Below are 288,358 nucleotides of genomic sequence, written 5' to 3' on the forward strand. Positions count from 1 at the left end.
TCCTTTTCCTTTTTCTTGTTTACCATGCTATCTGCCATCAGCCTTGTTTTTTCAAAATGAGAATTTGTTCTCTGCTGTTAGCTGTGGGTATAAACATATCATGGACGTGTGTGTGTGTGTGTGTATGGTTTCTTATATGTTTTCTTGTCAACACAATATAGCTGACAAAATTCTAGGCTCTTTCAATAACAAAGCTGTGGTTTTCCTTCCGGCATGAAATCAACAGCTGAAAAGAAAAGTATAGTAAAAATACTAAACCAATGTACCATGCTGAAAATCTATACCAAGTGAGTTATTGAAAAATGAATATCATATGTTTAAATAATCCAAAAGTCAAAGAAGTCTCAAGGGCAATAAAAATATACATGGAATGAAATAAAAATGAAAATACAAAATATCAAACTTTGTGAGACACAGCCAAAGTAGTGCTGAGAAAAAATTTATAGCACTAAATGCTTACATTAGAAAAGAGAAAATGTCTCACATAAATAATCTAAGCTCTTATCTCAAGAATCTACAAAAAGAAGAGCAAAATAAACCCAAAGTAAGTAGAAAAAAGGGAAAAAATACAGAGCAAAATTAATAAAACTGAAAACATAAAAAAGAAATGAAACAAAAAAATTGTTCTTTGGAAAGATCAATAAAAGTGATAAACCTTTAGAAAGACCTACCCCCCCCCCCAAAAAAAGAAAGGCACAAATTAGCAACATCAGAAATGAAACAGGGAGTATCACTACAGACCCTGCAGACATCAAAGGATAATAATCAAATACAGTTGACAGCTAACCCTTATACAACAAGGGGGTTAGAGGTGGTAACCTCCTCTACCTCCATGCAGTTGAAAATCTGTATGTAACACTTGACTCTCCCAAAACTAAACTATTAATAGCCTACTGTTGACCAAAGCTTTATCATAACATAAATAGTGGATTATTACATATTTTATATGTTATATGTATTACATGCTGTATTCTTGCAATAAAGTAAGCTAGAGAAAAGAAAATATTAAGAAAATCACCTCTCAGTAAGTCTAGCTAGCAATTTATTAATTTTATTTTTTCAAATAACCAACTTTCTGTGTTGTTGATCATTTGTATTGTTTTCTTTGGTTTTACTTTCATTTAGTTCTGCTTTGATCTTTATTTCTTTTCTTCTGCTAGCTTTGGGTTTGGTTTTTTCTTCTTTTTCTAGTTCCTTGAGGTGTGATGTTAGGTTGTTAATTTGTGATCTATTTTTTTTTTTTTTGGATGTAGGCATTTAATGCTATAAACTTCCCTCTTAGCACTGCTTTTGTTGTATCCCACAGGTTTTGGTATGTTGTGTTTCCATTTTCATTCATCTCAAAAAATTTTTAAATTTTCATCATTGACCCAAAGATTGTTCAGGAGCATGTTACTTAATTTCATGTTTTTTATAGTTTCAAGAGTTCCTCTTGTTACTGATTTCTAGTTTTATTCTACTATGGTCTGAGAATATACTTGATATGATTTTGATCTTTAAAAATACATTGAGACTTGGTTTGCAGCCTCACAGATGATCTATCTTGGAGAATGTTCCATATGCTGATGAGAAGAAGGTATATTCTGTAGTTTAGAGTGGAACGTTCTGTAAATGTCTATTAGGTCCATTTGGTCTAAAGTCCAATTTAAGTCCAATGTTTCTTTGTTAATTTTCTGTCTCAATGATCTATCTAATGCTGTAGGTGGATTGTTGAAGTCCCTCACTATTATTGTGTTATTGTCCATCTCTTTCTTTATATCTAGTAATATTTGTTTTATTAATCTGAGTGCTGTGGTGTTAAGTGCATATATATTTAGGATTGTTATATTATTTTGTTGAATTGATCCCTTTATCATTATATATAATGACCCTTGGGGGTTTTTTTTAAGGTGTGTCTTATCTGATATAAGTATAGCTACTCCTGCTTGCTCTTGGTTTCTGTTTGTGTGGAATATCTTTTTCCACCCCTTTACTTTCAGTATATATGTGTCTACCAATAAGTTGAGTTTCTCATAAGCAGCATATAGTTTGATCATTTTTTTTAAATCCAGTGTGTCAATCTTTATCTTTTAAGTGGAACATTTAATCCACTTACATTAAAGGTTAATATTGATATATGACATTTTGTTCCTGTCATATTGTTAATTGTTATCTAGTTGTTTTATCAATTCTTGGCTTTTTTTTTCCTTTGTCTGTTGTCTTTGTGGTTTGGTAGAATTCTGTCATGTTGCCATTTGATTCCTTCCTGTTCCTCCTTTGTGTAATTGTTTTATAAAACCTGTGAGATTTTACACTCTCATGTAGTTTTATGATGGTGAATACCAACCTTTTGTTTCCATCTTTAGTATTCCTTTGAGCATGTCTTGTAAAAAAGAAGAGAGCAGATGCGAATAAACATACTCAGAAATGAAAATGATACATTGCAACTGATACCACAGAAATACAAAAGATCATTAGAGACTATTATGAACAACTATATAGTCATAAACTAGAAACCTAGAGGAAATGGATAAATTCCTGGAAATATACAGCCTACTGATATTAAACAAGGAAGAAATAGAAATTCTGAACATACCAATAACAAGTAGTGAAAATACATTGATAATAAAAAAATTGCCAGATTTTTTATTCCAAAAAATCCCAGGCCCAGGTGACTTTTTTTTTAAGTTTCAAAAAAGGCCAGCACCAGATGGATTCACAGACGAAGTCTGCCAAATGTGCAAAGAAGAGGTGTGCCCATCTTCCTGAAACTGTTCCAAAAAGTTGAGGAGGAGGGAATTCACCCTAACTCATTCCACAAAGCCAGTATCACCCTGATACCGAAGACAAGGATACAAGAAGAAAAGAAAACTATAGAGCAACATTCCCCATGAACATAGATACAAAAATCCTCAACAAAATACTAGCAAATAGAATCCAAGAGCATATCCAAAAGATAATACAGCATGATCAACTGGGTTTTATTCCAAGGATACAAGGATGGTTCAATATAAGCAAATCAATACATGTGATTCGTCACATAAACAGAACTAAGGACATAAGCCATATGATCATCTCAATAGATATAGAAAAACCATCTGATAAAATTCAGCATCCCCTCATGATAAAAACACTCAATAAACTAGGCACAGAAGGAACATTCCATAAAATAATAAAGCACATATATGACAAACCCATAACCAACCTCATACTGAATGGTGAAAAGTTGAAAGCATTCCCTCTAAGAACTGGAACAAGACAAGAATGTCCACATTTACCACTCCTATTTAACATAATACTGGAAGTCCTAGCCAGAGCAATGAGGCAAGAGAAACAAACAAACAAAAATCCACCTTGGAAAAGAGGTAGTAAAATTGTTTCTGCTTGCTGAGGTTATGATCTTATATCTAGAAAATACTAAATCCTTTTAGATTTAATAAATGAATTCAGTAAAGTATCAGGATACAAAATCAACAGACAAAAATCAGTAGCATTTCTATAAACCAATAATGATCAAGCTGAGAACCAAATCAAGACAGCAGTCCCATTTACAATAACTAAAATTAAAAAAAAAAAAAAAAAAACACCTTAGGCTGGGGATAGTGGCTCACACCTGTAATCCCAGCATTTTGGGAGGCTGAGGTGGGCAGATCGCTTGAGCCCAGGAGTTCAAGACTAGCCTGGGAAACAAGGTGAAATCCCATTTCTACAAAAAATTAGCCAGGCATGGTGGTGCACACCTAGAGTCCCAGTTACTTGGGAGGCTGACGTGGAAGGATTGCTTGAATCTGGGAGGCAGAGATCATGCCAGTGTACTCCAGCTTGGGTGGTAGAGAAAGACCTTGTCTCAATGAAAATAAAAACAAAACAAAACAAAAAATCCTGGAAATAAATTTAACCAAGGAGGTGAAAGAGCTCTACAAGAAAAGCAGCAAAACACTGATGAAAGAAATTATAGATGACCCAAATAAAAGGACAAATATCTCATGTTCATGGATCAGAAGAATTAATATTGTCAAAATGACCATACTGCCCAAAGAAATCTGCAGATTCAATGCAATTCCTATCAAATTATCAACATCATTTTTCTCAGAATTAGAAAAAAATTCTAAAATTTGTATGTAACCAAAAAAGAGCCTGAAAGTATTCCTAAGCAAAATGAACAAAGCTGGAGGCATCACATTACCTGAGTTCAAATTACACTAGAAGGCTATAGTAACCAAAACTGCATGGTAGTAGTATAAAAGTAGACACATAGATCAGTATAACAGAATAGAGAATCCAGAAATAAAACCACATATTTAGGGACAACTGATCATTGACAGAGTTGACAAAAACATACACTGGGGAAAAGATACCCTGCTCAATAAATGGTGCTGGAAAAATCGAATTGTGATATGCAGAAGAATGAAACTGGACCCATATCTCTCACCACATAAAAAAATCAACTCAAGATAGATTCAAGATTTAAATGTAAGACTCAAAACTATAAACATACTAGAAGGAAACCTAGGAAAAACAAGACATTGGTCTAGGCAAAGAATTAATGACTAAGATCTCAAAAGCACATACAACAAAGACAAAAATAGACAAGTGGGACTTAGTTGAACTCTTCTGCACACCAAAAGAAATAAATAACAGATGCTGGGTGCAGTGGTTCACATCTGTAATCCCAGCACTTTGGGAGGCTGAGGCAGGCACATCACTTGAGGCCTGGAGTTTGAGACCAGCTTGGCCAACATGGCGAAATCCCATCTCTACTAAAAAATTAGCTGGCACACACCTGTAGTGCCAGCTACTTGGGAGGCTGAGGCATGAGAATCGCTTGAAGCCTGAGAGCCAGAGGTTGCATTGAGCCGAGATCATGCCACTGTACTTCATCCTGAGAGACAGAGTGAGATTCTTTCTCAAACAAACAAACAAAAAACAAAAAACAAAAACAACAGAGTGAACAGAGAGCCTGCAGAATGGGAGAAAATATTTGCGACTTATGCATCTGACAGGGGACTAATATCCAGAATTTACAAGGAATTCAAAAAACTCAACAACAACAACAAAATACAAATAACCCCATTAAAAAGTGGGCAAAGGACATGAATCGACATTTTAAAAGAAGACATACAAATGACCAAAAAGCATATGAAAAAATGCTCATTATTGCTAATCATCAGAGAAATGCAGATGGAAACCACAACGTGCTATCATCTTACACCAATCAGAATGGCTATTATTAAAAGGTAAAAAAAACCCAGTAGATACTGGTGAGGATGTGAAGAAAAGGAATTCTTATACATTGTTGGTGGGAATGTAAATTAGTACAATCTCTTTGGAAAATAGTATGGAGATTTCTCAAATAACTAAAAATAGAACTACCATTGAATCCAGCAATCCCACTACTGGGTATCTACTCAAAGGAAAAGAAAATCATTATATCAAAAATACCTTGCACATGCATGTTTATCACAGCACAATTCACAATATATATGCAATGAAATTATTATTCAACCATAAAGCAGCAACACGAATAGAACTGAAGGCCATGGTTTTTGTTGTTGTTGTTTGTTTGTTTGTTTTGTTTGTTTTTTTGAGACAGGGTCTCTTATCTGTTGCCCAGGCTGGAGTGTAATGGCATAGTCATGACTCATTGCAGCCTGCACCCCCAAGGCTCAAGTGATAGAGGTCATTATCTTAAGTAAAACAACTCAGACACAGAAAGTCAAATACCGCACATTCTCCCTTGTAAGTGGGAGCTAAATAATGTATACACATGGACATAGAATGTGGAGTAATATACACTGGAGACTCAGAAGAATGGGAGGTGGTGGGAGGGGGGTGAATTATGAGAAATTATTTAATGGGTATGATGTACATTATTTGGGTGATAGATATACTAGAAGCCAAGACATCATAATTACATAATATATCCATGTAACAATGCCATTGTACCACTTAAATTTATATTTTTAAAAAAATCATAAGGAAGACAAATATATTTACTATTCATTATGTGGAAGTAGGTTATCAAAAAGGCTTTCATCCTCATTGTCTTCACACTGAGTAGGCTAAAGGAGGAAGAGGAAGAGGAGGGGTTGGTCTTACTGTTTCAGGGGTGGCAAATGTGGAGGAAATTTTGGATGTAAGTGGACCTTCCCAGTTTAAACCCATGTTGTTCAAGAATCAACTGTACTATGAACAACTCTACACACATAAAACTTGTCAACTTAGATGAGATAAACCAACTCCTCAAAAAGCACAGACTACTATAACTCATCTATGAAACAGATAATTTAAATTGCCCTGTAACCACTAAGGGCATTGAATTCACAATTAAAATCTCTAAGAAAAAAATTTCCAGGCCCAGAGAGTTTGACTGGAAACTATTTCAAATATTTAAAGAATAATTAGCACTTTGAAAAGGAATGAAATGGGAAGAATCACTTTACCCAATTTTAAGACTTATTTCAGAGCTATAGTAATCAAAAATATGTGATATTGGCAGGGGGATAGACACAAAGATTAATGGAAGAGAATAAAAAAAACCAGAAGTAGCCCCACACAAGTATGGCCCACTGATTTTTGACAACGGCACCACAGCAATTCAATGAGGGAAGGATAGTCTTTTCAACAAATGGTGCTAGAGCAACTGGATGCTCACAGACCAAAAACAAAAACAAAAACAAAACAAACAAGCAAAAATCAAAACCAAGAAACCTCAATCTAAACCTTTGACCTTATACACAAATTAACTCAAATTGGATCATTGATATAAATGTAATGGATTAAGTATAAAACTTTAAGAAGAAACATAAGAGAACATCTTTGAGACCTAAACCTTGGTGAAGAGTTCTTGGACATAACACCAAAAATATAATGCATAAAAGAAAGAATAGATAAACTATGAAAATGAAAAACTTTTGCTCTGCAAAAGGCCCTATTAAGACCAGCTCCAGAATGTGAGAAAACATTTGCCAACCACCTATCAGACAAATAACTCATGTCTAGAATATATATACAATCCTCAAAATTCAACAGCAAAAAACAAAAAACAAAAAACAAAAATGAATTCAGTTAAAAATAGGCGAAGGACTTGAAGAGACATTTCATGGAAGAGGATTTTTCAAAAGGCAAATGAGCACAAGAAAATGTATTCAATGTCACTAGCTACAAGGGAAAGGCAAATTAAGACCACGATAAGATATTATCACATACGTATCACAATAGTTAAAATGGAAAAAATAGTGGCAATGCCAAATTCTGACAAGGATGTGGAAAATCTAGGTATCTCATACTTTGTTATCTAGTTTTGGGGAATGTAACATGGCATAGCCACTCTGAAAAGAGTATAGCAGTCTCTTAAAAAACCAAGCACGCGCCATATGTGTTAGTGAGGGTTCTCCAGGAAAAACAGCCAACACAATACATAGTGCTGGCCTGGGCCACCGAGATGTTTTAGCAGTCACCCTCCAACTCTGCCCCAAGTGATTCCATGTGCAGCTAAGATTAAGAACCACTGCCCAGGGGAGACTTGGATTTTGTATGCAAAACAATTACTCCATGTGATCCTACAATTTAGGGACATTTGAAAGATATCTTTGCCTCTACCATCTGACGTACCACCCACACTCAGCACTTGGCCAGCTCTGGGAACCCCTTGCATTCTTCTGGCTTTGAGAGAACTTGTTGAGTGTAAGGTATGAGTCCTGCTGAAATCTGGGCCTTTCCCACTTCTTGGCTGAAGATTTTGTCTGAGCTGGCCTCACGTTGGCTCAAGTCTTCAAAATTATTAATATATTTTGTGCCTCAGCTGCCTCAGATGTAAAACGAGAAAGACACTCATCTTGCAGAGTTGAATGCTTCAGATGTGATGTTGGTCAGTGATTGCCATTTTGTAGGAGCTTAACAAATGGTAGCCATTATTTTGAAAAAAAAAAAAAAAGGAAATCATTGAAATCATCAGCAGCAAAGTTAAAAGACAGAATTGTGACTCCTGTTTAGTTCACATATGTCTCTGGGAAGGAGGAAAGTTTCTATGCTGGGGCATAGAAAACAAGGGGCTGTACCTCAGTGGTCCCACACTGTCCTTATCAGGTTGGCCTTCTTGATAGTTTCAGTTTCAAGGTGGTAGAGAAATTTGCTGTGGGCCACTGCCCTCTATTGAAGTAATATTGTCACTTCTGAGGAAAGAATACTTGGACTTGCCATAGGAGAAGTCAAGGAGTGCACTTGGATTTCAATTCAGTGGGGAAAAAGCTGACCCCTGTGTGAGCACTGAGAAAGAAAAGAAACTTTTAATGTGAGGAATACAAACCCCTTTAATTTATCCAGCCCAGAAAGGCACTGGAGGAAAAAGCCATCACGTCTCAGTCCCTGCTTGAGCTAAGTAATTACCTCTTGAAGCCACTTGCTGTGGTTCTAGACTAACTGATGTCAAGTAGCTATAAAATGTCATATACCATAATCATGGATGCCACAACTAATATCCTCTAGTTCAGGGGTCCTCAACCTCTGGGACACAGACCAGTTAGGGACCAGGCTGCACAGCAGGAGGTAAGTGGTGGGCAGGCAAGTGAGCAAAACTTTATCTGTATTGATAGCTGCTACCCATTGCTAGTATTACCACCTGAGATCCTCCTCCTGTCAGATCAGCAGCAGCATTAGACTATCATAGGACTGTGAACCCTATTGTGAACTGTGCATGCGAGGGACCTAGGTTGCATGCTCCTTATGAAAATCTAATGCCTGATGATCTGTCACTGTCTCCCATCACCTCCAGATGGGACCATCTAGTTGCAGGAAAACAAGCTCAGGGCTCCTACTGATTCTACATTATGGTGAGTCATGTATTTCATTATATATTACAATGTAATAATAATAGAAATAAAGCACACAATAAATGTAACACACTGGCTTCATCCCCAAAACCATCTCCTCTACTCCTCCCAGGTCTGTGGAAAAATTGTCTTCCATGAAACTGGTCCCGGGTGCCAAAAAGTTTGGGGACCACTGCTGTAGTTCAACAACATAAAGCCAATCACTAATCAATGTTATTTCTGCAAACCAATGAGAATTCGTGTCAAATAACTTTGTATCAGTCCACTCCTTGCTCACTTTTTGTCTTTAAAAACCTGCCTGTAAGGATGCAGCTGGAGGCAATTATTCTAAGTGAATTAACACAGGAACAGAATACCAAATACCGCACATTCTCACTTATAAGTGAGAGCTAAACATTGGGCACACAGGGACATAAAGCTGGGAACAACAGACACTGGGGACTATTAGAGTGGTGAGAGAAAGAAAGGGGCAAAGATTGAAAAACCACCTATTGGGTACTATGGTCACTACCCGGGTGATGGGATCAGTTGAACCCCAAACTTCAGCATCATGCAATATAGTCATGTAACAAACATGCACATGTAACCCCCTGAATCTAAAACAAAAGTTGAAGTTATTTTTTAAAAACACTGCTTGCAACAAAGGCTGGATGGAGCACTCCCCAAAGCAACTTGGAAGTGTGTCCTGAGCAGCTGGCCTCATGTTGGCTCAAGTAAAGTCTTCAAAATTATGAATACATTTTGTGCCTCATCTTCTTCCTTTGAGGTCAGCATTTTTGGTGCGAGGAGAAGGATTCAGAATAACCCCCTTGGCTCTACCATCTGACTTACCTCCCAGACTCAGCGCCTGGCCAGCTCTGGGAACCCCTTGTATTCTGACTTTGAGAGAAATTGTTGAATGTAAGGTATGAGTCCTGCTGAGATCTGGGCCTTTCCCATTTTTTGGTTGAAGGTCTAGATTTTGCCTGAGCTACGTTTTCCAATCCTCCCTTACTAGAATGGAAGTTTTCCATCTGTGCCTAATGGGCAGGAGATTTGGGTTCCAGAAAAGAAAAAGGGTAGGGGGAACAGCGTTTTTTCACCTCTGCCTTGGGGCAGATCTGGGATTGGCAGTTTGACATTGGTGGTTTTGCTTTACATAGCACGCTTTTTAAATTGCAGCTACTTCCTATTGTTTGAAATTCAGACTTGGATGTTTTATCTGTGACCAATTCCTATTGGTTCTAAACTGAAAAGTGCATGAGAGTGAGTTTTCTTGCTATGAAGAAGGGGTAATTGCTCACTTTGACCAATTCGAGTGCTCTAGGTGACTGGAGACTTTGCAGAGGTGTCAAAGACTGTTGTCTAGGACATAAAGGAGCCTCGTAGGGCATTCCTCACTACAAGAACATTTTTTAGGGATTCTATCATCTGCATGCGCATAAAATATGGTACTGATCGCTCATACCTTTAGCACTCTGGTGCCACCTGGTGGTTAGAGGTATTCTGAGACCCGTAAGAGAGCAACTCATGACTTTTGGGTGACACCCAGAGGAGTGGTGCTCATAAGCACCACACTTCCACCCAAACACATCCCGGGCCTTGGTCATTTTTGAGAAGTTCCTTTATTATGGGAAATCAACCTTCAAAATCTGAACGCTCTTTTAAGGGACAACCACTGTTAGAAACACCATCCGGTTTTATGTACAACACTTATGAGACATCCTCTTATAAATATCTAGGAAAATGGACCCATATAGCCCTGGATGATCATCAACAACAATGGCCAAAATGTGGGTCTTTTGAAATGCCCAAAATGATTCATTTCTGTGCACAATAGAGAAAAAAGCTGGTTTTAGAACATGAAATAGGGTAATTACTTCCAATGTCACCTAGGTTTTTTAAAGATAAATTCTGAGAAAATTGCCTCAATCCAGGAGCTAAACAAGAAGATCCTAAATCTATTTCTGAATTTAAAAAGACTTTGAAGGCCTCCTCCCTTCCACTTCCAGCTGTTTCTCCTCATCCTACCCCTGCACCTTTATATCCTCTCTTATCTCACGTCCCCTGTGCTGACCTTCCTTCCCTCCCACTACCTCCTTAGGAAATTCCCTAGAACTTGAACCCCTCCCTGAAACCCCATTTTGGCAGCCCCTTTGCAGGTAAAACCACAGCAAGAGGTGAGACCACTATTATGTATACCCCTTGGACGAAAACTGAACTGAAGAATATTATAAAAGACTTCCCTGACCTACTCCGAGATCCCATAAGGTGTGCAGAACAATCTGCTTTCATTGTCCAGACTTATGAGCCCAGATATCGTGATCTTTATCAATTAGTTCACATGCTGGTATGAGAAGGCAGGGCCACTGAATGGCTGAAAAAGGCAATCTGGGAAATCCCTTAGAGGATTTGGAAAAACAAACGGAAGCTGACCATGAGATGATCCACACTTTAGCCAAGTCTCTCCGTGATGCCATTTCCTGGGTCTTTCCTCAAAAGTAGACTGGAAGATAATTCAACAGTGTACTCAAAGGCCAGATGAATTTGTGCTTAATTATTTTGAACAGTTTTTTAAAAAAACCTTTTAACAATATTCTGGAATGGGATGCCTGATGCTAGCCTCCAAGATCACCTATGATTGTGCCACTGCACTCTGGCCTGGGTAACAGAGCAAGTCCCTGTCTAAAAAAAAAAAAAAGCTAACAAGTCTCTGACCTCTTGGAAGCAGTCCCCAGCTGAAATCTCATAAAAATATAAAAATTCCTGACCATGCCAAATTATATACTCCAGAGAGCAAAGGCAATCATTTCACTGACAATGCCGTTAAGAATGCAGCCCTGAAGGTTACATCAGACACTAGATACCCTGAAATGTCCTTACAGACTTATTGCCCATTTAAAACTTTGACCAGGCATGGTGGCTAACGTCTGTAATCCCAGCTACTTGGGAGGCTGAGGCATGAGAATCTCCTGAATAGAGGTTGCAGTGAGCTGAGATTGCGCCACTGCACTCCAGCCTGAGTGACAAAGTGAGACCCTGTCTCAAAAACAAAAACAACAAAAAACACCAGCCCCCTGTCAAACAAAAAAACATACAAACAAAATCTTTATTAGAAGCAGCACAAACAGGAGCTCGCAAGAAGGAAATCGACGTCGGGAAAGATAAAGGAACCAAGTTTTCCCCAGAAACAGGCTTATGATATGGACTTAATGATAGACCAATCTTTCCCTTAGGGCTTCAGTTATCCTTTAAATGATGTGTTTATGAGCTGACTCATTGGAATCCAGAAGAAATGACAGCTTGGGGAAAGCAATATTATTGGAAACCATCCCCTCTTGTTTATTTTTGCTGTATGGTTTGTACCAAACATAATCCTGGAAAACTCCTTCATAGGTTACAGGGACATTTTCCTTTACCTTTAGGACCTTTAGGACCCTTCGATATATGGCAATTGGACTTTATCCAACTGCCCCTATCTCAGAGTTATAGATACGTTCTGGTGCTAATTTGTGTGTTTTCTCATTGGGATGAAACCTGCCCATGCCAATAAGCCATGGTCCAAGAAGTAAGAAAATTGTTATTAGAAAAGATAATTCTAATTTCCTTCCTTCATGGGGAGTTTCATCTGAGCTCCAGAACGGCCAAAGAACACATTTTACTGGTCAAGTAATTCAATCAATTTGCAACATTTGGCCTATATTCCAATATTTCCATTGTCCTTTTAACCCCCAATCCTCTGGACTGGTGAAACACACCAATGGTGTAATAAAAACTCAATTAGCCAAACTAATTGAAGTTTTTAACCTCTCCTGGCCAAAGGCTGTCTCATTAGTTCTGCTCAACCTGTGATCCACATCATTTGGAAAACACCAGCTCTCTCTCTTCCAAATAATAATAGGAAGGGCCAAGTGACTAGATGAAGGAACTTATGAACTTGCATTTTTTAAAGGTGATATCCTCCATTACTGCCACGGTCTCAGAATACTCACAATTAATCAAGAGTTCCTTCTGCAGAGAGCTCTGGGGAGATGAAATCATCAAAAATCATGGCCTATAACTGGAGATTTTTTTTTTTCTTTTTCAAGGTCTCTGATGTCTAATATTTCACAGGCCAGTGAAGCAGTTTTGGCATTCCAAGCGTTTTTGCCCTTTGTGAATTTCCCACTAGAGTGATTTGCAACTATTCCTTTTCTTTTCTTTTTTAAAAATAAGTGTCTAAGAGCATGGAATGTTAAAGGGCAATGTGTCTTAGGATATTTCGTTACCCTTCTCTATGTACAGCTCTGAAGAAACTCAGCACTGGACTAGTTCCCTCATACTTTTCTCTAGGCATGACTGCAGATCTACTTTAGATGGCGATTCTATTTAGAGAAAACGTGCTGATTATCTGGCTAGCCATCAAGAAGATAGCTCCATGGCATTTTTTTTTTTTTTTTTTGAGAATACTTTTGCCTTTGTTGGCTGTAACTTCCCATGAACATATGATCTAAAATCTTTCTAAAACCCTAGGAAACATTGCTGATGAAACTGCTCTCTCCATCACAGCTCAACAAAAAGCTACGGATTTACTGACTAAGGTTGTGCTAAATAATCACATTGCTTTAGATTCTACATTAGCTAAGCAAGGAGGTGGATATGTGGTGGCAAATACCTCTTGTTGTGTATACGTAAGTATTTCCCATGAAGCAGAAACTCACCTAGGAAAAATCGGAGAAGAAGCTACTTGGCTACAGTCTCCAAAGAAAAGCTGGGATTTAATTTTCTTCATGATGTTTTTAGTTGACTCTTAACAGACTAGATTTCTTTTTCATTCTGGCATAAAAATTCTCTTTTTGATTATAATCCTATGTGCATTATATATTTCTATTGTTCAAATTAATGCTAGATATCTTTCATTGTTTTATTTCTTCCGAGAAAAAGAAAATCATAGTATTCCAGAGACTGGTGATGATGGAGCAAGCGACGGCAGCTATGTAAGTCAATACTTTGACTGAGTACTCACTTTTGCCATTCCTTAATGTCATCCTGATTCAGCTTTTTGGTGCTCTTAAAATTTCTCCCTGAGATGTCTCCACTCCCCCATGTGGGACATGACTACCCAGGAATGAGCCTTCCCAGTGACCGGGGACAAGCTGACACTCAGATTTGTATCATCAGTGCTTTTGAGGAGAAAAATTTGTGATCAAAAGGAAGGAAATGAGAGCAAAAAGAAACTATTAATCATAGGAATGTGAGCCCTTTTAAATTATCAGTCCCAGAAAGGCATTGGAATGAAAAGCCATCACATCTCATGCCTCCCTTGAGCTAAGTAATTACTCTGGAAGCCACTTGCTATGTGGACTCTAGACTAACTGATGCTAAGTAGCTGTAAAATGCCATGCACCGGATGCCATAACTCATATCCTCCAGCTCAACAATGTAAAGCCAATCCCTAATCAATGTTATTTCTGTAAACCAATGAGAATTCCTGCCAACTTTTTATCAGCTCACTCCTTGCCTTCTTTGTATCTTTAAAAACCCACTTGTACGGATGCAGCTGGAGGCCATTATCCTAGGCGAACTAATGCAGGAACAGAAAACCAAATACTGAATGTACTCACTTATAAGTGAGAGCTAAACACTGGGCACACAAAGACATAAAGATGGAAACAACAGACACTGGGGGCTACTAGAGGGCGGAAGAAAGGAGTGGGGTGAGAATTGAACAAGTATCTTATTGGGTACTATGCTCACCACCTGGGTGATGGCATCAGTCGTACCCTGAACCTCAGCAACATGCAATATACCTGCGTAACAAGTGTGCACATGTACCTCCCGTAGCTAAAATAAAAGTTGAAATTATTTTTTAAAAAAAGCCTGAATGCAACAAAAGCCGGATGGAGTACTCCCCAAGGCAACTTGGAAGGGTGTGCCGGGCAGCTGGCCTCACATTGGCTCAAGTAAAGTCTTTAAAATTCTATTTTGTGCTCAGCTTCTTCATTTTAGGTTGACAGCACTCGCAGAAAACCTTGCCCCTCTTAAGAAGTTCTTGTAATCATGATAGCTAACACATGGAGCAGCCTATGTCTGCTCTAAGCATTTGACATATATTATTTTGAAAAAAAAAAAAAAAGTTTCCATCACCACAAACACAACTCATCACACTGCAAACACAAGAGGCAGGTACTAATGTGATCTACATCTATACAGACCAGGGAACTGAGGCACAAGGAGGCAAGTAACTTGGCCAAAGTCATGTTGCCAGGGAGCAGCAAAGCTGGCTCCAGTCTTTATTCCTAACCAGCCTCTTGACTGCCTCTGATGCTTTTGATCTTATCATGACAATTGTTCTGCAGCCTGTATTGTGGTTCAAGTATTTTTTTCTCCATTTTAAACACTTTGAGTTTGCGCTCCATCCTGTCTGCCCCTCCCCTTCACAGCAAATTTCTTGAAAGCATAGACCACATTCACTCTCCTTCCAGCAGCAAGCCTGCCATCAGTTTTCACTCCCAAGGTCAGGAGTCTGGCCTTGGCCTGGCTCACTGATCTGCCCGTGCACTGTCCCCCAATACTCCCACTCACTTCCATGTCCCAATAATCATGCATAATGCTGGCACCCCCAGCTCCATACATTCAGTCCAAACCTCCCTCTTGAGCTACAGATCTACAGTGGTCAACCTTGGTGTAAGACTTCCTTACTTAGTGTGGTCTTTGGTGTGACAGCATCATCTGGGAACTTGTTAGAAATGCAGTTCTGGGCCTAACCCCAGACCTGCTGAATCAGACTCTGCATTTTGGTAGGACACTCCTCTGACCTAGCAGATTCTTGGGCACAACAGAGTCTGAGCAGTGTGATGTCTTGTGACGTAGCAGTTGCTGTAATGCTCTCCCATGGCTCTACCTGCTGATGCACCCATGCCTTAGGTGCTAAGAGTCCTGGCTGCTAACTTTTCACACCTGCACCCTTCTCTGGAGGATGGCTCTTAGCTCAAGCTTGTCTGCACATTCCAGTCACCTGGGGATATAGTAAAATGTCCAAAGCCAGGCCACACCACAGGCCAACTGAATCACAGTCTCTGAGGGTGGGATCCAACATCAGCATTTCTGAAGCCCAAGAGTTGCCCTTAGACAGACATGTTTGGGACTCACTACCATAGCTGATGGGGCGCTGTCATGCTTAGAGGTTCTGGAGCTTTCTCATACTCCTCCCAGCTGCCTGTGACTAGCAGCTGACTGATGCTGGGCCATAGAAGCTCAGCCACCTGTCGTAGCAAGGGACGCCTCTGCAGTGCCTTACCTTACTCCAGCCCTGGGCGTGGCCAGGCTGAGGCCAGACTTCTGCCCACCCTGTCCTCTGATTTATCCTGCTTCTCTCACTCCTACACATTTCTCCTGAGAGCCCTTCTCCATGCCTTACTTTGCACAAGAATCTCCTTCTTAGGCTCTGCTTTCAGAAATCCAACCCAAGACAAGGATAGCACCACCCAAGACTCAACTAACCCCAAATTGAACTCAAATCTTTCCCCCGTGCCTTCTCTTCCTCCTGTGCCACTCCCCTTCTCATCCTCTGATCTGAAAGTGGCTGACGCTGTTTTCCACACCCTTAGACTCTCTGTCCCCTGTCCTCCCCTACTTTGGATTTCACACATTCGTACCCTGGGCCATGACATGGGGGCTGCTGTCATCCTCCTCCATCCTCCCACACCCGCCCATTCTGCACATGCTGGCCTGGAGGATACAATGTCTTGTCATGTTGCTCCTGCCTGGAGTCCCCAGTGTCTGCCTGGCATGCACAGCAGTGTTTCCTAAAATAGGAATGTATTCTGTACAGTCCTCAAGTCATCTGGGAGAATTTTTAATTGTCCGTTGTCATTTGATAACTTTAAAAATACATTATTTTATGAGCACATTCTTGATGTCTGGACAGTCACATCTGCCCCCTACTTCCAGTGCCCATACTTCAGCTTAAGATATTTTTGGAACCAAATGATCACTCAAAGAAATAGATTTTCATTTTCAAAAGTACTGGTAGGTGAGTCTGGCTTATATTACTTAGGCATGTCCTAATATCAAAATGACAACAGTTATTATGGACCATACTCATATGACTACTATTACAATAATATTTACAATTTTTGAGTGTTTATCATAGGCACTGCATGGTACATGCCTTATCTCATTTGATCTTCACACAGCTCTATGAGATAAGTGTAGCAAATATCATATTTGTTTCAGTTATCTATTAGTATCTAAAGAACCACTCAAAACTTAGTGGCTTAAAACAATAACAGTGTATGATTTCTCATGATTCTTTGGTCTGGAATTTCAGGTGAGGCTCAGCTAGGTAGTTCTTCTGTTCATTCTTCCTGTGGCTGGGTTCAGCTGGAAGGTTCAGGAAGAATTCAGTCATGTCTAGTGCTTTGGGTTCCTCCATGTGGACTTTTTTTCTTCACGTGGTTTCTCATCATTTGCTTGTCTAGCCTAAGCTTTACAGTTGGCAGCTGGCTTCCCAGAGGCCACCAGCCTCACTTCTGCCACATTGTATTGGTCCAAGTAAATCACAAGGTAACCCTAGATTCAAAGGAAGGGAAGTAAACTCCAGATCTTGATGGGAAGACAGCAGGCATACATGTAGAAGGATGGTAAGAACTGTTGATGGCCACATTCCCATTTAATAGATGTGGAAACTGTGTCTATTTATCCCAGCCAACAAGAGGCAGAGTGAGGACTAGAACCCAGGCTGTTGGGCTCTATAGTCTATGCTTTAAGCTGTAGAGTCATATTCTACTTTCATTGTATCCCCTACGCCTCACTAAGTCTCAGCTATAAAGACATAACTCTTTTGTGTGATAGTTCACAATCCAAAGGCACTTTTCAGAGAAACTGATGTCATCAAAACCACAGGGTTCAGGAGAGGCCCAATGATCTCGTGGTTTCTTCTCTCACACTCCCTCCTTTCCCCATCACTCTCCCCATCACACTCTAGCTGAACCGACCCCTTTGCACCCCCAAATATGCCTGTGCTTTCCAGTGTTTTGCTCATTTAATCCATTGGTCTCTCATGTATTTTTCTGTTTTGTCCACTAGAGAGAGGTCTTCTCTTCTTAAAGACAATTCCTCCTCCGGCTGCACAACCTAGCAGCCACTGCGCTGTGGAAATGTGGTTGGTCTGAATTGAGATGTGCTTACATACAAACCATATGCCAGATATTGAAGACTTAGTACAATAAAGAGAATGTAAAACATCTTATTAATATGTGCAATCAGTTGATTACATGTTGAAATGATATTTTAGATATATTCAATAAATAAAAGATAATATTAAAATTAATTTCACATTTATTTATTTACTTATTACCAACTCGGTCTTACTCTGTCACCCAGGCTAGAATGCAGTGGCATGATCTGACTCACTGTAGCCTCAAACTCCTGAGCTCTAGCAATCTTCCCACCTCAGCCTCTTGAGTAGCTTGGACTCCAGATGCCCACCATCACACCTGGCTAATTACCTATTTATTTTTAGATTTTAAAAAATGTAGCTACCAAGTTTTTTTTTTTTTTTTTTTTTTTTTTGAGACAGAGTCTCACTCTGTTGCCCAGGCTGGAGTGCAATGGCATGATCTCGGCTCACTGCAACATCTGCCTCCGTCTACCGGGTCAAGTGATTCCCCTGCCTTAGCCTCCTGAGTAGCTGGGATTACAGGCGTGTGCCACCATGCCCCGCTAATTTTTGTATCTTTAGTAGAGATGGGGTTTTACCATATTGGTCAGGCTGGTCTCAAACTCCTGACCTCGTGATCTGCCCCCTTCGACCTCCCAAAGTGTTGGGATTACAGACGTGAGTCACTGCACCCAGCCTACCAAAAATTGAAAATTGCATATGTGACTCACTTTATATTTCTATTGGACAACACTGGTGTAGGGGATGCCTCCTTATGGCAAACTCCAAGTAACTCTGAAGAACCCTAAGGCTCCAAGGAACCCAGGCCGAAAACCATTAGCTTGATTTGACTCATGAGGAAACTGAGGCTGGAATTGGCCAACAACTTGTTCATGGCTATCCAAGTGGCAGAATCTTGAGTTCACATGAAAACTCAGATGTTCTATGCCCTGTTTGTTTTTTTCTTTCCTATCCTGGAGGTCCTTGAATACCATAGGAGGATGTAGGCACCAGCCACTCTGCTGGGCCTTTGAGGTCCTTCATCAGAAAGCTTCACCATCTCAAGTCTCTCTTGGCTGGAGACCCTGGAGACAAACAGTGACTGCTCAGCCCTTCTTGCCCTCTTGTCTTAAACTACCCTTTTGACTTGCCCAATCCCAGTCCTGCTCACCGGACCATAGTAACTCTTGCTGGAATAAGTCCAATCTAGTTGGAAGGATGAGAAAACTGAGCCAGCTTGGCCTTGTCACTCGCTGACCCCATGACCACAACACTCAGCTCACTGCTGAGCGCTCACATAGCCCAGGCCTCTCTTGTGCATGGGTGACTGGTATCCACATGGCCAGTGACTCACATGGGAACTGAAAGCTCCCTTCGGTGGGGCAACTTCTCTAAAGTAGCCCCATGAATCAGTAGTGTGGGGTGCTGGAAAGCAAGGGCTGACCCTGACTTGCAGTCAGTCAGGGACCCTAAGCAGAAGCCCCTGCCTCACAGGCTTCCATCACAGCCCGGAGGAGTTGCAGCACTGTGGGCCAGCCATAGTTCCATGTATAGCATGAGTGGAGGCCCAAGATGCATGTGCATGTATAGGCCTAAGAGGTCTCCATGAATTGTTTCTCTGGGTTGTAGAGAACACAAGCAAGTGGGAACCAAAAATCTCTACCCCCGTCCCTGACTCTGTGTTTCCTGTCGGAGGAGGTGTGTTGGCCCAGGCCCCGAGTGTGCCAGGGTTGCTTGAGCAATCACTGCCCCATGCCTGCAGTCTTATCTCTCCTGAAGCCAAATCAGAGAACTGCAGACTCATGAGGCTATGAGGAAACCCATGTTGTGTGGATCAGCAGTCACAAGGTGAAGGTTCTCTTCCCACTTCTTCCACAGCTGTAGCTGTGTGGCTTTGAGCTAGTCACTATGTCTCTGAGGCTCGATTTCTTATTTATATAATAGGTATATTAATGTTAGTTATACTTTGCTATATAAAAAAATCAATACTTCGTGGCTTAAACAATAAACATTTCTTATACAGTTTCTGTGGGTCAGGAATTTGGGGGTGACTACACAGGGTGGTTTCGGCTTAGGGTCTTTCAGGTACTGAGTTCCTTTGACATGGTACCTGGCTTCCTCCAGAGTGAGCATTCTAGCCTTTGAAGTCAAGTTCTGTCATTTCTGCACTATCCTATTTGTCACAAAAAATCCTATTCAAGGATGGTGCAAACCACTGTGGGCCATCTGAGGCTGACCAGCACAGTGGAGTTGTTAATGTCTGCCCTGCCCATCTTACAGAACCATCAAGAGGTTTTGTTTGCATACCCACAGCAAGGAAAATCAGCACCCAGAGGATGCATCTGTGAAGAGTCAAGGCAGCATCTGCTAAAAACAGCTGGTAAAGGGGCTTCTGGGGCTGGAGCCCGCAGACATTAGAAGAAGCTCCATGAGGAACATGGGGACAGTCAGCTGTGAAGTTTGGCAGCTCAGAGGTCTTCCTGATGGGAGAGTGGCAAGGTTCCATTGTAGATGAGCATGTGGGATGGGAGAAGTTGCTGTGGTCATTTTTGGAAAATATAATCTCTCATAAAGGACCAGAGTCATCTCCCATATTTGAAGGCCTGTATTGAGTCGTGATTGAATATTTTATTATCTAAATTAAGTAATCTCATTCCAAAGGGTCAAAGACAATTCAGAGTTTGATAGAACCTTGAAGATGCTCTCGTTTAGTCATTGGATTGTAAGATGAAAAACGCTGAGCCCTCAAGTTGAAATGACTTGCCCAGTTTACCTAGCTGGCCAGAGGCAGAGCCTCACGGAGAATCCCAGGCTCCTGCCCTCTTTGCTCCAGCCCGCCCTTGGGGAACTCTGATGGTTGCCTCACTGGAATCACCCCCCTTCTTTCTTCCAACAGGGTGATTTTCTTCAGGTATTCACCCTGCCCAAATGGCTTATGTGCTCCAAGGGAAGCTGACCCTGCCATGTTGCTCTACCTATAGCCAAGGCCAGCATGGCAGGAGCAGCTTGCTGCCAGTCTGCAGCAGTGGAAACCTCCATCCTGAGTCACAAAGTCAATACTGTCAGTGGAAAACAGAGCTGGGGCCACTGGATTAGGTTGGCACAGGCCTGCTCTGCTGAACTTCCCATTTTGTGAATTAACTGTCTCCTTAGTATTCAAGTCACTTTAAGTTCAGTTTTCTGTTACTTGCAGCTGAAAGAATCCTTGAGAAAATATTCCTATTTCTGGGATTAATCCTGACTTTGGGAAGGGGAATTTAAGGAGATTTAGGTCAATACTATAGGTCTATGCTTCAGGCATTGACAGTGTGCCCCTGACCTAAGCCTGGTTTCTGAAAACTTGAATTTTCTCTCATTCTCTTGATTCATATCTCTACCTGAGAGGAGCTCCATCCCTCCAGAACCCATTCTTAGTACTCTCTCACTCACAGTTGCTGCTCAGGGCTGGAGTCCTCTCCACTTCCAAAATTTCACTCTAATGGCTATAGCCTTATAACCCACTGTTGTCCCAGGTGCCTTCTCACCTGCTGCTTATCTTCCTGGATTTCAGAGAATCACTGCTCCTGGAGTCTTCTTTGTTGAGTGCTAAATTCTGCCCCTCTTAGCATATGGCTATTTGGGCCCAAGTGCTATATGCTCACCTGTTTTTTGTCTATTATTGTCTTAATCTGTTTTATGCTGCTATAACAGAATACCACAGACTGGGTAATTTATAATGAACAGAAATTTATTGGCTCATATTTCTGGAGCCTGGGAAGTCCAAATCAAGTCATCTGGTGAGTGTCTTCTTGCTGTGTCATTGCAAAGCAGGAGGTTTCACATGGCAGAAGGCATCACATGGTGGAAGGGAAAAAAGAGAATTAACCCATTCCCTTGAGCCTGTTTTTCAGAGGCATTAATCAATTTATGTGAGCTGAGCCCCCATTACTAAAGACCTTACTTCAGGCCCTACCTCCCAACACTGTTGCATTGTGGGTTAAATTTTGACATGATTTTTGGAAGAGACAAACATTTAAACCACAGCAGTTATTGAACCATACAGATTCCAGACACCCAGACTTTCCTGCTGGAGTAGACGTCCTCCTTGCACCTGCAACTAGACAGGTGAAGCCTGCCACTCCCACTGTTCCCTTTGTGTCTTTGTGAGGGAATCTTCTTGCAGATCATCCTGGTAGACCTTGGGGGAAAGTGCTTGGCTTGGGGGGTGCAACATCCCATAGCTACCCCTGTAATGTCTAAACCTTCACAGAACAAAGAATCATCATTAATGTTTCACAATGCCCAAGGCTCCTTTGTATGCACTCAAGGTTCATGTTTTATCTTATTTTTCCCCTGCTGTTTGGAGAGTGAGGTCCCATGGGGATTTTGAAAGCAACACACGTTGTTCCTGTCTCCAATAAGTGTTTGAATGAAGTAACAAGTGTGCATAAATAAATATAGTTAGAAAAAGTTAACATCTTCTCACTGAGACATGTGCTTATGTTTGGTTAAGGTCTCTGTTTTCATCCTCATCATCTCTTTGTGGCTCTAAACAGTTCTCTTGCATTTGAAAACATTACCTGCTTGCTAATAAATATTTGTATTTAGGACAGAATTCATTCTGAGACTTGCTCCTGGGGTAACGTGGATTGACATAGCAGGGGAGTGGGTGAGTTTCCACTCTTATCTGATGGTGGCAGCTGATAGTAACCAAAAGGAACTTTGTGGTTGTCCATGACCAAATTGGCTTAGTTCAGTTTCAACACTTGGGCAGTAGGACGTGCACATGCACAAATGAACAGTGAGAATTTGCTAAAGATTTTAATAGAGGGACCCAGGGAAAGCTAACCTTACACATAATGTGTTTCGCAAACCCCTTGAAACCTTCCCTGGTCTATGGCAGTGCCTCCCCCCTTCTTCCCTGGCCTTTTTCCGACAGCACCCAGCTCTGATCCTTGTTCCTCCTTCATACTATGGAAAATCTCTTTCCTTCCACCGGAAATTTGGTAACAACCCAAAGTCCAGGCTGGAAGCTCCCTTTGACTCTTTGAGAAGTGGGTTTCTCAAAGGCCCTTTCTCCTCAAAGAAATCCTCACGCCAGCAGCTACAAAGGTATTTTCTTGATAGTCTTTGCAATTACCTTGAAAATGCTGATCATCGGAAGGGAAACATGATGGTTCAAGGTTCGTGATAGAGAGTGAGGCATCGTAAATTCTGACCTCTCTGCATTTCCTCATGGTAGTTTTGGGGTGTGGTTCAGATGGATGGAGGGCTGTCAGGCTTGGTTTGCTTCCTGGTCTCTCTAGCCTTCTTATTGCAACAACCAAGACCATGCTCATGCTCTTTCCTGCTGGGCTCTAGGACGGCTCACCTCCATGGAGGTCCTCTCATTGCTCTGGCTCCAATCTTGTGCTCCAGTTCTGGCTGCTAGGCCTTTGCCTCACTTCCTGGGTCTTCTCTCTCTTCCTCATGGAAATCTGCTCATTCCCTAGTCTCTCTAGAATGGGCCCTGCCTTGTACCCAGAATGCTTTCCCCACCTATTTGGGGGCTGGCTTCCTGACTTAGGCTCTAACCCAGTGGTTGTGACCCTAAGACAGGACAGATGATAGATCTTTCTGATGAAAACTCTCTCCCCCACCCCACGCACACTCTGGGCTTACAAGGGCACTTTCTACTTCCCAATTTGGTCTTGTACAATTGGGAGGTTCTTTTTGGTTAATATCAGCAGCCACCATTAGTAATAGGTGTTTAGGGCCAGCTCGTCCTCACAGCCTCACTGCAGGTTACTATGAAAGCAAGTCTCAGACTGAATTATTTCCCCCAAAACAGACATTTATTAGCAAGCAGGCTCACATCAGTCACCTCCTGAGTGTGATAAAATCCAGCATCTCTGTTCTTTAGGAGGCTCCAACAAGATCATGCATGAAAGACAGGTTCAGTTGAGGCAAATATCACCACAGTCTAGTAGCAGGATTGGTGAACCATCTAGTGAGACTCAGGTTGGTCTGCATTCTCCTGAACCAGAAGCTGACACAAAGGTCATGGGTGACATTCCTAAGCGGGGAGGAAGAAAGGCCCACTAGATTCGAATGGCCTGTTTATGTATGTTTGTGGAGTCTCTTGCTGTGGAGTTTCATGCTTCACTGATGAAAACTCATGTCCATGTTCATTATGTTAATGAATAAAACTGCTGGCACTAATCAGAGAAAAAGACAGCTGAAGCACTTGTGGGTGTCTGTCTGGGGTATGGCCTTCCGATGACACTCTAATTACCATCCTGGAGTTGTCTTGATTAGGGCAACTGGCGTCCTCTGGAGTGAAGATTTAAAAGGCTACACCCACACTTAGATTACATTTTCAGTGCCAAAATATTTTTAAGTAAATTGCAGATATCATAGTACCGGGGTACTGCAGCCCCTATATTAATAGTAATGAACACATTTCTTTGGTTTACAATATGTTATTTCATGATTTCAGCTCCTTGCAAAGTAAGCCCCCTAAAGTATTTTAAGCACTCCCAGGCATCTTACACAGACTCACCAATAGTTCCATTTAGCACAGCCCCTGCTTCATCCCTTAACCACTTCCAGCCCCCTTTGCAATGGGCATTCATTGCTTGACTTGCCTACAACAGTCTTCCCATTTTGGGGGACAGCTGCTTTTTCACCAATCCAACCATCCCGGTGGTGTGAGAATGAACATATGATCTGCCTGGGCCAATCACAGTGGCCTCATCCCTTTGGCCAAGCAATTGGCCAGGAATGGGTAAGTGGGCCCACAAAGCTAATCACGAGCCTTCTCTGAGATTTTTTTTTCCGCCTGGAGCTGGTGAGGATGCTGACTCTCCCCCCTGGCATTGTTGGTTCAGAGCTGCCTGCAGGCATGGCTGTGACTTTGTGGGGACAACTGGACTGAGAGAATGAGTCCAATATGCAGAGAGAATCAGAGACATATGTTGTTATGGACTGAATGTTTGTGTCCCTCACCCCAAATTCATATGTTCAAGTCCTAAGTCCTAACCTCCTATGTGATAGTATTTAAAGGGTGGGAACTTTGGGAGGTAATTGGGTTTAGATGAGGTCATGATGGGATTAGTGCCCTTAAAAGAAGAGGAAGAGGACACACTAAAACTCTCTTTTCAAGTGTGTACACACAAAGAATTGTCATATGAACACATACTGAGATGCTGGCCATCTGCAAGCCAGGAAGGGGGCCATCACCAGAACCAAATCTGTCTCCACCTTGATCTTGGACTTCCCAGCCTCCAGAGCTGTGAAATAAATGACTATTGTTTATGCCACCCCCTCTATAGTAACTTATCATAGCAACCCAAGCTGACAAAGATGTAGGTGGAGAAAGAGGAAGTTCTGGCAATATTCAAATCTTCAAATCCAGTTGTCCTTGGGTTTAGCTGCACCTCTGCACTCTGTGTGATTTGGTTACACAGCCCACAGATTCCCTTTTTTGCTCAAGCTGGTTTGAGTTGAATTTCTGATGAACTTGTTCACTGACAACAGCCAGTAGTTGCTTTACAGGAGCTTTCACTCCTCACTGAAACCCTATGCCTGCTATCAAGGACCACAATCACCCACGCTGTCCTTCTGATGCCGCCCAACATGTCTGAATCCTGACCTGAGGATCATCTGGGCCAAAATAGAAACCCTCAGTGTTCCAGTACGGTCTGCTTGTGGCCAGCTCGCCTGGCAGATGCCCACTCCCAGGGTTAGGAGAATGTCCACAGTTCTGGACTTGCCCACAACTGGTTAATGCATACCACAGATCAGTTAAGGCCTATTAAGTGATTTTGACTTTCTATTCTCAACACCGTCCCTGGTTTGGACTACAAATTATATTGCCAGCCAAGGTATCACAATGACCATATGTTTCAGGAATCATTTTTGCCTTCTGGGAAGAACTTTCCTAGGACCTGAAGCTGATCCTGTCCACTCAGTGTGGCCAGGTCCTGGGTCCCCAATTTCTCCCCATCCTTAGGCTGCCCACTGTGTACCCTGTAACTGGACTGTGATCTCTGAGTGGCTTCAGGGCAGGTTGTGGGTCCAGCTTCTCTGTGCCCATTGGAGCATCCCTGCCTCACATCTCATCTGCTGACGTATGATGCGGCTGACTCATCCCAAACTTGTGGCCTGGGCAAGTATGACCCTCTCAATTCCTATCTGCACTTTCCACACAGAGGAAGCCAGACAGCATTGTGTATTGATGGTTTGTTTCCATCTCACTAATCAAGAGACTGAACACAACAAATTCTTTTTTTTCCCTCTCTCTCAACTTTTATTTCAGGTTCTGAGGGTACACGTGCAGGTTTGTTAGATTGGCAAATTGAATGTTGCTGAGGTTTGGTGTACCAATGGTCCTGTCTCCAGCGATGGATATAGCCTGGAGGACCAGACTCCAGGTTTCTTGTGGCTGAGGAATACACTCCTGTCTTGCTGAAGCCCTCACTATGGAGTGTGCTCTGTGGACCAGCAGCTTGGGCATCATACAGGAGCTCGTTAGACATGCAGAACATCAGGGCCAGCCCCAGGGCTTCCGAATTAGGGTCTGCATTTTAACAAGATCCCCGGGTGATTTCTGTGCACAGAATGGTTTGAAAGGCGCTAGTTTAAGACATTATTTTTTTTCCTGTTATTTGCAGCTGAACCCAATTCTTTCTTTCTTTCTTCTTCTTTTTTCTATAGGACTTTTAAAAAATGTTTCCTCACTGTTTTGACAATATCATGAAAAAAATTCAGTTTGTAATCTGGAACTGACCTGAATGAGATTCAGGGGCAGCTGCGTGGCAGGGGCGGCACAACTCCTTCGATTCCTCCACCATGGTGGGAGCTAAGCTACTGGTAATGGAGGCACCGACAGGCAGCAAACCAGGAACTAAGTTAGTGTCTCAGGCAAGAAAGGGGAGGTGAGGCCGGAACCACTGCGGGGACCCTCCTGGTTGTAGTTAGTTCTGTCTCTTCCCTTCCCCACACTGGCAACATGGAGACAGGCAGGTGGGTCAAGTTGTTTCAGGACAGAAAAATAACCAGCAGTCAGCCCTTGGGCTCACACCTGAGCTTCTGGTCAGTCCCCTCGGCTGAACCCACTTCTTGTGAATAGAGTAGATGATGCCCAGGTGGGGTCACTGAGAGAGTGGGACTGGAGAAGGGATTGCTGAGCAGCTCACTCATGGGCACCTTCACCTCCTTTCCCTGAAGCAGGCCTGACTTTCTAGAAAATGCTCATTTCCCCAGGTCATACCATGAGGGGTGTGGGAGCCTTGACCAGAGCTGTTCTGCGGCTTAGGGTCTCAAAAAGCAAGGTTTCTGTCCCCTGTGATTGCCTTGCTCCAGACCCCTTTGTCTCCAGAACCAAGAGTGTCAGGGTAGATGATGGTGTGTAGCTCAGAGGAGGCGGATAAGGGGGCTGTAGTGATTTTGAAACCTTAAGGTATTATAAAATAGATCATCCTTCCCGGAAGCCACGGCCTTCTGTTTTTAAACACAGGCGTTTCTAGGCCAAATTTCTGGGGCTAGCTGTTATACTCACCTCCTCTATGACTCAGACTTGATTGCCTAAGAGGGTCACAATCTCTGGTACAAAATTCTGAGAAGGATCCCTCCCAGCACGTCCACATCCACCCAGGTCTTGTACACAAGCACCTCTCAAACTTTAATGCCCAAATATATCCTCTGGAGATTTTGGTGAAAGGCAGTCTGGTTTGTGACCTAAGACTCTGTGTCTCATAAAGCCTCCTGGTGCTGCAGCAGCTGCTGCTCTGAGAACTACACTTTAAAAGGCAAGGTTGTAGACTCTCTAGTGACTGCTAGTGGATATTTCTTAGTTATGGTCTGTCATTTTCAAAACCTGACCCCACAATTCCAGACACACTAGTTAGAAAGGTCAAATGAATTGTCATTTGTTACAGGATCTCACCACAAGTGTGCCTTCGCTTGAACAGGTGAGGGTAGAAGTTTCTATTTCTGTTTCTCTTTGTTTTGCTCTTACTAATAACCTACTACACACAGAACTTCATTTTAGATAAAATCCTGGCCAAGACATGAACAGGTGTGTGAGTAACTCTGTGGACAGTCGGATTTGCTTTCATCTGGGTTCCTGGTGGTGAATGATATCTCCATGTTTAGAGAGCACCTCTCAGTTTGATGTGGCAGTTTTTACTGTGGTTATGACTTTCAACATACTTCCTGCTTTTCTTGCAAAACAGAGAAGACTCACTCCTCTGTGGGAGTCCACAGCCCAAATGTTTGCCAGTTTCTTCGAGGGCTAGAGCAGGGCTTGTGGGGAATTGCTGACTTTCAGTGTGTGAGGTCTTTGGCCTTTTTCTATGTGAACATCAAGGTTAATCTAGGTGTACTTTGCCTTCTGTTGAAGCAAGTTATTGCAATGCTGTTGGAGGAACATGAGGTTCTCAGCACTTCTTAGCTTCAGATATCAAGGGAGATTCTTGTCCAACAACAACAGAAAATAGAGCCCAGCCATTTTTATCATCAAGATTGTCAGGGTCACATGATCTCAATGGCAATGCTCACACTTGCTAGAAATTTGGATTCATAAGCTTTAGAGTGAAACAGGGTCTGAGAATCCTTAAAGCTAACTCCTCTCTGCTTCAGAGGTGCAAACTGCTGATGAGAAAGATGCCAATCTGGTTCTTATTCTTTTTTTTTTTTTTTTTTTTTTGAGATGGAGTCTTGCTTTGTTGTCCAGGCTGGAATGCAGTGGTGTGATCTCGGCTCACTGCAACCTCCACCTCCTGGGTTCAAGCGATTCTCCTGCCTCAGCCTCTGGAGTAGTTGGGATTACAGGTGCGTGCCTCCACACCCAGCTAACTTTTGTATTTTTAATAGAGATGGGGTTTCATCATGTTGGCTAAGCTGGTCTTGAACTCCTGACTTCAAGTGATTCACCTGGCTCGGCCTCCCAAAGTTGGTTCTTATTCTTTTGTTGCTTATTTGTTTTTTGTTTCTCTCCGAAAGTGTTTAGGATCTCCTTAGCTTGTTGGTGCTCTGAAATTCCAAGAGGTTATTTCTATGGATAACTCTTTGTTCACTGTGCTCAGTGCTTGGGGTCTTTCAATCCAAAGCTTGTATCTTTCTTCAGCTCTGGCAGATTTTTTTTCCATAGTTTCTTTGATAATTTTCTGCTTTCTGTTTTTCCTCTTCTCCTTTTCTGAAATTCCTGCAATGTAAATGTTGATCCACCTAAATTGACCCTATGTATTTTTTTTCTCCAATTACCCATTTTATTTTGGTCATTTTACTCTGTATTCTGCAAGTTCTTCTTGAATTTTTAATGTATTTTTTCTGTCTTTGACTTTTGGTTTCAAAAAAATTTCATGTATTTGTGATAATAAAAAGTAAATATATTTTAAAAGGGATTTAGAACAAACTCTTGGTTTCCAATTGCTCCTTTTTAATGAAGATGGATTTTTTTTTTTTTTTTTTTTTCTGAGATGGAGTCTCGGTCTGTCACCAGGCTGGAGTGCAGTGGCGTGATCTGGGCTCACTGCAACATTCATCTCCCAGGTTCAAACGATTCTCCTGCCTCAGCCTCCTGAGTAGCTGGGACTACAGGTATGCACCATCACGCCCAGCTAATTTTTGTATTTTTAGTAGAGATGGGGTTTCACCATGTTGGCCAGGATGGTCTCGATCTCTTGACCTCATGATCCACCTACCTTGGCCTCCCAAAGTGTGGATTTTGTTTTATGGATGTATCATCTTGGTTCTCCAACAGGATAATTAGAGTTTAAGGTTTCTACTTAGTTCTTTTTCCTTTCTTTAGTTCTACCTCTTCCAAGTTCATTTGTTCTGTTGACTTATCTTGGTCCTTTTCTTTTCCCGAGTGAATGGTATTTTTGGCAGCTCATTTCTATTTATGCATTCTAGGTTGGGTTGTTAAGTTGAAGTAAATGGGGGACTGGGGTTCTTCTCTGAATGAGAAGGTGGGACTGTGAGCTTTCTGGGTGTGGAAGGGTGATGGGTAAACCTTGCTTTCTTCTATGAGAGTGGGAGAAGTCAAACCAATTCAAGGAGACCCCTGCTTTGAGATGTTACTCCCATGTTGGATGCCTTAGCCCCTTCCAGTCAGCTTTCATTTGCTTTTTAAAAAGATTATTTCTCAAGGGTGCAAGGGTGGTAAGGGATAAAAGACTACACATTAGGCAAAGTGTTCTGCTTGGATGACAGGTGCACCAAAATCTCAGAAGTTACTACTAAGGAATCTATCCCTGTAACCAAAAACCACCTGTTCCCCAAAACTATTGAAACAAAACAAAAATAAAAAAGTATTATTTCTCCAGCTTTTAAGGGAAAAGCTGCCATTTTCTGCCCGTGGGATTAGGGAGAGGTGGGATGGTGAAGGCCAGTTTCCATAGTAGTTTAGGTCCAGTCATTCCATCAATCACTTCCTTTTATGCTCATCCTGGTCTTTTTACTTGCCAACCTCCAGAGGCTCTAACATGAAGGACATCACCCCCTGCCACTGCCCTCACCAATAACTTCCACTTCTATTGCAACCCCAAAATGTGCTCTGAGCATCTGGGAAGCTAGAAATTAGCCTTCCTCATCAACTTCCTTAAAATTGGGGATTTAAGTAATACTTTTCAGAATCTGTCCACTCAGCTTCCAGTCTATATCCCTCTGTTCCAGCTCCACCCCATTTCCATCCTTATGGTTTCTGGGGGGAGCCATTTGAATATGCCACGTATTTTCCGGTTCTGCTTTTGACCGCATTTTGCAAAGTAGCATATGGCATGATGCTTGTTCCTTCTTTGGTTTGGAAGACTTTTACCTGTTTTCTCAAAACAAACAAATGAACAAAATTCTCTGGTGTGTTTTGGATTTGGTGGGAGGGAGAATTTTGAATCTGCTTCAAGTCCCACATCTTTCTCTGCCACCTCACATGATTAATATCAAGAAGCACAGACAACTCTCATTTGTTTCCCACTTTCAGTGGGGGAAAAAAAAAACAAAAACCCACCAACCTTGCTTGTTTTGGTTCCATTTTGTTTTGTTCTGTTTGCTTTTAATAGCTGTTCACATGAATGTATTAGCCTGGATGGGATCTCGATTTAACCTAGAGGCATACTAGGTGGCTGAGAGGACACTAGCCTGCTTCCTCTCGACTATGAGATGACGTAGTGGTCAGCCTTCAGGGTCTGGGTTTTCCTCAGGAGGGTCCTTGCTCTGGGTCTGAAAAGTGGCAGAGTCCATTTTCACTCCAAGGCAGGATGATATGAAAGAGAGAATCAAGGATGTGGACCTGATTGCCTGGAGACCTGTGTTATAGTCCCACCTGGCCTGCTGATCAACTGTGCAGGCTGGGGCAAGTGGTAGCCTTTCCCCAGCTTCATTTTCCTCCTCTGTAAAATAAGTGGGTGGGTCCTGATGTCCCCCAGGTTCCTTTTACGTTCTAAAACTCCATGATTCCTTATAAAGTAGGCTTCTAAAGAGCAAGTAAGGGCAGAAGAGGATGTGAAGGGGAAGAATAATTAATATCTACATTCAGTTCTAATTTGGTTAGTATGGTTTCATTAATAATGGAAATAACAACAATTGCCATTGACCAAGACTATTTGTGTTTCTGTTTCAGAGACAATATCTGCTCTTGGAGTCACTGCCACCAAGGGGAATAACTTTACCTGGAATATGGACTAGGAGCTCAAGCCAAAAGCATGGACAAGGGAGTCCCAGATTACAGGATACTATCATGACTCTTCTATAAATATAAACTCCTATTAGATAAATTGATAAGATGCACTCTGGTTAGCTATTGCTGTTACAAACCACCCCTAACAGTGGCTTAAAGCAATGACAATCTAGGGTTGGCTGGGCTCAGCCAGGTGGTTCTTATGTGGTCTATCATTAAGGTGCAAAAAGATAGTGGCTGGGTTAGGGCCATTCTGAAGAGTTATTCATTCACAGGTCTAGAACCTGGGCTGAGAGAACTCAAACAGCTGGAGGATCTATCTATCTATCTATCTATCTATCTATCTATCTATCTATCTATCTATCTATCTATCTATCGATCTATCTATCTATCATCTATCTACAATCTTCTATCTATCTATCATCTATCTTTTGATCCCCTCCATGTGATCTCTCCCCAAAGCGGCTGCAAAATAACTAGACTTCTTATATGACAGCTGGAACCTTGGAGTAACTTTCCTAAAGAGACACTGGTAGAAGCTGCATGATCTTTTCTAATCTAACTTCAGAAGTCACACTTCTACGACATTCTGTTCATTAAGGCAGCCACAAGGGCCTGCCCAAGTTCAAGAGGTGAGGATACTGACTCTGTCTCTTAATGTGTAGAGTGTCAAATAATTTATAAGCATGTTTCAAAATCCACCAGAAGTTGCAAGAATGAATCAATTCTTGTTGACTAGTATCAATATAATACACTTACAAAATGAATTATTGCAAGATTTAAAATTTGCAAACTCTGATAGTCACCTAATGACCATCTCACTAAGTATTTCCAGAGGTGCCCACCACTAGATTTCCAGCCTGGGTGCTGCCCTGGCCTAAGCAGAGACCTCAGTTATACATTGGAGTAGGCAATGGAGAGTCAAGACGACCTGATTCTGTCAAGCAGAATCATGTGACCTTTGATAAATCACGTTAGCTTACTGGGCCTCATGTTTCCCCTGCATAGTGGAGATACTAGCCCTGCCTTACCTATGTTGAAGAATTGTGATAAGACTCAGATAAGAATGTACTTTATAACTGCAAGCTGTTCTACAAAGGAAGAGAATGCTCCCTCCTGTTTCTTGCCTCTTCTGAACACTGGTGAAGCCATGAGGCCTTAAGAACCTTGTCACATTAAAGGTTCACCCTCCGGGAATCTTCTGTTACACGTTTCTTTCCAATAGCCCTGGGTTCTTATGGTGTCCACTGGCGCCTATTTACTGGGTTCTTCTGGGAGGGATGGAGGATTTGGCTTTTCCTCCATGTGACTTCACTGTTGGCAATCACCTCTGTGTGCATTTTTTTTTTTTTGAGATGGAGTCTTGCTCGGTAGCCCAGGCCGGATCTTGGCTCACTGCCATCTCTGCCTCCTGGATCCCAGTTCAAGCAATTCTGCCTCAGCCTCCTGAGTAGCTGGGATTACAGGCACGTGCCACCATGCCCAGCTAACTTTTGTATTTACAGTAGAGACGAGGTTTCACCATGTTGGCCAGGCTGGTCTTGAACTCTTGACTTTGTGATCCTCCCGCCTCAGCCTCCCAAAGTGCTGTGATTATAGGCGTGAGCCACCGCGCCCAGCCCTGTGTGCTCTTTATTTTGGGATAGCTTTTCTAGTCCACAGGGAGGATCTTCCCTACAACTGACAGCATAAGGCTGGGTTCAAGGGGTGAAATGGACAGTGCTCTGGGACCCTCTGGATTTGGGCTGGGAGACCGAATGCCTGGTGGCAGAAAAGCTAGTGTGAAACTGACAGAAGAGAAATTTCTTTACCGACTCTCCAATCTACACGTCTAACACAGACTTGCTTTTCTTTTAAAGGACCCAAGTTTGCTTCTTTTCAAATCATTTAAAATATTTAGTCAGGGACAGTTTAGCCTCTCAGTGCTTCCTCTTTAGCAGAGAAGATCCAGAAACACCTGTCATAGGCACAACCTATGGATTTATAAAGGAAGAAAAACATGCAGCGGATTGATTAAATTATCTGACAGTGGAGGGGCATGGCCATAAATGTTTTTGTTTCTCTAACCATTGCTGTCCATTGTCCTGTGTTGAGCTTCCTTTCCCGTTCTTTGAGGATATTTGGTCAGCTCCCGTGGCTTTCCAGTGACTTCCGAATACAGAAGGGACAGGTTCAGCCCAGGACAGCACAGGTTAAAGCCCAGTCTCCTACTCAATTTAGCCCTTGCTTCGTCCTCTGCCTTAAGCACCTGCCAGACTTTTTCCCTTGGAGGGAACATGGTCTTCACTGTCCCACTGGCTTGATTCCTTGGGATTGGGCAGTGGGGAGAAAGAGGAGGAGGGAGACACAATCTCTAACTTCCTGGTGGGGCTACAGCCTTCTCTTTGTGACTGTCTCCTGTTCCCACCCAGAGATTGGGGCTGTGTGGAGGAGCTCTCAAAGCCCGTCTCTGTACACTCCCTGATGTGGTTCTGCTCAGGTGTGACCCTGGCCAGACCTCACTCAGCTCCTAACCCACTGCTTCTTATTCTGCAGGGTTCTCCTTTCTTATTCTGCAGGGTTCAGACTTTCTGGGTGAGGTCCTGGCAAGATGGTGCAAGTGCAGCTGCTTTCTGTGATTGTCCAACTGGTCTGTAGGAGACTCTTGCATTCTTGTCTCCTAATGCTGGAAAAGCAGGCTGCTGCAGGACCACCCCCTTACAAGTTATTCCTGCTCCTTCTCCAATTCATCCTCTCTTTCTCAGAGTCCTCCCTCCTCCCCTGCTTAAATAGCCCCATGCTTAAACAGACTCCAGCTAGGGAGCAAGATATCAATCTTCTTTCTCAAAGCCACCTCCTAAATGCACAAGAGATTCTCTTGAAGCCCCTACTCACATGGCCTAGGGGAGTGAAGGGATGGAGGTGATCAGGAAAACTACCTCTTCTACTAGAGAGGAAAAGCCACAGCACTCTCCCCTATGACTTCCTACTCTTAATATTCTCTTTTCTCTCTAAGTATCAGAAAAGTTCAACTTCCTCTGAACTAGCCAAGGAAGCAGTGATTGTTTCCCCAGTTGTTTGTTTCTTGATGCCCTTTGGTTCACAGCAGCCAATTCTCAGGCAGCAAGAGAAGTGGCTGTCAATATCCTGCTACAGACACATGGTCAGTGAACATTGGAGTAAGTGATGAGCCTCGCTAACAATCAGGGCTATGAAAATTAAGAGAGGAAGAGGATTCTTTTCAACCTATCAAATTGGTTTAAAATAAATGTATTACATGCTTATACCCAAGCTTAATAAATCTGTGTGTGTGTGTATAAGTGTATAGGTGTGTATATCAGTGTTTGGGTGTGTGTGTAAGTGTATGTGTGTGTGTGTTTGTGTGTGTGTAAGTGTGTAGGTGTGTGTATAAGCATTTGAGTTTATGTGTGTAAGTGTGTGGAGTGTGTGTGTGCATTTGGGTGTAAGCACATGTAATGGGGCATGTGAGTGTGTCAGGGAACAAGCCAGTGCTGGTCAAAAGGGGCTGCTGGTGATACCGATGGGAGAACAGTTGTCGCCACACACCACTGCTGAGAGTTGAAACAGTTCCTATCGATTGAAAGTCATTTGTCAATACCTATAGGAACCTTAAAATGTGCAAACACTATAACCCAGAAATTCCACTTATCTTAAGGAAAAGTCATGGCCAGTCACTGCAGTGATGCTTAGAATAGCAAACTTGACCCTTAAATGCTCAACTCTAGGGGACTATGAACAAATCAAGAACAGCAGTTTGTGTAGTGCTTGTATGTGCTAGACACTGTTTTAAGTGCTTTCCATATATTTGATATTCCACAGCAACCTAGTGAGAAAGGTACTATTGATATCACCATTTTACAGATAAGAAAACTGAGCTCAGAGAAGTTAAGTGATTTGCCCAAGTTCATCCAGCCAAGATTTCAACTCAGGCGATCCAACCCCAGAACGCCACTGTTAATCATCATGCTCTACTGCCTCAAATAGACTGGTCTATGAACACCAACATGATGTTCTAGAAGAACGTGGGAAAAACATACATCATCTGACTTAAGGGGACAAAGCAGGTTACAAAGCAATGCATTCAGTCTGACCATTAATTTCTTTCTTTTAAAGTCTATAAAAATGCACAAGACAGAGAATGGAAGGATGTCTACCAAAATGAGAATATTTGTGATTTTAATTCAAAACAGCTTTATTGAGTTTTAATTCACATAACATACAATTCATCCAGTTAAAGTACAGGAATACCTTGGAGATATTGCAGGTTCAGTTTCAGACCACTACAAGAAAGCAAATATTATAGCAAAGTAAATATCACAATAAAGTGATTCACAATAATTTTTTAGTTTCCCATTTCATATAAAAGTTCTGTTTATATTATACTGTAGTCTATTAAGTATGCAATAGCATTATGTCTAAAAATGCACATTTTTTTCATTAAAAATATTTTATTGCCTAGAAATGCTAACAATCATCTGAACCTTCAGTGAGTTGTAATCTTTTCACTGATGGAGGGTCTTGTCTTGATGCTTATGGCTGCTGAAAGATCAGGGTGGTGGCTCCTGAAGAATGAGAATATTACATAAACTTAGTTGATAAATCAGAGCCAAAGTTTGAGAGGATAGACTTTAATTTTAAAAGAAGTGCTGCTATGGGTAAAATGTTACCAACCAGAATCACATGCTGTAGAGTGAAAAGGTATGAAAGAATGAGTTGATGGATTTGGCAAACTTCCCTGTTATCTAACTTTAAGACATTTCCACAGCTACCTCATTCTTCTGAAAATTTTTAAAAAAACTATTGCATTCAGCCTGGGCAACACGGTGAAACCCCATCTCTACAAAAAATACAAAAATTAGCCAGCCATGGTAACATGCCTGTAGTCCCAGCTACTCAGGAACTCAGAAGGCTGAGGTGGGAGGATCGCTTGAGTCCAGGTGGTCAAGGCTACAGTGAGCCCAGATCATGCCACTGCACTCCAACTTGGGTGACAGAGTGAGGCCCTGTCTCAAAAAAAAAGTATTGCAGTTATTTAGTTGTCCAGTTGACATGAGGATGTCATGGAAGCAAGGCAAACACAGGCTCTGGGCTGGGAAGGGTTGGAGGTGGGCAGGATCAGAGGCGATTGGGGATGGCAGGAAAGCAGGAAGACCCCATGAAAGAAAGAGGGGATGTTTGCATTGGGCCTTGAAATCGTACAAAATTAACAAGAGAAGACCCTGAGGACTTAATGATGGGTTTGAGCTGGTTCTAAAAGCATCCTCTTTTCCTAGAGTCATACTCTTCCCTCTGTGTCTGTTTTTGAGCCTCTATGCTGCCGAGTGGAGTCACTTCTCTTGGCAGGTGGATTGGGGATGCAATGGAGTGATCTTCACAATAGATTGAGGGCTCCTTTGGTCTTTGTGAGAGCGAGTTTCCTCCTGCTGAAGTCACTGCAGGCTCCAGGACACCTGTGACTTGAGGTGGAGGATGGGATGCTGCAGGCAATTTCTGTGAGTTGCAGAAGCAACTTTGGAAACGTTTGCAAGTTTCTATTACTGGAAATGAATGCATGCCATGCAGCAATGGGGTAGTTTAGATGTCAAGAAGGGGCCCCACCAAACAGACGCTGTGCCCCACAAAAAGAACCCGTGAGGACAGTCAGTTTCACACCTGGCCAGGCACTTCCTATGCATGGAGTTCTCACAAGAGCAGAGAGAACACCAAATTAAATAGGGCAAGTTTCTTGAAAGAACCTTCCATCTAATTCTCCCAGAAAAGCAGTCCCCACCTCCCGGTCTTGAAGAAATTTCCTTTGTGTTGGTCTTTGGTCCTGGCCAGCTTTCTAATTGTTTCCCTCTAGAAATTTGAAAGGCAGCTGACTGTGGAATTTCCCACAGAATTTGGGGAAGGAGGCCCATGCCTCCCCCATGTCTCAGTGCCTCATCATCACCCATGCAACAGTAAATATAAAAATTGAACTTTCCCAGTGGTTAAATGGAAAGAACCCCTCGCCTTTCTTTTCTTAGAACATTCCCGTGGGAAATCTAGTGTTTATGAATCCTTCTTCTGTCCCTTTGATGTGTTTGCAAATATTTGTAAAGGCTAAGAAAGACTTGTCAGCTTTACAACCTGGGAATGCTTTACAGGTCTGGGAGCCATCTCTTTGATATAAAAACATCAAGGAAGACAGTGTCCCTACTTCCTGGTCATCATGAGAGTTTGGCCTTGGCACTCTGCTTCAAGCTATAACTACTGCCTGTCATGGAGGCAAAGGCAATTCGGATATAGGCAATTAGCAGGCTAATTAGCAGGTGAACATGGATGAATGATAAAATAATGCACAGAAAATGGTGCTGCCAGATCCTACAGGAAGACAAGTTGCTAATCCTGAGCACAGATATGTAATGGATGGTAACTGTTTGGTGGTATAAACATTTCTTTTGTTTTTGTCATCTCGTCAGTGGGCTACCTGCCATGCACTTTGTAATCTGGTTTAATGCTTACTCAATAATAAAGCTGTTGTCTTTCTTTTCTACCTATTGTGGAGAGGATTCTCTAGGTTGGCAGGATTTTTAATTTTTCCTAATACCTCCAAGCACCAGCAAGTGCTCATGATCTTGCACTAGTAATGCCAACTTGTGGGAAGTTCTCCAACACACCATGCTTCATGCTTTTAAACACGTCACTTCCTCTCCCTACAGTTCCCTTTCTCTGTCCATCTTCCTGGACCAGCCCTAGTTCCCAACTTCCTAGTCCTCTGTGAGTAGGACTGTGTGGTGCTTGCCCTGGTAGTCTCTTCCCAGGCTGGGAGCAGCTCTCTGTAACCGAGGCGCTCTCTCTCTTTTTTTCTCCTGGGCCATGCCCACAGTGCTTCAAGGCCTCCCAGGCCTGGGCCAGGTGGCCCAGGGTCACGATGCTGCCATTCTATTGGATTGAAGAATCCCTTCACACAGGGTCCTGGTCATATATAAATGAGGTACCATCCTGGCCATCCCCCTCCCTGGGCCAGCAAGTAGCCTGGGGGTGTGATTTGTGTCTCTCCCTCCTTTGGCAGGAAGCTGCTGTGCATGGCTGCGTAGAAAGGCCACATCAGCTCCCTGCTGTCACCTTTGGTGGCCCTTCAAAGTCAGTGGTGACTCACTACCCCAGTGTTCTCTACGTAAGATTTCTAAGCCAGCCTTGGCTTTTTCCAGGGTTCTGGCTGGTGTGGTTGGTAAATAAGATGGGGGGAAGGTGAAACAGAAGCATCTGGAGGCTCCTGTGGTCCTTTCACCGCTCTCCTTTGTTACCAATCCTATCTGGATACCCAGAGAGGAACCAGGACTGCTTTTCTCAGCTGAAAGTTTTTCTTCTGATTTTGACACACCCAGCAGGCTTCTTGCTGCCCACAGAAGTGCATTGGTGTTAATGTTCTTGAGAAACCTCAACCCCCTCTCTTCACACTGTCAGGGGGCGTAAGCTACTAGGATAACTCACAACATGGCCTGACTCCAAATTTTTCATATTTGGCTTTGAAGTGGGCCACAGGGATAGGACCATGGGGTTGTCTGGTGTTTGGGGCACATCAAAGTCGTCAAAAAGGAAGAGGTCAAACTCTTGAGTATTGATGGAGAAACGTTTTCACTCCCTGGACACACTCCTTTTATTTACTCTTTCCTGAAGACAGTTTCCTGCCAACTGGGGGATGGCAGGAAAGCAGGAAGACCCCATGAAAGAAAGAGGGGACATTTGCATTGGGCAAATGTCAACTCCCCCAGTTTATTGCTTCTTTAAAAAGAGAACTTCCCTCCAAGATTCTGGTGATTGGTTTGCTAATTTTTCTGGAATGAAAGAAATTAAGATGATGAAACACTTAAAATTTTAAACAGGCACACACCTTATTTTGTATAATATCTCCTGGAATAACAGTTTCTGGGGAAGGAATTCTTTTTCAAATACAGTAGGAGGGCTTTAATATTTAACTGAAGTTTGTAATGCCTCTGTTTGAGGAGAACACTTTCAAGCATAATAAAATTATTGATTTAATAACTTCTTCATTTTAGAAGTTCAGATTTTTGCATAGGTATTGTATTTTAGTGCTTTAAAAATAATAATAAAGTGGTCTGGTACAGCATCCTAAATCTTTAATTTTTAACTTTGCCTTATGATTATAAAAGTAATATATGTTCAAGGTATCTTTTTTCATATGTAAGTTTTAATTTTACTGTATTCAAATGTATTAATCTTTTCCTTTATGGTTTGTATATTTAATGTCTCCTGGTGGATTGCACAAATGGATGCAATATTCTCTTTCTGGGTTTTCATGACTGTGCATCGTGCTTTGGTAGCTCCTCCTGTCTAGATGTGGAATCTATTTCCACTCTTTTGAATTTCTACAACTGCTTTGGCTAAACGAATGTGGAAGTGATGCTATGCCAGTTCTAAGCACAGAGGCCTTCCATGATTTTGCTCTGTTTTGGAACTCTGCCAGCCACCATGTGAATGACCTCAAGGTAGCCTACTGGATAGTGAGATGTATGACTCAGACTCCCCTGTTGCCCCAGCTAATAGCCAGTTCCCAGCTTAACTGGAAGCTGGCCATAGTTGCATGAGTGAAACCACGAGAATTGCCCTGCTGTGTTCAGCCTAAATTGCTGACTTGTAGAATCATCAGCAATGACAAATGTTTATTACGTGAAGCCCGTAAGTTTTGTGCTGGTTTGTTAAGCAGAAATATTTAAATGATACCTGTCCTCTTGAAGAGAGTCCTCCCTACTTTGCGATTATAGAATGTGAGAAACACTCACCAGTCCAAACACAAAGAATGGACTTGGAGACACGAAGAACAGCAGAAGCGAGGCTTTTAAAGGCGGTCTTGCGAGATTGGGTGTCTAGTAGGCAGGTACACCTGGGGCAGTTACAACAGGTAATTTATCCCCTAGCATGCAAGTCCCTCTCCCAGTTCCTCACTGGTTGAGTACTATGGGGTTACAATCTTCCCGGACGTTGCCTAAATTTCACTATCCCCCTTATAAGGTTATACCCTGTCCTCTTCCCCACTTAAGTTTCCATTTCCCAATAATGAAACTTTCTTCCCTTTTATGGGCTGACCCCTCCTCTACATTCGGTCCACTTATTGTGACTTTCTAGGTGTACGAGCCATGCCATTTGTCACATTCGCAGGCTGGCTGCCAGTACTTAAATTTATGCCTTGAAAATGGATCATTTAAAATATTTTCTTACAGATTCCTCCTCTTTTGTATTTACTTCCTTTGGTCTCAATTTCATTTAAACCCTTTTGGTCCTTGAATCACTTTAGAAGTCGTTTACTTTCTTCCTTATATTAGAGTGAGTTTAATTTGGATTCTACTAGTAGCAGATTATTTTGCTGGTAAGGCATGGGCATTTGTTTACTAATAGCTGCTTTAATTAATCTCTGTGCTAGTCCCCTCACACAAGGGATAATACAACATCCCACTGCTGTTAAGACTCCTGCTACAATTATGAGAGATGTAAGGATTAAAGCCTTTTTATTTTTCAAACCAACCTTTTAGCCAACCCGTAAATGCTTTATTAATGCCAGCATTTTGTGCCAGTTTGTTGGCTAGAGTTGTCAGTCCTTGTAAAGTTTTTGTGATGGTCCCATCTGGGGCAGTATTGCTGGGAATGAAAGTACATTTCCTACCCAGCATAACATATATACCCCCTTTTTCTGCTGGTATTATGTCTAGTGAAAGCCTGTTTTCCCAGGCCATTTGGCTGGTGGCATTTCATGGGCTAAACACCCCTTTGAGGGTGTCCCAAGTATAACTGATGAATCTCTGTTGATTATAATAGATGTAGTTGATCCAATTCACATTCTTATTAATAGTTGACCACCAGAAGGGTGTTCACTTAAACTCAGCCGCTATTTGGTTTTGGGCCTTAAATTGATTAGGCACCCCACTAGGGACTCCTATTGAGTCAACACATATATTGAGATTAAAAGAATTTGTCAAGTCTCTCTGGTTTTGGTGGCCATGTGTATTTTGGGGTATCTTATGGAATGCCAGGGTGAAGGGAATGGCCAATTTGACTATAGCACAAGTCCCGGTCCAATTGGAGGGTAACAGGTTATGGAGGTTCCTTTTCCCGCAATACCACCAGACATCAGCCCAGGGTATATGAGGGCTGAGTAGTTGCCATTGCCTGACTCACCAGTGATGTTTAGGATGTGGGTACAAGTTGAGAGTTCTACCACGGGCTTATTGAATTCTGCCACCTGCCTAGAGAAGCAAGAGGAGTGGTTCATATTTCCTACAGAGAACAAGGGGATTGCTCTTGGATCTGACCTCTGCAATGTGGGAAAGAGCAATGAGAGACTCTTACAAGTCTCATTTCCTCATGCATCTTCGTTTTGGTATAGAGTCAACATTCAATGCATTCCTTCAAGATCGGTATCCTATCCTGGGGGAAATGGAACCACCACCTGTGCCTGAGGTTGTCACACAGCACACGTGTAGCAGTTACTGTTGTTGAGGGCTTGTATGGAAAATTTGAACCATTCCACCCAGGCATTCACATCCCTGTACTCTGTTTTAAGTTTTAAGGGTTGCCTTAAATCCTTTACCTCAATTATTTTTACTCTTTTAGGGTTATTATTTGGTGGACTAAAGTGTTTATTACAATTTGGGGTTGGAGTAGTCCCAGGCAAATGGGAGGTCGAGTTCTTGATTAGGTTGAGAACAAATTGCCCTAGGGGGATCTTTCCTTGTGATGTCTGCTCCTAACCCATATACCCGAGATGCTACTTTTGGTTCTTGGTTTAGAACATCTGGATTGTCAATGGTGATGAGTATAGGATTGCATTCTAAATTCTGACAGTTATTTGGCAAGGAGCCCTTCCCTTGGACAACTGTAGTTTATTCTTTAAGGGTTTCCAGCTCAGAGTTATCCACTCCATGTTTACTGTTCAACCCTGAAATTGATCAGTTTACCATACATCATCACAGCTGGGGCAGGATGAAGCCCTACTGTAACCTGTATCTGGTTTAGGGCAAATATATTTATTCACCTGCAAGAGTAGTCTCTGATTTTCTGAATTCCCACAGAGTAAGACCTGGCAAGCATCAAATCTTATAGTCTGGGGTGTTACCGTCTTGGTTACATTAATTACCAACCTAATTGGGTAGGGAGAAGTCCCTGCCATTTTACATTTTGAGCTTCTGCTCTTTGTATAGTAGCCTATCCCAGCCATATTAACTTCCAGAAATGGGGCCAGCCCATTTTTTCTTTTTAGATTTTTCTCAAAGTTAACTTTAAGGGTTTCTCAGCTGACCCGTACACTTTCCACCGGTCTTTTTCCCCCTCTCTTCTGGGATCTCTTTTACCAGTCCTGTGACTTGAGTATAGTGAGTCCACCCCTGTTCAGCTGTTTGCATGGCCATCTCAGTGGTCAGGAGCACTTGATAGGGACCTTCCCAGCTTGGGCGGTGCTTGTCTTCTTTTCAAGTCTTAATCAGCACCAACTTGCCAGGCTGGAACTGGTGAACCGTGAATTTAAGAGGCAGAGTTTCAGTCAGAAGTCCTTTTAACCTTAGGGGTGACAGGGTGGAGGATGTGGCCAGTATATAATTTCTTAAGAATTGATCCTTGGTTTCCATAGTAGGGAGATTTGTAGCTCTGCCTAAATATGGGAGCCCATGTAATAACTCAGGAGGATAATCCTAAGTCCTTGCTTGGGGCTGTCCTAATCCTAAGGAGTATATTGGGAGACATTTAGTCCAAGGCATTTTTGTTTCTAAGATTAGTTTGGTGATATGCCTTTTGAGAGTTTGAGTCATTCTCTCTACCTTTCCAGAGGAAGGGGGACATTATGGGATGTGATAATCCCATCTAATTTGTAAACCTTCCATAATTCCCTTTAACATCCTTGAGGTAAAGTGGCTCCCATTGTTTGAATCCATATTTTCCACCAGGCCAAACCTAGGCACAGTCTGTTTTAATATTATTTTGACCACATTCCTGGTGGTGGCTGTTGGAAGGGAAAAGGATTCCACCCAGCCAGAAAGGTAATCTATGATCTCCAGTAAATACTTTAGTTTTCCTACTTTGGGCATTTCTGTGAAACCTACTCGAATGCTTTGAAATGGTCTTAGTCTGGGAGGTTTTCCTCCCATGGACTGTTTTCTAACTACCTTTATGTTTATCCTTTGGCAAATTACACAACTTCCACATACTTGTTTAGTGAGGGTAAAATTCCTATAGTATTACATTACAGAGAGCCTGGGGTCCCCAGCTGACTCCCTTTGTGTAATATAGACATTAGTTCTCTCATCAGGGGTTTACTGATTATTTCTCTCCCATCAGGAAGTACTCATTTCTCATTTTTAGTTTAAGTGACCCCTAGTCTAATTCTTCCTTCTCCTCTCTGGTAAACTGGGGCCTTAATACTACCTTAGGAATGTCTGGGATCTGGCTAAATAGTATAATTTGTTCCTCCAGGGAGTCTTGCTTAGCAGCTTTATCTGCAAGTCTGTTTCCTGCAGCTTCTATAGTGTTCCCTTTCTGATGACCATTTACATAAAGTATGGTTACCTTTGCTGGAAGCAGGAGGCTTTTTAAAACCTGTTTGGCCAGTTCCCCATGCACCAATTATTTTCCCCTGCTATTTATTAGGGCCTGCTTTATTCAGATTTTTCTAAAAGTGTGTACCACCCCATAAGCATATTTAGAATCAGTATATATAGTGCCTTTTTGGCCTTTGAGTTTCAGGGCCTGGTTAAGAGCATATAATTCACAAGTTTGGGCCCAGCAGCCATTAGGTAATCTACCTTCTCACATAAGGAGTGTTTATTTTCATTAATGACAGCATAGCCAATATTTTTTTTGCCATCTATCATTGGGATGACCCACCCACAAACAGCCTTGTCCCATCATGTAGTGGAGCTTCCCTTAGGTCTAGTTTAACTTTGGTTTGCTGTTCTATGATATCTAACAGTTACAGTCTCATGTCTCTTTGTTCTCCTCTCCTTTCCATAGGAAACTGGCTGGATTCAGGCAAGTATTTGTTGTTACAACCAAATCATCTTTTTCTAGTAATATGGCTTCATATTTTATAATCTGAGAATCCGTTAACTATCTCCTGGCTTTTCAATTTAATACATTCCTGACCTGGTGTGGGGTGCTTACTGTCATGTGTGTCCATGTGAAGAGACCACCAAACAGGCTTTGTGTGAGCAATAAAGCTTTTTAACCACCTGGGTGCAGGCGGGCTGAGTCCGAAAAGAGAGTCAGTGAAGGGAGATAAGGCTGGGACCGTTTTATAGGATTTGGGTAGGTAAAGGAAAATTACAGTCAAAGGAGGGGTTGTTCTCTGGCTGGCAGGAGTGGAGGTCACAAGGTACTCAGTGGGGGAAGTTTTTGAGCCAGGATGAGCCAGGAAAAGGACTTTCACAAGGTAATGTCATCACTTAGGGCAAGGACCGGCCATTTTCACTTCTTTTGTGGTAGAATGTCATCAGTTAAGGCAGGTGAGGGCATTTTCACTTCTTTTGTGATTCTTCAGTTACTTCAGGCCATCTGGGTGTATATATGTGCAAGTCGTGGCTTGGCTTGGGCTCAGAGGCCTGACACTTACTATTAGGGCCCCACCAAAGGTTAGTTTTCGACTCTTTTCTACCAGTAGGGCTGTGGCAGCTACTGCTCGCACATATTCAGGCCACCCCCAAGAGACAGGATCAAGAAGCTTGGAGACAAAAGCAACAGATTACCTCTTCCCTCCCCAGATTTGAGTGAGCACTCCTAGGGCCATGCCCTGCTCTCCTGTTACAAAGAGATGGAATGGTTTCTTTAAAGACAGAAGGGCCAGGGCCCGGGCTGTGATGAGGGCCTGTTTTAGCTCTTTTACTGCCTGAGTTTCCTCTCGGGACCATTGCAAGGGATCGGGTTCCTCTTCTAGTAACTTGAGATACAGAATCTCTGTCTTTTGAGCATATGAATTAATCCATAACCTACAATAGCCAGTTAAACCTAAACATTTTTGGAGGTTTCTCTTTGTTTAAGGCAAAGGCAGAGCCACTATTCTCAATATTTTATTTGGGTTTATTTTCTACTTCCCTTCACTAATCAGGTATCCTAAATATTTAACTTCTTTTTTTTTACAAATGGCAATTTGTTCTTAGAGACTTGTAATCCCCTTTTTCCTAGGAAATTAAGTAAGCTTAGGGTGGTTTTTGATACCTCGGGCCTCCAGAAATTAAAAGATTTTTTACATGTTGTAACAACTGGGTTCCCTTGGAAGGTTGGAATTCCTCCAGGACTTTTTCTATGACTTTTTCAATTAAGTTTGGGGCTTCCGTGAAACCTTGTGGCAGCACAGTTTGGTGGCACTGTTGTTTTCTCCCAGTTATAGGATTTTCCCATTCAAAGACAAAAAGGTCCCTACTCCTAAAGTCTAGGGGAAATGCCCAGAATGTGTCTTTTGGATCCACCACACTGAACCACTTATGTTTATAGGGTATCTTACTAAGGAGAGTGTAGGGGTTAGGCACCCCAGGGTGGCGGGTCTGGACAATTTGATTTAGAGTCCTTAGATTTTGCACCAATTTATACGACCCATCAGATTTTTTGACAGGGAGAATTGGAATATTGTATGGTAACATGCAGGGTTCTAACAGTCCAATAGAAATGGGATATTGTTTTCTGCAAACTACTTTTCCTGGTTGTTTCTCATTCCATCCATCAATCTTTTGCAATTGTTTTACAGTGTTAGTTAGGCCAGCTCTTAGTTACAAAGTTAACCTTCAGAAGGCCTTGCCCTAGTGGGTCCTCTGGATCTAATCCAGAGTATTTTCTCATCTGATCTCTGAGCCTCTGTAGGAATGCAGAGGGATTTTCTTCTTTTTTCTTGTTGAATCTTGAATGCCTTTGAGACACTTTGTGTCCTAGGGGTGGACTCTTTGATCCCTTATAATTATTAGTTCCCTGAAGCCTTGCATTCTGGCCCGGTCCCTGGGATCATTATTACCCCATTCAGGACTGAATTTGGAAATTTTTGTTTGGCTGGCAAGACTTCTCGCCTGGGAGGGTGTTGCCTCTCCTAATTATTCCCCTTTCTTCTCCTGTGAACAGGATATTCATAATAGACATCATTTCAGCCCAGGTGTAAAAGCTGGGTCTAGGAATTGGTCCAGCTGATCTGCTAAACTGAGGGGATCTTCTAGGAGTGGTTTCATTTCCTTCTCGAAATTCCTAACATCAGTACTTGTAAGAGGAGCATTTACAAAGCCAATCTCTCCCTGTCCCATGGACACTTCCCTAAGAGGGAACATGCTAGATACCCGCTGTGCAGAAGGGATAGCGAAGTTCTTAGTAGTCCTCTTACACTGTTCTAATTCTTTTCTTAGATTTGGATAAAGATTTAAAGAAGTAGTTGGTTCGGCTCCCCCATGGTTTCTAGGTTTTTCTTCCCCTAATCCCTTTGTTGCCCCTTGATCTTCCTGTCCCCTATTTTGTGAGACGTATGGAGGGGGCAAGCATGATGGGGGGGGATTCCAGGGCTTTTACTAGGCTCTTTTTCTCCTTCCTTGAGGGGGGCATAGGGGTTAATTCCTTGATCTGGCAGACAGCATAACCTATCTCTTCTTGTGAGGATGGGGTTTTATTATTTATATAGATAATTAAAGCTTGGCACATCCAACGCTTGTCTGAACCAAACTTAAGCCAAAAGACCGAAGGATTATGAATGGGGTCTTTGGGCCAGATGAAACAGCAATACTTCATTATCTTTTGCTTTTTCTTGTCCCTGGTTCAAGGGTTGTCCCTCAAAACCTGCAGCATTCTCCCCAAAGGACTATCCATGGGAACGTCAGAGGGAGTCTTTGGCTCCCTCTTTCCTTTGTCCCCTAGGCTTAGAATTTCTGTTTCCCATTTTCAATCAGTCTCTGTGTCTGAGCTTTTCCCTGTGTACTCAGCACACCCTCCTGGAGGTTTCTTGCACACCCTGAGAATTACTTGCAGGAGAATGGAACCGCGGATTGGGACTCTGCACTCGCTTTGTATCTAGGATATGTCTCAGTCACACATGCTCAACCTCCAAAAATATCCAACCACCAAGGCAGTACTTACAGTCCAATTTTCCTACCTTGGCTTGTGCACCAGGTTACCTGGGTATCGCAGTGCCTGCTTTTTTTCCTGTGTCACCTCTGCTGCCTCCTGAATAACAGTCTCAGGTTTGTCTAAGGCCTCTATGGGGAGCTGAGACACCTGGACAGAGTGGGCCACCTAAATTGAGTGGGATGCATCTCCTCTCTTGGCCGAAGTCCCACTCCATGCAAACACAGAGATCCCGGATGGGTCCCCAAGTTTGTAAGAAACACATTCTCCCATCCAAACTCAAGGATATACTTGGAGACACGAACAGCAGAAGTGAGACTTTTAATGGCGGTCTTGCAAGATCAGGTGTCTGGTAGGCAGGCACACCGTGGGCAGTTACAGCAGGTAGTATATCTCTTAGCACGCAAGTCCCTCCCCCAGTTCCTCACTGGTTGAGTACTATGGGGTTACAATCTTCCCAGATTTTACCTAACTTTCATTATCCCCTTTATAAGGTTATACTCCGGTCCCCTTCCTTGCTTAAGTTTCCATTTCCCAATAATGAAACTTTCTTTGCTTTTACGGACTGACCCTTCCTCTACATTCTGTTCATTTATCATGACTTCTAGGTGCGTGAGCCATGTGGTTTGTTACATTTGCAGGCTGGCTGCCAGTACTTAGATTTATCATGCCTTGAAAATGGACCATTTAAAGTGATTTTTCACATAGACGGTCTTCTATATTTTGTTATCAAAGTTTCTCCATTTTGTTTTTCATATTTATGTACCATAATCAATCTGGGATTAATTGTGCGTGTGTGTGAGAAGAAAACTAATGCATATGTTAATTTTTCTGCATATTTGAATATTTGAAATATTTCATAGTTAATATTAAAATCACTCTAAAAAATGAATACTTGTTTATTATAGAAAAGTTAGAAAAATACAATAAAAATGAAAGCAAAACTTCCCCTATAATAACATAACTCAGCAATAACCACTTATAATGTTGTGAGGTGTTTCCTTCTGGTCTTTTTTTATTTTTTGGAAAAATTGAGATCAAACTGTTTTCTATTTTTATCACTTAGCATTGTCTTGTGTGTATTTCCCTGTATCATTTGAGTTCTACAAAATTATTTTTAATGATATATATAGTTTATCATATGGGTGCATCATAATTTTTTTTTTTTTTTTTTTTTTTTGAGACAGAGTCTTACTCTGTCGCCCAGGCTGGAGTGCAGTGGCGCAATCTCAGCTCACTACAAGCTCCGCAACCTGGGTTCACGCCATTCTCCTGCCTCAGCCTCCCGAGTAGCTGGGACTACAGGCGCCCGCCACCTTGCTCGGCTAATTTTTTGTATTTTTAGTAGAGACGGGGTTTCACTGTGTTAGTCAGGATGGTCTCAATCTCCTGACCTCGTGATCCGCCTGCCTCAGCCTTCCAAAGTGCTGGGATTACAGTCGTGAGCCACTGTACCCAGCCCATAATTTCTTTAACCAGGAATTTACTGTTAGACACTTAGCCTGTCTCCAGGTTTTCAATTTAAATGTTAGTTCAGCACTGAATGTTCTTGTACAAATATTTCTGATTCGTTTTTGAGGATAATTTCTAGAAACGAAGTTCTTGGGTCAAAAGGTATGAACCATTTTAAGATCTAAGAATACAGTTAGAGAAAGATACCCTCTGGAAAGTGTGTGCCAATTTTAATCCCACCTCCCCCAGCGGTGAATGAGCCAGTCAGTCCTGCCACATGCACCCTCCTGACACTTTTGCTGAAATACATGAAGACTCCAACCTTAGCTGATTCATGTGGTCATAACAAGGTCACACGCTGATGAGAATACAAATGTGGAAAAAGCACATAGCAAGAAGAGAAGTCTGTAATAAATTTATTAATATAGTAGCTTCGGTTCTCCTTATTAAATGTATTTGGCAAAAATTTGCCATTCTGCCCAGGTGATACCCTGATACACACAGCTCAAACCAAGAGCCAGGCATAGATGTTTAAGACATAAGAAGGACTCCAACTTAACTGGTGCTCAGAGCAAAAGAAGAACACACCAGGGCATCTGCCCCTCTGCTTAGGAGAGGTCAGAGGGGGCCAGATCACTCATTAAAACATTTCAGTGTCTGTTATGAGCCACTCATTGCGTTGGAGGCTGGGAACACAAAAATGACCAACCTTGACAGAAAATTACAATTTGGAACACTAGGGGCTCTTACAGGATCTAGCTGCAGGGCACTGTGAAATCACAGGTACGAGTGTCCCATATAGCCTGAGGATGTCAGGGATATAGTTTCCCAGAGAGGGATGTCTAGGCTGATCTTTGAAGAGGAAGAGGGCTTGGCCAGGCAGAGAGAAAAACAGGCATCCTAACTAACTATAGGGCAGATAGACTGTGGAGTAAAAGGTGACGAGTGTGATGGAAGGGACTGGGGGAGGAACTATATGTGAGAAGGCTTAAGGAGGAAGGGGCTGGGTTATGAAAAGCTTCACGTGGCTTTCTATGGAATTTATATTTTTTACAAGACCCTATATATTCTGTTCCCACCACCTTTCTGATCATATGTCCTATCCCTCCCCTATCCCAATCACTCTGCTCCAACCACATTGGTCTCCTTGCCATTCCCCAGTCATGCTTCCACCTCAGGACGTTTGCACATGCTCTTCTCTCTGTTAAGAATGCTATCCCCCAGGAATATGTATGGCTTTCTTCTCTCTTCCCTCAAGTGTCTGCCTGATAGTATCACATAAGCAGAGAGACTATCTCTGATAAACTTGGACAATATAGTGTGCTGCTCTTGCTACCTACTCTGCTGTTCTCTGCCTTCTAACTCGGCTGTATTTTTCTTCTAGTATTTATTTTCTATCTTTCATCTTACCATCTACTAGAATGAAAGCTCCATGCGGGTGGGGACTTTGCTTTTTTATTTATTAGGATCTATTGAATAGTCTATTCCTTATGCCTAGAATAGTGTCTGATGCATAGCAGATGCTTAACAAAAATTTGTTAAATATGCAAGTGAATTTTGTTATAAAGAGAATGAGGAGCCATTGAAGGTATTTTATGTTGGAGAAGGATCCTCAAATGTGTATTTTAGTCAGCTCTCTGTGCCCTTAGGGTGGAGGATGAGGCCAGTCAGCCTGACCAGGAGGTTCCTAAAGTCATGTGTCTGGATTAAGGTAGAAAGCTTGGGGTGGAAAAGAGGGATGGCTTCCAAAGGCATTAAGTAGGAAGCATATTTGCCTGGCCTCAGTGCCTGTTTGAACATGGGAGCTGAGAGAGCAGGCAAATAATATTCCAGGTTATTGATTTGGGAATTGAGATGGGTGCTCCCGTAACTTAGATCAGAGGATGCTGGCGAAGAGTCAATTCAGGAAGAATGACAATGAATTCAGGTTCATGTACAGCATGCCAGGTTTGAAGTTCTTTGGCATGTCCCAGGGTAGATGTTTAGCAGGCAATTTGGATATTGCAGTTACTGGAGCCATTTGTGGGGTGAGATCACTAAGGGAGGATGTGTACCACAAAGATAGAGGAGTACTAAGAATGGAACTCCAGGGCATATCACCCCAGAAAGAATGGAGGAAGCATGAAACAGGAGGAAAGAGTGTCTAGAAGGTGGGAGTGGTCAGTAACATCCAATAACAATACAAGTAGGTGAAATAAGGACTGAACAGGTTCGATTGCATTTTGCACCTGGGAAGTTGCCAGTGGAGTGCTCAGTACAGGGAATGTAAATGAAAAATAGAGGCTGAATAAGGACTATTTGAAAGAGTAGGAACACTCTGGAAAGAGTAGCGCACTAAATGTGAAGAGAAAGAGACAAAAGTTGGGCAGCAACTGAAAGGGAAAGGAAGGTGATTTTAACAAAATTAGGTCTGGAAATTCTTCATGCTTTTAATTTTGAGATAAAGATTCATAAGTAGTGAATAGTAAGTGCAGAGAAGTCCCACAAACCCCTCACCCAGTGTCCCTAGTGGTTACAACTGTACATAATTACAGTACAATATCAGTAACAGGGATTTGACTTTGGCACAATGTGTGTGTGTAGTTCTAACTCATTTTTATCACATGTGTAGGTTCATATTTAATATAATCATCATTGTATTCAAATACCTTTTTTTTCAGAGACAGAGCCTTGCTCCGTCACCCAGGTTGGACTACAGTGGCATGATCAGAGCTCACTGCAGCCTCGAACTCCTGGATTCGAGCAATCCTCCTGCCTCAGCCTCCTGAGTAGCTGGGACTATAGGTGTGCGCCACCATGCTCAGCTAATTTTTATTTTTTTGTAGAGTTAGGGTCTCGATATGTTGCCCGGGATGGTCTTGAACTCCTGGCCTTAAGCAATGATCTTTCCACCTCAAATACAAAATTATTCCATTATCACAAATAGCTCTTTTTGCTACCCATTGACAATTACACCAGCACCTCCTCCCTCCCATCGTCTCTAACCTCTGAAAACCACTATTCTGTTTTCTATTTCTATAATTTTGTCATTGAGAATGTTATACAAATGGAATGATAAATCATATACTATTTTGAGATTGACTTTTCTTCACTCTGCATAATGCACTTGAGGCCCATTCAAGTTGTGTGTATCAGTAGCTCATTCCTTTGAATTGCTGAGTAGTAGTGTTTGGTATAGATGTACTACAATTTTTTCTCTAATCTATAGTTGAGGAACATTTGTGCTATTTTCTAGTTTGGGGTTATTACAAATAAACTATGAACAATGGCATACAACTTTTTGTGTGGACATAACTTTTTATTTTTCTGGGATAAATGCCCAGTGTTTCAATTGCTATATTATGAAGCATTTGCATGTTTAGTTTTCTAAGAAACTGCTAAATTGTTTTCCAGAGTTGTTGCACACCATTTTATAGTCCCACCAGCAATGTATGTGTGATCCAATTTCTCTGCATCCTGGCCAGCAGATATGTAGTGATATTTCATCAAGGTCTTAATTTACATTTTCCTAATGGCAAGTGACGTTGAACATCTTTTAATGTGCTTATTAGCTATCTTTATAACCTCTTCAGTGAAATATCTCTTTATGCCTTTTGTCCATTTTCTAATTGGATTGTTTGGGTTTTTTTTAATATTAAAATTTGAGAGGTGTTTGCATATTGAAAATAGAAGTGTTTCAGATATGTGGTGTGATGGTTAACACTGAGTGTCAACTTGATTGAAGGGTGCAAAGTATTCATCCTGGGTGTGTCTGTGAGGGTGTTGCCAAGGGGATTAACATTTGAGTCAGTGGGCTGCGGAAGGCAGAGCCACCCTTAATCTGGGTGGGCACCATCTAATCAGCTGCCAGTGAATATAAAGCAGGCAGAAAAATGTGAAAAGGCTAGACTCGCCTAGTCTCCCAGCCTACATCTTTTTCCCGTGCTGGATGCTTCCTGCCCTTGAACTTCAGACTCCAAGTTCTTCACCTTTGGGATTCGGACTGGCTTCCTTGCTCCTCAGCTTGCAGATGGCCTATTGTGGTACCTTGTGATTGTGTGAGTAAATACTACTTAATAAACATATATATATATAAACCTATTAGTTCTGTTCCTCTAGAGAACCCTGACTAATACATATGGTTTGCAAATTTTCTCTAGATCTGTATGTAGATTGATCTTGGGTTGAGGTTAATTTTTTGCCTATGGGTTGCTCCAGTACCATGTTGAAAAGACCATTCTTCCTCCATTGAATTGCTTTTATGTACCTGTAAAAGATAAGTTGGCTATATGAGGGGGCTTCAAAAAATTATAGAAAAATGAAATTAAAAGATAAAAAATTTACTAACTAAAGAAAAATGGGTGCCCTTTAAAGATTTGTTAAGATTTCAAAATAAAAAGAAGTCAGAAGGAGTCAAATCAGGACCATAAGGTGGATGCCCATTGATTTCCCATCAAAACTCTTGCAAAATTGGCCACATTTGATGGGGAGAATGTGCAGGAGCATTCTTGTGGTGGAAGCCTCTCTGGTGAAGCTTTCCTGAGTGTTTTTCTGCTAAAGCTTTTGTTAGAGTAGGTAGCTAGCCAGGCATGAGCAGGGCAGGGGAAGGCCCCCCAACACCAAGAATGTCAGGTGACCATAATTGCCAGGGAAAGGCAATTTCCCAATAGCTAAAACACCTGGAACTGGTGATCAGTGGCTTCCCATCAACATCTCAAAAATTAGGCGAGCATTAAGAGGCATAATTGTGGACTATGACCTTTGGTAGGCATTGCACTGGAAAAGGTAAGAATGCCTCAGGTGAGCATGCATATAATTCTAGTAAACACACTGTATATACTTGCTTCCAGGGTGTTTGCATGCCAGCGGCCCACCCTGAGGGAAGAATCATGGGAAAGGGGATGCATGACCCCAGAGGTATGCCAACATATAAATCCCAAGTCAAAAGGTCAAAGCCCACACTTTACCTCCAAAATGCCCTCTTGGCCCTCTTCCAAGCGTACTTTCCTTTCCTTTCATTTCTGCTCTAAAGCTTTTTAATAAACTTTCACTCCTGCTCTAAAACTTGCCACAGTCTCTTTTTTTCTGCCTTATGCCCCTTAGTCAAATTCTTTCTTTTGAGGAGGCAAGAACTGAGGTTGCTGCAAACCTCTATGAGTTTGCCACCAGTAACTTGGATAACTTCAACTGCTAATACTTTGGCTGACTTTCTCAAAAACACTTTCATAATAAACAGATGTTATCACTCTTTGGCCCTCTAGAACGTCAGCAAGCAAAATGCCTTGAGCATCCCAAAAAACTGTTGCCATGACCTTTGCTCTCCACTTTTGCTGTAACTGGACCACTTTCATCTCTTCGTAGCCATTGCTTTGATTGTGCTTTGTCTTCAGTAATATAGTGGTAAAGCCATGTTCCATCTCCTGTTACACAATTCTTCAAAGAAATGCTTCAGGATCTTGATCCCCCTTGTTTAAAGCTTTGCTCTTGTCTGCAGCTGATCTGGCTACAATGGTTTTGGCACCCATTGAGTGGAAAGTTTGCTCAACTTTAATTTTTCAGTCAGAATTGTGCAAGCTTCTAGGGGGAGATGGTGACAGATTACAGGAAGGTGGCGGGGGCAGTGAGTGGGGTTGGTAGGGGGATAAAATCCATGGTGAACAAAAGTTGTCTTGTTGTGCAGATATAACCTCTCAGGTAGCAGCTCTCAAGTAGCCTGAGGCCTCTCTGGGTGAGGTGTTGACCTTTGGTTTCTTTTCCAGAGAGAAGATCTTTCCTAGATCCATTTTTAGGCAAATACGGGGACCTCAGATAACCTCTGCTTGCATCCACTGTTTCCTGCTGTTTATCAATCAACATACCAAAGTCATACTTTGGGGGATTGTTTCCTGAGCTGCAACAAGTGTCATATTTGGGAATGTGTCACAGAACTAAATACGATCAGACAGTTTTAAGAAACTAAGATTGATTTTTATGGAGCCAAGGTTTACAAAGTTCTATTGGGCAAACTTGCCTCGTACTTGATTTATAGGTTCCCAGCCTCACAGATAAGAAAGAAAGGTCACTTCCTGGCCCAGGAAATTTTGGGAACCTCTAGAAGAGAGGAATTCACCCAAATCTCTAGGTACTATAGGTGGACAGATCTTGGCTTGGCTTCCTAGCCTTGAGAAGCTTTTAAAAGTTCAATCTGAGATTCCTTATAAAATGTTCCAGCAAAGCAAACTTAAAAAGGTTCAACTACCATTCTTGATGCACTTATTTAAAGAATCAGGCCAAATCTAATGAGATCAGACATACTTCATAATCAAGAATAATGTTACTTTGATCAGTGTGCAGGGAAGAGAGTTAAAAAAAAGTTTTTAAAAAGAAAATAAAGAATAATGTTACTTTGATTATCTTTGATTCAAAGCGCGAGTTACTGTACAGGGAAACTTTCTATTTCAGTAGAAAACCATAGCACCCCCTGTGGGTTATCAGAACACAGTTCTGTTCATCGTCTTTGCACTATTTTTCACCTCTTTGTAAACGATGTGCCTTTGTTATCTACCTGTAAATTGGACTAGATCCTGCCATCTTACACATTTTGCCCGGCTTTACCAAATTCTCAATTCTTTCAGTTTTCTTCAGTATCTGCCTACATTCCCCAAACTAATGTTTCCAGTATTTCTCCCACCTCCTGACGTAGTGTCACTAAGAACTAAAACTCTACTGCCCAGATCTTTAGAGGGCTCTCGGTTCTCTCATAGCTGGGCTTTTCCCCCAGCATCCAAAGTTGCTGGGGAGCTGAAGCTGAATGACTTGATGTAAACTTTGAAGGACTCGTCCCCACTGCTGATCACGGGTGGGCAGCCTTGGTGCCCGGAGCTGCTGCTATGTGAGCCACTCAGGAGGTTACTAAACTCCTGAGTCTTTAGATTGCTCCAGGAAATATCAGACAGTCTTACAGAAACCTCCCTAATGTCTATGCCATCACCAAAAACATTGAGGATGCAAACTAGGAAATCTGTCGGATTGCCACTGTCATCCTCACTCCACTATCTGATGATGCACCGAGCCCCATGTTTAAAAATTTTCTCTACTGGTTGCCCTCTGGACTGGGAAACTAGGTTATAGTCGGCTTCAATGATTATTCTTTGTTTCTCTGTTTCTCTTAATAGAAATGCCTTATGCTCATACCATCCAGAAAAGATCCTGTACTGTCAAGTCGCAATGAATGATTTCACTAGTACTACAACAGAAGTCTGCTGAAGCAAATTACATAGACTAGTTTGCTAAGCTCTTCAATGGAAAACATGGTTTCCCTAGAACAAAACAGGGGGCTAGCCAAGATGGTCTTAATATTTTCCCCAGCTGGACTAAACTTTACACACAGTTCTTTTTCCTGGCCATAGACCCTAACCTCCCTTTTCTTAAAGCATTCACTTTGGAAAACTAGTATTTGCAAATTATTTCACTGCCCACTTTGAAATGTAGAAAATCTTCTCCCAGTCTCCTGCCTGTTTTGCAACTCAGGAATGTATTTCTCAAGAACCTGAGAGTCATCTCTCTGAAATGTACTAATCAAGAAAGAGCGAGCCCCACCTCCTAGTCTCTGTGGGAAGGTGAAAGCCTAACTTGGATAAATACCACTTAGCAAATACAGATGATTTAGTAACATTGACCAAACTCCCAGCTTACATCCTCCAGCACTTTTTTGCTAGCCCATTCCAGCCTTAAAATTCTCTTGCTTTTTGTTTCAAAGGGGTTGAATTAAATCTGTCTTCCCTATTGTGACAGTATTGATCCCTGTTGGAATTGTCTTGAATAAAGCTTCCCCTGCCTGTTTATCTCCTTCTGGTGCATGATTTCTGACATCCTCCAGTCTGCTGTTGAGTTTGTCCACTGAGTTTAAAAAAAATTTTTGGATATTTTATTTTTAAGTTCTGAAATTTCCATATGCTTCCCATCACGGCTCACAGCAGCCTTGATCTCTCAGGCTCAAGTGTTCCTCCCACTTCAGCCTCCTAAGTAGCTGGGACTACAGGCATGCACCACCACACTCGGTTAATTTAAATTTCTTGTAGAGATGGGGGTCTCACTGTGTTGCCCAGGCTGATCTCAAACTCCTGGGCTCAAGGAATTCTCCTGCCTCAGCCTCCCACAGTGCTGAGATTATAGGCGTGAGCCCCTGCACCCAGCCTTTCCTGAGGCTTTCGTTTCTTTGCTGGGGCTTTCCATTTTTTTTCTTTTTTTCCAGGGTGCTTGTAATTGCTCATTGAAGCATTTTTATGATAATTGCTTAAAATCATTGCCAGATAGTTCTAATATCTCTTGGTGTAGCATCTATTGATTTCCATTCCCCCTTTTTTTTCATTTAGTTTGAGATATTCCTGGTCCTTAGTAAGATGAATGATTTTCAATTAAATCTTAGAATTTTGGTAGCTATAAATGCTTGCACTAGAAGAAATGAGAGATCTCAAATTAATAACCTAACTTTATACCTTAAAGAACTAGATAAAGAAGATCAAACTAAACCAAAAGCTAGAAGAAAGAAGGAAATCATAAAGATTAGAGCAGAGATAAATAAAAAAGAGAATAGAAAAACAATAGAGAAAATTAATAAAACCAAGAGTTGGTTTCTCAGAAAGATCAACAACAATCTTTGCTAGATTGGCAAAGATAAAAAAGAAAGAAGACTCTCAAATAACTAATATCAGAAATGAAAATGGAGACATTACTACTGATTTTAACAGAAATAACAGAGACCATAAGAAAGTACTATGAACAATTATATGCCAACAAATTGTATAACCTAGATGACATGGAAAAATTCCTAGGAACAGTTTCCATCCAACTGAATTGTGGAGAAATAGAAGATCTGAATAGACCTATAATGAGTAAGGAGATTAACTCAATAATCAAAAACCTCCTAACGAAGACAAGCCCCAGACAACTGGCTTAACTGGTGAGTTCTAATGACATTTAAAGAATTAATAGCAATCCTTCTCAAACTCTTTCAAAAAGTTGAAGAGGAAGGAACAGTTCTTAACTCATATTTGTGAAGCCAGATAAACATATGAAAAGAAAACTACAGACTGATATCCTTTATGACTATTGTTGCAAAACTCAACAAAACACTAACAAAATTCAGCAGCAAATTAAAAGGGTTATACACCATGACCAAGAAGGATTTATCCTTGAATGTAAGGGTGACTCAACACACAAAAATAAATCAAGGTAATACATGACATTGATAGAATGAGGAAAAAAGCATGAATGATCCTCTCAATTATTCAACATCTGACAAAATTCAACACCCTTTCATAATAAAAAACACTCAACAAAGTAGGAATAGAAGGAAAATACCTCAATATAATAGAGGTCATATGTGAAAGGAAACCCACAGCTAATATAGTACTCAATGGTGAAAGAATGAAATCTTTTTCTTTAAGATCAGGAATGAGACAAGGATGCCTGCTCTCACCACTTATGTTTAATGTTATATTCAATATAACATTAAGTGTTAGCCAGAGCAATTGGAATGAAAAAGAAATAAAAGGCAACCAAATCAGAAAGGAAGATGTAAAATTATCTCTGTTCACAGATGACACAATCATATACGCAGAAAATCCTAAAGATTCCACCAAAAACACCTGTTAGAACTAATACATGAATTCAGCAAAGTTGTAGGATACAAAACCAATACCCCAGAATTAGTTGAATTTCCATACACTAACAATGAACACCCTGAGAAAGAAATTAAGAACACAGTTCCATCTACAATAGCATCAAAAAGGCTGAAATACTTAGAAAATAAACTTAACCAAGGAGGTAAAAGACTTGTATATTGCAAACCACAAATACTGCTGAAATAAATTAAAGAAGTCACAAATAAATTGAAAGACATCCTGTGTTTATGGATTGGAAGACTTAGTATTGTTAACTACAAGTATTACAAAACAATCTACAGAGTCAATGCGATTTCTATCAAAATCCCAATGACTATTTTGTGGAAATAGAAAAGTTCATCCTAAAATTCATATGGACTCTCAAGGGGCCCCAAATAGCGCAAATAGAAATAAAAACAAGGCTGGAAGTCTCACGCTTCCTAATTCTAAAACTTACTACAAAGATATAGTAGTCAAAACAGAATGGTAATAGCATAAACACAGACATGTGGACAAACGGAATAGAATAGAGGGCCCACAATTAAACTCTCATAATTTTTGACAAGAGTGCCAAGGCTATTTGTTATAGACTAAATTATATTCCCTCAAAATTCATATGTTGCAATTCCAACCCCTGTTATCTTAGAATGTGACTACATTTGGAGAGAAAATCTTAGAGGTGGTTAGGTTAAAATGAGGCTGTTAGGATTGAGCCTTAATCTAATATGACTGGTGCCCTTATAAAAAAGAGGAACAGACACCAGGAGCATGTGTGTACAGAGGAATGACCAGGGGGAAAAGAAACAAGACATCAGCCATCTGCAAGCCAAGGAGAGAGGCCTCAGAGGAAACCAGCATCTTGATCTTTGATTTCCAGTCTGCTGAACTGTGAGGAAATACATCTCTGTTGTTTGAGTCACCAGCCTGTGGTATTTTGTTATGACAGCTCTAGGCAACTAATATACTGTTCAGTGGGGGGAAAGAATAGTCTTGTCAACAAATGGTCTTGGGAAAACTAGATATTATCCACATGCAGTGGAATAATGAAGTGGGGCCCCTGTGTTATACCATATACAAAAATTAACTCACAATGGATCGAAAACCTAAATGCAAGAGCTAATCTATAAAACTATTTGAAGAAAACAACTGGCCGGGCGCAGTGGCTAACACCTGTAATCCCAGCACTTTGGGAGGCAGAGGCGGGAGGATCACGAGGTCAGGAGATCAAGACCATCCTGGCTAACATGATGAAACCCCGCTTCTACTAAAAAAAATGCAAAAAATTAGCCGGGCATGGTGACGGGTGCCTGTAGTCCCAGCTACTTGGGAGGCTGAGGCAGCAGAATGGCGTGAACCCAGGAGGCAGAGCTTGCAGTGAGCCGAGATCAAACCACTGCACTCCAGCCTGGGCAACAGAGCGAGGCTCCATCTCAAAAACAAAAACAAAAATGAAAACAAACAAACAAAAAACAACAAAATAACCTGGTTCAAAATTGGTCAAAGGACTTAAATTGATATTTCTCCAAAGAAGAGATACAATGACCTGTAAGCCCATGAAGAGATGCTCAACATTACTAATCATTAGAGAAATGAAAAATCAAAACCACAAGAAAATACCACTTCACACCCAATAGTATGGCTTTTAGCAAAAAAGAAACACACACACACACACACACACACACACACACACACCAGAAAATAAGTGTTAGAGAGTATGTGAAGAATCTGGAACATTGCACACTGTTGTGGGATTGTAAAATGGTGCAGAGGCTAAGGAAAGCAGTATGACAGTTCCTCGAAAAATTAAAAATAGAATTTTCATGTGATCCAGCAATTCCAGTTCTGGGTATACACCCACAAGATTTGAAAGGAGGGACTCAAACAGATATTTGTACTCCCAAGTTTATAGTGCATTATTCGCAATAGCCAAAAGGTAGAAACAACCCAAATGTCCATAGACAGCTGGATGGATAAGCAAAATGTGGTATATAGGTACAATGGAATATTATTCAGCCTTAAGGAAATTCTGACACTTACTACAACATGGATGAACCTTGAAGACATTTCGCTAAGTGAAATAAGCCAGTCACAAAAAGAGGAATACTGTATGATTTCACCTATATAAGATAACAAGAATAGTGAAATTTATAGAAGCAGAAAGTAGAATAGTGGTTGCCAGGGGTTGGAGCGAGGGAAGAGTTAGTGCTTAACGGGTACAGAGTTTCAGTTTGGGAAGATGAAAAATTTCTAGAGATGGATGATAGTGACGGTTGCGTGACATAAAAGTGCTTAGTGCCTCTAAACTGTACCCTTAACATGGTTAAAATGGTAAATTTGATGAGATATATATATATATATTTTTTTAATTTTATTTTTTTAACTAGATTAAAAAACCTGGAAATTTGGGCATTACATATTATGAGACTTTGGAACTTTTTTAAACCTGCTGGCTTTGGAGGGGAAGGGAGCTGGCTTCGGAGGGGAAAGGAGGATGCTGCTGGGTTTGTACAAGGTAAAAGTTCCGTTCATGGCCCGAAATGGCAGAGCTGGTACTTGACACCATGGCTTCTAATGATAAATCTGGCTCTCTTGGATACCGAGGGCCAGCTGAAGTTAGACATCATGGATTTGTGTTTTCCCTACACCTGGATGAATTTCTCTAGCAGGTTGGGCACAAAACTAGAGAAATGGAATTGCGAGACAGGGCCAAGGTTGGGTTCTTCCAGGCAGGCATCTCAGAAGAGCATACCTGGAGTATGTTCAGGGAGTGCCCAGGAGTAATGAGGTCATACCCACCTCACATGTTGTCAATGGAGTGTACTGGTAAGGACTGAGGTAAGGACTATGTGACTTAATCAAGAATTAAGTGAAGACAGCAAGGGGATGATAATATTCAGGGGAAATGATAGGTCAAAATTTCTAGGGAATGCTTGATGGAGTGGAAACACAGGTGGGGGTGATGGTAAGGAGGATGGGCAAAAATAGAAACTATAGGCAGTTGTGGTTAGAGAAGGAGATACTAAAGATTTCTTGGTAAGGCAGATCCTGGAGGTGACAAGGTTTGTAGTGTGGGTAGCTGAAAGGTGGGGGAGGCAAAGGATTTGAGGTCAAGAAATGGAAGGGCAGAAAGGCAGTCACTTTCCCAAGATTACACCGGTAGTCACTGGGAGAGGTGGGACTCAAACCAGACTCAGAATCTAGAGAGGAGCTGGAAAACATGGGGCATGACCAAGGGAGCGAGGAGTGGTGGGGATGATGAGTGAGAAGGCTGGCCCAGGCAGCTCCCATGATGCTCGAAAGAGATGGGTGTTTGCATGCACAGCTTAGAAGGGAACTCAGTGTGAAAGAAGGATGCTGGCCTTACAGCAACAATATTCACTTGCAGAGTTTTTTGGTACCTCTGTGCGCTGTGCCTGGTGCTGGCGACATTGAAATAAAAGATACAGGTGCTGCCCACAGGAAACACACAGTCATTGCAGGAGGCAGGCACATAAGCCCATCTGCAAAATAGAATGATACTCTGATAACCGCTGTTGGAACAAGAAGCAAGGGAGTGGCCCTGGCTGGAGTGGTGAGGTCAGGGGCAGGAGGGACGTGATGCTTAGGCACCTTGTGCGAACTTCACAAAGTGGGCCTGATGGAGCAGGCGCAAGAGTAGGGTGGAAGGATACAACTGAGAAACAGTCTGGTGTATTCGGCTTGGTGTGGGGAGCACCAGGACCACATGTCAGGGGATGAGGGTAGGCAGGGCCCTCACTAGGTCATGTCTGCACCTTGGCCTGAGTGTCATAAGAGGGGAGTGACAGGGAACAATTTGCATTTTAGAAAACGTGAAAGGGCAGATGAAAAAAGTGAGCACAATGACTACAGTATAAAACGTATTACTAGGCCAGCACAAGTAAAAATGAACAGGTTCTTAGAGGAGGATTATGTTCTCATTCCTTTTCAGGAAGTTTCCTTTACCATGACTTTGTTTTTACACCAAAATGTGATTACCGTAAAAAGGGAACTATGGTTAATGTGAAAAGGGAACAAGCATGGAGTTACTAGAATCACATTTTCCGAACCGAAAAGGAGTCACAAGAAAACAACACAGAGAACCCTCACTCCATGTTCAGCATGAAGGAGAACTACATGCTCCAGGGAGGATTAGGGGACCAAGAACGTGGATAGGCTCTAACTGGGGCAGGCAGCAGGTGCGGATGGAGAAAAGTGAAGGACTCTGAGCCCCGTGGTGCCTACCTAAGAGTGAGCTAGACTCAGAAAGCCTGAGGGCCCTTCTAGATGAAAGGTGACTGATACAAAGCTTGATCCCAGATTGGATCTGCGTTATGGGAAGACAGCTCACCACAGACTATTTAAGGGCAATTGGCAAAATGTGGACATGGAATATGGACCAGACAACAGCATGAGATGAATGTTAAATTTCCTGATCCTTGTTCTGTGGCTATGTAAGACAATGTCCTTACTTTTAGAAAATACACATGGGGCATTTTGGGGAAGTTTTTAAGGGCATGGTATCTGTAACTTACTCTCAAGCAGTTCAGGAAAATAATATATAAATTAGATATGAAGAGAAGTGAGGAGAGGAGAATAACACAAATCGGGGCAAAATATTAACATTGGTGCATCTGGATAAGATGATCTTTGGACAGAGTTCTTTGAACTATTCTTGAAACATCTGCATAAAATTTGAAGTTATATCAAATTTGAAACTTACAAAGAAAAGGCTTAGGGTTAGATTCTGCTTGGGCTGGAACATAAACTCAAGGTGAGAATATAGCCAACTTTGTGAATGGAGCAACTGAACCAATACTGGGTTTTTTGTTTTCTTTAAAAATCATTCTCTGTGGAAGATCAACTTAAATCTATTCTGCCAATATTAATAATTGCTGACTAGCATGTAGTTTTATTTCACTATCATTTTAACGGTGTTTACTTTATATATTAATTTTTGGCCTAATTAATTGGAGGCTTCCAGAAGGATAATCCCCTGGAGTAACTTTCCTTGAGTGTCCCCCTTTTTGTTCTGCAAACGTATAGCATATGGCAGCAAGGAGGATCTCATTACTCTCAGGGAGGGTGCAGCACACAAGGGCAGTGTGTGGCCTGATGAAAGCTGCTTGTCCTGGGAGCTCTCAGCACACAGAACTTTAGTGGAAGGGAAACCATTTCACATCGGGAGCCGAAAACCTTGTTAGGGAAGGGACCGAAGATATTGAGTCGAGCAAATCTGGCAGGGTGGCTTATGGTGAGAGGAAAGGACTAAAGGACCAAGAGCAAAGGTAAATTCACCAGGGCAAAGGCAGTCTGAGCTAAATGCAAGAGCCTGAGCTTTGTTGTGTGTATGCAGGGAGATTATGGAATAGCACAGCCAGGACCAGCAGCCTCCTGGCCCAGCAACTATGGCGTGGGGCCATGCCCTGGGAACGATGGAGCTCCAGGCTTGCAGCATGTGTGAGCCAAAGGAGCTCCAGGTGGAGGCTGGTGGGTGGCACCTTGACAGTGATTTGGAGGGAGCCAGAGTAGTGAGGGTCTCGCCTCATCAGCAGGCAATTGTCTCTGGGGCTGCACCAGTCAAGGCTTCAACACTGACCATGTGAGGTCTCTAGAACAGAGCAGTGGTGGCCAGAGTATCCCCTTCCATTCTCTCCTAGCTTGTGTTTGGAAGAAGGACAAAAGCTTTTCAAGCCCTCAGTGTTCTGTTATTTGAAAAGGAGGCCTCAGGTGGGAGGCACTGGACACCATTCTTCTGGAACTATTAACTGATGAAACTTAAAAATATATATATTTGTACCCAGTGGTAGATAATCTCCAAATGTGGTCACCATCAGGTCCGAAGTCCTTTCCTGTATGCGTCAAGGGGTGGAGTGTATGTACCCTCCCCTCATGTCTGGATTTGCCTTGTACCTGCTTTGACCAAATGTGGAAGTGATATGCTGGGACATCCGAGCCCAGGTCTTAAGGCCTGGCAGATTCTGTTTTCTTCCTCCGGGGACATTCATTCTTGGTTGCTCCCTCTGGACCCCAGTGCTCTACTGTGAGAAGCCCAGTTTAGAGAGGCCAGGTGGTGGAGCGCTGAGGCCCTGACCAACAGCCTCAGCAGAGCTCCTGGTAGACACAGAACCATCTGACCAGCTCTGTGAGGGGGGCCAATCTGTACCTTCCAGCCCTGCAGCACCAGCCAAGACATACAAAGAAGAACCACTCAGTCAATCCACAGAATCATAACGAATGGCTTTGTTATTTTAAACCACTAAGTTTTAGGGTGGTTTTTAAAAAGTATTGATTGAGCTTCAAAATATATCCTAAACTAGTCAAGTGAATGAAGCAGAGATTTTGTATCTATATATCTATATATAGAGATATATATATATATCTCCTAATTGACCAGGTCAGGCAGTGGCTACTTCAGGCTTGGCTGACTGTGCCTGAACCTCTTTATTCAGCCCACAAAGACTGAGGACACCTCCGATGGCTGTTCCCCCATCTATAGCTTCCTAAACCTTGGCCCAGGGACTCAGACGTGTCAGTGCTGGAAAGAGCCATAGGGGCCACTTAGTCCAATGACTTCATGTTGTCAATGGATAAACTGAGCCCAGAGAGGGAAGATGACCTGCTCAGGTTACAGAGCTGGTAGTGAAGCTGGATCAAGACTAGGTCTTCTGAAACTACCCAGTTCCTTTTTCCCCTGTCATAATTAGGTTCGCCTGTGTCGACTGCTTTCTACATGCTGTGCACCCTGTGCATTCTCCCTGTGAACCCTCCCTGAAGCTCTGCATCCTCTATGGTCAATACTGTGGCCCATACCCACTTTCCAAAGAGGAAACCAGGGCTGAGAGGAGGTGAAGTAGATGCCCAAAGTCACGAGCTGGGAAAAGTGGAGCTGGACTTTGAATTCAAGGTTAAGAAAAGGGGCTCCAGTGTTGGCAACACCCTCCACTGCCCTTTCCTTCATCACAAGGTGGGCTCAGAGTTCTGGATGTAGTTTTACCTTCCTGGTGTACCTTTGGATACGTTAGTTTGCTGCTGTGAGGTGAAATGGGAGAGACTGCTCCATGACCCATGATTGCCGGTCAATATGAACACTCTTATAATATGAGGTGCTGTGTAGATGTTCACTCATAACTCATGTTTAATTACATTGGTTTTATAGTGAGATTTAAAGAGAGATCTCCTTCTGCCTTTTCTCCTTTTTCAGTGTAAACATAGCACAATTTAAAGAGAGGAGTTGTCACTACAGCTCTGTCGAAGCCCCTCATTGGAGTGTGTGGATTCAAATGCACTCTGACTTCTGGCACAGCTCATGCTTAAAATGTCCCCACGGGAGAAAGGAGGAAGATTGTCCTGGTGTTTCTTTGCCGAGGAGGGACCTGGAGAACTGAAGTCTTGATTCGCCTGTTTCGGGTGACTCCTTGGGCTGTTGGGGCTGCCTCGTGCAGCCTAGGATAGTGGAGGTCCCCAAAGACCCCCGCCTCCAGGCTTGGGGGGTTCACAGCCCTACCCAGAAATACTTCTGAGTTTCCCCTTTCTGTGCTACATGTATTTCAGACTCCCTCACTCACTAAAATTCTCTGACCCTCTTCCTGCCCCCACTATCAGCAAATGACCTTGTCACCTATTTTACCAAGAAAATAGAAGGTGTCAGGATAAAACACTCTTAGCTTCTTGCCAGAAATCCTCCCACTTCATCTGCACTCTCAGCCCTCCTGGGCTTGTTCTCACTGACACATGGTAAAGGTGAATCCCATCCACCCCGGCTCCCCTCCACAATGACTTTGCTCCATCAGCTGTGCCTATCTTCTCTCTCTCCCTCTCCATAACTCACATCTTCCCCATTGAACACAATCCTTCTCTTGATCCCTCCAGCTGCTGCCCTGTTGCTCCCCTGTCTTCACAACTAAACTTCGTGAAGCCAAATGCACATTCTCAACTCCCATTTGCTCCTCAAAGTACTCAAATCTGATGTCTGGCCTCCCCATCCCACTGAAGCTCATTACTCCACAGTCACTCGTTAAACCTTCTGGGAGGTCCAGAGGCCTTGTCGTAGCTGCTCAACTGCTCAGCTGCACCAGACACTAAGAGCACCACTTGTGTCCTGAAATGCTCTATTGTTTTTGTTTTTACCTCCTAGAAAACATCCCTCTCTTAGTTTTCCTCCCATTTCTCTGACTGTTCCTTTAATGTCTTGTCTTTTTCTGTCTCTAAAAGTTTGCTTCTGCCTTGGATTCTGGCCCTTTCTCTTCTAGCTCATCACATTTTCCCTGGGCCAGGGGTCTGGTCAGGGACCGAAAGTAATGCAAACCAGAGTGGCCAGATAGTCTCATTCTCCAGAAAAGCCAGAAATCTGGATTTTGTTTGAAATCTTTTGGTTACTAAATGCTGGCATTTAGAAGGTCTTCTGGGAGCACACATCTTTAGGTGCCCCGAGCATCTCACAGGCACCTGAAACTGGTACATCCAGAACCCAGTCCATCATCATGCTCCTACCCCTGAGCTGGCTCAGTAGATGGTGGCGCCCCCAGTGAAGTGGCCAGAAACGGGCACCTGGGACTCCCTGCCACACCCACTGCTTCATAGTCCTGCAGATTCCTGCTCCTGAATACTGTCCACATGGCTCTGTCCTTACTGCCACTTCTCTATGTTGGGTCATCACCACTTCATCCCTCCAGGACCTCAACCTCCTTCTGGTAAAAAGAGTCCACATCTGCTGTCTTAGCCTCTCTTAGTCCTTTCTGCAGCCAGAATGATTCTTCTAAAATTCAAATCTGATCATGTCTTTCCCAAGTCTGACTCATTTGCTGATTCAGTTGGGCCCAAACCGTCAGTGTGGCTTGCAAGGCTTCTTGTGGTCTGGGCCCTGCTGAACACTCCTGGTCTCCTCCCTCTCTCTGCTCACCCCACCTTGCTCTGTGCTCCTGCCTTTCTGGTCTACTTTTAGTTCCTTAAATGAGTCAAACTCTCTCTCACTTCCAAGTCTTTTTGTCTGTCGATCCCTCTGCCTAGCATGTTCTTCGTTCCACCCCATTTATTGCCACGTTATTCTTCATTCTCACAACTCAGTTTAGAGATCGCTCTTCTAGGAAGCCCTCCAGACATCCTCAGTAGGTACAAGTTAGTGCCCCATCTTTTCCTTAAAATAACATCTTTATTGATATATAATTCACATACCATATAATTCACCCACTTAAAGAGTAAAGTTCAGTCGTTTTTAGCGTGTTTACAGAGTTATGCGACCATCACTCCAATCAATTTTAGAACATTCTTATCACCCCAAAGAGAAGCCCTGTACATATTAACAGTCAGCCCCCTTTCCCAGCAATCACCCTCCACTGCCACCCAAACCCTAGGCAACCACTAATTTACTTTTTGTCCCTATAGATTGGCCTACTCTGGACATTTAGCGTAAGTGGAACTAAATACCTGTGGTCTTTTGTGACTGGCTCCTTTCACTTAGCATACTATTTTCAGGTTCTGCATGTTACAGCATGCATCGTTACTTCTTTCATTTTTTAATTGCCAAATAATATTCCCTTATATAGCTATACTGTATTTTATGTATCCATGTATCAATTGATGGATATTTAGGTTGCTTCTCCTTTTTGTCCATTATGAATAAGTCTGTTGTAATGATTAGTGTACATTTTTTTGTGTGGACAGATTTTCATTTCTCTTGGGTAAGTATCTAAGAGTAGAATTGCTAGATCATATGTTAACTCTATGTTTAACCTTTTGAGGAACTGCCAGACTGTTTTCCAAAGTTGCTGCACCATTTTACATTACCAACAGCAGCACACGAGTGTTCCAGTTCTTCTGCATCCTTTCCAACACTTGTTATTATCTGTCTTTTTGATTATAGCCGTCCTAGGGGGTGTGAAGTCGTATTTCATTGTGGTTTTGATTTGCATTATCCTGCTGGCTGATGTTAAGCATCTTTTTACTTATACATCTTTTTTGAGAAAATATGTATTCAGCCCCTTTGTTCATCATTAAATTGGCTTGTTTGTGATTTGTATGATTATATGTGTTCTAGATACAAGTCTCTTATCAGATATGTTATTTGCAAATATTTTCTCTCTTTGGGTTTTCTTCTTACTTTCATAATGGTATTCTTTGAAGCACGAAACTTTTTAATTTGATGTAGTCCAATTTATCTATTTTTAATTCTGTGGCTTATACTTTTGGTGTCATACTTAGAAGGTCTTCTTTACCCCAAGGTTGTGACAAGCTAGATATACTCAACAATGATCTTAATTAAGTCATAGCCTTTGTGGGTTGTAATTTCCTTTCCTTAAAAACAAAGATAGCAAGAATATCTGGTCTGTGGATGTAGGTTACTGTGAAGGTCAAATAGGATTGTGGCTTTTAGGGACCTCTCCCATTCATTAAGCACTTCGCAAGGTGAATATCAATCATGATGGATCTGTGGGAAGGAAGGAGAACTCTTGGACCACTGTACATGCCCTTTGGACATGACCATTTGCATTTCCCTAGGGCTGCCTGCCTCCCTTGCCTCCATGGAGACTGCCTCTGAAGACCCTTTCCCCAGGATCTGGGCCCAGCACTTCCGCCTCCTAGGCCATTTCTCTGCTTGATGATGAAGGGGGCACTAGGGCCTCCTGGGGTGGTGCTAAGTCTGCCTCTTGCCATGAATCATGGATTTATTACATATCAGGTACCAAACACTTTGCCAGACACCTTGATGGATACAGATAGGAATAAAATGTGGTCCTTGAGAGCACAGAGCTTAGTGGAAAAGACAAGCTGCTCACATGCACACTCATACACACTCAGATACACTTATATGAATATATACTTACGGATTCACATACACTGACATACACACATACATATACACATTCATACATACCATAAAATACAAACACATGTTCATATGCACACTCACAAACACACATATGTATATTCACAAACTTTCATGCATGCACACTCATACACAAATGCACTTTTACTCATTCATGCAGCACACACTTATACATACATACACTCACAGATTCACACAAGTTCACACAAGCATCCACATATACATGCTAACACCTATACATATACTGACACACAAATACACACTTACCTGTACACTCATAGTGGTACATGTACACAAAGACATTCACACGCACACAGTCACACGAAAGTACAACCATATACATAACACACACTCTTGCACACAATTATACACCTACTCATACAAAACGCACACGTACACACACATCCATACACTCACATGTACCTGCACACAGTGGTATGTATTAAGTGGCAAAATAAAGTCAAAGGAATCCGAGGGAGCTTTTAGATAAATAGAAACTAATATTTATTGAACATCTCTTATATTCCAGGAAATTTACATTAATTATCTGTTTTAAATCTTAAAATTGCCCTATGAGATACTGTCACAGGGAAAGGACATTTATAGAGGGGATACTGAGACTCAGAGAGATTGCCTCTGCAGAGTGAGGATTTGAAGCCAGTCTGCTTGATGTCCAAGGCTATGCCCTTTATTCCAGCTGAGTCTGGGGCTGTAGGGGCTGCTGAGGGTGGTGGTGTAGAAGATATTCCACGAGGGTGAGGGAAGAAAATAGGACTCCTATTTATATTTATTTGGATAGAATACTTTTATTTTCCTTTTTTATTTTCCCTTTTTTGGAAGTTAATTTTATTATATGAAAATGGTATGCAAAATATATTCATCATGACTAGAAATATAGTACCAAACCACATCTGTCTTATATCTGTAGCATATGTTCTTGGTTTGTATAAAAGTAGCTTTAAAATTTCAGTTTCCTTAGTTATGCACAAATCACACACACACACACACACACACACAGTTGCACCACTGTTGATCAAAGATGCACTCCTCCTTAAATCAATTTAAATGAGGCTAGCGAGTGTCTGTTTGATGTTTGCATTCTTATGGGCTAGGAAACAAGGCACACATCCCTAAAACTAACATCTAGATGTCACTTCTTGGACTGATAACACACAGACTTGCATATGGTTTCAGCCCCATTCCACTCACACTGTTCCGCGTACATTATCTCAGAAACCCTGAAAGGAAGTGCTTGTTCTTTGTTAGTGCCAACCATTTTTGTCATAAATGGCAAATGATTGGAATATTATCATCAGTTAATTCATGTTTCAATTTTCAGTGCTATTTTAATGAACAAGCACTGTGTAACTAGATAGCTCATTATTACAAACCTCCATTTTTCTTTCTACATGAAGACTCCAGATGGAACCATTCTTTGACTGATGGACTCATGCATGCTACAAACCTGAGTTTGAAGAAGCGAAGTGACAGAATTCTAACAGTTTTTCTTTTCTCTTGGAAAGGAGTATTTATTATGGTCTCTTAATGATTAAGAATTAGATTATTGAAATCAAGACATTATATGAAAAGCTAAGGTTTTCTTTGTTATCACTATTTGCTGGGTTATTATCTGATTTGGAAAAGTAAGTAGAGAATTGCTTGAGGCCTTCTTTTCTCTGTGTTTAACCTCATTCCACTTACCTGATTTATAATACTGCCAGCTGTCACAGGTACTTTTGCGTATGTAAAGATGAGGAAGAACAAAGATTTGTCCCCTCTTCTGGCTCTAGACTGGTTTTGTTTGGAGGCTTTTGTGGAGCCTGCTTAGGAATGTGCTGATGACAGTCCCATCTCTACATACAGAAAGGCTTTAAACAAGAATGTGACACAAAAGAACGGAAACATACATTCTTCGGTTACTCAGAGTTCAGGTTTTAGAGTTCAGTTACATGGGTAAAAGGAAGCATACTCTTCTTCCCTAGAAGCAGCAATCCACTGTTGCTCATCCAGCTTCTGATTGGCTGCAGAAGGTGCAGACATTCTAAATACATAGACCCTAACTTGCATAAGTAGCATCACAGCCAGCTTAGCAATCCAAGGCCCACCCTGAAGAGTAGGCATTCTTTCCTACCCTGTCTCCCTATTCCCATCATGCTCAGACCCCAGGCAAGTTTCAAAGCAGTTGAAAATGGGCTTTTCTTCTCCTGATGGCTCATTACCTAATATCCTGTGTCCCAACTGTAGAAATATCTTGCATAAATTGCATACCACCTTTTTTCTCAAGAAGCTTAAAGTGCTTAATATTGCATCAGCTAATGCTCTTCCACACCTTTCCAGATTAGTATGAGACAGTGGAATCCCCATACAATGAAAAGGAAAAATGACTGACTTCCTGTGTTTCGGGTCCCAGCTGTGTTGGTGAATTGGTTTGGTTGGTATAGAGACGGGGTTTTCCCTCAACCTTATTGACCTTTTTCCTCCATCAGTCCTAATTTTGGTATAGATAAAACCCTCCTTAGGACTGCATTTTCATTCTTCTCAGCTTTCTTTCACAACTAACTGTGCAAAACAGGATAATACCAAGAAATTGAGTTAAGTGTCTGGACTATATATTAATACTTGAAATAGAATGTGACATTTTAAGTGTAAGACCATCATGCCATGAAGACCACATAGCTCTGGATAAGTTTTCAGTGCATCTTACTAGAGGAGCCAAAAGTATGGGCTCAGAGTTGAGCACCACCCTCAGTGCTATAAATCAAATCATGCCACACATGGGAATAGACATAGAACCAGTTCCGTAGGTATAGTTTTAAAATTTGTTTTAACTCCAAAAAAGATGTTTATCCTTTTCTTGTCTCCCAGAATCCAGAAAATGTCCCCTCTTCTCTGTCCTGTCTGCTCCTGGCTGGGCCCTCAAATGTAGAAGGGTCAGAGCTGGGAAGCCTCTGAAATGGCATTGCCCTGTCCCCCTCCCCACCCACATGGTGCGTCTCAAATTCTTTCTCATGCCTTCTCCCGGTTTCTCTTTTCTCCCTTGTTTTCTGCTTTTTTCCTTTTCCTCCTCACGTGTCTTAGGCCTGCTAGAGGACTCCTGAGCCATTGCTCAGGCCAGCCAGAGATCCCTGGGGCTAAAGGGCTTGTTGCCCTGGGTTTTGGGCTGCGGAACTGGCCCAGTGGAGTCCATGATGCCTTGCGTGATCAGTGCAGTTCGTGAATCACACTGGTCCTACATGCCCTGAGGTCTCGGGTGTTGGAGCAGGGAAGTCATTGGGCTTAGAAAGGATTTCTCTAACGCTGAGTAACATAAGGATTTAGCAGTAGTGTTCTTCACTTGTCACTATTTCTCTGTCTGGAGTTAACATTCTTGTTAGTCAAAAAAAAAAAAAAAAAAAAAAAGCACTGTTAAAAAATTACAAAAGGCAGCTGGCTCCCATGGAAAGGTAAAGGTGTAAACTTATATATGCATAATACTGGCAAAAGCTAGTTTTCTGGGGGTGTAAATACACATGTGCTTCTAGAAATAAGGCTTTGTGTCAAACTCTAGATGAGTGGAATACAAGACCACCGAGTTGTAGCCAACTACAACTCCCAGAGGGGCAGGGAGCAGCACGCCATCTTCCTTTCCAGCTTGGCGTTGTGGTAGGTGAACCTGCGCTTGCCTTCACAGATGTGCCCACTATTGGAATGGCGGAACTGGGCCTGCTGACATCAGAAAGCCCCAACTCCTGACTTTTACTAGTTAGTCTCAAGTCAATCTTGAGCGAGGCCTTGGGTTTGCTGTCAGTCCTGGTGAAGCGCTTCAGCATGGGAAAGTCCAGCAGAGCCCTGCTGTCCCCCTGGTAGTCATCAAACATGGAGGTGGCATTTGGTAAAAGTTCTTCAAAGGTTTTGATTCTTTCCAGGCTCATGAACTTGAAAGTATTTACATATCTGACATCATCAGAGCTTCCTGAATTAAACTTCAGAGCTGAAATACCTTCCTTGAACAAGTCCTCAGAGAAGGCAGGAGTTCAGTATGTAAACCAACTATTTCCTGTCAGTATGGCATTGAGTGGGATGTAGTTTTTACCATCCTGTTATACATTTGCTTGAAGCAAATCACCTGGTTTTTCCACAAATTCTGCAAACCTTGGCCTTTGTTTTGGGTCTTTGTGCCTGCAGTCCAGCATGATCTGATAGATTTCAGGAGTGGAGTACTCAGCAGCTCTCATCCTCATGCCTTCCCTCAGGCAAGTGCAGAAGTGCTCATCCATTTGCACTCTTGGGTATGGAGACCCTCCTTAGGAGATTTCCCACAGCAATACTCCGTAAGACCACACGTCGCTCTTGGTGCTGTAGATTTTGTCAAAGATAGATTCAAGAGCCATCCATTTCAGAGGAAGTCAAGTACCTCCTTTTCTCACATAATCAGGGTTCTTACAAATATCCTGGGCAAGGCCAAAATCACAAATCTTCACCACATTTTTCTCAGGTAAAAGAATGTTTCTTGCTGCCAGGTCCCGATGAATGCACTTCCTGGAAAACAGAAACTTCATGCCTCTGGCCACTTGAAAACTGTAAGAAATCAGATCTTCCATAGTGATGAGCCCATCCTCTTCTTCATCAGCATCACTCAGATTTTTACTTCCTGAAACCTGGAGCTCCCAAAGCTCTTGCTGCTGGTGATGCTATCTAGTTTTGGTTTCTTGCCTTGTTCCAGGCCTGGCTCCATTTTTTTCTTTCTTACGCTCCATGTGTAATGCCACATCCTTGTTGAGAAAAAATAAGTCATGTTTGCTCTTGAGGTAGTTGGATAGATTTCCATATTTGCAGTATTCAACAATCACCATCAGAGGCCCTTGGTTTGCTGACCTGACCCCGGTCTGAAGGAAGCAAGAGGGTTGAGAAGGAAGTCCGGCTGCACTGTGGGGCCCGTGTGGTGCCCTGAAGGCCTCCTCTCCCTGCCCTGCGTTTCCACTGCATCCCCGGGCTGGGCACACAACCCCTTATCTTCTTTTTTGTGTTTTATTCTACACATAAGATACTACCACAGTAGAACACATCTGTAAAAATAAACAAATGCATATTCATATGTCGGAGACACCTGTCCAGAACTGTTGTTGACGGCAGCGTGCAACTGAAGGTGCAGAGGCCTTTGCCTCCTACTCCATCCTGCAGCCTCCCCTGTGGGGCAGGGGCGCTGTGCCAAAGGAGGCTCCAGGCAGCACCTGCCTCCCTCCACTGCTTTGGATTTGGCCCACAATGAGCTTTCACTGCCTCTGCTTCCTCTTGGCAGAGATTCTTCCTCTTCTCCTTCGCTCTGCAGGATCTGAAAGGACACAGACTCCTTTCCAAATAATACTATGTATTGAAATGCAGAGAAACAGAAAGCAGATCACAAAATTAACTTTGTGGAAGTGGTTACAGGACATCTCAAGAGGTCTTGGCATCAGCTGTCCCTGGTCTCCACTCAGTTCTGCCCTCCTAGGTCTCCTTCCTTCTGTTCTTTCTTGATGAGACCCACAGAAGTCCTCTTCCTTTTTCCCTTTTGCACACCCATGTACACACCCACGAGCACACCCCAGGCTCCATGACCCATGACCCACCTCTGTGCCCACTACTGCCAGCAGTGATGCCCAGGTCAGGGAACGTTGCATTACTTTGATCTTTATGGCATTGATCTTTGGCTTCCTCAAAGGAGGGGAAGTGGGCACAGCTCAAGAATGCCAGTTAAATTTTTAGTTCTCTTACAGAGATTATTTTATAATTGATTACAGAATAATGTTCTATGCAACATTTACTGCTTAGTCAATTTTGAGGAAGAAAACACAGGTTAGGATCGCTAATGTGAAGGTGAGTGGCAATGGTGAAGTTTCAAATGGATCTTGACAGACTGGGTCACTGAACTGAAAATAACAAGATGAAATTTAAGGAGAAAGAAAGTAAATCTGGGAGTGCTCTGATACTTTAAAAAATAGCCACATACAAAAATGAGATGGTAAGAGCTGTTGATGGATATCAGTTCAAGGGAAATAACTACTTTGTGACTAGGTCATAAGTAAAAAAGGCCTACTTTACAAATAGGCTAATAAGAGCTGATCTTGAGACACTTGCTACAAAACTGATTGTGAAGAGCTGATTATTCCCAGGCTTAGAAAACAAATGTAGTCTACTCTCCTGCCATCTACCCAGCACTTGGGAAGAATCAAAGCCTCACTGTGGATAGGTTATCTTTGGGCGGAATGTACAACTGGTTTTGGAATATATACAATGATCACCACACATGTAATTCAGCAGCCCCATTACACTAAGTAGTTGGCCAACTCTTTTAGATGTGGAGCGTTAGAAATAAGGTCTCAATTCTGATTCTGGTCTTTTTCCAGATGCTTTTATGTCTTCAGTATCTGCTGTTCAGTTATTAGGTCTTGGGCTACTCAGATGTTAGCTGACTCAGAATAAGGGCACCTTGTCCTTGTGAACAAATGGAAAAAAGCGAGGTCCTAGTTACTGAAGGGGAATGTGAAAGGGGCTGGATGACCTTCCGTTGACCCATTGCAGAGGGTATTCCTGCACTGGAATTAACATTCTGCAGAGTGTTTTAGTCTCCAAAGGGGTCAAATGTGGAACCGAAAAATTGAGAGCATTTTGACTCTAGTCTTGTAATGTCTTGCTCAACAGTTGCCAAACAATTCGGAAATGAAATTTTATTTTTCTATTTTTTATTTTTTATTATACTTTAAGTTCTAGGATACATGTACACAATGTGCAGGTTTGTTACATATGTATACATGTGCCATGTTGGTGTGCTGCACCCATTAACTCATGATTTACATCAGGCATATCTCCTAATGCTATCCCTCCCCACTCCCCCATCCCCACAATAGGCCCTGATGTGTGATGTTCCCCTTCCTGTGTCCAGGTGATCTCATTGTTCAATTCCCACCTATGAGTGAGAACATGCAGTGTTTGGTTTTCTGTTCTTGCGATAGTTTGCAAGAATGATGGTTTCCAGTTGCCAGGATGTCCCTACAAAGGACACGATCTCCTTTTTTTATGACTGCATATTATTCCATGGTGTATATGTGCCACATTTTCTTAATCCAGTCCGTCACTGATGGACATTCGAGTTGATTCTAAGTCTTTGCTATTGTGAATAGTGCCTCAATAAACATACGTGTGCTTGTGTCTTTATAGCAGCATGATTTATAATCCTTTGGGTATATACCCAGTAAGGGGATGGCTGGGTCAAATGGTATTTCTAATTCTAGATCCCTGAGGAATTGCCACACTGTTTTCCACAATCGTTGAACTAGTTTACAGTCCCACCAACAGTGTAAAAGTGTTCCTGTTTCTCCACATCCTCTCCAGCACCTGTTGTTTCCTGACTTTTTAATGATTGCCATTCTAACTGGTGTGAGATGGTATCTCATTGTGGTTTTGATTTGCGTTTCTCTGATGGCGAGTGATGATGAGCATTTTTTCATGTGTCTGTTGGCTGTATGAATGTCTTCTTTTGAGAAGTGTCTGTTCATATCCTTTGCCCACTTTTTGATGGGGTTGTTTGTTTTTTTCTTGTAAGTTTGTTTGAGTCCTTTGTAGGTTCTGGATATTAGCCCTTTGTCAGATGAGTAGATTGCAAAAACTCAAATTCTTAAAAGAATTTTCAACCCAGAATTTCATATCCAGATAAACTAAGCTTCATAAGTGAAGGAGAAATAAAATCCTTTACAGACAAGCAAATGCTGAGAGATTTTATCACCACCAGGCCTGCTCTAGAAGAGATCCTGAAGGAAGCACTAAACATGGAAAGGAACAACCGGTATCAGCCATTGCAAAAACATGCCAAAATGTAAAGACCATCGATGCTAGGAAGAAACTACGTCAACTAATGAGCAAAATAACCAGCTAATATCATAATGACAGGATCAAGTTCACACATAACAATATTAACCTTAAATGTAAATGGACTAAATGGTCCAATTAAAAGACACAGACTGGCAAATTGGATAAAGAGTCAAGACCCATCAGTGTGCTGTATTCAGGAGACCCATCTCACATGCAGAAACACACATAGGCTCAAAATAAAGGGATGGAAGAAGATCTACCAAGCAAATGCAAAACAGAAAAAGGCAGGGGTTGCAATCCTAGTCTCTGAAATTTTAAATGCTAAAAAATCAGATGCTGTGAGGACATCGTGGTATCAAGTGTCTGGATGGAAAAAGAGGAGTAAAGCGCTGACTCCTAATAGATTGGATGGCTAGCTCTAGGAAATTGTGAACATGGTGTCTGTATTATTTTCCCATTGCTGCTGTAACAAATTAACACAAATTCAGTGACTTAAATTAGTGCAAATGTATTCTCTTACAGTTGTGGAGGCCAGAAGTTTGAAATGAACCTCATGGGACTAAAATCAAGGTGCTGGGAGGGCTGTCTCCTTCTGGATACTCCAGAGGAAAATCTATTCTTTGTCTCTTTCAACTTTTCTTGGCTGATGGCATTCCTTGGCTTGTGGCTGCATCACTCCCATCTCTACTTTTGTTGTCACATTGCCTTTTCTTCATTAGTAGTCAGATCTCCCTCTATCTTCTTCTTATATTCTTGTGATTGTGTTTAAGGCTTAGCAGGATAATCTCCCCATCTCAAGATCCTTGACTTAATCACACCTGCAAGTCCCCTTTTGCTATATAAGTTCACAGGTTCCAGGGATTAGAGCCTGGGTATACTTGGGGGCAAGCATTCAGCCTCCCATAGTGTCTTTATAAGAGGTCTCTTTCCTTTAAGCAGAAGGTGCTCATTCTTGGAAGCACTTGTGGTTGCCTTTCATCTTGAGGGTGGCAGGAGTCTCTAGTGCAGCAGTTGTACACTAAAGCATCTATGGGGACCAGCAGGGGTACATGTGTGGTTACAGACAACAAAGAGAAGTGGGGCCTATGGCTATATAAGGAGTATAAGGCATCCAAATACGATGGTATTAACATTAAAACAACTCACATCACTGCTGCTAGTCAGACACCATCGTGGACTAAAGTTTAATGGTTTCTTACTTTGTACATGTTCACTTTGTGTTTTCTATTGTATTGAAACTCCTCAAAAAGTCCAGAAAAGAAATTCCTTAAGGAATATTAACCTACATTTCTTTTAATTGAGAGAAGCCAGGGCTGGCTTCTAAAATCTACACACTCATAAGCTCAGATGGAAATAAAAATCAAATTCCAAATACAGGAAATGAGGTTTACCACTAAAAGATCTTAAGTAATTCTTCCATCATTCAGTCATTTATATATTTAAAAAACCCCCACGAGTTCCTTATTAATCAGCCACAAGATAACTTTAGTCTTATTTGACCAAGCACATATCAGACCATCTAGAAGGTGTTCACCTTATGCAGAGCGAGTTCTGTGCTGGGGAGTTCTGAAGGAAGTAAAAGAGAGAGTTGCTGCCCTCTACAAAAGCCATAATATGACAAGAGGATGCAGTTTTAAAAAATTATACACATGTACCCTTAGCATTTTGGGCTTTACCAATGGGCATCGACAAGTGTGCTCTTGTTGACATTCATGTCCATAATTTGATGACCTTGAGCTCCTGCCTACTTGTCAAAAAGCTACTAAATCTTCTACCAAGTCTTATTTCACAAGATTTCTGGCACTTCCCAGGGAGGTTGCAGGTGTCCATTCATCAGGCCTGGGCTTTGTTCCCTGACACAACCAGCAGAGCAGTAGTCCCCAGACACAACAGCTCTCAGAGCTGCCACTCCAAGCCAAACTTCCACTCCTGGGGGTAGAAATTTGCAGGGCCCAGTGGGGGTACAAAGAGCCCTGATTTATCCACTGGTATGAGTGAGGGAAGGAGGGTTGGACGTGCATGCATGTCAGCTTAGTAATTCAGCAATGTCTGTGGTGATGGGAACAGCTGCCTGCTGGTGCCCTTGACACCTTCCTGGATCATGGTATAACAACAAAACCAATGAAAATCAACCCCCTTGTGGACATGTTGGCCAAATGGTACAAACTTTCAGTTAAGAGTAAGTTCTGGGGACCTAATGTACAGTATGGTGATGATCATTAGTAATACTGTATTGCAGCAGTTCCCAACCTTTCTGGCACCAGGGACCAGTTTCATGGAAGACAAATTTTCCAAAGACCCAGTGCGGCAGGAACGGTTTTGGGATGAAACTGTTTCACCTCAGATACCAGGCATTAGATTCTCATAAGGAGTGTGCAACCTAGATCCCTCATATGCACAGTTCACGATAGGGTTAAAGGTCCTATGAGAATCTAATGCTGCCACTGATCTGACAGGAGGTGGAGTTCAGGTGGTAATGCTGGCTTGCCCTGCTGCTCACCTCTTGCTGTGCGGCCCAGTTCCTAACAGGGCATGGACAAGTACTGGTCCATGGTCCAGGGGCTAAGGATCCCTGCTGTATTGTATACTTGAAATTCATTAACAGTGTAGATCTTAAGTGTTCCCACGACAGTGATAAGTATGTGAGATGATGCATATGTTGATTAGCTTGATTGTGGAAATCATTCACAATGCATATGTATATCAAAACATCATGCTGTATACCTTAAATATAAACAATTTTTATTTGTCAATCATACTTCAAAAATCCACTTCAGGGAAAAAAAGAGTACTTTACAGTGAAGAATCTTGAAAAATACTACCTCAGCCAGATGACCAGTTGGTATTAACAGGCGTGAGGGATGTTGATTGTCTGTGCTCTTGATATCATGTGATGAGATGGGCACTGTGCTTTGTGGTCTTCATCCCCAAAACCCATGCCTCCAGTCTAATTATGAGAAAAACGTTAGAGGAATCCCACTTGAGGGATACGCTACAACATACCTGACCAGCACTACCAAAACTGTCAAGTTCACCAATAGAAGGAAGGTCTGAAAAACTGTCACAGCCAAGATGAGCCGAAAGAGACACAGCTACTAAATGTAATGTGGCATCCTGGATATAGGGAAAGGAATGCTAGGTAAAAACTAAAGAAATCTCAATAAAGTATGACTTTAATTAATAATAATATGATCAGTGTTGGCTCATTAATTGTAACAAATGTATCATACCAATGTGAGGGGTTAATAATAGGGAAAACTGGGAGTGGTCTTATGGGAACTCTCAATACTATCTTTACACCTTTTTTGTGACTCTAAAATTGTTCTAAAAATAGTTTATTTATTTATTTATTTTTATTTTTTGAGACGGAGTCTCCCTCTGTCGCCCAGGCTGGAGTGCAGTGACACAATCTTGGCTGACTGCAAGCTCTGCCTCCTTGGTTCACGTCATTCTCCTGCCTCAGCCTCCTGAGTAGCTGGTACTACAAGCGCCCGCTACCACGCCCGGCTAATTTTTTATATTTTTAGTAGAGACGGGGTTTCACCGTGTTAGCCAGGATGGTCTCGATCACATGACCTCGTGATCCGCCCGCCTCGGCCTCCCAAAGTGCTGGGATTACAGGCGTGAGCCACCGTATTTATTTATTTTTTAAAATTAATCCCCAACATGCAGGCTGTGTGTTTGCCTGTTTCTGGACTATTTTCCAGATCGAAGACTAGCTGAGTGATTCATTTGTCAGCACACAGGAATGGACATTTAGTTGGTGGTTTCAAGGTTTCTTCAAGCTTCATTTTATAATTGGTAACCCCGACCCCAGCACCCCTCTGTGGCTGCCTGGTGGTGCAGGCTTCTATTCTGCACACCTCCTCTCTCTCTGCCCCTCCCTCCAGATTGGCCCGTCTCCTCCCACCTCTCCCCTCCCTCCTGGCAGGGTCTGGTCCTTCCTGCTGGAACTCTGTGGGTCATGAAGAACAGGGGATAAAGCGTCAGGCCCCAGAGCAGAAGCTGGATCTGGGGCAACGCTGGGTCAGGAAAAGGAATCAAAGACAGAAGCACAGGGTGGCAGAACCGAGGTCCTTCAATAAGGATGGACACATGAGAACTTTTAAGTTGTTTATTCAGTCACTCAAGAAATATTTTTAGGTGTCTACTATGTGCCAAACCCCTAGGCTGGATGCTATAAATACAATAGCAAGCAAATTAAATCTACTCCCAAATAATACAATAATGCTCATTCTGGGTTACCTGGACAACGAGTATATTGGAATTAGGGATACTCCTTCTTCCCAGAGGAGGGGCTGCCCTAGGAGTCTCCTACATTAGAGAAGTAGCATGTTTCTATGGTCCCTGAGGCCTCCAAGTGCCCAGCAGTGGGCATTTCTGGACACTTTCTTTTCTTTTTTTTTGTTTTTTGAGACAGAGTCTTGCTCTGTCGCCCAGGCTGGAGTGCAGTGGCACGATCTCCACTCACTGCAACCTCCAATTCAAGCAATTCTCAGGCTCCTGAGTACCTGGGATTAAAGGCACCCGCCACCACACCCGGCTAATTTTTTTTTTTTTTTTTTTTTTTTTTTTTGTATTTTTAGTAGAGACAAGATTTTGCCATGTTGCCCAGGCTGGTCTCGAACTCCTGAGTTCAGGCAATCTGCCTGCTTCGGCCTCCCAAAGTGCTAGGATTATAGGCGTGAGCCACCGCACCCGGCCTTCTGGACACTTTCATAAATAACTGGCATCCACATCCAGACTGCCAGACCCCCATGCATTCTGACCAACTTGCTCTCCTACCTGCCCCACAGGAAGTGAGAGCAATGGGCAGCATGGTCTTTCTGTGGAATCCTCACTCATGCTGCCCAGCCAGTGGCTTGGCCAGGCCCTCTGCACAACTCTCTGTGGTATGAGGGAGGTCCCGAGGAGCCACCTGCTCTCTCTTGCTGACACTGGCTTGAATATTTCCCCATTTCCCAATAAAGCCTATTCCTTAACCCTTGCATATGACACTGCAAGCTTTATTTTATGTTTTGCTGCCTGATAGTGGCATGACAGATGGCCACCACAAAGGGATGCATTCTGCAGGACCTGGCTACGGCCTTCTGGAAACCATGGAAGGGGTCAATTGGACCACTTCAGGAGTAAAAGAGAATCTCCTGGAATTGAGGGCAGGAAAATCAATGGTTGGGAATGGCCAAAGAGTCCACAGGTCACTGCAGCTCCTGAGGGCAGACATTTGGGTAGCTGCTGTCCTGATGGCTGCTTTGTCTGGCTATAAGCTGGAGTGGGTGTCCGGCTATTAGCTGGATTTTTCAGAGCTCCCAGGACAGTAGATTTAGAAAGAGAGAAAGCCCAGACCTGAGGGTCCACAGACAGCAACATCTGCATGCCCTCTTGGAGGAAGACCGGGAGTCTGTGGCTTGATCCCCTGGATTCTCCTGCTTGGTCTCTCTCCTGGAATACTAACTACCTCTACTCCCATTATCCTTCAGCTCTCAGCTTAGATGACACTTCCTACAGGAAGTCTCTCCAACCCCACCCATCAGAGCGTTTAATCTCCTTGTGCTGTAATGGGCTGTTCATGTCCCACCAGCTACCTGATGGCAGAAGACCATGCCCTGTTCCCTGCAGTGTCCTCTAGCATTAGTGCTCGGCACACAGTAGGTCCTCCATAAATATTCACCCAATGAGACAGTCAGGGTCCCACTCTAAGACCTCTTGGTTATGCTGTAATGATTCAACTTCCACTTGAAAGCCTGAAATCATGCAAAGGCTGCAACCTTGAACACGGAGTCCGGAGGCCTAGAGTCCATGGGGAAGCCAGAAGGCAGGCTGCTTGTGGAACCACAGTAGAGAAAGGACAGCAGGCCTTTAAAAGTACATTTCCCGCCTGAACTAGGTCACCAGCGTGTATGGGGCAGCTGGCCTGGACACCTGGACAATCCTGTCACACTCTGAAGGCTGATGGAAGTCTGTTTTGCCTGCTTAGAGGTGGATAGGTGGAAATCAGAAGGTATAGCAGCTCTCTGCACCCTCATCTATGGGGACATTTTAAAATCATCCCGAAGAAAAGCATTCACAAGGTTCTGGGGACATTTGAAACCCTCCAGGGTCCTGAAATGGGAAGTCATTTTTCTTGAACTGAAAGGGAGACAAGTTCTATAACCAACCCTTGTTCAGAACTCCTGGCTCGCTTCCTAATTTCCTTGTTGCTTGTATGACTAAGTTCAAGAATTTCATATACATGGAATCGAACAGTATATAAACATTTGAGATCAGCTTTTTCACTGCATGTAATTCCCCTGAGATTCACCCAAGTTGTTGCAAGTACCAATGCTTTGCTCTTTTTTATTGCTTAGAAGTATTCCATGGTACGGATGTGCCACAGTTTGTTTAACCATCCATCTATTGAAGAATATTTGGGTTCTTGCTAGTTTTGGGCTGTTATAAATAAAACTGCTAAAAATCAATTGGCCATGTGTGTATGGGTCTATTCCTGGATTTTCTGTTCTGTTCCATTGGTCCAGGTGTCTGTCCCTCTGCCAGTACTGCACTGTCTTGGTGATCGTAGCTATATAGTGGACCTGAACATTGGGCAGAGTGATTCCTCACACTTTATGTCTCTTTTTCAAAATCGTTTTAGCTACTCTAGGTCCTGTGTCTTTCTACGTAAATTTAACAATAAGCTTCTCTACAATTGTTGTCTGTAATTGTTGTAAAAAAAAAAAAGGCCGGGCGCGGTGGCTCAAGCCTGTAATCCCAGCACTTTGGGAGGCCGAGACGGGTGGATCACGAGGTCAGGAGATCGAGACCATCCTGGTGAACACGGTGAAACCCCGTCTCTACTAAAAAAGTACAAAAAAACTACCTGGGCGAGGTGGCGGGCGCCTGTAGTCCCAGCTACTCGGGAGGCTGAGGCAGGAGAATGGCGTAAACCTGGGAGGCGGAGCTTGCAGTGAGCTGAGATTCGGCCACTGCACTCCCGCCTGGGCGACTCCATCTCAAAAAAAAAAAAAAAGGAAACAAACAAACAAAAAACCTTTTCTGGGATTTTGGTATAAATTGCAGTAACATGAGGCAATTGACATCTTTATAATGTTGAGTCTGTTGTTGAGTCTTCTGACTCATGAATATGACATGTCTCTATATTTCTTTAGGTCTTCTTTGATTTCTTTAATCAGCATTTTGTAATTTTCAGGATAGAGATCCTGTACATGTTTTGTTAGATTTTGAGTATTTCATTTTCTTTGGAGCAATTCAAAATTGCATTGTGTGTATGCATGTGTTTTTTAAAGACTTAATTTGTTAAGAACAGTTTTAAATTCACAGCAAAATTGGAAGGAAGGTACAGAGATTCACCATATTACCCCTGCCCTGACACATGCATAACGGTTCCTATTATCAACATCCTCCACCAGAGTAGTGCATTTTTGACAACTGATGAATCTACACTGACACATCATAATCACCCAAAGTCTACAGTTTACTTTGGTGTTCATTCTTGGTATTGAACAATTTTGGGTTTGAACAAATGTATAATGACATGTATTTGCTATTATAATATCATTCAGAGTATTTTCAATGTCCTAAATTTCTCTTTGCTCTATGTATTCATTCTTTTGTTCCCTGCCAACATATTGTGTTTTAATTTTTTCTTTTTGTATATTTGTTAGTATATTAAAATGCAATTGATTTTTTAAATTCTATTTTAAGTTTAGGGGTACATGTGCAGGATATGCAGGTTTGTTACATAGGTAAGGATGTGTCATGGGGGTTTGTTGTACAGATTATTTCATCACCCCATTATGAAGCCTAGTATTCATTAGTTATTTTTCCTGATCCTCTCCCTCCTTCCACCCTCTGCCCTCTGGTAGGCCCCAGTGTGTGTTGTTCCCCTTTGTGTGTTCCTGTGTTCTCATCATTTGGCTTTCACTTGTAAGTGAGAACATGTGGTATTTGATTTTCTTTTCCCAGGTTATTTTGCTAAGGATAAGGGCCTCTAGCTCCATCCATTCCTTGCAAAGGACATGATCTCATTCCTTTTTATGACTGCATAGTATTCCATGGTATACATGTACCAGATTTTCTTTATCCACTCTATCATTGATGGGCATTTAGGTCGATTCCGTGTCTTTGCTATTGTGAATAGTGCTACAATGAACATACGCATGCATGTGTCTTTATAATAGGGAAACATTTATACTTCTCTTGGTATATACCCAGTAATGGGATTGCTGGGTTGAATGGTATTTCTGCCTCTAGGTCTTTCAGAAATCACCACACGTCCTCCAAAATGCCTGAACTAATTTACACTCTCATCAACAGTGTAAAAGCATTCCCTTTTCTCCACAGCCTCACCAGCATGTGTTGTCTTTTGACGTTTTAATAACAGTCATTCTGACTGGTATGAGATGGTATCTCACATTTCTCTAATAATCAGTGATGTTGAACTTTTTTTCATATGTTCATTGGCTGCATGTATGTCTTCTTTTGAGAAGTGTCTGTTCATGTGCTTTTCCCACTTTTTAATGAGATTGTTTGTTCTTTTCTTGTAAATTTTTAAAAATTCCTTATAGACGCTGTATATTGGACCTCTGTCAGATGCATAGATTGCAAAAGTTTTCTACCATTCTGTAGATTGTCTGTTTACTCTATTAATAGTTTCTTTTGCTGCACAGAAGCTCTTTAGTTTAATTAGATCCCATTTGTACATTTTTGCTTTTGTTGCAATTGCTTTTGGCATTTTTGTCATGAAATCTTTTCCTGTGCCTATATCCTGAATGGTGTTGCCTAGGTTTTCTTCTAGGGCTTTTATAGTTTTGGGTTTTATGTCAAAGACATTTAGGTTTAAAGGGATTTAGGTCTTTAATCTATCTTGAGTTGATTTTTGTATATGGTATAAAGAAGGGTCCAGTCTCAATTTTCTGCATATGGCTAGCCAGTTCTCCCAGTACCATTTATTAAATAAGGAATCCTTTCCCCATTGCTTGTTTTTGTTAGGTTTGTCAAAGATCAGATGGTTGTAGGTGTGTGGTATTATTTCTGGGCTCTCTATTCTGTTCCATTGATCTAAATATCTGTTCTTGTACCAGTATTATGCTGTTTTGGTTACTGTAGTCCTGTAGTATAGTTTGAAGTTGGGTAGCTTGGTGTCTCCAGCTTTGTTCCTTTTGCTTAGGATTGCCTTGGCTATTTGGGCTCTTTTTGGGTTCCATGTGAATTTTAACATAGTTTTTTCTAATTCTGTGAAAAATGTCAGTGGTAGTTTAATGGGAATAGCGTGGAATCTATACATTGCTTTGAATAGTATGGTCATTTTTATAATATTGATTCTTCCTATCCATGAACATGAAACGTTTTTCCATTTGTGTCATCACTGATTGCTTTGAGCAGTGGTTTGTAGTTTTCCTTGTAGAGATCCTTCACTTCCCCTGTTAGCTATGTTCTTAAGTATTTTATTCTTTTTGTGGCAATTATGAATGGAAGTTCATCCATGATTTGGTTCTCTGCTTTGCCTGTTATTGGTGTAGAGGGATGCTAGCAATTTTTTGCACGTTGATTTTTATATCCTGAGATATTGCTGAAGTTGCTTATCAGCTTAAGAAGGTTTTGGGATGAGACAATGGGATTTCTTAGATACAGGATCATGTCATCTGCAAACAAAGATAATTTGACTTCCTTTCTTCCTATCTGAATACTTTCTTTCTCTTGCCTGATTGCTTTGGCCGGAACTTCTCATACTATATTCAACAGGAGTGATGAGAGGGGTATCTTTTTCTTGTGCTGCTTTTCAAGAGGAATGCTTCCAGCTTTTGCCCATTCAGTATGATATTGGCTGTGGGTCTGTTATATATGGTATGTTCTTATCATTTTGAGGTATGTTCTTTTTTTCTGGAGATGGAGTCTCGCTCTGTTGCCCAGGCTGGAGTTCAGTGGCGCAATCTCCACTCACTGCAACCTCCTCTTCCTGGGTTCAAGCAATTCTCCTGCCTCAGCCTCCTGAGTAGCTGGAACAATAGGCATATGCCACTACAGCCGGCTAATTTTTTGTGTTTTTAGTAGAGACAGGGTTTCACCATGTTGCCCAGGCTGGTCTTCAGCTCCTGAGCTCAGCCAATCCACCCGCCTCAGCCTCTGAAAGTGCTAGGATTACAAGTGTGAGCCACTGTCCCTGACGTCTTTAGTTCTGTTTATGTGATGATAAACAGAATTTGTATATGTTATTGATTTGTATATGTTGAACCAACCTTGCATCTCAGGGACGGAGCTTACTTGATCATGGTGGATAAGCTTTTTGATGTACTGCTAGATTTGTTTTGTCAGTGTTTTGTTGAGGTATTGTTAATTGTATTGGCCTGAAGTTTTCTTGTTTTGTTTTATGTCTTCTAGGTTTCGGTATCAGGATGATGCTGGCCTCATAGAATGAGTTAAAGAGGAGTCCTTCCTTTTTGATTTTTTGGAATAATTTCAGTAGGAATGGTACCAGCTCTTCTTTGTACATCTGGCAGAATTCAGCTGTGAATACTTCTGGTCCTGGGCTTTTTTTGATTGGTAGACTATTATTACTTCAATTTCAGAACTTGTTATTGTTCTGTTCAGGGATTCAATTTCTTCCTGGTTGAGTCTTGGGAGGGTGTATGTGTTCGGGAATTTATTTATTTATTCTAAGTTTTCTAGTTTGTGTGCATGTAGGTGTTCTTAGTAGTTTCTAATGGTTATTTGTATTTCTGTGGGGTCAGTTGTAATATCTCCTTTATCATTCCTGATTGTGTTTATTTGAATCTTTTATCTTCTTTACTAGTCTAGGTAGTGGTCTATTTTATTAATTTTTTTCAAAAAGCCAGCTACTCTATTTGTTTAACTTTTGAAGGTTTTTTGTGTCTCTATCTCCTTCAGTTCAACTCTGATCTTGGTTATTTCTTGTCTTCTGCTACATTTGGAGTTTGTTTTCTCTTGGTTATCTAGTTCTTTTAGTTGTGATGTTACGTTGTTAACTTGAGACGTTTCTAGATTTTTGATGTGGGTAGTGAGTGTTATAAATTTCTCTCTTAACAGTGCCTCAGCTGTGTCCCAGAGATTCTGGTATGTTGTATGTTTTTTCTCATTAGTTTCAAAAAACATCTTGATTTCTGCCTTAATTTTACTAATTACCCTAGTCATTTAGGAGCAGGTTGTTCAATTTCCATGTACTTGCATGGTTTTGAGTAGATTTCTTAGTCTGGAGTTCTAATTTGATTGCACTGTGGCACAAGAGATTTGTTTGTTATTATTTCAGTTCTTTTGCATTTGCTGAGGAGTGTTTTACTTCCTGATTATTTGATCAGTTTTAGAGAAAGTGCCATGTGGAGATGAGACGATCATGTATTCTGTTGTTTTCAGGTGGAGTGTTCTGTGGGTATTTATCAGATCCATTTGATCCAGAGCTGAGTTTAGGTCCTGAATATCTTTGTTAATTTTCTGTCTCAATGATCTGTCTAATATTGTCAGTGGAGTGCTAAAGTGTCCCACAATTATTGTGTGGGAATCTAAGTCTCTTTCAAGGTCTCTAAGAACTTGCTTTATGAATCTGAGTACTCCTGTGTTGGGTACATATCTATTTAGGATAGTTAACTCTTTCTGTTGAACTGAACCCTTTACCATTATGTAATACCCTTCTTTGTCTTTTTAAATCTTTTTTAGTTTAAAGTCAATTTGTCAAAAACTAGACTGCGACCCTGGCTTTTTGTGTTTTCTATTTGCTTGGTAAATTTTTCTTCATCCCTTTATTTTGAGCCTATGTATGTCTTTGCATGTGAGATGGGTCTCTTAAAGACAGCATACTAATTCTTTATCCAGCTTGCCACTCTGTCTTTTAATTGGGGCATTTAGCCCATTTACACTTACGGTTAAGGTTAATATTGTGTGTGTGAATTTGATCCTGTCATCATAATGCTAGCTGGTTGTTTTGCAGACTGGTTTATGTGGTTGCTTCCTAGCGTCACTTGTCTGTGTATTTCAATGTGTTTTTGTAGTGGGTGGTAACAATTTTTCCTTTCTATGTTTAGTGCTTCCTTCAGGAGCTCTTGTAAGGCAGGTCTGGTGGTAATGAATTCTTGAAGCATTTGCTTGTCTGAAGAATCTTATTTCTCTTTTGCTTATGAAGCTTAGTTTGGCCACATGTGAAATTCTGGGTTGGAATTTCTTTCCTTTAAGAATGTTGAATATTGGCCTCCAATCTCTTCTGGCTTGCAGGGTTTCCACTGAGAGGTTTGCTGTTAGTCTGATGGACTTCCCTTTGTAGGTGATCTGGCCTTCCTCTCTGGCCGCCCTTAACACTTTTTTTTTTTTTTTTTTTTCATTTTGACCCTGGAGAATTTTATGATTGTGTCTTGGGGATAATCTTCTTGTGGAGATGAGGTTCTCTGCATTTCCTGAATTTGAATGTTGGCCTGTCTATCTAGGTTGGGGAAGTTCTCCTGCATGATATCCTGAAATATGTTTTCCAAATTGGTTCCATTCTCTCTGTCTGTTTCAGGTACCTTAATCAACCATAGATTCGGTCTCTTTTTACATAATCCCATGTTTCTTGGCGATTTTGTTCATTCCTTTTCATTCTTTGTTTCTCTATTCTTGCCTGGCTGTCTTATTTCAGAAAGTCAGTCTCCAGGCTCTGAGATTCTTTCCTCTGCTTGGCCTATTCTGCTTTTAATACTTGTGATTGCATTGTGAAGTTCTTGTAGTGTGTTTTTCAGTTCTACCAGGTTGGTTATGTTCCTCTCTATACTGGTTATTTTGGCTGTCAGCTCCTGTATTGTTGTACCATGACTTTTAGCTTCCTCACGTTGGGTTACAACGTGCTTCTTTAGCTCAGTGAAGTTTGTTTTTATCCACATTCTGAAGCCTACTTCTGTCATTTCAGCCATGTCATCCTCAGCCCAGTTCCAAATCCTTGTTGAAGTGTTGTGGTCATTTGGAGGAAAGAGGGCCCGCTGGTTTTTGTAGTTTTCAGTGTTTTTGTCCTGATTCTTTCTCATCTTTGTGGGCTTATCTACCTTGGATCTTTGAAGTTGCTGGCCTTTGGATAGAGTTTCTGTGGGTTGTTTGTTTGTTTCTGTTTGTTTGCTCATTTTTCTTTTAACAATCTGGCCACTTTTCCATAGGGCAGCTGTAGTTTGTTCTGAATCTGCTCCAGACCCTAGTCACTTTGGATTTTCCAGTACCTAGAGGTATCACCAGTGAAGGCTGCAAAACAGCAAAGATGGCAGCCTGCCCCTTTCTCTGGGAACTCCATCCCAGGGGCGTATGGATCTGTAGGAGGTGGCTGGAGACCCCAGTTGGAAGGCCTTGCCCAGTCAGGAGGAACAAGATCAGGGACCTGCTTAAAGAAGTAGTTTGGCTGTGTTTTGGTAGAGCAGCTGTACTTTGTTGGGGGAATCCCTTCAGTCTGCAATAACTTTGGGCTCTCCAAGGCTGAGATCCCCAAACAGGAAAGGTGGTAGCCCACAACCTCCTACCACCCCCCCAGCCCCTGCTGCTGGGCACTCTGTCCCAGAAAGAAAACAGAAAACTGTCGGCTGTAGAACACTGGTAGGGGTGACCGGAGGCCCTGGCTGGGAGGTCCTGCCCAGTGAGGAGGAATGGGTCAGGGTTCTATTTAAAGAAGCAGTCTGGCCATGCCTTGGCAAAGCAGTCATGCTGTGTGGGAGTGTTGCCTCCTCCCCAGTCTGTTTGCACTCTCCAAAGCCCACAGGCTAGAATACCCGAGTGGCCCAAACAGCAAAGGGGGCAGCCTTCCCCTCCTAGTGGTCACTCTGTCCTAGGGAGAAATCTGAACTCTGTCAGCTATAGGATATGAGTTGGGGTGGCTGAAGGTCCCAGATGGGAGGTCCTGCCCAGTGAGGAGGAACGGATCAGGGTCCTGCTTACAGAAGCAGTCTGGCCACATTTTGGCATACCAGCTGTGGTATGCCGGGAGATCCCTTTCTTGTCTGGACCATTTGTACTCTCCAAAGCCCACAGGTTGGAATGTCTGAGTCATCCAAACAACACAGGTGGTGGCCTGCCCCTCCCCTCAGGCACTCTGTCCCAGGGAGAAATCAGAACTCTTTAAAATATGGGTGAGGGTGGCTGGAGGCCCTGGATGGAAGGCCCAGCCCAGTGAGCAGGAGTGGATCAGGATCCCACTCAAAGAAGGAGTCTGCCCACATTTTGGTAAAGCAGCTGTGTTGTGATGGGGGAATCCCTTTCCTGTCTGGTCTATTTGGACCCTCCAAAGCCTGCAGGCTGGAATGGCTGAGTCATCCAAACAACAAAGGTGGAAGCCCATCCCTCCCCCAGGAGCTCTACCCTGTCTCAGGTAGGTGCTACCCTGTTGCTGGTGGCTAGCTGGAATTCCAAGCCAGTTGGTCTTATCCTGTGAGGTCCCTTGGAAGTGGGGCCTACAGACTGATCCTACAGACTGATAGGCATTTAGTGCTATGAAATTCCCTCTTAATAATGCCTTAGCTGTATCCCAGAGATTCTCATATGTTGTGTCTTTGTTTTCATTGGTTTAAAATAACTTCTTGATTTCTGCCTTAATTTTATTACTTATCCAAGAGTCATTCAGGAGCAAGTTGTTCTATTTCCATATAATTGTATGGTTTTGAGCAATTTTCTTGGCCTCAATTTCTATTTTTATTGTGCTGTGGTTCAAGAGTGTAGTTGGTATGATTTAAGTTTTTTTGTTTGCTAAGGATTGTCTTATGTCCAACTAAATGGTCAATTTTAGAGTATGTACCATGTGGCAATGAAAAGAATGCATACTCTGTTGCCTTTGGTGGAGAGTTTCATATATGTCTATTAGGTCCATTTGTTCAAGCATTAAGTTCAGGTCTTGAATCTGTTAATTTTTTGCTTTGATAATCTGTCTAATACTGTCAGTGGGGTTAAAGTGTCCCATTATTATTGTGTGTGAATCTCAGTCTCTTTGTAACTCTCCAAGAAATTGCTTTATGAATCTGGGCACACCTGTGTTGGATGCATATAGAGTTAGGATAGTTAGATCTTGTTTAATTGACCCCTTTACCATTATGTAATGCCCTTCTTTGTCTTTTTCTTTTTCTTTTTTTTTTGAGATGGAGTCTCACTGTGTCGCCCAGGCTGGAGTGCAGTGGCACGATCTTGTCTCACTGCAAGCTCTACTTCCTAGGTTCCTGCCATTCTCCTGCCTCAGCCTCCTGAGTAGCTGGGACTACAGGTGCCCGCCACCATGCTCAGCGAATTTTTCTGTAATTTTAGTAGAGACTAAAATTTTTCTGTAATTTTAGTAGAATTTTTCTGTAATTTCACTGTGTTAGCCAGGATGGTCTCGATCTCCTGACCTCATGATCCGCCTGCCTCGGCCTTCCAAGGTGCTGGGATTACAGGCGTGAGCCACTGTGCCAGGCCCCTTCTTTGTCTTTTTTGTTCTTTGTTGGTTTAAAGTCTGCTTTGTCTGAAATTAGAATTGCAACACCTGCTTTTTTGTGTTTTCCATTTTCTTGATAGGTTTTTCTCCATCCTTTTATTTTGAGACTATGGGTGTCATTGCATGTGAGTTGGGTCTCTTGAAAACAGCATACTATTGGGTCTAGTTTCTTATCCAGTTTGCCACTCTGTGCCTTTTAATTGGGGCATTTAGCCCATTAACATTCAAGGTAAGTCATTGATATGTGTGGTTTAATCCTGTTATCATGTTGTTAGCTGGTTACTATGCAGACTTCTTTGTGTGGCTGTTTTACAGTCACTGGTCCATGTACTTAAGTATTTTTGCAGTGGCTGGTAATGATCTTTTCTTCCATATTTAGTGCTTCTTTCAGAATCTCTGGTAAGACAGGTATGATGGTAACAAGTTCCTTTAGCATTTGTTTGTGTGAAAGGAGTCTTATTTCTTCTTTGCTTATGAAACTATTTTGGCCAGATGTGAACAAATCTTGGTTACAATTTCTTTGCTTTAATAATGTTGAATATAGGCACCCAGTCTTTTCTGGCTTATAGGGTTCCTGCTGAGAGTTCTGTTGTTAGTCTGATGGACTTCTACTTGTAGGTGTCCTGTCCTTTTTCTTTAGCTGCCTTTAACATTTTTTCTTTCATGTCAATCTTGGAGAATCTGATGATTATGTGTCTTGGGGATGATCTAATTGTGAAGTAACTTGTAGAGATTCTCTGCATTTCCTGAATTTGAATGTTGGCCTTTCCATCTAGTTTGGGGAAATCTTTATGGATGATATTCTGAAATGTTTTCCAGGTTGCTTCCTTTCTCCTCATTTCTTTCAGGAATGCCAGTGAATCGCAGATTTAATCGCTACGTAATTCCATATTTCTTGAAGGTTTTCTTCATTCCTTTTCATCCTTTTTTCTTTATTCTTGTCTGACTGTCATATTTCAGAAAGCCAGTCTTTAAACTCTGAGATTCTTTCCTTAGCTTGATCTATTCTGCTTTCAATACTAGTGATTGCATTATGAAATTCTTGTAGCATGTTTTTCAGCTCTATCAAGTTGACTACATTCTTTTCTATACTAGCTATTTTGTCTGTCAGCTTTTGTATCATTTTATCATGACTCTTCATTTCCTTGGATTGGGTTTCAATATTCTCCTGAATCTCGATGATCTTGGTTCCTACCCATATTCTGAATTCGATTTCTGTCATTTCTGCCATCTCAGCCTGGTTAAGAACCCTTTCTAGAGAGCTATTGCAGTCGTTTGGAAGAAAGAAGGCACTCTGCCTTTTTGAGTTGCCAGAGTTGTTGCACTGGTTCTTTCTAATGTATGTGGGCTGATGTTCCTTTGGTCTTTGAAGTTGCTGTATTTTGGATGAACTGATTTGCTTCTTTCTTCTTTGATGCCCTTGGAGGTTTGATTATGGTATAAGGTGTGTTTGGTTGACTGGCTTCAATTCTAGTCTGCTCCTGGGTCTTGGAGGAGTCCCCTCTGATTCCTACCTCTGTGTCTGCATTTCTTTCTCGGATATTCTGGTCCACAGGGTTCCCTCAGGTTGAAGATGAAGTTGGCCAACAAGCCATTGTTGGCCCTAATCTACTGTCATGTGCTTCCTGGGGAAACACAAGTTTGAATCTGCCCGCAGAGTTCAGGTGGAAGGAGGACTGCTAGGTTGAAAACTCTAGCAGGTGTGGCCTATCTGGCTATGCTGTTGGGGGAGTTGCCAGTCCTGCTATCCAGATGTTTTCAGAACAACAGGAGGCTGCACTCCTTGGTAAATTCAGGCAGATGTAGGACCACTGAGCTGGAAACTGTCAAGCTAGAGTCTTGGGCTCTACTTTTTTATTTCGAAGGGAAGTTTTCCAGGGAGTGTATTCTCCTGGGTTTGGTGATAACTGCAACTCAGTCTTTTATTTTTAACACAATGTTTCTGCTGACTTCTGAAAAATTTTCACTTGAATGTGTAATGAAGGGGCAGCAGCAGCAACAGTCCTCGTCCCAGAGATCCACTGCAGTGCCCAGCAAGTCTTTGGCACTACTTGCCCCACCCTCTTCTTGGTGCCCAGCTCCCTCCCTGGCCCTAGTCCCTGGGTTAGGCCACCCCACCCCTACTTAGCACTGTGTCTGCCCTGGCAACAGCTGGGCCTGCTGGGCTACTGCCTGCCCTCTGGGTAAAGGTGGAAGGGGTGGGGGATGTCACTGCATGGCCTGTCCCTGGACACAGTCTCCCCAGGCCTGGCCCTGCCATGTGGAATGGCCCGCAGGCTGGATGTGAGTCTGCAAAGTGCTTGGTGGGAGTCTGCAGCAAGCAGCAGGGCCACAGTAGCTGCTGCAGAAGCTCAGCTTGGCTCAGGCAGTGTGGTGTGAGTGATGCTAAGAATGTTGGTAACAATCACACAAATGAAATAAACCACATTTAATTTTTGTACACTGATTTTGTTCCTGCAAACTTGTTGAACTCATTTATTAGTACTAGAAGATTTTTTGTTAGATTCCCTTGGGATATTCTATGTAGACAATGATACCATCTGCAAGTAGAGACAGTTTTATTTCTTCCTTTCCAATCTATATGCCTTTATCTCAGTTATATGTTGAATAAGAATGGTGAGAATGTACATCCTCCCCATGTTCCTTATTTTAGGGGGAAAGCATTCATTTTTTCACCATCAAGTATGTTATCTCTAGGCTTTGAGGACGCTCTTTATCATGTTGAGGAAGTACCTGTCTGTTCCTACTTTGCTGAGAGTTTTTCATCATTAACAGATGCTGGATTTTGTCAAATGATTTTCCTGTACCTAATGGTATGATTCTACGGTTTTCTTCTTTAGCCTGTTGATATGGTGAGTTACATTGGTTGACTGTCAAATGTTGAAACAGCCTTTTGTACTGGAATAAATCCCATTTTTTCATGGTGTACAATTATTTTATACGTTGTTTTATTACTAATGTTTTGTTGAGGATTTTTGTGTCTAAGTTCATGGCCTTTTGTGTTCTTTGTTTATACTGTCTGCCTCTCTGATTTTGATAACAGGATAATACTAACCTCAAAAAGTGAGTTAGGAAGTGTTCACTCTTTTAGCTTCTGGAAGATATTATGCAAAATTGGTACTAATTCTTTTTTAAATATTTGGTAGAATTCGCCAATGAAGACTTCTGGTCCTTGAAGATTTCTTTGTGAGGAGCTTTTTATTTACAAATCTATTATCTTTAATGATTATTATACTAGTCACATTATATATCTCATATTGGTTGAGTTTTGGCACTTTGTGGTTTTTAAGGATTCAGTCCATTTTTTATATGTTGTTGAATTTACGACACTAGAGTTATATGTAGTATCCTTTCAGTATTCCTGTTTCATTTCTGATATTGGTTATTCATGTCTTTTTCTCTTTTTTTTTTCTTTTTTGAGAAAGGTGCTTGCTCTAGTGCCCAGGCTAGATAGTGTGAAGTGGCATAATCAGGACTCAAATGATCCTCCTGCCTCAGCCCCCTGAGTAGCTGAGACTATAGGTATGCACCACCACACCTGGCTAAATTTTTTTGAATTTTAGTAGAGAAGAGATCTCACTATGTTGCCCAGGCTGGTCCTAAATTCCTAAGTTCACACAATCCTCCTGCCTTGGCCTCTCAAAGTGCTGGGATTACAGCACTAGAGATTTATCACTATTATTGATTTTTTTGAAGAAGTAGCTGATTTTTCTCATTGATTTTTTTCTATTGTTTTAATTTTCAATTTCATTGATTCTGTTCTTATCTTTATATTTCCTTATTTTAAAATATTTAATTGACAAATAAAGATTGTATATATTCAAGGTGTACAATGCGATAATTTGATATACATATGCATCATGTAATGATTACCACAATTGCATAAATTACACATTCATCATCACCCATGCTGTACCTCAGACACCTGGAACTTGTTCATTTTGTAACTGAAAGTTTGTACCTTTTGGCCAACATTTCCTTTATCTCCATTACCTTAGCCCTTCATAATAATTTTCTACTCTCTGTTTCTTTGAGTTCAACTTTTAAAAATTCCACATATAAGTGAGATCATACAGTATTTGTCTTTCTGTGTCTGGCTTATTTCACTAATCCTAATGTCTTCCAGCTCACTCATGTTGCTATAAATGGCAGAATTTCCCTATTTTTTTTAAGACTGAATAATATTCCATTGTGTTTATATACCACATTGTCTTTATTCGTTCATCTATTGATGGACAATTAGTTTGTTTCTGTGTCTTGGCTATCACGAATAATCCTGCAATGAACACGGGGTTCCCACTACCTCTTTGAGATACTGATTTCTTTTCCTTTGGATATATACCCAGAAGTGAGATTGCTGGATCATGTAGTAGTTCCATTTTTAATTTTTTGAGGATCCTCCATACTGTTTTCCATAATGGCTATACCAATTTACGTTCCCACAAACAGTGTACAAGGGTTCCCTTTTCTATGTACCCTCACCAACACTTGTAATCTCATGTCTTTTTGGGAATAGCCATCCTAACAAGTGTGAGGTGATATCTTATTGTGGTTTTAATTTGCATTTCTCTGATGACTTGTAATATTGAGTGACTTTATATACTCATTGGCCATTTGCATGTCTTCTTTGGAAAAAATGTCTATTCTTGTCCTTTGCCCATTTTTCAGTCAGGTTATTTATGTTTTGCTATTGAGTTGTGTGAGTTCTTCATACATTTTGGATATCAATGTCTTATCAGGTATATGGTTTGCACATTTTCTTCCCATTCCATGGGTTGTCTTTCCATTTGTGTTGATTGTGCTCTTTGCTCTGCAGAAGGTTTTTCATTTGATGTAATCCCCCTTGTTTATTTATTTTTGAGATAGAGTCTCACTTACTCTGTTGCACAGGCTGGAGTGTTTATTTTTGCTTTTGTTGACTATGCTTTTTGTGTCGTATCCAAAAAAATCATTGCCAAGATCAATTTCAAGGAATCTTCCCTATGTTTTCTTCTGGGAGTTTTATGGTTTCAGATCTTACATTTAAGTCTTTAATTCATTTCAAGTTAATTTTGTATATGGTGTAAGACAAGGGTTCAATTTCATTCTGTTAATGTAGTGTATCATATTTATTGATATGTGTATGTTGTAACACCCTTGCATCCCAGGGATAAATCCAGTTTGGTTATGGTATATGATCCACTCAGTGTGCTGTTGAATCTGGTTTGCAAGCATTTTGTTGAAGATTATTGCATCTATGTTCAGGGATATTGGCCTGTGATTTTCTTTCCTTATAGTTTTCTTATCTGGCTTTGGTATCAGGGTAATGCTGTAATGAAATGAGTTTGAAAATATTCTCGTCTCTTCAATTTTTTGGGACAAGTTTGAGAAGGACTGGTATTAATTCTTCTTTAACTGTAGAATTAACCTGTCAAGACATCTAGTCTTGGGCTTTTTGAGGCTGGGAGGTTGGGAGGTTTGTGGATACTGATCCAATCTTCTTACTTGTTATTGGTTTGCTCAGATTGTCTATTTCTTCATAATTCATGCTTTGTAGGTTGTATTTCTAGGAATTTATTCATCTTTTCTGAGTTACACAGTTTGTGGCATAATTGTTCATAGTAGTCTATTATCATTATTTTTATTTCTGTGATATCAGTTGTAATGTCTCCCCTTTATTTATACTTTCACGTATTTTAGTCCTTTCATTCTTAGTTTGTCTAGCTTATTGTCAATTTTGTTCACAAACTCAGTTTCACTGATCTTTTTCTATTATCCTTCTAGTCTCTATGTCACTTATTTCTGCTCAATCTTTATTATTTCCTTCCTTTTTCTGATTTTGGGCTTAGTTTCTTCTTTTTAAAATTTTTATTATTTATAGAGATAGGTCTTGTTCTGTCACTCAGGCTGGAGTGCAGTGACACAATCATAGCTCACTGCAATCTTGAACTCTTGGGCTCAAGCAATCCTCCTGCCTCAGCCTTCCAAGTAAACAAGACTACAGGTGTGAGTCACTGTGCCTGGGTGATTTTTAAATTATTTTTTGTAGAGATAGGGTCTTCCTATGTTGCCCAGGTTAGTCTTGAAGTCCTGGTCTCAAATAATCCTCCTGCCTCAGCCTCCTGAGTAGCTGGAATTACAGGTGTGAGCCACCATGCCCAGATAATTTGTTTTTCTTTTTCTAGTCCTTTGAGGTGTGAAGTTAAGTTTTTTATTTGAGATCTTTCTTTTTTCTTAATGTAGGCATACATTGTGATAAACTTCCCTCTTAGCACTGCTTTTGCTGAATCCCATAAGTTTTGGTATGTGGTGTTTCCATTTTCATTTGTCTCAATAAATTTTTGATTTCTTTTTTGATTTTTTTTCTTGATCTATGGGTTGTTCCATAATATGTTGGTTCATTTTCATATATTTGTGAGTTTTCCAAAATTCTTCCTATTATTGTTTTCTAGTCTTATACCACTGTGGACAAAAAAGATACTAGCTAAAATCAAGTATCTTATTATTTCCTTCTTTGTGCATGCTTTAGGTTTATTTTGCTCTTCTTTTTTAGTTTCTTGAAGTAGAAATTTAGACTGTTTATTTGAGACCTTTTTACTTTTTTTTTTTTTTTTTTTTTTTTTTTTTGAGACGGAGTCTCGCTCTGTCACCCAGGCTGGAGTGCAGTGGCGCAATCTCGGCTCACTGCAAGCTCCGCCTCCTGGGTTTACGCCATTCTCCTGCCTCAGCCTCTCGAGTAGCTGGGACTACAGGCGCTCGCCACCTCGCCCGGCTAGTTTTTTGTATTTTTTTTTTTTTTTTAGTAGAGACGGGGTTTCACCGTGTTAGCCAGGATGGTCTCGATCTCCTGACCTCGTGATCCGCCCGTCTCGGCCTCCCAAAGTGCTGGGATTACAGGCTTGAGCCACCGCGCCCGGCCCTTTTTAATTTTTTAATGTGTTCAGTGCTGTAAATTTTCCTGTCAGCAATATTTTAGCTGTCTCACTCATATCTTGATAGACTACTAAATTTTTGTTTTCATTCACTTGTATATTTTGCTTTATTTCTTTCAAAACTTCATCTTTGATCCATACATTATTTTGATCAATCATGGATTGATTCTTTTATTATTATGTCATGTCCCTCTTTGTCTCTAGAAGTGTGCTGTTTAATTTCCAAGTGTTTTCCTGTTGTCGCGGTCAAAGAACAAATCTCGTAATCTTATATAATTTCAATTTTTAAAAATATGTTGGGATGTTATTTTTGGCTCAGGATATTGTCAATTTTGGTAAATATTCCATGGGCACTTAAAAAATGTGAGTTCTGCTGTTCTCAGGTGGAATGTCCTATAAATGTCAATAACTGCTGATGGTCGATTGTGTTGTTCATTTCTTCTATATCCTTGCTGTTTTTCTGTCTAATAGTTCTACAAGTTGCTGAGAGTAGGGTGTGGAAGTTCCCATATACACTTGTGAATTTGTCTATTTTTCCTTTCATGTTTATCACTTTCTGCAGCATGTATTTTTATGCTGTACTGTTTGGTGCATATACCTTTAGGATCATATGTATTCCTCATGGATTGATTCTTTTACTATTATGTCATGTCCCTCTTTGTCTCTAGTAATTTTCTTTGCTCATAAGCCTGCTTTGTATGATATTCACATAGTCACTCCTACTTTGTATCAATTATTATTAAGACTTGCATAGTATATCGTGTCCCATCCTTTTACTTTTGACTTACCTATGCTGCTATATCTAAAGTGAGTTTCTTGTAGCAGCATGTTCTTAAATAATGGTTGTTTTATTCACTTTGCCAATTTTTGCTTTTTAATTGGTATATTTCAACAATTTACATTTAAGGTAATTATTGATATGTCAGGGCATTCTAAGTCTGCCATTTTATTATCTATTTTCTGTTTGTTCCCTGCATTTCTTGTCCCCTGGTTTCTCTTTTCTTATCTTCCTGTGGGTTACTTGGACATTTTTAATAATTTCATCTTGATTTATTTATAGTGTTTTTAGTATGTCGCTTGGTGTATTTATCTTAGGCATCGTTCTATGTATAAGTATGTTCTTAGCATGGATACACATAACTTATCACAGTCTACTGGTATTGATATTTTACCAGTCCAAATGAAGTGTAGAAATTTTATTTCCATTTAGGTCCTTTTATCCTCCTCACTTTTTTTTCCTTTACTCTCTTTCTCTCTCTTTTTTTTTTTTTTTTTTTTGATGGACTCTTGCTCTGTCGCCCAGGCTGGAGTGCAGTGGCTTGATCTGGCTCACTGAAAGCTTCGCCTCCTGGGTTCACACCATTCTCCTGCCTCAGCCTCCCAAGTAGCTGGGACTACAGGTGCCTGCCACCACAGCTGGCTAATTTTTTGTATTTTTTTAATTTTATTTTAGTAGAGACGGGGTTTCACCATGTTAGCCAGGATGGTCTCAATCTCCTGACCTCATGATCCGCCTGCCTCAGCCTCCCAAAGTGGGGGGATTACAGGCATGAGCCACTGTGCCCGCCCAGCCCTTCCTCACTTTTCAATAATAATTGTCCTAAGTATTTTCTCTCTGTACATTAAATACTACGTCAGATGGTGCTAAACTTTTTGCTTCAACTGTCAAATGTAATTTTAGAAGCTCATGAAAAGAAGGTCTACAATATTTACCCATGTATGTGTGTGTGTGTGTGTGTATATATATATATATATATATTTTTTTTTTTTTTTTTTTTTTTTTTGAGACAAAGTCTCACTCTGTCACCCAGGCTGGAGTGCAGTGAGGTGATCTCAGTTCACTGCAACCTCCACCTCCTGGGTTCAAGCCATTCTCCTGCCTCAGCCTCCCAAGTAGCTGGGATTATAGGCACCCACCACCACAACAAACTAATTTTTGTGTTTTTAGTACAGATCGGGTTTCACCATGTTGGCCAGGCACATCTCAAACTCCTGACCTCAAGTAATCAGCCCACCTGGGCCTCCCAAAGTGCTGGGATTACAGGTGTGAGCCACTGCACCTGGCCTACCCCTATTTTTAATAATTCCATTCTTATTTTTTTTCTGAAGTTCCAAGTCTTCTATTATAATTTCCTTTCTGTTTAGATAACCTCTTTAGCTATTTTTACAGGTAGGTTTACTTGCAATAAATTCTCTTGACTTTCCTTTGTTGAGGAATGTCTTTATTTTCTCTTTATTCATAAAGGAGATTTTCATAAGATTTAGAATTCACAGTTAACCTTTATTTTCTTTCAGCCCTTGAAAAATATTGTGCCATTTACTTCTGGTCTCCATGGATTCATACATCAAATACACTGTCATTCATGTTGATATTCATCTATCTGTAAGTAATGTGTCATTTCTCTTTGGATGCATTCAAGATTTTTTTGTTTGTTTTTAGTTTTCAGGAATATAAGTATTATGTGTCTTTGCATGGATTTATTTAGGTTTATCCTATTTCAGATTTGAGAAGTTTTCAGCCATTATTTCTTTGAACACTTTTTTCATATCAATTCTTTTTCTCCTCTTCTTTTGGGACTTTGATAATATGAATGCTATCCGTTTTGTTATTATTCTATAGATTCCTGAGACGCTGTTCATTTTTTTCAGCCTATTTTCTCTCTGTTCAGATTGTGTTTTCATCTCTCCTCAAGTTCACTGATTTTTATCCTCTGTCACCTCCATTCTACTATTAAGCCCATCCAGCAAATTTTTTATTTCAGTTATTTTAGTTTTCAGTTATATAATTTTCATTTGATTATTTTGATAAGATCTATGTCTGATGAAATCATTTATTTAAAAATATTTCAAGCGATCATTAATTTCTTGTTGAAACATTTTTATGATGGCTACTATAAAATCTTTGTCAGATAATTCTAACATCTGATTCATCTCAGTGTTGGCATATGTTGATTGTGTTTTCTTATTGAAGCTGTGATTTTCCTGGTTCTTGCTGTGGCAAATGAGATTTTTACTGTATTACATTTAAATATATTTTAGTAGATTTTAAGTCCTGTTTAACTATCTTTTTTCTTTTATTATTATTATTATTTAGCAAGTAGTCCCTCTGTTGAAGTGTAGTGTGAGGAGCAGATTAGTGTGTGTGTTTATTTTCCAGCTAGGCCCCACTAACATCACTGGCAAAAATAGAGGATTGACTCACACTGCCTTTTTAAAGGTGGGTGGGGTGGAAGTTCAACTCCCCATTGGGTCTCCCTGATACCTTGGGTCTTGCTGATACCTCTGGGTGAAAGTGGGACACCAACAGACACTGCCTCCCTTGAGCAGAGGTGCAAGCTCTGCTCCCTGCTGGGTAGGGGAGGGACTCCCTGACACTGGTAGGGGAGATGGAAAGTTAAGCGGCTAGCCCTACCTCACACTGTTTTATTCAGTCTCGTTTATGCTGGGCAGGGTGGAGGATCAGTTCCTTGTTGGGTCCCCACTGACATCAAGAGGTGGGGAGACAAGACAGCCTACCAGCTCTCCTTCATGCCATCTTGTTCAGACTCTTTGCTGCTGGGTAGTTGGGGAGGTTTAGTTCCCCATTGGGCCCTACTGAGACCAGGCCTGGGGGGAAAGTGAAGCACTTACTAGACCTAATTTGCATTGCTTTGTTCAGTCTTATTAATGCTGGGTGAAGGTGGAGGCTCAGGATACTGCTGAACCCTGCTAACATGGCTACCTTGGTCCTGGCAGGGGATCTCAGGGCACTGCCTGCTTCCACAGAGCAAGATGTGGTAGATCAGCTCTCTGCTCAGCCCCTCTAAACACCACCCAGTGGAAGAATTGGAGCACAGCCTGCTTCTGCCATATGGGGGATGGAAGGTTAGCATCCCGGTGGGCCCTGCTGACACTGGCACCATCGAGCAGAGTAATCAGAGAAGCACTGCTGCCCACTTCCACACATGTGGGCTGGGCAGGATGGAAAGCAGCTTCCTGCTTGGCCGGGTTGAAATTATGTGTGTGTGTGTGTATGCTGCAGAGGAGGGAAGGTTGTGAGATTTTGCTGTTGGTATTTGGCTGGAGTACCACACATAGTGCCACAAAGGTTTTCGCTAGTTTGGCCACCCCTTTCCCAGGCTTTTGGTTAAGGGGAAGAGGCTTTCCTTATAGTTTTTTAAAAATCTGTGCCTATTGGCAGTTTCAGATTGGAGGCTCCTGCAGCTTCCTGTCCAGAATATATGGGAGGAAATAAGGAAACCCAGAGAATTCAGTGCCACATCATTTCTCAAGTCCCAAGGTTCTTTGGAAGTCACCTTTCTCCCCACTGTTCAGTCTTCCTATGCTTTGTAATGTTCAGGGTTTTTTTAAGTTGTAAGAAAAGGGACCTGGGACGAAACAACGCTGCTCCATCTTGGTCACAAGCAGAAGTCATAATTCATAGCGTTTGAATACTTCAAGGAGCACTGGAGATTATCTACAGAATTTATGGAGTTTTATGTTATTCGGTACAACTCTTTAGTCTTAAAAGTAAGAAACATGTAGGTTGGGCACAGTGGCTCACGCCTGTAATCCCAGCACTTTGGGAGGCCAAGGTAGGCGGATTATTTGAAGTCAGGGGTTTGAGACCAGGCTGGCCAACATGATGAAACACCATCTCTACTAAAAATACAAAAATTAACCTAGTGTGGTGGCGGGCACCTGTAATTCCAGCTACTTGGGAGGCTGAGGCAGGAGGATCACTTGAACCTGGGAGGCAGAGGTTGCAGTAAGCTGAGGTTGTGCCACCGCACTCCAGCCTAGGTGACAGAGCAGGACTGTGTCAAAAAAAAAAAAAAAGAAAAGAAAAAGAAAGAAACATATAAATACCCATTTACAGTTATTCTCTGTTCCCAGCTCCAGTCAACTATTGATCTACTTTCTGCCTCTATAAATGTATTCTTTTTGGACGCTTCATATAAATGGAATCATACAACATGTGGTTTCTTGTGTCTTACTTATTTTGCTCAGCACTTGCTTTGAGGTTCACTCATCACACAGCATGTGTCAGTGATTCACTCCTTTTTATTGCCCAACAGCATTCCATTGCATGGGTATACATTTTGTCTATTTATTTTCCATCTGATAGATATTTATGTTTCTGCTTTTTGGCTTTTATTAATGTGTTAGTTGGTTCTCATGCTGCTATAAAGATACCACCTGAGACTGGGTAATTTATAAACAAAAGACATTTAACTGACTAACAGTACCACATGGCTGGTGAGGCCTCAGGAAACTTGCAATCCTGGTGGAAGAGGGGAACCAAGGCAAGTCTTACATGGTGGCAGGCAAAGAGAGTACAAGGTGGGAACTGCCAAACACTTTTAAACCCATCAGATCTTGTGAGAACTCACTCACTATCATGAGAACTGCAGGGGGAAACCACCCTCATGGTCCAATCACCTCCCACCAGGTCCCTCCCTCCACATGTGAGGATTACAATTTGCGATGAGATTTGGGTGGGGACACGGAGCCAAACCATGTCAATGAATAATGCTGTTGTAAGCATGTGCAAATTTTTTTATGAACATGTTTTCATTTCTCTTGGATATATCCCTAGAAATGGAATTGATAGGTCAGATGAACACTCTATATTTAACCTTTTGAGGAAATGCTAAATTGTCTTCCAAGCAGCTATACCATTGTTTGTCCCCACCAGCAATGCATGAGGGTTTAATTTCTCCACACTCTTCCTAACACTTGCTGTTGTGTGTCTTATTTATTACAGCCCTTCTGGTGTGTGTGAAATGACATCTCATTGTGGCTTTAATTTGCAATTGCATTTCCCTAATGACTAATGATGTTGAGCATCTTTTCATACTTTAATAACCTTTCATGTATCTTCTTTGGTGAAATGTCTGTTAATATTTTTGCTTATTATTTTTATTTTCATTTTGTAATTGTAAATTGACAAACTATTGTACACAAAGTTTTGTTATAACGTATAAATACAATGTGTAATAATCAAATCAAGCTAATTAACATATCCATCACCTCAAGTACTTATATTTTGTGTTAAAAATATTTGAAATTTACTCTCTTAGCAATTTTGAAATGTACAACATATTATTATTTACTATATTCACCAAGCTGTGCAATATACCTCAAAGAAAGAAAAAATTACTCCACCATGTAATTGAGGCTTTGTGGCTATTTTTTTTCTTTTAACTTTTGTTCTAGGTTCTGGAGTTCATGTGCAGGTTTGTTATGTAGGTAAATTTGTGTCACAGGGGTTTGGTGTACAGATTGTTTCCTCACCCAGGTACTAGGCATAGTACCTGATAAGTATTTTTTTCTGAACTTTTCCCTCTTCCCACCCTCCACCTTCAAGTAGGCCCCGGTGTCTGTTGTTCCCCTCTTTGTGTCCATGTGTTTTTATTATTTAGCTTCCACTTATAAGTGAGAGCGTGCGTCCATTTTTGATTGAGTTGTTTGTTTTTTTACAATTGAGTTGCACAAGCACTCTCTAAATTCTGGTACCAGTTTTTTTATCATAAATGTGTTTTGTAAATATTTTCTCCCAGTGTTTTTCCTGTCCTTCCATTTTCTTAATAGTATCTTTTGAAGTGCAAAGGTTTTCAATTTTGATGAGGTCTATTTTATTAATTTTTTTCATTTATGAATCACATTTTTAAAAGAAATCTGTCTGGCCCAAAGTCCTAAAGATTTACTTCCATATTTACTTCTAAAAGTTTAATTGTTTCAACTCTTACATTTAAGTCTATGATTTGTTTTGAGTTAATTTTTGTGCACAGTGTGAGGTGAGGGTCCAAGGTCATTTTTTTTGCGTACACATAGTTATATTATGAAATGTTTTTCTATAAGTTTATATGATAACAGCTTAATATTTCATTTTATGAACGTACTGTAAGTGGTGGGGTCCTGGTAAATGTTTGACAATCATCTCTTTAAAAAAAGCCCGGATTTGTAGTATTTGCCAATTTCCCTGTGTAAATATTTCAAAAGTGTTCAATTTAAAGCTACTACATGACATAACATATGGAGTTGGGAAGAAGTCATACCATTGGTTCTTATGAATTGCTACAAGCTGGCTCTAGCTTATCACTAAATCAATTTAACCAGTCTCCTGGGTTTTTGTTTTATTTTGTTTGCTTCTTGTTTTTCTCTCTTTTTACCCCCAATAGACACAAAAGATGCAAAAAAGAAACAAAAAGCAGGAAGAAACAGTCTATTTTATTCACTGCTATAAATGAATGCTGTATCTTTAGGGAGTTTCTAGTTCTCCCTCCTTAGGAACACAGCTGTGGGCAACATCCTTGAAGCCTTTCCGTGGTCACATTTAGTAATGTCTATCACATTTACTTTCAGACAACTCCCCCACCAGCCTTGCTTCCTTTTAATGATAAAGAAAATCAAGTTTTGACAAATAGAGTATAAAGCAGCTTGAACTTCTGCAATTTTGCAAAGACACATATACAAAATGTAAATTATAGCGGTGACTTACCCCCTTTTTTTCTCCCTCTCAAGAACCAAGTATAGAATTAAGCAAATGCTGAGGAGCAAAATAGTTGTCTTGACAGGCAATGGAAGTCAAGTGTGAATGGCCACAATGTGTCAGCTTCCTGAAGGTGTCTTGTACATGAGAGTACTGCAAAGAAATCACTAGAGTGTGACACTGTTTCAGATAAATATATCTGATCTTCCTTTCGAGGAAATCTTGTAAGAAGTGCAAATAAAACTGGGGGGCCACTTTGGAGCAGATGCTTTTTTTTTTTTTGGAGGCAGGATCTAACTCTGTCACCCACGCTGGAGTGCAGTGGTGTAATCATGGTGCACTGCAGCCTTGACTTCCAGGGCTCAAGCAATCCTCCCATCTCAGCCTCCTGAGTAGCTGGGACTACAGATGTGCACCACCATGCCTGACTCATTCTTCTATTTTTTGTGGAGACAGGGTTTTGCCATGTTGCCCAAGCTCTTCTCAAACTCTTGGGCTCTCAAAATGCTGGGATTATAGGCATGAGCCACAGTGCCTGGCCAATAGATGTTTTTAATAAGTAGTTATTAGATGCCTGTTTGTAGCTCTGTGGAACCCACATAACTTTATTCACATTGTTACAAATGGGAAGCAGCAGAGGCCTGGGATCTGGGAGAGTGGTGAGCCATGGGGGATTTGGAGGAAAAAGGGCACTGAGTTATATGGGGACAAGAGGGTTTTGAGCAACTGTCACTACTTGGCAAGACCTTTATTCAGTATAATTATAATTACCATTATTTAAACTACCCCTTTCTATTACTATGAAAAGTGAGGCTCAGAGAGATGTTAAAGCGCTTACACAGGGACTGCCGGCTTACAAATACCTGTTTTTCAAACCCTGTGCTCAGAGTGTGGATTGGGAGTCACCTCATGAAGAGGAGACTCAAGCTCAGTGTCTCATCAAGACCTCCCGCTCTGGCCCCATGTCTCAGTCCGCCCACTCACTGCCCCATGCTCCCCCTCTCACCCCTGCTCCCCTGCACATGATGGAAGTCATACTAAACTTTGTGCAGGTCCCAGAGAGAGTCACGCTTCTGGTCTTCATTCACGCCACACCCTCACCCTGGAATGCTCATCCCACTGCGTTCTTCTAAGAAGCACCTGCTCATCTTTTTCTTTTCTCTGTCTCCTTCTCACTCTCTTTCCCCAACTTTCCCCCATTAGACTTCTTCTCTTTCATTCCCTTTCCCCTTCCTTTCTTTCTTTTCACAAAGAATAGTTTTTCTTATGATGTGGTCATTTTAAAAGTTGGATAGGCTGGCCCGGTGGCTCACGCCTGTAATCCCAGCACTTTGGGAGGTCAAGGCAGGAGGATCCCTTGAGACCAGGAGTTCAAGAACAGCCTGGGAAACAAAGCGAGATCCTGTCTCTACAAAGGATAAAAATAAAGTATTAGCTCGGTGTGGTGGCATGGTCCTGTGGTCCCAGCTACTGAGGGGGAACTCTTGGGTCCAGGAGTTCAAGACCGCAGTGAACTGTGGTCACCACTGCACTCCAGCCTGGATGACAGAGTGAGACCACCCTGCTCTAAAAAATATATGTATTGTTTTTCAGTTAGATAGCACTGAAAGCGTACAGAAGAAAATTAACATCACTAATTTGCGATGACTTTATACAATGTCAGTCTAAACCAGAACTACATTTCCCAGAATCACTGTCAGTAGGGTTCCAGGTTAGCACAGGCCAGGGGATCTATATACCTAACCTGAGATTCACGAGAGAATGGAGCAACAGCTGTAATGCAACGCTGCGAATGTGCCAGTTGGTTCTGGGGCCCTGTGGTGGCTTGTGCACACTGTAGTCTTATCTGCGGGCTCACCTTGGGGTAGGACAGTACCTGGACCCACTGGACTCCAGCTCCCATGCTCCCCTCTGGAAGTACAAGTCCTGGGCCAGGCGCATGTGAACCTCCATGGTGAAAGCAACAGCTTCCTCTGCAGATTCCTAGTGAGGTAATGGCTGGATGCTGCGAGAGACAGAGGAGCCTCCTGTTTGTCCTCAAGGCGGGTAGTTGTCCATGTGGGATCTGGCCTGTCCTTACAGGTGCCATCTGATCCTTGCTCACATCTTTAGCTGGCGTTCCTTCCTGACTGCTGTAGTGGCTGACCTGAACAGACTTCCCACTCAACACTGCAGGCAGAGGGGACAGCACAGAGGAACTTCCCCGCCAGCTCCCACCCTGCATATAATCTCACTCCTAAATAAGTCCCTCAGCTCAGGGGTCCCCAAACTTTCTCAGTGTGTGATGCCTTTAATTTCTCAGTACTCTCTTCTTAGTGCACCTGGGCCAAAAGGAATACCAAAAAGTTCCATTAATTAAGTGGTTAGCTCCAAATGATGTAGGTATGTTTGTAATAGCTGTTTGAAAAGAAAATACAAATACATTGAAAGAAAAAATAATATTTGATTTTCTTCTTAAATAAGCAGTGCCAATGGGATATGTGCCTGTTGGACAAGGCCCAACTTCTCCAACGTTGGAATCGGGTTGGACGCTGTTGCCCTCATTTTCTGTCCCACACCACTTTATCTCAAAGCAATCATTGAAAACCCAGCGTTGGAAAGATATGACAACTGTGAAAGGAATATACTGCAATCTAATGTTCAAACTGTGAACTTCCTCAATCGAATAATTCCCAAGGTGTCCAAGAAGGGTCAGCTATCAATGTATATCCCCTGAAAATTGGAAATATTCCATGGCACCCCTGTGAACTCACTGTGGTCCCTACAGTTTGAGAACCATGGCCTTGTCTCGTATTGCTTCTGATACACACAGTCCCATGTGGATTTGGATATATTTCTTTCCTGTCTTTGTGCTCTTCACATATATTATAAAATGTGGACCAGAAGAATTCTATATTTCTGTTTTTAAATTTGACAATGTTATGAGTATATTCTCATGTCAATAAAAATTCTTTCAAAAATTATTATATCTGAATCATATCCCAAATTTACCAATATCAAATTTAATCTTCCTCCAGTCATTGAATTTTCCAGCTGTATTCCATTTTGCTATTATCTGTCAATATTCCTTAAAATGGATTTCTAGAAGCAGTATTACCAAATGAACTTCTTAAACAATCTTGATAACTATTATCAAATTACTTTTCAGAAATAATGCACTAATTTATATTCCAATCAAAAATACATGGCAGTGACTATTTTGCCACATTCTTAACTGCATTGGGTATTTCCATTAATAAAATAAAATCTCCTAACTATTTTTAACAGGCAAAAGAAATATTGCATTGTAATTGGCATTTTGCTTTATTACTAGTATGATTAGTATTAATGGGTATTGCATTTATTCCATGACTGTTTGTATCTTTGTTTATTTAAATAAATAATTGGCCTGTAATCCCAGCAAGGTGGGAGACAGAAGCGGGTGGATTACCTGAGGTTAGGAGTTCAAGACCAGCCTGGCCAACATGGCGAAACCACATCGCTACTAAAAATACAAAAATTAGCTGGGTGTGGTGGCACGCACCTGTAATCCCAGCTACTCGGGAGGCTGAGACACGAGAATCATGTGAACCCGGGAGGCAGAGGCTACAGAGAGCCAAGATCACGCCACTGCACACCAACTTGGGGCAATGGAGTGAGACTCTGTCTCAAATAAGTAAATAAATAAATAAGCAAATAAATAATTGGAATATTATTAGTTTTCTTATTGATTCTCAAAATTGCCTTATATGTTAGGAGAGTTGATACTTTGGCATCTTTCTCTTAATCTTTAGTTTATTACACTTTAAAATTTTTGGTACAGAATCTTTATAGTTCAGACTGTATAATGTATGTCAGCATACAAGCAAAATTCTCCCCCATTACAATACTTTTTTTTTGAAACTTACTTAGACTGTCTCATCTGATTATTCTACAAATGAATTTTATATTTGCTAAATTAAAAGCCAACACATATGTTTTTGTTCAACACTTTCAAACAAAAGCCATAACCAACCTTTGTTGGTCAAGAAGAGATTCTTGAAAGCTGGGTAAAGTTAGACACAGCAGATATTCTCTACAAGAGAGAGCAGAAGCTCAAACAAATTCACTGGTGTGTGTCCAGGGCCAAACAACGAGTCCCTGACAGTCTAGGGAATGCCGTGACCTTATTCCAGCAACTCCTCTGGTGGCTCCTGCCCACCATGGCACAGGGAAAGCTTCAGTGCATGGTTCTTCTTCAAGTGGCCTTCATACCGCTGATGTCTGATTCAAGGGGCTTGTACCAAATGAAGGGATGAGTGAAAAAGTGGGTGGATGAGTGACATTTAAATGGATGAATAAACAAATCAATGGATAAGTAAAATTTCCAGGAAAATTCTCCTTTTCTCCTTCCAGTGCTTGGCTCCCAGAACTCTGTTTCCTCTTGTTCTCTTGGAGGAACACACTTAGAGGTTTCTATAATTTAGTTGTGTCCAAAAGGTCTGCTGGCAGCTTCAGAACATCACAGTTCCTGGCTTGCAGGTTCCCTGTGCCTTAACTCATCTCCAAGTCTTGGCACAGGGCAAGCAATCCCACTCACTCATGAGAGTGGGACACTGAGATGCTCCAGGTGGGTGGAGCAGGGCTAAAACTGGATGGAAACTCTAGGTAAGGAAGTGCAGATGGGCAAGGCCTCCACTTATGGAGGCATAGCAGGGGATCAGGAGCATCCTGGATAGCACCCTGCCTGCTTCCAGGAGTTGCAGCACCCAGGAGTGGGGTCAGAACACAAGCCTGAGGCTCTTCTTAGTCACTACCCTTATTCCTTTCATGCCACCCAAGTTTCAGTCTTCTCACTCTTCCTCAGCTCCTACCACAGAAAGTGAGAATGGGAAATGAAAGGATCAGAAATAAATATTGGGTAACTTCAGAAAAGAATAACCCTGTCAAGCCCAGATTCTTACACAGCATTAGGATTTTATTGTACTGAATAGGTCTGCACAGAGCAACAGCTGTGGACTTAAAAATCAATTTTCTTTTTTCAAAAATTTCCCCAAGAATTTCATGGTAAAAGATGTTACTTATCAATGGGGTTAGTGTATCATTTTAAGTAGCTAATTAAGGGCAGAAATGAATGTGAAGAGAAGGAAATGTAAAATCAGCCGACATCAGGATTTCTTATTGCCGAGTCCTTCCATTCTGGAAAAATCAAAATGTATTTCTTCTGGTTCGTGTTTCTCAAGCTTTAGTTATTAGAATTACTTTTTTGATTTTTGCTATATTTTCACATACTGTTTTGTTACTTAAACATTATACTTAAATATATTTATTTTAATTATAATAGCAATCACTTATATGGCACTATGTGCCAGGCAGTCTTCTAAGCACTTTACATGCATTAAGACATTTCATCCTCATGACAACCCCATTAGGTGAGATGCTACTATTACCTCCAGTCAATGATGGAGACAATGAGTCTCTGAGAAGTGAAGTAACTTGCCATAGTTACACACCAGAATAAAGACCTAAATAAGAAGTGAAATACTATTACGGTAATAGAAGAAAATATAGGACAAAATAGAAAAACAATTGTTCTTAAGGGTGAGAAAGGAGCCTTTAAACTACGTTGAGCTAGTATAAGCCAAAAGACAAAATTTAATGAATTTAAATCTAAGTTTTATTACATCAAAATTAACTATTTCTATTTAATGAAGGTTACCATAAACAAAGTAATATACATATAAGACAATGATGAAAGTTATTTGCAATATCTTAAAGCAATAAAAAATTAAAATCCAGAGTATGTAAATAACTCTTGCTAATCAACAAGGAAAAGCAGTAAACCCAATAAAAAATGGTCAAAGACATGAACAGGTAATTTATAGGAGAAACTCAAAAGCTTATAAAAAGATGTTCAAACCCATCAGTAATCAGAGAAAAACAAAATGAAGCAACTATGAGAGTTACGTTACTTGTTCAACTAGCAAAGATTAGAGAGCAGCATAATGCCAAGTGTTGGTAAAGATGTGGGGAGAGGAACCTTTGTGCACAGTTAGTGGCTATGTAGATTGAACTCATTTACAGCTCCCTGTGATCTAGCATTTCCAGTCCAACTCTGTACAAGAATGCTGTAATTTTATTTGCCAGAGTGGAGAGCTGGTGGCAATCTTGGTTCCCATGCCTAGGAGAGTCAGTAAGTAGAACGTGGAAGATATACTCTATCTGTCTTCCACAATGGTTGAACTGTGAAGCAGGTGAAAGAAATGGGTTGAATATTCTAAATAGCAACATAGATGATCTGGCAAGCCAGGTACTATGTAAGAAATGTATATATTTACCTAAATTAAAAATACCACATACAAAACAATACTTATATTTTAAGACACATTAAAAAGAAAATGACACACATTAAAAAATCTTAGAATAGGACTTCTGCTTTTTGTCATGACAGAGTAACTGGTGCCAAATTTGCCTTTCCACTGTAAGCAACTATGAAACTGGACAAAGCATGAGTCAACTATTTTCAGGCATTGGGCAACAGGAAATAGAGGACTCTTATCCTTCAGAAAAGGAACAGTTTCCTGTGATAGTGCAGGGAGATGGAGCCCAGGCAGAGCAGAGGGTTCACTGAGCTGAGGAGGCAGAGATTAGACCTGGGCTGCTGAAGCACCCACAGTTTTCAGGGCAGAGGACTGGAGAGAAGGCAGCTCTATAGAGAAGAGGCTCAGAAGTCTCCACAGGGATTTTCTGTTGGGTCCTTGGCTGAAGGAAGGATTGCACTAGAGGAAAGTGAGACTCCTTGAGGCATAAGAGTGTGGCTGCTGAAGAGCTGAGAGCTGAAAAATGGGATACCAGGATTTGCACAATGCTGAGAGATGATCCCCAGCCAGGGTGGATAGACTACTCTGCCACCTCTTGTGAGCAAAGGCTATGCCCTACAGCAGTGGTTTTCTTTTATTATTATTATTATTATACTTTAAGTTCTAGGGTACACGTGCACAACATGCAAGTTTGTTACATATGTCTACCTGTGCATGTTGATGTGCTGCACCCATTAACTCATCATTTACATTAGGTATATCTCCTAATGCTATCCCTTCCCCCTGCCACCACCCCACAACAAGCCCTGGTGTGTGATGTTCCCCTTCCTGTGTCCAAGTGATCTCATTGTTCAATTTCCACTTATAAGTGAGAACATGTGGTGTTTGGCTTTCTGTTCTTGGGATAGTTTGCTGAGAATGATGGTTTCCAGCTGCATCCATGTCCCTACAAAGGACGTGAACTCATCCTTTTTTATGGCTGCATAGTATTTCATGGTGTATATGTGCCACGTTTTCTTAATCCAGTCCATCATTGATGGACATTTGGGTTGGTTCCAAATCTTTGCTATTGTGAATAGTGCTGCAATAAACATACGTGTGCATGTGTCTTTATAGCAGCATGATTTATAATCCTTTGGGTATATACTCAGTAATGGAATGGCTAGGTCAAATGGTATTTCTAGTTCTAGATCCTTGAGGAATCACCACACTGTCTTCCATAATGGTTGAACTAGTTTACAGTCCCACCAACAGTGTAAAAGTGTTCCTATTTCTCCACATCCTCTCCAGCACCTGTTGTTTCCTGACTTTTTAATGATCACCATTCTAACTGGTATGAGATGGCATCTCATTGTGGCTTTGATTTGCATTTCTCTGATGGCAAGTGATGATGAGCATTTTTTCATGTGTCTGTTGGCTGCATAAATGTCTTCTTTTGAGAAGTGTCTGTTCATATCCTTTGCCCACTTTTTGATGGAGTTGTTTGTTTTTTTCTTGTAAATTTGTTTGAGTTCTTTGTAGGTTCTGGGTATTAGCCCTTTGTTAGATGAGTAGATTGCAAAAATTTTCTCCCATTCTGTAGGTTGCCTGTTCACTCTGATGGTAGTTTGTTTTGCTGTGCAGAAGCTCTTTAGTTTAATTAGATCCCATTTGTCTATTTTGGCTTTTGTTGCCATTGCTTTCGGTGTTTTAGACATGAAGTCCCTGCCCATGCCTATGTCCTGGATGGTATTACCCAGGTTTTCTTCTAGGATTTTTATGGTTTTAGGTCTAACGTTTAAGTTTCTAATCCATCTTGAATTAATTTTTGTATAAGGTGTAAGGAAGGGATCCAGTGTCAACTTTCTTTTTTTTTTTTTTTTTTTGAGACGGAGTCTCGCTGTGTCTCCCAGGCTGGAGTGCAGTGGCATGATCTCGGCTCACTGCAAGCTCCGCCCCCCGGGTTCACGCCATTCTCCTGCCTCAGCCTCCCAAGTAGCTGAGACTACAGGCGCTCGCCACCACGCCCGGCTAGTTTTTTGTATTTTTAGTAGAGACGGGGTTTCACCATGTTAGCCAGGATAGTCTCGATCTCCTGACCTCGTGATCCACCCGCCTCGGCCTCCCAAAGTGCTGGGATTACAGGCTTGAGCCACCGCGCCCGGCCCCAGTGTCAACTTTCTACATATGGCTAGCCAGTTTCCCCAGAACCATTTATTAAATAGGGAATCCTTTCCCCATTTCTTGTTTTTGTCAGGTTTGTCAAAGATCAAATGGCTGTAGATGTGTGGTATTATTTCTGAGGCCTCTGTTCTGTTCCATTGGTCTATATCTCTGTTTTGGTACCACTACCATGCTGTTTTGCTTACTGTGGCCTTGTAGTATAGTTTGAAGTCAGGTAGCATGATACCTCCAGCTTTGTTCTTTTGGCTTAGGATTGTCTTAGCAATGCGGGCTCTTTTTTGGTTCCATATGAATTTTAAAGCAGTTTTTTCCAATTCTGTGAAGAAAGTCATTGGTAGCTTAATGGGGATGGCATTGAATCTATAAATTACCTTGAGCAGTATGGCCATTTTCACAATATTGATTCTTCCTATCCATGAGCATGGAATGTTCTTCCATTTGTTTGTGTCCTCTTTTATTTCACTGAGCAGTGGTTTGTAGTTCTCCTTGAAGAGGTCCTTCACATCCCTTGTAAGTTGGATTCCTAGGTATTTTATTCTCTTTGAAGCAATTGTGAATGGGAGTTCACTCATGATTTGGCTCTTTGTTTGTTTGTTATTGGTGTATAAGAATGCTTGTGATTTTTGCACATTGATTTTGTATCCTGAGACTTTGCTGAAGTTGCTTATCAGATTAAGGAGATTTTGGACTGACACAATGGGGTTTTCTAAATATACAATCATATCATCTGCAAACAAGGGCAATTTGACTTCCTCTTTTCCTAATTGAATACCCTTTATTTCTTTCTCCTGCCTGATTGCCCTGGCCAGAACTTCCAACACTATGTTGAATAGGAGTGGTGAGAGAGGGCAACCCTGTCTTGTGCCAGTTTTCAAGGGGAATGCTTCCAGTGTTTGCCCATTCAGTATGATATTGGCTGTGGGTCTGTCATAACTAGCTCTTATTATTTTGAGATACGTTCCATCAATACCGAATTTATTGAGAGATTTTAGCATGAAGGACTGTTGAATTTTGTCAAAGGTCTTTTCTGCATCTATTGAGATAATCATGTGGCTTTTGTCTTTGGTTATGTTTATATGATGGATTATGTTTATTGATTTGCATATGTTGAACCAGCCTTGCATCATGGGGATGAAGCCCACTTGATCATGGTGGATAAGCTTTTTGATGTGCTGCTGGATCCGGTTTGCCAGTATGTTATTGAGGATTTTTGCATCAATGTTCATCAGGGATATTGGCCTAAAATTCTCTTTTTTTGTTGTGTCTCTGCCAGGCTTTGGTATCACGATGATGTTGGCCTCATAAAATGAGTCAGGGAGGATTCCCTCTTTTTCTATTTTTTGGAGTAGTTTCAGAAGGAATGGTACCAGCTCCTCCTTGTACCTCTGGTAGAATTCAGCTGTGAATCCATCTGGTCGTGGACTTTTTTTGGTTGGTAGGCTATTAATTAGTGCCTCAATTTCAGAGTCTGTTATTGGTCTATTCAGGGATTCAACTTCTTCTTGGTTTAGTCTTGGGAGAGTGTATGTGTCCAGGAATTTATCCATTTCTTCTAGGTTTTCTAGTTTATTTGCATAGAGGTGTTTATAGTATTCTCTGTTGGTAGTTTGTATTTCTGTGTGATTGGTGGTGATATCCCCTTTATCATTTTTTATTGTATCTATTTGATTCTTCTCTCTTTTCTTCTTTATTAATCTTGCTAGTGGTCTATCAGTTTTATTGATCTTTTCAAAAAACCAGGATTCATTGATTTTTTGAAGGCTTTTTTTGTGTCTCTATCTCCTTCAGTTCTGCTCTGATCTTAGTTATTTCTTGCCTTCTGCTAGCTTTTGAATGTGTTTGCTCTTGCTTCTCTAGTTCTTTTCATTGTGATGTTAGGGTGTCAGTTTTAGACCTTTCCTGCTTTCTCTTGTGGGCATTTAGTGCTATAAATTTCTCTCTGCACGCTGCTTTAAATGTGTCCCAGAGATTCTGGTATGTTGTATCTTTGTTCTCATTGGTTTCAAAGAACATCTTTCTTTCTGCCTTCATTTCGTTATGTACCCAGCAGTCATTCAGGAGCAGGTTGTTCAGTTTCCATGTAGTTGAGTGGTCTTGAGTGAGTTTCTTAATCCTGAGTTCTAGTTTGATTGCACTGTGGTCTGAGAGACAGTTTGTTATAATTTCTATTCTTTTACACTTGCTGAGGAGTGTTTTACTTCCAACTATGTGGTCAATTTTGGAATAAGTGCGATGTGGTGCTGAGAAGAATGTATATTCTGTTGATTTGGGGTGGAGAGTTCTGTAGATGTCTATTAGGTCCACTTGGTGCAGAGCTGAGTTCAATTCCTGGATATCATTGTAAACTTTCTGTCTCATTGATCTGTCTAATGTTGACAGTGGAGTGTTAAAGTCTCCTATTATTATTGTGTGGCGTCTAAGTCTCTTTCTAAGTGTCTAAGGACTTGCTTTATGAATCTGGGTGCTCTTGTATTGGGTGCATATATATTTAGGATAGTTAGCTCTTCTTGTTGAATTGATCCTTTTACCATTATGTAATGACCTTCTTTGTCTCTTTTGATCTTTGTTGGTTTAAAGTCTGTTTTATCAGAGACTAGGATTGCAAACCCTGCCTTTTTTTGTTTTCCATTTGCTTGGTAGATCTTCTTCCATCCCTTTATTTTGAGCTTATGTGTGTCTCTGCATGTGAGATGGGTCTCCTGAACACAGCACACTGATGGATCTTGACTCTTTATCCAATTTGCCAGTCTGTGTCTTTTAATTGGAGCATTTAGCCCCTTTGCATTTAAGGTTAATATTGTTATGTGTGAACTTGATCCTGTCATTATGATGTTAGCTGTTTATTTTGTTTGTTAGTTGATGCAGTTTCTTCCTAGCATCAGTGGTCTTTACATTTTGGCATATTTTTGCAGTGACTTGTACTGGTTGTTTATTTCCATGTTTAGTGCTTCCTTCAGGCACTCTTGTAGGGCAGACCTGGTGGTGACAAAATCTCTCAGCATTTGCTTGTCTGTAAAGGATTTTATTTCTCTTCACTTATGAAACTTAGTTTGGCTGGATTTGAAATTCTGGGTTGAAAATTCTTTTCTTTAAGAATGTTGAATGTTGGCCCCCTTAAAGAATATTCTTTAAGAATGTTGAATATTGACTCTCTTCTGGCTTATAGAGTTTCTGCTGAGAGATCTCCTGTTAGTCTGATGGTTTTCCTTTTGTGGGTAACCCTACCTTTCTCTCTGGCTGCCCTTAACATCTTTTCCTTCATTTCAACTTTGGTGAATCTGACAATTATATGTCTTGGAGTTGCTCTTCTTGAGGAGTATCTTTGTGGTGTTCTCTGTATTTCCTGAATTTGAATGTTGGCCTGCCTTGCTAGGTTGGGGAAGTTCTCCTGGATGATAACCTGCAGAGTGTTTTCCAACTTGGTTCCATTCTCCCCATTACTTACAGGTGCACCAATCAGACATAGATTTGGTCTTTTCACAGAGTCCCATATTTCTTGGAGGCTTTGTTCATTTCATTTTACTCTTTTTTCTCTAAACTTCTCTTCTCATTTCATTTCATTCATTTGATCTTCAATTACTGATACCCTTTCTTCCAGTTGATTGAATTGGTTACTGAAGCTTGTGCATTTTTCACATGGTTCTTGTGCCATGTTTTTCAACTTTATCAGGTCATTTAAGGACTTCTCTACATTGGTTATTCTAGTTAGCCATTCATCTAATCTTTTTTCAAGATGTATAGCTTCTTTGCAATGGGTTCTAACTTCTTCCTTTAGCTTGGAGAAATTTGATCTTCTGACGCCTTCTTCTCTCAACTCATCAAAGTCATTGTCCTTCCAGCTTTGTTCCATTGCTGGCGAGGAGCTGCGTTCCTTTGGAGGGAGACAGGCACTCTGATTTTTAGAATTTTCAGCTTTTCTGTTCTGTTTTTTCCCCATCTTTGTGGTTTTATCTACCTTTGGTCTTTGATGATGGTGATGTACAGATGGGGTTTTGGTGTGGATGTCATTTCTGTTTGTTAGTTTTCCTTCTAATAGTCAGGACCCTCAGCTGCACGTCTGTTGGAGTCTGCTGGAGGTTCACTCCAGACCCTGTTTGCCTGGGTATCAGCAGCGGAGGCTGCAGAAGAGTGAATATTGCTGAACAGCAAATGTTGCTGCCTGATTGTTCCTCTGGAAGCCTCGTCTCAGAGGGGTACCTGACCATGTGAGGTGTCAGTCTGCTCCTAGTGGGGGTGCCTCCCAGTTAGGCTACTCAGGGGTCAGGGACCCACTTGAGGCAGTCTGTCCATTCTCAGATCTCAAACTCCATGCTGAGAGAACCACTACCTCTCTTCAAAGCTGTCAGACAGGGACATTTAAATCTGCAGAGGTTTCCGCTACTTTTTGTTTGGCTATGCCCTGTCCCCAGAGGTGGAGTCTACAGGGGCAGGCAGGCCTCCTTGGGCTGTGGTGGGCTCCACCCAGTTCAAGCTTCCTGGCCTCTTTGTTGACCTCCTCAAGCCTCAGCAATGGTGGGCGCCCCTCCCCCAGACTTGCTGTCATCTTGCAGTTAGATCTCAGACTGCTGTGCTTGCAATGAGGTAGGCCCCATGAATGTGGGACCCTCTGAGCCAGATGCGGGATAAAATCTGGTGTGCTGTTTGCTAAGACCCTTGGAAAAGCGCAGTATTATGGTGGGAGTGACTCAATTTTCCAGGTGCTGTGTGTCATGGTTTCCCTTGGCTAGGAAAGGGAATTCCCTTATTCCTTGTACTTTCTGGGTGAGGCAATGCCCCGCCCTGCTTCAGCTCTCGCTCATTGGGCTGCATCCACTGTCCTGCACCCACTGTCTGACATGCCCCAGTGAGATGAACCCAGTACCTCAATTGGAAATGCAGAAATCACCCATCTTCTGTGTTGCTCACACTGGGAGCTGTAGCCTGGAGCTGTTCCTATTCAGCTATCTTGGAACCCAAGAATCTACAGCAGTGGTTTTCTAACATTAGCATGTACCAGGGTTGCCTGAAACCCTTGTTAAAATACGGATTGCTGGGTCTCATCCCTGGAATTTCTGATTCAGTAACTCTGAAGTAGGGCCTGAAAATTTGTATTTTTAGTAAGTTCCCAGGTGATGTAGTAGTCGTTGAAGATCACAGCCCTAGAGTAAAGGCAAGCAAAGGCAAGCCCTAAAACTAAAGCCAAACCTGAAATAGACACATCCTAACAAAACACAAAACTAAGTCTGATGGGACCAAAAGGAAGTACCAATGATTTTACAAGCTTGACAAAATGACACTCAGCACTTTTTAAAGGAAGATAATAGTCCAGACTCCACACAACATATCACCTGTAATGCTTGACATGCAATAAAAAGTAATTGATATAAAAACAATTATAGCCATAATTCTAAAAAAAAGTCCAAGGTAACAGACTCCAAGATGACTGGGAAGTTGTAATTAGCAATTAGGGACTTTAAATCAACTATTATAATCAAGGACTTAAAGAATTAAATGGTCATAATGAATGAACAGATGTGGAATTTCAGTAGAGAAATGGAAACTATATAAAATAACCAAATGGAAATTCTAGAACTGTTAATTACAGTATCTGAAATAAATTGGAGGGTCTTGGGTCTTAACAACATAGTAGAGACAATAGAAGAAAGGTCAAGAAATGAATATAAATTGCTGTAAAAAATGAGTTTTAAAAGGAGTTTTGAAACAAAATTAAGCAGTCTAATAAAGGTAAAGTACCCTTATCCATGGGTGATAAGTTCTGAAATTCTCAGTGGATGCCTGAAACTGCTAATAGTGCCAAATACCAGTCAAGGAACACCAAGGTCACTTTTTCATTTAAGGAAGCACTTTCAAGTTCCTCTTTGACATATCCAGATTGCCAGCATTACTACTCTTAGGGCCATTACTAAGTTAAAAAAGGGTCCTTTGAACACATGTACTGCAATACCACAAGCATCAACCTGATAACTGAGACAGCTAAATGACTAAGGGGCAGGTAACAAATAAAGTGTAGGTATGTGGGGAAAAGGGGTGATTCATGTGCAGGCAGGATGAAGCAATACAGTGTAAGATTTCATCATACTACTCAGAATGGTGCATAATTTAAAATGTATGAATTCCTTATTTCTGGAATTTTCAATTTAATATTCTTAGACCGTGGTTGACCAGGGATAACTGAAACTGCAGAAAGCAAAACGGCAGTTAAGGGGGGCCCACTGTAAAAATGGTATATATGAAGGTGAAGAGAAAGAGAGAATTGAGCAGGGAAAAAACGTATTTGAAGAAATCATGACCCCAAATTTCTCAAATTGGGGGAAAATCAACCTAAAATTCAATGTTTCATAAACACCAAGCATAATAGACACAAATAAAGCAAAAAATGCTAAAAAAAAAAAAAGGGGGGGGGGGGATAGGGACAATATTAAAGGCAGCCAGAGGAAAAAATAACATGTTTCACAGGAGGTAACAATGATACAAGTAATTTCTAACTTTTTATCAGAGATAATGATGTACAGATAACAGTAGAATGATTTATTTAAAGGACTGAGAAAAAATATTGCCAATTCAGAATGCTCTTTCTGGAAAAATACATTTCAAAAATGAGGGTAAAATAAAGACATTTTCAAATAAGTGAAAACTACCAGATCCTTTGCCAACAGACCCATGCTCAAGATATAGTAAAAGAAGTTATTCAGGCTAAGGCAAATTGACACCAGATAGAAACTTGGATAAATATAAAAGATTATATTTTTTGTCTTGATATTTTTAAAAAATGAATTTGTTTAAAATAAAAATAATATCATTGTATTATGAGGTTTTCTATATATGTAAATGTAAAATATATGATAACAATAGAGAGAATGAGAGGAGTTTCTTACATTTTATATGAAGTGGCACAATTTTAATCCTAAATAGTCTGTGATATATGAAGGATGCATACTGAAATCCCTACAGAAAATCACTAAAACAATAATATAAAGAGGTATAGCTTAAAAAGTCAATAGAGGGACTGAAATAGAGTATTAAACATTTTTCAAATAATCAAAAAATAAAAAAAAGAGATAGAGAAAACAAAATACAAATAGGACAAATAGGAAACAAAGTGTACCATAGTAGACTTAAACTCAATAATATCAATCATTATATAAAATGTTAATAGACTAAATAATTCAAGTGAAACGGGTTGTCAGACTGGATAAGAAAGAAGGTTAAGCCCCATGCTTTCTATGAGAGATTCCCTTTAAATTAAAAAACAAAAACAACGTATATTTAAAAATAAAAGTGCTGAAAAAGATATACAGTCATGTTCTGCATGACGACCTTTCAGTCAATGATGGATTGATTATCCCAAGGTTGTCCCAGGAGATTATAATGGAATTGAAAAATCCCTATTGCCTGGTGACATCAGAGCTGTTGTAACATGATAGTGCAGCTCATTACTCCCGTGTTTGTGGTGATGCTGGTGTAAACAGACTTACTGCACTTCAGCCATATAAAAATAGAGCACATACAATTATATACAATACATAATACTTGATCATAATAAATGACTATGTTATTAGCTTATGTATTCAGTATACTGAACTTTTTATTGTTATTTTAAGATGCACTTCTTCTACTTATAAAAAGAAAGTTAACTGTAAAACAGCCTCAGGCAGGTCCTTCAGGAGGAAGTCCAGATGAAGGTATTGTTATCCTAGGCGATTCCAGCTCCATGCCTGTGATTGCCCCTGAAGGCCTTCCAGTGGGAAAAGATGTGGAGATGGAAGACAGTGATAATGCTGATCCTGATCCTGTGTAGGTCTAGACTAAAGTATGTGTTTTTGTCTTGGTTTTTGACAAAAAAGTTTAAAAAATAAAAATGTTAAATTTTTTTTAAATAGAAAAAATCTTATAGAATAAGAATATAAAGAAAAAACATTTTTGTATAACTGTACAATGCATGTTTTAAGCTAAGTGTTATTACAAAAGCGTCAAAAAGTTTAAAATTAAAAAGTTTATAAGTAAAGATGTGGTAAGCTAAGGTTAATTTACCACTGGAGAAATTGTTTTTTATAAATTTAGTGTAGCCTAAGTGTACAGTTTATAAAGTCTACAGTGATGTACAATAATGTCCTAGGCCTTCACATTCACTCACCACTCACTCAGTAACTCACCTAGAGCAGCTTCTGTCCTGCAACCTCCATTCATGGTAAGTATCCTATGCAGGTGTACCTTTTTAAAATCTTTTATACTGTATTTTAGATGTACCTTTTCTATGTTTAGATACACAGATACTTACCATGGTCTTACAACTGGCTACAGTATTCAGCACGGTAACATGCTATACAAGGTTGTAGTCTGGGAGCAATAGGCTATGCCATGTAGCATAAGTGTGTAATCGGGTATACCATCTAGGTTTGTGTAAGTATACTCTATAATGTTCACACAATGACAAAATCATCTAAGAGTGCATTTCTCAGAATATATTCCCATCATTAAAGGATGAACAACTGTACCATGCTAAGAATAAGCATTAAAAAGTTAGAATGGTAGTAATATCAGAAAAAGTAAACTTCTAGACAAGAACTATTACCAGGGATAAAGGGATATATTTCTTAATGACAAAGGAATCAATGAGAAGACAGAACAGTCTTATATGTCTTTCATATAATAGAGTTAGGACAAATATGAAGAAAAAACTGACAGAAATAAAGGAAGATGCAAACAAATCCATAATCATAATTAAATATTTTAACAAGGTAGCTTATTGTTCTATTGAGCTAGCTGATATAACAATGAGGCAAAAAATTAGTATTGAATAGAAGATATGAGCAACACTATTGGCCAACTTGACCCAATTGACATTTATTAAACATTATAATGCAAGACACATAGTCTTTTCAAGTGCTCATGGAACATTAACCAATCTAGACTACATACACACAGAGCATTTACTAATATAGCTCATTCTCTGAGCCATAAAAGGAACCTCAGTACATTTAGAATTATTCAAATCATGTAAGTCACAGCAGAATTACATTAGAAATTAATAACAAATATATCTGAAAAATCCACAAATCTTCAGAAGCAGATAAACTTTTAAATAACTTATAGGCAAATAAATACAAAAGGATATTAAAAATTATTTTGAACTGAATGAGATAAAAAGATAATATATGAAAATTTGTTGAATGGAGCAAAAGCAGTCCTTAGAGGAACATTTATAGCTCTAGGTGCAATACTGGAGAAGGAGAAAGGTTTAAATAAATGATCATAGCTGCTTCTACTTTGATAAACTAGACAAAACCAAAATAAAACAAAATCGAATGAACCCAAAGTAAGCAGAAGAAAAGAGATAAGAAAGACCAGAAAAGAAATCAATGAAACAAAAGCTGTTTCTTTGAAAAGGTCAATAAAATCTTTAAATTGTGCCTATGATGTTGAGGTGGGAAGCAGATCGGGGATATGTGGATTTTTTTAAAAGGAAAAAATGAAAAATTTAAGAAGGTAAAAGGTCTCATCCTCACCCTGGTGCCAAGACTGTGTAGAGCAGTTCACATGCTGGAGCCTGAGCCAAAGGGCTGAGGGGTACTCAACTGGTGTAGAGTCTGTCATCATTGGCAGCAGTTAGGCACTAGGCTGGCCTATTCAGAACTGTGATTACTCACTAAAGGATTATGTAAAAAGGAGTACATTGACAGCAATGAGAACCAGGTTTCTTGTTGCAAGAGAAGCCAGTTTCAACTATGAAAAGGTAGAAGAGGCCAGGCATGGTGGCTCATGCCTGTAATCCCAGCACTTTGGGAGACCAAGGCGGGTGGATCATGAGGTCAGGAGTTCAAAACCGACCTGGCCAAGATGGTGAAACCCCATCTCTATTAAAACTACAAAAATTAGCCAGGCATGGTGGCAGGTGCCTGTAATCCCAGCTACATGGGAGGCTGAGGCGGGAGAATTGCTTGACCCGGGAGGCGGAGGTTGTAGTGAACTGAGATGGCGCCATTGTACTTCTGCCTGGGCAACAGAGTGAGACTCTGTCTCAAAAAGAAAAAAAAAAAGTAGAAAAGTAGAAAGAACAATGCTATGTAAGATCGTCATTGAAGGTACTGGTGTGAACGCATGACTTTACATGTGATAGATTAGATAGATAGATATGCTTGTGTGTGTATGTGTGTGTGTTACTGTATTTATGCATACATACATATTTTTCCTAGCTCTGCCCATGGAGAAGACCCAAAAACAATAGTACTCCACTAACAATGAGCACATCTAGCTCTCAAATCTTGGTTTCTAAATATTAGTTTCCACTACAGAAAGACAGTCTGCTTGGAGATGTGTCTTTCTGTGACCATGTAGCAGGACAAGCCTCAGACAAAACTCCTCAGACACCGAAATAAAGAAGGAAGGGGTTTATCCGGCCGGGTGCATCAGCAAGACTTCTGACTCAAGAGCCGAGCCCCTCGAGTGAGCAATTCCTGTCCCCCTTTTTTTTTTTTTCAATATATGGATTTCCTTTTTTTAATTTTTTTTAATTAAAAAAAAATTTTTTTTTATTATTATACTTTAAGTTCTAGGGTACATGAGCATAACGTGCAGGTTTGTTACATATGTATACTTGTGCCATGTTGGTGTGCTGCACCCATCAACTCGTCAGCACCCATCAACTTGTCATTTACATCAGGTATAACTCCCAATGCAATCCCTCCCCCCTCCCCCCTCCCCATGATAGGCCCCGGTGTGTGATGTTCCCCTTCCCAAGTCCAAGTGATCTCATTGTTCAGTTCCCACCTATAAGTGAGAACATGCGGTGTTTGGTTTTCTGTTCTTGTGATAGCTTGCTAAGAATGATGGTTTCCAGCTGCATCCATGTCCCTACAAAGGACACAAACTCATCCTTTTTTATGGCTGCATAGTATTCCATGGTGTATATGTGCCACATTTTCTTAATCCAGTCTGCCACTGATGGACATTTGGGTTGATTCCAAGTCTTTGCTATTGTGAATAGTGCCACAATAAACATACGTGTGCATGTGTCTTTATAGCAGCATGATTTATAATCCTTTGGGTATATACCCAGTAATGGGATGGCTGGGTCATATGGTACTACCATCAGAGTGAACAGGCAACCTACAGAATGGGAGAAAATTTTTGCAATCTACTCATCTGACAAAGGGCTAACATCCAGAACCTACAAAGAACTCAAACAAATTTACAAGAAAAAAACAAACAACCCCATCAAAAAGTGGGCAAAGGATATGAACAGACATTTCTCAAAAGAAGACATTCATACAGCCAACAGACACATGAAAAAATGCTCATCATCATTCGCCATCAGAGAAATGCACATCAAAACCACAATGAGATACCATCTCACACCAGTTAGAATGGCAATCATTAAAAAGTCAGGAAACAACAGGTGCTGGAGAGGATGTGGAGAAATAGGAACACTTTTACACTGTTGGTGGGATTGTAAACTAGTTCAACCATTATGGAAAACAGTATGGCGATTCCTCAAGGATCCTGTCCCTTTTAAGGGCTCACAACTCTAAGGGGGTGCATGTGAGAGGGTCGTGATTGATTGAGCAAGCAGGGGGTACGTGACTGGGGACTGCACGCACCAGTAATTAGATTGGAACAAAACAAGACAGGGATTTTCACAGTGCATTTCTATACGATGTCTGTAATCTATAGATAACAACCAGTTAGGTCAGGGGTCGATCTTTAACTACCAGGCCCAGGGTGCGGCGCCGGGCTGTCTGCCTGTGGATTTCATTTCTGCCTTTTAGTTTTTACTTCTTCTTTCTTTGAAGGCAGAAATTGGGCATAAGACGATATGAGGGGTGGTCTCCTCCCTTAACCGGGGCAGGGAAAATACAAGACAGATGTGGAACCTCTTTGCCAAAGAGGGAGGGATTGCTCAAAGTACAATGGAGACAGAACAAAAGGACATAGGATCCAGCTCCCATTAGATAAATTTGGGGCAATTTGTGCATAAAAATAAAGACAACATTAAACTATATTCCACTGAATTAAAAAGAACTCCATGAGATCCTGCTGATACAAGTAATAAATAAGAGGAGGAAAAGAGAAGCTCTCACTTTTCAGAAGGAAGTGAACTAATAATTCTCACTTATTAAGTAATAAGTACAAAATGCTTTACAGTGGCGAAAACTGGTAGACACCTTCTTAAGAAACTGATCAAGTTTAACATCACCAGTTGTGGGGAAGATTGGCATCAGGTGTGTTCTGATATTATGCACTGAGAACACAGCAACCATTCTGTGAGATTTCTGCCCTAGTTTCATAACCTGGAACTAAGGAAACATCAGTCAGTCAAATTGAGGAATCATTGTCTATCAGGTAACTGTAGTGTTGCTCTTAAATGCTGAAGTCTTGAAAGACAAGAAAAGCCTGAGAAACTGCTCTTGAAGGAGACTAGAGGAGCAGACAACTGAGTAAAACAAGTGTTTCTGGACCCTGGGATTATAGAGGACATTATTGGCAAAGTGGGCAAAACTGGAAACAGGGGTACAGATAATATGGTGATATTGTGTCCGTACCAGTTTCCTGTTTCGGTTATGTGGGGGAATATCCTTGTTGGTAGTAAAAACATTCTGAGGGTAATGATGATAATGAGGCATTGTATTTGCAACTTGCTCTCAAATGATTGTGGAGAAAAAAATAGCATTGTATGTCTATTTATCTATATCTAGCATCTAGATCTAGATACGTATGCGGGTATATATCTAATCTATCATCTAGAGAATGATGAATTTAACGCAAACATGGGAAAATGCTGACAACTGGTGAGTCTGGATAGGAGAGAAGGGAGTTCTTTGTGCTCTTCTGGCAGTTTTTCTGTAAGGATGAAATCGAAAAAGCAATGGGGACAACAAGAGCGATGAGTCTGGGGCTGCACCCCATTAGCACAGGACCAGGGCATGGGAGGGGTGGGGGAGGCAGTCAGGAGGAGCTGGAATGTCTTGAGTGACCAAGGAAAGGTGCTGGCAGGAGTCTTATTGGATAATGTTGGAGGAATACTGCCCAATTTCCCTAACTTTATGTTATTTAATCCTCAGAACAGCATGAGGTAGATACTAGGCTCCTCTTCACTTTATAGATGAGGAAATTGGAGCTCAGAAATTGAGCTTCACTTAGCCAGCATTTACTTAGTGCTTACTATGTGTCAAACATTAACAAGGTTACAGGCACACAAAATATTAAGTGTGATTGTCTATGTATGTGTGTGCATTTAGAAAACAGTACTAGAAGGAAATGTACTAAAACAGTAGTATAAGGGAGGTTATATTTGGGGAGGAGAATTGCAGTTGCTTTCATTTTTCTCCTTTGTGTTTTTTAGCTATTTCCAGTTTTCTACAACTAGAAATTCCCTTTGTAATAAGGGGAAAAACAAGTATTACTTCAAAATGGAACTGGAGGATCTTGTGAAATATTCCACATTATGATTTCACTGTGGACTAAATGTTTTCTGATGCAGTTTTATTTTACTAAAGCAGTAGACAAGTATGTCTTAATTCAGTTAAGCCTCCTTTCTACACACTGAGAGAGCTGGTGGGTTTACAACTGGAAAGCTGACATCCACCTGGACTCCATAGCCTGTATTTGTCTATATTTTCTGTGTGGGGGTGTAAGCCCAGGTAGCATGACCTCCTCTATCCCAGACAAAAGTTTTCGAGATCATCATGACACCAGCTTCTTTGTACAGAGACCACATGTGAACATAATTCCCACTAAAGGGGGTGGGTGGTTTGGTAAGAGTGAAGCTCTAGTGTCCACAAAGGAGGAAAGTCAGTCCAATGGTGTTACTGTGTTGTAAGGTGGGACACCCGTCAGCTTAGGGTGCCTTCTGACTGATGATTCCTTCTTCCTTTTTACTGCCTTGGCACCCTGAGCTCTTTAGTCCCCCCCAACCCCCTGCCATGCTGCCTGGACCCTGTTGGCATCCCTGTGTCTGTCTGGCTCACTGAGCTGAGCACCCTGCAAGAACAGACATTCCTCATGCATCAGTGTCTCTCATGGCTCAAGAGCTTGCTTTGAATGGAGCCCACAGTCATCACTGCTGTGTTGAATTGATTTGTGCAAGCAATAGCGGGGAAATGAGTGGAGTAAATTAGGGTGCATCCCTGCCATAGACTTCAGTGCAGGCACCAAAAACCATGCTTTGAAATGATTTATTGACCTGGGAAAGTGATCACAACTTGCTGCTAATTAAAACCAACAACAGAGCAGTGGGTACAATTGAAGTCCATCTTTGTTATTATCATAAATATGCACTGAACAAAAAACAAACTAAAAGAAAATACACCCAAAAATGCATAGTGGGCAATTTTGTCTTTGGATAGTGGAAGTGTAGGTAATGTCAGTGTTTGGGACTTTTTCTTTGTATTTTAAAGCTGTTTTAGAAATAAGTTTTGTTATTAGGAAAATGATTTTTAAAGAAATATACATCTGAGGGAAAAAAGAACAAAGGCATGATAAATAGGGGGTCCTTGGTTAGAGATGACGCATCCAGAACATTTTGGATAAATAAGCTCCTTTGAGTTGAGGGCCCTCTCGGACTCCTACATCAGCACAGAATCTCACCCCACCCTCCTGCAAGGGCAGGCATCTTCCTAGTAGACACTTTCCGCCCAACCCCCATCAGCTACAAATACTGTCAGCTTACACAGCAGGTCATTTTTTTGCTGACAAGTCCAAGGTGGCAGTCAGAACTCTGACCCATAAAACCAGAAGGCTTAGATGAAGAACAAACAGAAGGGAAACCAACTCTGGTTCCTTTTGCCTGTTACTAATTGCTGCCATAAAGCCGTTAGAATCCACCAATATATGACCCAACTTGAAGAGAAGGGAGATTCAGAAAAATAGTCAGAAAAGAAGGGTAAATGGAAATGATAAGTCCCTCTCCTTTATGGCTATTTTAAGAAGCACATCATGTTATTCATATGGCCCATGCTTAGCCCACTCCCTGAATTGTTTAATTTTAGTGGATATAAAAATTTTTCCTAAGGGATTTCTTAGTTCCACTGCCAACAGTAGTTCCCTATTTCTATTTCTCATTAGGTCTCAATTATTCCATCATTAGTTCTTTGTTCCCCAGGATTCCAAGGGCCCAAATCCTGCAGTGGGAGTGGAGGGGAGGCAGATTCTGGCTACTGATTGGCTCTGGGACTCAGAGTGGAGTCACTGTGGAAATCACTATTTCCAAGATCTTTGGCAGTGGGAGGGTAGGGGGGTGATGGCAGAACAGAAATTCCTCATGCATCAGTGTCTCCCATGGCTCACGAGCTCACTTTGAATGGAGCCCACATTCACCACTACTAGGTTTAATTGGTTTGTGCAAGCAATAGTGGGAAATGGGTGACTTTGTTGACAAATGCTAATGGTCACAAATCTGAAATCTTGCTTGAGTCCAAGCCCTTCTCCGGTACGCTTAGTCCCAGTGTCTGGAATATTTGGTTTTGCTCATTCATCTCCTTTCTACCAGGGAAGTTCATGGAAGAGACTGAAGCCCCAGAAGCCCCAGGCCACCATTACTTTCCCTCTCTATCCCAAGTGGCTGTGACTCCATGCTGTGCCAAGTGTCAGAACCTGGCTGGGAGAACCAGGCTGCTGGCTCAATGTGCCTGGCAGGTCACTCCTGCTGGTTCTGGGTTGGCCTCCTGTAGTCTGAGTCAGAGTCCAGCAGAGAGTTCATGCTCCCCTGTGGAGGGAGACGTGGAGCTGACCCTCTCCAGCCTGTCCCCGGAGAGGAAGGGGAGCCATTTAACCAGGTGCACGGCCACACGCCTGTGGAACAACTGCCGTAGGTACTTCCGGAACCTCTCACCGGCGAAGGCGTAAATCACTGGGTTGACACAGCAGTGCATGTTGGCGATCACCTCCGTCACTTCCATAGCCAGGTCCAATTGTCTGTTCTGCTCACAAAGATGAGTGAACAAGAATTCTTGGAAAACAGAAATAAGTTCAGTCAAATTGTACGGGGTCCAAAAGAGAAAGAAGATGATCATGATGACAAAAATCAGACGGACAGCTTTGGATTTCTTCTCATTTGGTCGTCTGAGCAGAATCTTTATGATCCCTGTGTAGCAGACAATCATGACCAACAAAGGCAACACCAGCCCAAAGAGGTTCAGTTTCAGAGCCTGAAACAGCTTCCACTGTTGAAAGCTTTCGTAAGGAAAGTGAAGGTTGCAGCTGTGGCGAACGATGTTCCACTGGGTCTTGGAAAAGTACATGAGTGGCGAGGAAGCCAAGATGGCCAGGGCCCAAATGATGATGCTGGTGATGACACCAAAAGTGACGGTCCGTGCCCTCAAGGCAAACACGGCATGGACGATGGCCAGGTACCTGTCAATCGTCAGCAGGATGATGAAAAAGATCTCGCTGTACAAGCCTGTGTAATAAAACCCAGAGAGGATCTTACACATGGCATCACCAAAAATCCAGTCATCTGTCGACTTGTAGTAGATCAGGAAGGGCAGTGTGAACAGGAAGAGCAGGTCAGAAATGGCCAGGTTCAGGAGGTAGATGTTGGTCATGTTTTTGAGCCTCTTGTATTGCACAAGGACCAGGACCACCAGGAGGTTTCCAACCACGCCAATGACAAATACCAAGGAGTACAGAGGGGGCAGCAGTTGGGCCAAAATGGCCCTCTCATTCACCTTGTGGCAGGGAGTTGCATCCCCATAGTCAAACTCTGTGATCATGTCATAGTTCTCTGTGGTGTCTGGAGTCTCCATCCCGGCTTCTCCTACAGGTTTAAAAAAAAAAAATTGTCTTTACTCTGCTATTAAAGGCAGTGGGCACTGGACAGTAAAGACAAGGGAGTAGGGACATTTCTTCAGCCACTCAATACATGTTTATTGAGTGCCTTCTGTGTACCATGCCTTGGGGAGAAAATGAGTGTTAGAGAAACCTAGGTCCTCTCTGCCTTCTAGGAAACTGCAGTCTAACAGAGAGTGGAAGCAATAAGCAAATGAATGTACAAATCATTGATTCAATCATTTTGGCAAAGAGTTTTGTAAGAGGTAAGTTCAGTGGGTGGAAAACCAGAGGGAGACCTTACCACACTATTCATAACCAACACTTCCTAAGCACCCCCATGGGCTAGGCATTGGACTTAGGGTTAAAGAGCCCTGGAGGGGTCCCATTATTGTTCTCATTTAAGAGGTGATGAAACAGAGGTTCAGAGTGGTTAGGAAACATATTCAAGGACACACCTCTTGTGAGAACAGAGCTGGAGCTCAAACCCAGGTGTGCATCACTCTTATGCCCAGCCCTGACACCACTACGCTTTCCTGTCACTGTCACTGAGCGGTGACTTTGTACTGTGGACTCTGTGAAAGAAAAAAGGACTCTGAGAAAGAAAATGGTCCTGGCTCAGAGTAAGATACAAACAGATCTTCATGGCTTTTGGTCTAAAAAGATTCTCAGCCAAGAGTGACCTAGTACCCTTGAGGCACTTGGAAATGTGTGGGCATTTGTTGCTGTTGTCACCAAAACTGGGGGACGCTACTGTCATTTGGTAGGCAGGGCCAAGGATGTCCTACAATGCAGAGATCATTCTACCCCAAACACCAGTGGTGTTGCCATAGTGAAATCCTAGTAGGTCAATCCCATTATTTTGGAGATGAGGACACTGAGGGCACCAGAGAGGGCTGAGCCTGACCCACATTGCACAGCGCTTAGGTGGCACTAGGTCTAAGGTCACTCTGCAGACCTTCTGAAAGGAGAGGAAAGTGCAGGCAGAGAGGAGGGAGATAACGTGGTCAGAAAAAGAGAAAACTGGGCGTCAGGGGAGGAAGAGTTCAGAATGATCTGGAGCTATGAGATGATGTTACACAGCGACTAGCTGAATTCTGCTGAGATAAGCTCTTAGATATTTTTACCCAGGGATGCCTTAAAGCAAACAAAAATGAAACAAAAAGAATCACTCCGTAGGTTGCCTTTGTAGGACTTCTCCCAGTCCCTGCTTTTTCGGCACACTTTTTGAATCCTGTCCAATTGCTTATTAAAGATGCCTCCCCAAATGAAGTATCAGCTTTGGTGTAACCTACGAGCTTTGTGACCTTGGATAAATTATTTTACCTCTCTGAGCTTCATTCCTCATCTGTAATGTGGGAAAGCAACTCTTATCTTGTAGGGCTGCTGTGAAGTAATGTATGAGAAAAGTGCCACCATCATCCCCACCACCACCACCTGGCAAGGGCCAGGCCAGGGCACTTTTCTTGGGGACCTTCCCTGAGAGACCTCCTTCCCTGCAGGAGCCCTTCCCTGAGGCCTGTCACCACCAGTGCGTCCCAGGCACCAATGTCCAGGATGTCCCTGGCTGGCTGGTATACCCTGTCCTCCACCCCCCCGCCAAATCTCTTTGTAGTTAATCTAGAAAGTGATTTTTCTTGGTAACGGTGGACAATGATGGTCCCTTCCATGTGAATGACATTTGAAATTGTCAATCTATTGCCACCAATCTAAATTGATTTGACTCAAATACTGATCAGTAAAGTAAGTGGCACCTACTTTATAATTTCTATCTTAAACCTGCGTCTCTGGTGTTGTTCCTTCTACTCTCCTTAAGGAATGTTTCCTGCTTACACAATTCACATTTTTTCAATAGCCATTGTAAAGGAGATGAAGGCACATGGAGGGTATAGGTCACCCTGACTGGAAGGGGAGATGCTCTATTAGAGTGGGAAGTGAGGAGCTTTCATTTTTCATCAAACCCATCCCTTGGCCCACTCCTCCATCTCCAGAGAGATCCAATCAGCCTTCTTTCTGGAGAGAGTCAGGCTACCGGTCACTAACAAAGCTGTGTTGGCACTTTCTAATTTCTGTGACCACAGCTATTGCTGATGAGGGCAGACAGTTCAGTTTGGTAGTCAGCACTTTTCCGTGGGCTGGCAGGTTAACAGTGGACATAAGCAAACAGCTTGGAAAGCATGAAGAGCAGCTAGTGTGAGGCTGACCCCATGAGTCCAGTTTCTGGGAAGGTTTGGCAAAGTTGAAGGCAAGTGGGGTCAACATTGTCAGGTGGCATTTTAAACCGAGTCACCTCCATACTCCCCCTACCTCCAACCCATTTGTTATTTCCCCAACTTGTTAAGCACCAGGCAACCACTCCAAGGCATGCTGTTCCTAAAGGGAGGTGATCTGGGGTGCGGCCCCACGAGAGAAAGCAAAGGACCGTGTTGCCATCTAACCTGCTAGCCCTGCTGTATTCTATTGCAGAAGTCTGCCTCAAGGCCACTGCACAGTGGTCAGCTATAGCCCTGGATCCTGGACCCTCCACGGCCAGTGTCCTCCAGCCTGGGAGCTGGTGAAGTCTCTGAGCAGATATAGAGCAATCGGTGATGGTGAAAGACACCCAGGCCGATGGTGTGCTGGCTGGCTTGCACTGGTTCATAAATGCCAATCGCGGGCATCTCTTCCCCACTCCACATTCAGCATGTTGGTAGCTTGAAACTGACCACGGTGGGAGCATTTATACCGTGAAAATCAACAAATGTTATAAAGCAGGGATCTTTTCTTCAAAAGAGTCAGTTGTTGAACATTTACAAGCACATCACTGCCCAGGCCCCACATTCTGAACAGTCCAGCCAGCACTGTCCCACTGCTCGGTGCGGGAACTAAACGATCAGTGAGTGGCACATAGCCTGGTGGTAGGCTATGCAAACTTCTGGGAGTTTCCATCTCTTCTTTGAAATCTGGGACCCACCAAGATCACCTATGAAGTAGATACCTGTAAGGAGCCACCATGCCCCTCTATCTTCAGAACAAAATCCTGACCTGTGTTTTTGTTAGTAGAGCAGAACAGATGCCCCCCAAGATCACCTGGCCAGCTCCTTGCCTTTGGGTGAGTGAAAGCCTACTTCCTCCAAAGACAGCAGTGCCGATTTTGAGGATCCTTGGTTCTAGTCTTCTTAAGAGATAGGTTCAGTATCAAATCATCCTTGCATCTGCCAAGATTTTTCTAACTAATATTTCCCTCTTGCTTTAATTTCTTCATACACCATGTTTGGTTTTCCTTTACATGGAGGGATTTGGCAAGTAATTTTTTTTTTCTTTAGACAGACTCTTGCTCTGTCGCCAGGCTGGAGTGCAGTGGCACAGTCTCAGCTCGCTGCAATCTCCACCTCCCGGATTCAACTCTTGACCTCGTGATCCTCCCGCCTCGGCCTCCAAAGTGCTGGGATTACAGGCGTGAGCCACTGCGCCTGCCCAAGCAATTTCTTGTTGGATAGGTTTCCACAGAAAACACCTTTTGTCCCTTAGTACTGACTGACTTTCTTAATCAGTAACCAACAGCCAATCCTTCAAGTAAGCTTCCTTTTTAGCAAAAAAAGCCTATATTTCATCTGAGCACCCAGCTTTATAAATCCATCATTCTCAGTATTGCTACAGTATTAATTGCCTTGGAGATGCATCCATGGGCTACTTAGACATTTGCCCGGCCCTCAAAGAACTCCCCTCACCTTTGAGGAGCCCCTAGCTGCATGCATGTCTTTGAACAAGACTGCCCTCCACAGTAACAGATAAGACAGGAAAACAAGTGCCACTTACTCTGGTTCCAAGGGACTTTGTCCGTGAAGTCTTTGTTTCTGGGGCTTTCCGAGTTTTTATGAATTCAAGGTCCTGACCAAGTGGGAAGTGCTCAGCTTCCTGTGTGATGATGGAGAATTGACTCCAGTTTCACAGTCTTTCAAAATGACAAGAAGGGGGACAAAGTTCTTCTTTTTGTGTGGTTGGGTGCTCATGAATGGCCACAACGCCCACCAGTGGCCACTTCCTGGAGGCCAAGTTAACTGCGAGGATTTTCTCTGCTCACTCTGAGGCTCTTGAGTCTTGGCCCTGGGAGCTCAGCCTTAAGGGAATTGGGGGCAGGTGAAACTGAGTTGGGTGAGGTGGGTGGCAGTGAGATGTTCCCAGAATGTTTGGAGCAATTGAAGTGTGGGATGTGTATATGTGGGATGGGGGCAGGGCATAGAGCTCTTGCAGTCAGCGGCAGACTTTTTTTTTCTTCTTCCTTAAAGATTGTGAATGGAAGGATGTAAACTGCAATCCTGAGTCCTGTTCCTCAAAACCAACTGACATGGGTGTACACAGAGGCAGCAGCTTCTCTTTGACACCCCATACCCCTCAGCCTCTGGGAGCTCACTGTCCCTCTGCTCTGTGTTCCCCACGTCCCTCCCCACCAAACCTCAGAGAGTGGCTTTGCCTCAGGAACCTCCAGCATGGAGGGAATATAGGTCTGTTGGTTATGTTTCGATCTTCCCTTTCTGATGCCCCATTCCTGCTTTATGCGATGGTCAAACATGGGCCAAGTTCAAATCCCAGCTCTCCACCTGTGACATGGGCAGATCACTCACCTTTCTAAGTCTCAGTTCCTACTCTGCTAAATGGGAGTACTAAATGCTTACCTCAGAGGAGAAGCATGAGGTCACCTTGTACTTGAAAAATGTCAGAGTGCCTGGCACAGTGAAAAATGTCTGACAAATGATGAGTACTGTGACTCTTCTCACAACTGCCAATACCTACTCTGCCACTGCCCTTGTGTCTTCTGTAATGTGGGGACACCCCTAACCTTCCTCACTGCATTGCTACGAAGCACTGTTTCAGAAACCATCAGTGTGAATGTGCTTTGAAAAGATCACTTGTCCCTTCATGGTTCAGTTTCCTTATCTGTAAAATAAAGAATTCAGACAAGATGGCCTAAGGTTGATGTCTGATCATCACTCAGCTTCACCCCGAAGAAGTAAATGGGGGTCTGCATGGGCCTGGCTATTTGCAGCACTTTGCTGGTGGATCAGTTTCCAAAAAGAACAGAGGCTTGTGAGGCCTTCCTTGTCCTTGATCCTGTCTAAAGTGAGGGACATGGTCAGTACCTCATCCTCAACCAGCCTTCCAGCACTGCTGTAGGTTTCATGCCACAGAAGGGATGTACCAGGCAAATCTGCTTGTTCATTGAACAAATATTTATTCAGTACTCACAATGTGCCAGACATTGTATTGGGTGCTTGGGATATCGTGGTGAAGAAAGAGGCTGGATCCATTCTTTGAGAGCTTATAGCTTAGGAAGGATCACAAACAATTAACCAAGTTACCACAATGAGGAACAGCTTTTGTAGTGGCCTGGGAAATACCCTGGGCTAAGGAAGGGTGCATCAAGGGTGAGAAGGGGTGAGGAAGTCCTTTAGAGCAGTGGTTCTCAAAGTGAGGTCCCTGGACCAGCAGCATCCACATTCCCTGGGATGTTGCTAACCATGCAAATTCTGGGGTCCCATGCCGGACATACTGACTCAGAAATCCTGGGGATGAGGCCGAGCAATCCAGGTTTTGACAAAGACTGCCATATGATTCTGATGCATGCTTAAATTTAGGTGGCATGGATCCAGCTTAAATTTGGGGGACATGGATCTAGATTTTCTCAATGCTTTTGGCTCAGCGTCCCATGTGATCTTTCTTCAGAAGATTAGGCTGGACCAGCTGTGAGCTAGGAAGACTTCTTTCTCTCTTTAGCTCAAGGCCTAAACAAGAGGCTGCTCAGTTGCCTGCTCTGTCTCCCCTCCCACACCCGCACCTAGATCTCCTATGGCCTTGCAAACCCCTTAGTGCACACGCCCATCTCACCACAGCAGATGTGTACAATGTGGGGAGCACAGAGAGACAAGGGAGAAACCAGGAAAGAGGGATGATCTTGCCCTGTCCATTTCTCTTAAAATCCCTTTGACTCCTCTCCTTAAAAACTGTAGTGTTCTCTCAAGGTTGCCATATTGTCCTTGATCCACATCAATGTTCCTCTTCCTTGGAGAGAAGCGGGAGATGTGGGCAGCTTCCTTTGCCCCAGAGAGGTTGCAGTGGAAGCCCAGCACTAGACCAAACCCTGTCCTGGGACAGCCTTCCACCCCAGCCTTGGCACCAATGCTCGGGGAAGAGATGCAGGGGACCTTGCCAGTGGTGGCTGTGGATGATTCTTTATTTTCATTTTTTATTATTTATTTATTTATTATATTTTAAGTTCTAGGGTACATGTGCACAACGTGCAAGTTTGTTACATATGTATACATGTGCCATGTTGTTGTGCTGCACCCATTAACTCGTCATTTACATTAGGTATATCTCCTAATCCTATCCCTCCCCCCTGCCCCCACCCCACAACAGGCACTGGTGTGTGATGTTCCCCTTCCTGTGTCCAAATGTTCTCATTGTTCAATTCCCACCTATGAGTGAGAACATGCGGTGTTTGGTTTTCTGTTCTTATGATAGGTTGCTGAGAATGATAGTTTCCAGGGCATCCATGTCCCTAAAAAGGACATGAACTCATCCTTTTTTATGGCTGCATAGTATTCCATGGTGTATATGTGCCACATTTTCTTAATTTTGTCTGTCATTGATGGACATTTGGGTTGGTTCCAAGTCTTTGCTATTGTGAATAGTGCTGCAATAAACATATGTGTGCATGTGTCTTTATAGCAGCAAGATTTATAATCCTTTGGGTATGTACCCAGTAATGGGATGGCTGGGTCAAATGGTACTTCTAGTTCTAGATCCTTGAGGAATCGCCACAGTCTTCCACAATGGTTGAACTAGTTTACAGCCCCACCAACAGTGTAAAAGTGTTCCTATTTCTCCACATCCTCTCCAGCACCTGTTGTTTCCTGGCTTTTTAATGATCGCCATTCTAACTGGTGTGAGATGGTATCTCATTGTGGTTTTGATGTGCATTTCTCTGATGGCGAATGATGATGAGCATTTTTTCATGTGTCTGGTGGCTGCATAAATGTCTTCTTTTGAGATGTGTCTGTTCATATCCTTTGCCCACTTTTTGATGGGGTTGTTTGTTTTTTTCTTGTAAATTTGTTTGAGTTCTTTGTAGGTTCTGGATATTAGCCCTTTGTCAGATGAGTAGATTGCAAAAATATTCTCCCATTCTGTAGGTTGCCTGTTCACTCTGATGGTAGTTTCTTTTGCTGTGCAAAAGCACTTCAGTTTAATTAGATCCTATTTGTCAATTTTGGCTTTTGTTGCCATTGCTTTTGGTGTTTTAGACATGAAGTCCCTGTCCATGCCTATGTCCTGAATGATATTGCCTAGCTTTTCTTCTAGGGTTTTTATGGTTTTAGGTCTAAGATTTAAGTCTCTAATCCATCTCGAATTAATTTTTGTATAAGGTGTAAGGAAGGGATTCAGTTTCCACTTTCTACATATGGCTAGCCAGTTTCCCCAGAACCATTTATTAAATGGGGAATCCTTTCCCCATTTCTTGTTTTTGTCAGGTTTGTCAAAGACCAGATGGTTGTAGATGTGTGGTATTATTTCTGAGGGCTCTGTTCTGTTCCATTGGTCTATATCTCTGTTTTGATACCAGTATCATGCTGTTTTGGTTACCATAGCCTTGTAGCATAGTTTGAAGTCAGGTAGCGTGACGCCTCCAGCTTTGTTCTTTTGACTTAGGATTGTCTTGGCAATGTGGGCTCTTTTTTGGTTCCATATGAACTTTAAAGTAGGTTTTTCCAATTCTGTGAAGAAAGTCATTGGTAGCATGATGGGGATGGTATTGAATCTGTAAATTACCTTGGGTAGTATGGACATTTTCATGATATTGATTCTTCCTATCCATGAGCATGGTATGTTCTTCCATTTGTTTGTGTCCTCTTTTATTTCGTTGAGCACTGGTTTGTAGTTCTTCCTTTTTTTTTTTTTTTAATTATACTTTAAGTTCTAGGGTACATGTGGATAACATGCAGGTTTGTTACATATGTATACCTGTGCCATGTTGGCGTGCTGCACCCATCAACTCGTCAGCACCCATCAACTCGTCATTTACATCCGGTATAACTCCCAATGCAATCCCTCCCCCCTCCCCCCTCCCCGTGATAGGCCCTGGTGTGTGATGTTCCCCTTCTTGAGTCCAAGTGATCTCATTGTTCAGTTCCCACCTATGAGTGAGAACATGCAGTGTTTGCCTTTCTGTTCTTGCGATAGTTTGCTGAGAATGATGGTTTCCAGCTGCATCCATGTCCCTACAAAGGACACAAACTCATTCTTTTTTATGGCTGCATAGTTTTCCATGGTGTATATGTGCCACATTTTCTTAATCCAGTCTGTCACTGATGGACATTTGGGTTGATTCCAAGTCTTTGCTATTGTGAATAGTGCTGCAATAAACATACGTGTGCATGTGTCTTTATAGCAGCATCATTTATAATCCTTTGGGTAGATACCCAGTAATGGGATGGCTGGGTCATATGGTACTTCTAGTTCTAGATCCTTGAGGAATAGTAGTTCTTCTTGAAGAGGTCCTTCACATCACTTGTAAGTTGGATTCCTAGGTATTTTATTCTCTTTGAAGTATTGTGAATGGAAGTTCATGCATGATTTGGCGCTCTGTTTGTCTGTTATTGATGTATAAGAATGCTTGTGATTTTTGCACAATGATTTTGTTTCCCAAGACTTTGCTGAAGTTATCAGCTTAAGGAGATTTTAGGCTGAGACGATGGGGTTTTCTAAATATACACTCAAGTCATCTGCAAACAAGGACAATTTGACTTCCTCTTTTCCTAATTGGATACCCTTTATTTCTTTCTCTTGCCTGATTGCGCTGGCCTGAACTTCCAACACTATGTTGAATAGGAGTGGTGAGAGAGGGCATCCCTGTCTTGTGCCAGTTTTCAAGGGGAATACTTCCAGTTTTTGCCCATTCAGTATGATATTGGCTGTGGGTTTGTCATAAATAGTTCTTATTATTTTGAGATACATTCCATCAATACCGAATTTGAGAGTTTTTAGCATGAAGCGGTATTGAATTTTGTCAAAGGCCTTTTCTGCATCTATTGAGATAATCTTGTGGTTTTTGTCCTTGATTCTGTTTATATGATGGATTACGTTTTATTGATTTGCATATGTTGAACCAGCCTTGCATCCCAGGGATGAAGCCCACTTGATCATGGTGGATGAGCTTTTTGATGTGCTGCTGAATTCAGTTTGGCAGTATTTTATTGAGGATTTTTGCATCGATGTTCATCAGGGATATTGGTCTAAAATTCTCTTTTTTGTTGTTGTTTTGTCTCTGCCAGGCTTTGGTATAGGGATGATGTTAGCCTCATAAAATGAATTAGGGAGGATTCCCTCTTTTTCTATTGTTTGGAATAGTTCCAGAAGGAATCGTACTAGCTCCTCCTTGTACCTCTAGTAGAATTCGGCTGTGAATCCATCTGGTCCTGGACTTTTTTTAGTTGGTAGGCTATTAATTAGTGCCTCAATTTCAGAGTCTGTTATTGGTCTATTCAGGGATTCAACTTCTTCTTGGTTTAGTCTTGGGAGAGTGTATGTGTCCAGGAATTTATCCATTTCTTCTAGGTTTTCTAGTTTATTTGCATAGAGGTGTTTATAGTATTCTCTGATGGTAGTTTGTATTTCTCTGGGGTCGGTGGTGATATCTCCTTTATCAATTTTTTTGCATGTATTTGATTCTTCTCTCTTTTCTTCTTTATTAATCTTGCTAGCAGTCTATCAATTTTGCTGATCTTTTCAAAAAGCCAGCTCCTGGATTCACTGATTTGTTTGAAGGATTTTTTGTGTCTCTGTCTCCTTCAGTTCTGCTTTGATCTTCGTTATTTCTTGCCTTCTGCTAGCTTTTGAATGTGTTTGCTCTTGCTTCTCTAGTTCTTTTAATTGTGATGTTAGGGTGTCAGTTTTAGACCTTTCCTGCTTTCTCTTGTGGGCATTTAGTGCTATAAATTTCCCTCTGCACACTGCTTTAAATGTGTCCCAGAGATTCTGGTATGTTGTATCTTTGTTCTCATTGGTTTCAAAGAACATCTTTCTTTCTGTCTTCATTTCGTTATGTACCCAGTAGTCATTCAGGAGCAGGTTGTTCAGTTTCCATGTAGTTGAGTGGTCTTGAGTGAGTTTCTTAATCCTGAGTTCTAGTTTGATTGCACTGTGGTCTGAGAGACAGTTTGTTATAATTTCTGTTCTTTTACCCTTGCTGAGAAGTGCTTTACTTCCAACTATATGGTCCATTTTGGAATAAGTGCGATGTGGTGCTGAGAAGAATGTATATTCTGTTGATTTGGGGTGGAGAGTTCTGTAGATGTCTATTAGGTCTGCTTGGTGCAGAGTTGAGTTCAATTCTTGGATATCCTTGTAAACTTTCTGTCTCATTGATCTGTCTAATGTTGACAGTGGGGTATTAAAGTCTCCCATTATTACTGTGTGGGAGTCTGAGTCTCTTTCTAAGTGTCTAAGGACTTGCTTTATGAATTTGGGTGCTCTTGTATTGGGTGCATATATATTTAGGATAGTTAGCTCTTCTTGTTGAATTGATCCCTTTACCATTATGTAATGACTTTCTTTGTCTCTTTTGATCTTTGTTGGTTTAAAGTCTGTTTTATCAGAGACTAGGATTGCAACCCCTGCTTTTTTTGTTTTCCATTTGCTTGGTAGATCTTCTTCCATCCCTTTATTTTGAGCTTATGTGTGTCTCTGCATGTGAGATGGGTCTCCTGAACACAGCACACTGATGGATCTTGACTCTTTATCCAATTTGCCAGTCTGTGTCTTTTAATTGGAGCATTTAGCCCATTTACATTTAAGGTTAGTATTGTTATGTGTGAACTTGATCCTGTCATTATGATGTTAGCTGTTTATTTTGCTTGTTAGTTGATGCAGTTTCTTCCTAGCATCAATAGTCTTTACATTTTGGCATGTTTTTGCTGTGGCTGGTACCAGTTGTTCCTTTCCATGTTTAGTGCTTCCTACAGGCGCTCTTGTAGGGCAGGCTTGGTGGCAACAAAATCTCTCAGCATTTGCTTGTCTGTAAAGGATTTTATTTCTCCTTCACTTATGAAACTTAGTTTGTCTGGATATGAAATTCTGGGTTGAAAATTCTTTTCTTTAAGAATGTTGAATATTGGCCCCCACTCTCGTCTGGCTTCTAGAGTTTCTGCTGAGAGATCCACTGTTAGTATGATGGGCTTCCCTTTGTGGGTAACCCTACCTTTCTCTCTGGCTGCCCTTAACATCTTTTCCTTCATTTCAACTTTGGTGAATCTGATAATTATGTGTCTTGGAGTTGCTCTTCTTGAGAAGTATCTTTGTGGTGTTCTCTGTATTTCCTGAATTTGAATGTTGGCCTGCCTTGCTAGGTTGGGGAAGTTCTCCTGGATGATATCCTTCAGAGTGTTTTCCAACTTGGTTCCATTCTCTCTATCACTTCAGGTACACAATCAGACATAGATTTGGTCTTTTCACAGAGACCCATATTTCTTGGAGGCTTTGTTCATTTCTTTTTACTCTTTTTTCTCTAAACTTCTCACTCATTTCATTCATTTGATCTTCAATCACTGATACCCTTTCTTCCAGTTGATCAAGTCAGTTACTGAAGCCTGTGCATTTTTTCACATAGTTCTCGTGGGATGACTCTCTCTTTAACACCTGCAGAGCCCATGGACCCTGGCTGTCATCAGGTTCAACCTCATATTCAACTGCTGGGCCTTGTCTTCTCACCACACACTCTCTCCAAATCAGCGATGGTGGGGAACTGAGAAGCCAGAAGCCATTGTGGAAGAACTCCAAGAAAAAAAATCTCCAGGTTATCACATCTACAGGCTGAGCAAGATTTGAGGCTGGGAAGAGGTGGATCCCAGAATTAGAAGAAGGTGGGTGAAACCAGTGTTTCTTCTGCTGTGTTAGAGTCACATGTGAAGCTTGAAGGACAATTGACTCCTAGGCCCACCCCCAGATATTCTGATGTGCTTGGTCTAGGGTGCAGCCTGGGCATTGGAATTTTAATAGGTAAAAAAATCTGAGAAGTAGAATCCCTGGCCTAAAGCAATGGTTCTCAAGTTTGAATATCCATCAGAATGTACAGAGGGCTTGTTAAAACAGATTTCTGGACTTGTCTCTGGAGATTACGGTCAGTAAGTCTGTAATGGGGCCTGAGAATTTACTTTTTTCTTTTTTTTTTTCTTTTTTTTAAGAAAAGGCCTTGCTCTGTCACTCAGGCTGGAGTGCAGTAGCATGATCATGGTTCACTGCAGCCTCAACCTTCTGGGCTCAAGTGATCCTCCCACTTCAGTCTCCTGAGTAGCTGGCACCACAGGTGCATGCCACCACACCTGGCTAATTAAAAAAAAAAAAAATATATATATATATATGTGTGTGTGTGTGTGTGTGTGTGTGTGTATATATATATATATATATATATATATATATATATATATATAGTAGAAATGGGTGTCTTGTCATGTTGCCTAGGTTGGCCTCAAAGTGACCCTCTTGCCCCAGCCTCCCAAAGTGCTGGGATTACATGTGTGACCTGTGATCCCACCATGCCTGACCTAGATTTGCATTTCTAGTAAGTTTTGAGAATCACTGGTCTACAGGAATTCTCTGAAATGTAATTTGTTTATATTTTTAAGTACACAAAGTTTGCCTACCCCTGGCCCCTTATTTCCCCCATTTCTCTTCCCAAAAGGAACAACAGTATCAGATTCTCATGTCACTTTGAACATAGAACACACACACACACACACACACTTTTTTTTACACAGGTGAGTGAATACAATACACATTGTCTTCCATTGCTTTTGTCACTGAACCTCATACCCAGGAGATTCTTCTCCACCAGCAAGCACATGGGAATAAGCATTTAGGCAGTGACTGTAGCCTCTCGATGTGGTGGAAACAGAGAAGTATCAATAAGGTGCACACCTGAAGATTCTAACCTTGAGTTTGTCTAAGGCTCTGATTCCTTAATTTGATACCCCCTCCTGTGTCAGCCCCATGACTTGGCCTGCTGGTTCCTTCTCACGTATTTGCCTTTCATGACCTGCACATGTCATCCATGGCATCCAGTTTTGACCCAGACCTGTTTCTGGTTCTCCTTTCCTGACGCAAACTCAACATTCCAGAAATCTTATGCTCTGATTTCACCAAGACAGGGCAGGGCCCAGGCATCTCAACTGCATGGACCCTGGTGGTCACTGACGCAAACCTTTTAGGTTCAGTGGCTACATGAATAAGTTAATTTGGTGGTGCCGTGATCACAGAGATGTCCCTGTTGCCTAATTCTGGGGCACACTGTCTGCATGACAAAAGAGGTTGCTTCTGATCCCAGGCTATTTCCAGAACACCAAAGTCGGATTGGTTAGTGTCTCACAGATGGGCAAAAGTGGTTTTGGGAGATGTAAGAGGGTCTTAGGCAGTAGCACCGCAGGTCCCTCAGCATCACCTCATTTCCCCCACCCTGGCCCCTGTACCCCACTCCTCCTGTCTTGTCTTTCCCCAGCCTCTCTTTCCACCTCCCCTCCTCACTCCATACTTCTATCAAGGTGGTCATTTTTCCTCCTGCATCTCCGCCCTTTTTGCCTGCCTGGCCTCTGGCCTCTCCCAGGCACTCTCTCACCTCCCATTCTACAAACTCCAACATGACAAACCAAGGGGAAAGGGGCCCAGAGTTCTTCGCCCCCTCTGTCCCTTCTCTCTGTCCTGCTCATCTATCCCACTGTGCTTCATCATGTCCCAAAGCGAAAGAGGGCATTGGGCACATCTGTGTGAGATCCCTCACCATGGATCATCCAAGAGGCCACCTCTTCCCTGAAGACTTCCCATCCTCCATGGCAGGAAGTCATCAAAGAAAGACTGATGTCACACCTTTGAATTTTTTAAGCTTCTTCGGGGGAGTAGGGGGAGATCTGTGTTGAAACTTCAGAGTATAAATTGAGTACTTTTGAAAGCAAATAACAAAGCAATGGACTCAAAATAGCTTAAAAAAGAAAAGAAAAGAAATCATTATTTTCTCACAAATCTAGATATTAGCTCTGGTTTGAAATTACTCTTTAACATTCTCTTGTCATAATTCTTGATGATTTCACTATTCACGTGTTTCTATTTGTCTTTACATCCTAACATACAGCCTCAGAACTCAGGGGCTTGAAATCACAGTGACATTTTTTCCCATGATTCTGTGAGTTAGATGAGTGGTCCAAGGTGCTCTCACTCCCACATCTGGGGTTGGGGCCAGCAGTCAACTGTCAATTCACCTTTATGTGGCTGCTCATCCTCCAATTGGCTAGATAGACATGACATCTCATGCCTATCTCAGGCCAGTTACAAGAGTACAAAATAAAAGCTGTAAAGCATTTTAAAGTATAACCTCAGAAATCACATGATGCTGCTTTTGCAAGTAAGTCACAAAGCCAAGCCGTATTCAAGGAGTCAGGAAATAGAAACTACTTTTTTGGAAGAGCTACAAAGTCACATTGTAAAAGGCTGTGCGTACTAGGCTTGGGGGAGCTTGAGTCCATATTTTACCTTCTACCACAATGCACAAATTTCCTCTAGTTCCAAAGCCAAGTAGTCCCTTGAACTTCATCCCTCTAATAGTCTTGTCTTCCCCACACCTTGGTCACCCATGCCCATGATCATAGCTCCTGAATCTTACTATCACTAATATCTGTAGCTCTTCATACTCCCTGCTGCCAGCATCCAGCCTCTGACCACCACCTCCTACATTTACTACTCATTGACTCCAACACCTCAACTCTAACAGTTCTTTGACCCCAGTGGGACCTCCAATCCATTGATATTTTAATTTTCCACTGACCTTCAGTCTCCTCATGCCCTCACTTCCCATCATCTTAAAAACCCATGACCCATCATTACAGTCTCTCCCTTAAGCACACCCTCAATTCCTTTGCATTTTTCTGATCTTATCATGCCCACTTGGCAAAATTCTGGTCCTGGTTAGATCCAGCTCCCCACTTGCATCTGTGAAGTTGAATACAGCCGGAGAAAATCACACAACCACAGTGACTAGGGTGACTCTAAATGATGATAGCTGTATCCAAAGCATCCTTAATGCCCATCAACTGCATTCCCCTCTTTTAGACATTATTTCACACCTTTTGCCTTTTTCTTAAACCTCCAACACCACCTGTTATCCTCATTCTTAGCTGATGATCTTGTTTCCTATTTCACTGAGAAAATGAAAGCCATCAGAAGAAACTTTCTACAAGCCCCCACCTCCCACCTCCCCTGCTACCTGTCACTTTTTTCCTGGACATATCTCCTCTGCCTCCCACCTGTTACATGACTGGATTCTCCATGTTCCTGTCTAAACCCATCCCTTCCACTTGTGCAGGATCCCAACCTCTCTCACTCACTCAAGGACATTACTCTAGTGATTTTCTCTTATCTTGTCAGTTTTTCCTGCTCTATTGCATTATTCCTATCTGAGTTATTTAATTTAGAAGCTTCATCTGGGACCCAGATTCCTCCCATCTTTCTGCTGTGACATGTTCAGACCAGTTCTGCTCAGGGATATGGCTGCTGGTGTCACACCGAGGTATGAGGACATCTAACAGAGAAAAGGGCTGCTTCTCCTTTTTGCCAATTTATAGAAATAAGGAGCCCTGATGTTCTGTGAGAAAACAGCCACTTGTGAGGCAGATCCTCTGGGGAGACCAGGAGACAGCCCCTCCACCTTTCCTCCCTGGGCAAGCAGAGGGTAATATATGCTGCAGGGCAATGTGGATGATACAGGGAAGCCCCTTCCTTCAGGTCTTCTGGCACAGGGAAGTGCTTAGCAGAAAGCAGACACTGGGGGGCAGGATTTGAGAGTGTATGAATGAACCAAGAGCACAGTATCCCCTCCCAATGTCCCTCCCTGTCCCCAAACACACAAGTTTCTGGGGTGGTTCCTGCTGGCAGAGAGCCCGAGAGCATGGCCATTGAACCTGAAAAGGCTGGTGGCAAGGGCTGACAACTAGAACCTGGTAGGTCTGTAATCTACTCGCAAGAATGGGGCAGTGGCTCATTGTGGTTTGAACCTGGAAGGTGGGTAGGCAGGAATGAAGAGCTAATAATGATCCTTTGTACTCCAAACCTAAGCTGCAGACAGTCACAGGTATGCTCCTGTCACTTCTTACATCCAGTCTGAGTGCTCATGCTGGTATTTGTTCCCTTACACCTCATCCATCACACACCTATTAAGCATGTGTTCTCTCTGTCAAGCATGGAGTGGTTAAGAGTCCTAAAAGTTGAATTAGGTTGGGCCCGGAGGTAGTGTTATGCAAGGTGAGGTATGTGAACCAGCAGCAACTGCGTCACCTGGGAGCTTGTTGGAAATGAAGGTTCTCAGGCCCCATTGAAGGTTAGACCCAGGAATCTGTGTTTTAACAAGTCCTCCAGGTGCTTCTTGTTTATGCTAGAGTTTGAAAATCAGTACTGGACACTGGTGTTCAAAGTGATGGCAAGACCTGAGAGCTTACCAAAAATGCAGACTCTCAGGCCCCACCACAGGCTTACTGGGTGGGAGTCTGCATTTTTATCAGATTCCCAAGAGATTTGTTTGCACACGACAGTGTGAGACACCCTGTCTAGACGATCACGGTCTAGTGGGATAGAAGTCTGTGTGAGGTTCAAGAGAGACACAAAGGAAGTTAGCTGGCATCAAAAACACTTTGCAGAGATGTTTACCCTGGGGCTAGAGAAATGAGTTGGAGTCTGCCAGAGGACCAAGAGGGCCAGAGATGAATGAACGGTGCCACAGAACAACCCAGCACATCCCAGCACATTTCAGCTTGTAGATGTTCAGTAACCATTTTTTGGTTGGTTATGGGCTGTAGGGAGCAGGCTCACTAGGCTGCCCCAATAGATGGCTACTTCTGAGACCCAACCTGCAGCTTCACTTCATGGGAATAGCGAGAATCTGGGAGTCAGACACCTGACTTCAGATCTAGTTCCAGCACTGAGTTGGTGAAGCTGTGGAGGAAAAGTCATGCCTGCCTATTGCTGATGGGAAGGTAAATTGGGTCCCACTCCATGGAGGGCTGTTTGGCAATAGCTATCAGAATTTGAAGTGTATGCATGTTTTGTTCCAGCAATTCCACTTTTATGAATTTATCTTACAAATATTTACACATATGGCAGAAGATACAGGTTACAAGGATGTTCACTGCAATGTAAGGGACTGATTAAGTCCCCCTGGAATACTATGCAACTTTATGTGTTGACATGAAATGCCCCCCAGGTTGGGGTGCCAAGTGAATGAGCAAGGACCTTGTGCCGTATACACACTGCACACATTGGGTGAGCTGTGAAGGCACCTGTGTCTCTGGAAGAATAATTGGTGTGCCTGAGGAAGAAGAGGAATCTAAAAGTTTAGAAAATGTATCTGAGGGAATAATTGAGGAAAATTTCTCCAGTCTTGATAGTGATCTAGAAGTCCAAATACAAGAAGCTCAAAGAACACCTGGAAAATTCATCACAAAAAGATCATCATCTAGGCACATAGTCATCAAGTTATCTAAAGTCAAGGTGAAGGAAAGATTCTTAAGAGCTGTGAGGCAAAAGCTTCAGCTTTTCCTTTATAGGTAATCTACAAGGAAAACCTATCAGATTAACAGCAGAATTCTCAGCAGAAACCCTGCAAGTCAGAAGATATTGGGGTCCTATCGTTCGCCTCCTTAAAATAATTATCATCCAAGAGTTTTGGATCCAGTCCAACTAAGCTTCATTAATAAAGGAAGATAAAGTATTTTTCAGGTAAACGAATGCTGAGAGAATTCACCACTACCAAGCCAGCACTACAAGAACTGCTAAAAGAAGTCCTAAATTGTGAAATAAAACCTCAAAATATACCAAAATAGAACCTACTTAAAGCAAAAATCTCTCAGGACCTATAAAACAATAACACCATGAGAAGAAGTTATTCAGGCAACAACTAGCATGATGAATAGAACAGTACCTCACATCTTAATACTAACATTGAATATAAATGGCCTAGATGCTTCACTTAAAAGAAATAGAATGGCAGATAGATAAAAATCCACCAACAAAGTATCTGCTGTCTTCAAGAGACTCACCTAACACATAAGGAGTCTCATAAACTTAAGGTAAAGTGAGGGGCAGGGAAGATATTCCATGCAAATAGAAACCAAAAGCAAGCAGGAGTAGTTATTCTTATATCGGTCAAAACAGACTTAAAACCAACAACAGTTAAAAAAGACAAAGAGGAACATTATGTAATGATAAAAGTATTAGTCCAGCAGGAAAATATCACAATCCTAAATATATATGCATCTAACACTGGAGCTCCCAAATTTATAAGACAATTACTACTAGACCTGAGAAATGAGATTGATGGCAACACAATAGTCATAGGGGAAGTCAGTTCTCTTCTGACAGTACTAAACAGGTCATCAAGACAGAAAGTCAACAAAGAAACAATAGACTTAAACTATACCCTAGAACAAATGGACCTAACAGATGTTTACAGAACATTCTATCCAACAACTACAGAGTATACATTCCTTTCATCAGCTCATGGAACATTCTCCAAGATGGACTATATGATAGGCCGCCAAACAAGTTTCAATAAATTTAAGAAAATTGAAATTGTATTAAGTACCCTGTCAGACCACAGTGGAATACAACTGGAAATTAACTCTAAAAGTTAAAAGGAACTGCTGAAACTATACAAATACATGGAAATTAAATAATCTGCTCCCAAATGATCCTTGGGTTAACAATAAAATCATGAGGGAAATTTAGCAATTCTTTGAACTGAATGACAATAGTGACACAACTGATCAAAATCTCTAGGATACAGCAAAAGCGGTGCTAAGAGGAAAGTTCATAGCATTAACCCCCTACATCAAAAAGTCTGAAAGAGCACAAATAGACACTCTAAGGTCACACCTCAAGGAACCCGAGAAACAAGAACAAACCAAACCTGAACCAAGCAGAAGGAAAGAAATAATAAAGATCAGAGCAGAACTAAATAAAATTGAAACAAAAAAATACAAAAGCTAAATGAAACAAAAAGTTGGTTCTTTGAAAAGATAAACAAAATTGATAGAGCATTAGCAACATTAACCAAGAAAAGAAGAGAGAAGTTCCAAATAAGCTCAATTAGAAAAGAAATGGGAGATATTACAAACAATGCCACAGAAATACAAAAGATTATTCAAGGCCACTATGAGCAACCTTATGTGTACAAACTAGAAAACCTAGAGGAGATGGATAAATTCCTAGAAATATACCACCCTCCTAGGTTAAACCAGGAAGAAATAGAAACTCTGAACAGACCAATAACAAGCAGCAAGATTGAAATGGTAATTTTAAAAATTGCCAACAACAACAAAAAAAGTCCAGGACTAGATGGATTGACAGCTTGAATTCTATCAGGCATTCAAAGAAGAATTGGCACCAATCCTACTGAAACTATTCCAAAAGATAGAGAAAGAGGGAATCCTCCCTAAATCATTCTATGAAGCCAGTATTACTCTAATACCAAAATCAGGAAATGACATAATGAACAAAGAAAACTACTGATCAATATCCCTCATGAATGTGGATGCAAAAATCCTCAACAAAACACTAAGTAACCGAATTCAACAGCATATCAAAAAGGTAATGCACCATAATCAAGTAGGTTTCATACCAGCAAGGCAGGGCTGATTTAACATATGTAAGTCAATAAATGTGATATACCACATCAAGAGAATTAAAAACAAAAATCATATAATCATCTCAATAGATGCAGAAAAAGTATTTGACAAAATCCAGCATGCATTTATGATTAAAACCCTTAGCAAAATCAGCATAGAAGGGACATACCATAAGGTAATCAAAGTCATCTATGACAAACCCACAGCTAACATTATACTGAAAAGGGAAAAGTTGAAAGCATTTCCTCTGAGAACTGGAACAAGACAAGGATGCCCACTTTCACACTTCTATTTGACATATTACTGAAAGCTCTAGCCGGAGCAATCAGACAAGAGAAAGAAATAAAGGGCATCCGAATTGGTAATAAAGAAGTCAAACTGTCACTGTTTGCCCATGATATGATCATATACCCAGAAAACTCTAAAGACTCATCCAAAAAGCTCCTAGATCTGATAAATGAATTCACTAAAGTTTTGGGATACAAAATCAATGTACAAAAATCAGTAGCACTGCTATACACCAACAGCAACCAAGCTGAGAATCAAATCAAAACCTCAACCCCTTTTATAACAGCTGCAAAAAATAATATTATAAAATACTTAGGAATATACCTAACCTAAGAGGTGAAAGATCTGTACGGGGAAAACTACCAAACACTGCTGAAAGAAATCATAGATGACACAAATAGAAACACATTCCATGCTCATGGACAGGTAGAATCAATATTATGAAAATGACCATGCTGCCTAAAGCAATCTATAAATTCAATGCAATTCTCATCAAAATGTCATCATCATTCTTCACAGAACTAGAAAAAAACAATCCATATGGAGCAATTCATACAATTCATATGGAGCCAAAAAAGAGCCCACATAACCAAAGCAAGACTAAACAAAAAGAAGAAATCTGGAGGCATCACATTACCCAACTTCAAACTATACTATGAGGCTATAGTTACCAAAACAGCATGGTACTGGTATAAAAATAGGCACATAGACCAACGGAATAGAATAGAGAACCCAGAAATAAAACCAAATATTTACAACCAACTGATCTTTGACAAAGCAAACAAAAACATAAAGTGGGGAAAGGACACCCTTTTCAACAAATGGTGCTGGGATAATGTCAAACCACATGTAGAAGAATGAAACTGAATCCTCATCTCTCACCTTAGACAAAAGTCATCTCAAGATGGATAAAAGACTTAAATCTAAGACCTGAAACCATAAAAAGTCTAGAAGATAACATCAGAAGAACTCTCCTAGACATTGGCCTAAGCAAAGAGTTCATGTCCAAGAACCCAAAAACAAATGCAACAAAAACAAAGATAAGTAGGTGGGACTTAATTAAACTAGAAGGCTTCTGCATAGCAAAAGAAAATAATCAGCAGAGTGAACAGACAACCCACAGAGTGGGAGAAAATCTTTGCAAACTATGCATATGACAAAATGGTGAATATCCAGAATTTACAAGGAACTCAAATCAGCAAGAAAAGAACAAATAATCCCATCAAAGAGTGAGCTAAGGACATGAATAGACAATTCTCAAAAGAAGGTACGTGAGTGGACAACAAACATATGAAAGAATGTTCAACATCACTAATTATCAGGGAGATGCAAATCAAAACCACAGTGCAATACCACCTTACTCCTGCAAGAATGGCCATAATTTAAAAATCAAAAAATAATAGATAATAATAATAGATGTTGGCAGGGATGTGGTGAAAAGGGAACACTTTTACGCTGCTGGTGGGCATGTAAACTAGTACAACTGCTATGGAAAATGGTATGGAGATTCCTTAAAGAACCAAAAGTAGAACTACCATTTGATTCAGCAATCCCACTACTGGGTATCTACCTGGAGGAAAGGAAGTCATTGTAATGAAAAAGCCACCTGCACATGCATCTTTACAACAGCACAATTCACAACTGCAAAAATAAGGAACCAAAGTAAATGTCTGTCAACTAACTAGTAGATAAAGAAAATCTAGTATACATACACCATGGAATTCTACTCAGCCACAAAAAGGAACAAAATAATGGCATGCCCAGCAACCTGGATGGAGTTGGAGACCATTATTCCAAGTGAAGTAACTCAGGGGTGGAAAACCAAACATCCTACGGTCTCACCTATAAGTGGGAGCTATGCTATGAAGATATAAAGACATCGGAATGACATAATGAACTCTGGGGACTTAGACAGAAGGGTGGGAAAGAGACAAGGGATTAAAGAATACACACTGGGTGCAGTGTATACTGCTCAGATGATGGGGCACCAAAATCTCAGAAATCACACCTAAAGAACTTACCCAGGTAACCAAACACCACCTGTTCCCCAATAACTATTGAAATAATAAAATAAAATGATGCACATAAAGAGTTTGACAAATAATGTAAACTCAACAAACGCTGTTATTGTGGTTACCTAAACTCTGTTAGACTCAGACTACCCACTTTCGCCTTAGTGATATTAAGTTCACAGCTTGAACTTGACCACAGAGAGTTTTTACACCAGGGAAATTGGAAATTGATGCTATTATATCAGGCGTGTTATGCCTGTTTTGATTTTTCCTCCAGAAAGCTGGTTGTTAAACACTTACCAGCACACCATTGCAAAGTACCTATAGGCCATGAATGTACAGGGAAGATGTTTGCATTTCTTTCATCTTAAGTCTTCAAGGACAAATGGATCTGACCACAGCACCAAATATTGTATCTGAGTTTATATAAAATATTTGGTTTCAGCAGAAATAGCTTTTACTTGAATATCTACTCTTCCCACTAGTAACTGGGGCCTGATTCTCTAGTTGTAGGGGTATTCCTGCACATGCAAGATGTACTCCTCACATGCCCCCCACAGCCCAGTCCTGCTTCACAAAGAGAGGTCCTGGCCTTGCCCCTCAGCCTTCTTGGCTGGGCTATGGTTCAAGACACACAAACAGTTCAAACCACACGGCTCTGCCTTCAGTAGAAGCATCTTGAACCCAATTTGCACTTCCCTTTTCTAGACTTTTAGTCTTATTCCTATCTTCCTTTTCCCTCTGTGGGTTATTTTGGGGGGTGGGTTGGAGTAGGGCTATTTTGTTTTGCTTAAGCCTTCATTTTTGAGCTTGCTCTCCTCCAAGCACCCCTGGCAGGTTTCCAGTCATTGAAATGCACATTCACTTCTTCCAAAGAATCATCCTGTGTTCTTTTGCCCCTTGCAAACCAGACCTACCCAAGACCACTGAAGACAAAGAAGGGGGTGGGTCCATGAAGGAGTGTGTCAGGGCCCCTGACTGATCGCCACCCTGCACTTAGCTCTGCCTGCCTTTCCTCCTCCCATATGCCCCCTAGTCCCTCCCTAGCCCCTCTCTTGCCACTGCTGTCCACACAATTTCCTACAGGCTTCCTCCACACAGACTGGCACTGAAGATTCCCCCTGAGGCCTGGGTAGGAGCCCTGAAGATCAGATAGGTAGGCCTCCCAGGCTGTCCCACTCTCTAGGACAATAAGTTGTGATGCTTTCCATGTTGAAGGGCCCATGTCTGAATTCCTGTTTCAGAGCAGTGAGAGGAAGCAGGACCGTGTATCATGCCACACCACCAATCCATATCAACACAGCAGCCACAGAATGTGGTACACCTAGGGCATTCCTGGATGGCCATGGTGGAGGTGGGGAGATGGGAGTTTCATGGGGATAGATGAACTTCTAGCTAGACTGGGCAAGTGATGGGTCCAGTATGATAATCTGGAGAAGTTAGAGGGGCTGACAGGCAGCCTGGTTGCATTACTTTCTCTTATTTAATTTGTCACCCTCTTGCTGCTGCCTTGCCTCTGAAGCCACCAAACAGGAAGCCCTAGGTTTCTTCTTGAAGGGTACTGCCAGGCTGGTAAAGAACTCAGGAGAAAAACCTCCAGAGTCCCTTACTCTTTCAGGGCCCCGCCCCACAGATCTGGTGCCCTAGGTCCTGGGCTCTAACCTCAGACATCACGCATGGCCAGGCATGCTGTGCTCCTCACCTTGTTCAAGCAACAGGCAATGGCAGCATCTTGCCACAGGCAGCAAGTCCTCCGGCACACCAGACCTGGCACAGCCCTCAGATGCCAGCCATGCCACCTTGGGCATTTTTCTTTACTGCTTGTCGGAACCTCAGCTTCCCCACCTTTAAAACAGTGAGAGTAATATTTCTTTCTCAGAATTGTTGCAAGAATTACATAAAATTCAATATGTGTCTGGCACTTGGTAAGTGTTCAGCTGATGGGAGCTATGTGGCTATTTATTTCCTCATCCTATGCCTCAATCAAACTGGTAAACATCTGTTGAGTGTCTCCTATGTGCAAGAAAACTGTCAAGAAACCCTCCATGCTAAAAAGGGGAAGGAGAGAGTGTATTAAGGAAGTGCTCTAAAAACTCCCTGTCCAGGTCCAGCCCAAGTTAACACTTACAGTCTTGCATGCCAAGTTTTAAAACTCTTTTGAGGCCAAGCGCGGTGGCTCACGCCTGTAATCCTAACACTTTGGGAGGCTGAGGCGGGCGGATCATGAGGTCAGGAGTTTGAGACCAGCATGGCCATTGTGGTGAAACCCTGTCTCTATACTAAAAAGACAAAATTAGTCCGGTGTGGTGGCAGGCACCTGTAATCCCAGCAGAGGGAGGAGAACTGCTTGAAGCCAGGATGTGGAGGTTGCAGCGAGCTGAGATCACGCCACTGCACTCCAACCTGGGTGACAGAGCAAGACTCTGTCTTGAAAACAGACAAACAAACAAATAAAACCTCTTTTGAGTCTGGGCTTACGTACTGTCTAATACACAGCATTTTGTGTTATGTCATCTGTATTACATCTTTTCTCTCCAACTAAATTGTAAACTTTTCAGCTGCTGGGCCCATGCCCAATCCTTTTTCATTTGTTTTCCACAGTACCCAGCACTGAGATGCATAGATATAAGAGGTGGTCACTGTAAGGACTTGCCAATTAAACTTGACGCTCACGTGTGTGCACGCATGTTGTGTGCATGGGTGCAGGTGTGTGTGCATGTACGCATGTGTGACTATTGATAAGCACAGTTTGACATCTTTTATTCAGAGTGACATTATCATATGTCACTGTATAAATCTGTTTTCCCTTTTCAGCCTGCCTCAGTTTCAGGAAGCAAGAAGTCTTTTGGCTCCTGAGAAAGAAGAGAGAGAGACATTCTCGATCCCATGGCTTGCCCGAAACTTGGCCAGGGACAGTGTGCTGGTGCAGGTATGGGACATGGAGAGAGGTACTAGAGGACAGTGGATGATGTGAGCAGGTTCAGAAACGTAAGCCCAGAGGTGTCGGTAAATAGAATCTCCCATCAGGTGTGATCGGGGGTGCCAGGAGCTGGGTAGAAAGCAGCATGAGTGCCCACAGCCAGAGACAGCTCAGGGAGACCTTTTTCAAATAAAGGAGTGCATATACAAAATAAATTAAATACTCCTGTCAGTTAATAAGAAAAGGACCAATGGCCTATTTTTTTTTAATAGGCAAAAGACTTGATTAGGCACTTCATAGATGAGGATGTCCAAATAACTAACATGTATGTGAAAAGGTGCTCTGCATCACTAATCATTTGAGAAATGCAAATTAAAACCACTGGTTTTAATGAGACAAACCAATGAGACAGCAGCACATAACCACCAGAATGGCTAAAATGAAAAAAACGCAAAACAACATCAACAAAAAAAACAAACCCTGGGCCAGGTGTGGTGGCTCACACCTGTAATCCCAGCACTTCGGGAGGCTGAGGCAGGCAGATTACCTGAGGCCAGGAGTTCGAGACCAGCCTGGCCAACACCAACATGGTGAAACCTTATCTCTAATAAAAACACAAAAATTAGCTGGGCATGGTGGCACACGCCTGTAATCCCAGCATTTTGGGAGGCCGAGGTGGGTGGATTACCTGAGGTGAGGAGTTTGAGACTATCCTGGCCAACATGGTAAAACCCTGTCTCTACTAAAAATACAAAAATTAGCCAGGAATGGTGGCACACACCTGTAATCCCAGCTACTCGGGAGACTGAGGCAGTAGAATTACTTGAGCCTGGGAGACGGAGGTTGCAGTGAGCCGAGATCGTGCCACTGCACTCCAGCCTGGTGTCAGAGCAAGACTCTGTCCAAAAAAAAAAAAAAAAAAAAAAAAAAGCCAACCACAACAAAAAACGAACCCTGACAATAGACAATACCAATTGTTAACCAGGTTATGAGACAACGAGAACTCTCACACGGTTCTGGTGCAAGTATAAATTGGTACAGCCACTTGCAAAACTGTTTGACTGCATGTAAAGCTAAACATGTACTTTCCCTGTGACCCAGCAAGCCTACTTCCAGGTAAATACCCAAGAGAAGTGCATATAAACCCAAAAGATGTGTTCAAGAATGTTGTTAGTAACTTTATTCATAGTAGTCTCAAACTGAAAGCCCAAAATTCTTATCAATAATAAAATGGATAAATTAGTCATATGAGAGAATACTGCATATAGTAATATAAAAGACCAAACTATTGCTACTACATGCTACATAACCTCATTTATAATGAATTCAATAATGGTCAAAACTGATCAGCAGTGATAGAAATAAAATAGACATGACCCCTATGGAGGTGGGTACTGACTGGGAAGAAGCACTGCAGAACATTCTGGGGTTCTAGTAATGTCTTGACTGGTGGTTACATGGATATGTGCACATGCAAAAACTTAAGATTTAGGCATTAACGCTTTAGGCATCTTACCATTTCAATCTTTAAATCTTTGAACATTTTTTAGATAAATTGTCCATGGCATGGTGGCACATGGCTGTAATCCCAGCTACTCGGGATTACTCAGCTACAATTGCCAGGTTATATTATAAGCACGAATTTAGTTTTGTAAGAAGGTGCCATACTCTTTTTCATAATGGCTGTATTTTTTATGTTTCCAACTGCAAAATATGAGTGATTCATTTTCTCTGCATCCTTGCCAGTGTTTGTTTTACTATTTTTTATTTCAGCCGTTCTGATAGGTATGTAGTAACATCTTATGGTAGTTTTAATTTGCATTTCCCTAAAGACTAATAATATTGAACGTCTCTGTATGTGCCTAGTGGTTATCTGTATAACCTCTTCGGTGATGTGTCTGTGCATATCTTTGACCATTTTCTAATTGGAATTTTTGCTTTTGAGTTTTGAGAACGCTTTATATTCTAAACACAAATATTTTGTTAGATATGTTGTTTGCATTTTGAGTTACTTTTGTATGAGATGTGAGGTTTAGGCTGAGGATCATTTTGTTTTTTGGTTTATCTATGAATGTACAGTTCCTCAAGCACCATTTTTTGAAGACTATCCTTCCCTTTAATGGCTTTGCACCTTTGTCAAAAACCAGTTAAGCATATTTGTGAGTCTAGTTCTGAGTTCTCTATTTGTTCTTTGATCAGTATGTCTATCCCTCTGCCAATATCACTCTATCTGGATTACGGTAGCTATATAATAAGTCATGCAATCAGGTAAGTGATTCCTCTCACTTTATTATTGGTTTTCAAAATTATTTTAGCTATTCTGGGTCCTGTGACTTTCCATATAAACTTAAGAATAATAAGCTTACAAATGGCTATACAAATTTCACTGGAACTTTGATAATATAAATTACCTTAAACCTTGGATTAATTTGGGGAGAATTGATGCTTTTACTATGTTGAGTCTTCCAATCTATGGACATAGTATATCTCTATATATTTATTTAGGCCTTCTTTGATTTATTTTATCAGCATTTTGTAGTTTTCAGCATACAAGTCATGTATATACTTTACTAGAGTTATACCTAAGTATAATCTAAAACCTTTTTGGAGCAACTGAAAATGGCACAAAAATTTTTAATTTTGGCTTCCACATGTTCCTTAGTACATGAAAATGTGATTGAGTTTTGTTTGCTGGTTTTGTTCGTATAATCTTGCTGACCTTGGGATTTTCTGTGTAGACTGCTATGTCTTTCTTAAATAATAGGGACAGTTTTATTTCCTCCTTTCCAATCTGTATGCCTTTTATTTATTTTTCATGTCTTGCTGCACTGGCTTAAACTTCCAGTTGAATAGGAGTGGTGAGAGTAGATGTCTTTGCTTTGTTCTTGATCTTAGAGGAAAACATTCATTCTTTCTCCATCAAGTATAATGTTATCTCTAGACATATCTTTGTAAATGCTGTTTATCAAGTTGATGAATTGTCTTTCTATGTTTAGTTTGCTGAGTGTTTATCATGAATGGGTGAAATATATGTAAATATATATGTAAATATATAGGTAAACATATATGTAAATATATGTAAACATATATATGTAAATATATACATATATATATATTTTTTAATTGAGATGGAGTCTTGCCTTTTGCCCATGCTGGAGTGCAGTGGCATGATCTCGGCTCACTGCAACCTCTGCTGCCCAGGTTTAAGTGATTCTCATGCCTCAGCCTCCTGAGTAGCTGGGACTACAGGTGTGTGCCACCATGCCTGGCTATTTTTTTTTTTTTTTTTGTATTTTTAGTAGAGCCAGGGTTTCGCCATGTTGGCCAGGCTGTTCTCAAACTCCTGACCTCAGGTAATCCACCCGCCTCAACCTCTCAAAGTGCTGGGATTACAGGCCTGAGCCAGCATGCCCAGCTAAAACATTTTGTTAAATCATTCTGTCACAGATATTTTATCTATGTCAATATTCAACAAACTAGTTTTTCTGAATGGTTAAATTTATAATAAAGTTGTTCATAGTATTCTATTATTATTCCTTTTAATGGCTGAAGAATCTGTAGTAATATCCCCTGTTTTATTTCTGATATTGGTGACTTATGTCTTCTCTTTTTCTCTTGTATGTCTTGCTAGAGGTTTATCACTTTTCTTGATATTTTTTAAAAACCAGCTTTTTGTTTCCTTGACTTTTTTTCTCTTGCATCCCTTGTGATGGAAGTTTCTTTGATTTTTGTCTACTGTTTTTCTGTTTTCAATTTTATTTATATTTTTTCTTTATTTTTTTCTCCTTTCTACTTATTTTGAGTTAATTTTGCTCTGCATTTTCTGGTTTCTCAAGGAAAGAACTTGGATTATTGATTTGAGACTGTTCTTTTCTAATGGAAGCATTTAGTGCTGCATATTTTCCTCTCAGAACTGCTTTAGCTGCAGCCCACATATCTTGATATATTATTATTTTGTTTTCATTTAGTTATATATATTTTGAAATTTCCTTTGAGATTTCCTCTTTGACCCATAAATTACTTAAAAGTGTTTTTAAATTTTCAAGTGTTTAGAGATTTTCCTGTTATCTTTCTGTTATTAAATTTTAGTTGGTTCCATTTTGGCTTGAGAACATACTTGGCATAATGTCAATGAAAAAACTAAAACCCTCGATATGGTTTATATCGGTGAATGTTCCATAGGTACTTGAAAAAGTTTATTCGTTGTGAAGGTATCTAAATTTTATATGAAGCCCCTTCCTGGTCAACATACCTAGAGAAGATTTTTATGACCAAACCCTGACAAACAGGAAAGTAACATCCCACAATATACAGCAAGCCTTCCTGAAAATCCCTGTTTAACATTTCTGTCTTTCCTTCCCAAACTCTTTTTCACCTACTGTCCAGTTTCTGGTCTTTTTTTCCTTCCTCACAGTCCCATATAGCCTTTCCAATCTCACTGGGGACATCCTGGTCTTTCTTCTTAGATCTCACATTGTACCCACACCCCCTCCCACTCTCTCTATCCCTGTTGTTAGAGAGAAAAAAGAGAAAATTTTTTCTCTCTAATTTTAAAATTTGCCTCTTCACCCTTCATCTCATAAGAATTTTCTCTGAGTCACCCTTCTTTGAATGCGGAGGCTGTAGTAAATAGCAAGTAACTTTCTTTATCTTCTAGTGCTGAATTTAACCCCACCCTTGTATCTGTGGTGCAGGTGTCTTCCTGGCCATCTGCCCTGAGGTCTAAATTGTGAAAACTATCTTCTCTAATCCTTGTATAATCTTTTGATAATATGACACAATCTTCACCTTCTTGGTACCCAGACTTTTTTTGAAATCTGCTGGTGATATTCAAGGCTCTCACGGAAGGCAAAAAAACAAAACAAAACAAAATAAACAAACAAAAAAAACCCCTACAGTTGATTTGTTCTGCCCAATGTTAACAGCACAGGCTTAGGAATTAAAAATACCTGTGTACAAATCTATTCTCTGCCACTTGATAACTGTGCAAACATGGTGGGTCATATAATCTTGTGTTGCCTTAATCCTCATCTGTAAACTGGACACCTAGAGAGTTGTGAGGCTACATGTGATGATGATAAAACACTTGGCATGTGCCTGCTCATCAGATGATAGTTATTCTTTTCATCTGTTCTTTCTCTTGTGTTACATTTGTTATGTATATTCTTATCGTGTGTTTGTTATTTTGTTGTTGTGCTTGCTGTTATCAAAGATGGTAATGCTATGTGTCAATGTCTCTTTCTTCTTCCTCTTTCTAGCTTTTCCTTTCCTGCTCAGCTAGCTATATGCATATGTGAGAGCTTTGATAGTTTGTGGGCACATAGGTAGACTATATTTCCAGTCTCTCTTGCATGTGTGTGTGGTCATATCACTGAGTTCCAGCCAATGGAATATAGATAGAAGTGCTATGAGCGATTTCCAGGCCAGCCCATAAAGCCCTTTCATGAACATTCTTTCATACTGTCTCCTTCCTTTTGGGTGGTGCAGTTGTGTATGTTGTGATCTCAGATGCTAACTCTCGTGATATCAGAATCACAATATGAAAGGTGCTTAGGAGCCTGTATTAATGTTTACCAATCCTGATTAGCTTTACATAATCAAGGGATACACCCCTAAGTGTTTAAGTCCATTGTACATTTCAGAGTTTGTTTTTTATGTAATTTTCTTAACAAATATAGAAACAGGTACCTTGAAGTGGGATGCTGACATACAAAAACCTAAAATGTACAGCATTGATGATATAAATTGCTTTAAATATTCAGGCAGTGGGTTGCAAAGGAATGAGCTTAAGGACTGGAAAGTCGTGATTGTCTGGAGTTGGCGGTGGAGGGCAGGATGGACTGCAAAGGGACACAAAGAATCTCTGGTGGGAGGAGGTGAGAGAAATATTTTGAATCTTGATTATGGAAGTTATTTAACAGATGTGTACAGCTGTCAAGATTCCTCAAATCATAAACATTAAATTGATGCAATTTATTATACATACATTTTATCACAATAAGTTGTTTAAAACAACAACAGAACCCATACATGGTAAACTCCTTGTCTTAAATCATGAGCCTAGATGCTGAGATGAAGATTCATGTGCAAGTAATTTATTAAGAAAATGTGCTCAGAAAAAAAAACAGCATAGGAGTCAGAGAAGCGGGACAGAGAGGGAGGAGGCCAAGCAAGAGCGTGGTCCCAGGCACAGCCCTTAGGGTAGCCCTTATCCCATTGGTGGACCCTGGACTCAGGAGCATTAGGTTATGCCTCAGAGTCTATTCTGACACAAAACAAGGAAGTTGGAGAGATTCCTTTTGGCTTTGTGGGCTAAACCACTTCATTAGTTAGAGGTCAGGTCTTGATAGAATCATAGGTGCAAGCAGCTGGAAGCAAAGAACATGGAAACAGAAAGGGGTGCATAGGAAGGGTAAGAAGGACTCCACAGGGTCCAGCAGAGCCCCACCAATATCTGTGACACTCTCCTTCTAGAAGGAGGACTCATTCTTTTCTGTAATGAAGTCACAATATGCAAGTTTTCTTCAGATTTTCTTTATTAAAGAGAAGTGTAGAATTAAAGCAGAGGTGTTCTGACATAAAATTAAACTCCTGCATCTTTGGCATGGGCCTCTGGAGCGGAATGGAAAGCCTGGAGTGAACAGAAATACTCCACCACCTACCCCTCAGGCCACCTGGTCCTATGTAACCCCTCATGCCACATCAACGGACCTCCAGGAAGGCAGCAGGCAGAGTGGTTAGGGCTGGGTACTAACCTGATAGAGCTGGATTCCAGGACAAGCCTCACCATTTTTTGCTTATGTGATCTTGGGCCTGTTGCTTAACAAACTCACCTCAGTGCCTCCTCTGTGAACTGGTAAAAAGAAACGCTGTCATCTCCCAGGGTCACTGAAGGGTTTGAACAAGACAGGGTACCTAAAGCCCTTAGCAGAGTGCCCAGCCCCTCTGATGATGTAAATGTAGCCCCTTCATCTACCTCCTTGCCCTGTCCTCCTGATCACCGTCCTAGTTCATGAGCCTGGGTCCATTAATGTTGTCTGGTGTTAAGGACTGAGGCACTTTTCCTCTACCCTCCACATTGGCCCTCTGATCTTTTCCAGGGCAGGGACCTAGGCACATGTTTTTATTCATTCAGGATTTGCAGTGCTCGAAACAGGTTTTGATAAGTTTTTTGTTTTTTTGTTTGTTTGTTTTGACGGAATCTCCCTCTGTCACCCAGGCCGGAGTGCAGTGGCACTATCTCGGCTCACTGCAACCTCAGCCTCCCAGGTTCAAGCAATTCTCCTGCCTCAGCCTCCCGACTAGCTGGGATTACAGGCACGCACCACCAAGCCCAGCTAATTTTTGTATTTTTAGTAGAGACGGGGTTTCAGCATGTTGGCCAGGATAGTCTTGATCTCTTGACCTCGTGATCTGCCCTACTTGGCCTCCCAAAGGGCTGGGATTACAGGCGTAACCCACTGTGCCCGGCCCAGATTTTTATAAGTTTTAAAAGTGCCCAGATGAATCTTGTGGATGGGATGCAAAACAGCACTCCATATGAAAATGGACTGTGCACCCCTCCCCACATGACCTTCTGAGAGTCCTGATCGCCACTGCAGTTTATAGAAGCCTACAAAACACTTTATTACTCAGGCGTGAACAAAGCAGAGATTACATCTTCCCACAATAAGAAACATTTCTGGTTGTTACTTGTAGGAAAAGGAGGAATTAGCTTCAATATCTATTATCTATCTATCTCTATTAGTCAACTAGCACAAAGTTTCAGTTATACAAGATGAGTAAGTCCTAGAGATGTACTGAACACCGTGGTGCCTCTAGCTAACAATACTGCGTCATATACTTAAAAAGGTGCCAAGAGGGTAGATCTCGTGTTAAAGTAATACTCACAATAAAAATAGGACAGGAGGAAACTTTTGCAGTGATAGATATGTTTATGGTATAGATTATGATGAGGGTTTCAAGGGGATATATTTCTCTCCAACCTCATCAAGTTGTATAGATTAAATATGCACAGCTTTTTGTATATTATACCTCAACAAAGTGGTTTTTTAAAAAGATCCATTATTCATCCACCCCTCTTATCTCGTTTCTCTTGTCTATTGATCTATCCCATCTCTTTGCTTGCCCCAATTTCTTACAGTTCCAGGGGCCCATGTGACAGTGTGAGGTACCACGGAAATAAGGACTTCACATCTTCTACTTGGGGAACATTATATGAATTTGTTTCTGTTTATTGGAAGTGCATTGTTTTTGCACTTAATTAGGAAGTATTTTCCATATCCTGGAGAAAGAAGTGTATTTTCTGCATCATTTCTAAATCATTGTTCAATTTTTTTCTTCATCATCATATTTATTGACTGAGTTTGATACTAGATTTTTGATATCCTTATTAAAAAAAAGTAAATGAGCAAAATGAAACACACAGAATGGTTAGAGGAACAACAGCAACAACACAGTCCCTCAAGAGAATGCCCTGAAGGGATCTGAGGAATATTCTGAAGCTAATTTGAACATGCAGGTTACGTCTGTCCAGATCTCCAAAAGTAGCCATCAAGCAGGTTTTACACAGGGAAAGATTTTGTTGGAAAAGCACCTGGGAGGAAAAGTGGGTGGGAGCGGGAAGGTCTGGGAGAGCCGGCAGAACCCCAGTGAGGTAGCAGGGGAGCTAAGGGGGAGCAGACGCATCCTAGACTGCTCTGCAGCCTGAGGAAGGTTTGGCATAGCCACTTGGGAGTCCTTAAGCTAATGTCAGTGCATCTCTCAGGATTGGGCCTGCCTCAGTATCCCATTGGATACATTGGAAGCACAATCTTGATTTCAGAGCCTGCAGAGGGGTCTTAGGCTTTCTGCAGTGGGAGGGGCATGTTCATGGCTGCACCGGTGGTTTGACCCATCCTTGGTGCCATTCTGGATGTGATGTTGCACTGATGGTAAATATCAAGGCCCAGGTCAGTGCTAGACTCTGTTTGCCTGTTATCTTGAAATTACGGGAAGCCCACCACCTCCCCCAATAGCACAGCTTCCACATTCTCACTCCTGTCTCTTTTGTAGAATAGGTTATCTATCGGGGGATAATCCTTTTTTTTTTTTTTGACATGGAGTCTCACTCTGTTGCCCAGGCTGGAGTGCAGTGGCGCAATCTTGGCTCACTGCAACCTCTGCTTCCCGGGTTCAAGCAATTCTCCTGCCTCAGTCTCCCAAGTAGCTGGGATTACAGGCGTGCACCATCACGCCTGGCTAATTTTTGTATTTTTAGTAGAGACGGGGTTTCACCATGTTGACCAGGCTGGTCTGGAACTTCTGACCTCATGATCCACATGTCTCGGCCTCCCAAAGTGCTGGGATTACCGGCGTGAGCCACCGCACCCGGCCCATAGTCCTTTTTGTAAAGGTTTCACAGGAAGGTGGCGTGCTGTCAGTGGAGGGAACACAGAAATACAGAGGACCGCCAACATGCCAGAGAGGGGCCCTGCTGGCCACAAAAGTCTTTCCACTAACTTCACTAGAACACAAGTCTGGCTGGAGCCCCACATTTCTGGCCCTGGTGCCCAGGAAGGAAGGTGGGTGCATTGAAGGAAGCTTTGCACTTCTCCCTGCTGCTCTGGCAATAGCTTCCGTTCACGCGCTCAAGGTTGTGGCTTGACCTATGCTCTCCTGCAAAAAATTTCTGGCCCTTTCCTATTTCTGAGGCTCTTTGTTTTTCCCCTCCCATGTTCCCATACTCTTAAGCTATCTTCTGCGTGTGTTGTTGTTGTTCCTTTGGCTTTTTTTTCCTCCCCCCCTCCCCAGAAATGTGTCTGCTTCAGTGTAATGTGGCAGTGAAAATCTGGGAGATTGGAAGAAATTTGTGTTTGGTTGGGTTTTCCCACACACCTCTGTTTGTCCTGTGAACTAAGAGCCCCAAAAGAAGCACCAAACATTTATTTCCCATGGTAGGAAAAGCCAGGACAGAACAAGCCATTCTGGACCTTGGAGAAAGCACTTTGGGTTCTGGTTTCCTTCAGGTTTGATGCCATCCTCACATTTGGCTGAAGGGCAACAGGCAACTGTTCTTCAGACGGCAGTACCATACAGAGCACCACGTGGCTAGCCCAGTCCTGGCCAAGCTCTGGGGTAGAACCAGCTCTGCCCTTCACTCTCTGTGGCTTTTGCCAAGTCCCTCATTGAGTCTCAGCTTCCCCATCGGCAACACAGGGGTAAGGTAGCAGGGTTGCAAGAGCGTCCTGCCACCTCCTGGGCTGCAATGGATACCCCATCAAGATGAGACAATGGACAGGGGGCAGTATGCCCTTGTAGTGCCTGTGCATGCATCAGGCCGGCACTGCTCAGAGTGCTCCTGAGGCATCCTGACCTTGAGAGATGCTAACACTTGTTATTTGAAAAGCGGTTTTTTTCTAAGTTAAAAATAGGTTTGAGAAATGCTGGATTAGGAATGTTTTAAACAGATTCATCACTACGGGACTTCTCAGGGGCCTTTAATGCACTGTGAGTCTCCAGCAGTGTTTTCTAACAGTGCATGCGTTTATCCTAAGAGACATGAAATGCACTGGGATGGACTCGTTGGTTTAATCAATGGGTAGTTCATGAGAAGCTTCAACCTGAAAGGTCTGAGGGCTCTTGACACCCAAGAAAGCCCAGGGGAGGATCCTTGACATCTGTGAAGCATCAGATCCAAGATCTCCCAGAGTGACCACATACCCTTTCAGAGTCCACTCGGGCTCCAGATTTTATCTGGAGCCGTATTTCTATCAAGAATTTATGTGGTTGTGCTTATCCTCACATTAATTAAGCCTCGTTTTAACATTCTATAAAGCTTAGTCTTGCAATTGATGACCACTCATTGCCCTAACTGGAGCACCCCACAAAATGCCCCCTGGTTTCCCTTGTTTGTATGTGGAACACACAGTAGAGTCCCTCCCATGAAGCTCTGAGTCACTGCTGAAATCCATGTTCCTGTCGATAATTTATCCCAAATTTGTGTTTTCTGCCGCAGAACCACCACTTTTTAAGATCCCTTTATTATGGCTTTCCTTCCACCACCATCACCAGCATTTAGCTTGTTTTATGAAGAAATGAATCTCTTTGGTTGTTTAAATCACTTCTGGGGAGTTCTAAGGCTACAGTGAGTGGTGAGGATCGAGTTGGCCAGGTTCACTCACCAGGTGGAGGGCTCGCTCCCATGCATAGCCCGCATTCCCACATCCCACTCCTTTTCTCCTGAAGGGAGCTCAAAGGATCTACACCTGGCTTCTCTCCACCCCTTTACTGGAGGTGGAGTGGCTTTTAAATTGGTCATATTTGGAAAGAATAGCTGGGAAGCCTTAGCCCAGCTCTGCTCCTCTTCCTCTTGAAAGAGAGCTGCCTGTGGCTCAGTAGATACATTTGTCCAGTTCTGTGGTTTAATTAACAGGTTTCTTTTTTCCGTCACTCCCCCACCCCCCATGTCTTAACTTGCTCAGACCCCAGACAATAAAGGGGGCAGGGGAGAGGGAAGGGCTTCTTTCTCTCCAGAGGATACTGAGCACCAGAAGACTAAGTAGGCAATAAATGCCACAGGAGTGTGGAAGGGGAGGTGAGTACCAAGGCCTGCTACATTAAGACATAACAACACATGATATCATGGTTAGCGTTGGAGGAGCAATTCCTACAAGCCAGGAGCGGGTGAAGGGCTTCTCATAGGCTAGCTCACCCAATTCTCACATCCCTGCAGGTACTGTCATGATCATTTACAGACCAGGAAGTTGAAACTTTCACATTGGTAATAACTCACTGGGATTGGAGTCCATTCTTTCTAAGCAGAAAGAGATACCTTTGTGGAGAAACTGAATCTTGACTGCAGGTCAGTGTGTAGAGCGCCCTTGACATAAGTAACTCCATCTTGGAAAAAGACCATTTTACATTTCAAAAGGCATCGAGGACCAGATGTTTTTGCCTGATCAAAACACTGCATTCAAGCAAATAAGGACATAACCAAACATACTCTTCCACTATAAGCCCTCACCAGAGGACTGGCCATAAAAGAGCAGGACTTCAGCAGCTCAAAACAGCCGACTTAACAGATGCTGTCTTGCTGTCATTTGTGATAAGTACACGGCATCTGCCGCCGAAGGCTCTAGGCATGCCAAATACTCTTTCTTGAAAGATGTTGATGCTGACTGGCACCTGGGGCATTCCAGAACATTATTTTTGTTCATGTTGCTCTCCCTGAACTGGTTTGTTAACTCTTTTTCCTATCCCTTTTCTCTTGATGTCAAATGTTACTTTGTTTGATGTGGAATATTTAATCTATAACATTTATATATTGATTAAGTATACTATGATGTATGGTTTGCAATACTGACTGACTTGGGGAGTGGCTTGAGCCTGTGTGCCTGTGGCTCTGACTACAGAGTAAATAGGTGGTACCAAGGGGAACTGCCTCCCTGGGAACTCCATGCAGCTCGTGGCTTTTGTGACTGAAACAGCACCAGCAAAAGTGTGACCTCGTGGAAAGATGTGAAAACGCATAGACTTCGTTATCTCTGACCTTGTGCCCCTCATGATAGTTGAACTCAGAGCAGCAGAGAGAAAAGGGAAGACACCAGCTGCTGAGAGCTGCCCTCACCATGGTGTTGCATGGCAGGTAGAAAGCCACATGGGCTCTGCTCCACCAGCCCCATAGACAGGCTCCCAGGACAGCTCACCTTTCAGGAAGTCCTGCTGACACTGTTGTTGTTGCATTAGATAGAAGTTTGCCTCCATGTAACCTCTCCACCCTGGGCTGCGTCAAACTGCCCACAGGAAATGTCACCTCTATAATAACAAAAACCAACTAGAGGACTTCTTATCTTCTCTTTTGCAGACCAGAGGCTTCCAGTTCCTCTAATGCTTCTCCACTGGTTCTGCTGGCCCTCTTGGGACTGCTGGTTGTCAAGCTCCCTCACACTGTGGTCCCCAGGATGCCCAGAGTTTCCCAGCAGCATTGGAGAGAGGCAGCACACAGTGGGGCAGCACACAGTGGGACCCTAGTGGGAGGGGAGGCAGCAGGCTCAGAAGAGTTCAAAACCTCAGTCCCAAGATTCTGGACTTTAGCTAAGACACAATAGCACATGGCTGAAGATTCTTCATCAGGGGAGGAAGAGCGGAGTGGGTGTGAGGCCAGGGATCCTGGAAAGTTGTTCTGCAGGCAGCTCTAAGGGGAGACCTGAGGAGAGAAAGGAGGCAGCTGCCTCTCAGTCAATTCAAATTACCTCTTGTGAATTTGTCTTTCTATGCCTGGCTTATTTCACTTAACATAATGACCTCCAGTTCCATCCATGTTGCTGCAAATAACATGATTTCATTCATTTATGGCTGAATAATGTTTCATTGTGCATATAGACCACATTTTCTTTATCTATTCATCCATTGATGAACACTTAGGTTGATTCCATATCTTAACTAGGATGAACAGTGCTGCAATAAACACGGTGGTGCAGTATCCCTTTGATATACTGATTTCCTTTCCTTTGTAAAAATACCCAATAATGGGATTGCTGGAGGTACCTTTGTTCCATATTTAGCTTTTTGATAGATCTCCAGTTGTTTTGTTGAGTTGCTTGAGGTCCTTGTACATATTCTGGATATTAGTTCTTTGGTGAATGGTTTATGTGTCTGTTTTAATACCAACACCATGCTGTTTGGGTTACAATATAAGCTGTTACATTTTAAGATCATTTGATATGAAGCTACAGTAACCATTCACCAGTAAAGGGGTGGAGAGAAGCCAGGTGTAGACACTTTGAGCTCCCTTCAGGAGAAAAGGAGTGGGATGTGGGAATGGGGGCTATGCATGGGAGCGAGCCCTCCACCTGGTGAGTGAACCTGGTCAACTCGATCCTCACCATTCACTGTAGCCTTTCTATATGCAAACCATTCTATAGATTGTCTCTCATTCTATAGATTGTCTCTTCACTCCATTGGTTGTTTCCTTCACTATGCAGAAGCTTTTTCATTTAATACCGTCCCATTTGTCTATTTTTGTTTTTGTTGCCTGTGCTTTTGAAGTGTTAGCCACAAGAGCTTTGCCTAGATTAACGTCTTGAAACATTTTCCCTATGCTTTCATCTAGTAGTTTTATAGTTTTAGTTTTTATAATTTATTAAAATTATAAATTTTATAATTTATAGTTTTATAGTTTTTATAATTTATTTATGTTTAAATTTTTAATCCATTATGAGTAGGTTTTTGTGACAGATAGGGGTCCAGTTTCATTCTGCATGTGGCTATTCAGTTTTCCCAGAAGAACGTATTGAAGAGGGTGTCCTTTCCTCAGTGTATGTTTTTGGCACTTTTGTTGAAAATAAGTTGGCTGTAAGTGCGTGAATTTATTTCCGGGCTCCTATTTCATTCCATTGGTTTATGTGTCTGTTTTAATACCAACACCATGCTGTTTGGGTTACAATATAAGCTGTTACATTTTAAGATCATTTGGTATGAAGCTACAGTAACCAGAATACCGTTTTTCATAATCCAGGTGACTGATTTTGATCTTCTTACCACCTTCAAGATTGAGAGAATAATTTCTACACATTTGAAAGAAACCAAGATCTGCTTACGTTTCCTAGTTGGTTAAACACATAGTTTCAGATCTTTTCTCTATTTCAATTACATATTCCTGAGAACCAAACTGCTTTACTTGAAAGTTGCTCCAATGTTCTGACAGACTGACACTTTTAGTTCTTTAAACACATAATGAGCTGCTTTGAATTGTAGTGCATTTTATAAGAAACTGCCTTATTTTCAGAGTGGCTATACCGTTTTTGCATTCCCACTGGCTATGTATGAAAACACTAGTTTTAGTGTTCTGTATTCTTGTCAGCACTTGATATTGTCAATTTAAAAAAAAAGGTATTCTAGTAAGTGTGTAGTTGTATCTCATTGCAATTTTAATTTGCATTTTCCTAATGACTAACAATATTGACAATCGTATGTGCTTATTTGCCATCTATACTTTTTTTTTTTTTTTGATGGAGTGTCTATTCAGATCTTTTTTATTGGGCTGGTTTCTTAATGTCGAGTACAGTGTATTTGCTAGGGAAACTTCACAAAGTGTTGCAGCAGTTCTCATGACAGACAGTGAGAAAAAGAGATGTTCTACCTAGCTATGTCTGCCACGAAGGGATCAGGGTATGGAGTTTATATGAGGGTTTACAGAATTTGGCTCAGGGCTGGGGATCACTTCTTTTAGTGCTTTAGCAATAACCTGAATACCTTTATTAGTGCCTGGAAGTCTTCAAGTCCCCAGCCTGAGTTCAAGCCACAGAAGACAACACAAAGCTGGCCAAGTCACAGGGTAGTCAAGGTACTCTCTATTTCTCAGGTGAGACAGAGAAAAAAGTGGGGGGACCTTGGGGACCCTACAATCACTGGTACATGGAATGACACAAATGAATCTTAAACTCGTTATGCTGAGAAAAAAGCTACACACAAAGGAGTAGATATGGCATGATGCCATTTATATACGATATTCTAGAACAAGCAAAACTAAGCTAGAGCAACATAACGCAGATCAGCGGTTGCCTGGGACAGGGGATAAGGGAGTCATTGACTGAAATGGGGCATAAGGTACTTTTTGAGGTGTGAAGATGTCCTATATTTGATTATGATGGTGATTCAGAGAGGTATGCAATTGTTGAATTTGTTGACCTGTACACTTAAAATGGGTGCAAGCAAATGACTCTTCAATACGTTGTTAACTGAAAAACTAATGAGGGAAATCATAGAGATTCTTATAAGAATCTGCCATATTGCAAAATGTCAGAAAAAAATTCTGTCCCCTGTCCTCTTTGTTTTTCTCCAAGGTCTAGAAATGGAAGTGAATGAATTTTTACAATCTCTTATGAATTAGCTGTTAAAAATCTTTTGCATGTAGATTCTTTACAGAAATTTCCAAATGCTTTTTAAATCTTTGTAACCTTCTAGGAAATAATAAAATTTGTTGATTTCAGATGAAGGATGCTTTGTTATAGTTTTAACTCTGCAGAGATGTCATTTGGTAATTGTGATTATTTATCAAGCTACTACCATGTGTTTTATTTCAGCCAAAATTTCCACTGTAGATGGTGAAATTAGGGCTCAGGAAGGCTAAATGACTCATCTGTATGAGCCATAAATGGGTGAAGTGAACCCGGTCTGTTTGGTGCTAAATCCTGGGTACCTTCTATTTCACCACCGGTGAGAACACAGAGTGCTAATTAAGGAGGCTGGAGTTGGAATTCCTGCTCCATCATTTAGTCACGTGTGACCTTGGACAGATCACTTGACCTCAATTCCCTTACCCACAGGTTAGGTGATTGCCTGCATTGCTCCTCCTTCTGGTCTACTACATAGTCTCGGGGGAGCAGTTTGCATTGATTACACTGTGAATGGCACCCCATGGAGGCAGCTCTGGGATGACAATCTCCCTGTTAACTTTAAAGGTCATTGTGGGATTTCGACCCAGAAAATTTATGTGGAATATTCTGAAAACCCTCAAGCAATGATCTCAATCAGGTAGTACTGGTACTATCACTCAAAATCCTTTAATAGCTCCCACATTTCCATGGAATCTGCTGTGAACTCCTCAACTCTTTATAATCTCTTTATAATCTAGCCAAAACCAGCAATCGTATCTCCCTCCACTCTTTGCTCCATGCCCACTACCTCTGCCAGGCCCATGGCTTTCCTGTCTTCAGATGTCATCAACCACCTGTTGGCATGTCATGTGATCTAGGGATAAAACTCCCCAGGTAAAGTGAAAGGAGTGGAAGCCAGAGGCACTATAATGGGCCCGCCAAATTCCACCCTCTGCCAGAGATCTGTGGGTGGCTCTGAATGCTCTACAGGGCTGGAGCTTCTGAATGTGTGTCACCCTAACAGATGTATATAATGTTTTACACATTTTTAAATGTGTATGTGTGTATATATATTAATCTCCCTGGCTCTTGGCTCCTGGTATTAAGACGCAAGCATATCTGTTCCCTAATTTCATTCCTGCCTACCCCTGCACAGGGACCAAGCTCACCTCACCTCTTGGTTTTGGTAGCTCTACTTCATTTCTCCTGGAAACTCTCCCTACCCCTTCCACATGGCCAAATTCTATTCATCCCTCAGGCCCTTTCTCTTCCACGAAGCCGTTCCCAGTCCCTTCAACCAACATGGTCCTGTTTTCTAAACCCCATAGAACTTGCATTTGACATCCCACATGTTGAATCAGAGCACAAGATATTATGCTATATTTCAGGCCACCCTGAGTGAATGCCTCTTTCTCACTGAGAGGATCTGTCATGACAACCATGATAAATATTTTCATGACATTGTCCACATGTCACACACTGGTCTCCACTTAGTCCTAATTTATTTACTCCTCACACAGATCCTACAAGCTAGGCATTGCTACATTATTTTGCAGTAGCGCACACTGAGGCACACAGAGGTTATGTAGCTTGCCCAAGGTGATATCCCTATTAAGTGGTAAAGGTAGGTTTTGTACTCAAGTGTCCAGCAGCAAAGTCTGGGCTCTTACCACCACTCTAAAATTTTGTTTTAGCCAATTTGAATATGGTATATTGAATATACTGTGGATTAAATAGTGAAATGTTTCATTGGTTATGCTTTAACTATATTTGAGCGTTCTTGATATTTTATCAGGTCTCTGTTGTCTCTGATCACCAACACTCTGATTGAGGTGGAAACTGAACCCCTTCCTCCCTTTCTTCTCTCTCTCTCTCAAATTCTCTCCCTATTCTTTCTTCACATCATGCTTAGTCAGAGTTTTTCCCACAAATATTGGGTGAATACATGATCTGTGCCCAGTACCATGCTAGGTCCCAAGGGACACATCAGCACATACAGTAGGCACATGGCTCTGCCCTGTGACACTTATGTCACAGTGGCATTCTACCCAGGCTTTACGTTTGCTTAGCCCTGTATATTCTGCAGACTTTTCACATACTTATCTTAGCTGGTTTCCTGGCAATGCTATGACTTAAATATCATTATTTCCAGTTTAGAGATGAGGAAGCTGAGGTACAGCGAGTTTAAATTACTACCTCCAGGTTATGCAGCTGTGTGTGCCACAACTGAAACTCAGACTCAAGTCTTTTAGACTTGTCTAAACCTTTGCAGCCACATTTTGCCCTATCCGAGTATCTACAGGACCCTGCAGAATAATTAGTTTATTCCTTTGCTGGGAAATTCTTATTTCATTCTTCATCCTGTCTCCTGATGGGCCAAATCAATGCTTATTCAAGAATTAGAAATCCCGGCATTTTAGGAGGCCGAGACAGGCAGATCACTTGAGGTCAGAAGTTTGAGACCAGCCTGGCTAATATGGTGAAACCCTGTCTCTACTAAAAATGCAAAAATTAGCCAGGCATGATGGCACGTGCCTCTAATACCAATTATTCCAGAGGCTGAGGCAGGAAAATCCCATGAACCCAGGAGGCGGAGGTTGCAGTGAGCTGAGATCATGCCACTGCACTCCAGCCTGGGTGACAGAGTAAAATACTGTCTTAAAAAAAAAATTATAACAACCCCCCACCACCAAAAATGAGCAATGCCAATGGGGTGAAGAGCCCCTAAAGCAGCACTCATTGCAAGGATTTCTCAGGCGAGTGGTTAGTATGCGGTGTCAATCATGAAAAAGAAGAACTGCACCAAAGTAAGTATCTTTCTGAAAACCTGCAAAACTGAGAAGCTAGTCTGTTTAAAACAGGAAGTTATATACTTACATTGTTTACTACTTTACTAATGTCTGTGATCTGATGGTATCTCTGTTTCAGGAATGATGACATCTAAGCTATCACTGGGCATATCAAGGACTTCACTAAATTAGCAGGTGCCACTGGTCTTCTTGTGCTTATCTGGGCAAGAACTTACTGAAATACAACAGAAGTTTTTACTTAGAAGAGATTTTCAGGTAGGTGTCGCTTTTCCAGGAAAAGGGAGGTGGAACAAGGAGGGGTCCAGGCAGGCGGAAGTAATAACTTCCAGCAGTGCTCTTGGATTTAGGGGGGAAGAGAAGGAAGGTACACAGCAATTTAGAGGTAGTATGGGGCCAGAGTGGGAGAAGATATGGCCACATATCTCCATTTTCTTCTTGTTTTTTATAATTTCCCCTTTCTGTCTCCCATTCACACAATGATATGTTTGCGTGTAGCACTCACCCAAACTTGGCCCTTTATACCTCTTTAGTCAACATCTGTGCCCATGTTACCCTCCTATACTTTCACAAATTCTCAACTATTGTACATAGGACTACTCCAAAGAGCTTACACTTAATAGCTTGTGTTTCTTTATATTGACTTGTAAGAAATAGTCAGTGAAAATATAATTTATATATGTGTATATATACACATACATTTTTATATATATACAGTCCTCCCTTGGTATCTGTGAGGGATTTGTTCCAGAACCATTGCAGATACCAAATTCCATAGATGCTCAAGTTCCTTTTATAAAATGATGTAGTATTTGCTGATTACCTATGAATATCCTCCAGTACCCTTTAAATCATACCTAGATTACTTGTAATACCTAATACAATGTGTACACGGTGCTTCATTCATGTGGAGTCGACATAGCACTTGCTGCGTGGCAAATTCAAGGCTTGGTTTTTGCAACTTTGTGGAGTTTTTTCCCAGATATTTTTGATCCGTGATTGGTTGAATACACAAATGTGGAACCCATGGATACAGAGGGCTGATTATAACACATATGTATGTGTGTATTAAGTATGTATGTGTGGAAATATATGTATTTATTTGAAGTTTTCATTGAAAATCCACACTAAGTCAAGCTACTAGATGAGTCAGTTGATTGATTTGATGTCTTTTCTTCTGGGTGAACGAGGTTGTCTGTGTTAGAGGGTAGAGCTAGAAAGCCTCAACAATTCTTCTGGAAATGCCTGGATTGACAGAGGATGAGTGCTAACTTTGACAAGTACTTCAAGTGAGAGTGGTGGGAATATGGGGTCTTCCACATGGATGTGGTATAAGTTGAAGTATATTTTTGAAGTGCAGGTGTTTCCAGAAAGTGGTGATGATTACATTGAACCAGGCAGGCTGAGTTAGCTCTTCTGGGAGAAGAAAGGTGAGCCCTGTGTATGACTTAATAGGAAAAAAGCAGATCTGTACAGCAGAATAAATTGGGTGAAGGGCAGAAAGAGATAATACACAGAAAAGGAAATATGAATAATTCACAGAAAAGGAAATATGAATGACTAATACTTGTAGTTAAAAAAATCAGTAATGAAATAAATGTTAATTACGACAATAATGGCATCCCTTTTGCCCATCTAATTGGCCAAGTAATTTTTTCTTTCTTTTAGATCTTCTCTATATTGATGGATGCTTGCTGAAACGGGCACCATCACCTACTAGTGCAAAGAGTATATATATTGTTACACACTTTCTGGAAGCAATTTAAGAAAATGCGTCAAGAGACTTCGAAATATAATTCAGTGTAGAAATTGTGATTTGTGTAATATACCTTAAGGAAATAATTTTAAAATGCACACAAATATGTTTATTGCAGTATTATTTATAGCAGAGCAAACTGAACAACTTAATCACACAATGAAAAGGTTGATTAAATAACCATGATTATCTATACAATATGTTGGAATCATTACAAATTACATTTTCACGTAATTTTTAGCCACATGGAACTAGGTGAAAGATAAAGAAATTAAGATATCAGAATACAGAATGATATGCAAAATCATATACAAAATGATTTACATACTTTCTGGAAGCAATTTGACAAAATGCATCAAGAGACTTCGAAATATAATTCAATGTAGACATTGTGATTTGTGTAATATACCTTAAGGAAATAATTTTAAAATGCACACAAATATGTTTATTGCAGTATTATCTATAGCAGAGCAAATTGTGAACAACTTAATCACACAACAAAAAGGCAATGATTAAATAACCATGATTATCTATACAATATGTTGGAGTCATTACTAATTACATTTTTAAGTAATTTTTAGCCACATGGAACTAGGTGAAAGATAAAGAAGGTATGAGAATACAAAATTATATACAAGTGTGCTATCAATTATAACATACATGGTACCTGGAAAGGCTCTCTCTCCATAGCACAGTTGGAGGTGGAAGCTCTGGGTCCCAGAAAGCTGAACATTCTGGTCATGCTGAATACCTCACAACCATGTTATTTGGAATGTATACGCATAATTTCCCTATGAAAACATATTCTTCATGACCAACTCCTTCAACTAAATAACATATCAGCCTGTATTGGAAAGTAAAAATCAGCCACATTTGAAACACCTGTTACTAAAATGTAATGAACAAGTCTAATATTTGGTCAAGGAGATTGGTAAAAAGAATCCAAAATCATTTGGCTGTTGGGTGAAACTCTGTCACTTAAGATGAACTGACTGCACTCAGACACAATTCTGAAAGAAACAAGCATGAGGTGTAACTTTGAACCAGTAACTAGTACTAATGATTGGAAACTTTGGAAATCCATGTGCTGCTCTAGAATACCGATGCTGGGAAATGTTTGTGGCTGGAAAGAGAAGACTGCACTCATTCACGATTTGAACTTTGAGAGGCTCTTCTTGTGTATTTCCAGGGAAGAAGCTCACGGGTTCCCTCATTCTGTTCCTGCACTGTTCTCAGAAAGTTCGTCCCCGTGTGTGGGTGAATCTAGTTTCCTCCAAGGTCATCAAATTTCTGCTCTATGAGAGTCTACTTCCTCTTCTACAGGAAAAACTATCATATCATAGACTTTTCTATCTTATGTGGGCCTAAAACATTGCCTAATCCAACCCTTTAATTAAAAATAAAAAATAAAAATAAAAACATTTGATCCAGACCAAAGGCATACAAAAAAGAAAAACAAAACTAAAATGAATCCAAATATGATGATTTTCCTTTTTTAACTTTTATTTTAGGTTTGGGGGTACATGTGAAGGTTTGTTATATAGGTAAACTCGTGCCATGGGGGTTCGTTGTACAGATTATTTCATCACCCAGGTATTAAGCCTAGTAGTCAATAGTTGTTTTTCTGCTCCTCTCCCTCCTCCCACTCTCAAGTAGACCCCGGTGTCTGTTGTTCCCTTCTTTGTGTTCATGAGTTCTCATCATTTAGCTCCCACTTATAAGTGAGAACATGTGGTATTTGATTTTTTGTCCCTGCATTAGTTTGCTAAGGATAATAGCTTCCAGCTCCATCCATGTTCCTGCAAAAGATGTTATCTGTTTTGTTTTTATGGCTGCATGGTATTCCATGTGTATATGTACCACATTTTCTTTATCCAACCTGTCATTGATGGGCATTTAGGTTGATTTCATGCAAAGACTATTATTTTTCATACAAAACATTCCAAGTTCTGCCAACTGTGGCTGATGTTTTGGGACTCTTATCATCCTACCTCCTTCTATATTCTAGGGTTGATAGAATTTAAAATTTGGTGCCTGGAACAGAACATAATATTTCAGATGTGTAGTCCGGACAGTGCAAAGCTGAGTAAAAATTATTCTACTCCATCCTTTCATACACTGCAGAAGAGTTTATTAAGCAGCTTTCATTTGTCAGGCATCATGCTGGACACTAGGCCTGTACTGTCCACTACTTGCTACATGTGGCTATTTAAATTAAATAAAATAAAAAGTTCAGTTTCTCAATTGCACTAGCCACATTTCAAGTGCTCAATAGCCATGAGGCTAGTGTCTGTCTTTTTTTTTTTCTCTTTTTGAGACAAGGTCTCACTCTGTCTCCCAGACTGGAATGCAGTGGCATGATCTTGGTTCACAGCAAACTGCACTTCCTGGCTCAAGAGATTCTCCTGCCTCAGCCTCCCAAGTAGCTGGGATTACAGGGGTGCACCACTAATGCCTGGCTAATTTTTTGGTTTTTGAAGTAGAGACAAGGTTTCACCATGTTGGCCAAGCTGGTCTTGAACTCCTGACCTTAAATGATCCACCCACCTTGGCCTCCCAAGATGCTGGGATTGTAAGCATGAGCCACAGTGCCCGGCCAAGTGTCTCTCTTATCGGACAGCACAGACACAGAACATTTCCACTAATACAGAAAAGTTCTATCGGACTACTGCACAGATAACTAACTTTTCTGGATACTCCAGGTTTTTTGAGAAAAGAAACAAAGGAAGGGAAGGAAGTGGGAGGGGTTGGGAGGGGATCAACTTAATTGCATAGATGGGAAGCAAGTTGAATATCTAGATGGGTAATTGGATGAAAACATGAAGGGATAGCTGGTGGAGAGGTGGATGGAAAGTCAGGTGGTAGATTTCATTTGTTCTGGATAACACAGCAATATAGACTACCATTAAATTGGCTCTTGTGTTTGCCATTCATGGTGTTAGCTTCTAAAGAACTTGCAACTGAGGATATTCTTTATTCTACCCCTAAGTTTCTCCTTTTCTTTTCACTACACTTAAAGTAGGTTGGAGGGTTATATGACTCAGGGATTTAAAAAAAAAAAAAAGTTCAAATTTAGGAGGGACTTCATGTCATGTAGTGCAGGAGCTGTCAGCCTTGGCTGCACAAGGGAATCACCAGGAGAGCATTAAGAACCACTGAGAGCCAGGTCCCATCTCCAGAGACTGATTTAACTGTTCAGAGGTGTAAGCTGGGGATTTTCAAGAGCTCATCTGTGACTCCCACATGCAGCCAGGGCTGAGAAACGCTGCTCTAGCCAACCTGCCTCCTTCTGGGGGAATCCCTCCTACCCTGTCCCTGATAGGAAGTCACTGAGCCTCATGAATTCCTCCAGTCGCAGCTCACTCAAGACCTCACGTGGCACCCATTTCATCGCTGGATAATTCTACTCAAGGTGTTCTTGAGTGGTGGTTGAATTTGCATCTTTGAACTACTTCTTGCTGGTTCTGGGAGGCTTTGCTGTGAGTCACACATAATTCTGATTCTCATCTGCCCAGCCAGTATCCTACTCTCTGCCCTCCCTAGAGTGGCTTTTCTCCAAGATGGATACCCACAGCTTCAACTCATCTTTACTGGGTAAGGCTTCCTCTTGACTGCATTTCAGTTGGTGAACGTTTGCATTAAATGAGCCCTGGACATATTTGGACCACTTTTGGATGCTGTGAAATGATCCTTTCCACTATCTGCATACAACACTTTTATTAATTTAGATTAAATTAAGATTAAATTTAACGAAGTTTACACACAGGAAGTTTATTAACCCCATCATGTGTTAACCTCAAGGGAAACTAGAATTACAGGATTTTGGGGGAGTATATTTGTTCTACTTTTATTTTAGGTTCGAGAGTAAATGTGCAGGTTTGTTATACTGGTAAATTTTGTATTGATGCCCAGTGTGGGTAATCTAAATTCTGTTCATAGAAAACTGTTTAAATTCCACACAGTGGAATACCATCTCATGATTAGAAAGAATGAGGCAGTTCTACAAGTGTTGATATAGAAGGATTTCCAAGATGTAAGGTTTAAAAACTCTCAGAAAACTTGATATTTCTTACTCTGATTTATGTACCAAAGAATGAGACAGTTCTACAAGTATTGATATAGAAAGATTTCCAAGATGTAAAGTTTAAAAAGTCACAGAAAACTTGATATTTCTTACTCAGATTTATGTCCTGATTTATGCACCAAAAAGCCACTTATAATTATGTATATAAATTCAACCACCACTCAAAAACACCCTGAATAGAATTATCCAGCAATGAAATGGGTGCCATGTGAGGTCCTGATTTATGTACCAAAAAGCCACTTATAATTATGTGTATAAATACATAAACAAATACAAGAGGGCTCAACAACAATCTCCCCTCTGAGGAGGAGAAGAAATTGAGAAAGGGGAGAGTAAAGGAAATTTTACATTTGTCAAAAATAAAATCAGATCAAAATTTCAAGTTGCAGACGTTTATTGTGCACACAAAAGAACAGTTTGAGAGCGAGGAGACATAGATCTGAAAGTGTAGGGATTCCCACTTAGAGCACTTACAGCATAGTTTATAAAGCATAAAGGAGGAAGTACTTTTCCCCTCTGGGTTCAAAGTTCTTTTTTGTAAAAAATTTAAAAAAAAAAAATTTTAAAAAAATCAATAGGTTTTAGGGGAACAGGTGGTGTTTGGTTACACGGATAATTTCTTTAGGGGTGATTTCTGAGATTTTGGTGCACCTATCACCTGAGCAGTGTGTACACTGTACTCAAAGTGTAGTCTTTTATCCCTCACTCCCCTCCCACCCTTCCCCCTGAGTCCCCCAAGTTCATTGTGTCTTTCTTATGCCTTTGCTTCCTCATAGCCTAACTCTCACTTATGAGTGACACTGTACAATGTTTGGTTTTCCATTCCTGAGTTACTTAACTAAGGATCTCTAATTCCATCCAGGTTGCTGCAGATTGGCATTATTTCATTCCTTTTCATGGCTGAGTAGTATACCATGGTGTTGCTATAAACGTATGTGCAAGTATCTTTCTCATATAGTGACTTATTTTCCTCTGGGTAGATACCCAGGAGTAGGATTGCTGGATCAAATGATAGATCAACTTTTAATTATTCAAGGAATCACCACACTGTTTTCTATAGGGGTTGCGCTAGTTTACATTCCCATCAACAGCATAAAGTGTTCTCTTCACCACAACCACGCCAACATCTATTTTTTTTTAAATTATTATAGCCATTCTTGCAAGACTAGACAGTATCACATTGTGGTTTTGATTTGCATTTCCCTGATAATTAGTGCTGCTGAGCATTTTTGCATATGTTCGTTGGCTATTTGTATATCTTCTTTTGAGAATTGTCTATTCATGTCCTTAGCCCACTTTTTGATGGGATCGTTTGTTTTTTTCTTGATGATTTGTTTGAGTTCCTTGTAGATTCTGGATATTAGATTTTTATCGGATGTATAGATTGCAAAGATTTTCTTCCACTCTATTGGTTGTCTGTTTACTCTGCTGATTATTTCTTTTGCTGTGTAGAAGCTTTTTAGTTTAATTGAGTTCCATCTATTTATCTCTGCTTTTGTTGTATTTGCTTTTGGGTTCTTGGTCAAGAACTCTTTGCCTAAGCCAATGTCTAGAACAGTTATTTTGAGGTTATCTTCTAAAATTTTTATGGTTTTGGGTCTTAGATTTAAGTCTTTGATCCATCTTGGGTTGATTTTTGTCTACAGTGAGAGATGAGGATCCAGTTTCATTCTTCTACAGGTGGCTAGCCAATTATCCCAGCACCATTTGTTGAATAGGGTGTCCTTTCCCCACTTTATGTTTTTGTTTGCTTTGTTGAAGGTCAGTTGGCCTTAAGTATTTGGGTTTATTTCTGGGTTCTCTATTCTGTTCCACTGGTCTATATGCCTGTTTTTATACCAGTACTATGCTGTTTGGATGGCTATGGCCTTATATTAACAGTACAGTCTGAAGTTGGGTAACGTGGTGCCTCCAGATTTGTTCTTTTTGCTATCTTGCTTTGGCTATATGGGCTCTTTTGGTTCCATGTGAGTTTTAGGATTTTTTTCTAATTCTGTGAAGAATAAAAGTGCTATTGTGATGGAAATTGCATTGAATTTGTAGGTTGCTTTTTGCAGTATGGTTATTTTCACAATATTGATTCTACCCATTCATGAGCATGGGATGTGTTTCCATTTTTTTGGGTCATCTAAGATTTCTTTCATCAGTGTTTTGTAGTTTTCCTTGTAGAGATCTTTCAGTATTTTGACCTTTTTTTTGTGATTTGTTTGTACATTAACAATGGTGTTGAAACAAGAACTTTTAAAGCTGATTTGTCTATAGCAGATTGGTTTAATTTCACTGAATCATGCTGACAATGACATAAACTTTATATTTTGTGTTTCATTTATTATTACAGTTGGCTTTTCAGGGAAATCAGGATGCCTTCAGTCTTGGCTATGTGGCCACGGGTGGTTGCCCTTGAGGAGTTTGGGCTATAATCCTGAAAGACACACTACTGAATGCCATAATTCCAAATGTTGAAATCTAGAAAGACTAAAATTTTAAATCCAAAAACCACTATCCCAAAATATTAAAATCCCGAAAATATAACTCTGAAAACAATAATTTAAAAGACATTTATTTATATTCCTAAAGGAGGATTTATCTTGAAAAACTTATTAAAACACAACAGAACACTTCATAATAGGGAATAATATCATACATATTTTTGCAAGCATAAACACTCAGGTATACTAACAACAGTCACAAGGGTATAACAGTTATGAGCAGATGAATTTACTCATAAATACATAGGTCAAAAATCACAATATATAAATGCATATCACTATAGTTGGTAATTGTGTGCACCCAGCTTTATAAACTGTGGTCATCTGAAATACTGTGATGGACATCCTCAGTCTTTGAATGAGATCAGTCACCACCACATTTGCCAGTTGCCCAAAGAGCCAAGACCTCGAGAAATTGTATCTTTCACAAACACAGAGGCACACAAAGGACATCTGTTTATTTATGAAGGAGGTCTTGACATTTGTGTGCACACACACAATGCTTACACACAAACTTATAATAGTAATGCACTTTCAGGAGTCAAATTTGCAAAAAAAAAAAAAAACGCATAAAACATAATAGAACTCTCTAAATGTCTTTACACAGTTTATACCTCCACTACTGAAAATGACGCAAAGATTAAATACATAGCATAGTGAATTGGCACTAGGTGTGAAGAGACAGAAGTGATACACAATTGGATAACTTGGCAAGGGAAATTTCTTGCATTTTTCCCCTGTGTTTTCTCTTCTAGGTTCTTCAAAGCACTTGCTGCACTTGTATTTGGAGAGTCGTTGTGGTCTACACATTGCCTAAGTATATGCTGTCCATTTAAAAGTCCACTTATTGCTTGGCTGTTGCAATTAAGGATTGGTGCTTTTGTAGCATCAATAATAATTAACTTAAAAATTTTTATCTTTCACCATTAAAGTAACCTCATACACTTAGCTTGTCACAGGCTTTTTTTTTCCTGGGAAAAACGTTCACCAACAATTTCTTCCATTGAGAATAAAGGAAGAGTAATGGAATATTGTGATGCTCATTAGACATTTAAGATGAGATTTTGAGTAGGAGTTTGGGTCAGGGCTTAAGACATCAATTTGAGAGTCCTTAGCATGTATTAGTATTTAAAACCACAATGGCATATCATTCCAGTAAGAAGGATGATACTCAGCTTCCTCAATACCAAATCTATATTCGGGTTCTCCAGAGACAGAACAATAGGATATGTATGTAGATATAGGAGATGGGATTTATTAGGATAATTGGCTCCCAATTATGGTGGCTAAGAAGTCCCACAACAAACCATCTGCAAGCTGGAGACCCTGGAATACTGGTAGTGTGGCTCAGTGTAAGTCTGCAGGCCTCAGAAACAGAGAAGCCACTCTTGTAACTCTCAGTCCTAGGCTGAAATCCGCTGAGTTGGGGAAGGTGGGTAGTTGTATAGTTCAAAGGCTGGTGAGCCTGGATTTCTGATGTCTAAAGCAATAGAAGAACAGTCTGTTCCAGCTCTCAAAGACAGACCAATTTGCCTTCTGTAATTGTTCACTTCAGGCCCCCAGCTGATTGGATGGTGCCTGTCTACACTGAAAGCAGATCTTTCCCACCTAATCCACTCAGACTCACACAGCAATCTCTGGAAACACTTTCACAGACACACTCAATACAATGCTTCACCAAGTTTCTAGTTATTCCTTTACCCAGTCATGTTGACATCTAAAATTAAGTCCACAAATGCACCCTTTGTCAAGTTGACATGCATACACATCTCCTTAAACCATACTTAATTTTCAAATAAAGATAATAGCAAGTAATAGTTCCTCTTAACACAATGCAACTAACATTATGCAACTACAGTGTGTACAACCAGAAATGCACTAATCCTTCCCCAGAATTCAGCTTTCAGGATTTCAACATTAGGAATTTTAATCTTTTAGGATTGTGATTTTGATATTTTGGGATTTCAACATTATGGTATTTGGGATTGTGTTTTTCAAGAATATGATTAGCACTGGGTCTTGGGATGTATCTAAACTGTGGCCTTCATTTTTATTTTTCTTTAATAGTTCCCCACTTTTGATCATTCTCTCACTTGAACTGAGAATGTGACTGGCTATTACCCTTGGTTACTACATGTTGTTTTCCTTTCTGCAGACATTTATGGGTCACAAACTAGAATCTCAGTAGGTTATTTTGATGACTCTTGTTCATATGGTTTTGGTTTTCAATCTTCACGGAGATCAACTGTTGAGTTAGTGGCCGCTGACAAGCACTTAAGACCCTTGTGAGACTACATTGCATAAGGGATATTATCAATATGACTAATAGGAGGATAATACCAAGAGTCTGAAAAATACCCCAAAACCAACCAAACCAACTTACTTAAAAGAGCCAAGATTTAGTCAATCAATTTTGCTTCTCTGATCTGGTAGAATAGTAGGATCTGATCTCTTAGATCTCTAAGATTTAGGGCTATAATTCCTGACTCAATGGCATAGAAACAGCATTTTAAAAAATATGACTGTTTCACTTTAATAGATTTTCTTGGCTTGCAGATTGAATGTCTCTGGTGGTGTCATTGGTGGTCCAGGGAACTTTCTGAGCAGCCATGCAGCAACATGCACAAAAGATGTTCATATACAAGCAGTTGTGGTGATTTCTCTGGAGTTTATTTTAGGTAATTCAACTTCAGCTTGCAGGACTATAAGGCTGGAAACAACCCTAGTTCAAAACTGTCAGAAATCTATAAGTGTCAGAGTCTTTCTATGAATTTCATGTCATTTTGTACCATAAGGTATTTGCAAAAGCCTTCAGGAAAGCACCAGAGTAAAACAATAACTGCTGTGGATGAACAATGGTTTAAAATGCCCCTGAGAATTTACTATAATGCAGTTAAAGAAGAAATTTGGTTATTTCTGTGATATACAACATTTTGGCTGATGAAATATATACAACATATGGCTGATAAACAACACATGGCTGATAAAATTATACCAGGACATATCTGATATGTAGGAATTTCATATAATTTCTGAAACACATATTAATAACATGTATCTATACAAATATAACATAAAGAAGATTTAACATTATTTTTTATTTGGCAGTGCTTCCCATACAATGTAGTATGTTAAATAATTAGTCTAATATCTCTCTTTTTATAATATAAGGAGAGAATAAATTCCTTTGAGGATTTTCCAGAGGCTCTCTGCAAAATTCCAAAGTTAGCTTAAGGTCAAAAAGACTGTATGTAGAATTGATTTAGGAAGGTTGTCAAAAATGCGAAAGTTTTAAAGCACTTGATTAAATAGGATCACAGTTCACTCTGAAACAACACTTAGGTATCCATTTAGCCAAAGTGACAAGTAAAAGATTTCAAAGGCAAATACAGAAAGTTACATAGTTGTATTAGTCCATTTTCATGCTGCTGATAAAGTCATACCTGAGACTGGGCAATTTACAAAAGAAAGAGTTTTATTGGACTTCCAGTTCCATGTGGCTGGGGAGGCCTGACAATCATGGGAGAAGTTGAGAGGCACGTCTCATGGCGGCAGACAAGAGAAGAAAAGTTTGTGCAGGGAAACTCCCCTTTTTAAAGCCATCAGATCCCATGAGACTCATTCACTATCCTGAGAACAGTGCAGGAAAGACTCACCCCTATAATTCAATCACCTCCCACCGCGTGTCTCCCATGACATATGGGGATTGTGGAAGATACAATTCAAGATGAGATTTGGGTGGGAACACAGCCAAACCATATCTTTCTACCCTGACCCCTCCCAAATCTCATGTCCTCACATTTCAAAACCAATCATACCTTCCCAACAGTTGCCCAAAGTCTTAACTCATTTCAGCATTAACTCAAAAGTCCACGGTCCAACATCTCATCTGAGACAAGGCAAGTCCCTTCTGCCTATGAGCTTGTAAAATCAAAAGCAAGTTAATTACTTCCTCAATACAATGAGGGTATAGGCATTGGGTAAATACAGCCATTCTAAATGGGAGAAATTGGCCAAAACAATGGGGTTACAGCCCCCATGCAAATTCGAAATCCAGCAGGGCAGTCAAAACTTAAAGCTCCAAAATGATCTCCTTTGACTCCATGCAGTCAAAGGTTATGCAGTCAAAGGTTATGCAGTCAAAGGTTATGCAGTCAAAGGTTATGACTCCATGCAGTCAAAGGTTATGCAGATGCAAGAGGTGGGTTCCAATGGTCTTGGGCAATAGTTAAGAAAACAAAAACGAAAAATCTTAGTTCTTGTAACACAAATAACTCTATTTTCATAAGTAATCAAAGATCTTGATAAAGACAACTTTGTGGTTTTTAACAGAAAGAAGACCAAATTCTAGTTTTGCATCAGTGTACTTTGATATTGAAAGCCCATTTTAAAATCTTTGTAATAAATTCATTCAATTTTATCCAGTTTAACCACATAAGATTCTCTGTCTCATTCTCTTTCTCTCCCTCCTACTTTCTATGTTCATTTAGCTTTTGTTCTTTATTATCCTCTTTTTTCATGTTGAAATAATCTTTAACCTTCAAAGTAGAACAAAATCACGTTCCCAGGTATAAAACCTTGATATTGTAAAGTTATCAATTCTTCCTAAATTTATTTACAAATGTAACACAATTCCACCCAAGCTTGAGTTTTTATAGGTAATTGACTAGATGATCCTAAAGTTTAAGAAACAAATGGCTCTAATATGTAAGACATTTGGAAATATATAATGAAAGGGAGTTGCATAATAATATCATCTGTATAAATCATCTTATAAATCTACAGTAAGAAGAGTGTCCCTAGCACAGAAATAAAATATCAATAGAATATAAAGTACAAAATCAGAATCAGGAACATTAAAGAATATATGACAAAGGTGATATTTCAAGCCCAAAGGGGAGAGGACAGTTATTCAACACATACTGTTTCAAAATTTGTCAGATAAGAATGGAGAGGAGGAGGCTTTTCTCCTCTGACCCCAGGGAATGTGAGAAGAGACACAGTGGTTATGACAGGAAGCAGTCACACCTGCGAGTCCCTACCTTCCCCATCAGACCTAGGGGGCATGGAGCACTCTCTGCTAAGATGGGGACCCCCAAGGAATGTCTCCCTGCAGAGCACTTCGTTACCAGATGGAATGGCCAGTGCGGTTAAGTTGGTGGTCAGGCAGAAAAAAAAGATCTAGTTTGTACTCTTGAGAGTTCCTCAGTTTGTTCATGGCATGGGCGGGAGTCAAGGAGCAGCAGCCTTGCCTCAGTGCCTACCAGTGTAGGAAAAGCTACATAGCCTGGGCCAGGGCCCTGGTGGAGACGTAGTGGTAACAGAAAGGGCTCTCCATTGCAGACCAAGGAAGACTAAGAATGAATACCTCATGAGTCTATTAGCTACAAACCACCACAGCAGGTTCCAGAAAAAGGCTCAGGGTTGGGACCACATCACCCCCACTCAGCAGACACCAGTCATATAAATCAAGGACCAAGAGGAGACAGAAACACCCCCTTCTCACTCTTCCCTGTGTCTCAAGTTGTACTGGCCTTTCCTCCAGATCTCTGCCACCGTCTTAGAAAGGACCACTGAGAGAAGAAATTGAAATTATAAGCTGACAGCATAAAGAGGATGAGTAAAATCTAAAATCATTGTTCAAATGAATGAATCAAGAGAAGTTTAAACCACTTTGGACTAAAATGTGTGAATCCTTTTTCCTGCTACCCAGCAGATGAGAAGCTGGTAACAGAGAACAAAATAGTTTGGAGACTAAAGAATCATTGCACATTTTACTGCTGAGTTGTATTGTGAGTAATTTTAGTTGACCTCACTTTCTGAAATCTTGCACATAGGCATCCGTATCTGCACAGAGAAATGTTAACAGTGGGAAATGCTGCATGAGGAGATTGGGTGATTTTTACTTTTGTTTTTGTGCTCTTCTTTTTTGTTGTTCTTACTTATGTACTATTACCCCATCATTTTCCAAAATGCGAAAGGCCATTTTGAAAGCCTAGTTCAAACCTCTTGAGTATTTTATACCTAAACATTCATCTTGATTGAGACTGGGTAGACAGATGAAAACCATATCAGGTTTTTAATTTTTTAATTTTTGAGACAGGGTCTCATTCTGTCACCCAGGCTGGAGTACAGTGGTGTGATCACAGTACACTGCAGCCTCAACCTCCTAAGCTCAAGTGATTCTCCCACCTCAGCCCCCCAAGTAGTTGGGACCACAGGTATATGCCACCATGCCTGGCTAATTTTTTATTTTTATTTTTTGTAGAGACGGGGTCTCACTACATTTTCCAGGCTGGTCTTGAATTCCTGGGCTCAGGTGAACCTCCCACCTGGGCCTCCCAAAGTACTGGGATTACAGGCATGAGCCAAAGTCCCCTGCCCATATGAGATTTTCTATCTCTGATCCCATTCAGCTAGTAATCAAGGACTTGGTTGCTGACTCTGGAGGACCTGTATGCTTTCTTGAGCTTTGAACTTTAGTGCTAAAAGCTCACAGGCAGCCCTGAAACCCAAACCAAAAGGTTCTATGGTTTATCATCCTGAGCATGTTGATTTTATAGAAATAACATATGAATTAAAGATACTACCCTCAAATTGAGCAAAACTTAAGTAATTTTTTAAAAGTTTGACCTGTTTTTAAATCACTCTTGGAGAAAAGGAAAATAAATACAAATAATTAATGGTGAGTACAGGCTACTATACCTTTGTTCTCCAGAATAAGCAGTTCTGTTCCTTTCTTGCTTTAGATGCTGAAGTGTAGGACACTCTCTGTGATTGTACATGTGTAACTGACAAAATGTGTATTTTTTTTCTCAGCTGCTATGGATTGGATTATGCTATTAGGAGTAAGAATGCTGATAAGAGCACACACAAACTATTTGTTCCTCAAGTCCATTTTCCTCCTCAAAAGCCTGGAGCGTGCCGTTGATCAGTGGGAGATGTACCTGGACAGACCCATGAAAAGAGATCAGCAAGTTCCACCCAAGGGACCCTATTTTTCCTAATTTCATTTGAAATAGCTTCTAATTGTCCTTCTTTCATTCCTGGTTCCTACCAGTTTTACAGCTTTTTCTGGTTTCAAATGTGAACTCACATACACTCTCATTTATCCTCATAACAACCCCTAGTGACCCAATGGTCGTCAATTTGGATATAAGAAAAGGAGGCTCTGCGTTAAGGGCTTGTCCAAGGCATCCAGCTGAGAGGTGCTAAGACTGGCTCCATTTCCATCTCTATTCTCACTGACTTTGACCACATAGAACCCCAACATGTGGGGCCTCAGTATTTGATCAATTATTCTATTAAGAAGCAAAAGCAATTCCTCGCATTGGCCCCAGGTATTAAGCATTTCTCAGATTTACCTCGAGAAACGCTCATCAGCCTGTATATTCACATCTTCACCCTTGTCCCTTCCTCCTAGAAAGAAGAAAGTCAGTTGGATGCCCTTTGAGGAACCAGTGCAGGCTTAACTGTCCTTCCACGACTCCTGCCTTATCTGTTTTCTATTTTCCTCCTTCTCCACCGAAGTCTGTAATCTCAAGAAAAGCAGGCATTGGCCTTAGGGCTCCTGGCCTAAGAAATATCGAGTCCAATAAGAAATCCCATTGACTGACCCCTCCTGCTTACCCCTTTGTGATGGAGAAGCTCCCAGAGGTTTGCTTTTGGCACATTACCAGCCTAACTCAGCATCACTAGGAGCAGGAAAAGGAAAGTAACCTAAACTAATACTGCTTATAATTGTAATTATTGTAATAGTTAATTACTGTATTTGTACAGGTGTAACAGACAAAAGGTGTATTTTTTTCACAGCTGCTATGGATTGGATTATGCCATTTGGAATAAGAATGCTGTTAAGAGCACACAAACCAGTTGTTCCTCAAGTCTGTAGCAAATTTTTCAAAAGTTAAATTTAAAAATCACTACATTTGAATTTAGTGACAGGAGAAATGGACATAGATAGAGACTAAAGATCTAGCCCAAATTTTATATTTACTTGTTAGAGGATTTTGAACAAATTACTAAATTTCTTCAAGGGTTCAATTTCCCCATTAACTTTAATGAATGGCACATCATTATGGGGCCCCAGAGAAGCACAGTTACTTGTAATTGTAATCATCATTGTTATTATTATTATACATATTTTGCTTTTAAATGGATAAGGATTTTGAAAGTATATATAAACTGTAAAACATAAAATGCAAAACACCGTAAGAGACAGTAGTAATAATAATGATTATTATATTGTTATCATTATCCAGCCTGTTTTTTCCTGTTTTGTATTTCTTCCTTCAAATGCTTTCAGAAATCAGTATCCCCATTCATCACCACCATCCCACATTTCTGTTTCTTTTCCCATCTCGGATCATGCTGACTTTGAAAGCTTCAGCTCTTTCCTTCCTGAACCCCTCTCCTGGTACCTCTGATATGCCTTTTGAAATTCCTGTTAAAGAATCCCTAGGCTGCTATCACATGTGGCATCTTTGTTGAGTACATGAATAAATCAACTGCTGTGTTTTACAAAGGGTGATTATGCTTAATTGTGGGATTGTATTTTTCTTCTTCTATCACAGGGAGAAGTGAAATGACAACCTCACTAGATACGGTTGAGACCTTTGGTCCCACATGGTACGATGATGACATGGGCCTGCTCTGTGAAAAAGCCGATGTCGGAGCACTGATAGCCCAGTTCGTGCCCCCGCTGTATTCCCTGGTGTTCATGGTGGGCCTCTTGGGCAACGTGGTGGTGGTGATGATCCTCATAAAATACAGGAGGCTCCGAATTATGACCAACATCTACCTGCTCAACCTGGCCATTTCGGACCTGCTCTTCCTCTTCACCCTTCCGTTCTGGATCCACTATGTCAGGGAGCGTAACTGGGTCTTCAGCCATGGCATGTGTAAGGTCCTCTCGGGGTTTTATCACACAGGCTTGTACAGCGAGATCTTTTTCATAATCCTCCTGACGATTGACAGGTACCTGGCCATTGTCCATGCTGTGTTTGCCCTTCGAGCCAGGACTGTCACTTTTGGTGTCATCACTAGCATCGTCACCTGGGGCCTGGCAGTGCTAGCAGCTCTTCCTGAATTTATTTTCTATGGGACTGAAGAGTTGTTTCCAGAGACTCTTTGCAGTGCTATTTACCCACAGGATACAGTATATAGCTGGAGGCATTTCCACACTCTGAGAATGACCATCTTGTGTCTCGCTCTCCCTCTGCTCGTTATGGCCATCTGCTACACAGGAATCATCAAAACGCTGCTGAGGTGCCCCAGTAAAAAAAAGTACAAGGCCATCCGGCTCATTTTTGTCATCATGGCTGTGTTTTTCATTTTCTGGACACCCTACAATGTGGCTATCCTTATCTCTACCTATCAATCCGTCTTATTTGGACTTGACTGTGAACGGAGCAAGCATCTGGACCTGTTCGTGCTGGCGACGGAGGTGATCGCCTACTCCCACTGCTGCGTGAACCCAGTGATCTACGCCTTTGTTGGAGAGAGGTTCCGGAAGTACCTGCGCCACTTCTTCCACAGGCACGTGCTCATGCACCTGGGCAAATACATCCCATTCCTTCCTAGTGAGAAGCTGGAAAGAACCAGCTCTGTCTCTCCGTCCACAGCAGAGCCGGAACTCTCTATTGTGTTTTAGGTCAGATGCAGAAAATTGCCTAACGAGGAAGGACCAAGCAGATGAAGCAAACACATTAAGTCTTCCACACTCACCTCTTGAACAGTCCTTCAAACTTCCAGTGCAGCACCGAAGCTCTTGAAGACACTGAAATATACACACAGCAGTAGCAGTAGATGCATGTACCCTAAGGTCATTATCACAGGCCGGGGGTTGGGCGGTGTACTCATCATCAACCCTAAAAAGCAGAGCTTTGCTTCTCTGAAGAGTTACCTACATTTTAATGCACCTGACTGTTAAATAGCTACAAAAACGTAAAAGTTTTTATATTTTATATGTTAACTTCAGCCAGCTATTGATATAAATAAAACATTTTCACACAATACAATAAGTTAACTATTTTATTTTCTAGTGTGCCTAGTTCTTTCCCTGCTTAATGAAAGGCTTGCTTTTTTAGTGTGAATAAATAATCTTAAGCAACATAACGGCATGCCATTCCTGTTCTAAATATTCTTAAAAGTTTGTGGATTTCCTCTTCACACTGAATGGCAAAATTTCCCATGGGTGATTCACAGAGCCCTGAGAACTGTGCACTGTCCTCTTAATGCCAATCTTGCATTGCTGAGGAGGCCAGGGGCCTACTCTAAATATGAAGTAGCCTGGGTATGGAGTGGGGAGGTGTTGGGCCTGCAGAGACTCTTGACACCTGTAGCTCAGTGGCTCTCAAACTTGTCGTCAGAAGCACCTGGAAGGTGTGTGAAAACGTGGATGGCTGGGCCCCACCCCAGAGTTTCTGATTCAGCGGATCTAGAATGAGACACAAGAATGTGCCTAGCATCACTAGCAAGTTTTCAGGTGATGCTGATGATGCTGGTCCTGGAACCACACTTTTAGAACAACTGCCCTAGCTAAAATGTCTGGATGTTCCAGAGTCATCCTTGAAATTGCAGATTTTAGGTGTCAGAAGGAAATGTAAAATACCCTTGTGATCTAGGCTCTGCCAAGAATAATCACCACCCAGGGCAGCATATATATGTCAGTTCATCGTAAACCAATTTGTTTAGTAGGACTTTCTACTCCATCGTTTTTATTCAGTTGAGCTTTTCTTGAGAGCCTGTATTTAATACCCTGCCCTAGAAGCTATGATAGATACAAAGATGAGTAAGACTTTGTGTGAGCTACATCCTAAGGAGGAAAACATGCAACTTATGATGTAAAAGTATCTCCCCCCCAAAAAAGTAAGAGTGGCCCAGGTCCCCATTCCCTTTGGTTCTCCCTAGTTATGGCTTCTGTGGGAAGTAAGTTCTAAGCTTCTGATTAACTTGTGCCTCTCAGTAGAGATCATATGACTGTGCAATGTGAGCCTTGCCAGCTGTCTGTCCAATAGCTCTTCCTGCTCTTCCTCTTCACCCTTCACCTATCTGTTAGGTGATCTAGACAGGATGCACAAACACTGCTTCAGGTTAAGTGAAAGATGCAAAACTGTGTAAGACAAGCACAATCCCTGCCCCTATGAAACCTTCAGTCTAGTAGGGGTTATAAGATGGAAACAAACAACTCTGGTGCAAAGAGTTAGACACTCAATGCTAGGCCTGGACCAGGAAGGGAAAAACTACTTCTTGCTGGAACCTGAGGGGAGGAAGATTTCATGGAGGAAGTAGCTTTTGAGCAGTTATCTGAAAGAAAGGCAGGATTTAGAAAGGGAGAGGATTTGGGAGAAGCCACCTTTAACCCAAGAGAATGCCCCATCCAAAGATGAGATGCACATCCAAAGATGCACATTTGCGGACAAGAGGGTGGCATGGACAGGGTAGGGTGGGCCATAAATTTCACACAAGGAGAGCTATGGAAGGGTTTAGAGCAGGGGAGAAAAACAATGCAGGAAGATATGTCTGGTAACACATAGAGCATGGAGTGGAGGCCCCAGAACCATGCAGGAGGGAGTTAGGAGGTGAGTGCAAGTGTGGAGGCAAGGAAAGATCAGCAGCTGGTAAGAGAAGTTCCAGGAGCACTCAGGAGAATTTGACCAAGAGACAGCGTGAAGGATGAATTAAAGCACTAGGAGTGATATATGATTGAGTGTAAAAATCAAAGGGCAAGCCTGGGCACGGTGGCTCATGCCTGTAATCCCAGCACTTTGGGTGGCCGAGGTGAGCGGATCACGAGATGAGGAGATAGAGACCATCCTGGCCAACACGGCAAAACCCTGTCTTTACTAAAGTACAAAAATTAGCCAGGTGTGGTGGCGGGTACCTGTAATCGCAGCTATTCAGGAGGCTGAGGCAGGAGAATCACTTGAACCCGGGAGGCGAGGTTGCAATGAGCTGAGACAGCACCACTGCATTTCAGCCTGAGTGACAAGAGCGAGACGTCGTCAAAACAAACAAACAACAACAACAACCAAAAAAAAAAAACAAAGGGCAAAGTAGTGTATCATATGCTTAAAAAAAAAAAAAAAAAGACACACATGTTTTACTTTGTACGTAGATGTATAGACCTCCTCTCTAAGGATACAAAAGAAACCAGTACCAATATGGGGTGGCTGGAGAACAGGAAAAGAAGTATGACTTTTTGTGCCTTCTGGATTTTCAGTCATGGGAACATACTACTCATTCAAAAAATAAATACAACCTTAGAATGATATAAAAAATAAAAGACTAGGCCGCTATGCAGATGTTCAGAAGTAGGCATACGTCCTACCAGCCATAAGGAGATTAGAAGCCTCCTGCTATGAATTAATCCTGTGACCTGGCACAAATTATTTGGCCTCTTTAGCCTTGATTTCCTCATCCATATAATAAAAAAAGTTGAATTAAATCATCTCTAAGGCCCCTCTGTGGCCCAAGTAGACTCTAATCTTGCTAAAATGTTAGGAGCTGGAGGCTCTAAGTTTACAAAATAGATGATAACAGAAAGGAGAAGAGGAGTGGTGGACAAGCCCACAGCATTACCTCCACTGGTCGTGAGGCCAGGCATGGTTCCCACTGTTCACTAAGGGGTACTCAGGTCTTGTTCATTCATTTGGTCATTTACTATTCAGCAAACATTTGCTGAGCATCCACCATGTTCTTAGCTAAGTTCTGAGAAAACAAACGAGGGCACATCCACAGGTGTCCAATTCAGTCTGATGGTGAGCTCCCTGGGGATGTCCAATTCAGTCTCAACTTGGATGCTGCCCACAGGGGGCTCACCATCAGACTGAATTGAATACTGCTCTTGTCCTCCACTGCCAGAGTTCATGACTATGCCTTAAAAAGGAATTACCAATGCTTAAATTCAACCCAGATGAGAGTTCCACGCAAAGACCAGAAGACATTTTCTACTTCCCAATCCAATGCTTGGAGAAAGGGAGTGCATTCTCTTGGCCATCATTCCATCCATCCTCACCCTCTGGTGAGTGGCCTGGCCTTTTGTCACTGTTATGCCTATCTGAGAGCTCTGCATGGCCGACACAGGATGTGAACTCTGGAACACTCTAAACCACACAACACGAATCTCAATTTGGCTAGGACACTTTGAAGTACTTCTCTTTTTTGTGGTTCAGCCAAAATGTAAATAAAACAATCATTTAAAAACTGAATTATACATCACTGATTCTCTCTCGCATTATGAAGTTGCATCTGCCCTTAGGTAACCACAAGCGCAGGATAGAGTTGCTTGTTCACACCATACTCCTCTTACCCTTGGAAGCTTTTCGGAACTTTTTGATTCACTTAAACTTCACCTAACCAAATCATGAATTGGTGTGTGCTGCTTTGTTCACCAGCCCAGCTCTGTTCAAGAATGATAGAAATACACCGAGGGAAATGTTCTGTATCTGCACTGTCCAATATGATCGCCGCCTGCCACATGCAACTATTGAGCACTTGAGCATTGAAATGTGGCTTAGGTGGCTAAGGCACTGAATTTTTAAATTTTATTCAATTTAAATTACTTAGGATTTAAATTTCAAGGGCCACATGTGGTAGTGGTGCAGCACTAACCCCTTCAAATCTGCCTCTCAAATCTGCCTCTTGACCCCTCCTCTACCTATGCATCCAGCATCCCGTAGCCCTCAAACACATGCCCTGAACACTGCACAACAATAGGGAAAATGCTGGTGATGCAATATGAATGAGATCCATTTCTAGAACACTCACTCACCGTTCAGTGGAGGAGACTGACCTGATTCCTGTGGCTGTAATGAAACGTGAGGGGTGCCTGAAGGACACTGCTGCAGATAGTAGGAGGGAGACATTGAAGAAAGGTGCACAGAGAAGGTGTCTTTCTGCTTAGATGGGGTTCCTCCAGGCACAGACCCTGAGCAAGGATTTGAGGGAAAAAAGTTTATTTACAAAGTGCAGGAAACTCCAGTAGGAAAGTGAGGAAGTAAAATAGGGAGGGAGGAGAAGATGCGAACAAGGGTACATTATCCAGCCATTTTTCACAGGGGGTGACTGGAGTTAAAGCCACTTGGAAATTCTGCGAGACAGCACAACATACTTCTCCTGATTTGAGGGGTGAGGGAGTTGGGGTATTTACAATCCATTCCCGCCAGTCATTGGCCGAGGATTGCTCCTGGGGAATGTTAATCCCCAGCACTTCCCGCTGGCCTTGCTAGGACAGGAGGCCTTCCCAGCTTTGGAGAACATTCCTGGGGCAACAAGATGTAGATGCTGGATATTGGAAGACAGTTGGGCATGTTTGGTTAAGGCTTGACAGATAAAGCATTTACTACGCATTTGAACTAGTGTTAGAACAGTTTTTTCATGAAGCAGAGGGTGGGAGTGAGAGTAGCATCCAGGCAGGTGGATCAGTTTGTTGGAAGGCACTGTGGCACAAAAGTGACCCACAGATGCCTGCTGTGGTGATGCCTAGTGTGACATTGGGCAATGACTGATGCCCTTTATTGTGCCTCTCTGTTTTCTTCCCTGTTTGCTTTACTCCTCCTCCTTTTGTTCAGCATAATAATCTGCTGTTTCAGAAGATGGTCCTTTCCAGCTTGAGATCCTGAAGTGTTCTACAGATTCCAGAGCTAAAATTCTAAAGGCTTCACATCTCCTGAACAAAGCAGTTTCTGGTCCTTTGTAGCCTATGGACTATAAAAAAAGCTTTACTGAGGTTTTTGTCCACTTCTTCCCAGGTAAATCCCAAGTGTAGTTAGGGTCATCATTCTTCTTTTGCTAGTCTCTGACCTAATCCAGGGCTCGGACAAGGACCTGCAGGACAAACCTGGCCCACTGCCTGTTTGTAAATAGAGTGTCACTGGAACACTGCCAGGCTCATTTTTTTATGCATTGTCTGTGGCTGCTTTTGCACTACTATGAAAGTTGAATAGTTGCAACGGAGACTGTATAGCCCACAAATCCTAAAATATTTACTTTTTTGTCCTTTACAGAAGAAGTTTCTGACTCCTGATAATCCACAGGACTTGGCTCTCCTCAGCCGTGAGGAGGAGAGGAGGAGAAAGAACGGGTTGTCAGGGGGAGAACTTGGGGTGTGAAGTGGTCAAGCCACTTAAGTCCCCAGGTTAGTTTTTCCTTGAGTCTGGATGCAATACAAAGCAAACAAAATAGGGTTCAATTGTGTATTAGTCAAATGCTTCTCACTAATGCAAAACACTAACAGTATGCACCAAGATATCATATTGGAAGTTTTTATTGAGGCAGTAGGATTCCTTAGATGCTGTATCTCAAAGTAGACTATAAGGTAATTTCCAAAGGAATTGTAAAAACAGATTTCACAACTCTTGAGACTCACTTATAAGGGGGACAAAGGGATTGGATTGATTGATGAAATTAAGGAGGTATTTGAAAAGTTCTTTGTAGAGGGCTACTGGTATTCAGGGGTGCCTTCTTCTCACCTTAAGCCTGGTGAGAGTGATGCCAGTGGCATCACCTGAGAGCTCAGTAGGAGTCACCAGAGTTAAAGAAGCACCATGCATGAGGATCTGACTCACACCCAGGAAATCTGGAGACAAGGAACAGGCCAGCCAGTTGCACTGGGGGTGGGGTGGAGGAGAACTGCCATTACTTTGGGAGGGATCTATACTTCTAGAGATGATTTTGGCCAAGAATGTAGAATTCTTTTCATGGGCCAGATACCAGAGAGCTGACTGGAGGATTTCCAGTCCTGCCCAGTGGACCCCAACAGCATATGTGTATGCAGTGGCCTGCCAAAACGACGGGATGATGGGAGGTTGACAGCCAGGGAAAATGCTTTTCTTTTTTTTTTAGACAAAGTCTGGCTCTATCACCCAGGCTGCAGTGCAGTGGCGCAATCTCGCCTCACTACAAGCTCTGCCTCCCGGGTTCATTGCCATTCTCCCACCTCAACCTCCGGAGTAGCAGGCACCCGCCACCATGCCCGGCTAATTTTTTGTATCTTTTAGTAGAGATGGGGTTTCACCGTGTTAGCCAGGATGGTCTTGATCTCCTGACCTCGCGATCCACCTGCCTCGGCCTCCCAAAGTGCTGGGATTACTGGCGTGAGCCACCGTGCCCAGTCGGAAAATGCATTTTTTAAAAACTCACAGGAGTTATGTTGAATATTCCGAGGAATGACGCCAATGACTCTACCGAAGCAGCCCATGAGAGAAATGATTAACTTGTAAACATCCACCAGCGCCAGAAAGGGCGACATCATCTTATGGCAGGACCAGTCAAACAAACACTTTCCTAATACCAACCCTTTTTCCCTTCCCAGCTCCCACACAGTGAGAGGGTGAGCATCCATGTTTAGCAAGCTGGGGAGGGGTCAAAATGCAGGACAGAGAGAAAGATAGACAGTGTTGTGCCCCGCTCCTCTCTCCCACAAGTGGTTATTCCTCAGCCAGCTGGGTGAGCTGGGAAAGCGGGGAAGATTTAAGTGTCAAATCAAATGGAGTTTTGATTATTATATAGGGATCAACTTTTTAATTTTTGAATTGAAATTGCCCTTTTGTGACCTCAAATGATCCTGGGACTTTTTTCTGCCTAAGCATAATGACGAAAGCCATGGGACTGCTGGAATTTTCATTCAGGAATTCAAGTATAGATGAACTTCAGCCTCTAATTTGGTTTAAAGAGATAGTGAGGCACAAAAGTAAAGTTTACATCTCATGAATTCTGTCAGTTTAGTATAGTGCTGTCAAATCCAAGCCCTCAAGTTTCAGCTCTCTGAGGTCCACATAGGCTTACATGAATTGACAGGACTGAACCGCAGGTCTTAAATGGACAAAGAGACATGAAAAACACTTCAAGGTTAAGAAGTTGAGAAGTTTTGGGGGGCGGAGCAAGATGGCCGAATAGGAACAGCTCCAGTCTCCAACTCCCAGCGCGAGCGACACAGAAGACAGGTGATTTCTGCATTTTCAGCTGAGGTACTGGGTTCATCTCACTAGGGAGTGCAGGACAATCGGTGCTGGTCAGCTGCTGCAGCCCGTCCAGCAAGAGCTGAAGCAGGGCGAGGCATCGCCTCCCTGGGAAGCGCAAGGGGGAAGGGAATCCCTTTTCCTAGCCAGGGGAACTGAGACACACAACACCTGGAAAATCGGGTAACTCCCACCCCCAATACTGCACTTTACCAAGGATCTTAGCAAACAGGCACACCAGGAGATTATATCCCACACCTGGCCGGGAGGGTCCCATGCCCACGGAGCCTCCCTCATTGCTAGCACAGCAGTCTGTGATCTACCGGCAAGGCAGCAGCCAGGCTGGGGGAGGGGCGCCCACCATTGCTGGGGCTTAAGTAGGTAAGCAAAGCAGCTGGGAAGCTCGAACTGGGTGGAGCTCACAGCAGCTCAAGGAGTTCTGCCTGTCTCTGTAGACTCCACCTCTGGGGACAGGGCACAGCTAAACAACAACAACAACAACAAAAAGCAGCTGAAACCTCTGCAGATGCAAACGACTCTGTCTGACAGCTTTGAAGAGAGCAGTGGATCTCCCAAAATGGAGGCTGAGATCTGAGAATGGACAGACTGTCTGCTCAAGTGGGTCCCTGACCCCTGAGTAGCCTAACTGGGAGACATCCCCTACTAGGGGCAGACTGACACCCCACACCTCACACAATGGAGTACACCCCCGAGAGGAAGCTTCCAAAGCAAGAATCAGACAGGTACACTCGCTGTTCAGCAATATTCTATCTTCTGCAGCCTCTGCTGCTGATACCCAGGCAAACAGGGTCTGGAGTGGACCTCAAGCAATCTCCAACAGACCTACAGCTGAGGGTCCTGACTGTTAGAAGGAAAACTAACAAACAGGAAGGACACCCACACCAAAACCCCATCAGTACGTCACCATCATCAAAGACCAGAGGCAGATAAAACCAAAAAGATGGGGAAAAAGCAGGGCAGAAAAGCTGGAAATTCAAAAAATAAGAGTGCATCTCCCCCTGCAAAGGAACGCAACTCATTGCCAGCAACAGATCAAAGCTGGACAGAGAATGACTTTGACGAGATGAGAGAAGAAGCCTCCAGTCCATCAAACTTCTCAGAGCTAAAGGAGGAATTACTCAGTGCAAAGAAACTAAAAATCTTGAAAAAAGAGTGGAAGAATTGATAACTAGAATAATTAATGCAAAGAAGGCCATAAACGAACTGACAGAGATGAAAACCATGACACGAGAAATACGTGACAAATGCACAAGCTTCAGTAACCGACTCGATCAACTAGAAGAAAGAGTATCAGCGATTGAGGATCAATGAATGAAATGAAGCGAGAAGAGAAATCTAAAGAAAACAGAAGAAAAAGAAATGAACAAAGCCTGCAAGAAGTATGGGATTATGTAAAAAGACCAAATCTATGTCTGATTGGGGTGCCTGAAAGTGAGGGGGAAAATGGAACCAAGTTGGAAAACACTTCAGGATATCATCCAGGAGAACTTCCCCAACCTAGTAGGGCAGGCCAACATTCAAATTCAGGAAATACAGAGAACACCAAAAAGATACTCCTCGAGAAGAGCAACTCCAAGACACATAATTGCCAGTTTCACCAAAGTTGAAATGAAGGAAAAAATCTTAAGGGCAGCCAGAGAGAAAGGTCGGGTTACCCACAAAAGGAAGCCCATCAGACTAACAGCAGATCTCTTGGCAGAAACTCTACAAGCCAGAAGAGAGTGGGAGCCAATATTCAACATTCTTAAAGAAAAGAATTTTAAACCCAGAATTTCATATCCAGACAAACTAAGTTTCATGAGTGAAGGAGAAATAAAACCCTTTACAGATAAGCAAATGCTTAGAGATTTTGTCACCACCAGGCCTGCCTTACAAGAGACCCTGAAGGAAGCACTAAACATGGAAAGGAACAACCGGTACCAGCCATCGCAAAAACATGCCAAAATGTAAAGACCATCGAGGCTAGGAAGAAACTGCATCAACTAACGAGCAAAATAACCAGTTAATATCATAATGGCAGGATCAAGTTCACACATAACAATATTAACCTTAAATGTAAATAGACTAAATGCTCCAATTAAAAGACACAGACTGGCAAACTGGATAAAGAGTCAAGACCCATCAGTCTGCTGTATTCAGGAGATCCATCTCACATGCAGAGACATACATAGGCTTAAAATAAAGGGATGGAGGAAGATCTACCAAGCAAATGGAGAACAAAAGAAAGCAGGGGTTGCAATACTAGTCTCTGATAAAACAGACTTTAAACCATCAAAGATCAAAAGAGACAAAGAAAGTCATTACATAATGGTAAAGGGATCAATTCAACAGGAAGAGCTAACTATCCTAAATATATATGCACCCAATACAGGAGCACCCAGATTCATAAAACAAGTCCTTAGAGACTTACAAAGAGACTTAGACTCCCATACGATAATAATGGGAGACTTCAACACCCCACTGTCAACATTGGACAGATCAATGAGACAGAAAGTTAACAAGGATATCCAGGAATTGAACTCATCTCTGCAGCAAGCAGACCTAATAGACATCTACAGAACTCTCCACCCCAAATCAACAGAATATACATTCTACTCAGCACCACATCACACTTATTCCAAAATTGACCACATACTTGGAAATAAAGTACTCCTCAGCAAATGTACAAGAACAGAAATTACAACAAACTGTCTCTCAGACCACAGTGCAATCAAACTAGAACTCAGGACTAAGAAACTCAATCAAAACTGCTCAACTACATGGAAACTGAATAACCTGCTCCTGAATGACTACTAGGTACATAACAAAATGAAGGCAGAAATAAAGATGTTCTTTGAAACCAATGAGAACAAAGACACAACATACCAGAATCTCTGGGACACATTTAAAGCAGTGTGCAGAGGGAAATTTATAGCACTAAATGCCCACAAGAGAAAGCAGGAAAGATCTAAAATTGACACTCTAACATCACAATTAAAAGAACTAGAGAAGCAAGAGCAAACACATTCAAAAGCTAGCAGAAGGCAAGAAATAACTAAGATCAGAGCAGAACTGAAGGAGATAGAGACACAAAAAAAAACTCCAAAAAATCAATGAATACAGGAGTTGGTTATTTGAAAAGATCAACAAAATTGATGGATCGCTAGCAAGACTAATAAAGAAGAAAAGAGAGAAGAATCAAATAGATGCAATAAAAAATGATAAAGGGGATATCACCACCGACCCCACAGAAATACAAACTACCATCAGAGAATACTATAAACACCTTTATGCAAATAAACTAGAAAGTCCAGAAGAAATGGATAATTTCCTGGACACTTACACTCTCCCAAGACTAAACCAGGAAGAAGCTGAATTCCTGAATAGACCAATAGCAGGCTCTGAAACTGAGGCAATAGTTAGTAGCCTACCAACCAAAAAAAGCCCAGGACCAGATGGATTCACAGCTGAATTCTACCAGAGGTACAAGGAAGAGCTGATATCATTCCTTCTGAAACTATTCCAGTCAATAGAAAAAGAGGGAATCCTCCCTAACTCATTTTATGAGGCCAACATCATCCTGATACCAAAGCCTGGCAGAGACACAACAAAAAAAGAGAATTTTAGACCAATATCCCTGGTGAACATCGATGCAAAAATCCTCAATAAAATACTGGCAAACCGGATCCAGCAGCACATCAAAAAGCTTATCCACCATGATCAAGTGGGCTTCATCCCTGGGATGCAAGGCTGGTTCAACCTATGCAAATCAATAAACGTAATCCAGCATATAAACAGAACCAAAGACAAAAACCACATGATTATCTCAATAGATGCAGAAAAGACCTTTGACAAAATTCAACAGCCCTTCATGCTAAAAATGCTCAATAAATTCATATTGATGGAACGTATCTCAAAATAATAAGAGCTATTTATGACAAACCCACAGCCAATATCATACTGAATGGGCAAAAACTGGAAAAATTCCCTTTGAAAACTGGCACAAGACAGGGATGCCCTCTCTCACCACTCTTATTCAACATAGTGTTGGAAGTTCTGGCCAGGGCAATCAGGCAAGAGAAAGAAATAAAGGGTATTCATTTAGGAAAAGAAGAAGTCAAATTGTCCCTGTTTGCAGATGACATGATTGTATATTTAGAAAACCCCATTGTCTCGGCCCAAAATGTCCTTAAGCTGATAAGAAACTTCAGCAAAGTCTCAGGATACAAAATCAATGTGCAAAAATCACGAGCATTCTTATACACCAGTAACAGACAAACAGAGAGCCAAATCATGAATGAACTCCCATTCACAATTGCTTCAAAGAGAATAAAATACCTAGGAATCCAACTTACAAGGGATGTAAAGGACCTCTTCAAGGAGAACTACAAACCACTGCTCAGTGAAATAAAAGAGGACACAAACAAATGGAAGAACATACCATGCTCATGGATAGGAAGAATCAATATTGTGAAAATGGCCATACTGCCCAAGGTAATTTATAGATTCAATGCCATCCCCATTAAGCTACCAATGACTTTCTTCACAGAATTGGAAAAAACTGCTTTAAAGTTCATATGGAACCAAAAAAGAGCCCACATTGCCAAGACAATCCTAAGTCAAAAGAACAAGGCTGGAGGCATCACGCTACCTGACTTCAAACTACACTACAAGGCGACAGTAACCAAAACAGCATGGTACTGGTACCAAAACAGAGATATAGACCAATGAAACAGAACAGAGCCCTCAGAAATAATACCACACATTTACAGCCATCTGATCTTTGACAAACCTGACGAAAACAAGAAATGGGGAAAGGATTCCCTATTTAATAAATGGTGCTGGGAAAATTGGCTAGCCATAAGTAGAAAGCTGAAACTGGATCCTTTCCTTACTCCTTATACAAAAATTAATTCAAGATGGATTAAGGACTTAAATGTAAGACCTAATACCATAAAAACCCTAGAAGAAAACCTAGGTAATACCATTCAGGACATAGGCATGGGCAAGGACTCTATGTCTAAAACACCAAAAGCAACGGCAACAAAAGCCAAAATTGACAAATGGGATCTAATTAAACTAAAGAGCTTCTGCACAGCAAAAGAAACTACCATCAGAGTGAACAGGCAACCTACAGAATGGGAGAAAATTTTTGCAATCTACTCATCTGACAAAGGGCTAATATCCAGAACCTACAAAGAACTCAAACAAATTTACAAGAAAAAAACAAACAACCCCATCAAAAAGTGGGCAAAGGATATGAACAGACATTTCTCAAAAGAAGACATTCATACAGCCAACAGACACATGAAAAAATGCTCATCATCACTGGCCATCAGAGAAATGCAAATCAAAACCACAATGAGATACCATCTCGCACCAGTTAGAATGGCAATCATTAAAAAGTCAGGAAACAACAGGTGCTGGAGAGGATATGGAGAAATAGGAACACTTTTACACTGTTGGTGGGATTGTAAACTAGTTCAACCATTATGGAAAACAGTATGGCGATTCCTCAAGGATCTAGAACTAGAAGTACCATATTACCCAGCCATCCCATTACTGGGTATATACCCAAAGGATTATAAATCATGCTGCTATAAAGACACATGCACAGGTATGTTTATTGTGGCACTATTCACAATAGCAAAGACTTGGAATCAACCCAAGTGTCCATCAGTGACAGACTGGATTAAGAAAATGTGGCACGTATACACCATGGAATACTATGCAGCCATAAAAAAGGATGAGTTTGTGTCCTTTGTAGGGACATGGATGCAGCTGGAAACCATCATTCTCAGCAAACTATCGCAAGAACAGAAAACCAAACACCGCATGTTCTCACTCATAGGTGGGAGCTGAACAATGAGATCACCTGGACTCGGGAAGGGGAACATCACACACCGGGGCCTATCATGGGGGTAGGGGGAGGGATTGCATTGGGAGTTATACCTGATGTAAATGACGAGTTGATGGGTGCTGACGAGTTGATGGGTGCAGCACACCAACATGGCACAGGTATACATATGTAACAAACCTGCACATTATGCACATGTACCCTAGAACTTAAAGTATAATAATAATTAAAAAAAAAAAGAAGAAGAAGAACACTTCAAAAAAATCAATGAATACAGGCGCTGGTTTTTTGAAAAGATCAAAAAAATAGACCACTAGCCAGACTAATAAAGAAAAAAAAGAGAGAAGAATCAAATAGACACAATAAAAATTGATAAAGGGGAGACCACCACTGATCCCACAGAAATACAAACTACCATTAGAGAATACCGTAAACGCCTCTACACAAATAAACTAGAAAATCTAGAAGAAATGGATAAATTCCTGGGCACATACATCCTACCAACACTGAACCAGGAAGAAGTCGAATCCCTGAATAGACCAATAACAAGTTCTGAAATTGAGGAAGTAATTAATAGCCTACCAACCAAAAAAAGCCCAGGACTAGACAGATTCACAGCCAAATTCTACCAGAAGTACAAAGAGGAGCTGGTACCATTCCTTCTGAAACTATTCCAATCAATAGAAAAAGAGGGAATTCTCCCTAACTCATTTTACGAGGCCAGCATCATTCTGATACCAAAACCTGGCAGAGGCACACCAAAAAAAGAAAATTTCAGGCAATATCTCTGATGAATATAGATGCAAGAATCCTCAATAAAATACTGGCAAACCGAATCCAGCATCACATCAAAAAGCTTATCCATCATGATCAAGTTGGCTTCATCCCTGGGATGCAAGGCTGGTTCAACATACACAAATCATTAAACATAATCCATCACATAAACAGAACCAATGACAAAAACCACATGATTCTCTCGATAGATGCAGAAAAGGCCTTCAATAAAATTCAACACCCTTCATGCTAAAAACTCTCAATAAACTAGGTATTGATGGAATGTCTCAAAATAATAACAGCTATTTATGACAAACCTACAGCCAATATATTGAACAGGCAAAAGTTGGAAGCATTCCCTTTGAAAGCTGGCACAAGACAAGGATGCCCTCTCTCACCGCTCCTGTTCAACATAGTGTTGGAAGTTCTGGCCAAGGCAATCAGGCAAGAGAAAGAAATAAAGGATACTCAAATAGGAAGAGAGGAAGTCAAATTGTCTCTGTTTGCAGATGACATGATTTTCTATTTAGAAAACCCCATCATCTCAGCCCAAAATCTCCTTACAAAATCTCCTTAAGCTGATAAGCAATTTAAGCAAAGTCTTAGGATATAAAATCAATGTGCAAAAATCACAAGCATTCCTATACACCAATAATAGACTATATACCAATAATAGACAAACAGAGAGCCAAATCATAGTGAACTCCCATTCAAAATTGCTACAAAGAGAATAAAATACCTAGGAATACAACTTACAAGGGACGTGAAGGACCTCTTCAAGGAGAACTACAAACCACTGTTCAAGGAAATAAGCGAGGACACAAACAAATGGAAAAACATTCCATGCTCATGGATATGAAGAATCAATATTGTGAAAACGGCCATACTGCCCAAAGTAATTTATAGATTCAATGCTATCCCCATCAAGCTACCACTGACTTTCTTTACAGAATTAGAAAAACCTACTTTGAATTTCATCTGTAACCAAAAAAGAGCCTCTATAGCCAACACAATCCTAAGCAAAAAGAAGGATGGAGGCTGGAGGCATCATGCCGCCTGAATTCAAACTATACTACAAGGCTACAGTAACCAAAACAGCATGGTACTGGTACCAAAACACATATATAGACCAATGGAACAGAACAGAGGCTTCAGAAGTAATGCCACACATCTACAACCATCTGATCTTTGACAAACCTGACAAGAACAAGCAATGGGGAAAGTATTCCCTATTTAATAAATGGTATTGGGAAAACTGGCTAGCCATACGCAGAAAACTAAAACTGGACCCCTTCCTTACACCTTATACAAAAATTAACTCAAGATGGATTAAAGACATAAATATAAGAGCTAAAACCATAAAAACCCTGGAAGAAAACCTAGGCAACACCATTCAGGACATAGGCATGGGCAAAGACTTCATGACTAAAACACCAGAAGCAATGGCAACAAAAGCCAAAATAAACAAATGGGATCTATTAAACTAAAGAGCTTTTGCAGAGAAAAAGAAACTATCATTAGAGTGAACAGGCAACCTAGAGAATGGGAGAAAATTTTTGCAATCTATCCATCTGACAAAGGGCTAATATCCAGAATCTACAAGGAACTTTAATAATTTACAAGACAAAAACAAACAATCCCATCAAAAAGTAGGGGAAGGATACGAACAGACACTTCTCAAAAGAAGAAGTTTATGCTGCCAACAAACATATGAAGAAAAGCTCATCATCACTGGTCATTAGAGAAATGCAAATCAAAACAACAATGAGATACCATCTCATGCCAGTTAGAATGATGAACATTAAAAAGTCATAAAACAACAGATGCTGGAGAGGATGTGGAGAAATAGGAATGCTTTTACACTGTTGGTGGAAGTGTAAATTAGTTGAACCATTGTGGAAGCCAGTGTGGCAATTATTCAAGGATCTAGAACCAGAAATACCATTTAACCCAGCAATCCCATTTCTGGGTATATACTCAAAAGATTATAAATCATTCTATTATAAAGACACATGCACAAGTATGTTTATTGCAGCACTGTTCACAACAGCAAAGACTTGGAATCAACCCAAATGCCCATCAATGATAGACTGGATAAAGAAAAAGTAGCACATATACACCATGGAATACTGTGCAGTCATAAAAACGGATGAGTTCATATCCTTTGCAGGGACATGGATGAAGCTGGAAACCATCACTCTCAGCAAACTAACACAAGAACAGAAAATCAAACACTGCATGTTCTCACTGATAAATGGGAGCTGAACAATGAGAACACATGGACACAGGGAGGGGAACATCACACACTGGGGCCCATTGGGGGCGGGGGGCCTAGGGGAGGGATAGTGTTAGGAGAAATACCTAATACGGGTTGATGGGTGCAGCAAACCACCATGGCACGTGTATACCTATGTAACAAACCTGCACATTCTACACATGTATCCCAGAACTTAAAAAGGCTTTGATATTAAAGGTACATAGGCCAGGCGTGGTGGCTCATGCCTGTAAGCCCAACACTTTAGGAGGCTGAGAGCAGCCTGGGCAACACGGCAAGATCTAGGTCTCTAAAAAAATAAACAAAAATTAGCTGGGTGTAGGGGTGCATGGCTATAGTCCCAGCTACTAGGGAGACTGAGACAAGAGGATCACTTGAGACTAGGAGTGCAGTGAGCTGAGATCCCACTACTGCACTACATCCTGGGTGATAGAGCAAAACCCTGTCTCAATAAAAAATACATATATAGATATAGATTTAGAAATGGATATAAATACGGATACAGATATGGGCTTGAATATGAAAATACCTAATGATGCCTTTAAAATCCTGTATACTTGAATTTTGCCTACTTCAAGGTTAACCTCTCCTAGCTAAGCAAGAGCGCTGTCCAGTGCCCATGAGAAGAGCCGCCCCTTGAAGTCAAGACTTCCTTTCACTGAGGGAGCCCTCTCAATTTTTTCAGACAGGACAACCTTCTCCCTGGCTCAGTTCCAGGTCCTGGTCAGATGAGCCCCACCTCAGATGAGTCCTTCACTTGCTGGCATCAGCATCCCAGACAGTTGCAGTGGGGGAACCTGAACACCAGGGGGTGTTGGCCAGTGGCAGAGAGGAGCTAGCTCTGCACAGTTCTTCAGTCAGCAGAGGGTGTGCCCGAGGGCTAGAGGGAGGTGAGGTTTGATATTACAGCAAGAAACTCAGGAATGCCTAAATCTGATATTGTCCAACTGTGTTGCAAAATGTGTGGGGGATGCCGTCTGTATCCCCAGGAATTGTGCGAGGCTGTGACCACAGGAAGAAAGCAACAGAAGATAGGAAACAGGGTACACCTTGTCGTTATCTGGGAGAATTCCTAGCTCCTTTGGATGGAGGGCTTTGGTAAAGCTGCGTGTGGCTCAAGGTCTACCTATTCCCCTACATCCCATTAAACCAAAATTCAAATTATATTCCGGAAGACCATGGCCAAGCCCACAGCAATGGGCACGCTAAAAACACATGTGAATATAAGAGAACAAAGAAAAGCAAGAGAGCAGCACCTGCGCCTGTGAGCCACAGCCTGGTTCAACCCACCACTGCCTGGAGGGGAAAGCAGTAGACTTGCTAGTGCTTGTGTGGGACCTTTTAACACAGAGACCCCAACCACTCGTAAATGTGGCCCAGTCCATGTTCTGAAATCCGACGATCAGAATAGCAACTCCTCTGACCTGGGACAAGTGAGAATGGATGGAGAGGCCGACATCTTCCTCATCCTATGTTGTTCAATCCAGATGCTGTTCAAACCCCAATTGATCTCATGTATGGAGCACACCTCCTCCCACCCTTTTCCCCTTCAGACCCTGGGCTGGTAATAAATCCCTGCTGTTACTCACCTCATGGGATGGTATTCTCACTTTACCCTACTAGTCCCTATGTAAATAGCCCCTTTATTAAAGTGTCCTCAAATTGCCCAGTTCGAGTGTCAGTTGTTTGCTGCTGGGACTCTGAGTGACACAAGGAGACCACATACAGCACAGGAAAAGAAACTGGTCATTAAAAAATTTTTAGTAAATGTCAATTGAGTGTTCAGGGAAGACTTCCTGTAGGAGGAGAGACCAGACTGGGTCTTAAAAGACAGGAAGCGACACCCCTGAGGAGAGCCGTGGCAGAGGGCTAAGCAAAGGCAGAGTTGGGAACGAACAAAGAATGTTTAGAACAGATAAATTGGGCAGGTGGGAGAGAGTTATGGAAGCAAGGGCACTTTGATGCCAGAACTAAGAACCTTAAATGCCAAGACTTTGAAACCTATCAGCAGCAGGGAGTGATTCTACTATAGACACAGGCTGGGGAGTTTGCCTGGCTTGCATTGATCCCTGCAGTGGCCACCACCAGGCTCCTCCCACAGCCCCTTCTCTTATTTAATCCAAGAGGGAATTGATGGTAGCCTGACCTAAGCTAGGCCAATTGGATTTGAAAACTCAAATGAAGACACACAGAGATGGGTGGGACTGATTGATCCTATGTCTAAAGAAAGTCTACATGGGAGAAATAGGAACACTTTTACACTGTTGGTGGGACTGTAAACCAGTTCAACCATTGTGGAAAACAGTGTGGCAATTCCTCAAGGATCTAGAACTAGAAATACCATTTGACCCAGCCATCCCATTACTGGGTATATACCCAAAGGATTATAAATCATGCTGCTATAAAGACACATGCACACGTATGTTTATTGCAGCACTTTTCACAATAGCAAAGACTTGGAATCAACCCAAATGTCCATCAGTGACAGAATGGATTAAGAAAATGGCACATATACACCATGGAATACTATTCAGCCATAAAAAAGGATGAGTTCGTGTCCTTTGTAGGGACATGGATGCAGCTGGAAACCATCATTCTCAGCAAACTATCACAAGAACAGAAAACCAAACACTGCATGTTCTCACTTATAGGTGGGAATTGAACAATGAGATCACTTGGACACAGGAAGGGGAACATCACACATTGGGGCCTATTGTGGGGAGGGGGAAGAGAGGAGGGATAGCGTTAGGAGATATACCTAATGTAAATGACGAGTTAATGGGTGCAGCACACCAACATGGCACATGTATACATATGTAACAGATGTGCACGTTGTGTACATGTATCCTAGAACTTAAAGTATAACTTAAAAAAAAAAAAGGCTACATGGGGCTGGGCGCAGTGGCACATGACTGTAATCCCAGCACTTTGGGAGGCCAAGGAGGGCAGATCACCTGAGGTCAGGAGTTTGAGATCAGCCTGACCAACATGGATAAACCCCACCTCTACTAAAAATACAAAATTAGCTGGTGTGGTGGTGCATGCGTGTAATCGCAGCTACTCGGGAGGCTTAGGCAGGAGAATCGCTTGAACCCAGGAGTCGGAGGTTGTGGTGAGCCGAGATCTCACCGTTGCACTCCAGCCTGGGCAACAAGAGTGAAACTTCGTCTCGAAAAAAAAAAAGAAAAGAAAACAAGAAAAAAGAAACGCTACGTGGGCCAGAGGCAGTAGCTCACACCTGTAATTGCAGTACTTTGGGAGACCGAGGTGGGTGGATTACCTGAGGTCAGCAGTTGAGACTAGCCTGACTAACATGGTGAAACTCCATCTCTACTAAAAAGTACAAAAATTAGCCTGGCATGGTGGTGGGTACCTGTAATCCTAGCTAATCAGTAGGCTTAGGCAGGAAAATTGCTTGAAACCAGGAGGCGGAGGTTGCAGTGAGCCAAGATGGCACCATTACACTCCAGCCTGGGGACTGAGCAAGACTCCATCTCAAAAAAAAAAAAAAAAAAAAAAAAGAAAAGAAAGAAAAAAAGAAAGGCTACATGAACTTCCAGGGCTGAGGTTCCTGTCCTCTCTGAGGGGCTCCTGTCCTCTCTGAGGGCTAAAGGTCCTTCTTTCTTCCATTCTGTGAGCCATCCAAACCCTGTCCATACAGTTATTCTTGGCTGAAGCTGGGATTGTTTATAAATCAAAAGGTTAACTGATATGGAAATGTGTGCTAAAAAGCAGGTTGCAGACATCAGCCTTCCAAGGAGGCGATGAGTGTTTAAATTAGTTTGCAGGAAGTAAGACTCCCCTCCAACTCCAAGAGGGGAAAATAGCACCCATGTGATAGAGTAGCTAAACAACTAGTCAAGTTATCACCTCAGACCATGTGCCTGTTGAGGATAAAGCCTGGTGGGATGAGGGTGGGGAGTTGGCAGGAAGGTGATGCTATCCACCAATCTAAAGAGGATGAAGAAGGCCAGAACTAGAGGGTAGGATGGCTGCTTCTGAAGGCACTGAGAAACTTAAAGCAAGACCATTCAAATGCTGAAACTTTCATTTTCAAGTTAGAGTGAAACTTAGAGCCTTTCTGTGACCATGTTGGGGGGAAAAAAAAAGTCTCTTTTTACTTGCAGCTGCCAGGTTGAGACTGTTGGAAATTAATTCAGAGCATGAAGTGTCTTAATTATAATAGGAGTTGTATTTGCAAATTTGCTAAAAAGCCTGTATGAATGTTAAGGCATTGATAAGATAGACTGAGGATTGGTGGGAATGGGGATATCTGGGAGGATGCACAGGACCTGGGGAACACTGTTCCTCCATCCCCTCTGGCACACTGTCATCTCTACCTCTCTTTCTAAGGAAGCTGTTTTCCCTTAGCATGAGAAAGGTAACAGTTCGTTCTTCATTGTTGCTCACCTAATAAACAGCATTTGAATTCAACCTGGCCCAGAGGGTAAAATGCAGAATCAGGGTAGGGGAAAAAATTCCATAAAGAATTACAGAAAGTGGTCAATGAACATTATTGAAAAACTGAGTTTGGCTTTTAAGAGTGCTTAATAAAAACTGCAGAATAGAAATTTGGATTGGGCTGAATTAATTGACATGTACACTCATCGAAAATATTGCACTCAATGGTTAAGGTCCTAAGAGTTGTTGATTGGTCTAACACAAACCTGGACCAAATGCTGGTCCATCCTAGATGAGTGTGAAAGGCCAGAGATCCCAGGAATCATCTAGAGGAAGACAGGAACATTATACTTCCATCAAGTATAATGTCAGTCTACCACTGACACTCTTTTTCTTGTCATAAAGATAAGATTGGAGAGGGAAGCTCATTAGGAATGATAGTGGGAGGGGCTGTAATTGAAATGCAATCTTTGGCCTCGGGTGGGTAGGGAGTATGTTAAGTGCGGAATTTTTACCTGCAAGAAACAATGTAGATGTGGCCATTATAAAAGCCAACAGAAAAAGGATGGTGATAACAGCTCAGGGAGTGATCTGACATCCGGAATCCTCTGACTATGTTTATTCATTATGGAGATCCCAAGAATTAAGTCAAGAAAATGTCAGGTCTGGCAAAAAACAGATCTGTCTTGAGTTGTAGTGAGAAAATGTGGCCTCTCGCCAAATCCTCAGAAGTGAGTCACTTCATAAAATGAGGGCCTCTTAAATGAGAAGAAAACCACACCTTAAAAAAAGAGTTCTACAATATGTCACACATGATACTCTAACACCTAGGCTTTCCTAAATGAACCTGTAACCAATTTTCCTGGAATAATACACACTGGGAAAAAGAAACACCCACAGCCTTTGGTATTATTGATTGCAAATTTTAAGTTACAATAATTCCAAAAGACCCAGGAAATCACTCTGGTCAGCCTCAGAGTAGGCACCCATGAGGGCCAAGAGATAGAGGTGTTTCCCCCGCCCTTTTGAGATAGGGTCTCACTTTGTCACCCAGGATCGAGTGCGGTGGTGTGATCTTGGCCTCCCCAGGGTCAGGCGATCCTCCCACCTCAGCCTCTTGAGTAGCTGGGACTACAGGCACATGCTACCATGCCTGGCTAATTTCTGCATTTTTTGTAGAGATGGGGTTTTGCCATGTTGCCCAGGCTGCTCTCAAACTCCTGGACTCAAGCAAACTACCTGCTTGGCCTCCCAAAATGCTAGGTGATAGGGTTTTGATGTGGCTTTGCATCATTGTAGGCAGAATTTGGCCCAGAACCCACCTTGTGATTTTCACCAGTCTCCAGTGCGGTGTTAGAATGAACATACTTAGTAGGCCAGGTGCAGTGGCTCACGCCTGTAATCCCAACATTTTGGGAGACCGAAGCAGGCGGATCATGAGGTCAGGAGTTCGAGACCAGCCTGGCCAATACGGTGATACCCCGTCTCTACTAAAAAATAAATAAACAAATAAATAAATACAAAAGTTATCCAGGCATGATGGTGCAGGCCGGTAGTCCCAGCTACCCGGGAGGCTGAGGCAGAAGAATTGCTTGAACCTGGGAGGCGGAGGTTGCAGTGAGCCAAGGTCGTGCCACTGCACTCCAGCCTGGGTGACAGAGCAACACTCTGTCTCAAAAAATAAAAAATAAAAAAAAGAGTGGAATCCCCATTATGGCTTTCAGACAGGAAAGAATGGCTATAATAGAGGAAGACCCAAGTGGAAGCCACTGAAGCCCCCCTGCCCATACAAAGCAGAAAATCAAAAACAATGCTCTATCCTATGAAGAAAATAGCAGATCAGTGTCTCATCACAGATAAGAAAGACACAGATATGTTGATTCCTGTCATACCTCCTTTTAATGCTCCAGTTTTGCCTGTAAAAATATTTTTAAAATAATAAAATAAAATAAATTGATGGGTCTTGGGGAATAGCCACGGAATGTTGCAACTAAATCGGATGGTGACTTTCACTGTGTGTGTTGTCTTCCAAGTTTGGTTCCCTTGGTGAGGCAAATCATTACAGTCATTTGGCATGTAGATACAAGTCTAGAATAGAGGCTGGCAAACTTTCTCCTAAAGGGCCAGAGAGTAAGTATTTTAGGCTTTCAAGCCAGCTGGTCTCTGTCACAACTACTTAACTCTGAAGTTGTAGCAAGAAAGCAGCCATAGACAACATGTCAATGCATGGGTATGGCTGCATTCCAGTGAAACTAGTTTCAAACACAGGCACCTACACAATGGAGTTTGCTAACTTCAGATCAGGAAAATACATTTTTCTCCCTTTTGGTACAGAGAGGCACCTGAAGAAGAAGTTTGTCTCCAGCTGTCAGGAGCAGAGTACATGCTGCCATCCTTCCTGGGGGTGACGCTACTTTCAGGTGATTTGCTTCCCTGTAATCTGCAGGGACCTCGTGATTGCACCACCCAACAGGACTTCACTTTGGTCCACATGGTTAATATTGTGCTGAGAGGACCTGGGAAATGGGAATAACAAAAACCTTCAATGTCTTGATAAAACACATGACTGACAGAGAGTGAAAGATAAAGCCGGAGAAAATATCAGTCTCCAACTTCAGGCAAGAGGTGAGGTCCAGTGAAAGCAGATAGCCTCAATGTGTGGAAGTTCATGCGTTAGAGTCCATGCCTGGTCTCCTTCCCTGTGCCACTGTTTACGCTGTTCATGAGCCTCTGAGAAATCATCTGGCTGCCATAGGAAGGGCGACCCAGCATGTGCTATTATCAGTTTCTTCCATCCTAGGGGGCCTTTTGGTGAGAATTCACATGAGATAGGAATATTTTTAGGCTTGGGACTCCTTCTAAGAAATCCATTGACATACTCCTCCAAATCTTCTTGACAACAATTTTCCATTTAGTTCCTTCTGTCTTCCCTAACATCTGACCATGTATAATAAACACTTCCTAGAAATATGTGTAGATTCTGACCCTTGGCGATCTTTTCTTCTAAGCAAAGAGGACACTATGATAAACACATTAAATTCTGCCATCTGGGAAGTGTCTTCTCCACCTGTCCTTTAGGGCTACCCCTGAAGGGCTGAGTCTAACACAATCTACCTCAGGCTGGTGCAAGCAAAGTGCAGAGTCCTCTATCTATAAGACAGGCATGAGTGTTTTCATCCTCAGACAGATCACTGCAGCCAACTTCCTGGGAGGCCACAGGTCCAAGTGAAGGGAGAGGAAGGCAGTTGTTGGGACTAGGGATGGGATAGGCATGAATAACCTGCCCATGCTGCCTTTTGAACCTATGTGGATTATGTCCTATATAATCCCACTTCCCCTTTATGATGTAGTGTTATTGGGTCTCTCTGTGGCAAAGTAGGTCAGGTGGCAGTCAGTTCATAATAAACAACCTGAGTGTCATGGTACGCTGGTGTTTCATAGTCAAACTCTGAGTCCCCTGGAGTCCAGTAATAACCCAGGACTTCTTTCCTTGCTGAAAGGGATGTAGCATTTCTTCACCCTCAAAGGGGCTGCTGCCATGCTCCTGTCCAGGCTTGTATGCAAAGTTTGACTTAAGGAGTTCAAGAATAGCAAAAAAGGGCGTCATCACAAAGTAGAATACCTAGTAGTAGTAGTAGCAGCAGCAGTAATAGTCGTAGTAGCAGTAGTAGTAGTTGTTGTTGTTGCTGTTTTTGTTGCTGTTGTGATTCAAGAAAAAGTCCCAGAATGTAAGTACACAGGTCTGTGAAATGAAGGGGGTACCAACTACCCACCATGATAAATGGACACAGACCCTCTTCCGAGCACATCATTATGAGCTTTCAGAACAACAGGGATAAATATGTTGAGAGCTTTTAAGAAGGGGAAAAACAGGTAACAGAAAGGAATAGAAATGGACTTGACATCAGATTCTCAATGACAACATTGGCTGATACAAGACTATGGAGCAACAGCATCACAGTTTTGAGAAAATGTTATGTTCAGCCCAGAAATCTCTACAGAGCCAACGTATGAGATACAGTGAGGCTTGAATATAGACATTTTTAGACACAGAAGGATTTTACAATTTACTTTCAATTTACCCATTCTCAGGAAGAGACAAAATATATGCTTTAGCAAAATGAAGAGGTAACCAAGAAAGAGGAGATCCTAGGATCTTAGAAATGAGTTCAACACAAGACAGTGGCAAAGGAGTCTGCAGGATGTCCATAGAAGCCTGTCCAGTCTGGTCTTGAGAAAGGCTATGAAATTCGTAGGTTTTGAACATTTTAAAAAATTATTGTTGGCCCCATGACAGATCAAATGTGAGCATTTTGGAAATTGGTGATCAGTATTTTTAAAAAGTAAGCAGATGGAAAAACTCAAAAGAAACCACTATTAACTCCAAGAATATAAAACATTAGCTCAACAGTGCATAATACTTATGTGGTCATAATAATGTGAACACTGACTAGTCATTTAACCAGAAACTGTCAAAAAACCATATTGAGAGGATGTAGGGAGGGGAAGGAAGTGTAAGCTAAATCCTCACCTACAAGAACAGGAAATCAATAAATTCTGTCTAAAATTGATATATTATGAGGTAGCAATCAATATAAGCATGTTATTTAACACTTAGGGCAGCACCAGAGGAACAGCCAACAGAGTTGAAAGTGGTTGCCTCAGAGGAGTGGGCAGGGGTGGGGAGGGGATGGGGCAGGAAATGCTATTTCTAATTTCTTAACTATGCACTATTACATCTTGATAATTTTTTCTTTTTGGACGGGGTCTCACTTTGTTACTCAGGCTGGAGTGCAGTGACATGATCGTGGCTCACTATAGCCTCAACCTCCCAGGCTCAAGCAATTCTACTGCTTCAGACTCCCAAGTAGCTGGGACTATAGGTGCATACCACCATGTCTGGCTAATTTTTGTATTTTTTGAGAGACAGGGTTTTGCCATGTTGCCCAGGCTGGTCTCAAACTCTAGGACTCATGTAATCCACCTGCTTTAGCCTCCTAAAGTGCTGGGACTACAAGGCATGAGCCACCTCAACTGGCCTGTAACTTGATAACTTTTAAAAACGTTATTAGATGAAGAAGTAAGGGCGAAAATAAAATAAAATAAAATAAGAATAGAAGAGTATGATTAAATTATAAACACAATTCCTTACTGTGTACCAGACACTGACAATTGAAAGAGATAAACACAAACTTGGCCATTCACTGCTTAGTAACCAAACACAGAGCAAACACTGCCCATTACAGATGCTAGAATATTATCAGATTATTAGAACTATACTAAACTAGAGGCCAACCAACTACACATTTTGGGAAATGTTGAATGGTCCAATGTTAACTAAAAATCAGTACCTGGCCACACTGAGGCCAAAACTGTCACCATCATAGAAAAAAATGTTGGGATTTAAGAACAATCTGAAATTGTATTTTAAAATGTAATTATAATTGCAACTATATTGTTAAAATTGACTGCTCTGATTTTTAAAGTTTGATATCTAGGTGAGGAAACAACCACTTCTCTGCACTGTCAGCATTCCATGCTCCTGTGGTCACTACGTGGCAAGTGTAAGCTACAAGTCAGTGGCCTCCAAATGAGGTCTGTAGAAGGGCAGGGTTTGGTGTTCACTGTGCCAGTATGAGGGAGTGCTCATGATGATGTCACCGAGATTTTCAGCTTTCCTTTCTTTATCTCTCTGGGTAATCAGCTAAGGTAAAGGCATCTCTCCTCTTCAACTCCTGGAATTAAAGATACCATCATGAATGATAATACAATTTCACTGTTTGTGCACTGCTTAAAGAAGTCTGAGTATGTTCAGAAGCTGTCTATTTGGACACCTCTCAGGCAACACTTCCAGTCCTCTTGGGCCCTTGTGCTGTGGGCTCCAGTCAGCCTGGCACAACTGCAGCGGGATGTAGCTGGCCTGGGCCTGGGCCATGCCTCTCACCCCTGTCTCAGGGCTCCTCCACTGACACTCAGCACCCACACATGTGCAAGCTCCAAGTGCAGGGGACCTCATGCCTAGTGGGGCAAAGCTTTGACCAACGGGTGACCAGAGCTGATGGGGAAAGGTATCTCTTTTTCCCCCCAGGTGCATAATCCTAAGAAGCATCTCACAGCTCATGAGGCAGTCCTGAGAGGCCTAGCAAGCAGCTCCCCTGGTCGGGGCCATGTGCATCCTCATTCTGGCCCTTTCTCCTTTCCTGCTTTATTCCCCTGTCCCTCACCTTTACTGTCTCAATCTCAGTCTCCACCTTCTGGGAAACCCAAACTAAGACAAAGGCTTGTGAATATTGTCTTGACTTTTATTTTTAAATTTCTAATATTTTTCCATGGGATTCCATAGAAGTACTTGAGAAGAGTTTGTAATTAAGCCTTGAATCTAATAACGTGCCATGGGGCAATGGATTGGCATTAGATACTTCTAAAAAAATAATCTCAGGTTCCATCTGCATCTTGGCTTCCACTGCACACACAGTTCTGGAGGTGGAGGATCTTGAGAGCAGTATCAGGTCGGAAATATTTGCACTCTCAAGATGACTTCTTCAGCTGGTTCCCGTAAATGAGTTATTTTTCCACAAGCAACTCTTGGTTGTTAGCAAGTTCTATAATGCCAGTACTGTTACCTGTAAAGTTTATGATTACACTTTCTTTTCATCAAATGGCTGTTCCAAAGCGTCATGCTTCCTATGCCACTGGAACATTTTGGATGAATGTGCATCAAGCCAGGTCCACTATTTCGTGTATATCTTATTGTTTACCTTTGGCTAAAAACCAAATGCTGCGAGTGCCCTTTTACCTTTTTGCTTACAACCAGCAATTCTGCTACATGATGCCATGTTGCAGTTACTTTCTGAAAACACAACTGAAATGTGTGAACAAAACACTGCATGCTCATGATTCCTAAATCACTCATAGCTTCACCGTGTGCTTCCCATTGTCACTGACAATTATACAATATTTTCCTTCGCTGATTTTCCATTCAATAAGTATTTCTTCCTTCATTCACTGTATTGTTTTTGTATAAGACCCGGACACCTCTTCACAACCAAGTAAAGCCACAGCATGGTAGAATTCAGCATTATTCCACTATGCTGTTGAACTTAAAAAGATAAATATATAGGTCTGGCGTGGTGGTTCATGCCTGTAATCTCAGCACTTTGGGAGGCTGGGGTGGGTCGATCACCTGAAGTCAGGAGTTTGAGATGAGCCTGGCCAACATCATGAAACCCCATCTCTACTAAAAATACAAAAATCAGCCAGGCGTGGTGGTGCACGCCTGTAGTCGCAGCTACTCGGGAGGCTGAGGCAGGAGAATCGCTTGAACCCACAAGGCGGAAGTTGCAGTGAGCTGAGATTATGCCACTGTACTCCAACCTGGGTGAAAAAGCAAGACTCTGTCTCAAACATATATATATACATATGTGTATATATATTTATATACTAAAAAATATAAAAGTATGTATTCTGTAGTTGTCAGTGACAACAGGAAGCACATGGTGAAGCTATGAGTGATTTAGGAATCATGAGCATGCAATGTTTTGTTCACACCTTTCAGTTGTGTTTTCAGAAAGTAACTACAACCCTGCATAATGCAGCAGAATTGCTGGTTGTAAGCAAAAAGGTGAAAGGGCACTTGCATCATTTGGTTTGATGTCTGTCCGGTTGTCTCTGAACGTTTAAATATAAGGGGCGTCAGACGCCACACCAGCACTCTTAGTATTGTTGTCTGTAATCCTTCTGTGTACAGCGGAATGCACAGCAGGCAAATGTGTTCTAGGATCTCTAGCTGGAGATCATAGTCTGGACAAATCTCAAAATTTTTCAACTTCTTTTTTTTTTCCTTGAGACAGGGTCTTCTCACTTTGTCACCCAGGCTGGAGTGCAGTACTGTAATCATGTTTCTCTGCAGCCTCGACCTTCTGGGCTCAAGCGATCCTTCCACCCCAGCCTCCCAACTGGCTGGGACTACAGGTGCATGCCACCACACCTGGTTAATCTTTGTATTTTTTGTAGAGAAGGGGTTTTGCCATATTTTCCAGGCTGGTCTCAAACTCCTGGGCTCAAGAGATGGGCCTGCCTCAGCCTCACAAAGTGCTGGGATAACAAAATCCTTCAACTTCTGAAGATGGGTGGCACCCTCTAGCCATCACTGTGACAAGGTTTTCGTTTACATTTTAACCTTTGTATTTTCAATAATGCTTTGAAAGCGAGGCTTATGTCTTTGTAAAATATTCATATGAAGTAGCATGTTTCAAAGTTTGATTCATGAGATAAAATATGTTCTGAGGCTCTCCTTTTTCTCAACACTTCCTTTTTTTCTTTATAACTTATGTTCCTTTGTATGTCTGGATCAAAGATTGTTTATCATGGATATTTCTATATGTTCGTCTGGAGTCTTTTTGGAAAATTTTGAGGTGAAATCTTGACAATCTGCTTTTAATTCATCAGCATACGATAGGAAGAATTCTCAAATAGAAAATTTTCTGAAAAGATGACTAGCTGAAGTTGAATTAAATAAACTAAAAATTAGTCACAATTGTTAAAGGTTATTTTAATTTAGCAGGACACAGTGGCTCACGCCTGTAATCCCAGCACTTTGGGAGGCCTAGGCGCGCGAATGATGAGATCAGGAGATCGAGACCATCCTGGCTAACATGGTAAAACCCTGTCTCTACTAAAAATACAAAAAAAAATTAGCCAGGTGTGGTGGCGGGTGTCTGTAGTACCAGCTACTTGGGAGGCTGAGGCAGGAGAATGACGTGAAACTGGGAGGCGGAGCTTGCAGTGAGCCAAGATCAGGGTCAAACAACAAATATTAAAATTATAATGTAATTTAATCTATATCTATAATCAATTATTTTTCTCTATTCTACTTGTTATTGTTATCTACACGTTTGTAAACATCTCTTGGTCCATGCCTGGCACGATGTGCTCTCTGTAGCACCTAGATAGCACACACTTTCTCTTAATATCTGTTTTAACTGCCAATCTATTTTTCTGCTTATCACTTGAAAATCTCATTTTTTGTACACAAAAATTGACAGCTTATATTGCCATTAGTTTTTGCAGCATTTTACTCTTGCAATTTTCAATGTATATTCACATTTCAATTGGTTGATGGAATATCAACATATAAAGCATGTAAGGAGACTTTTCACTGTAAGTCATATAAATGCTTACTTGTATTTGGATCCCAGCACTTTGGGAGGCCAAGGCCAGGGGATTGCTTGAGTCCAGGAGTTCGAGACCAGCCTGGACAACACAGCAAACCCTGTCTCTTCTAAAATTACAACGAATTAGCCAGGCACGATGGCATGTGCCTTTAGTCCCAGCTACTTGGGAGGCTGAGGTGAGAGGATCAGCTGAGCCTGGGAAGTTGAGGCTGCGGTGAGCCATGACCATGCCACTGGTCTCCAGCCTGGGCAACAGGAGTGAGACTTTGTCTCAAAAACAAACAAAAAACCAAACAAATAAAAACCTGTGCTTGTGTTACATACATTGATAAGATAGTGTCCTATACAATCACATGCCCACTGATGATACAGAAGTTCAAGAATCTAAAAAATGAAATTGATATAGGCATCTGGCTTTTTGGCTTGCAATGGCTAAGGTCAATGCTGAGGCCAAAATTAGATTCTTTTAACTATCTGTTTTTCCTACCTCATATTACCTCAGCCTTATTTTTGAATGGCACTGAATCCCTATATAAACTATTTTCATATTGGGTACTTTTCAAAAATGTATATGCTATTTTACCTCTTGTGACTCATAAGAAGTTAAAACAGAAAAAAAGAGAGCAACATCTGTGTGGCTAATTCAAGAACTATGGGTATTACAGGAAGTCTTATTAAAAAAACTAAAGATGCATTAGTGTAATGTTTTTAATTTTCTTACTGTGCCTGAAAAGTCAATGGACTTTCAAAAAATTATATAAACATTTAGCAAAGTTACCAGTTGAGACAAGATGGTGAAAGGTTGAGATGACCTAGGCTTTCAACCAGAGCCAGAGTGCACGAGTTGGGGAGCCATGAGGCAGAGATGGGTGTGGAGAGCAGAGGGGCTGGCGCGCCCCATGCCTTCACCTGCTGACCCACCACACGTGTTCCACCCTGCCTTCACATCTCTACGCTCTTCTGGTTCAAAGTTTTTGTGACCAAGTGAGAATACTTCTATAAGTGGACCCAAAAAGTTCTCCCTAATTGGAAACTGAGAATGCCACCTGGCCCCATCATTTTCTTACATAACCAAAGAAATTGCAAACAGAGAAAGAGAGAGAGACAGAGATGGAGGGAGGCAGAAGGAGAGAAAGAGAGAGATCCTGAAAGAGTATATATAATACGGTGGTGAAATCTAGGGGAATATTTTATTTGCTCCTTGTACAAGTATACACAAAAGTAGAAATTAACAGAAACTACCACAGTCCTATACAGACAGGTCTAAGAATGCCTCAGATGGCTAAGGAATGACAGATTGGGCCATCTCAACAGACTCCACCTAGAGAAGTGGTGGCCAAAAGAAAGGGGAACATAAAATGAGTAGTGGAGGAGGGGCCTTAAATATCAGTTGCAGAAATAAATACTACTGCTTCATCTTGTACTTCTTTTTTACTTCTTTAATTATTGTGTATGAGTTGTGTTGATTATGGTTAAATTTGACATTTGGTTCATAGGCTGAAGATTATAAATGTTGGCTCACAATGAAAATCCAATAGAAATTGATGTTGCTGGGAGAGCATGGACTTGCATGACCCTGGACTCAGTAACTCATTTCCAGGTGCAGCAGCTGACGATGACCTTGTCCCTGGCACCCACACTGCTGCTCCCTAGCCATGGGGCTGGCCCATGCTATGTAATCTGACTTGAAAAGCTTTTATAGAAAAAAAGACCAGAAGCATTTATTATTAAAAATGGTTTTTAAAGTTCTGATTAGTTTTACTTTCTACTTTTATTTTATTTATTTATTTTTTTTTTTTGAGACGGAGTCTCGCTCTGTCGCCCGGGTTGGAGTGCAGTGGCCGGACCTCAGCTCACTGCAAGCTCCGCCTCCCGGGTTCCCGCCATTCTCCTGCCTCAGCCTCCCGAGTAGCTGGGACCACAGGCGCCCGCCACCTCGCCCGGCTAGTTTTTTGTATTGTTAGTAGAGACGGGGTTTCACCGTATTAGCCAGGATGGTCTCGATCTCCTGACCTCGTGATCCGCCCGTCTCGGCCTCCCAAAGTGCTGGGATTACAGGCTTGAGCCACCGCGCCCGGCCTCTACTTTTATTTTATTATTTATTTATTTATTTATTTATTTATTTATTTTGAGACGGAGTCGCACTCTGTCGTTTGCGGTTGGAGTGCAGTGGCGCCATCCCAGCTCACTGTAACCTCCGCCTCCCTGGTTCAAGCAATTCTTCTGCCTCAACCTCCGAAGTAGCTGAGATTACAAGCACCCGCCACTATGCCCAGCTAATTTTCTGTATTTTTAGTAGAGACGGGCTTTTACCATGTTGGCCAGGCTGTTCTTGAACTCCTGACCTCATTATTAGTCCACCTCAGCCTCCTATCATAGTGCTGGGATTACAGGTGTGAGCCACTGCACCTGGCTTCTACTTTTATTTTTAATTTTGTATTGCTTCCTCGTCCTCTAACTCTTCTTCCTTTTTTTGATGGTTTTCAGATTAGAAAAAAAAATACATGTATGTTGTCGCAAGGGATAACTTAATATATAAAGATGTATAGAAGCATTAGCGTCCCTTCTCCCTTTTTCCTTACTTAAACAAAAAGAAATACAAACATATTCACACATACAGAGTTATTTTTGTTTTCTTCCACTGATATATTGTCATATGGTACTTATTTCTCTTTAACTTGCTAATTTTTCACTTTATTATAAATCATGGACATCACTCCATTCAATACATAATACTTAACTCTCCATTTTCCCCTAATTTCTTTATGCAAAAATGCAAATTCTTATGCATAATTTTACATTTATGGGATCATATTATGCTTCATATGTGAGAGTATCCTTTTCTTTTTAGTACAGTTTTTTGTTTCTCCCTAGCAGCCTCTCCAAAGCCCTCCTCCCAACTCGAGTGCCCCCACGTCTCACAACGGCCTGTTCTCTGAGCTAGTACACCCATGGAGCTTTTTTGCCCATCGTTTATGATACGTAATACGCAGTTCTTTGCATATTACCTTTTAATCCTATGAGACTATGCAGAAATTCTTCCAAATCAGGTGGTGTAGTTCTAATTTTTTCTTTTTAGTGGCATGATAATATTCTAGGGTGCGGATGAGCCAACTATTGATTCCTTCAAGTATTTTAAATTAATCACTTTCTGGGGCTTCCCCCCAACACTTAAATATTCTTATACACCACTCATGGTACTTTTATTTCCATGGTATAGATTCTCAGGAGTTGGATTGGTTGGATGTATCTTAAATTAAAAAGAGGCTGCTAGATTATTTTCTGAAACAATTATGATAATTTACTTCACTTTTTCACAGGCAGTGTGTGAGAAAACCTCTCAATTCTCCCTACTTCACTGGCCAGTTTATTATGCAGACATTTCCATCTTCTAAATACACTTAATATGCTGGGCCTAAAGTGATATTTCATTTTTAATGTAGTTACTGTGCTTGAGAATGTTTGTTTGTTTGTTAGCCATTAGCATTTTCTTTCTGCAAACTGTCAATATATTCAGGATGAGAGAGGAGACACAGAAAAATGGAAAGGATAAGGAGAGCATAGATGAATTCTACATACAACTCTGTGGCGACACACTGGGAACCTCAAGGAAATGAGTAATCTCCCAGAGAAATGTAAATTATCAAAACCCAAAAAGAAGTAGAATATACAAATAGGCCAATAAACATAGAAAAATTAAAAAGGTAAACTAATATCTACTTTTTAAAAGGGTACCAGAACCAACTATTTTCACAGCTAAGTTCTACTTACCCTTTAAAGAACAGATAATTTTTATCATATTTAAATTATTCCAGCTCACGGTAAAAGATGGACAACTTCCCATTCAATTTTATGAAGCCAGACTATTTTAAAAATAGAATGAAAAAAGGCAACTATTTCTCAATCTCATGTAAGTCCACAAATAATAGTCAAAACACTGGTGAATGAAATTCAGCAATATATCAAAATATATACACTATGGTCAAGTGATGTTACCCAAACATGGAAACATGGTTCAGCTTAGGAAGTCTACTCTCTCAATGCATTCAATCAACAAACTGTAGAATAAAACTCCAAATGATCACATTAATAGATACTGAAAAATTATTTTATAAAATCCAGCAATTATTCCCAATAATAATTCTAAATAGGAGAATTTTTTTGTGATGAAGTCTGTTATTAAAAATGGTCAAAAAAAATCACCCCAAATGGTAAAATATTAAAACTAAGCCAATTAAGTTCAGAAATCATACATAGATTCCTGCTATCACCATTGAAATTTAATGTCTTAGAGAGTCTAACAAATGCAATAAGAACAAGAAGGAAAAATATTGGTAAAACATTACATGCTCATATACCTAGAAAAGCCAAGCCTATCTGGGAAAAAAAAAAACCCTTCTGGACCATACAAGAATTAATAGTCTTTCCCTATTTCAGCAATAGTGGACTCAGAAATCCAGAAGCTATGTAAAAAGGTAAACATATTTGAGCATATAAATTGTTCAACTTTTGTAGAACAAAATAGGTCACAGCAAAGCCAATTCAAAAATATTTTGCAAAAGAAAAACTTCCAACTAAGATGACCAATAAAGTACTGATATCTACAATATATAGAGTTCTTACAAAGTTGGAAGAAAAAGACAGACAACCCAATAGAGACATATTGAAAGTCACACCTTGATGAGATCAGGAACTAGATTTCATACCACAGATAGCGGGTTTCCCTCAAAAAGGTTACTTCTAGCAAAGCAAATTGTGCTAGATTAAACAATCAGATTGCAACTCTGCTTTCAGCACATTTTAAAAAAATAATAATATGAAGAAGAAAGCACATGTACTTTCTTTCAAGCCCCTCTACCCCCTACAACAACAGGCCATCAAATTTTAGTTTTATACATTGTCAGGCTATCTTTGTTGTGGAGGGAAAAGAAACTCTGGCATCCTTAAATCTCTGGCCCAATAGGGGGCCCTGAAATCCTGCCTAGCTGTGGAAGGCCCTCTCCCCTCATCTTGGATGGATGTCCTCAGGTTTCTTTAGACTCTCACTCCGCATTGTGGCGCAAAAGGACAGATCACCTGGATTTTGGACACAGATTTCGATGGTGTCTGTACTTTTTCTTCCAGGCCCCACCCAGTGGATAAAGCTATTACTAGATGGAACCAGAAACCTGGGTCAGGACACACCACTGGCCCCTGTGTAGGATTCTCCATGCGACAGCTACTCCTTCAGATGCAATTTGGCCATCCAACCATTTGCCCTGCCCCTGGCCCAGCATAGTCCTCACTTCCTCTGGTCACCCATTGATTCATATGTGTCAGTTATGACACCTTAGACGTTGCCCAGTGACCTTGGATGAGGTGGCGAGTAGCCCCACCCGTTTCTGAGCTGCGTCTTGGTCCCACCCATGTTCACAGCCTCCACGACCTTGAGGCTGTGTGGCTCTTCTGCAGAAAGCATGGCACACAGGAGCCCCAGTTGAGGCAGTGTGCAAACAACAGAGAAGGGGTTAGTGCGATGTGGATGGGGCAGGCATCCACGGCTTCTCTATTCTAGAAAGAAGGCTGATATCACAGAGCAAGGGGGAGTCCCAGGGAACTGGCAAAGCAACTGTGACGCATCCCAGGAGTGAGTGGGCTTGGGGGCTTGCTGGGGCAGGGAGTTGCAGACTCTCAAAAAGCAAAGGGGGAGATGAATCATGTAGATAACTCAAAAACTGCAAGAAGGAAATTCCTTTAAGTACTTAAACTCAAAGGTTGTTAGTTTCAATCCTTCTACAGAAGCCAAGACAAAAAGGTGAAAGAACAGGTGAGGAAAAGGGGATTTCAACACAGGAATTGAAACTGAGACATCCTGGGGCTGCGAGAGGGGCAGAGAGGTTTTCTTCTCTCTAATTGTCCGTGATCCTAGCTCCAGTTCCTGGAACTGAAGAATCAGGTTAGTTTTTGTGATTTTCTGATAGCTTCCATGGTGCCCACCAAACGCTTAGAACCAGCGTCCATGGACACAGTATTGAGTTAAGCATTATGGTGTGCACAGAGGACATGAAACAATTGGAGGCAATGAACAGCAGTGCTAACTGGTTTGATGTAAGGCTTCCTCACTCACAGTGAAGTTCATGGACTAACCACATTCACACCCTCTGGGAGCTTATCAGAAAGGCCGAATCTCAAGCCCCTCCCCAGAGCTACTGATCAGAATCTGCATTTTTAGCAAGACTCCCAGATGATTTATAGGCAGGTTAAAGTTTGAGAAATGCTGGTGTAAGCAATAAGGCAGAGTGAAGAGACTGCCTGAAGTGGAGGCTGAGGCAGTGTGCAAACAACAGAGAAGGGGCGGAAATTGGGGCTACTACAGAAAGCTTCATGGACAAGTTGAGCCTGAGCCAACACACAGGGCCTCTCTTTCCTTTACTCGTGACCTTCCTACTGCGGGAGTATGTGTTTGCTTACAAGTAACACACTGCCTCTCCAGCAAGGTGTCCAGGGATGTTACTTTTGCTTTCAGGAAACCATGAAAGGGAAATTTCAACTCCTGTAATCAGGAAAGAAAGGAATAGCTCATGTGCTAAGAATGGCCTTCGTCCCTTAGCGAGGAACTGCTCTCTGAGTGCAGAAAGAGAGATTGAATGCCGACACCAACGAGACACTCCTCGGCTTCCCCTCCCCACTTGAAACACTGCTTACCGGACTGTGACTCAGCTTGTCACCACCGACCCCTGATGAGGGGTGCTCTATTTCAAAATTGCCTGTTGAGGCCGGGCTCAGTGGCTCACGCCTGTAATCCCAGCACTCTGGGAGGCTGAGGTGGGTGGATCACCTGAGGTCAGGAGTTTGAGATCAGCCTGGTCAACACGGTGAAATCCCGTCTCCACTAGAAATACAAAAACTAGCCAGGTGTGGTGGCAGGTGCCTGTAATCCCAGCTACTTGGGAGGCTGAGGCAGGAGAATTGCTTGAACCCAGGGGGTGGAGATTCACCCCTGCACTCCAGCCTGGGCAACAGAGACTCCGTCTCAAAAAATAAATAAAAAATAAAATAAAATTGCCCTTTGAAGCTGTCTTTACTCCACACATCTTCCTAAGGACATTCATTATCTTGCACCGGTAGTTGCCATGCTATTCTCCAGGACACACTAGTTAATGGCTGCTACAGAAAAACAAGACAAAAGGAAGAAGTCAAAGATAGTCTTCTGTGCTCCAGAAGCTCTGGAAGCTGTGAGACTTGCAGAGCCTTTAACACACCAGTGTGGGACTCCAAGCTTATTTAAGCACTTTTTTCAAGATGTAAAAGACTTCAGCACAGGCTTCATCGCTTCTGTGTCTTCTCAAAGAAAACCCATTTCTTTGAGACATTTTTCTCCTTGAATCCAGTACCAAGAATGGCCATGAATCTACTGGGAAACCACCTTGCCTGATCTTGTGAGTCCTAAGAATCAGAACATATGGCAGGGCACGGAGCTCACACCTGCATTTTGGGAGGCCAAGGCAGACAGATCACGAGGTCAAGAGATTAAGACTATCCTGGCCAACATGGTGAAACCCCGTCTCTACTAAACATACAAAAATTAGCTGGGCATTGTGGCGCATGCCTATAGTCCCAGCTACTTGGGAGGCTGAGGCAGGAGAAGCGCTTGAACCTGGGAGGCAGAGGTTGCAGTGAGCTGAGATCGCATCACTGCACTCTAGCCTGGCAAGAGCGAGACTCTGCCTTGAAACAAACAAACAAAAAAACAACGTAAAAAAGGAACCAGAACATAGACGTGTTCTGCTCTTCGCACTGGTTGCTGGACAGCTGACAGCCACGTTGTTGTAAGGCATCCAGCAATTCTGAACCTTGGAGCACACCCCTGGTGGCCTGGATCTGGTGTCCACTTGTTTTCTTCCATTTCTCATCTATTTATTTTCAATGTTTTTCATGGCATATCTCTTATTTGTATGCCACATTGCATCTTTTTTCAAATGAAAACTCAGACAGGCTATCTGCCTTGCCCAAGCTCACACAGCTTATCAGTAAGGAATGCAAGATTCAGAGTCTAATCTCTCCCATGCCCCTCCCTAGTCCTAAGTAAGGCCCATGGAAGACTTGGGTGTGTGCGTGACACTGGGAATTGGTGGGAAGTGACCATTATTGGACAGCAGTGATTTGACCTAATCATTCCCTCTTCATATGCTTATTTCTTGCTGGCTTGCCTTCTCCACACCCACTCTATAGTGCCCCTTCCTTACTCTCCAAAACTCTTCATCAACTCCCCAAATCCAAGACCTATAATCTAAGACTGACAGCTCCAGCTTCTAGATAACCAGGTATATAGGAACAATGCCCCAATAGCCATAGCAACAGAGGTGGGTGACATTCTAGTATATTGCATCTGAGAGTGTCACAGCACCCCATTTCCCCCCACCATGCCCATATAAAGCAGAACCCCAACCACAGAAACTCAACTGAATATGGCCTTGCTAACTCACATACATACCCCAGCTGCTGCATCCATCTCTTTGAAATGAGGCTTTCATGCTGTGGCTGCCACATGGGCTCCAGATGGCATTCCAAGCAGGAAGGAAAAAACTAGGAGGAGGAAGGGGCAACAACAATATCAGGAAGGGAAAATTTCCCAGGAATCCTCAGCAGACTTCCACTTAGGTCTCATTGGCCAGGACTGTGTCACATGGCCACCCCTAGCTACAAAGGAGGTTGTCTTGAGTACAATCATGGTCAGAGAAAGGAGGAGAGATGGGTTTTGGGTAATCTGCCACACCAGAGAGGCCATCCTAAATCACTGGGTTGAGTATAAAGTGCAGAAAACAGGCAGCAGAAGGGGAGCACCAGGGTCAAATGGATGAAGATGGTCATTTAAAGGGATGCAGCAGTCGTTACGTGGCATCCCTAGACTCCCCTTTGGCACTGAAGGGCTCATCCTCCCAGTGGTTGGAGTTCTGCTCACATACTCCAAGCTCTCAGCCTTCTTTGGGAATCATGTTAGCTGAAAAGAGTCACCTTGCCCAAACTCAGGCTTTCCAGGGGCAAGGGCAGCCCTCATCCATTGCCTCATCCCTGCATAATTCTGCAGGCCCATCCTAGCCCCAGAGTGCCCTGTGGAGTTGGCTGAGGTTTTGAGACTGCCTGGCCTCCCCCTCTCTTTTCCTACATCCACTCCTCCCTCCCCTTCCTCCCACGGCCCTAGAGCTCTCCTGATAAGCATCTAGCAGGGTGATCTCCCTAAGCCACAGCCTGCACCAAAGAACAAACCACTCTCTTTTTCCAGGTCAACCTCACTGGCATCTGCTAAGTGCTGGGTGTGTTTGAGGCACTGAGCCAGGTGCTGGGAGTGGAGGGAGTGGGTGATCCAAACATGAGTAAGATCAGTCCCCACTTTCTAGAATCTCAGAGTCCAGTGCATGCAACTGGGAAAACACAGGACTCCAAGACAAGACAAGAGACAGCAAGACAAATAAAAAGTGCGATGGCCACTCAAAGGAGGCAGACGTTATAAATGGTTTGATAGGAAGTGGAGAGAGAGTAGGAAATCTGGAGCTGCTCCACATGGGAAGAAGACTTTGACAGGCCTCTGAAGGATGGCTGGGCAGAGCCCACGGCACAGAGCACTCCAGGCCAGACCAGCCTAAGCAAAAGTGTAGAGGGCTCAGCATGGGCCATGTCCAGATGGCAACACAGATCCAGTTCGGCCACACTGGGAAGTGAAACAGAGCACAAGTTAAGGACATGAGCTTCCAAGTCATACAGTGCTGTGCTCAAATTGCAGCTCTGCCCTCTCTGAGAGAGGGATGTCAGCAGGTAACTTAACCTCTCACAGCCATGGTTTTCTAATCTGTAAATCAGGGATTGCAACGCCCCCCTCTGCCCCAGGGGTGGTTGTGGGGACTGAATAGTTGAAATATTAAACTACTACATGAACTCTTAGAGGAGCAGGAGGCTTTGTTGACACTCTAGTTTTTATTATACAAGCAGAAATGTTAAGGCTACTTCTGCAGTCAGTGGCTCTCAAAGTCAGATCCCTGATCAGCAGCATCCCATTATCTGCCAGCCTGCTAGGAACGCAGAATCTCAGGCCACAACCCAGACCTGCTGAATCAGAAATTCTGGGTATGGCATCCAGCAGTGTATTCTAATGAAGGGAGTTGAGCACATGAAAAGTTGAAAACTTCTTTGTTAAGCCAGCAGAGGAATTTATTTTAAGGGTACAGGGGCTCTTAATGGAATTCAAAGACAGGTGCAACAGGGCCTCAAAAATGGGCAGCTGACAGAGATGGGAGACTGGGGCAACAAGGGTCTCCTTCTCCTTCTCTCATTTCAATTTCTCTTTTAACCTCTGCCTCTCTCTTCCTGTGGCTGCGAATAAGCTTTCTTTATGTCTTACTTCTACCAGCCGAGGGTTTCTATCATAGAGGGTTACCAGCCTGAGAGGTTGAAATCTCTTAGTCTGTACTCCAGGTCACCATGGAAGCCACTCGTTGGCCCAGTTGGAGTTCGGTGCCTATACCTGGGCCGCTTAATGTGGTTTAGAGGCTGAGACACTTAGTCTGTGTACAGGTGCTCTTGCCCAAACCACACGGATGAAAGAGGTGCTTATTCAATGGGGTCTCCTATGCTAGGAACACCAGCCAGTCAGGTGCTGGGGAAAGAGGTCAGGTTGAGACTGTGGAATTCAGAAGTCACTGGCTTTGAGATAGTTCTGTAGAACAGTGGTTCTCAAAGTGTGATCCCCAGACCAGTGATATCCTCAGCCACATGATATCAGAAGTGCAGTCTTGGCCCCCAACCCACCCCAGAGTTACTGAACCAGAAACTCTCTTGGTGGCCTTGTCAATCCTTGCTTTAACAAGGACAAGGTAGAGAACCACTGCCAGGGAGGGCACAGAAAGAGGTAAAAAAAAAAAACCTTTAGATGAGAGAGACACATCATTTCTGTAGCCTCATCCGTCTTTCACTCCATTTCCTTAGAGTCATAATGAAACAGGCAAACGAGACATCAGAGGAAAACACATCCAGGGTGATGGCTCCCCTTCTTTTCTTTCCTCAGTGCACAGTGCACATAATAAGAGACAACTTCCCCAATTACGCAGGCTGTTAGAGCTGGCATAGAGCCTAATCTTCCCTCTTTACTTTTGGGGAAACCAAGGTCCTGAGGGATAGCATGCCAGAACCAGTGTCTCATTCATTGGCAGAGAAGGGATGGAATCTCAGGCCTCCTAGCTTCAAGCAGTCATGACTTAAAAATGGAACTTGTCTAGGTCAAAGAGAAAAGTAACTGAGAAAGTAGATTCAAACGAAGTCATACAAGACCTGCATAGAAAATTAAGAGCAATGCAGCCCTGGCCAGTGGAGTTGGGCAGCTTAAAATTTGCATCTACAGTGTCATTTTGTGGAATCCCAAACTAAATTATCAATCCCCAACATCCATGGTCAAGCCTTAAATTCCATCATTATGATTATTCAGAGCTTTTTCATTCACCACAAGTCAGGTAAACCTAAACCCACTGCCACCTCAAAATTAGAACATCCAAAGCTTTAACAAGAAAGGGAAAGAGAGGAGAAGAAGGAGACATCTTGTAGAGACAATAACAGAAGAAAAAGACAGCTCATAAGTTCTTAAATCGAAGTAGATCTGTGAAGTATCCAACAAGGGAAAAATAGCTAGAACATTGCACAGATAGTTGTGAAAATCACCTACTTTAAATTCTGAACTTTGTAAAACTGCCAAAAGAGAGATACATTTGGCAGTCAGTGTGTCAGCCTTAATAAAAGGAAGTGGCAAGTCTAGCCTGTGTCAGGGTGGATTAGCATGGCCTGTGTGGGATGCAAAAAGAGGACGACAGATGACAAAAAAACATGAATATTACAAGGATTAAAAAAGAGGAAACAGACTGAACCAAAACAAAGAGATCTTTCTTTGGTCTTAGCTACGAGTTTTACCAAGATGTGGATTAGGAGGGGTGGGCATGGATGGTTGTGCAGGTTGCCCTAAACAAGCATGCCACTCTTGCCAGTGGGACAGGTGCAGACTGAAATCCATCTGGTGCTCTGCTCATCAATCCATGCTCAGACCAGCCCGATGGGGTGGGGTGGTGAACGTTCCTAATCTTCAAAGGCCAGCAATAGGCTCAGGTTATAAATGACAGAATCACCTAGCTGGCTTGCCTTTTGATATTTGTTCTTTGATAGATGTATGTTCAAATTAACTGTTGGCAACCTGTACATTTCAAAGAATGGACTTTGAGTCTTTTCAACCAATTTTCTTATTTTCTTCACCAACTTCCAAACTCAGGATATCCAACCAACCCTTTGGAGTCAATGGCTTGGTGCCTAGACAGAGCAAAATGAGAATCTCCCTTTCACAGAATGACAGGAGGGAACAGATTCCCTCTTATGAAGAAGCACTGATTATAGGATAGTCCCTTTTTTCTGGAGCCAGATTCAAACTCAAATTATTATTGTTTTGTTTAATGTCATTGTTCGTTTCTGAAAATGCTTTTTTTTTTTCAGGATCTTTAGGGATTTTGCGGATCTGGTTCTGGGTCTGCTTTCCTACTGCCTTATACCTCCATGCTTGCTGTGCCTAGGATCGGTCAAGCACCCTTTACTTTTAGAAACTGTTCCCAAACACTCAAAATTACAGAAACAGAAATAGCACTGGCCTACTCTCTCCAACAAGGAACAGGAAAGAAGTACTTGCCTGAAAAGGAGAAGCTGGTTTCCGATAAGTACAAACTAGAGGAGATGACTTGTTTGCTGTTTGGAAATTTGGAACCTTCGCAACTAGGCTGTTTGTGGCAGTGAGTCTGGTGCCACCCATGTGCTTAGCATCAGTAGTGTGGCCTGGGGCCACGTCTACAACCTGACCACTTAACCCCACCGTGACTGCTACTGTCCTCATCCAAGCCACCATCGCAGGTGGGGTTTGCTTCCCTCCTCTGCCCTTCCTGTAACAGGCTATGCTCAGTGCAGCAGCCAGAGATCCTGTTAAAACATCCATCGCTCCATTACCCAGAGCCCTCTACTAGCTCCCCAGCTGGTCCCCAGTAAAGGGAAAAGCCTTTCCCATGACCTGCTAGACCCCACATGACCTGGCTCCCAACCCCCTGCTCTGCCTTGGGTCCCACCACACTCCCCCTCACTTCCTCTGCTCCGGTCACACCCTGACTCCGTTGCTGTTTCTTCTCTTCTCTTCTCTTCTCTTCTCTTTCTCTTTCTTTCTTTCTTTCTTTCTTTCTTTCTTTCTTTCTTTCTTTCTTTCTTTCTTTCTCTCTCTCTTTCTTTCTTTTTCTTTTTTTCCTTCCTTCCTTCCTTTCCTCCTTTCTTCCTTCTTTCTTCCTTCCTTCCTCTTTCCTTCTTTCTCTTTCTTTTTTTTTCTCTCTCTCTCTCTTTCTTTCTTTCTTCTTCTTTTTTTTTTTTTGGGAGACGGACTTTCACTCTTGTTGCCCAGGCTAGAGTACAATGGCACGATCTCGGCTCACTGCAATCTCTGCCTCCTGGGTTCAAGGAATTCTCCCCGCCTCAGCCTCCCAAGTAGCTGGGATTACAGGCGTGTGCCTGTAATTTTTGTATTTTTAGTAGAGACAGGGTTTCACCATATTGGCCAGCCTGGTCTTGAACTCCTGACCTCAGTTGATCCACCCACCTCGGCCTCCCAAAGTGCTGGGATTACAAACATGAACCACCGAGCCCAGCCCCCTTGCTGTTTCTTTGTGCCCACGTATAAAAATTTCTCTAGGCCAGATGTATACCTAAAAATGGAAGCGCTGATCAGGGCATCTCTACATTTTCTAGATACACCAAATTTCTTACAAATGGGTTTGCAATTTAAATTTCTACCCACATTGTGGGAGATGGTAACTTTTGTCACGTTCTCTCCAATATTTGGCTTGATCACATATTTTAATTTTTACTAATCAGATGTGTGGGATATGTGAGCCCAACACAGGTTCAATCTACATTTTATTGATTATGATGAAAGTTGAACTTATTTTCATGTTTATTAGTTATTTATATTTCCTTTTCTGGAAATCTGCTCGGAAAGAGAGGAAACTGAGATAATTTGATTTCTTTAAAAGTTTATTCAGTTTTTCTATTTCTCATGAGTTGATTTTGGCGACGTATAATCTTCTAGAAAGTTATTCATTTCATCCAAATTTCCAAATGAAGTGGCATAAAGTTGCTCCCTCTGTTCTCTCCTGATGCCTACCCTCTATCTTATTTAGCTGTCTTTTGTTGTTGTTTTAATATTACTTCTTTGTACCTTTTCTTGTTTCTTTTCATCACTCTTGTTAAAGATGAGTTAATTAAAACTGAATAGCCTCAGATTAGGCTACTCACTGAGTTATGAGAAGAAGTTTCAGTTTTCAGAATCTTAGATTTCAGAAGAGTAGATGGCAAACTATGGATCCATGTTTTCATTTCCATTTAGTTTTAAATATTTTGTAACTTTTGTTCTGCTTTCATTTTAACTCATAAGTCCTTTAGAAATTTACTTATTTGATTTTTTTTTTTTGAGACGGAGTCTCACTCTGTTGCCCAGGTTGGTGTGCAGTAGTGTGATCTTGGCTCACTGCAACCTCCGCCTCCCAGGTTCAAGTGATTCTCCTGCCTCAGCCTCAGGAGTAGCTGGGAATACAGGCACCCACCACCACACCTGCCAATTTTTGTATTTTCAGTAGAGATAGGGCTTCACTGTGTTGCCCAGGCTGGTCTCGAGCTCCTGACCTCAAGTCATCTGCCTGCCTCACCCTCCCAAAATGCTGGAATTAGCCACCACACCTGGCCAGAAACTTATTTCTAGCTTCCAAACACATGTTCCTTTGCTTTTTGCAATCTATATGAAGATGATTTTTAATTTAATAAACTGTGGTCAGAAAGTGTGGTCTTTATGATACAGTTACTTGCAAACTTGCTAATAACTCTAGTACAAATGTGCACATGGTCAGCTTTTCTGTAAGTTCTGTGTCTTCTCTATTTCGTAACATCTGAGCTGGCAGGCCATGAATAGGCCATGGGTATGTTGTGGCGTATTGATTTCTTCAGCCCTAGCTGGGCAGTGCCTTATCATAAGCGTCATAATCTGGGGTTCCTCAGAGGGCAGCCCTGGCTCAGGAAGCTCACCCCAGGTGGCAGGCACAAGAGACTTATTCAGCCTTTGCTGCTCTATGATATGTGCTAAGCCCAGGGATGATATCCACATCACCAGTCAGCTACTGAGTCCTTGGCTGCCAATCCAGAACAAGGGGTCTGCCAAATTGCAGGAGGAGTTTGTTCATGTTCCAGGTGTCCAGGAACCTGGAGCACAGCCCAGGTCTCCAGTAGAGTTGGGGGCCAGGGAGGCTCAGTCAGGGCTCCTGGAAGATGTAGCTCCTGGCAGCAGCGCCCTGTCTCTGTGTTACATATTTTGGTCACTTCCCTCCATTTGTGGCTGATGTGCCCTTTTAGTGGCACCCAGACCATTTGCAAAGTGACAGTTCTAACAATATATGCATGATTTGTGAAGTAGCGCTGCATCATGCTAAAAATTCTACATGTAAAACGTTTGATACCTTTGATATTTGTCTGTATTTCAAATTTCAAGATACTTCAACATTATATTTTCTAATGAAAGATAACTATTAGATCCTTCATACATAATTTCAACTGTTGCAAGCTTTTGAATGATTCTAAACATTTTGCTTTCATTTTTGTCACCTACTTATTTGAATAAAGCTTCTCATTGATCACGATTATCATAAATTTGAAATTATTGACAGGAAAAATTTTGATTTGAAATGTGCTTAGCAATTTCAAGTATAAAATATGATAAAGGCTTATGTCCGTGGGAGCAACCTCATTTCTCATGTAAAAATTGGAAAATATGTAAAATTTGTGAAAAGTCAGTATTTAATATTTTGTAATGTTGTGAATTGTATATTTCTTCTTCTTATTATATTAACAAAATGAAAATTACCTTCTTGGCGGATTGTTTCTTTAATGTTATGTAGTTTTTCTCTTTCTCAGATTAAATCTTTTGCCTTAAATTCTATTTGATGTTACTCTTCAGCATGATTTTGGTGAATTTTTTTTCTAGAATACCTCTCCCTTTATTTTCAGTCTTCCTATGTGCTTTTGTTATGGGAGTTCTTGTATAAGCAGTGTCTGAAAATCTATGTCCTTAACAAATTATGTTAATCCATTACTTTTTTACCTTTTTGTGATTACGGATATAATCAGACTCACTTTAGCTAATCTATTTTGTTTTCTGTTAACCAACTTTTTCCTTTCTCAAATCTCTTTCCTTGTCTTTAGTCTGCTTTTCCCCCTGGAAGTTATACCGTGTAGTCAATTCTCTTTCAAATTACTCTTATTTTTCTTTTTTTAAAGAATATCCATATTTAATTACAGATTTTTCTAACAGATTCTAGAGTTTTTCAATATTTCTATTTTTCTTCTCAACACAACATAAATTTTTGCACACTTTGCTAATTGAGCATTACCTCCCTACTATCTAGTCACTGCTGCCCTGAGGGTTAGGGAATTTTGTTTAGGTGGTTTTCGTTTACATTTCTAAACAACAACATAAGTTTTCTTCCATCAACAGTTAAATTTATTAATCTATTTTTATCAGTTTCTGTCCTTACAGCCATTTCTTGTATGCCATGATTTTCTTCTAGGTTCACTTTTCTTCTTGTGGAAGAATATTTTAAAAATAGTTCTTTTAATGGGTGCCTGTAGACAGTAAAATCCCTTAATCCTTGTATGTCTTAAGATGTCTTTCATTTGTCTTCACTCTTGAATAACAATTTAGCAAGGTGTAAAACTCTATGTTGATAATCATTTTCTTTAAATATTTTGTCATCTGGCATAAAACCAATCTTCTCAATGACGTCTTTCAAGGGATTCTCTACATCATTGATGTGCTACAATTTCACAATACTATGTCTAAGCATATGTTGAATAGAGCATTCATGTCCTTCTCCAATTCTAGAATAATTATTAGCTATTAATTTTTCAGATGTTAGTTTTCGCTGATACACTTCTCTCCCATTTTTTGAAACACCACACAAATGTCAGTCTCTCAATCTATTCTCTAGTCTCTTATTAGTTCTCCCACATAAAATATCTTTGCTCTTTTGAGTTATGTCCTGGGTGGGTTTCTCCGTATTAATTTCCAATTCATGGATTTTCTTTGTATATAGTTTGGAGAGCATTATTTTGCATTTTGATGACAATAATCTTAATTTCTAAGATTTTACTACTTTTGATTTTTTCTTTTTCATATACTCCTTCTTTTCATTTCATTTCTTCCCATATCATTTTGTAATCATTGCTCTATTTTAGTATTAAGTAATTCTTTCATTTGTTTCTCCAGAATAACAAAATACAGTAATTTTTAAGTCTTTTTTCAATTAATTCATCATTAATTTCATCTGGAGTAAATTTGAATCAGGATGATTCTGGACACAACTGTCAGAAAAGCCAACCAAAATTAATAGATTAAACAAAAAGGGGAGTTATTGTTTCACATAACAAAACATCTTGAGGTAAGATAATAAGACAATACTCAATCATAAGCAATATTTTAAGATAAGAAATCTACATGCATTGCTTATTTATATCTTATAGCTAATAAAGAAATCATAATGCCCTTTTTTTTTGCAAGTGTCTATACCTTCAGAAATCAGAAAAACCAATTTAAACTTTATTACCAAGGACAATAAATTATAAAGTAACAGAACCAATTTAGCAAGTCAGATTTTTGATACTTAAAGTGATATTTCATAGTAATTATAGTTATATCTAAAGTCTAGGTATCTTGAAAATCTCTGTTAAAAATACACTGCAAGAATGATTTTTTATGAAAAAAGAAAAAGATAGTCACAATTAGCAAATTTTCTCAGCCAGTCTTTACCAGACAAAAATGTAGGACCAATATTCTTGTGAATGTTCTCTGCTTAATACATTATTGGAATTGACTTTTTAATTACCTTTATGGTTTAGAATTTTGTCTGCCCTCTACAACTGCAGAGAGGTTGTATGTTTTAAATTGGGGTTTCTACATGTTCATTGCTAGTACATAAAAACACAGCGGATCTTTTTTAAAAAAAATTGTTTTTGAGACAAAGTCTCACCCAACCTGGAGTGCAGTGGCGCGATCTTGGCTCACTGCAGTCTCCCTCTCCCCGGTTCAAGTGATTCTTGTGTGTCAGCCTCCCCAGTAGCTGAGATTATAGACACATGCCACCAAGCCCGGCTAATTTTTATAGTTTTAGTAGAGATGGGGTTTTACCATGTTGGCCAGGCTGGTCTCAAACTCCTGGTCTCAAGTGATCTACCTGCCTCGGACTCCCAAAGTCCTGGGTTTATAAGTATGAGCCATTGTGCCCGGCCATAATTGATCTTTATTTGCTTGTCTAAAGTTCTCTTTTATTGTACTCACTTTCTCTGGTTTTGGTGTCAAGGTAATTCTAGATATAAAAAATCACAAGTATTCCTTCCTTTTCTATTTTCTTAGAGAGATTACATAGCATTGGTTTCCCCCAGTGAAACCATATAGACCTGGAGATTCCTTTTTTGGGAATTTCAAGAATTATGGATTCCATTTCCTTAATAGAGAGAATATTAAAATTTTCTATGTCACACTGGGTGAATTAAGGTAGTTTGTGTTTTTCAAAGAATTGGTCCATTTCATTGAAGTTGTGAAATTTATGTGTGTAGAGTTGTCCATAGTATTCCCTTATTTTCCTTTTGATTTCTTTGGGGTCTGTAATGATACCCTATATTTAATTCCTGATATTGGCACTTTGTGTCTTCTTGCTTTTTCTCTTTGCCAGTCTTACTAGAGGCTGTTGATGTTAGTAATCTTTTAGAAGAACAAGCTTGTATTTTCCTGATTTTCTTTGTCATTTTTCTCTTTTCAGCTTCTTTGATTTCTGCTCTTATTTTTATTATTTTCTTGTTTTTCTTGCTTTGAGTTTATTTAGCTCTTCTTTTCCCAACTTCTTGAGGGAGCAAGATAACTGACAGGAGATTTTTTTTCCTCTTTCCTAATATACACATTTAGTGCTATAAATTTCTTTCTCAGCATTGCTTTAGCAGTGTCTCACAGATTTGGGTATGTTGTATTTCCTTTTTAATTCAGTTCACTGTATTTTAAAATTTCCCTTAAGACTTCCTTTTTGGTGCATAGATTATTTATAAGTGTACTGTGTGGTTTCCAAATGTTTGCTGATATTTCTGTTTTCTTTTTTTTTGGGTGGAGGGAAGGGGACAGAGTCTCATTCTGTCACCCAGGCTGGAGTGCAGTGGCACAATCTTTGGCTCACTGCAACCTCCACCTCCCGAATTCAAGCAATTCTCCTGCCTCAGCCTCCTGAATAGCTGGGACTACAGGCGCGCACCACCATGCCCAACTAATTTTTGTGTTTTTTGGCAGAGATGGGGTTTTCACCATGTTGGTCAGGCTGGGCTTGAACTCCTCACCTCAAGTGATCTACCTGTCTTGGCCTCCCAAAGTGCTGGGATTACAGGCGTGAGCCACTATGCCCAGTCTGTTATCTTTTTATTATTGATTTTTATTTTGATTCCATTGTTATCTGAGCACACACCCGTATTATTTTAACTCTTTCAAAGAGTTGAGGCTTGTTTTATTGCCTAGAACATAGTCAACCTGGGTAAATACCCTATGGATGCTTAGAAAGAAGATGTATTCTACTGTCTTTTGCTGAAATGTTCTTTAAATGTCAATAAGATCCTGTTGGTTGATGATGTTATTAAGTTCTATAATCTTATAATTTTTTGTCTAATTGTTTTCTCAATTGTTGAGAGAAGGATTTTGAAGTCTCCAACTATAGTTGTTGATTTATCTCTTGCTCCTTTTATTTTTTTCCATGTTTTCTTCACATATTTCACAACTTTAATGTTTGGTGCATACACATTTAGGATTTTTATGTCTTCTTGGGAGAGCGACATTTTTGTCCATTTGCAATGTTCCTCTCTGTCCCTGTTACTTTTCTTTGCTCTGAAGCATACTTTATGTGATATTAAGACAGGCACCATTATTTATTTTGTTTTTTTCTTTAATGCCCCCACACCTATTTTTTTAGTAATATTTGCCTGATATATCTTTTCCATCCTTTTGTTTTTGATCTACATATATCATTATTTTGAAGTGAGATCCTTGTAGACAACATACAGTTGAGTCACATTTTAAAATCCATACTACGAATTTTTGTTTTTAAATAGGTGCACTTAGATCATTTACATTTAATGTAATTATTGACATATTAGGGCTTATGTCTGCTATTTATTTATTTTTAGTTCCTGTTTTTTCTCTCTGTTTTTCATTTCTGTTTTTCTTCTGCCTTTCTGTCAGATATTAGAGCATTTTTTTAGAATTCTATTTTGATTTATCCATGTTTTTGAGTGTACCTCTTTTTGTACCGTTTAAGTTGTTACTCTGGGTATTATATGACAAATACATTAATTATCACAGTCTACTGGTATCAACTTCACCCATTGAAATGGTGTATAGAAGCTTTATCTCCCTATCCTTCTAGCATATATACTGTCTTAAATATTTCCTCTACACACATTTTAGACTACCAATGTTACAATTTTTGTTTCAACTAACAAACACAATTTAGAAAGCTCACGAGCTGGAAGAAAATGCACTGCACTTACCTGTAATTTTAGTCTTTTTGCTGTTCTTGCCTCCTTCCTCATGTTTCATTGCCTCCCTTCTGTTCAGAGAACTCCCTTTAGACATTCTCTTATGATAATCTTATTTGCTAGTGACAAATCCTTTCTTTCTCTTCATCTGATAATGTCTTGATTTTCCTTGCATTCTTGAAGGATCTTTTCACTGGATATAGGATTCCAGATTGATGGTTCTTTTCTGGCAACAATTAAAAAATGTCATGCCACTAACTTTGGGCCTTATGATTTCTGATGAAAAATTCACTGTCATTTAAGCTGCTCGTCCTCTACTGTGTTTCTCTCTGGCTTTCAAGATTTTTTTGTTCTCTATCTTTAGTTTTCAGAGGTTTGATTATAATGTGTCTTGCTGTGGATTTCTTTGGGTTTATCTTGTTTGGGATACACTCAGCTTCTTTAATTTGTAGGCTTATGTCTTTTGCCAAATTTACACAGTTTTTACTCATTATTTCTCTAAACATCTTTTAGCCTCATTTTCTATTTTTTCTCCTTGTGGGACTCATAACATAAATTTTAGATCTTTTGTTATAATTCCACAGGCTCCTGAGGCTCTGTTCATTTTTTAAATTATTTATTTATTTATTTATTTTTGAAACAGAGTCTTGCTCTGTCACCCAGGCTGGAGTGCAGTGGCATGATCTAGGCTCACTGCAACCTCCACTTCCTGGGTTCAAGCAATTCTCCTGCCTCAGCCTCCCAAGTTGCTGGGAATACAGGCACACGTCACGATGCCTGGCTAATTTTTGTGTTTTTGGTAGGGATGGGTTTCACCATGTTGGTCAGGCTGGTCTCAAACTCCTGGCCTTGAGTTATCTGCCCACCTTGGCCTTCCAAAGTGCTGGGATTACAGGTGCGGGCCACCATGCCTGGCCATAATTTTTTTCTTTTTAATTTTCTGTTTGTTGTTCAGATTAGGTCATTTCTATTGTTCATTCTTCCAGTTCACTGATTCTTTTCTCTGTCTCCTGCATTCTGCTCTTGAACCCATCCAGTCAGTTTTTTTCTAACATTTAAGCAAAATGTTTTATTGACTTTAGGTCAGCTGGGAATAATTGACTACATTTATGCCTTAAGGCATTTTACCTCATTGTAAAAAAATAAAAAGATAAATGTTATATTAGATACCTCTGGCTTTCATGTGTTTGAGGCTCTGGGCTGAAAGAATGTTCAGCCCTTTCTTATAATATGTGCTTCTGTATTACAATTCATTAACCAAAGGTGTGTGTTCCAAATTTCCACTTGTTGCCATTGTTTCTGTCTAGAAACAAACTTCTTTGCAGTACTGATGATGACAGCACTAGCCAACCAACCAATCTACTGAAAGACTGGTGATGTTGGCTCGTAAGAATCAGTAACTAGAGCCTGGGGCCTGATTTCTTCTATGAAACCCTCAGAAGACTTCACTTACATTTGGTATCCAGCTTTCAGTTTGTTCTTGGCAGCCTGGACATTGAAAAGTTTTTCCTGAGCAATTATTTCCATTTGGCTATAGGCAGCCTTGATAACATCTCCAGCAGCTACAGCCTGGAAGACAAGGTACATCCTGAAGAGTAAAAAATTGGAGTAACTAGCCTTAAAAACAGAAATACCAAGTGGCTGGTGAATTGCCTTGGCAATAGCCTACTGTAGATAGCTGGTGGCATCACTGTCCCCCTTGACATGTGGTGTCCCTGTTGATATGCTGAAAAACACTAAATGCATTTGCTGTGCACTTCTTGTGGCAGCACTTTCTGCTACAAGAGCAAGCATGGACAAGACTGTCTCCATTTTGTTCCTGAATTTCACCTCCACGGTATTTGGTTTTTGCACCAGACAAAAAAAACCCACCCCTCCTGTTGAGAGACTATTCAGCAACTTGCTTTAGAACAGGGTGACTCACACCAAGTCCAACCAGGCCATTCTTGCACATGTGAAGTGGTTCTAAACATAGTAATGTAACTCCTCCCATGTCACTTTTCCAATCCTATAGCTAGGACAATACAGGGAATCAGCCAAGGCATCCCAATGAGCTTCAGTACACAAATTTTCAATGACATGTGCCTGTGGATTCTGAAAATTCACAGCTTTGTCTATCCTTAGCTGAGACTGAAGGCAGCTACTTCCCAGTGACAAAATTCTGGTGCTGTGGTGACACTGAGCAGAAACTCCATTAGAATACCAATATCACTCTGCAGATATTCCATGATGTAAGCTATGCTTTCTCTTGTTGCAATTACACTTAATTTATCACCAGCTGCTTCAATGTCATGAAGCTCCTTCCGTAGTCAAATTTGCAAGACACAGCAAATGAGAAGTTACTAAATTGTTGGAGTCCTCATATCTACTGCCTGCTTTAATGAACAAACCTATTCTTGATGCAAGGCATAGTTTTCCAAAGGAGAAATCACGAAACCATTTGGAAATGTGAAGATCTCAAGGTCCTGAGGATGTGGAGCCACTCCTGTGGAGGTAGCTCTGGCTTTAACTTTGGGGGCAACTTTGAAGGAATAAAGTCTCAAAAAGAACCCAGCTCTGGTCAGTAGCTTCATGGCTCAAGATTGCTCGTGACCCATGGTAACTGCTAGCTTAAAGGACCATTCAGCAAGTTTTTTAATGTATTTTCTGTAATTTCCATGTAGTTCTTTATATTTTCTATTTCTTATTTAAAACCTCTATTTTAGCTGGTTTCCTTTGACACTGCTCTGGCAGGGAAAGGGGTGGCACTGCCTCATTACTGCCAAGTAGGGGTAGAAGTTGATTATCCAGTTGGTCTGCATTGACACCCAAAGTGGGGAGAGGCTCCTGTTACTGCTGGTGAGGGCGGGAGTCCCCACTAGGTTTCTGCTAACACCGTCCTGATGGCTTGCTACTATGCCCAGGCAGCCTCCACTGATACTACATCACTTTTGAGTGGTGGCAAAAGTTCAGCCTCTCCATTAGCCCTCCTGCTCTAAAACAACCCCAGTAGGGAGTGGGAGGGAAGCTTTGTTACTGCTGGGTGGGAGCTGAAGTCCAGACTTGCCACATTGTCCCACTGATGCTACAGGGAGGAGGAAGTGGGCCACATTACTGCCTGGTAGGGATGAAAGCCCCAGCTCCCTACCTGGCCTTCACTGATACCATCTGCTACAGGAGTGAGGAGAGATTTGAAGGTCTCAATATAGCCTGTCGAGGGTGGAAGTCTTGCTCCCAGTGGGCCTTTGGCAGCAGGGGTGGGTGTGGGGCCGTAGCTCTCTCTGTACTGTTTGGCTAGAATGGAGCCTCTGAGGTCTAAAAGTTTTCTGTCTTTCTAGCCCTTTGGTTAGAAAGAGCAGACTTTTGTTGGAAGTTTTTTTTTTTGTCTTTCTGTGTTGTATTTCCAGATTCCTAGCTTTTCCAGCACACAGTCTGGGTTGTGTGAGACACTTCTCTGTCACTACCATGTGGTTTCTTGGGTCCCAACATCTCTAGCTAATCTGCTCCACTTTTTGGAGTTTTCTCATTTGTTTTAGATCAGGCAGGGGTTTTAGCCATATTTAATAGGAGAAATACGGGAAAATACTTGTACTCTATCTTCCTGGAAGTTCCTGTTTATTTTTTATGTCCTTTTCCTCTGGCTAGACCGTAAGAGACTTACGAAACAAACACTTACACATTCTACTAAACTCAATGTCCAAAGTTTGTGAACTTCTTAAATATCACTTGTTCATTTCCACCCCTAGTCACTGACTGAATCTCCCTGCTATCCTTCTACGATGCCAATGAGCTTCTGGTTAACCTCTTCTCATGCATGCTTAGGCAACAACTTCCCAGTTTTACTACACTTGCCCATCTCTAGTTTTGTTGTTGCTTAATCCCTTGGCCTAGTGCCACCATACTCCTCCAGCAGAACAACCAATTCTTACATTATAGGACAGCACGTATCCACTAAAAACAATTCATGCCACACCAACCACATTTCCCTTTGTCAACAAAATTACTTGATAGATAATTCCAGGAATGTCTGATGAAGCTGATTGACAAGATATTTGGCAGACTCTCTGCTGCCTATACATACCTTAGCATATGGAACTCAAGTAATGAGAGATCCATTTAATTGGATTGGATTGGATTGGATTGGATTGGATTGGATTGGATTGGATTGAATCCTGTGGGGTGGCTAGGCTAAATTAGAAATGAAGACTAGTTTAACAGCAGTATCCAAGGATAGTTGACTAATGAGTTAATTTTACTCTCAAAGACAGTCTTTAGTAGTAAGCTATAATGCATTATATAAAACTATTTTCTAGTCAATGATTTATCAGTTACTTGAATAAGGATACTAAAGATGTGCCTTATTAAAATGGCAATTAGCACAAAGTTGGGAATGAGATCTAATTAGTTAAATAACAGAATCACATAAAAAAGGACTTGAATAAATGTAGCATCCTACCATGTTCCTGGATAGAAAGACTGCTATTGTAAAGATATTCATTCTCCTGAAGTTAGATTATAAATTCAGTACAATTCAACAGGATTTTTAAAAACTAGACAAAGTGATTTCAAGTTTAAATGGAAAATAAAATGTGAGGTACCAAACAATATTTGAAAAAGAAGGAGAATAAAGTCTCATACCAAAATGTATTATAAAGCAATAGTAATTAAAGTGAGGGCAGAAATGAGCAAGCAAGTGAACAAAATAAGACAGATAGTCACAGGAAACTCATATGTTTATAGGGGCTTAGTATATAATAAAGATGGTCCTTCAAATCAGTTGGGAAAAGATGGGTTATTCGATAAATGGTGTTGGGTAAAATTGGTTATACATTGGTGAGAAATAAAGTGAAACTCCTACTTTGTATCATATGCAAAAAATAGATTTCAGACAGATGAAATATTTAAATGTAAAAAATAAAATTCTAAAACTACTAGAAAAAAAACAGAATATTTTTATTCCTTTGAAATAGAAAAGGTCTTACTAAGCAAAACACAGAAGTAATAAATGAATAAATGAAGACAAATACGATAAAAACAAGTTTAAAATATAGGCAACCTTTCTTTTCTTTTTTTTTTTTCTCACCTTAATCCTAGAAAAAAATATATAGGCAACTTGTTAAGCAAGATAGATTACGAGAAAATATTTACATTTAACAGGCCACGGATTATTATCCAGCCTCATCTGATAAGAAAACTTCGACATAAAGATACCTCTTTTTCATCTTATAAAGCTCCTCAGAGTGAGCCAATCACTTCTTAAGCTGAACAAAAAACAAAACAAAAGTGGTCTTTTCCAATAATGAAGACAAACATTGATGGAGCAGCTATAGGATCCTTTCAGGCAAATTATGAAAAAGGTGCTCTTTCTCAGAAACTACAGTTACCATTCAGCTTTGTGACCAGAGGTTTGGCTGTACCCTAGTCCCTAGTAGCACCCCAGCCACATAACCATCTTCAAAGGTCCTGAATGACTGTGTTGTACTTACGGACAGATGATCTATCTCCCATTTTTGTCCTAAGGATTTTCTAAAATAACATGTTTTTGCATTTGTTTTGCTTTTACTTCACTCCAAATTGAAATCTATTTGTGGGATAAGACAAAAGTAATGCTTATAGGAAAATTGACTGCACCAAATTCCTATGTTAAAAAATTTAAAAAGTTTCAAATCAATGACCTCAGCTTTTACTTTAAGAAACTAGAAAATGCAGGATAAACTAAAGCCAAAGTAAACAGAAGAAAGGAAATAATAAAGATAAGAGCAGAAATCAATGAATAGAAAATAAAAGAAAAAAATTAAACCCAACAGCTGATTTTTTAAGCAGATCGATAAAATTGATAAAACTGTAGCCAGACTGATCAAGTAAAAAAGAGAAAAGACACAAATTACCAGTATTAAGAATGAGAGAGGTAATATCACTACAGATCCTACAGATATAAAAAGTATAAGGGCATACTTTGAATAATGTTATGATAATAAATTAGGCAACTTAGATAAAACACATTTCTTGAAAGACACAAACAACCAAAGCTCACCTAAAACACTCATAAATTGAATAGTCTTATAGCTATTACAAAATTGAGGCCAGGCACAGTGGCTCAATCCTGTAATCCCAGCACTTTGGGAGGCGTAGGAGGGAAGATCACAAGGTCAGAAGTTTGAGACCAGTCTGACCAACATGGTGAAACCCTGTCTCCACTAAAAATATAAAAATTAACCAGGCGTGGTGGTGCATGCCTGCAATCCCAGCTAATCATGAGGCTGAGGCAGGAGAATTGCTTGAACCCAGGAGGCAAACGTTGTAGTGAGCCGAGATCGCACCCCTGCACTCCAGCCTGGGCAACAGAATGAGACTCTGTCTCAAAAAATAATAATAATAATTGAAATTATAGTTAAAAGTCCTCCCACACAGCAAACTCTAGACCCAGATGGCTTCAATGGTAAATTCTACTGGACAGTCATACAGGAAACAATAATAATTCTCCACAATGTCTTTCATAAAATTGATGCAGAGGAGATACTCTCCAACTCATTCTATGAAACTAGCATTACCCTGATACCAAAATCATACAGAGACAGTGTAGGAAAACAACAGGTCAGTATCCTTCATGAACATAAATGAAGTACAGTGCAGTCTTATGCATAAATCAGAGCTTCATTGTTCTACAGATAAGGTAATGTAGGATTGTTGGTTGCCCCTCCAGGTCTGTTAAATTCACCTCCTTCACTAGACAGCATCCTTCTTAAGGACAGGGAGCCTCAATATGTCAGTCCTCACAGCACCTCCCTCAGTCTTCAGCACTTGCCAGCTCGTCACCGCAACCGATACCACATTGGATAATTTCATGAATTACTTTAGAGCAAATGCAAGAGAAGAAATGGATTTTTATATGGGAGAAGAAGAAGGAAATTCTTGTGGATTTTGTACAGAATAGGGCCAAGGGAAAATTACAGATGTAAAAAGAAAAGTGTGTGACATAGTATCCTTAGTGCTCACAAATACAATGATTTCATTGTTTTTAAAAATAAAAACTGACAAATGTCTAATGCTTGGTGGTAATGCTTTATTGAATGTGTGTTATACACTGGTTCCTCATTCCTGAAGTTAGAAATAATACCTTCCTCTTTTCATTTGATTTACATTTGCTGAAACAAATCAAAGGCTGAGATTGAAACACATTCTACTTCAGGTGGATGATCTTACTACTAAGCTCATCACAAGAGCACTTATAGATGAAGACCCCAGAGTGCTACCTACCTTTTCCCACAACCCAGAGTTTGGCCACGTAGTTCTGGGCCTTACCATTAAAGCAGAAGGAGGTCAGAGGAATGACTCCTTTCCACTTGAAGTGAGCTGCAGGCTTCTAATGAAGAAAGGCAAGATGCACATTTCCCTCCTGTGGAGCATAAAGCCTTTGTAATTCAGGACTTAGGACCCATATGGATTTGAAATATCATGACATTGGAGCTGGAGTGGTTGGAGACAACACCAGTAGTGTTATAGGCCATGGAATGTCAAAAGAAGATGGAACCCTGTTGAAATAATTAAACATCAAAACTCTCCCCTCCTCTGGTGATATGGTTTGGCTGTGTCCCCACCCAAATCTCTTCTTGAATTCCCATGTGTTGTGGGAGGCATCCAGTGGGAGGTAATTGAATCATGGGGGCAGGTCTTTCCCATGTTGTTCTCGTGATAGTGAATAAGTCTCACGAGATCTGATTGTTTTATAAAGGGGAGTTTCCCTGCACAAGCTCTCTTCTCTTGTCTGCCACCATGTGAGACATGCCTTTCACCTTTTGCCATGATTGTGAGGCCTCCCCAATCATGTGGAACTGTAAGTTCATTAAACCTCTTTGTTTTGTAAATTGCTCAGTCTCAAGTATGTCTTTATCAGCAATGTTGAAACAGACTAATACATCTGATTTTCTGTGAGATGTGGATTATGACCATGGACAGAGCATAACTGGGACGGAGCTGGAGAAAATATTAATTAGGTGCTTAAAAATATTTGTTAGAACGATCTTTTTGAATGATAATCAATCCTATTTCCATGGTGATTCACCAGCATCAATTCCAAGCATCCATGAATTAGAAAAGTCCTGTCTTCTCTTAGGTATCATCCAGGACTCCAAGGAACCCTAAGTAGCCAGCCTGTTCACATTTCCTTTTCCTTCCTTAGCCTAGAAGTTTCCATGGGACAGGGATCTGTCCTATTCATTTCTGTAACCTTACCACCCGACCCAGAATAGCTGTTCTCTGAAGATTTGGTGGATTATAAATGTGGATGTCTTATTTCTTTGAAAGTGTGAGCTTCAGGTACTGATCACATTATTCAAATTATCAATTTACTGTCTTTCTTCACCATTAAACTGTGAAATTCTTGAGGGAAGAACCCATGACTGATTTAGCTCTGTAAACTCATGCCACCAGTATTCAAAATCACACCTAGCACATCGTAAGCACTCAATGTTTGTTGAATGACTGAAGGAATGAGTGAAAATGAACCTCCTTGTTTCTGACCAGTGGATGAATTGCTTCGCTGTGTTCCTACAACCTAGAGCTCATCCCCTAAGGCAACTGAAGTTACCCATTAGTGCAATGGTTCTCAAACGCTGGTGTTGATCAGAATCATCTGGATGCCCAGGTTCTATGAAATAAGATAGGGTCTAGGCCTTTGTATTTTTACCAAGGAGGTGTGGTGGAGTCAGATGCAAGAAGGCTAGTTGAAGAAACCACATGAGAGTTTAGTGCAGTGTATTAGAAGACTGGTTTGGCTCTGTCACTAGTGACTACACCATCTTGATCAAGTCACGCCAGTTTCAGGACCTCATTCAGTCTCTTCAGCTGTAATATGGGTGGGTTCTACCACATAACCAGAAAGATCCCTTCCAGCTCCATCCACTTACAGCATGTCAAATTTGGTCTGATTTTTTAAATTGTAGTACAATATATATGATATAAAATTTACCATTTTAGCCACTCTAAGTGTACAATTCTGTGGCATTAACTACATTCACATTGTTGTGCAACCATCACTACCATCTACTTCCAGAACTCTTCATCTTGCAAAACTGATCCTCTGTTGCATTAAACACTAACTATTCATCTCCCCCTGGCAATCACCATTCTCCTTTCTGTTGCTGTGAATTTGACTACTCTAGGTACCTTATATAAGTGGAATCACAGCATTTACACTATTATGACTGGCTTAGTTCACTTAGCACAACATCCTAAGGCTCACCCACACCCACACTGTAGCATGTGTCAGAATTTTCTTTATTTTTAAGGCTGAATAATATTCTGTTGTATCTGTAAATAACATCTTTATTCATTTGTCCATCAATAGACAGTTGAGTTCCTTCCATCTTTTGACTATTGTGAAAAATGCTGCTATGAATCTGAGAGTACAAACATCTGGTTGAGTACTGCTTTAAATTCATTGTTTATATGGATCATATGGTAATTTTATGTTTAATTTTTTTTGGAACTACTACACTGTTTTCCATACCATACATCATTTTACATTTCCATCAGCAATGCACAAAGTTCCAATTTCTCTACATTCTTACCAACATTTTTAAATTTTCTGTTATTTATTTATTATTTATTTTGAGACAGAGTGTCACTCTGTTGCCTAGGCTGGAGTGCAGCAAGATGATCTCAGCTCACTGCAACCTCTGCCTCCCAGGTTCAAGTGATTCTCCTGCCTCAGCCTCCCAAGTAAATGGGATTGCAGGTGCCCACCAACATGCCCAGGTAATTTTTGTATTTTTTTAGTAGCGACAAGGTTTCACTGTGTTGGTCAGGCTGGTCTTGAACTCCTGACCTCAAGTGGTCCACCCGCCTCAGCTTCCCAAAGTGCTGGGATTACAGGCATGAGCCACTATACCCAGCCTATTTTTTGCTTTTTAGATAATAGTCATCCTAGTGGGTATGAAGTGGTATTTCATTGTGGTTTTGATTTATATTTCCCTAATGATCAGTAATATTGAGCATCTTTCAAGTGCTTATTGGCCATTTTCTTCTTTGGAGAAATGTCTATGCAAGTCCTTTGTTCATTTTTTAATCCATTTGCTTTTGGCTTTCTTTTTTATTTGAAAGTGTTCTTTATACATTTTGCATACTAATCCCTTATTAGATATGATTTATAAATATTTTCTTCCTTTCCATGGGTTGCCCTTTTTACTCTGTTGGTAGCGTTCTTTGATGCAAAAGAATTTTTAATTTGGGTGAAGCCCAATTAATCTGTTTTTTTGTTGTTGTTGCTTGTGCTTTTGGTGTCCTATCCAAGAAACTGTTGTCAAATCCAATGTCATAAAGCTTTTTCCCATGCTTCCTTCTAAGAGTTTTGTAGCTACAGCTCTTGTGTTTAGGTATTTGACCATTCTGAGTTAATTTTTGTACATGGCATAAAATAAGAATCCAATTTTCATTTTATTTTGCTTTTTGTATGTGGATATCCAATTTCCCCACCACCATTCATTGAAAATACTGTCCTTTTCCTATTGAATGGTCTTGGCACCATTGTAAAACATAATTTGACCATGTATATGAGGGTTTATTTCTGGGCCCTCTATTCTATTCTATTCTATTCTATTGGTCCCTATGTCTTTCTTTTTTCTAGTACCACCATTTTGCTCATCATAACTTTGTAGTAACTTTTGAAGTCAGGAATTGTAAGACCTCCAGCTTTGTTCATTTTCAAGGTTATTTTGGCTATTCAAGGTGCCTTGATAGTCCATATGAATTTTAGGATGGGTTTTTCTATTTGTACAAAAAAAAATCATTGAAATTTTAAAACAGATTGCATTAAATCTGTAGATTCTGGGGGTAGTATTGACATTTAACAACATTAAATCTTCCAATCAATGAACTAGGCTATTTTTATTTATTTTTTCTGTTTCTATCAGCTACTTTTGTAGTTTTCAGTGTATAAGTCTTTTGCTACCTGGTTAAGTATACTTCTAAGCATTTTCTACTTTTTGATGCTATCGCAAATTGAACCATCTTCTTAATGTGGCAGTGGTGGGGGGATTGTTCATTGTTAATACATAAAAATGCAACTCATTTTTTGTGTGTTGATTTTGTATCCTGCAGCTTTAACAAATTCATGTTAGTTCTAACAGATTTATTCTATGAATCTTTAGGATTTTCTACATAAAAGATCATGTCACCTACAAACAGAGATAATTTTACTCCTCCCCTTTCCGTTGCAATGCCTTTTATGTCTTTTTCTTGCCTAATTGTTCTAAGACTTCCACTACCGTGTTGAATAGAAGTGGTGAAAGTAGGCATCCTTGTCTTGTTCTGGTCTTAGACCCAAAGCTTTCAGTCTTTCATAGCCTAAAAGACTTTGTAATATCTTCTCAAGGTTAAAGAACTTCAGAAGTTTTCTAAGCAAGAGATCATTTTATTAACTTAATTGGCAGCAATGCTGAGCCATTAGAATGAAAAGCTAGAGGACAAGAAGTATCTGGCAGGTACAATATATTGAGTGTACTGAATATACTTTTAGTTTTGTATAGGTGTTAAAAATGGCAAAGGAGGCCGGACGTGGTGGCTCATGCCTGTAATTCCAGCACTTTGGGAGGCCGAGGCAGGCAGATCGTGAGGTCAGGAGATCGAGGTCAGGAGATCGAGACCATCCTGGCTAACACAGTGAAACTCCGTCTGTACTAAAAATACAAAACATTCGCCGGGCTCGGTGGCGGGCGCCTGTAGTCTCAGCTACTCAGGAGGCTGAGGCAGGAGAATGGCGTGAACCCAGAAGGTGGAGCTTGCAGTGAGTTGAGATCGCGTGACTGCACTCCAGCCTGGGCGACACAGTGAGACTCCATCTCAAAAGAAAAAAAAAAATGGCAAATGAAAGAATGAAAACTAAAGCAAGGTCCCAGAAGAAGCCAAAAATCTTAATCAAAATTGACTGAACATTACTGAATGAAATGATTTTCCCTTTACTCCAATTAACGACTTCGCAAGAAGATTCCATCTTCATTTATAACATAAACCAAAAACCAGCACTTAAAACCAGAAGCCTTGAAAGGATGGAGTCTGGGGACCCTTCTCATGTCTATTCCCAGAAGGGGGTCTTCTTCTGGGGTCCTGTCCCCTAAAGAGCTACGCAAAAATATGCTTGCCACATCTGTTGAAAGATAGAAAGTTGGTCTAAAAATACATGAGAGGGAACTGAAACATTTCAGAGAAGGCAGGGCTCAGAAGTAAGAAACCAAAAGAGGAAGGTAAAATTCTAGTTACAAAAAAAAGAGGAATGGAAATTAAATTGTCTTACAAAGAAAATCCAGAACTACCCCCTCTTCCCTTACTACTCCATTAAAAAAGGGGAAAAACAGTCAATGGGAAACAGTTCTGAGAAAAATAGATCTCTCTGGTTGAGAATTCAAACAACTTGAACTGGAGAGCTGGGTGATTTCTTGACTAAAGGTGTGTTAGAACTGAAAGGGTTTTTCTTAAAATTGTCCATGTTCATCCCTCCCATCTCAGAGAGGAACACAGGATAAAAGGCCTCTGGAGCTCCCCCAGGGTCACAGAGCTAATAGGATCAGAGAGAAAGCTAGAAACGTCATTTTCTGACGTCTCTCCCAGGCTCTTTTTTTCTGGACCCCCATATCAACATGATGTATTTATTACATTGGATTGGCAACTCTCCCTTGAACTTTCCTCAGTACCAGGTTTACATCTCAGTCTGTGGTCTCAGAGTAAGTACTCAATCAGCTACAACATTACCTGGAAACTCATCAGAAGTGCACCTTCTCAGGCCCACCCCAGAGCTATGCAATCAGAAACTCTGGACATGCAGGCCAGTCCTAACAAGCCCACCAGGGAATTCTGGTGCACTAAGGTTTGAAATCCACTGGTCAAAGAAATAATATTTCTTTTCTTCATTATAATAGTATGAATAATAACTAACATGTATTTCACAATTTACAAAAGAGCTTTATGCTGTTGTTAAATTTGAGGATAATCTTCTCAAAATTTCTGTGAGGCTAGAAAGTCAGATATTGAAATACCTGTTTTATGGGTTCAAAGATGCATTCAAAAGAGAGTAAATGATTGTTGGGGTGGCAGGTCCAGAGGGCAGGATCAAAACTGCAATTGAGTCTTCTGCCTTGTAAACCAGCATAGCTACCCCAAGGCACATCACTTCTGTATAAAATGCTGACGACTAGAGTGTCCTTTTAGATCATTCTTAGAAGCATGGAATGCTAGGTCAATTGTATAATTGTACAGATGAAGAAATAATAATACTAAGAGCTCCCATCTTCTATGTTCTTATATACAATCCTGTCAGGTAGGAAGCTGAGCCTCAGAGAGAAAAAGTTGCCCTCCCAGGACCACCAGGTAAGCTCAGCATAGCTATGCTTAGAATGTAGGCTGTCTGGCTTCTGGGCTTGCCTGCCTGGGGAGGCTTTGTGGGTTCTACTTGGTCATCCAGATCACTGAGGGGCAGCACTGACCCCTACCCAGTGCTCTTGACTGTACATCTAATAGTTTCTACTAAGAAAACCCCTTCTCTTTAGACCAGTGGTTTTCAAATCTTAGTGTGCATTAGAATCACCTGGAAAGCTTGTTAAAACACAGATTGTTCCATCCCAAGAGTTTCTGAATCTGTACACTGGGGTGGGGACCCATGAATGTGCATTTCTAACAGGTGACGCTGATGCCACCAGTGTGCGGACTACACTTTGAGTGGTGAAGCTCTGGACACCCTAATTTGCAGACTAATCAGGTATATGTGGCATATGGATAAGAACTGAAATTCTGACTCCAATATCTTCACTGATATTCCTAATCCATAGCATACACACAGTCTCATTCATTTCCCTTTTAGCTTTTAATCTACATTTATCCTTTCTTCCTCTGCCACTGCCTTCTCTCCAGTTAGCTCTAACCAGGTAACTTATAACCACCTCCTAACTCATCCACCCAGTTGGTTTCTTTGGCTTTAATCTAGACTTCCCATCTCCACCAGATTTGCCTTACCAAAGCACCAATTTCTTAAGGCAGGTTTAGAATTAAAAATCTTCTGTTCCTCCCCATTGCCTAAAACTCCTAAACTTATCATTCAAGGTCTTCCATGACCTTCATGGACCAGCCTAACATTTTAGCCTATCCTCAGTGACATGCCTCCACCACATACTTCATGCTTTCCGCTTTCTTTCTCCATGTTCATGCATTTCTATTTCTTCTACCTGCGATGTCCTCCTTCGCCATCTCCGTAGATTTAAAAATCTTACAGGGCTCACCTCAAACGCCTTTCCTTCATGAAGCCTTTCATGAAATCCCCATCAAGAGGTTTTCCCTCCTCTTGGCCCTCCAAAGCACAGATGTCTGCATTTGTGGCTATTATCTTATGTTGTTTTGTATTAAAATTTCTCCAGCTTCACAAATTGTCATCCTCTTAAGGACAAACATCTTATGATCAATGTGAAGCTATAGAGGATAATTTAATGAAATATTCCAAGGGATAATCATTACATATTGGACACTCATCCACCTCATTTTGAAGCCAGCTAAATATTTATTGGCCAAGTTAATGAATCAAAGAGGAAAAGATGGTAAAACTATAATAAAAAGCTGCTAGGTAGTCCCACATCCCCGAGAGCCCCAGGTAATTAAATGAGGCCCTGAGATAATACTTTATGTACAATAAAACTCCTGGTTCTATTGACAGTGAAGCAAGACCTGAGAGAGAAGGCTAAATTCCCTTGTGTCTAGCTGCCACAATCTTCTGAGAATAATGGCTTTTCTTCCCATCTGCCTTCTGAATCATAGGCAAATTTTTCTCTTTGGAGATCCCGAATACAGAGAGGGGAAGTCAAATAAAATCTATACAAGAAGAAGGATTCTGGGAAACAGAGTTTCTTGATTCCCTTCTGCATGTTCCTCCTCAAAAGCCTTTACGAGTCTACCTTACATTTAAATTCTTTTAAATAAGGTATTATATGGTATGGTCTTTTCCCACTCCACAGACCTTCACACTACATTCCTCCAGGCTAATTCTGCTCTGGGAACATTCTTTTAGTTCTTTGAAAACATTGATTTTTGGTCAAGATGGCTCAGTAACTTCAACCTTTGTTGTGCCCTTCCTGCTGCGAAGATATAGATATATATTAACCACTGCACACCAGAAATCAGAAACAGCGCAACAAAGAATAAAGTCATTGAGTCATCTTTTGAACTCCAAAAGACAAATTTTCTCCAAAAAGACAAATTCGGGCTCTAACACAAGTACCTTTGGGAACCAGAAGTGGAACAGAAAATTAAGGTGGTAAGCAGGGCTAAACCACATGCCTGTTGAGCCCAGGTTTGGAAGAAGGCAATGGCAGGTAGAAATGTGGTTTCTGATGGGTAATAGGTACTGTTTTAGTTTATTCTCTGTTATTTATAGCAGAATATCTGAAACCTCTATAAGGAAAAGGAATTTATGTCTTGCAGTTAGGGAAACTGAGAAGTCAAAAGTTGAGGGCTGCAATTGACAAGTGCCTTCTTGCTGGTGGGGACACTCTGCAGAGTCTTGAGGTGGTATGGTGCATACCACCTTCAGTGAGGGGACTGAGCATGCTAGGTCAGGTCTTTCTTCCTCCTTTTATAAAGCCATCAGTCCCACTCTCAGGATAACCCATTAATCCATTAACCCATTAGCCAATTAATCCACGAATGGATTAATTCATTCATGAGGGCAGAGCCTTCATGACCCAACCACCTCTTAAAGACTCCACCTCTCAATACTGCCACATGGGGGATTAAATTTCAGCATGAGTTTTGGAGGAGACAAATATTTGGAGGAGACAAATGTGAGGCTGTAACACTCCTGAAAGAAGGAGTTGCTGCCATCTCTTTACCGGGGCTATATCTTTTACAGAGCAGCAGACCTAAAGAGGCAGGAGGACTCAGACAGTGTTTGGAAACCAAGCACTAAAACAGGCCACCTGCTGCTATACCCCTAATATCATCTCAGGTCAAGTGTTTTGAACCACTCACACAAGGCCTAGTCTGGGCAAGTGGGCTAGATGAAGAAACCACAAAATAGCTAAGTGGGGAGAGAAAGACCAAAAGTATTATTTTATTCAAAAGGAAAATACAATCCAAAATTCCATGATTCATGAAGAAATCAAATGGTATGTGTTAGGTGGTTCTTGCATTGCTATAGGGAAATACCTGAGATTGGGTAATTTATAAAGAAAATAAGTTTAATCGGCTCATAGTTCTGCAGGCTGCACAGGAAGCATGGTGCTGGCATCTGCTCAACTTCTGGAGAGGCCCCAAGAAGATTCACTCAAGGCAGAAGGTGAAGGGAGAGACGGCACATCACATGGTGAGAAAGGAAGCTAGAGAGAGTGAAGAGGGAGGTGCCACAAGTTACAACAAGCAGAACTCTTGAGAACTCACTTTCATGAGGACAGCACCAAGCCATAATGTGTAGGGAGCCAAAGTCCCATGGGACATGACCAACTCAGCATTCCACTGGAGGCTATATGATCAAACAGCAAACCGTTTATCATGAATGCAGGATGTGAGCAAACTCACAACTGCTCCTGCCAACAGAAGGTTTGCTGGAGGCAATCACTCCCTGGTACCCGAGGTTATCTACTGCAACATCTAGAGAATGCAGTCTTGCAAGCCTACTCTGGACTGAGCAGTTGACCCCTTCTTCCACGCCCCACTTCTCGCTATCCCTTTTACCTAATAAATACAGAGGGCTGTGTAAAGCTCAGGGTCCTTGTCCACTAGAGGCAAGGTGCCCCCGACCCCTTCTTCCAAATATACTCTTTTGTCTCTTGTCTTTTATTCCCACATTTGCCCCCTTTGTTCAGTTCCCCTAGGTCTGTGCAGGTTGCACAATGGTGCCCCAAACAGCAACAGAATCAGGCTCTCAACAAGTGGTATCTGAACATGGGAATCTGAGGACATGAATGAAGAAGGTCTACTGGAGCAGAGGAACTGAAATTGATAAGGCGAATGGGGACTCTGGGACGAGACTGCTGGCAGCAGATATAAGGTCAGTGCCCTAAAGAGGTTCTGATCAGTGCCCTAAAGAGATACTGGGAGCAGTGCTTTAAAGAAGTACTGGGAATGGGAAGTTTTCTGAATCAGGGTAACAAGGGGAAGAATTTGTCTATTAAAGAAAAATATTATGTGCAGTTGCTTAAAGTTCTATTGAAACATTCTGGAGCTTAGGTTAATTTGCAGACACTAACTATCACATGTGTCCATGTGAAAAGAGTCCACCAACAGACTTTGTGTGAACAATAAAGTTGTTAATCACCTGGGTGCAGGCAGGCTGAGTCTGAAAAAGGAGTCAGCAAAGGGAGATAGGGGTGGGGCAGTTTTATAGGATTTGGGTAGGTAGTGGAAAGTTATAGTTAAAGGTGGTTATCTCTTGTGGGCAGAGGTGGGGGTCACAAGGTGCTGGGTGGGGAAATTATGAGACCCATTGTCCAGGGCAGGAGTGTCACAAGGTCGATTAATCAGTTGGGGTGGGGCAGGAACAAATGGTGGAATGTCATCAGTTAAGGCAGGAACTGGCTATTTCACTTCTTTTGTGGCTCTTCAGTTGCTTCAGGCCATCTGGATGTGTATGTGCAGGTCACAGGGGATATGATGGCTTAGCTTGGGTTCAGAGGCCTGACATTCCTGTCTTTATATTAATAAGAAAAAGAAAACAAAATAGTAGTGAAGTGTTGGGGCAGCAAAGATTTTTGGGGGTGGTGAAGATTTTGGGGTGGTATGCTTTGAGTAGGATTAGGGTGGTGTGGGAACCTAGAGTGGGAGAGATTAACCTGAAGAAAGATTTTGGGGTAAGGGGTGATATTGTGGGGTTGTTAGAAGGAGCATTTGTCATACGGAATGATTGGTGATGGCCTGGATGTGGTTTTGTATGAATTGAGAAACTAAACAAAGACACAAGGTCTGAATAAGAGAAGGAGAAAAACAGGCATTAAAAGACTATGAATTGGGAGGACCCAGGATATCCAATTAGAGAGTGCCCAAGGGGGTTCAGCATAATTATTTGCCTGGATGATGAGTTTTGGGACTCTATCTTTGAGTTTTTTTATGTTGTCATATACCAGGCCAGATTGATTTAGGTAAAAACAACACTCTTCATTTAAAATATACAGCATTCTCCTTTTTTAGCAGTGAGTAAGTTGATGCCTATTCCTGTCTTCTTATATTAATAAGAAAAATAAAACAAAATAGTGGTGAAGTGTTGGTATTATGAGGGGAACAGGAAGCTGTTTGGTCCTATTTGCAAATTGATTTTGGGGGGTAAGGAAAACTAGTGTACATGGGCCTGTCCAATTAATAGGTAGACACATGTAGGTGGAGGAGCCACAGAGGAAGAAGAAATCTTTGTAAGGCAAAACTGGAAATGTAAAGGGAAAAGATGAGAGGGAGCACCAAAAGAGGTGTCTTGCACCCAGACTCTTAGGGATCTAGCAAGAGCAGCAGCTGTTAGAGGTTGTAATGGGGATTAGTGGGGCTACTGGGTAGAGGGGGAGGTTCGACTTTTATGGTGTATGAGAAAGCACGTAGTGTCTACAACAACCTTTCATTGCTATTCATGGAGTTAGGTATAAGTAAACAAGAAGGGGGCTAGGAGGAGAGTCCAAAGAACAAGGGGAAGGTAGCCAAGGATGGAGTGAAATGTAGGGCAAATGTCTTAAAGGAAATGAGAGGTTCTAAGAAGAGGGTTAGTGGCTTGTAACCCACATGGAAGAGGTTACGAAAGGATAATAGAATGGAATGAGCCTGTGAGGCTGGAAGGAGGAATTTTCCTTGGTCCAAGAACCATTTGCCTTATGTGGGAAGAGATTGATAGATAGGTGGAAGTTTCAGTGGGAGAGTAGGTGGGAGTGACTGATAAGGAGAAAAACTGGCCGTTAGGGACAGAAGTTGGAATGCTAGCTGCTCCTTTAGCTACCTTATCAGCATGAGCGTTGCCCTGAGTGATGGGATCTGATGCCTTTTGATGGTCCTTGCAGTGAATGACCCTAGCTTCCTTGGAAGTAGAGAAACTTTAAGAAGAGCTTTTATGAAAAAAGCATTAATGATGGAGGACCCTTGTGTAGTGAGGAAACTTCTTTCAGGCCATATAACAGAATGGAGGTGGAGAATATGGAAGGCATATTTAGAGTCAGTATAAATATTGACACACAATCCTTTTGCAAGACTGAAGGCTTGAGTTAAGGCAATGAGTTCGGCTTGCTGAAAGGTAGTGGAGTGAGGCAGAGTGGTAGCCTCAGTGATAGATGTTAAAGATACTATAGCATAGCCTGCCTTTGCTGGTGAGTGGTGATTAGGCCTAGTGGAACTGCCATCAATAAACCAAGTGTGATCAGAGTGAGGAACAGGAAAGAAGGAAATGGAGTGAATGGTAGGTGGATCAGAGAGATACAGTCACGGGGATCAGGTGTGGTATCAGGAATAATATGGGAGGCCAGATTGAAGTCCGGGCCAGAAACAATGGTAATTGTGGGAGACTCAACAAAGAGTGAGTTCAGCTGAAGGAGCTGGGGTGGATGGGGGGAGTGGCAGAACATATATGCATCAGGTGTGAGGAAGAAAAGATTTTGGAAGTTATGAGAACTGTAAAGAGGAGTTGAGCATAGTTTGTGATTTTGATGGCCCTTAAAAGTGTTAAAGCAGTGGCAACCACCACACACAGACAACATGCAGGCCAGCCTAAAACAGTAAGGTCAAGCTGTTTAGGCAGAAAGGCTACAGGGCACGGTTCCAGCTCTTGTGTCAGAATTCTGACCACACAGCCCTGTACTTTGGCTATGTCTAATGAAAAGGGTTGGGATGAGTTAGGGGGAGCTAGTGTGGGAGTAGCTTCTAGAGCTGTTTTTAAGGAACATAAAGAGGAGTGGGGAAAGGATTTAGGATCTATGGGGTCAGCTAGGTTTCTTTTTGTGAGTTTATGTAACAGTTTAGTCAGGATGGCAAAACCAGGTATCCAAAGGTGAAAGTACCCAACCATGCCTAGGAAGGAAAGGAGTTGTTGCTTTGTAGAAGGGATTTGGGTTTGGGAGATTAGCCGGACACAGATCAGCAGGGAGATCACGTGTATTTTTATGAAGAATTATGCCGAGATAGGTAATGGATGAGGAAGAAATGTGGGCTTTGGAGGGGAATATGTGATATTTCTTGGAGAATAGATGTTGGAGAAGCAGAAGGGTGTCCTGTTGGGAAAATTCATAGGAGGGGCTATAAAGTAGAAGATCAACAAAATATTGAATAAGCGACAAGTAGATGGACGGAAAGAAAGTAAATCATGAGAAAGGGCTTGAATGAAGTAATGGGGGCTGTCCCTGAAGCCTTGCGGCAGTATAGCCCAGGTAAGTTGCTGAGACTGATGGGGTCAGTCCAAGTGTAAGTGAAGAGAGGCTGGGGTGAAGGGTGCAAAGGAATAGTAAAGAAAGCATCTTTGAGATCCAGAACAGAATAATGGGTTGTCGAGGGAGGTATTGAGGATAGGAGAGTATATGGGTTTGGCACCACGGGGTGGATAGGCAAGACAATTTGATTGATAAGCTGAAGATCCTGGACAGGCTTTCATCCCTTCAAAGCCTGTTGTGGGATGGGATATTGGCGTTAAGTGAGGTAAGGGTAATTAGGTTTTAATGGGATGGTAGGGGTGCATGATCGGTCGCCAAGGAGGGAGTAGAGGTATCCCATACTTGTGGATTAAGATAGGGAGACACAAGGGGAAGTCGTGAAGACTTTGAACTGGTGAAAAGGGCAACAATGAGGTGTGACTGTAGCCCAGAAATAGTCAGGGAAGCAGATAATTTAGTTAAAATGTCTTGATTTAATAAGGGAACGGGGCAGGTGGGGACAACTAAAAAGGAGTGCATAAAAGAATGTTGTCCAAGTTGGCACCAGAGTTGGGGAGTTTTAAGAGGTTTAGCAGCCTGGCCGTCAATACCCACAACAGTTATGGAGGCAAGGGAAACAGGCCCTTGAAAGGAGAGTAATATGGAGTGGGTAGCATGTGTATTGATTAAGAAGGGGACGGACCCTCCACTGTAAGAGTTACCCAAAGAGTCTATGATGATCCAGGAGGCTTTCAAGGCAATTGGGCAGCATCAGTCTTCAGCTGCTAAGCCGAGAATATCTAGGAAGGAGTCAGTCAGAGACCCTTGGGCCAGAGTTCCAGGGGCTCTGGGAGTGGTTGACAGGCGAGTTGGACAGTCCAATTTCCAGGGGGGTCCCACACAGATGGGAAACAGTTTAGGAGGAATCCTGGGCTGTGGGCATTCCTTAGCCCAGTGGCCAGATTTCCGGCACTTGAAGCAAGATCCTGGGGGTGGAGGTCCTGGAGGAATGTCTGGCCACTGCAGTTTAAGTGTTTTGAAGTTCTTGTGTGCTAGAAATGTGGCTGGGGTTTCTCTCAGCAGAGGCAAGTAATTGCAACTCAGAAATACGTTGCCACTTGGCTGCCTGTTCTCTATTATTGCACACCTTGAAAGTGAGGTTAATTAAGTCCTGTTGTGGAGTTTGAGGGCCGGAATCTAATTTTTGAAGCTTTTTTTTAAATGTCAGGAGTGGATTGGGTAATAAAATGCATATTGAGAATAAGACAGAGCCTTCTGGCCCCTCTGGGCCTAAGGTGGTAAAGTGTTTAAGTGCTGTTGCCAAATGGGCCATGAACTGAGCTGAGTTTTCATATTTGATTGAAAAAAACAGCCTAAATGCTAACTAATTTGGGAGAGGTCAGATAAAGTAAAAGGAGCATTAACCCTGACTGTGCCTTCAGCTCTAGCCATCTCTCTAAGAGGAAATTGTTGGGCAGGTGGAGGAGGGCTAGTCCCAGAATGAAACTGTAAGCTGGATTGGGTATGAGGAGGGGAGGTGATAGAAGGATTATAGCATGGGGGAGCAGAGACTAAGGAAGAATTGGGACCTGGCAAGGAGCAGCCTGGGGAAGAGGGGAGAGGTTAAATAGTTCATAGAAAAGGAGGATTCAAAGGACTCAGAGCTTGGGGTGGAGACTGAAGGAACAGACAGGAGAGAAAGAAGAAAGATTTGGGATGAGTCGCATTGGGAGCAGAGACTAGGGAGGGACTGATGTGAAAGAAAGCCTGGACATCAGGCACCTGAGACCATTTGCCCATTTTATGACAAAAATTATCTAGATCTTGCAGGATGGAGAAATTGAAAGTGCCGTTTTCTGGCCATTTAGAACCATTATCAAGTTTGTATTGGGGCCAAGTGGTGTTGCAGAAGAAAATAAGGATGCTTAGGTTTTAGGTCAGGTGAGAGTTGAAGAGGTTTTAAATTTTTTAGAACACAGGCTAAGGCATAAGAAGGAGGAATGGAGGGTGGAAGGCTGCCCATAATAAAAAGGTAAGTTTAGAGAAAAGAGAGGTTAGAGACACAGAGAGAGGGGTTGGTGGTACTTGTCAACCAGGGGAGGTGATACTTGCCACCAAGGTGAAGGATCAAGTCAGGCATCCCGGCAGTGATCAGACACCTCTGAAATGTGGGTGAATAATCAGGCAGGCATCCCCGCAGTGATTAGACACCAAGGGAAGACTGTCTTCCCAAGTCCGTGACCTGCCCTGGAGTTTTGAGTTCACAGATAAAACATGTCTCCTCTGTCTCTACCAGAAAGGGAAAGGAACTGAAATTAAGGAAGGGAGGGATTGAAGGGTGGAGGGATAGCAACAGAGGTTGGAAAAGAGAATAAAAAGAGGCCAGTTACTCAATTTATAATTGGTGAGATGTTCCTTGGGCTGGTCTGAGGACCCAAGGTCATAGGTGGATCTCCTCATGGAGTGAAGGTGAGGACAGGGGACTGGTCTCCCGAAGGAGTCCCCCAGTCCCCGGTCTTCAGCACCAAATGTCACATGCATCCATGTGAAGAGAGTCCACCAACAGGCTTTGTGTTATCAATAAAGCTTTATAATCACCTTGGTGCAGGCAGGCTGAGTCTGAAAAAGGAGTCAGCAAAGGGAGATAGGGGTGGGTCATTTTGTAAGATTTGGGTAGGTAGTGGAAAGTTAGAGTTAGAGGTGGTTCTATCTTGTGGGCAGAGAGAGGGGTCACAAGGTGCTGGGTGGGGAAATCATAACTGAGACTCATCGTCCAAGGCAGGAGTGTCACAAGGTCGATTGATTAGTTGGGGTGGGTAGGAACAAATCACAATGGTGGAATGTCATCAGTTAAGGCAGCAACTGACTATTTCACTTCTTTTGTGGTTCTTCAGTTGCATCAGGCCATCTTGATGTACACGTGCAGGTCACAGGTGATATGATGGCTTAGCTTGGACTCAGAGGCCTGACACTAACCTCCTGCAGAAGCCACAAAAGTTATTACACATAACCTATGGTTTCCACAGGCAGGCACTCTTGATGTGGAAAATTGGGATACAGCAGGAGAAGGATTAAAACAGACTCATCAAAAAGGTCTTAAAGTTGATTCTTCAGTTTTCTCCACTTGGAGTTTAGTTTGTACTGTACTTCTGCCATTATCTCCTTATTATTCTGTGGGATAGCAGGCTGAATCTAAAAATTGGAAAGAATTTGTTGTCCTACTCACAGCTCTAATCGAAAATAAAAAGCAGGAGAGGGAGGGTAAAAATTGGCCTATACCGCCTCCTCCAATTGCAGAAACATCTGTACTATCTCCTTCAGTGGCAGAAATAGAGATCCCAGTACAAAGAATTCTATGCTCTGCTGTCATAGCTGGAGAGCCCTTAAGACCTTGTGCTTTTCCTATTTCTGTAAGGCCTGATCCAAATAATCTACAGCAGTTTATTCATGAACACACTCCACTAGAATTTAAGTTGAAAGAATTAAAAACTAGTGTGGTCAATAATGGGGTACAAAGCCCATGGTTCCTGGAGGAAGGAATGCTAGACGTAGAACTCTGGGAGCAAGTGGGGAGAAATCTTAAACAACATCAGGCGCAAAGGCATCAGGTCCCTGTAAAATCTTTTATGTTCTGGGCTTTAAGTAGAGCAGCCCTGGCTCAGTTACAAAAGAGCCTAAAAAGGGGAAGGAGGAAAAAAGTCACCTGCCTTATCACCTCCTCTTCCCTCAGTGCCAATGTCACTGGGCCAAAATAACAAAGAGGAAATGGAGGTCTTACCTAAGCCTCCTCTTCCAATAGATAGGAAGAAGGACAGAGGATACACTACAGGTATTAGTCCCTGTCTTAAGTAGGCAGCATTAGAAAGATAGCTCTTAGCCAGGTGCGGTGGCTCACGCCTGTAATCCCAGCACTTTGGGAGGCCGAGGCAGGCAAATCATGAGGTCAGGAGATCGAGACCATCCTGGCTAATACGGTGAAACCCCATCTCCACTAAAAGTACAAAAAATTGGCTGGATGTGTTGGTGGGTGCCTGTAGTTCCAGCTACTTGGGAGGCTGAGGCAGAAGAATGACATGAACCCAGGAGGTGGAGCTTGGAGCTTGCAGTGACCTGAGATCGCACCACTGCACTGCAGCCTGGGAGACAGAGCGAGACTTCATCTTAAAAAAAAAAAAGAAGAAGAAGAAGAAGGAGGAGAGCTTTTAACCTGCTCAGTAAAGCAAAATTGGTAAGGCAATCAGGTGTATGCTTATAAAAAGATAAGAAAAAGGCATTAGATGCTGAAACCGCATGGCCAAGCAGGCAGTGGGCAGGAGAAAATGCTCAGAGGCAGAAAATCTTGCAGCGACCAAGCCAACAAGGTCCGCCCAGGCCGGCAGCATCCCTCTGGCAAAGGAGCAAGGAAGTGGCACAGACACAGGCAAAGCCTAAGCAAGTACAATGCAGCCACTGCCCAGGACCTGCACCGCTGCCCTCTGGCTCTGCGGGCAGCCCATTGCAAAATTTCATGTGTTGCATCCTAGGCTATGATTCTCTGCTAAGATGTAAGTAAAATGTAAGAATTTGAAAAACATCTTTTCTAATAATGACCACTGTTGTCATCTCTCTCCTATCCCTGACATAGCTTTCCAAATTCAATTTAAGTAAAACAGTAACCTTTGAAGGGAGAGAGATTACAGACGACCCATGAATTAGTTGAAGAGTAATTAAAAGCTAGGCATGTAAAACCACACATTACCCTTTAAAGAAGAAATTTAAACCTAATTAAATGATATTTGTTAAATTAGAAGGTAAAAATGTGCCCTGTTAGGAACAGTCCCCCAAATCTGGCCATAAACTGGCCCCAAAACTGGCCATAAACAAAATCTCTGCAGTACTGTGACATGTTGGTGATGGCCATGATGCCTACACTGAGGGTTGTTGGTTTACCAGAATGAGGGCAAGGAACACTGGCCCACCCAGGGTGGAAAACCGCTTAAAGGCATTTCTAAACCACAAATAATAGCATGAATGATCTGTGCCTTAAGACATGTTTCTGTTGTAGAAAACTAGCTAGAGCCCATCCCTTTGTTTCGGCCCATACCTTTGTTTCCCATAAGGAATGCTTTTAGTTAATCTATAATCTTTAGAAACGATGCTTATCACTGGCTTGTTGTCAGTAAATATGGGGGTAAAACTCTGTTCAGGGCTCAGCTCAGAAAGCTGTAAGCCCCTGATTTCCCACTCAACACCCTATATTTCTGTGTGTGTGTGTGTCTTGAATTCCTCTAGCACCTCTGGGTTAGGGTCTCCACAACCGAGCTGATCTCTGGCAGTGCCCTTCTCAGAAAGTGAAGAAAAGTTGTATGTAAGTGTAGTGAAAACATAAGCATGAATAACTATCTTAACCCACTGATTACAGATGGTCTTTGATTTGTGCTTGCTAAAAGAGTCCTAAATAGAGATCCCCAGCTAGTGAGTCACTGTTTTCAAGACTGTTTGCCAGATTGAAGTCGGTAAACTTGGTCAGCCTGAAAACTTAATTACAAGATCTAAGCTATTCTGCCTGTGGCTTTAAGCACGTGGTTAAAGTACATTATTTAAGTCTCTGCTTTTAGACATGCTTTCAGATTTTCTTTTTAAACTTCTAGTTACTTATTTCAGCTTGCCATCTTAATAATTAATGCAGTCAATTGCTAAGTTATGACCCTGATATCATCAGGATTCCTTTAAGTAAAAGGCAATTCAAAGCAGTATTTCACTCCCCCATACCTAATGCTCTAACACTGTTTACTGATGGGTCTGGTAAACATGGAAAAGTGGCAGTCTAGTAGAGACCACATAATTCAATCACTCAATCTGAGTTCACTAGCGCTCAGAGAGCTAAGGTTACTCTGTTTATTTATTAAAGAACTTTTATCACCTTAAGCTCACTCTGGACTTTCCAGCCTTATGTTGCAAATATAGCCATCAATTTACGGGATCGAGACTGACTTACAGCATGGGATATGAGACTTACAAATGAAAACTTTGATAACCCAGGATTTAAAATGTTGAAGAACACAGGATATCAGAGTGAAAAAGGTTTAGGGAAAATTCTGACAAGGAAACTCTAGCCTGCTATCAATAACTGGAAAGACAGGTTAAACCCTACAAGGAGATTCTTCTTTAAATTCCCCGCAGCAATTAACCAAAAAGGCGGGGGCGGAGTTGCAATTTGTAAAACAGAAGCTGAGTTCAGCAATGGCCTGCCTCCTGGCTGCAGCTGAAAAAACCTTTGCTTTCACTATCCCTCAGACAAAATTGTACAGTTTTCGTATACTAGTCATGCTTTAAAAAATTTCTTACAGCTTCGGGCTAGGAATTCCTTATAATCCTAGCGGAAAAGGGCCCTGAGCTTTACACAACCCTCCATATTTATTAGACAGAAGAGATAGTGAGAAGTGGGGCGAAAGAAGGGGTCAGCTGCTCTGTCCAGAGTAGGGTTAAAAGACTGCATTCTCTAGATGTCCCAGTAGATAACCTCGGGCTCCAGGGAGTGATTGCCTCCAGCAAACCTTCTGTTGGCAGGAACAGTGTTGAGTTTGCTCACATCCTGCATTCATGATAAACAGTTTGCTGTTTGATCATATAGCCTCCAGTGGAATGCTGAGTTGGTAACGTCCGATGGGCCTTTGGCTCCCTACATACCCCCTTTCTGTTTATGAATTAATTGAAAGAATGTAAGACCAGGCTGGGGAGCTCTCATTCTCCGATTGGCGGTCCATCCAATTTTACAGACTATATAAACAGAAGACAGAGACAAAACAATATTATTCCAAGAACTACATATAAGATGTTAATGTGGTGTTTTAGATAGGTCCAAGGGTTGAGGCTCTACAGGCCTTGCTGGAATTCAGTCCAGCCTTCTAAAGAAGGCTGAAACTCTTGAGTTTGCCTATTTAAATCAAGAATTTTGTTTTGTAATTCACTAATATTTCTTGATTTAAATAGGCAAACTCAAGAGTTCCAAATATACTCTTTTGTCTCTTGTCTTTTATTCTTGTGTTTGCTCACTTTGTTCAGTCCCCCTAGGTCCATGCAGGTTACATTAAGTGATCTGCCCCCATGACACAAATTCCTCCTACCAGGCCCCACCTCTAAAACTGAGGATTACAGTTCAATATAAGATTTGGGTGGGGCATCCAAACTATATCATGGTAATAAAGGCAGCCAAGGTTCATAATGTCAGAGGATAGGATGAGGGTCTACCACTCCTGATGGAAGGCTAAAGAAAGTCAGGTATCTATATACCTGAGGGGATAAAAATATGGCTAAATGTCTGAGTCTAACAGAGACTTTGGTTGCCTTTCAATAGCTCTTCTTGCCTCATCATCTTAGCAGCAAAATCCCAGGAAAGACAATTACAGCAAATCAAAAATCAACTTCTCCCAGCATGCCTTGCTGCCAGATATCACTAAGTTCTGAAAAATGAGAAGTAAACAGAAGTGTTGTGTAGAACTTCTGCAAATTATCATTAAAGATAAAGGGACACTTTGACGTTTTTTCTTCCTCACTTGCTCTTTTCTGCTGTCTGAATATGGGCATGATGGCGAGGGTCATTTTAGACCACCTAGTGACCTTGAGGATAGAAGCCTTGTACTAGAGGTGGTGGGAAAGAAGAAACAGAAGGACTCGTAAAGAAAAAAATAATAAACCTCAGTATTAAGATGGAAACATTCCCCCAATTGGTCTATAGGTTGAACTTAATCTCCATTAAATTTCAGCTTATGTTTTTGCAGAATTTGATATGCTGATCATAAAATTTATATGAAAATGCAAGAGACACAGAATAGCCAAAACTTTGAAAAGAAGAAAGTTGGAGGACTTACACTTGTTGATTTTAAAGCTTTTTACAAAGCTACAATAATCAAGACAATGTGTTACTGACATAATGATAGACATATTGATCAATATAGACAATGGATCAATGGAATAGGATTGACAGTCTAGAAATAAAAGCTTATATATATGGTCAATTTATTTCTTAATGTATTCTGACATCCAGAATACATAAAGAACACCTACAACTCAATACCAACAATACCAACAAGGGTGCCAAGACTAATCAATGGAGGAAATAATAGTCTTTTCAAGAAATTTTGCTTAGACAACTAGATATTCATATGAAAAAGAATGAGTATGAATGCCTACCATATACAAAAATTAACTCAAATGGATTATATTAGGTCGGTGCAAAAGTAATTGCAGTTTACTACCATTACTGGTTTTTTGTTTGTTTGTTTGTTTGTTTGTTTGTTTGTTTGTTTTTTGAGACAGAGTCTTGCTCTGTCACCCAGGCCAGGGTGCAGTGGCACGATCTCAGCTCACTGCAAGCTCCGCCTCCTGAGTTCACGCCATTCTCCTTCCTCAGCCTCCCGAGTAGGTGGTACTACAGGTGTCTGCCACTGTGCCTGGATAATTTTTTTGTATTTTTAGTAGAGACGAGTTTCACCATGTTAGCCAGGATGGTCTCAATCTCTTGACCTTGTGATCTGCCCGCCTCAGCCTCCCAAAGTGCTGGAATTACAGGCATGAGCCACCGGGCCCGGCCTATCATTACTTTTAATGGAAAAAATGCAGTTACTTTTACACCACCCTAATAGAACTAAATGTAAGAGCTAAAACTACAAAACTCTTAGAAGAAAACATAGGAGTCAATTTTCATGACATGAGAGTTGGCAATTGTTTCTTAGATATGACACCAAAAGCATCAAGGACAAAAGAAAAAAAACAGATAAATTGGACTTCCTCAAAATTAAGAGAATTTTTGTCCTGCAAGCAATACTATTAAGAAAGTGAAAGGACAAGTCACAAGATGGGAGAAAATTTTTGCACATAATATATTTAATAATAGGCTGACATCCAGAATACGTAAAGAACACCTACAACTCAATACCAAAAAGATAGCCTAATTTAAAAATGCGCCAAGGATATGAATAAACATTTCTCTAAAGAAGATACAAAAATGGTCAATATGCACATGAAAAGATGCCCAATATCAATTCTATTAGGAAAATACAAATTAAAACACAAGATACAAATTTACACTCACCAGGATGGCTGTTATCAAAAAGACAGATAACAAGTAGGCAAGGGCTTGGGGAAATTGTAACCTTCATACATTGCTGGTAGGAATATAAAATTTGCAGCAGGTTTGGAAAACAGTTTAGCAGTTTCTCAAAAAGTCAAACAGCCTGGGCAAGGTGGCTCATGCCTATAATCCCAATGCTTTAGGAAGCTGAGGTGAGAGGATTGCTTGAGCCCAGGAGTTGGAGACCAGCCTGAGTAACACAGTGAGACCTCGTTTCTACCAAAAAGAAGAAAGTTAAACTTAGGGTACCAGATAAGCCAGCAATCCATCTCCTAGATATGTACCCAAGAAAGATGAAAACATATACTGACAAAAAAACTTACATATGAATGTTCATATTAGCTTTATAGTAATAGCCAAAATGTAGAAACAACCCAAATACCCATCAACTAATTAAAATATGGTATATCTATATGTATTATTTGGCCATAAAAGGAATGAAGTACTGATACATGCCATAACACAAACGAACCTTGGAAGCACTATGATCTCTGTATTAGTCAGCTCTTGTATTACTATAAAGAACTACCTGAAACTGGGTAACTTATAAAGAAAAAGACTTAATTGAGTCACAATTCCACAGGCTGTACAGGGATCATGGCCCATGAGACCTCAGGAAACTTATATATGGTGGAACACAAAGATGAAGGAGATATATCCTACATGGCAAGAACAGGAGGAAGAGAGTGAAGGAGGAGGTGCTACATGCTTTTAAACCACCAGATCTTGTGAGAACTCACTCACTATCATGAGCACAGCAAGGGAGAAGTCCACCGCCATGATCCAGGCACCTCCCACCAGGCTCCAACTCCAACATTGGGGATTACAATTCCACATGAGATTTGGGTGGGGACACAAATCCAAACAATATCATTCTGCCCCAGCCCCTCCCAAATCTTGTGTCCTTCTCACATGGCAAGATACAATCATCCCTTCTCAACAGTTTCATTTCAGCATTAACTCAAAAATCCAAAGTCTCATCTGAGACAAGTCCCTTCCACCTATGAGCCTATAAGATCAAAAATAAGTTAGTTGCTTCCAATATACAATGGAGATACAGGCATTGGGTAAATATATCCATTACAAAAGGGAAAAATTTGCCAAAACAAAGGTGCCACAGGCCCCACACAAGTCCAAAATCCAGCAGGGAAGTCATTAAATCTTAAAGCTCCAAAATGATCTCCTTTGACTCCATGTCTCACATCCAGGCCACACTGATGCAAGGATTGTGTTCCCAAGCCCTTGGGCAGCTCTACTCTGTTGCTCTGCAGGGTATAGCCCCCATGGCTGCTTTCACAGGCAGGCATTGAGTGCCTCCACCTTTTCCAGGTACACAGTGCAAGCTGTCAGTGGATCTACCATTCTGGGGTCTGGAAGATGGTGGCACTCTTCTAACAGCTCCAGTAGACAGCGCCACAGTGGGAAATCTGTGTGGGGGCTCCGACCCCACATTTCTCCTCTGCACTGCCCTAGTAGAGGTTCTCCATGAGGGCTCCACTCCTGTAGCATACTTCTGCCTGGACATCCAGGTGTTTTCATACATTCTCTAAAATCTAGGTAGAGGCTCTCAAGCCTCAACTCTTGCCCTCTGCACACTGCAAGCTTAATACCGCATGGAAAACCACCAACACTTATGGCTTGCACCCTATGAAGCAGCAGTCTGAGACATATCTGGGCCCTTTTGGCCATGGCTGGGTTGCAGGGAGCAGTGTCCTGAGGTGGCACAGGGCAACGGGGACATGGGCCTGGCCCATGAAACCTTTCCTCCTAGGCCTCCAGACCTGTGATGGGAGGGGCTGCCTTGACAGTCTCTAGAATGTGTTTGAGGCATATTCCCCATTGTCTTGGCTATTAATATTTGGCTCCTCTTTACTTATGCAAATTTCTACAGCCTGATTAATTCCTTTCCAGAAAACGGGATTTTCTTTTCTACTACATGGTCAGGTCACAAATTTTCCAAACTTTTACACTATACTTCCCTTTGAAACCTTCCAATTCCAGGTCATTTCTTTGATCACAAATATAAGCATGCATTTGTAGTATCAGCCAGGCCACATCTTGAATGTTTTGCTGCTTAGAAATTGCTTCTACCAGATACCCTAAGTCATTGCTATCAAGTTCAAAGTTCTACAGATCTCTAGGGCAAGGGCACAATGCTGCTAAGACCTTTGCTAATGCATAAGAAAAGTACCCTTTGCTCCAGTTCCCAATAAATTCCTCATCTTCACCTGAGGTCACCTTAACCTGGACTTCATTGTCCATATCAGTATCAGCATTTTGGTCACAATAATTTAACAAGTCTCTAGGAAGTTCCAAACTTTCCCTTATCTTCCTATCTTCTTCTGAGCCCTCCAAACTGCTCCAACATCTGCCCATTACCCAGTTCCAAAGCTGCTTCTACATTTTCAGATATCTTTATAGCAATGCTCCATTCCTGATACCAGTTTTCTGTATTAGTCTGTTCTTGCACTGCTGTAAAGAACTACCTGAGACTGGGTACTTTATAAATAAAAGAGGTTTAATTGACTCACAGTTCCACAAGCTGTATAGGAAGCATGGTTCAGAAGGCCACAGGAAACTTACAATCATGGAGGAAGGCGAAGAGGAAGAAGGCACGTCTTACATGGCAGGAGCAGGAGGAATGGAGTGAAGGGGGAGGTGCTACACACTTTTAAACAACCAGATCTTGTGAGAACTCACTCACTATCATGAGAACAGCAAGGGAGAGGTCTGCCTCCATGATCCAATCACCTCCTACCAGGCTCCTCCTCCAACATTGGGGATTATGATTTGACATGAGATTTGGGTAGGGACACAACTCCAAACCATATCAATCCCATTTATATGAAATGTCCAGAATAGATAAATCTATAGAAACAGAAAATAGATTGGTGGTTGCCTAATGCTGGACATGACAGGAGGGTGTGAGTGAAAGAGGCAATGGAGTGATGGCTACAGAGTTTCTTTTTGGGGTGATAAAAATATTATAAAATTAGATTGTGATTATAGTTGTATAACTCTTGAATATACTAAAACATATTGAATTTTCCATTTTAAATAGGTGAATCTTATGGTATGTGAATTATATCTCAATATAACTGCAAAAATCGGACAATTTGCAGTTGCAAAAATATGGAATCAGTCCAAATGCCCATCAATGAATGGATAAAGGAATTGTGGTGTATATATATATATATATACACACACACACACACCATGGAATACTACTCAGCCAGAAAAAGGAATAAAACAATGGCATTCTCAGCAACTTGGATGGAATTGGAGACCATTATTCTAAGTGAAGTAACTCAGTAATGGAAAACCAAATATCGTATGTTCTCACTCATAAGCAGGAGCTAAGATATGAGGATGCAAAGGCATAAGAATGATATAATGGACTTTGGGAACTCAGGGAAAGGGTGAGAGGGGTTGAGGAATAAAAGACTACACATTGGGTACAGTGCACACTGTTCAAGTGATGGCTGCACAAAAATCTCAGAAATCACTGCCAAAGAACTTATTTATGTAACCAAACACCACCTGTTCCCCAAAAACCTATTGAAATTAATTAATTAATTTTTAAAAACTGCTAAAATCAATAGTGAAAAGATGGACTATTCAATAATGACATAGTTAATTGAATATCATATTTTAAAAATTAGATCCTTACCTCACACTATAACAAAACAATAAATTCTAGATGAATTATAGACCAAATATGCAAAGCAAAATTTTAATATTTTAGAAGACAATTTTTATGACCTTAAGTTAGAAAATGATTTTTTAAAACAGGAGGCAAAAACACTAATCATAAAGAGATATTTTAGGCCATGCATGGTGGCTCACACCTGTAATCCTAGCACTTTGGGAAGCTGAGGTGGGTGGATCACTTGAGGTCAGGAGTTCAAGACAAGTCTGGCCAATAGGGTGAAACCCCATCTCTACTAAAAATACAAAAATTAGCTGGAAATCGCTTGAACCCAGGAGGTGGAGGTTGCAGTGAGCTGAGATTGTGCCACTGCACTCCAGCCTGGGTGACAGAGAGAGACTCCATCTCAAAAAAATAAATAAATAAAAATAAAAAGAGATATTTTAATAAGTTGCATTAAAATAAAAAACTATCCATCAAAGACACCATGACTAAAGTTAAAATAGGACACAATGAGAATATATTTGCCACAAATTTTGTCTTTTTTTTTTTTTGAGATGGAGTCTTGCTCTGTCACCCAGGCTGGAGTGCAGTGGTGCAATCTCTGCTCACTGCAACCTTCGCCTCCCAGGTTCAAGCCATTCTCCTGCCTCAACCTCCTGAGTAGCTGGGATTACAGGTGTGTGCCACCATGCCCGGCTAATTTTTGTATTTTTAGTAGAGACAGGGTTTCACCATGTTGGTCAGGCTGGTCTCAAACTCCCGACCTCGTGATCCACCTACCTTGGCCTCCCAGTGCTGAGATTACAGGCATGAGCCACCGTGCCTGGCCTGCCATGAATTTTTTTTAAAGGTAGCATCCAGAATTAATAATCTTCTCCAACAAATTTCATTAGTAGTCAGGGAACTGCAAATTAAAGTCAAAGTAAAATACTACTTTCCATTCATTAGATTGGTAAATCCATTCAAGTCTGGTAATACCTAGTACTGAGTTGGAGTAATAGAAACTGCTAATGGGACTATTAGTTGGTCACCACTTTGAAGAGAAATTTGTCAGTATCTAGTAAAAGTTAGTGATACATACACCTTCTATTTTCATCTGTTCTGCACTGCTACGACAGAATAACTGAGACTGGGTAATTTATAAATAATATAAATGTATTTCTAATGGTTCTGGAGGCTGGGAAGTCCAAGACTGAAGGGCCAGCCTCTGCAGAGAGCCTTCTTGCTGTGTCATGCCATGGCAGAAGGGCAAAGAGAGGGCAAGAAAGAGCAAAAGCAAATTCATAGCATCAATCCCTTTTATAATCAGCATTAATCTATTAATGAGGGTAAGACCCTCATGGCCTAATCACCTCTAAAAGGTCACACCTCTTAATACTATTGGAATGGTAATTAAGTTTCTAATACTTACTTTTTGGGAGACATTTTCAAACTATAGCACCTACCATATAGCCCAACATTTCTACTCCTAGGAGTATACCCTAGATAAATTCTGCATCAATATCTAAAGAGGAGTCATTGTTGCATTGTTAAATAGTGGAAAATTGGAATCAATTACTATGTCTACCAGCAGTGGAAGATGGCTTTTTAAAAATTGTGGTTTATTCATGAAATGGAATATTGCATAAAGTATGCTGCATCTCACCAGATGAAAACATTTTGCACTAGGACTATTTCAAAAGTAATTTGATCACTGGGCTTCTCTATTATGCATAAAAATTTTAAGTGAACATGTTCTTTGACTTAGCACTCCTACTTATAGTAATTTGCCCAAAAGGGACAATTATACTACTGGGATAAATCTTTGAATCATAAAGCAAGTTGTAAATGGAACAAGCAGTAGGTCTTATTTTTATTTAAAGCACATTAACAATATTACACATATAGTAAAAAATAAATAAATAAAACATGCGAATAATAAACACCCAATTCAGAACAAGTGTTGACAGTGGAGAGGGAAAGAGAGAGAGAAAGAGAAATGGGGACTGGGGGAGGGTACACAAGGAAATTTTAGTTGCAGCTCCAAATTTTTACTTTTTAAACAATGAAGCAAATATGGCAAAATAGGATTTGTTAAAGTTGGGCAGCAGGTACACAGATACTCTATCATTATTATTTGAATATTTCTGTAGATTTAAATAGTCCATTAAAAAATAGAATACACATATCATTTTTAAGATTAGCTTTGTTCTACTTTCTGACCTTCATATGTTCTGTTAACTTTACCTGGAATTCTTTATGCAGTAATTAAGAGCAAAAGTGTAGAGCCAGACTGCTTGAGCTTGGATCCCAGCACTAGGTTGATTTAGGGAGAGTGACTTAACCTCTTAATCCCAAGAGAAAATATGATATAATAGTTTTGAGTTCATAAAGTTGTTGTAAGCATTAAATGTGACCTATATATGTAAAGCAACATAACAGTGCCTATTGCATTTATAAGCATCTGCCATTACCAGGTTCACCATTATCATGGCATGTCATGTCACCATCCACTGCATTACCATCACTGTCACCATCATCATCGTCACCACCACCGTCATCATTAACTCCCTTTGTCTACTCATTTCCTTTTTGTTCTTCATATTTTAGATACCTGTTAAAATATTTTTTCAAAGACGTCTACTCTGATTCTTCAGTACAAATTTGATTTCGTAAGATCCTATCTTTTTGTCCATATACTTATAAAAATGTGTAGTTCTATATTTAATGTGTTTTTGTTTGTTTAACATCTCTCTCCTACATTGTGTTAAGTTTTTTAAAGGGAAGGTGAGGGTTGAAGAGAGACATAGAGAGAGATCGACAGAGAGAGAGAGAGAGAGGGAGAGAGGCTCTACAGCAACACAGGTATATTAGAAAAACTTGCAGAGGTGGGGACCAGCTTAATGCCAGAGCCCACCACTGCTTACAGGCTGGGGTACTTATAGGACTGGGGGTACTTATAGTCCTGGGTGGGTGGGGTCTGGGCAGTATGGCTTGCTGCCCAGGAAGATGTTGATAAGACGTTCCCATGATGAGGCAGTTTGGTCCTTGCTCCCGTAGAGTGTGATGCTCCTTGCACTTTTTCCCAGAAGAATATGATGGGGATGTTCCTTCAGTTGGGCCTTTGCCTGGCGGGGTATGATAAGGATGTTCCTGTGCCTTGGAATCAGGTAGTTAGACAGGATGTTTCTCACAGCCTGAACCCCCATGGAATGTTTCACTTTGACCAGGGTCTGCGAAATGGCAGGGGGCTTACAAAATGGTGCAGTTTGGACTAACACATTGGAACACAAAAGTTTCTTGGGGCCAAGGCCAGTGTATTAGTCTGTTTTCATGTTGCTAGTAAAGACATACCTAAGACTGGGTAATTTATAAAGAGAAAAGAGGTTTAATGGACTCATGGTTCCACATGGCTGGAGGCCTCACAATCATGGCAGAAGGTGAAGGAGGAGCAAAACCACATCTTACATGGTGGTAGGTAAGAGAAGTGTGCAGCAGAACTGCCCTTTATAAAACCATCAGATCTTATGAGACTTATTCACTATCAAAAGAAGAGCACGGGAAAAATCTGCCCCCATGATTCAATTACCTCCCACCAGATTCCTCCCATGACATATGGTAATTATGGGAACTACAATTCAAGATGAGATTTGGGTGGGGACACAGTCAAACCATATCAGCTGACTATGTTTTACTCATCTTTTTATACCCATTGTCATGTCTTCTGAAAAACAATGGATGTAAAATGGTATAGACTGTTGAGTACTCACTTGTTGAATGATAAATCCATTTATGAACCATTTGACCAGTATGCAACAGCCATTAAAATTTTTATTAATAAAATGTTATTAATTTTTTATTTTTAAATTTTATTTAAAATTTTTATTTTTAATTTTATTTAAAATTTTATTATTAAAAAATTATTAAAATGTTTATGAATAATTTACAGCATGGAAAAACTTGGGGTTGCTAGTAGAAAAACAAAAAGGTACAAAAAGATATATATAAAAAGCCTACAATGCCATATAAACAATACTAACAGAAAACAAACCTGTAAATTGGGGGGAGATGGGGCAGAGAGAAGTAACCTAAAATACTAACATGTTGTTTTGGGGTCATGAAATTATGGGTGATTACGCACCCCTTAATTTTTACTTTCTATGTTTGATTTTTCTACGGTAAATGCATTTTTATTGAGGTAGAATTCACATAACATGAAATGAACAATTTAGTGGCATTTATTATATTCACAATATTGTACAACCACTAGCTCTACTTCCAAAACATTTTCATCACTCTAAACTAAAACCTTGTACCCATTAAGCAGTTACTCCCCATTCTTTCCTCTCTTAGCTCCTAGCAACCACCAACCTGCTTTCTGTCTGTAGAGATTTACCTATTCTGGATATTCCATAAAAATGGAGGCACAATATGTAGCCTTTTATGTCCGTCTTCTTTCACTAAGCATGTTTTTGAAGTTCATCCACATTGCAGCATGTATCAATACTTCATTTCTTTTTATGAATGACTGTATACAGACCACAATTTGTTATCCATTTTTTGGTTTATGGACATTTGGGTTGTTACCATCTCTCAACTATTGTGAATAGTGCTGCTATGTGTATATTTGTACAAGAATTTGATCACCTGTTTTCAATTATTTTGTGTATATATCTAAGATCAAATTTCAGGGTTATATGCTAATCCTATGTTTCGCATTTTTTTAGGAACCCTTAAACTGTTTTCCAAATCTGCTGCCCCATTTTATATTCCTACTAGCAGTGTAAGCGAGTTCTGATTTCTCCACATCCTCAACACCACTTGTTATTTTCTATTTTCATTACAGCCATTCTAATGAGTGTAAAGTGAAATCTCACTGTGGTTTTCTTTGCACTTTCCTAATGACCATTGATATTGAGTACCTTTTCATGTACTTTTTGGTCATTTATATATCATCTTTGGAGAAATGTCTCTTCGTGTATGTTCTGCCCATTTTTAAACTAGATTGTCTTTGTTGTTGACATGCATGCATTCCTTACATATTCTGGATACTAGGCCCTCATCAGATATATGATTTATAATTTTTTTCTCATTTTATTGGCTGTCTTTTCACTTTCTTGACAATGTCCTTTGATGTCCAAAAGTTTTTTGATGAAGCATATTTATCAATTTATTTCTTTTGTTGCTCATGCTTTTGATGTCACCTTTAAGAATTTGTAACCAAATCAGAGGTAATGAGGATTTACCCCTCTATTTTCTTGTAAGAGTTTTATAGTTTTGACTCATTTATTTAGGTAACTGATTCATTTTTAGTTAATTTTTGCATATGGTGTGAGGAAGAAGTCCAACTTTACTCATTTGCATGTGGATATCCAGCTGTGCCAGCACCATTTGTGAAGAGACTATCTTCTCCTCATTTAATAATGGTCTTGACACCTTTGTTGAAGATCAATTGATAATAAATGTATGAGTTTATTTCTGAACTCTAAATTCTATTCCATTGATCTACATGTCTATCCTTGTATCAGCATCACACTATCATGATTACTGTAGATTTGTAGTAAGTTTTGAAATTAGAAACTGTGAGTACTCCAATATTCTTCTTTTTCTTTTTTAAAGATTGCCAGGCCTCTTGCAATTTCATAGAAATATGAAGATTGACTTTTCTATTCTACAAAAAGGCCATTGAAATTTTGATAGAGATTGCATTGAAACTGTAGGTAGCTTTCAGTAATACTGCCATCTCAACAATTTTAAGTCTTCTAATTCATGAATATGAGCTTTCTTTCTCTTTATTTAGGTCTTCTTTAATTTCTTTCAGCAATGTTTTCCAGTTTTAGGGTACAAGTCTTTCACCTTTAAATTTTGGTTAAATTTATTTCTAGGTATTGTATTATTTTTATACTATTGTAAATAAAATTATTTTCTCAATTTCCTTGTTGGATGTTCATTGCAGGTGTATAGAAACTCAATTGATTCTTTGTGTTGATTTATGCTGAGACGAGCTCGGTCAGGAAGACCCTAACCCAACAGCGCTAGAGGAATGAAAGACACACACACAGAAATATAGAGGTATGAACTGAGAAATCAGGGGTCTCACAGCCTTCAGAGCTGAGAGCCTCAAACAGAGATTTACCCATGTATTTATTAACAGCAAGCCAGTCATTAGCATTGTTTCTATAGATATTAGATTAACTAAAAGTATCCCTTATGGGAAACAAAGGGATGGGCTGAAATAAAGGGGTGGGTTGGGCTAGGTATCTGCAGCAGTGGCATGTCCTTAAAGCACAGATTGCTCAGGCTGTTGTTTGTGGTTTAAGAACACCTTTAAGCGGTTTTCCACCCTGTGTGGGTCAGGTGTTCCTAGCCCTCATTCTGGTAAACCCACAACCTTCCAGGGTGGGCGTTATGGCCATCATGAACATGTCACAGTGCTGCAGAGATTTTTTTTATGGCCAGTTTTGGGGCCAGTTTATGGCCAAATTTTGGAAGGCCTGTTCCCAACATGTCCCCCTTCTTTGATTTGCAAAGTGATAAAAGCAAAAGCAGCTTTGTCACAGTGAGCTACTTTCCGCAGGAGTCAGGATCCACATCTGCAGACTATACAAAGACAAACAACACAGATTAAAAGCACAATCATCATTGAAATCACAGAACTTCCAAGTGTTTTTATCCATTTTAATGGGTTACTAGCTGCTAATCTGTCTGCAGCTCCTTTAAGCACTCCAGTTCCTGGCATTAAGGTCATGTGTGTCTGGGATGCTTTAAATATTTGTTCTTTTAATTTTGCTGTATCCAGAAACAAGTTTGTAGAGTGTCCTTCTAGATGCTTTTTTATTCTTTCCTAAATTTTGATCTTATTAGGAGCCATTAATAGTTTCCACAAATCCTTATGTTTAGCTCCTACAACAAGCCATATCATTTGAGGTTGACGTGCCACCATACCACCATGGTTCCAGATAATAGGAACTTTTGCCATACCTCTTATCATTTCTACTATCTGACCATTTTGTTCAGATCAACTGAACATAGTGTAGCCATGGCACACAGACTGAGAGGTGCAATTCAAGCTAAACATACCCTTAGGGGACCAATTAATAATGATTCCATAGGAATTGTTGTGCAGCACCTCTGCCTGTTCTGCAATGCAATCTTCCTAAACAAGTACATTCATTTTTTTCTGGCCAGGTTCAATTTTGCTTACAAATAGGTTTTTGAGGGTGGTATGCCTCAATTATAGGAGCAGATTTATTATGGTAAATAGTGAGATCAGAAAGCATGTGTAACGGCACCATAGAGTGATTACATCCAGGCATTATTTCCAGCCAGGATTGATAAATATGCCCAATAGGTATAATTGCTCTCTGTGTTAGCCCTTGTTGAAGGAATACTTATAGCAGGGGTGATCATCACTATCATAGCTACCATTAAATTACTCATTGTGACTGGTTGTCCTACTTTCCTCAGGTTTTCTTCCACCATCTGTGACAGCTTCCTGATCTGTCCCCAGGTGGGTGGCTGTGTTCAACAGGTGTTGCTTGTGGCAGTGGGGTCCTCCTCAGTGTGAACCTCGACATGGCTGCAACCAGCGGTCCTTGGAATTCTCCTGGAATCTTTTCTTCAGCATCTGGCTCATGATAAGGTTTCAGGTGTCTTGATGGTATCCAAATCAGCTGTTGATTTTGGCCTGGAGAACCAAGCACCAAGAGGTTAAACACAAGCACAACCTCTACCCCAAGTAATTATTTTACCTATTTCCCAACTTTTTGTTATCGGATCTCTCCACCAAACCAGGTGTTCTGCTTCTGTCTTTGTAGCTGGTTTCTGTAGATGCTGTTCAGCTGCTGATAACATCTGGCCTTTGGACAGGCTCAAAAAATTTAAAGTTAATAATGCTAGATTCAGTTGCATCTGTTCTGTTCCATATTCTCTATTTGGCCCCCTCTGCTTTTGCAACTGCTGTTTTAGGGAGAGATTCATTCTTTCCACTGTGGCTTGTCCTTATAATTGTATGGGATACCAGTAATGTGTTTAACATTTCACACAGAGAAAAATGTAGCTAGAGCTTGGCTAGTATAGCCTGGGACATTATCTGTTTTAATAGAAGCTGGAATGCCCATCACCACAAAACACTGGAAAAGTGATGTTTAACAGAGGCAGAAGACTCTTCTGATTGGCATGTAACTCAGACACAGTGAGAAAAGGTGTCCACACATACATGTACATAAGCTAGTCTCCCAAATGAGGGAATATATGTGACATCCATTTTCCAAAGAGAATTAGGTTCCAATCCTCGAGGATTAACTCATCCTGTAAAAGATGAGGAATGTACCATTTGGCAAGTTGGGCATTGCTGGATAATAGCTTTAGCTTCTTTCCAGGTGATGCTGTATCTGTGTTTGAGACCAGAGGCATTAACATGGGTTAAATTGTGAAAGTGTCTAACATTAGATATTGCATTAGCAACTAGGTGATCAGCAATTTGTTCCCTTCAGTGAAAGGTCCTGGAAGAGGTGTATGAGCCCTAATGTGAGTGATGTAAAAAGGGTGCATTCTACTCCTAACTGCTGTTCGCAATTGGGTAAATAAAGTCATCAGTTGTTTATCTGTATGAAATCGTAACTGAGCATTTTCAACTAACTGTGTGGAATGAACCACGTATGAAGAATCAGAAATCACATTAACAGGTATATCAAAAGCAGTCAATACCTCAATTACAGCTATAAGCTCCACTTTTGAGCTGAAGTATAGGGCATCTGGAAAACTTTACTTTTTGAGTCAGAATAAGAAGCTTTACCATTACTAGACCCATCTGTAAAACAATGAAAATGCTTAGCAGGTTGCAGGTTGTTTACTGCAGGAATTGTAAATGCAAACCATTCACAGTCTTGCTCAGCTAAAGGGATAGTAAAGAAACAGTCTTTTAAATCTATAACTATTAAAGGCCAATTTTTTAGAATTATAGCAGGAGAAGGCAGTCCTGGCGGTAATGCTCCCGTAGGCTGTATAACTGAATTGATGGCTCTTAGGTCGGTTAACATTCTCCATTTGCCTGCTTTTTCTTAATTATGAAAACTGGAGAATTCCAAAGGGAAAATGTTGGAGCTATGTGCCCATTTTCTAATTGTTCAGAAACTAATTTCTCTAAAGCCTTCAGTTTCTCTTTACGTAGAGGCCATTGTTCTATCCAAATTGGCTTATCTGTTAACCATTTTAAAGGTATAGGTTCTGGAGGTTTATCAATGGCTGCCATCAAAAATGATATCCTAATCTTTGGCGGGAACTTTGTCTTTCCGCTTGAAGTGGTTCTTTCAAACCTTGCAAATTTTTTTCTAGTCCCATACCAGGGACATACCCTATTTCACACATTATGTGTTGACTTTAAGGGCTATATAATTGTTCTGAAATTAGAACTTGTTCTCCCCATTGTTGTAATAAATCTCTCCCCCATAAATTTTTAGGTACAGAAGTTAGAATTGGTTGAATAGTCCCAGGTTGTCCATCGGGCCCTTCACTATGCAAAATACAGCTACTTTGATACACTTCAGGGACTTTACCAGCTCCAACTATGTTAAATTGAGTGGGTTGAATTGGCCATGTGGACAGCCAGTGCTATAGAGAAATGATTGAAATGTCCACTCCTGTATCTACTAAACTTTTAAATTTCTTTCCTTGAATAGTTATTAAACAGGTAGGATGTTTATCAGTAATTTGATTTACCCAATAAGTTGCTTTGCCTTGTTTATTTGTGCTTCCAAATACTCCTGTTCGTTTAACTTCACTTTTTCCCATTCCCACATACAGCACAATCAGGAGCTGTGCTATGCATTCTCCTGGCTCTACTTTCCAGGGAACAGAAGTAGATATAACAATTTCAATTTCCCCATTGTAATCTGAATCAATGACTCTTGTATGTATTTGTACCTCTTTTAAATTTAAACTAGACCTTCCTAGAAGTAATCCTATCATCCCTGCTGGCAAGGGTTCACAGACTCCTGTTGGGACATTTTGTGGGGGTTCCCCAGGCAGAAGGCTCATGGCTCTCATGCAGCATGAATCTACTGCAGCACTACTGGCTGTGGCAGGGGCAGACATTGTACAGGGGTGAGGGAATGGCCTGAGCTGGAAATGCCCCCATGTGGAATGGGGCCCGGGACCGGCCCATCATAGCGTTTCCCGAAATTGGGTTCCCATCTTTATCAAACTCAGAGTGACACTGATTAGCCCAATGTTTTCCTTTTTTATATTTTGGACATATTTCAGACTCAGCAGTTTTCTTTTTTCCCCTATCTGGCGGCCTGACACACTGATTTTTTCTACATTCTTTTTTAGTATGACCATGCTTCCCACAGTTTAAACAAGCTCCAGGAAATGGAGTATTTCCTTTATCCACTCTCAGTCCTGCCACTGCCTGTGTTAGCAGAGTAGCCTTATGCAGATTACCTCTGATACCATCACAGGCCTTGATATAATCAACTAAATGTGCTTTCCCTCTGATAGGTCACAGAGCAGCCTGACAATCAGGATTAGCTTTATCAAAAGCTAATAACTGCAACACTAGATTCTGAGCAGCTGAATCTGCAATCACCTTTTTAAGAGACTCCTGTAACTGAGCTATAAAATCCATGTGTGGTTCTTTTGGTCCCTGTTTTATAGCACTAAAAGAAGGGTATTGTTCTCCACTTGAAGTGATTTTTTCTCAAGCTCTAATGCACACTCCTCTAAGCTGTTCTGTGGCATCATCCTTGTGACCACTTGTGCATCTAAACCAGCCCAGCTGCCAAACCCCAAAAGTTGGTCTGCAGTTACATTAATTTGAGATTGGGCCTGGGCGTTGCAAGCAGCCTGAATGGAAGCTTCATCTGCCCACCAAGCTTTAAATTGTAAAAACTGAGCAGGAGTTAGACAAGCTCAAGTAAGAGCCTCCCAGTCAGTAGGAATCATCAGATTG

The 288,358-nt window shown here is 41.3% G+C and overlaps 2 protein-coding genes, 1 long non-coding RNA gene and 1 pseudogene across 8 annotated transcripts; 2 read left to right on the plus strand and 2 right to left on the minus strand.

Annotated features, from left to right (window-relative positions):
- The first annotated feature begins 52,782 nt into the window (after window positions 1-52,782).
- On the plus strand, window positions 52,783-194,286 carry CCR3 (C-C motif chemokine receptor 3). 5 transcript variants are annotated; one of them, XM_065540495.2, is made up of 6 exons: window positions 52,783-53,115; window positions 101,972-102,059; window positions 144,032-144,249; window positions 176,052-176,188; window positions 189,805-190,051; window positions 191,079-194,286. In XM_065540495.2, the coding sequence occupies exon 6, from the start codon at window positions 192,844-192,846 to the stop codon at window positions 193,909-193,911; it is 1,068 nt and encodes a 355-aa protein (XP_065396567.1). In that variant the 5' UTR covers window positions 52,783-53,115; window positions 101,972-102,059; window positions 144,032-144,249; window positions 176,052-176,188; window positions 189,805-190,051; window positions 191,079-192,843; the 3' UTR covers window positions 193,912-194,286. The 5 variants fall into 5 exon arrangements, 4 of the variants coding, with proteins under 4 accessions (XP_065396567.1, XP_073889865.1, XP_015300845.3 ...); XM_074033764.1 differs by having other exon boundaries at window positions 189,805-194,286; XM_015445359.4 differs by lacking the exon at window positions 189,805-190,051 and having other exon boundaries at window positions 192,833-194,286.
- On the minus strand, window positions 73,041-74,359 carry LOC102129788 (vascular endothelial growth factor receptor 1 pseudogene; annotated as a pseudogene).
- On the minus strand, window positions 129,748-136,299 carry CCR1 (C-C motif chemokine receptor 1). Its single transcript, XM_005546896.5, has 2 exons — window positions 136,151-136,299; window positions 129,748-132,341 (listed from the first exon to the last, which is right to left on the minus strand). Exon 2 carries the CDS (start codon window positions 132,328-132,330, stop codon window positions 131,263-131,265), a length of 1,068 nt encoding a protein of 355 aa, XP_005546953.2. The 5' UTR covers window positions 132,331-132,341; window positions 136,151-136,299; the 3' UTR covers window positions 129,748-131,262.
- Window positions 194,287-261,061: 66,775 nt separating the features above from the next.
- LOC123571697 (uncharacterized) lies at window positions 261,062-285,595 on the plus strand. 2 transcript variants are annotated; one of them, XR_006695914.2, is made up of 3 exons: window positions 261,062-261,345; window positions 283,364-283,479; window positions 284,875-285,595. It is a non-coding gene; the product is annotated as an uncharacterized lncRNA (long non-coding RNA). The 2 variants fall into 2 exon arrangements; XR_006695915.2 differs by lacking the exon at window positions 261,062-261,345 and adding an exon at window positions 280,467-280,577.
- Window positions 285,596-288,358: the final 2,763 nt, after the last annotated feature.

Source organism: Macaca fascicularis, chromosome 2 (genome assembly GCF_037993035.2).
Source record: "Macaca fascicularis isolate 582-1 chromosome 2, T2T-MFA8v1.1".
In the NCBI taxonomy this organism is placed as follows: domain Eukaryota; kingdom Metazoa; phylum Chordata; class Mammalia; order Primates; family Cercopithecidae; genus Macaca; species Macaca fascicularis.

Bases quoted from the DNA above. Each gene is read 5' to 3' on its own strand.
- CCR1 (XM_005546896.5), bottom strand. From the start codon at position 132,330: ATGGAGACTCCAGACACCACAGAGAACTATGACATGATCACAGAGTTT.
- CCR3 (XM_074033764.1), top strand. From the start codon at position 192,844: ATGACAACCTCACTAGATACGGTTGAGACCTTTGGTCCCACATGGTAC.